The 288,358-nt window shown below is 42.1% G+C and overlaps 3 protein-coding genes and 2 long non-coding RNA genes across 8 annotated transcripts; 4 read left to right on the top strand and 1 right to left on the bottom strand.

Moving 5' to 3' along the window:
• The first annotated feature begins 5,459 nt into the window (after window positions 1-5,459).
• LOC117512039 (lysosomal amino acid transporter 1 homolog) lies at window positions 5,460-37,962 on the top strand. Its single transcript, XM_034171987.1, has 4 exons — window positions 5,460-5,684; window positions 5,768-5,860; window positions 16,647-16,832; window positions 34,389-37,962. Exons 1-4 carry the CDS (start codon window positions 5,475-5,477, stop codon window positions 34,479-34,481), a joined length of 582 nt encoding a protein of 193 aa, XP_034027878.1. The 5' UTR covers window positions 5,460-5,474; the 3' UTR covers window positions 34,482-37,962.
• Window positions 37,963-50,211: 12,249 nt separating this feature from the next.
• nr1h5 (nuclear receptor subfamily 1, group H, member 5) lies at window positions 50,212-183,987 on the top strand. Of its 2 annotated transcripts, none has more exons than XM_034171986.1 (10): window positions 50,212-50,494; window positions 122,127-122,251; window positions 160,655-161,062; window positions 161,152-161,292; window positions 161,569-161,693; window positions 166,330-166,428; window positions 166,513-166,609; window positions 170,413-170,529; window positions 174,531-174,644; window positions 183,475-183,987. In XM_034171986.1, the coding sequence occupies exons 2-10, from the start codon at window positions 122,161-122,163 to the stop codon at window positions 183,675-183,677; spliced, it is 1,395 nt and encodes a 464-aa protein (XP_034027877.1). In that variant the 5' UTR covers window positions 50,212-50,494; window positions 122,127-122,160; the 3' UTR covers window positions 183,678-183,987. The 2 variants fall into 2 exon arrangements, with proteins under 2 accessions (XP_034027877.1, XP_034027876.1); XM_034171985.1 differs by having other exon boundaries at window positions 166,327-166,428.
• Window positions 125,505-149,093, bottom strand: LOC117512037. The gene is made up of 4 exons (XR_004561189.1): window positions 149,016-149,093; window positions 140,039-140,044; window positions 132,091-132,094; window positions 125,505-125,514 (listed from the first exon to the last, which is right to left on the bottom strand). It is a non-coding gene; the product is annotated as an uncharacterized LOC117512037 (long non-coding RNA).
• On the top strand, window positions 134,260-149,093 carry LOC117512038. Its single transcript, XR_004561190.1, has 3 exons — window positions 134,260-134,269; window positions 137,297-137,299; window positions 149,007-149,093. It is a non-coding gene; the product is annotated as an uncharacterized LOC117512038 (long non-coding RNA).
• Window positions 183,988-228,860: 44,873 nt separating the features above from the next.
• Window positions 228,861-286,717, top strand: brpf3b (bromodomain and PHD finger containing, 3b). Of its 3 annotated transcripts, none has more exons than XM_034171983.1 (14): window positions 228,861-229,145; window positions 232,644-232,854; window positions 233,410-234,977; window positions 240,091-240,247; window positions 244,774-244,905; window positions 257,836-257,964; window positions 264,386-264,698; window positions 266,338-266,616; window positions 267,291-267,902; window positions 276,255-276,336; window positions 276,432-276,520; window positions 280,667-280,761; window positions 281,896-282,050; window positions 285,534-286,717. In XM_034171983.1, the coding sequence occupies exons 3-14, from the start codon at window positions 233,434-233,436 to the stop codon at window positions 285,715-285,717; spliced, it is 3,771 nt and encodes a 1,256-aa protein (XP_034027874.1). In that variant the 5' UTR covers window positions 228,861-229,145; window positions 232,644-232,854; window positions 233,410-233,433; the 3' UTR covers window positions 285,718-286,717. The 3 variants fall into 3 exon arrangements, with proteins under 3 accessions (XP_034027874.1, XP_034027873.1, XP_034027872.1); XM_034171982.1 differs by having other exon boundaries at window positions 240,091-240,253; window positions 267,294-267,902; XM_034171981.1 differs by having other exon boundaries at window positions 240,091-240,253.
• Window positions 286,718-288,358: the final 1,641 nt, after the last annotated feature.

The raw sequence follows: 288,358 nt of genomic DNA, 5'->3' as shown, positions 1-288,358 counted from the left end.
TGGTATGGATTGATGTTGTTATGATTATTGCTATTAATATACACAGATATGTGTTTTGTAGACGTGTGCATGTGGGTATGTATGTATGTGTATATGTATACATGTACATATGTGTATATATGTATGTATATGTGTGTGTGTGTGTGGGTATGTATGTATGCATATGTATATATACCTCCTTGTGTATCACGTCTATTGTTTTATGTTATATGGTTATTATCCTCATGCATTTATTTCTTTATATTACCATTGTTTGCCAGTGCTCGTTAATGCCTGTTTTGTTTTATGTTGTCATGTTGTCTTTGTCTTCTAATAAGAAGAAGAAGAAGAAAAAAAAAAGTATTTAGTCAGCCCCTGATTGTTCAAGTTCTCCAACTTGGAAAGATGAGAGAGGTCTGTAATTTTCATCATAGGTACACTTCAATTATGAGAGACAAAATGAGAAAAATAATCCAGAAAATCACATTGTAGGATTTTTAAAGAATTTATTTGTAAATTATGGTGGAAAATAAGTATTTGGTCACACACAAACAAGCAAGATTTCTGGCTCTCACAGACCTATAACCTCTTCTTTAAGAAGCTGCCTTGGGGCAACTGTTGTTGTGATTTGGCGCTATATAAATAAAATTGATTTGATTTGATTTGAAGCTCTTCTTCCTCCACCTGTTACCTGTATTAATGGCATCTGTTGGAACTTGTTATCTGTATAAAAAACACCTATACCACACAGCCTCAAACAGTCAGACTCCAAACTCAACCATGGCCAAGACCAAAGAGCTGTCGAAGGACACCAAAAGAAAATTGTAGATGTGGGAAGAGTGAATCTACCATAGTCAAGCGGGTTGGTGTGAATAAATCAACTGTGGGAGCAATTGCAAAAAAAATGGAAGACATACAAGACCATAGATAATCTCTCTCAATCTGGGCTCCAGGCACGATGTCATCCCATGGGGTCAAAATGATCATGAGAACGGTGAATAAAAATCCCAGAACTACACGGAGGGACCTGATGAATGACCTGCAGAGAGCTGGGACCAAAGTAACAAAGGCTACACACTAGGGATGTGACTCGTTCAACAACTCACGATTCAATTTGATTCCGATTCTTGGGGTGACGATTCAATTCAGAATCGATTTTCAATTCAAAGAGCTCTGGGAAATAGTTATATTACTTAAAAAATGTTTATGTTTAAGAAAATGCAGCTTACAAGGTTAAACAAGTGATTCTAGATTGTAAATTTACTTATCTGCTTTGCTCGTTCGGAGTTGGCTGGCAGTTTAGCGAAGCACTGGTCAGTAGTAGTCGGCAGAGACCGCTGCTCCCCTCTTTTAGCTCCGGGTGATGACGTAGCATGTGGGCTTGCAGATTTGAAGTGTTTCCGAAGTACATGACTTTCATTTTGCAGATTTTGCACACTGCATAAGTCATGTCAAGCTCCTTCTTACACAGCAAATAATAAAATCCAAAATGCGCCCAAACATTTGCCTTCAGCAAAGACGGTGCTGGCTGAATTAGCTCTTCGTCCGCCATGCTAAGCTACAGCCACTGAACTCTGCAGCTCACGAGTGTTTGAAGCACGCCGGACCCCCCCCCCCCCCCCCCCCCCCCCCCCCCCCCCCCCCCCCCGTGGCGACGCTGTAGTACAGAAGCCGTTGCCTGACAAACAGTACACGCTGCAAGTAAGCAAGAAAATGTTTAAAAAAATGCTTTTTAAAAAGTCGATTCTTGGATATTTTGGATCCGATTCAGATTTGTAATAAATAAGAATCACAATTCGGACGTGAATCGATTTTTTTTTTTCCCCGACACCCCTACTACACACTATGTAGAGAGGGACTCAAATCCTGCAGTGCCAGGCATGTCCCCCTGCTTAAGCCAGTACATGTCCATGGCCTGTCTGGTGTTTGCCAGAGCATATGGATGACCCAGAAGAGGATTGGGAGAATATCATGTGGTCAGATGAAACCAAAATAGATCTTTTTGGTAAAAACTCAACTCGTCGTGTTTGGAGGAAGAAGAATGCTGAGTTGCATTCCAAGAACACCATATCTACTGTGAAGCATGGGGGTGGAAACATCATGCTTTGGGGCTGTTTTTCTGCAGAGGGGGCAGGACGACTGATCCGTGTTAAGGGAAGAATGAACGTGGCCATGTATCATGAGATTTTTAAGCCAAAACCTCTTTCCATCAGTGAGAGCATTGAACATGCAACGTGGCTGGGTCTTCCAGCATGACGATGATACCGAACACACCACTCGGGCAACGAAGGAGTGGCTCCGTAAAAAGCATTTCAAGGTCCTGGAGTGGCCAAGCCAGTCTCCAGACGTCAACCCCATCGAAAATTTGTTGAGGAAGTTGAAAGTCCAGGTTGCCTAGGGACAGCCCCAAAACATCACTGCTCTAGAGGAGATCTGCATGGAGGAATGGGCCAAAATACCAGCTACAATGTGTGCAAAGCTGGTGAAGACTTACAGGAAATTTTTTTTTTAATAACTTATTTGTATGTTACTGCTGCAAATAAGTATTTCAACACCTGTGAAAATCAATGTTAATATTTTGTACAGTAGCCTTTGTTTGCAATTACAGAGGTCAAACATTTCCTGTAGTTTTTCACCAGGTTTGCACACAATGTAGCAGGGATTTTGGTCCACTCCTCCATACAGATCTCTCCAGATCTTTCAGGTTTGGAATTCAGCTCCCTACAAAGATTTTCTATTGAGTTCAGGTCTGGAGACTGGCCAGGCCACTCCAGGACCTTGAAATGCTTCTTATGGAGCCCCTCCTTAGTTGCCCTGGCTGTGTGTTTTGGGTCATTGTCATGCTGGAAGACCCAGCCATGACCCATCTTCAATGCTCTTACTGAGGGAAGGAGGTTGTTTGCCAAAATCTCGCAATACATGACCCCATCCTCCCTTCAATATGGTGCAGTCGTCCTGTCCCCCTTTGCAGAAGCTCACCCCCAGAGTATGATGTTTCCAACCCCATACTGTGGCAATGTCCTGGAGTGCCTGACCTTCAGCCTCAGATGATGTTTCATCAACGATGTCCTCCAGTCACAGTCACTGTCTGTGAGAGGGCAGCTGGTCGACAGGTGGAGTTCAGGCTGGGCAATCAGGCTGGAAGTCACTCAGCAGCAAAAAAACTCATCCAACCCTTCTCGGTCTGGGAAAAAGTCATATACAGTGAGGCAAATAAGTATTTAAACACCCTGTGATTTTGCAGGTTCTCCCACTTAGAAATCATGGAGGGGTCTGAAATTTTCATCTTAGGTGCATGTCCACTGTGAGACACACAATCTAAAAAAAAAAATCTGGAAATCACAATGTGTGATTGTTTTTTAATAATTTATTTGTATGTTACTGCTGTAAATAAGTATTTGAACACCTGTGAAAATCAATGTTAATATTTGGTACAGTAGCCTTTGTTTTCAATTACAGAGTTTTTCACCAGTTTTGGAGACACTGCAGCAGGGATTTTGGCCCATTCCTCCATACAGATCTTCTCTAGAGCTTTCAGGTTGGAGTTTCAGTTCCCTCCAAAGATTTTCTATTGAGTTCAGGTCTGGAGACTGGCCAGGCCACTCCAGGACCTTGAAATGCTTCTTATGGAGCCCCTACTTAGTTGCCCTGGCTGTGTGTTTGGGGACATTGTCATGCTGGTAGACCCAGCCATGACCCATCTTCAATGCTCTTACTGAGGGAAGGAGGTTATTTGCCAAAATCTTGCAATACATGAGCCCATCCATCCTCCCTTCAATACGGTGCAGTTGTCCTGTCCCCTTTGTAGAAGAGCACTCCCAGAGTATGATGTTTCCACCCCCATGCTTCATGGTTGAGATGGTTTCTTGGGGTTGTTCTCATCCTCTAAACATGGTAAGTGGAGTTGATTCCAAAATGCTCTATTCTGGTCTCATCTGACCACATGACCTTCTCCCATGCCTCCTCTGGATCATCCAGATGGTCACTGGTGAACTTCAAACGGGCCTGGACATGTGCTGGCTTGAGCAGGAGGACCTTGCTGCCCTGCAGGATTTTAAACCATGACAGCATCATGTGTTACTCTTGTAATCTTTGTGACTGTGGTCCCAGCTCTCTTCAGGTCATTGACCAGGCCCCCTGTGTAGTTCTGAGCTTTCTTGGAATCATCCTTACCCCACAAAGTGAGATCTTCCATGGAATCCCAGACCGAGGGAGATTGACAGTCATCTTGTGTTTCTTCAGCTTTCTAATAAATAATCACAGCAGTTGTCTTCTACCAAGCTGCTTGCCTGTTGTCCTGTAGTCCATCCCAGCCTTGTGCAGGTCTACAGTTTTGTCCCTGGTGTCCTTAGACAGCTCTTTAGTCTTGGCTATGGTTGACAGGTTGGAGTGTGATTGTGTGTGAACAGGTGTCTTTTATACAGGTAACAAGTTCAAACAGGTGCAATTAATACAGGTAAAGAGTGCAGAATAAGAGGGCTTCTTAAAGAAAAATTAACAGGTCTGTGTGAGCCAGAATTCTTGCTGTTTGTAGGGGATCAAATACTTATTTGCAGCAATAACATACAAATAATTATTTTTAAAAATCATACATTGTGATTTCCGGATTTTTTTTTTTTTTTTTTTTTTTTTTTTTGATTGTCTCTCACAGTGGACATGCACCTAAGATGAAAATTTCAGACCCCTCCATGATTTCTAAGTGAGACAACTGCAAAATCGCAGGGTGTTCAAATACTTATTTTTCTCACTGTGTATATATATATGTATGTGTGTGTGTCTGTGTAAAAGATGTGACTGATGGTCTGAAAAATACAGTGTAGAATTTACACAGAAGTACAGTGAAATATTAACTTACAATACAGGTGAAATAATCAAACTAATGTTGCCACATTACATAATTTGTAACTTGTGACAGTAAAGCGACAAGATGTATTTAAAGTAAAGGAAATTAAACTGCTACCCTGGGAAACTTCACTGTTGGTGCAGGTTGGTTGAAAAAGAAGTAATCTTTGATTTAACACCAGTAATCACATGTTTTTGTTTGAGGCAGTAATAAAGTGCCTGTCTGAAAGTCATCACACATCATTTATAGGTAAAAACCAGTGTTGTTCCTTGAACACATCCCATCTTTTTTCCCCCCACCCTCAGTAATCTTCGTGCATGGCTGGTGGCCAAGTGGTTAATGTGCTTGGTTTCAGTTCAGAAGGCTCCGGGTTCAAATCCCACCCCTGCCGCATTTCTCCATGTAATGTGGAGTTGTGTCAGGAAGGGCATCCGGCGTAAAACCTGTGCCAATTCAACATGCAGATCCACCTTGGATTTGCTGTGGCGGCCCCAAGTGCAAACAAGGGAGCAGCCGAAGGGACTTACTTACCTCAGTAATCTTCGTGACAGTGTGCTGTCAGAAGCAGAAGAGTAATTACTGAGTCATGTAATGATTTCACCATGACTCAAACTCCTGTTGTCTGCTTCTGCTAATCTGTGTCTGAAGGAATATGCTGAATGCTTCTTCCTGTATTAATTCTAAACTCTGGTATTCTCTGTTCTCAGACAGGCAGATTCTACATGTGTTGGGCGTGGCCTGTGTCTTGAGCTTCACCTCCACTCTCGTCTGCCTGCCTGGGTCAAGCACCCAGGAAAACACCATTCTTCCTGGGTTCAAAGGTCGCACCTTGCTTTCAGTCACTGATGCTGGCCCAGTCAAAGTAAGTTAAACAGTTATTCAGCCTGTAGACTGAGTGTTTTGCTCTTTTGAATTACTGTAGAATGTCTGCTTTTCTCTCTTCAGAAATTTACCTCCAAAGAGATTATTGGCTTCTCTATTGGCTCTATATCATCATTGCTGTACCTCTGTTCTAGAGTTCCTCAGATTTACACAAATGTAAGTATGGAAATGTTGACTCTGCTGCAAATAAACTGAAACATCACAACAGCAGGTCTGACATGCGTACATGTGACATACACTGAACAAAAATATAAATGCAACATTTGTTTTTGCTCCCATTTTTCATGAGCTGAACTAGATCTAAAACATTTTCTATATCCACAAAAGACCTATTTCTCTCAAATATTGATCACAAATCTGTCAATCTGTGTTAGTGAGCACTTCTCCTTTGCTGAGATAATCCATCCCACCTCACAGGTGTGTCATATCAAGGTGCAGGTTAGACAGCATGATTATTGCACAGGTGTGCCTTAGGCTGGCCACAATAAAAGGCCACTCTGAAATGTTAAGTTTTGCTTTATGGGGGGGGGGGGTGTGTGTCATAAAACCAGTCAGTACCTGGTGTAATCACTGTTTGCCTCACACAGTGCAACACATCTCCTTCTTGTAGAGTTCATCAGCAGCCAGATGCTGTTGGCTAGCAAAAAAGCAATCACCAGAAGATGGCGAACAGATCTGGTCCCCAAGGTGGAAGAATGGGTCAATGTCATGCTGACTATATACACTGTGGAGAAAGTGACCGCATCTGTTGGACTAGAGGTAGACAAATTCAGTAATATCTGGAAGGGATGGCTACAATACATTAGACAATACAGATCTGATTTTGTATAGGACTTTATTGCATATGTCAGGAACATTTCTATATATATGTGTGTGTGTGTGTGTGTGTGTCCCTTTTTTTCTTCTGCTTGGAGAGGACTTTATTGTGACATTAAGTGGACTCTTGGATAAATAAGGACTTTGAATGATGTTTCTGTACACCCTGGTTCAAAGCTACAGTGTTCTTGTTTTAAGGCTGATTAAAATATAAATTAAACAAAAAAAAAATGTGAGCATTTGCCCACTCAGTTAGATTACGATGGTGAACTGCAGTCAGGTCGAGACCCTGATGACGATGAAAAGCATACAGATGAGCTTCCCTGAGACGGGTTCTGGCAGTTGGTGTAGAAATTCTTTGGTTCTGCAAACCGATTGTTGCAGCAGCTGTCCCACTGGCTGGTCTCAGATGATCTTGGAGGTGAACATGCTGGATGGAGAGGTCCTGGGCTGGTGTGTTTATAGGTGGTCTGTGGTTGTGAGACTGGTTGGATGTACTGTGAAATTCTATGAAACCTCTTTAGAGACGGCTTATAGTAGAGAAATGAACATTCAATTCAATCAATCAGTCAATTTTATTTATATAGCGCCAAATCACAACAAACAGTTGCCCCAAGGCGCTTTATATTGTAAGGCAAGGCCATACAATAATTACGTAAAACCCCAACGGTCAAAACGACCCCCTGTGAGCAAGCACTTGGCTACAGTGGGAAGGAAAAACTCCCTTTTAACAGGAAGAAACCTCCAGCAGAACCAGGCTCAGGGAGGGGCAGTCTTCTGCTGGGACTGGTTGGGGCTGAGGGAGAGAACCAGGAAAAAGACATGCTGTGGAAGGGAGCAGAGATCAATCACTAATGATTAAATGCAGAGTGGTGCATACAGAGCAAAAAGAGAAAGAAACACTCAGTGCATCATGGGAACCCCCCAGCAGTCTAAGTCTATAGCAGCATAACTAAGGGATGGTTCAGGGTCACCTGATCCAGCCCTAACTATAAGCTTTAGCAAAAAGGAAAGTTTTAAGCCTAATCTTAAAAGTAGAGAGGGTGTCTGTCTCCCTGATCTGAATTGGGAGCTGGTTCCACAGGAGAGGAGCCTGAAAGCTGAAGGCTCTGCCTCCCATTCTACTCTTACAAACCCTAGGAACTACAAGTAAGCCTGCATTCTGAGAGCGAAGCGCTCTATTGGGGTGATATGGTACTATGAGGTCCCTAAGATAAGATGGGACCTGATTATTCAAAACCTTATAAGTAAGAAGAAGAATTTTAAATTCTATTCTAGAATTAACAGGAAGCCAATGAAGAGAGGCCAATATGGGTGAGATATGCTCTCTCCTTCTAGTCCCCGTTAGTACTCTAGCTGCAGCATTTTGAATTAACTGAAGGCGTTTCATGGAACTTTTAGGACAACCTGATAATAATGAATTACAATAGTCCAGCCTAGAGGAAATAAATGCATGAATTAGTTTTTCAGCATCACTCTGAGACAAGACCTTTCTAATTTTAGAGATATTGCGTAAATGCAAAAAAGCAGTCCTACATATTTGTTTAATATGCGCTTTGAATGACATATCCTGATCAAAAATGACTCCAAGATTTCTCACAGTATTACTAGAGGTCAGGGTAATGCCATCCAGAGTAAGGATCTGGTTAGACACCATGTTTCTAAGATTTGTGGGGCCAAGTACAATAACTTCAGTTTTATCTGAGTTTAAAAGCAGGAAATTAGAGGTCATCCATGTCTTTATGTCTGTAAGACAATCCTGCAGTTTAGCTAATTGGTGTGTGTCCTCTGGCTTCATGGATAGATAAAGCTGGGTATCATCTGCATAACAATGAAAATTTAAGCAATGCCGTCTAATACTGCCTAAGGGAAGCATGTATAAAGTGAATAAAATTGGTCCTAGCACAGAACCTTGTGGAACTCCATAATTAACCTTGGTCTGTGAAGAAGATTCCCCATTTACATGAACAAATTGTAATCTATTAGATAAATATGATTCAAACCACCGCAGCGCAGTGCCTTTAATACCTGTGGCATGCTCTAATCTCTGTAATAAAATTTTATGATCAACAGTATCAAAAGCAGCACTGAGGTCTAACAGAACAAGCACAGAGATGAGTCCACTGTCTGAGGCCATAAGAAGATCATTTGTAACCTTCACTAATGCTGTTTCTGTACTATGATGAATTCTAAAACCTGACTGAAACTCTTCAAATAGACCATTCCTCTGCAGATGATCAGTTAGCTGTTTTACAACTACCCTTTCAAGAATTTTGAGAGAAAAGGAAGGTTGGAGATTGGCCTATAATTAGCTAAGATAGCTGGGTCAAGTGATGGCTTTTTAAGTAATGGTTTAATTACTGCCACCTTAAAAGCCTGTGGTACATAGCCAACTAATAAAGATAGATTGATCATATTTAAGATCGAAGCATTAAATAATGGTAGGGCTTCCTTGAGCAGCCTGGTAGGAATGGGGTCTAATAGACATGTTGATGGTTTGGATGAAGTAACTAATGAAAATAACTCAGACAGAACAATCTGAGAGAAAGAGTCTAACCAAATACCGGCATCACTGAAAGCAGCCAAAGATAACGATACGTCTTTGGGATGGTTATGAGTAATTTTTTCTCTAATAGTTAAAATTTTATTAGCAAAGAAAGTCATGAAGTCATTACTAGTTAAAGTTAAAGGAATACTCGGCTCAATAGAGCTCTGACTCTTTGTCAGCCTGGCTACAGTGCTGAAAAGAAACCTGGGGTTGTTCTTATGTTCTTCAATTAGTGATGAGTAGTAAGATGTCCTAGCTTTACGGAGGGCTTTTTTATAGAGTAACAGACTCTTTTTCCAGGCTAAATGAAAATCTTCTAAATTAGTGAGACGCCTTTTCCTCTCCAACTTACGGGTTATCTGCTTTAAGCTGCGAGTTTGTGAGTTATACCACGGAGTCAGGCACTTCTGATTTAAAGCTCTCTTTTTCAGAGGAGCTACAGCATCCAAAGTTGTCTTCAATGAGTATGTAAAACTATTGACGAGATACTCTATCTCACTTACAGAGTTTAGGTAGCTACTCTGCACTGTGTTGGTATATGGCATTAGAGAACATAAAGAAGGAATCATATCCTTAAACCTAGTTACAGCGCTTTCTGAAAGACTTCTAGTGTAATGAAACTTATTCCCCACTGCTGGGTAGTCCATCAGAGTAAATGTAAATGTTATTAAGAAATGATCAGACAGAAGGGAGTTTTCAGGGAATACTGTTAAGTCTTCAATTTCCATACCATAAGTCAGAACAAGATCATCTAAGATATGATTAAAGTGGTGGGTGGACTCATTTACATTTTGAGCAAAGCCAATAGAGTCTAATAATAGATTAAATGCAGTGTTGAGGCTGTCATTCTCAGCATCTGTGTGGATGTTAAAATCGCCCACTATAATTATCTTATCTGAGCTAAGCACTAAGTCAGACAAAAGGTCTGAAAATTCACAGAGAAACTCACAGTAACGACCAGGTGGACGATAGATAATAACAAATAAAACTGGTTTTTGGGACTTCCAATTTGGATGGACAAGACTAAGAGTCAAGCTTTCAAATGAATTAAAGCTCTGTCTGGGTTTTTGATTAATTAATAAGCTGGAATGGAAGATTGCTGCTAATCCTCTGCCTCGGCCCATGCTACGAGCGTTCTGGCAGTTAGTGTGACTCAGGGGTGTTGACTCATTTAAACTAACATATTCATCCTGCTGTAACCAGGTTTCTGTAAGGCAGAATAAATCAATATGTTGATCAATTATTATATCATTTACTAACAGGGACTTAGAAGAGAGAGACCTAATGTTTACTAGACCACATTTAACTGTTTTAGTCTGTGGTGCAGTTGAAGGTGCTATATTTTTTCCTTTTTGAATTTTTATGCTTAAATAGATTTTTGCTGGTTATTGGTGGTCTGGGAGCAGGCACCGTCTCTACGGGGATGGGGTAATGAGGGGATGGCAGGGGGAGAGAAGCTGCAGAGAGGTGTGTAAGACTACAACTCTGCTTCCTGGTCCCAACCCTGGATAGTCACGGTTTGGAGGATTTAAGAAAATTGGCCAGATTTCTAGAAATGAGAGCTGCTCCATCCAAAGTGGGATGGATGCCGGCTCTCCTAACGAGACCAGGTTTTCCCCAGAAGCTTTGCCAATTATCTATGAAGCCCACCTCATTTTTTGGACACCACTCAGACAGCCAGCAATTCAGGGAGAACATGCGGCTAAACATGTCACTCCCGGTCCGATTGGGGAGGGGCCCAGAGAAAACTACAGAGTCCGACATTGTTTTTGCAAAGTTACACACGATTCAATGTTAATTTTAGTGACCTCCGATTGCCGTAACCGGGTGTCATTACTGCCGACGTGAATTACAATCTTACCAAATTTACACTTAGCCTTAGCCAGCAGTTTCAAATTTCCTTCAATGTCGCCTGCTCTGGCCCCCGGAAGACAATTGACTATGGTTGCTGGTGTCGCTAACTTCACATTTCTCAAAACAGAGTCGCCAATAACCAGAGTTTGATCCTCGGCGGGTGTGTCGCCGAGTGGGGAAAAACGGTTGGCGGTGTACACGGGGCTTCTGTTTAGGACTACGCTTCCTCCTCACAGTCACCCAGTTGACCTGCTTTCCCGGCTGCTCGGGATCTGCCAGAGGGAAACTAACGGCGGCTAAGCTACCTTGGTCCGCACCGACTACAGGGGCCTGGCTAGCTGTAGAATTTTCCACGGTGCGGAGCCGAGTCTCCAATTCACCCAGCCTGGCCTCCAAAGCTACAAATAAGCTACACTTATTACAAGTACCATTACTGCTAAAGGAGGCCGAGGAATAACTAAACATTTCACACCCAGAGCAGAAAAGTGCGGGAGAGACAGGAGAAGCCGCCATGCTAAACCGGCTAAGAGCTTGTAGCTGCGCTAAGCTAGCGGATTCCTAAAAACACGCAAAGTGAATAATGTGTAAATAATTTAGAGGTGATTCAGCAGAGGGAGTGCTTTAGTTAAGGCACGTGAAGATTACACTGGGAAACAAATCGTTATCTAGGTAACTAGATCAATCTAACTGCGCAGATTAAACAGCTAACAGATACAACAAAACACTGCTGTGCTCCGGAACAGGAAGTGATACAATACCGCAGTGAGAGCCAACCACCAGTAGAGGCAAGGCAGGCAACAGCTCTGGTGGACACTCCTGCAGTCAGCATGTCAGTTAAGATAAGACTTTATTGATCGCACAGTGGAGAAATTCACAGTTGCACGCTCCCTCAAAACTTACATCTGTGGCATTGTGCTGTGTAATAAAGCTGAACATTTTAGAGTGGCCAGGCACACCTGTGCAATAATCATACTGTCTAATCAGCATCTTGATATACCACACCTGTAAGGTGGGATGGATTATCTCTGCAAAGAAGTGCTCACTAACACAGATTTTGTTATCAGTAATTTAGAGAAATGGGTCTTTTGTGTGTATAGAAAATGCTGTAGATCTTTGAGTTCAGCTCATGAAAAATGGGAAACAAAAGTGCTGCGTTTATATTTTTTTTCAGTGTAGATGTTGCATTTTGTAACGCTGCACTGGCATCAACTCCACAGTACTGTTTCAACATGCGGGAGACGCCAGCCTCATGTTGTGTTCTTAATATTTCTCTTTCTCCTTGCCACACCTGTGAAGCTTTTTTTTTTGGGGGGGGGGGGTGTTCTAAATTTATTTTGACATTCCTTAGATGACTATCTAGCAGTGGCACACACACGAGACCCCTCTAGAAGGTTAAACAATCTCAGGAGAATACTTACTGTACAAATGATGTAATCTCACTTTCCCCATTTTTGATATGAATTATTCTTTCCAGGGTCTCTTGACCCTGTCTCTGTCACACCATGAAGGAGAGGCATTATTCTGCAGTAAGTGTAATTATTCTGCAGGTGAAATCTTCATCTACTTCACAAGCCAATCATATCTATATGTGGTTCTCCAATCAGGTCTGGGAGTGTACACCCCCTGCATTATAGAGCTACCGTGGATCCTGGATGGCAATTAGTCATGCATACGACTGATCCATCACCACCCAATTCATGACTTCGTACTGGAGCACTCCATACGTACTCCAGTACCATGTACATTAGTGTTCAGAATAATTGTAGTGCTATGTGAATAAAAAGATTAATCCAGGTTTTGAGTATATTTCTTTTTGTTACATGGGAAACAAGGTACCAGTAGATTCAGTAGATTCTCACAAATCCAACAAGACCAAGCATTCATGATATGCACACTCTTGAGGCTATGAAATTGGGCTATTAGTAAAAAAAAAAAGTAGAAAAGGGGGTGTTCACAATAATAGTAGCATCTGCTGTTGACGCTACAAACTCAAAACTTTTATGTTCAAACTGCTTTTTTAGCAACCCTGTGAATCACTAAACTAGTATTTAGTTATATAACCACAGTTTTTCAAGATTTCTTCACATCTGCGAGACATTAATTTTGTTGGTTTGGAACCAAGATTTTGCTCGTTTACTAGTGTGCTTGGGGTCATTGTCTTGTTGAAACACCCATTTCAAGGGCATGACCTCTTAAGCATAAGGCAACATGACCTCTTCAAGTATTTTTGGCATATCCAAATTGAGCCATGATACCTGGTATGCGATATATAGGCCCAACACCATAGGAGAAACATGCCCATATCATGATGCTTGCACCACCATGCTTCACTGTCTTCACTGTGAACTGTGGCTTGAATTCAGAGTTTGGGGGTCATCTCACAAACTGTCTGCGGCCCTTGGACCCAAAAAGAACAGTTTTACTCTCATCAGTCCACAAAATATTCCTCCATTTCTCTTTAGGCCAGTTGATGTGTTATTTGGCAAATTGTAACCTCTTCTGCACGTCTTTTATTTAACAGAGGGACTTTGCGGGGGATTCTTGCAAATAAATTAGCTTCACACAGGCGTCTTCTAACTGTCACAGCACTTACAGGTAACTCCAGACTGTCTTTGATCATCCTGCAGCTGATCAATGGGTGAGCTTTGCCATTCTGGTTATTCTTCTATCTATTTTGATGGTTGTTTTCCGTTTTCTTCCACACATCTGTTTTTTTTGTCCATTTTAAAGCATTGGAGATCATTGTAGATGGACAGCCTATAATTTTTATATAATTTCTATAATAATCAAACTATGCTGTTCTTCTGAACAATGTTTTGAACATCCCATTTTCCTCAGGCTTTCAAAGAGAAAAACATGTTCAACAGGTGCTGGCTTCATCCTTAAATAGGGGACACCTGATTCACACCTGTTTGTTCCACAAAATTGACGAACTCACTGACTGAATGCCACACTACTATTATTGTGAACACCCCCTTTTCTGTTTTTTTTTTTTTTTTTTTTTTTTACTAATAGCCCAATTTCATAGCCTTAAGAGTGTGCATATCATGAATGCTTGGTCTTGTTGGATTTGTGAGAATCTACTGAATCTACTGGTACCTTGTTTCCCATGTAACAATAAGAAATATACTCAAAACCTGAATTAATCTTTTTAGTCACATAGCGCTACTATTATTCTGAACACTACTGTATAAAGGCAATAAAATAGCTAACATGGTTAAAACAGCGCAGCAGCCATTTTAACCTGCATGCCAGCTGTTCATTTTTTTTTTTCTTCAACATTCTCTTGAAAAGGTTCCTTATAGAGATTGACAGTTTTATGACATTTGGGAGAGTCTATAAGCTTAATACTGCATCTATATCATTCACATTCAGCCAGACATCCATGTGAATTTTCAATACTCTGCATTTCTAAATATGGATGATTAGACAGATGTGATCAGATCTGATATTTCACGTCCACAGTTGAGCTGTGCATTAAAAGAGCTACTGCACACACATCCGCAGACTCTCTAAGGAAAATAAAAAAATTTTACTTTCATTGAAAGGAACACAAAGCAAAAGATGAAAGAAAAAATTCACATGCCACTCACCCTGTTAAGATTTCCAATAAAAAAAAAAAAAAAAAAATCCACATCAAAGAAGCCCCCACACACGCATTGGTGGAGACAGTCCACATCCATGATCACTGCAGCAGTAAACCAATCATGTGACACAAACGGCAGCATCATGACACTTTAACCTGTTTTAACAGTTGTTGCCGAAGTGTATCACTGTCACTTTCTACTCACAATAAAAAATCTCAAAGGTACTAATGCAACTTTTCCACTTATTTAAAAAAAAAATTCTGGGCATAAATGGTTTAAGTTCCAAAATCCGACAGACTCTGGGAAAAACATTAAGAGTTTTGGGCGAAGTGTGTCATCTCCTCTGTAAATCTGAGCCATCACTTTCAAATAAAAGCTCAGAAGTTTTGTTTTTGGACGGAGCAGGTTCGTTCACTCTCTGTCAGTCATTTGGATGTTTATGCTCATTCTAATGTACATCACACGCCAAAAATTGCCGAGTGAGCCGTTTTCCAGAAATGCACCTGTTAACTTGCCCAGGGAGAGCAATAGATAAAACATCAGAGTCCACTAATTATGAGCGCTTGTGCGCAGAGAGACTTACAATCATGAATACTTTGATGTTGTGTTGCTAACGGGGATGTTAAAGAAATGTGTGACATGTCCTTTAAGACTGAAGCACAAGGTGCCTTTCCTATTAGTCATGAAATTTCTTCACCTGGGAGCAGAACAGAGTGGTAAAAATCATCTGAGCTCAAGTAATAGGCATGTGCTCAATAAGGCCTTGTGTTTATCAATTGCAGGAATATATAAAGCACATTTTCAACTCCAAACTGCTATAAAAGCTCTTTTGTATAGTCTTTTTATCAGGAAGCAGAAACAACAGCCGGCACTGTAGGTGTACATGGTGACCAAACATTTGAAATCCCCTAAGGTTGGGGTACTGATCATGAAGGCAGAAAACAATGATGAAAGCTGACTTTATTTTTAGTCATGAATGTTAACAAGATAATATGTTAAACTTCTCTACTTCTGGTTTGTAGGTCAGTAGGAACCTGATTAGGTTACTGTATTCATTCAAATATCTTTATGAAATAGTCCACCATGACAATATTCAAATTTGAAATGTGTAAAGCTGTCAGACCTCTAAATTGGAGTAATCAGTTTTTCTATTTTACTTCAGGGGTTGAGGGTGCCATTTGTATTTGTTATATAAATATGTTTATCGTAAATACAAATGCATGCTGACTGTGTGTAGTGGTGCAGCTTAGCGAAAATTTACATAACAATTCTGCATTTTGTGATAAAAGCATAGTTTGGTACACATATTCTAAATTATCGTTTTTCAGGTATGGAGATATCCTGGAGTTGACCGCTAATGAGCTTCACTGGGTCAATGAAGAATTACACGGGGGTAAAAATGTTAAAATGTTTCAATTGTGTTAAAGGGTACACCATATTATTTGTCTGATCATAAAGATTCCAAAAAAGATATAGTTTGGACTAATTATGACTGACTCGTCTGGGGTAAAAACAACTAAAGTGGTGACAAAGGTTAATTTCAGTTTGTACAGTGGTCAAAAGTTAAAGTTGCTCCAATTTTGGTTAACAAAAATGCAAATTGGTTAATAGCATTTTCAAAAGGAATAGTTTGCACCATCTGTCATGCTTTAGTAATCATGTTGTGGGATAACATACATCATAGAATCCAGTGGACGTCAACCTTGTTTGACCTTTACTTTGGAGACCAAGCATTCAACACAGTCAAAACTATTCCATTTATTAATCCTATTAGCTCAACCAATAATTTGCATCACTTTTTTTCACAAAATTGAAGTAACTTCAACTTTTGATCCCTGTACAAACTGAAATTAACCCTGGTCACCATTTTGAATGAATGAATGATTTTTTTTTTTTTTTTTTTTTTTTTTTTACCCCATAACTCTATCATTCAGTCATAATTAGTCCATACCTTTTTGGAATCTTTATGATCAGACAAATAATATGGTATACCTTTCAATACAATTGGAACACTTTAAACTTTGACCCCTGTGTACTGCTTTGACACCTGTAGCTCATTAGAGGTCATTATTTTGCTGTGTTGCCCCACTACAGCCAATTACTTATTGTGCTGTCTCCTCCTTCCTTATCTCTGCAGTACAAGAGGAAGTCAACAGAGGGAGTCTCGTACTTTCTTTTTGCTCTAGTCATCCTGGGGAACATTACATATGGCTCGAGTGTCCTGCTGAAGAACCCTGAGCGAGGCCAAAGTGAGGCTAGCTATGTGGTCCATCACCTGCCCTGGCTCATTGGCAGCCTTGGCACATTCCTCTTAGACCTCACTGTATCCTTTGAAGAGTCAAGGTCTCAGAACTTTAATTCCATTCTTTTGTTAGGCAGTTGAGTTTGACAAGGCAGAAAATGATTGATTGAAGTCTCATGACTGGCGGGGGGGGGGGGGGGGTGCACTGTGTATATCAAAGGTCTTAATATTTCAGTGAGGCCAAAGTTTACAAGGTCTGATAAGGAAACTGGCTTGTTGCCAGCAAAGTAATAAGGCAGTAAAAGCTCAGCCAATGAACCTTGGAAGCCACAATGCTACTTCCACCCATTGTTATATTTCTGGTTAGAGTCTAGTCACAAATATCCTGACATCAGCAATTTTTTAATAGTAAATTTACAATTTTGGCAAATAAGTATGTATGTAATGTATCAACTGTAGCAGTGTTTCACTGGCAAGAAAACTAGTAAAGTAGATGACTGACAGTTTGAGCCAAACGTCTGTCACTTTGGAATCTGCCAATACATTCCATTAAGGCTGTAGTTTTACTTTTGGCCCAGTCATATCAGTGGTTATGACCATCCTGCTACAGGTTCAATACCAAATGTCTTGGGTGTGCATGCCACTTTTGCTTGACTGTTAAGGAAAAATGGGTGTTGGCAATGTATCATAGGCTGAAAATCAGTTGCAAAGCTTATCTTGAACATGTTCAAAATAAGCACAGCGACTCCAATGCTGCGTTTTATACATAATGACAGCAAGTCAAGAATGCCACAAAGTATACATTCTTGGCCGCTAATCATGAAAGTGATGATTTCAGGCAGAGGCGTCAGGTGTCCTCAGGAACTGCTGCAACCTGTTACCATGCGTTACGATTAATGGCACGTGTTGCTGGAGAATTATCAGGAATCATTACACACGGTCAAGAATAATGTTCTGCATTGTTGGGCGCTATCGCGTGTAACAGTGCATCGTTAAATTCTGTCTTGTTGTGAATGAGGCGCATTGTCTCCACACACCCCCATATTCATCCAACCGTCAGTTGCTGGCGCAGAGAGGAGGACGTGGCTCTTGTGTCAAGCGTTTTCTCAAACATCAGACACATGCAGCAAGTGGAACACCTGAAGGAGCACGTTGAGGAGCACTGGAATGAGACTTTAAGCCGACTTCTTCAGCATACTGCAGCAATGAAACTCAAAGCGGTGCAGCAGGGTTTAATTGTGCACGCGTCAGAGAAGAACGCTGTCACGCTCTATTAAGGATCACCACTAATCAAGACGGATCAACACGCTCAGTTGCAACCTCCGCGACATGAGGCGAAATGAGTGGTGTGAGACATTCGTGGAAGATTTTTTTGACAGCCAAAAGCATGCTCCACAAAAAAATCACGAATATCACACACCATCGCGCCCTGTTAAGCGATCTATTTAGATGCGTTAAGTCACATTAAGAATGTCAGGAATGTGCCAGGAATGACACAAATATGACATTCATAATGCGTCTTGCCTATGTGTAAACGCACCAAAAAATTCAGCACCTGGTTTTAACACAGTGTGCGTCAGTGATGCAGTCTCTTTACCGCAGAGGTGTGCATGTCACTGGGTGACAAAATGAGGTTGGAGAGTAAAAATTGATTATGAGGAGAAGGAAGGCGTAGAAGGAAAGACCTTAACAGTTCAGGGGGCTTCCAGGGGGCATCTGGAAAAGATGACGGAGCCACCTCAGCTGGCTGTTTTTGACGTGGAGGAGCAGCGGCTCGACTCCGAGCTCCTCCCGAGTGACCGAGCTCCTCACCCTGTCTCTAAGGGAGTGCCCAGCCACGCTGCGGAGGAAACTCATCTCGGCCACTTGTACTCACGATCTCGTTCTTTCGGTCATGAGCCAAATCTCATGACCATAGGTGAGGGTCGGAACGTAGATCGATCAGTAAACCGAGAGCTTTGCCCCCCTGCTCAGCTCTCTCTTCACCACGACAGTCCGATACAGCGACCGCATCACTGCAGACGCTGCACCGATTCTGTCGATCTCACGCTCCATCCGTCCCTCGCTCGTGAACAAGACCCCGAGATACTTAAACTCCTCCACTTGAGGCAAGGACACTTCCACCGACCTGAAGAGGGCAAGGCATCTTTTTCCGGTCGAGAACCATGGCCTTGGATTTGGAGGTGCTGATTTTCATCCCGGACGTCTCACACTCAGCTGCAAACCGCACCAGTGCACGCTGAAGGTCCTGATTTGACGAAGCCAACAGAACCACATCATCCGTGAACAGCGGAGATGAGATTCTGTGGTTCCCAAACCGGACCCCCTGTACACCCTGGCTGCGCCTAGAAATTCTGTCCATAAAGGTAATGAACAGAACTGGTGACAAAGGGCAGCCCTGGCAGAGGCCAACGTGCACTGGAAATGGGTTGACTGACTACCGGCAATGCGAACCAAACTATCCCCGACTGCCATGTGATGTTGCAGAGGCGTGTCATCCAAGACAGTCCCACAAGGCCAACCGATAGTCTTCCTCCACGGCCTCCCCGAACTCCTCCCAGACCTGAGTTTTTACCTCTGCGACCGCACGGGCTGCAACACGTTTGGCCTGCCGGTACCTGTCAGCTTCCTCTGGGGTCCCACTTACCAAAAAAGACAAGTAGGACTCCTCCTTCAGCTTGACGGCATCCCTTACTTCCGGTGTCCACCACCGGGTTCAGGGATTGCTGCCGCGACAGGCACCAGAGACCTTGCGACAACAGCAACGAGCGGCCGCATCGACAATGGAGGTGGAGAACATGGTCCATTCGGACTTCATGTCTCCACCCTCCCCCGGGATCTGGGAGAAGCTCTCCCGGAGGTGGAAGTTGAAGACCTCGCTGACACAGGGTTCCCACCAATCGTTCCCAGCTGACCCTCATGATACGTTTGGGCCTGCCAGGTCTGACCAGCTCCCTCCCCTCCCAGTGGATCCAACTCGCCACCAGCTGGTAATCAGTCGACAGCTCAGCTCCTCTCTTCACCCGAGTGTCCATGACACGTGGCGGAAGGTCAGATGATACAACTACAAAGTCGATCATCGACCTCCAGCTCAGGGTGTGCCAAGTGCACTTATGGACATGCTTGTGCTCAAACATGGTGTTCGTGATGGACAAACTGTGACTAGCACAGACGTCCAACAACTAAACACCACTCGGATTCAGATCGGGGAGGCCGTGCTTCCCGATCCCCCCCAGGTCTCATTGTCACACCCACATGGGCATTGAAATCACCCAGGATGACAATGGAGTCCCCAGTCGGAGCACTATCTAGTACCCCTCCCGGGGACTCCAAGAAGGTTGGGTGCTCTGCACTGCCCCTTGGCCCATGGGCCAAGACAACAATGAGACACCTGTCCCCGACCCAAAGGCATAGGGACGCGACCCTCTTGTTCACCGGGGTGAACTCCAACACATAGCGACTGAGCTGGGGAGCAATAAGCACTGCTACCCCAGCTCTCCGCCTCTCCCTGTGGGCAATGCCAGAAAAGTGGAGCGTCCAGCCGCTCTCCAGGAGTTGGGTACCAGAGCCCAAGCTGTGCGTGGAGGTGAGCCTGACTATTTCTAGTCGGTATCTCTCGACCTCCCGCACAAGCTCAGGCTCCTTCCCCCCCAGCGTGGTGAAGTTCCATGTCCCAACAGCCAGGGGCTGTGAGCGTGGATGGGGCCTCCAGGCCACCCGCCCTCGACCGCCACCCAATCCTCTCTGCACCTGATGCCCATGGCCCCCTCTGCAGGTAGTGAACCCACAGGAGGGCGGGCCCACATCGCTCTTTTTGGGCCGGGCCCCGTGGGCTAAAGCCCGACCAACAGGCGTTCGCACGTGGGCCCGAGGCCTGTCTCCAGGGTGGGGCCCCGGCTCCGCCATACCGGGTGACGTCTTTGATTTTGTACTGGTCATAGGAGCTTCTGAACCTAGGACCTGTTTGCCTTAGGAAACCCTACCAGGGGCACAAAGCCACCGACAACATAGCTCCTAGGATCATCTGGGTATGCAAACTCCCCCACCACGATAAGGTGGCAGTTCGAGGGGGAGGGCATCACAAGACAGGTTTGGATTATGTGTCAATTTATTTATAATCCATATTCAGAGCAGTGTAGCATTTCACATGAAACAACATAGGTTGTTCTCACAAAATCTCCCATAATTTCCTGTATTGTCTATTGTGTCAATAGCATGGCCCAAGTCGAAGGTCACCCCTTTGAGTCTCTTCTGCTTGGGGTTTCTTCCTCAAATCATCAGAGGTAGTTTTTCCTTACCAGTGTCACCTGTGTGCTTGCTCTAGGGGTTGGTAAGGTAAGACCTGACTTGTGTGAAACGCCTTGAGGCAACTTTGTTGTGATTTGGCGCTATAGCAATGAAGCACCTCTTTTTACATGCTTCCATGTCAGTCATAAACAACTGGAACGTCTTTACCCCAGACTCTTATGTTCACACAATATTCATATAACCGTAGGTAGTGGTGTAACTGATCACAGCTTATCCGTACGGACCAATCCCCACAGTTCGGAACACTGTTCAACTGTGGATTAATTACAAAGTTTACATAAGTGTGATTTTGTGTCATGATGACTTGTTTTTAAAAGCAGTAACTGTTTATTTGGATGCAGTCGTGGTAAAAATCATACTGACTGCAGCTTTGCATGCACATAATTTAGTTGCGCATGCTCGCTGCTCTCCTTTAGTGATATGTGGCTTTTCTGCATTGATTTCACTAAAAACCGCATTGATAAAATCCACTGTGCACTTTGTTGATGAATACAGTAAAACTTGCCTAAACAGGCATTGTATGAACCAGATATTCACACTCACCGGAAAAAACAAAACTCCCAATGCTTTTTGTATGGATTTCCATTTAATAAACACTATATACCAGATTTTCGCTCACATCGGACAAAACGTCCCATTCAACTGCAGTGTTTTTGTTGTTGTTTTTTTCCCCCCTTTAAAACCCCTCACATGTACCGAACACAGCAGTCTGGACATGCCCAGTAACAGAGGTACAAAATTAAAGTTTAGCACTGACACTCACCGATTCAAGTAAAGTGGGGCTGTATTTCCCTGATTAAAAGCCAGGCCATTTATTTATTTATTTTTGAAACTGCTCAGACAAGGGCCCGCAGTCCGACTTGCACCTGCTAAGTCGGACTCCGCGAAAGGCTGTGATCACTTTTACATTTTCGCACCTTCCTCTCCCGTCATATTTTAAAAGTTTTTGCAGTGCGCACACCTTATCTTTGAGATGATTATAGAAAGAAAAGGGTGTTGAGGGACAAATTATTCCAGAAAAATTGCATAACATTGCATGGCATGGAGTTAGAGTTCCAGAAGCACAAGGGTTTAGGATTTTGAGGGACCACTCTGCAGTGGATTTGAGGTGAAAAAAAGTGACTCGACCAAATGTAATTTAATGCACATATCTGGCGCTTATTCATGGCAGTGATGGGCTCAGCTAACCAAAAAGTTAGCTTTGATAACAGCTAATCAGCTAACTGAAAGGTTATCTTTTATAGAGCTAAACCAATAAATCACCCAAAAATTTATTGGAAGCTACAGCTAACCAATAACCTTCAGTATTGTTTCTAATACACTTGCAACTACTAACAAGCTGATTTTGAGTTTTAACACCACGATCGCTTCTGGTAGCATCAAAAGCAACAGCCCCAACAATGAATCAGCACTTCTGTCTTTGAGCGCCCTGCCCACTGCTGGAAGCTCCTGTTTACTACATAGCTTGCAGCAGTAAAGCAGTTAAGAGGAGCAGCGAACCTCAATGTTTAATACTCAATAGCAGTGTCGCCATGAGGTGGAGGTTTTGGAAAATAAAGCAGTGCTGACTTGTGGTTTTGGTTTATAAATAAAATTAATACCGATTGAATAACTCCATTAATGTCAATTCTGTCATTTGTACAAAGTTAAAATATAACATATATCTAAATAATGCACTAATTCTAAAGTTTTGTAACAAACACAGACAGATGCCAAAGGGATTATGGGTAAATGGGCCTCCCCTAACACTGATTGGTTGACTCATTCATTCGATGTAAAAACCAACACGTTAATGTGAGGTGTGTGTGTTGGCGTTTACATACAAATGTGCTTTTGTAAAATATGCCTTTTTTTATTTGTAAAATAAAGAGCGATTTGCAAAAAGTCAAGTTGTTACTTATTTGACTACCATTTGATATAACCAGGGTCAGAATAAATAGAACACTGCCATCTACTGGCGTCCAGGCGCTCATACTGCCATGAACACTACTGGCCAGTAGATGGCAGTAGAGACCGTGAAAACTTGCAAACACAATAACAATGTCTACAAACCAAGCAAATACATTCATGAGAGTTTTAGGCACAATATACAAAGAGTTTAATGCTGTTGTCTGTGTGGAGCCTGATCAGAGCATCTCAAATGCATTTCTTCTGTCGTGAATGTACTGACATTACCTATAATGCACCTGGACACAGCATGTCCACACGAAAACCTTCACAATTAGTGCATTACGTTAAAACTAAAACATATATCTGATATTTTCACGTTATAAAACTTCAGGCGTGATGTTAATTTAAATACCTTGTCCGAAATTAGTTTGGTTAAAATTGTAACCATAAGATAAAACTGTATGATAAAACTAGATGACTTGGGTGATATTGCCAGAATATCAGTATGGGGTCAAAAGAAATGAGCTTTTTTTCTTTTCTGTGGCGAGCTCATTGCAGCTTGGGACTCCGACGAGGGCGGTCGCATCTCCTCCACTCTCCCTTATCTCTCTGCTTTTAACCTTCAAGTCCCTACTCCACCAGACTGTGAATTCCTCAAAACTATATTGGATTCTGGATCTGTTGGACTACTATTGGATTAACCATGAAATTGATCAGCTGGTCTCTGAACGCTATTGACACCATTTTTTCTACAAGAAGGTCAGGACCGGGGGATCCCGACTGCCCAGATGGAATGTATCCTGCGGGCTATGTCCTCAACTCCTGGAGTTCCTGGCGTGTGGCATGCTTGGCACCTTTCTCCCTTGAGGATGTCGAGGATTTATTCATTTTTGGTCTTATGGTAGCAGGGCTGGTACTTTTTGGCGTATGTGCTGCCCTGATCTACCAGAAAATTGGCAAGACGGCGGCATCAAGAACCACGGGCCCTCGCTTGTCCATCATGATTAACGAGGTTGGCAAGGCAGTGCATTCTCAGACTGCGTTGACTCTTGAACTCAGATGCAAATTGGATGACACCTTGGAGCTGATGCGTGCCTTGCAGTTGAAGCTGAAGGTTTCGGAGGCCGGTGAATATTCTTAATTCAATATTGGGAATATTCTTAATTCATAATTGGGATTTGGCTGTGCGAGTGGAACTGTTAAAAGTGTTTTTCACTGCTCGGCTGCAACACTACAGGCTATCTAGCATCAAGGTCAATTGCCCACTGTTTACCTCCAGAGGAATTTATCCAGGCTCTGGTGAGATTATTCGGCTCCATTCTTATCTCAACCCACAAGGACAATAAACTGACAGACTTACACATGGACTGAAGCATGCGCCAGTTTTCTCCTCTCACCTCATTCCTGCCCCTCCCTTCCTGTGGCTGGCCTCCGTTCTTTCCCAAGCTGGCAGGCAGCGCGACTTGATAGTTGCAGCGGCTACCAACACACTCACATCGCCTCAATTGGAAAACGGACTGTTTCAAGTTTAGTGCACATAAACAATGTCAAATGTATATGTGTTGTCCTAATTCTGATGTGTGCTATTATTACGGTAAACAAGTAATAATTTTAGAACAATTGCCGTTTGTATGTGGAATGTGAGTGTGGAAATCTGAAATTTCCCCATTGAGGGATGAATAAAGGCTTATCTAATCTAATTCTCCTTTGACTGCAGAGGATAGAGCAGTTTCTTTTGGAACCACCTCTCCTCTGTTTGCAGTGGATAGAACTGCATATCTACTACAAAACATTTAACAGGTAGGTAGTCAACTGATTTTAGATTTCGTAATTGTTTGTAACTGTTAAGCTTTGTTCACCATGCCTGCAAAAATATGTTAGCGGTCTAAAAATTATTGGATCAAAACTTATCGGAAGATAATTGGTCCGATGATGGTTTTCAGAGTTATCTGAAAAGCTAATCGGATAGTGAAAACATTAGCTTCAATAATTAGCGGTTAGTGGATTAGCTGAACTGTGCCCACCGCTGATTCATGGCAGGCGTTAATTTTATTTATTTTTATTATATTTATTTATATATATATATATATATATATATATATATTTTTTTTTTTTTTTCCAGAAGAAATTTTGACCCAATCATTAAATGAGGCATGTCCCAATTTAGGATTCCCCATAGATTGTTTGGGGCCTTCTGACTGTAGCTAATTTGTTTATTTATATATATATATATATATATATATATATACTTACAAATCATGCAATAAGAGATCAATCAATTGTACAGTGCACATAAGACTTTCATGGCAGCAGAAGAGGAAATCTTTTGCACACTGACCAGGTGAGAAATCACACCTGTTTTAACTCAAATGTTGCTGAATGAAATGAAGATTGTTACTGATATTGTTGTCACTGATATTTTGTTGGTGATCCTGCATTGTTTGTGCACACACTGCATGTGGCCATACAGTCACCTTTGTACCAGAAACACTGTCAGTCACACACCACTTAACGAAGGGCAACGAAGCCCTGACGAAACAAGAAATCTGGACTTTCGTTGACTTTCGTTGGCATCGTTTAACCTTCGCGCAGCTTCGTTCCTGCAGCTGACACTTGTCAGGATTTTTAAACTTGAAAAATTTGAACGAAGGGCAACGAAAACCTTAATTCGTCTGTTTTGTTTTGCTGTCGTTCTTGACGTTTTTGTAACGTTATTGTTTAATTTGACTTCGTTGGAGCAGCTGAATGTTTTCACACAGTGCAGAAGCCGGTTTGTGAGCGCTGAGGCTGCGTCTGCTTCATGTACCGTTGGAAATTACAGGGCAAACTCAGCCTGCTTGCTTGACTTTTTTTTTTTATCTGTGTGGGTGGTCAGCTCGGCTCAGGCACCTTATATAGCCCAGAATTAGTCTTTTGTGTGGATATAATTAATTATTTTGCCACAAGCAACTGCTGAATTTGAAACAACAAAAAAATTGTGTAATTTCTGACAGTACTTGAATGCAGCATTAGCAGCAGCAGCAGCTCCTGCATGCGCTTATTATTTTGTATTAAATATAACAATATGAGTGTAGGAATGACAGTCCAGTCCTTCTGTACATGTGGCAACAGGTAGATGAATCAAAATGATTTAAAGAGCTGTTCTGGAAGGAAGAATTCACGTTGTGGATCAGTGATCAGCTGGAGGAAATAACCACACGAGTCAATGCGCGGGTTCACACTCACTGATTAATTTACTCCTCTGATATATTCAATCATCTTTACACTTATATTTACGTATATTTATTGCAGACACACGCTGCTCCTGCTGTGGCTCCAGATGTGTTTCATTTAAAGCGTCAAGATTGTTAGCTTTGGTTTTTTAAGTTCCTCTTTCGTCCCTTTTGCGCTCTTGCTTTGCAGGCTGTTTGGTGATAAAGCTCTTTCGTCCACCTTTTCTCAACGAATTGTGACTCTTTTTTTTTGTTTAACTGTTTCCCTTTGTTCAGGAATCGCCATGTGACTGGGCCATAATGCTAAAAAGCATCCTTTTGTTCAGCAGCAAGTGAGCACTCACTCCTCAGAAAACTGCTTCTCTGTATTTTATCTTTTCCCAGCTTGCCCTGGGCTGTGAGCCCAACATGACCATGCCATAGAAAATCTTTTTTTTTTTTTTTTTTTTTTTTTTTAATAAACCTGTATGAGTGCATTGTGGAAAAAATTACATCAGAGCGTGTGTGTCTCTCTGGATTCATGCCTTTACCACAGTAGTAACACACACTTGTTGCAACAGACACATCCTCTGTTCACATATAGTGTTCCCAAAAATAGAGATTACAGCATGGACACAAAGTGCTGTGATGAGAATTTCTCCTCATTGTTCACATAGCTACAGTTGTGTTCAAAATAATACTGCATTTTAAAAAGTGAGTAAAGCTCAAAATCCTGATACAACCCCAATTCCAATGAAGTTGGGACGTTGTGTAAAATGTAAATAAAAACAATACAATGATTTGCAAATCCTCTTCAACCTGTATTCAGTTGAATACACCACAAAGACAATATATTTAATGTTCAAACTGATAAACTTTGTGCAAATATTTGCTCATTTTGAAATGGATGCCTGCAACACGTTTCAAAAAAGCTGGAACAGTGGTATGTTTACCACTGTGTTACATCACCTTTCCTTCTAACAACACTCAATAAGCCTTTGGGAACTGAGGACATTAATTTTTGAAGCTTTGTAGATGGAATTCTTTCCCATTCTTGCTTGATGTACGACTTTGGTTGTTCAACAATCCGGGGTCTCTGTTGTCATATTTTGCGCTTCATAATGTGCCACACATTTTCAGTGGGCGACAGGTCTGGACTGCAGACAGGCCAGTCTAGTACCTGCACTCTTTTACTATGAAGCCACACTGTTGTAACACAGTGCAGAATGTGGCTTGGCATTGTCTTGCTGAAATAAGCAGGGACGTCCCTGAAAAAGACGTTGCTTGGATGGCAGCATGTGTTTCTACAAAACCTGGATGTACCTTTCAGCATTGATGGTGCCATCACACATGTGTAAGTTGCCCATGCCATGGGCACTAACACACCCCCATACCATCACAGATGCTGGCGTTTGAACTTTGCGCTGGTAACAACCTGGATGGTTGTTTTCCTCTTTTATTCGGAGGACACGACGTCCATGATTTCCAAAAAAACTATTTGAAATGTGGACTCATCAGACCACAGCACACTTTTCCACTTTGCGTCTGTCCATTTCAAATGAGCTCAGGCCCAGAGAAGTCGGCGACGTTTTTCGATGTTGTTGATGTATGGCTTTCGCTTTGCTTGGTAGAGTTTTAACTTGCACTTGTAGATGTAGTGACGAACTGTGTTAACTGACATTGGTTTTCTGAAGTGTTCTTGAGTCCACGTGGTAAGATTCTTTACACAATGATGTTGGTTTTTATGCACTGCCGCCTGAGGGATCGAAGGTCACGGGCATTTGATGTTGGTTTTCTGCCTTGTCGCTTACTTGTAGAAAGTTCTCCAGATTCTCTAAATTTTCTGATTATATTAGGGACTGTAGATGATGGAATCCCAAATTCCTTGTAATTGAACATTGAGAAACATTGTTCTTAAACTGTTGGACTATTTTTTTTTTTTTTTTCCTCATGCAGTTGTTCACAAAGTGGTGATCCTCGCCCCATCTTTGCTTGTGAATGGCTGAGCCTTTTGGGGATGCTCCTTTTATACCCAGTCATGACACTCACATTTGGCATCCTCAGTTCCCAAACACTTGAGTGTTGTTAGAAGGAAAGGTGATGTAACACAGTGGTAAACATACCACTGTCCCAGCTTTTTTGAAACGTGTTGCAGGCATCTATTTCAAAATGAGCAAATATTTGCACAAAAAAATAAAGTTTATCAGTTTGAACATTAAATATCTTGTCTTTGTGGTGTATTCAATTGAATATAGGTTTTAGAGGATTTGCAAATCATTGTATTCTGCTTTTATTTACATTTTACACAACGTCCCAACTTCATTGGAACTGGGGTTGTAATATGCAAACAATGAATGTATGAGTTCAGTGGTACAAATTTATTATTTGTTTTTTCATATAATGGCTGAGTGGATCCTTGTCATTTGATTGGTGCTTTGTATGTCACATGACATGGATTATTCATCCCATTCATGTTGCATTTCATTTAGAGTGTAATTTGAATCCATATGTTTGGTACCATTGTGCTATGCACACACACACGCGCGCGCACACATACATACATACATACATACATACAGTAGTGTTCAGAATAATAGTAGTGCTATGTGACTAAAAAGATTAATCCAGGATTTGAGTATATTTCATTTTGTTACATGGGAAACAAGAAAAAAAAAAGTAGAAAGTGAGTTTGTGAGGCCTATATATCGCATACCAGGTATCATGGATCAGTTTGGATATGTCAAAATACTTGAAGAGGTCATGTTGCCTTATGCTTAAGAGGACATGCCCTTGAAATGGGTGTTTCAACAAGACAATGACCCCAAGCACACTAGTAAACAGGCAAAATCTTGGTTCCAAACCAACAAAATTAATGCCTCGCAGATGTGAAGAAATCATGAAAAACTGGTTATACAACTAAATACTAGTTTAGTGATTCACAGGATTGCTAAAAGAAAAGCAGTTTGAACATAATAGTTTTGAGTTTGTAGTGTCAACAGCAGATGCTACTATTATTGTGAACACCCCCTTTTCTACTTTTTTTTTTTTTTTTTTTACTAATAGCCCAATTTCATAGCCTTAAGAGTGTAACAACGTAACAATAACAAATATACTCAAAACCTGGATTAATGTTTTTAGTCACATAGCACTACTGTTATTTTGAACACTACTGTATATACACGTGCAACGTGCTCGTGTGTGTAGACCAGGGGTGGGCAACGAGGGCCGAGACACTGCATGAATTGGAGGCTCGGCTCCGCACCGTGGAAAATTCTACAGCTAGCCAGGCCCCTGTAGTCGGTGCGGACCAAGGTAGCTTAGCCGCCGTTAGTTCCCCCCTGGCAGACCCCGTGCAGTCGGGTAGGCAGGCTGACTGGGTGACTGTGAGGAGGAAGCGTAGCCCTAAACAGAAGCCCCGTGTACACCGTCAACCCGTTCACATCTCTAACCGTTTTTCCCCACTCGACGATACACTCGCCGAGGATCAAACTCTGGTTATTGGCGACTCTGTTTTGAGAAATGTGAAGTTAGCGACACCAGCAACCATTGTCAATTGTCTTCCGGGGGCCAGAGCAGGCGACATCGAAGGACATTTGAAATTGCTGGCTAAGGCTAAGCGTAAATTTGGTAAAATTGTAATTCACGTCGGCAGTAATGACACTCGGTTACGCCAATCGGAGGTCACTAAAATTAACATTGAATCGGTGTGTAACTTTGCAAAAACAATGTCGGACTCTGTTGTTTTCTCTGGGCCCCTCCCCAATCAGACCGGGAGTGACATGTTTAGCCGCATGTTCTCCTTGAATTGCTGGCTGTCTGAGTGGTGTCCAAAAAATGAGGTGGGCTTCATTGATAATTGGCAAAGCTTCTGGGGAAAACCTGGTCTTGTTAGGAGAGACGGCATCCATCCCACTTTAGAGGGAGCAGCTCTCATTTCTAGAAATCTGGCCAATTTTTTGGGATCCTCCAAACTGTGACTGTCTAGCGTTGGGACCAGGAGGCAGAGCTGTGGTCTTATACACCTCTCTGCAGCTTCTCTCCCCCTGCCATCCCCTCGTTGCCCCATCCCCATAGAGACGGTGCCTGCTCCCAGACCACCAATAACTAGCAAAAATCTATTTAAGCATAAAAATTCAAAAAGAAAAATAATATAGCACCTTCAATTGCACCACAGACTAAAACAGTTAAATGTGGTCTATTAAACATTAGGTCTCTTTCTTCTAAGTCCCTGTTGGTAAATGATATAATAATTGATCAACGTATTGATTTATTCTGCCTAACAGAAACTTGGTTACAGCAGGATGAATATGTTAGTTTAAATGAGTCAACACCCCCGAGTCACACTAACTGTCAGAATGCTCGTAGCACGGGCCGGGGCGGAGGATTAGCAGCAATCTTCCATTCCAGCTTATTAATTAATCAAAAACCTAGACAGAGCTTTAATTCATTTGAAAGCTTGTATCTTAGTCTTGTCCATCCAAATTGGAAGTCCCAAAAACCAGTTTTATTTGTTATTATCTATCGTCCACCTGGTCGTTACTGTGAGTTTCTCTGTGAATTTTCAGACCTTTTGTCTTACTTAGTGCTTAGCTCAGATAAGATAATTATAGTGGGCGACTTTAACATCCACACAGATGCTGAGAATGACAGCCTCAACACTGCATTTAATCTATTATTAGACTCTATCGGCTTTGCTCAAAAAGTAAATGAGTCCACCCACCACTTTAATCATATTTTAGATCTTGTTCTGACTTATGGTATGGAAATAGAAGACTTAACAGTATTCCCTGAAAACTCCCTTTTGTCTGATCATTTTTTAATAACATTTACATTTACCCTGATGGACTACCCTGCAGTGGGGAATAAGTTTCATTACACTAGAAGTCTTTCAGAAAGCGCTGTAACTAGGTTTAAGGATATGATTCCTTCTTTATGTTCTCTAATGTCATATACCAACACAGAGCAGAGTAGCTACCTAAACTCTGTAAGGGAGTTAGAGTATCTTGTCAATAGTTTTACATCCTCATTGAAGACAACTTTGGATGCTGTAGCTCCTCTGAAAAAGAGAGCTTTAAATCAGAAGTGTCTGACTCCGTGGTATAACTCACAAACTCGTAGCTTAAAGCAGATAACCCGTAAGTTGGAGAGGAAATGGCGTCTCACTAATTTAGAAGATCTTCACTTAGCCTGGAAAAAGAGTTTGTTGCTCTATAAGAAAGCCCTTCGTGAAGCTAGGACATCTTTCTACTCATCACTAATTGAAGAAAATAAGAACAACCCCAGGTTTCTTTTCAGCACTGTAGCCAGGCTGACAAAGAGTCAGAGCTCTATTGAGCTGAGTATTCCATTAACTTTAACTAGTAATGACTTCATGACTTTCTTTGCTAACAAAATTTTGACTATTAGAGAAAAAATGACTCATAACCATCCCAAAGATGTATTGTTATCTTTGGCTGCTTTCAGTGATGCCGGTATTTGGTTAGACTCTTTCTCTCCGATTGTTCTGTCTGAGTTATTTTCATTAGTTACTTCATCCAAACCATCAACATGCTTATTAGACCCCATTCCTGCCAGGCTGCTCAAGGAAGTCCTACCATTATTTAATGCTTCAATCTTAAATATGATCAATCTATCTTTGTTAGTTGGTTATGTACCACAGGCCTTTAAGGTGGCAGTAATTAAACCATTACTTAAAAAGCCATCACTTGACCCAGCTATCTTAGCTAATTATAGGCCAATCTCCAACCTTCCTTTTCTCTCAAAGATTCTTGAGAGGGTAGTTGTAAAACAGCTAACTGATCACCTGCAGAGGAATGGTCTATTTGAAGAGTTTCAGTCAGGTTTTAGAATTCATCATAGTACAGAAACAGCATTAGTGAAGGTTACAAATGATCTTCTTATGGCTTCGGACAGTGGACTTATCTCTGTGCTTGTTCTGTTGGACCTCAGTGCTGCTTTTGATACTGTTGACCATAAAATTTTATTACAGAGATTAGAGCATGTCATAGGTATTAAAGGCATTGCGCTGCGGTGGTTTGAATCATATTTGTCTAATAGATTACAGTTTGTTCATGTAAATGGGGAATCTTCTTCACAGACTAAAGTTAATTATGGCGTTCCACAAGGTTCTGTGCTAGGACCAATTTTATTCACTTTATACATGCTTCCCTTGGGCAGTATTATTAGACGGTATTGCTTAAATTTTCATTGTTACGCAGATGATACCCAGCTTTATCTATCCATGAAGCCAGAGGATACGCACCAATTAGCTAAACTGCAGGATTGTCTTACAGACATAAAGACATGGATGACCTCTAATTTCCTGCTTTTAAACTCAGATAAAACTGAAGTTATTGTACTTGGCCCCACAAATCTTAGAAGCATGGTGTCTAACCAGATCGTTACTCTGGATGGCATTTCCCTGATCTCTGGTAATACTGTGAGAAATCTTGGAGTTATTTTTGATCAGGATATGTCATTCAAAGCGCATATTAAACAAATATGTAGGACTGCCTTTTTGCATTTACGCAATATCTCTAAAATCAGAAAGGTCTTGTCTCAGAGTGATGCTGAAAAACTAATTCATGCATTTGTTTCCTCTAGGCTGGACTATTGTAATTCATTATTATCAGGTTGTCCTAAAAGTTCCCTAAAAAGCCTTCAGTTGGTTCAGAATGCTGCAGCTAGAGTACTGACGGGGACTAGCAGGAGAGAGCATATCTCACCCGTGTTGGCCTCCCTTCATTGGCTTCCTGTTAATGCTAGAATAGAATTTAAAATTCTTCTTCTTACTTATAAGGTTTTGAATAATCAGGTCCCATCTTATCTTAGGGACCTCATAGTACCATATTACCCCATTAGAGCGCTTCGCTCTCAGACTGCGGGCTTACTTGTAGTTCCTAGGGTTTGTAAGAGTAGAATGGGAGGCAGAGCCTTCAGCTTTCAGGCTCCTCTCCTGTGGAACCAGCTCCCAATTCAGATCAGGGAGACAGATACCCTCTCTACTTTTAAGATTAGGCTTAAAACTTTCCTTTTCGCTAAGGCTTATAGTTAGGGCTGGATCGGGTGACCCTGGACCATCCCTTGGTTATGTTGCTTTAGACGTAGACTGTGTTTCATAATTATTGTATGGCCTTGCCTTGCAATGTGGAGCGCCTTGGGGCAACTGTTTGTTGTGATTTGGCGCTATACAAGAAAAAAGTTGATTGATTGATGTTTTCCTTGCAACCAATCACATGTTCAATGTTCTCCCTTGAACATAAACACCTGGTTGTCAATGAAATCACCTGCTGAAACACCTGAACATTAATGAAATCACCTGCTGAGATGATTGGTAGCAAGGAAAACCTGCAGTGCTTCGGCCCTTCATGGCACAATTGCCCACCCCTGTTCTACATGGTACCACATGTAGCTAAACCTAAAAGGGGGAACTGTAACAAAAGCTTGAGAAAGATCTCTTTCATCAGTGACTAAACTCTTGGCAGGCAGCAGTTACCAGGATGCCAGAAATGTAATTCAGGTGTCTGCTGACTGAAAGTAGTTTCATACAATGTGAATTTGTGATTGTGGATGTTAATCGGTATTAAAGGACCACACAGTTATGTTAATGATTTAGCACAAAATAGCATCACTTGTTCCACTCAAACATTTTATAAACCATTAAAGTAGAAAGAATATGAAAGCGTACCTGGTTACTGCTGGTTACAGCTTGTTCTTGTTTGATTTTGTCCAGCTTGCTGAGACTTGAAATGGTCTGACAGGTTTGATCCATCAAACACAGGTTTTGCTCTTTTACATGCAAATATCCTGAACAACCACATAGGTTTTTGTACTGCAGTAAAAACCTGCCAACTTTCACTTTCACCTTTACTGGCATCATGTTGTAAAGCTGAACACAAGACAAGCTGTTAACTAAAAATACAAGATCCAGTGGAACCAAAAATATCTGGTAAGATTTTCATTTTATTTAAACTCCCCCTCCAAAAAAATAAAAATAGGAGGAATCTAAATGATTGTGGTGGTCTAACAGTATCCGTGTTGAAGTTCTCTGTGTTGTCAGATCTTCGGATGGGTGGGAAAAAGGAAGCACTTGAGCATTGGTTTGTCTCCTCACATTGAACTCTTCACGTGTGGGAGAGCAGCTTGTCAGTTTTGTCAGGAAAAAAAAGATTTACAAACTCTGATGATTACATGTATCTTGACATCAAAGTGCAAAATCCTCATGCTTTTCTTTAACAATCTTTCTCAGATTTCTATGCAGTTCATAAGGTACCAAAGACGTCCACAGCAGTCGGACATCAGTGACGAGGAGAGCACAAGTCTGATTACCGACTCAACCTGAGGACCATGAGCCTTCCGGGTGGACGCAACACAGCACAAAAAAAAAAAACAAGGCTGTGCAAAAGGATGGATGGATTAAAAAAAATAATAGATGCATTTTATATTTTATGTTAAAGTAATAAATCTTCTGTATCCAGCTGCAGTAATTTGAGCTAATTTCTATATTCAGGTGCCATATATTCACATATTATATTCTCCTGTAAGCCTGAACTTGTTTCTCATTTTTGTTTTTTTTTTCTCGGCCATTACTACAGTTTGTTATCAAGCTTCTATTTACAGTATATATAGTCACCGGGATAAATAGGTAGTAGAAGGTGCTATAAAGTTGCAATAGTAGAAGGTGCTATAAAGTTGCAATGATCTCTCTAATGGGACAAACTGACAATTTTGACAGCATGTGGCACAAACGGCAATGTTATCAGTGTGCTGTCAAAATGACAAGCTGACCTGCAGCCGTATCCTAATTGCTGTCATGCTTCAAACTATGAATGAAATATTTTGCTGCAAGCTCAGGCATGGCCAGCAGGTGGCACAGTTCTACAGGGTGTTGCTAGAGGAAAACAAAGCATCAAAGTTAACAAGTCCTAACCCTAACTGATTAATCCTCGTTGTGTCCTTTTTAATCTGACAAAATGATGGCATTTAACAAGTAAAACTAACAGCTGCGTGGGAAAACACAATGAGCGGGGGTGGGCAAAATATTCACAAGACTGGAAAGTAAAACTGAAATTAAACAACTGAAGGAATATCTGGGGATGATGCCAAAACATTTATAATGCAAGTACGGTGATGGAAAACTGGCAAGACTGTCCTAGAACAAAATCATAGGACACTCAGTCAAGTGCTAAATGAGTCCTCACAGTCTCCAACTGTCAGCAAAGCTCCAGTAGATTTGCCCTTTGATGCTGAAACATAACACAAGTGAATGAATTGAGATCGGTTTTGATTCATAAACAATATTTCATTCATTTTCTATACCCACTTATTCCACTTTAGGGTTTTGGGGGGCTGAGCCTATCCCAGTGGTCACTAGGCGAGGGGCGGGGTGCACGGTGGAGTACCACAAGTCTTTTTCTGAGCCACATACCGACAGACAAACACAACAATACTTCAATAATGATGAAACGTCTGTGTTTCACCGTGTACAGCACGTATTTGGCGTTTTGGATATAGCCTGTTCATAAAACAGAATTAATGGTGGGAAAATTCTCAAAATCATGAGTGTGTAAAGGAGAAATGGTCTCTGTTGGACAGATTTGTTTTAGTAATTACAGTACTGAACACATTGTCAAATTTATGCAAGGACCACTTCAAATCATAACATGGACATGACCAACAATTCATTAGCGCTGTTAAACTTCGTTTTTGTGGATGGCGGTGCGCTATTGGGCTTGCTAGTATTTCCTTTACCAGAGGTGTGCACAACTTTGCACATCAATCAGGTTTTTGGCCATCGTATGTTACTGCCCTGAGACATTCCAAATGTTCAGCAAAATCTAACTTATTTTTCTGCAATCAAGTTTTATATTTTATGCACTTACACATAAATGTAAAATTTGTGTGTACTGTGTGATTGCTCCAAAAGTAAAACAGAAGCAGATTCAAAATCCTGCCTTTGCCAGCTGTTGAGTGCATACACAGACTGGCACAATCGCAGTGAAAATTAACCACTCAAAATGGGTAAACGGAAATGACTTTAATTTAGTAAAAGTATATTGACATGACAGCAGGTAGCTTTGTGAGATAGGAATTTGGGCTGCCAACTGGGTTTGAGTTACAGTTTTGCTGCTTCTGTCCTTGAGACACATGAGCTCTGTTGTCTTTGTACGTCTTTCTAGCTGTAAATGGGTACCAGCCTTGGCTGGAAAAGTAACCTGTTGGACTAGCGCCCAATGGGTTAAGCATGGTGGCCAGTGGCTCTTGGGGCCTGTGGAGGAGGTTACCTCCACTTACATAAATGCTCACATGTAAATTTATTAAGTACACCTAGATAAAACAAAAATCATAATGCAACACTTGTGTACTAAACCCTCCCTATGTAAGGTGTTGATTTTAATGTCATTTTGGAGGCTGTAATTTGATGTTGTTCACCTGTTATACTAAGAAGTGTACCTGATATTTGGGCAGTCCTCTGCTTTAGTTTGGAGAGGAGTGGGAATGCCACATAAATTTGTGACTGTAGGTGAAAGATACATGTTTGGTTTTGAAGTTGCTTGCAGCTTGAAATGATTTTCCCCCCAGTTTAATTTCTAAAATCTCAGTCTGGTGGTCTCCAAGGCTACTGTTGCTTTTTTGGGGGGGGGTTAAAGTGCAATATTTGAGAAGTAGACTTGAATTCTAAACAAAGTGTGTAATGTTTGCAGTCAAAAAATTTGATGTTTTAACAATGTGTCCACACCTGATATAGTTGGCCCTTTGGGATAGGAGTTGGGACTGCTATTCTTAGACTGTAGTTCCATTTCCAGTGATTGGGTCACACTGTGTGTCCTTGGGCGAGACACTATGGGCCCTTCTAATTTTTTTTTTTTTTTTTATCATCCCCCCGTCACTGTGTTTAAAGGATTTTCACAGAGGGACCAAGCCCATTTGGGGTGTGTGCCAGTACACTTTTTGATGTAAGTGTTGGGAAATACCAGTGCAAATGGTTTGAGTTTTATATTCATCATTTGTCATTTGAATGATATCAACCAATCTGAGTGGCTCCCGTCCTTCCCTTTACACGTGCGTGTGGCAGGCACACAGTGCTGTTGTACTGAGGAAGCAGATGTAACTGAAAGGATTTCAGCCTCATTAACATTAGTGCAATCCATCAGTGTTTATCATTTATTTAATAGCTGTTTTAAATTCTATGTTCTTGTGTATTTTACACATAATGTAGCACATCTGAAGGAGAGAAACAGCTAGCTCATAAAATGACACACTGACAATGATCTCTGCTTGCTTTGTTTGTTCCTCTTCCCACATTAGTTATATTGATATTGTACTGCTGCAGATGATGGGAGGGGTATGTGCAGGCAGGGTGTGCGTGCATTATGAATCTGGCACTCGAGCTTTTTGTAGGACATTAGACAGTGCTGGACTTTAAACCAGCTTTGGCCTAAGGTGTGAGCACTTTCTGGTGATGAACAATATCAACTCACCAGCTCTGTACACACCTCACTTTTTTTTTTAGAGCAATATCCTCACAGGAGTGTATATGGTATTGTTTAGTGGCAAGTGGGCCTCAAAAGTTTGTATAAGACTTTAAAATTGTGTGTTTTGTTTCTTAATTTGAAGCGTTACAGTTTGTGATTTTGTTAGGCTATTTCAGGTACAGACATGATCAGATTTTGTTTGCACAGGTGATAAAATATTCATTTGTATAAAGAAAGTCCATGCATTTTTTTTAAATTGGTTTCACACATTTGAGCAGTTTCTTTGTGAAATGTTAACTGTTGGCTCAGTCTTGCTGTAAATAAATGGATGATTCAGTTACTCTGAATTCTCTCTAATTTTAATTTTATCTTTGTGTTTCTGCTTTCTGTTAGCTGCTCAGCTTCATGAGATAATGCTTCATCAGCTCTCTGCCAAACTTTACAAGATTTATTTGGAGCTGCGCAGACACCAAGGCCTTCTCTTGGCCTTAATGATGACCATTGACCCTTTGCCTTCATTGGCCTCAAGCCCCCCGTGACGTTCCAGGGAGGCTCTGAAAGACCACGTTAGTCTTCATTAGCAGATCATCACTTTGCAATCCCAACACAAAGCAGTAAGAGCCCACCCAGGGAGGAAAAGGGGTCAGAACACAAAATGTCAAGATGTTCAGCAACGAGAAATGTGGGTGTTTGTTTTGTGCTGAGGGCACGGCGGTTGTGAAACAGTGGCAGCGGGATTGCGTTGGAGTTTGCAGGAAGTGCGGCTGGTGGGGAGCATCCATCGATCAACAGCTGTGAACACGAGGCTGTTTATAAACTCTGCTGGGAATGTCTTAATGAGATGATACCACTTCTAGCAGAAGAGGATGGGAGTGTTTCATGTCTCAAAAGTTACTGGTTCAAATCCCCGATGAACTGCAAAGGGCTGTGCTGTCACATTGTCCACTGCTGATACAGCTTTGATTGCTGGTGCCACCTTTTGACCTTTCCACTTTGCTCATGAGCCACGTCGCTTATGGTACCATCTTCTCTGTGCCACTAAAATGTTTATGGGGTCAATGTGAGTCTATTATGAAGCGTCACTTAGAGATGTATTTTTACAAACTACCCGATACACAGCATTATGCAATTTATTACATCCAAGGATTTTTTTATGGTTTTGTAAGCAGAATATCATAAACACATAGCGAGACTTTGATCAAATTGGGTAGAGGACTCCTTGGGCCAAATGAGGGGATTAAATTTTGGTATCGATTTGATAAACTGACCTCTTGATCCTGATCTTTTGTCTTTTCAGCTTGATGAAGTGGCAGATCCTCTCTGAACCTCGATCTTTGGCCTGAATACATTTTTGGCCTGATTACAGAATCAGAATAAATCAGGACAGAAGTTCTGTGAGGAGGATAAAAATAAAATAAAAAGCAAAGATGCACCACTTCATCTTGATTAAGCAAAACTGACAAATGGCAAAAGCAAAACTATGTACTTTGTGAGGTTCAAAGATCAGGATCAAAGGACAGCAATCACAGATCAGTCCAGAGTGACTGAAAAGTACTGCACATTCTACAACGCATTAGACTCAAGTTCTCCTTGTCTTTGGATGAGTAACTACTGCAGAAAAGTTCAACATGAATTGTACCTTGTACATTGAATAACAGATGTCACTGTTCTGAGGGAAACATGACTCATCTGTCAAGTGATGCTGAATGTCTTATGATAAAGAAGCAAGGGAGCACAAAACATCTCTGATATACTGGTGTTATCAAAAAAAAAATTCAACAAATTTTTGAACCACAAAGCTCAGATGACATCCTTCTCTTCTAGATATATTTGCAAATAGCCTGGCATTTTCCCCATGAGAACAAGACTGCCCCTCTTTCCAAACAAGCCAGTGTTAGACCTGTAAAGTTCACCTCTAGATTATCGATGGATCAGCAGTGTGACCAGATATACAGTGCATCTGGAAAGTATTCACTGCACTTCACTTTTTCCACATTACAGCCTAATTCCAAAATGGAGTAGTCATTTTTTTTTCCCTCAAAAGTATAACATAACACCCCATAATGGGAACATGAAAAAAGATTTTTTTTTTTTTTTTTTTTTGAATTTATTTATGAGGGGGGAAAAAACTGAAATCACATGTATATTGTATTTACACCTTTGCTCAATACTTTGTTGATGCACCTTTGGCAGCAGTTACAGCTTAAAGTCTTCTTGAATATGGTGCCACAAGCTTGGTGCACCTATCTTTGGGCAGTTTTGCTCATTCCTCTTTGCAGCACCTCTCAAGCTCCATCAGGTTGGATGGGGAACATCAGTGCACAACCATTTTCAGATCTCTCCAGAGATGTTCACTGGGATTCAGGTCTGGACTCTGGCTGGACCACTCAAGGACATTCGCAGAGTTGTCCTGAAGTCACTCCTTTGATATCTTGGCTGTGTGCTTAGGGTCATTATACTGTGGAAAGCTGAACCAGGGTTCAGCTTTCCACAGTATAATGGCGCTGTGCTGTTATACTGTGGTGTCATTTGGAGATGTTTTTTGATAGGACAGGGCTCTTGTCATTTGCCTGCTGGCCCAGCGGTGGCCTGGCTCACTGTCGGGCCGCTACGAGCTGGGACAATTTATAAAATGATGGACCACTCGGGCCACTACAAATATTTGCAAAATTCGAATTATTTACCTTTTTTTCCAGCAGCAATAAAGTGGAATTTCTTCACATCTCAGTGTTATCAAACTTCAGTGAGTCTACCATGTTTGTTTTAGTCTCAAGGAAACAAGATTAGCTGCACAATCAATGGGTCCAACTATTTACCCATATTGACTCCAAATATGGTGAAATTAAGTACCTTTATTTCTTTTTTGGTGGTTTCTTGTGGCATTATTTAAATGTGGAAATGCGCTTTGTCTGCAAAATGTGAATAAAATCAAGTGTACCCTCTCCTATCGCGTTTACGGGCAGCTGGCATCCTTATTGTTGCATTGCTGCCACCTTCTGCATCAGTCCGTTATAGCAGTAATAAATCCTCTTGATGGGTCCAGTGTCTTTCAGGTATTTAAAAAGCTAACACTTCCCCCTCCCACTTGACCTTATGCCTAAAATACTTCCTACAGAAAAATCTTTCAGGCCTATTCTTCTAAATTCTCAGAGAAGTTCGCGCCTTTCTCTGGAATATTTATTACAATACATGAGAACATACTGCACTGTCTCTGGCTGTGAACATTCCAAACATAGTCCATCCTGATGCTTTCTTTGGAGGAAATGAACTGTTCAAAAAGTTATGACCGATTCTCAATAGTGACTTCATCCTTTTTCTTTTTCACCCTTTTCTTCTGCAACTATTTACTGAATCTGTCACTCTACTAGCTTTAGAAAATAAATGCCTACCCTCAGTCTTGTGCTCCCAGCATTTTTGCCATTGTCAGTTGATTTCCCTCCTAACAATACATGTACGCTCTGCTCTGGAAAGATTGATACTGATGTCTGTGTTTTCATTTGTCACAGCTTTTTTGGTCAACCTATCCACCTTCTCATTTGTTGGGATACCTATACTGTACGTGCTGGAACCCACATCAGTGTAATCCCAACCCATTTCCTTGCCACATCCCAAATCACCAAAAGAATGTCGTAAATGAGGTCTTGCCAACTCTTGGATGAACCTGTCCCAATACTATTGATAGATGACAGTCAATTCAATGTGCACTGTTTGCACTGTTTTTATTAAATGTATTTAAGTAATATCACTGTGTGTGACATTACTGCCTGAGCATTTAATCAAATCTATGATAGAAATGTACATGTAACCATTTTAGTTTCAATAAATGTTGTGAGCTCAAGATTTGGATGCTATTGTGAGCTTAAGTGCCTGATTGTCCAATATTTTGGAAACATGCCAAAAACGCACCACCTCACGTGATAATTGCCAACAGCACCGCTACACTAAAATTTTCTGTGGAGAACCTTGTGAACCGTCGCACCAGTCTGAGGTCGAGAGTGCTCTGGAGCAGGTTTTCATCCGCATTCATCTTTTCCTCAATCCTGACTGGTCTCCCAGTTCCTGCTGCTGACAAACATCCCCACAGCATGATGCTGCCACCACCATGCTTCACTGTAGGGATGGTGCCTGGTTTCCTTCAAACATGATCCCGTTGCATTCACACCAGAGAGTTCAATCTTCTCATCTTCTTACTCCTGACACCCACCTCATGAAGAATGAACATATTTCCAAGGACTGCTTATGCACTCCATTTTAAAGTAGTTTGAACAAGCTCATTAGTGTTGAATTACTGCTCATTTATTACCTCCACCAAGGAGGTTATGTTTTTGGTTGTGTTTGTATGTTTGTCTGTCTGTTTGTCAGCAGGATAACTCAAAAGATTTTGATGAAATTTTGTGGAGTGGTTGGAAATGACGAGGAACAAGTGATTAAATTTTAGTGGTGATCCGGATCACGATCCGGATCCAGGAATTTTTTAAAGGATTCTTCACCATTGCGGGATAGGGGGAATTCTGACATTCTAGTTTCTAACTCCACAAAAACAAGGCAGAAAGGCTTAAAAAAAATTAGGTTGTAACAGTCAAATGTTCTATCAAACAACAAAGTTTGGTGATGATCGATTCCGGATCTGGTGATCAGGAATATGCAAAAATATAGGGAAAATAGAAAATGAGTCAGTGTGAGGTGACAAATGAAGCTAGAGATGCACAACTAACACCAAATTGTAGCTGAATCTGTACTGATTCAGTAAGGTGTCATCAGATTTGATGTAGCTTCAAATGTTATGGAGCTAGATCCAGAAGAAAACCGCCATTACCGAAAAATCGTTTTTATACAATAACTTTTGAACTAATAAAGATATAAAAGTGATTCCAAGTTCTAGTGGTATGTTTTCATGGTCAAGGATGTCAAATATAAAGGAAAGAAAAGTGTATGTATCATAGTTTTGGTTGTAACACTGAATTGTTGAATAGATCACTGTGCCAAGGAGGGAATCTCTTTAGGGTCAGTGACCCTATGGCCTTGTGTAGAGAAGTGTTTCATAAATGTTAAAAAATTCATATATTTGCAGTTTAGTTGAATAATAAATTGAATTTTGTCTCTTATTTGTGAAGCAGCACGACCTTTGTGGCCGGGATGACGGTGGGGAATCAAACCCACACGGCTCGCACCAAAAGACCGTTCCTCTACCAGGTCAGCCAAAGGGGAACTCCCCATTAGTGAAGCTAGCGGGAACGTCTTTTCAATTGGGACCCGGGACTTTCATCCCGCTACACATCTCCCCATCATTTTTGACTTCATCCTGAAGTCACAGGTGCATGTTAACATACTCTGTGATCCACATCCTGTTCGTGACGCCAGATTGAAGCAGCAGGACCTTCGTGGCCGGGACGACGGTGGGGAATTGAACCCACGCGGCTCGCACCAAAAGACTGTTCCTCTACCAGGTCAGCCAAAGGGGAACTCCCCATTAGCCAAGCTAGCGGGAACGTCTTTTCAATTGGGACCCGGGACTTTCATCCCGCTACATTTGTTTTTGTCTATAAGCACATGCAATAGCAATATCAGTGCTCAGATGACAGTAGCTTCTGAGAAAGGTGCAAGTTGCAATAAACTGTGATGCCAAGCGCTAAGGATACATGCTATCCAGTCACAGCAGATGAAACTTTTTTTACTACTGAGCAAACATCGTTAGACTTTTTTAGGTTCAATGATTCCACGGCGTGTAGATGTTATGGCGTCAGTGACCCCATAAAGTCCTCCGGTTTACTCCCACATCCAAAGACATGCGGGTTAGGTGGATTGGAATCTTTAAATTGTCCGTAGGTGTGCGAGTGGGTGTAGCTGTGTTTGTTTGTCTGTATGTGGCCCTGCGACAGACTGGTGTCCTGTCCTGGTTGTACCCGCCTCACACTCTGTGACTGCTGGGATAGGCTCCAGCTCCCTGTGACCCTTAATTGGACTAAGCGGTTGAAGGTGTGTGTGTGTGTGTGTGTGTGTGTGATATAAAGTCGTAGAGATTTGCTTTCAGTTTGAATTTAAGGAAGGTCATTTTTATTATTATTATTATTATTATTATTTTGTATTTGAAATGGCATAAACAAATTAAACTGTGTGAAATACCAAGTGTTCCAATACTTTTGGAGGGCACTGCAAATTAATTAAAAATATAAAAGCCAAGATGATGGGTTGCATAACTAATGGAATGCTTTGGTTTAACACCTCTAAATAATAAAAGATTATTAACCAAGCGTACAGGGTCTGTACGGGAAAATATCAGACTGAGGACTTGACAGTATGGACATAGTGCAGCAAGGTTTGTACATAAAAGAGGTCAGACCCGAATACACCGAGCAAGTGAGGCTAATAATTTGTTTATTATATGGCTGTTCAGAGGTGTGTTTTCATCTTGTTTGTCATTTCCATGTCCACTTCAAGCTCGTTTGCTGTTAATTCCTCCAAACTCATCAGTGTAACAGAATTTGTTGGAAGAATGGTCCTCTTCATTGCTCATAATTTCTTTGTTCGCTTTTTGTTTTGTTTTATTTCGCGCCATGAAAAACAAAGTTGCAAATCTGATATGTGATCCGGACCAATTGTCACAGTAACGGTCCAATATGGGAAAATATCGGACTGGAAATCAACCAATGAGAGTCCGCGTACTGTCATAGCCATATAATACAGTTTTATTTTCTTCAAACAAGTCAGGGGATTGATACATGGACATTTCCAAGTCAATGAATATGTATTGGACTTTATTTACATCAGTTATGAAGAAATACAAGTACAAACAGTATTTCAGTACTCTGGAACCAACCCTAAATCCAAACAGTCCAACTGTCAACCCCACTGAGGTCCTTAGTCTAGTTCTCATTAACATAAGATCACTATCATCAAAATCACTGCTGATTAATGTTCTAATTATGGATCATCACTTAGATATGATTGGGTTATATGAAACCTGACTTAAACTTACAGCTGTCCGCCCCTTAAATGAGGCCTGCCCACCGGCATATACATTTAGTCACGTCCCTCATGATGTGAAGCAAGGCGGGGGTGTTGCTCTTATTTCTAAATCTGGGTTTAGTTTATTAGCTGTTGGAGGTCACAAATATAATTTGTTTGAACATCTGATTCTCCGCTCTGCCCACGATGCACCGTATTGTCAACATCTGAAAAATAAAAATCAGCCATATGAATTTGGTGAGTTCATCTCTAACTTGTTGACGAGTGCAGATAACATTCTGATTATTGGTGACTTCAACATTCATATAAATAAGCCTTCTGTTCCCCTCTGCAAATCATTTATGGAAATTGTGGATGTATTAGGATTTCAGTAATGCATTCAGGATTTGAGGCACATTAGTAGAAATAATCTGACTGTTTTACTGATGCAGAGAGATCATTCCACAAAGCAGGTACACGATAAGAGAAAGCTCTGTGACCCGCAGACTTTTTAGTCACCTTAGGGACACAAAGTAGCCCTGAGAATGCGGGGCCCTGGCTGGTACGTAGGGTTTACTTAGGTCAGCTAAGTAGGGAGGTGCTAGTCCATGAATAATTTTATAGGTTAATAGCAGAATCTTAAAATCTGATCTCACAGGGATAGGAAGCCAGTGAAGAGATGCCAAAATGGATGTAATGTGGTCAAACATTCTGCTTCCTGTTAAAACTCTGGCAGCAGCATTTTGAACCAATTGGAGACCCTAATGTTGTAAACCAGAAAATAGAACACTGTAGTCATCCAATCTAGAAGAAACAAATGCATGAATCAGGGTCTCAGCATCACCCGTAGGCAGGATGGGATGAATCTTTGCTATATTTCGCAGGTGCACATAAGCAGTCCTCAGAATATCTCTAATGTGTAGGTCAAAGGACAATGTAGGATCAAAAATTACCCCAAGGTTCCTCACTTTGTCAGTGTGATGTATGTCACATGAGCCTAGGCTAATTGTTAGCTGGTCAAATTGATGCCGATATCTCATTGGACCAAGAGCCATCATTTCAGTCTTGTCAGAGTTTAACAGTAGGAAATTGCTAGATATCCAGCTTTTCAGTGATGCAAGGCAATCTTCTAAGGATTTTATGTGGATGATATTACCAGCAGTTATTGGCATGTATAAATAAGTATCATCAGCGAAGCAATAAAAACTAACCCCAAAATGCCACAATATGTGGCCAAGAGGTGCTATATAAATGGAGGAAAGCAGGGGGCCTAAGACGGACCCCTGCGGGACCCCAAATTTCATGTCACAAAGGTTAGAGGTAGTGTTTGGCTAATGAGCGTGTGACACCCAGCCCAAGCTGGGAGATTTCTTTGGAAGGCATCATCATCATATGACTGTGTTTCTGGCTCTTCAGAATCCAACAGGATATGCCCCAGAAACCAGGCTGCATCAAGAATACTGGCATGAACATACTGCTACACAAAGACGATGTCTATGTTAAACTTTGTGGCACCAATGCTGGCTTTGGACAGTCTAGTAATGTTGTCACTGTACTTGGAAGCTCTTTCATAGAACGCCTACCAGATGGGTCATCTAACTCCAGTTTTGTAGCTTCACCTCCATGTTGGCATCTCTAGTATTTGGCCATGGCAGCTGCATGAAGAGTATGTTTTCCATCTGGGGTTTGTTCTGCAAAGTCAACATTGTCAACTGCAAAAAAAAAAAAAAAAAAAAGAAGAAGAAGAAAGAAACTTCCAGGGTTAATCTTAGATGGTAAATAGATTCCATTGTTGTCCAAGATTCTCTTCAGAACACTTGTGGCAATGTGAGACTCGAAGGGCAGGCTCTTGTTATACTCAATGGACATACCAAAACCATGCAAAAGCTTTATCACTTTCTTATACCCAATGCCTTGACACATTGCTAATCCAACTACAAGCTGCTGAGGTATTTATGTGTGGCTCTCCTTCCTTCTGACTTGAGGTTTCAACAAGAACATTGACACTGTGGTTTGCACCTAGCTCATAGCATTCCTGTTTACAGCAGATGCTCTTGCATCACTGGACAGTGTTGTGTTTGGCCCTTGGAAAACCCAACAGAAAAAGCTAAGACTCGTTCAGGTTCATTCGCACATTTGGACTTAGGAAATTCAGTATCTAGTATTTGCCTCTGTACACAGTAAATTTTGCAGAGTAAAATATACTCTGCCAGGATAACGTGATCCCAGTCCAAATAGAGTTACATGTATTCTATCACGGTGCTAAATCAGTTCTATGACAGGGTAAAATCAACTCTATCATGCTGTGAATTACTTTTATTGGAGTTGAAAAATGTGACTGTGATGTGATGCTGATGTCACTCTATAATAGAGTGTATTTACTGCGTAAGAGCAGCTTCAGCTTCTTGCGACGGTTCCTTCACATGATTTGCTGAGAGGATACTTGTGTATGTATCCTGGAGTAGACCCATGCTTATTACCTGACCATTCAGTACTTCACTTTCCACCACAGGTAGAAACTCAACCTCAGCAGCAAACTCATCCACAATCCCAGACTCTGTGGGTGCTTGGTCTGATCTGCGGAGGACATGTGTGACATTTGTAGCCCAACAACGCTTGCGGTGTTATATGTCAATGGCATTGGCATCTTCCAGACTGATTCCTGTACAGCTTCACTTTGAGCTTCTCACTGCCACTTTTTTTAACTGCTTTTTTTGAGTGTTAGACCAGCATTTTCTGTTGCAACCATGTGCAGTGGATTGTTGTATGATGCTCCGTGTTAACAGAAGAAACATAAGTCTGTCATATGGAGCTGACTTTGAGGGAGTACCTCAAAGTACCACCATCAGACAGTTGGCTATCAGATGAGCACCTTCTGCTGGGCCCTTCCCTAGCAGCTAGTTGCTTATCATACCTTTCCTTGGCTCTCTTGCACATGCCTGTATGAACTGATACCTGATAGCATTTTTGGTGCCATGAAGCTGTCTAAGACTCAAGATCTTGAGCGTTTAAACTACCAAGGCACCTGCATCATCATATTTTGCCCGCTCCCTTATGAATTTCAAGACTTTGTCGTGTGCTGCAGGTTTCTCCACAAGCAGTTCATCTGTTTTTCTTTGACAAATGCAAAGTGAGAAGGCTGTATCATAGCTTGCTACCTTGGCAGTTGGCACGTCCAACTTAGCCTGGCTCTCCATTGCACGAGCAGTTAAAAAAAATTATCAGATGCACACTAGATGAAATGTCAGTGCCACCATCAGTTTACTGACACCTAAGTAAGTCCCTTCGGCTGCTCCCTTGTTTTGCACTCGGGGTCGCCACAGCAAATTCAAGGTGGATCTGCATGTTGAATTGGCACAGGTTTTATGCCGGATGCCCTTCTGACGCAACTCCACATTACATGGAGAAATGTGGCAGGCGTGGGATTTGAACCCGGAGCCTTCTGAACTGAAACCAAGCGCATTAACCACTTGGCCACCACCCCTGCCTATCATTTTACTGACACCGTACCACAAAAATTTAGATTCCACACTGTAAAATCTAATGTGTCATTTCAACTTAAAAATACAAGTGGAAGGGCTGCCTTAAAATTTCAAGTTAAGTGAAAGAAAATAAGTTGTTATCTAGGTTAGATATTCCTTGTTGGGTAAACACCTGCATTAGTTTGGGTTGATTTATCTTTCATAATTGATTTAACTCATTCAGGTAGTTGTTTGAATCTGAAATGGTCAGTTTTATAAACCTTTTGTTTCAGTTAAGTAGACTTGGATTTGTCAGTTGATTTAACTATTTAGGGTAGTTGTCTGAACTAGCAAATCTGTTTCATTTTAATTAAAGCTGTAAGTTGTGTAAACCTTTTGTGTCAGTTAACTTGACTTGGATTTATTAATTGATTGACCTGCTTGGTTGTGATTTGAATTTGCACACACACACACACACACACTTAAATGAAATTGATTAATATCACCGAGTGAAAGTTTTACCTCTGAAGAAATACGCGGTCGATGATGCCCTCCAACTTGCATCCAAAATGGAGGAAGGGAGGAAAGGAGCACATGTTCACCCGCTCGCAGCTGCATTCCCACAATGCATTTCAAGAAAAGCATGATGACGCAGGCATTTTTATCCCCAAAGTCAAGTTGACTTACATTTCTAATTCAGTTGGGTCTGGATCTTCAAATTTGCATTTGTTTTGTAGTTGAGACATTTTTAACTAATAATTTCATGTTATTATAACAACCTCAGTAATCATGTGTCTTAATGACATAGAATAATATGTTAAGATAACAAACAGACAAAATCACAATTTACAGTGCAGGAAAAATGCAATCAGTGTTTTCTCTGCAGATATTTCAGATATATGACAGTGTTACTACCTGGTTGACCTGAAATTTACCAAAATATCACATTTTTTATGATTATGGTAATCTACAATACACGGATGACATCGCTGTGACTATTTATGTCAACAATTATGGAATACATTGTGTGAAGGACAGGTTTGAACCAAGAATGCAACTGAAACATGGATTTTGAAAGAAAACAACACAAAAATATACACCCATGGCAGTGTTCACAAGTCGTAGTCAGCAATTGCAAACACGAAATGTACCAAAAGTCTCAGAAATTACGTTCTTTGTCATGCAGGCCGTACTCATTAACAAACAGTACATTAGATTGCCAACAAGTTTTGTTTTGTTTTGCTTTTTATATTATCTGATGTCCTATCAAGACATTTAGATGATTTATTTGCTTTCACCACAAAAATCCCACAGGACTTAATATAGCTACACATGCTCCTTGACTAAAGGGGACTGACACAACCCCATACCACAACAAACCATGGCTTTTAGGCTTGTTACTGATCACTGTCTGGATGGTCCTTTTTATCCTTGGTCCAAAGCACAAGGTGTCCACTTCTTTCAAAAAAGATCTGGAATACTGTTTTGTCAGACAATAGTTTATGTTTCCACTGTGTGATGGTCCAATCCAAAAGCCTCAGAGCCCAGTAAAGTTGATGCCACTTCTGGGCAAGATTAACATATGGATTCTTTTTTTGCACGGTGATGTTTTAACTGCCATTTATTGAATGTAACTCTGTATTGCAGTACTGGACAAAGGTTATATCAGCTATTGATGAATGACTGCTCTTGATGCAGGGCTGTCTGAAGGATTGAAGATCATGAGTGTTCATCTGAGGTGAATCATTAATAGCCCTAAATTGCCCAAGTATCAGCCCCCCCCCCCCCCCCACACACACACACACATGCACACAAGTTGAAGTTGACCACAATATATGAAATCTGATTTGGGTTTGTAGTTTAAAGCACTTAGAAATAGTTTAGCCTCCTTTATTCAACTGTTTAAAGTCTGTCAAAACCAGTTTATCAGAAATGGAAAAGAAATGTGGCTTATCCTAACATTTAGGGAGGTGGAATGATTCAACATTAGGGATTATTTCTTGATAAATGAGTAACTGATTAATAAGGGAGTTGACAATTAGGAGTTAACGGATTGTTTCAGCTCTAGATGAAAACAGATTGATGTTTTTCTGAAAGCTCTAGGGGTCAATGGAGTGAATGTGAGGCATTAGTGTAAAGCAACACTTTTTGAGGGTCTGACTTCAAGCATAAAGGACAGAAAGGGTGTTTTGACATTTGCTATTTTGGTTGCCTGTTTTCTCTACAGCTTGTTTCTGGAAAGAAAAGTTTAAATTTTTGTCTTGCGAGACAACTGGAGCAGCAGATGTTTGTTCAGAGCAGGTTCAGTAGACGATCGCAGCGTGTCTGACTCAAACTGTCCTCTATTTACTCTAAGAGTCGAGTGAGAGAGGATGGAGGCTGGGCCAGAGTCAACATAACAAAAAGGCAGAGTTGGATAAAGCCGGAGGACATCAGGACGCTCCAGCACACCGGGACGGAGTCCACCATCAGCGGTGAGTCTGACACCTCTAACTCTGACTTACAAAACCTTCAGCATAACAAAAATCATTTGGAAGCAAACACAGTGTTCTGCACTGACCTTTGACCTGTGGTTCAGCTGCTTTCTGACTCTGTACAGAAGAAATTTACTGGCAAATGGATATTTGCTGAACACAATGATGTTGAAGCATTTTTTTGTTGTTGTTCTTACCAACTATGCTGCATTTAGTTAGAATGAACTCTTTAATGATCGATGTGCTGATTTTCTGCAGCATGTCCATTACAGTTGAACACGTACACAAGAATTATCATTATCATTGGACTATTGCCATTTCTTATAGCGATGAGCCCCCCCCCCACACACACGCACGTGCTTTGGACTTTACTCACAGCTCTCAGCTGTCAGGCTACTCGGCTCCGAGCGCCTGTTTCCTGCCTCGATCAGTAAACAGTCGAGGCCTTTATCGAGCTGCAGCTACCAGTCAGAGACCACAGGGATAAGACGCCCTCCGTGAGAGTGATGATGTGCCAGACTTATCACTGTACGATTCCACAGCGAGTAGTTCATCACTAACGAGTTTAAAAATGGGGACATTTCATCAGTTTGTTGAATTTACACACACCCACTGACAAACAGCCAACATATCTATTTCAAGGCCAGCAGAAATTAATTTGGATTTTTATGAATTGATTTGTACATGGCAGGACGTTTGAATCAATACCCTACAATTTATTCTATATACCATCATTCTCAATTGAGTAGCCCAGGGCCCATATCAGGCCTACAAGCCAGTAATTTAGAGGCCACAGAATGACTAATCCTGTAGCTTTAAATACAGCCTGCATGAACATTGGTCTTGTGCACAGGAAACTTGAAATACGATACTCTACCATCAGTGTCATTTTCATTTATGGATTAATTTTTTAGGGGTAACGATGTCTTTTGGACAGCAAAGTGAAAGTTGTTACTGACAAGACAAAGTGAAGAGAAAGATGAGATGGTGCATAGTGAAAAATAAATTTAACAAGTTTAAAAACATTGGGTTGAAAATCATGAAAATCATTAGTCAACTAGTTACAGCAGCTTGTGGGCCACCTTACTGAGAATGATCTTTTTGAGCCACTGTGGTCTGCTTTTTAGGGATATCATCCCACACATCCCAGTATCATTCCACAGAGATGGCTCTCACTAAAGTGGTGAATGATCTTCTGCTTGCAATGGATTTGGACACCACTACAGTTCCAGTGCTGTTAGATCTTAGTGCTGCGTTTGATTCCGTGGATCATCATATTCTACCTCCACATTAGAGATATTACGAGGACTGCTTTCTTCCACCTACGAAATACAGCAAAGAGTCATTCCATCCTGTCTATGGCTGATGCTGAGGCCCTGATTCATGCATTTGTTTCTTCTAGATTGGACTACTGCAATGTTCTGTTTTCTAGTTATACCTCAGTCTAGCATTAGGGCTCTCCAATTGGTTGAAAATGCTGCTGCCATACTTTTGACACGAAGCAGTAAATTTGACCACAGTACACCCATTTTGGCATCTCTTCACTGGCTTCCTGTCTATGTGAGATCAGATTTTAAGGCTCTGTTACAAACCTATAAAATTGTTCACAGAGTAGCCCCTCCCTACTTAGATGACCTAATTAAACCCTATGTACTGGCCCGGGCTCTGCATTCTCAGGGTGCAGGACTACTTTGTGTCCCTAGGGTGAACAAAAAGTCTGCAGGTCACAGAGCTTTCTCTTATTGTGCCCTTGTTCTGTGGAATGATCTCCCTGCATCAATAAAACAGTCAGATTCTGTAGAGACTTTCATGTCCAGACTTAAGACGCACTTATTTTCCCTGTCGTATGACTAGCATACTGGCATAGTATGTTACTATGCTTTTTACCCTTTTCAATTAATTTTATTATTAAACAGAGGGGGCCACGGCCTCAACTTTATCTAAAGTCTGATTCCTTTAGTAAAGCTTACGGCTAGTGGCCGGCGATCACCTTAGTACTTCTTCTGTTTTTCTTGTTGCTTAATGCTGACAAATTATGCTATATTCATTGTCTTTCTGCCACCTGATTGTTTTTTTCTCTCTGTTTGGGGTCCGGCTCCATGCAGAGATAAGAGTGGGTGTTTTTCTGCAGACCTTCCGTATTGTGCACCAGCATGGACTCCCAAAATCTCCAAAAATTTCCTGTATAATTTCTTGTATTGTCAATTGTGTCGGTAGCTTTACCCAAGTAGATAGTCGCCCATTTGAGTCTGGTCTGCTTCAGGTTTCTTCCTCAGAGGGAGTTTTTCCTTACCACTGTTGCTCTGGGGGTTGGTAAGGTTAGACCTTACTTGTGTGAAGCACTTTGAGGCAACTTTGTTGGTGCTATATAAATGAAAATAAATTGAAAAAATAGTCTGTGACTAAATTTGACATTGAATGAATTAAGCCAATTTTGAATCGTCATGGTGAAACTCAAATGTGACATTTATTTGAACAACTATAAGCACAAAATCACCTGCCGAGGTTCACACACTTTCTTCACTGAGTGAAAGGAGTGGTGGCAGCTCCAGCAGGTCTATTCTTTTAAGGGTTAAATGAACTTAATAAATGGCTTTCCTGTAATCCACTAATAAAAAATAGTCAACTCGACGGATGTTAGCTAGTTATAGATGACTATTACGACTACTTGTCCCATCCCTAGAAATAATAAGTGCTTAAAGAGCAAATAATAAAGGATCGTTAACCGACTGTGAGGTATATACGGTGAAATATCAGATCGACGTGTTGTCAGTACTGACCGAGCGAAGCGAGATCCGTTGTAAATGACTGCCTTTATGACCGCCACTGGTTCACAACAAAATGTAGTGTTGGATACATGTGTCGGGGTGAAAATCAGTCACAGAGTGTGTCCTGAACATGTTGAAAATATGACTCCTGGCACTCTAGAATGCTGCAGCTGGTTTATTTTGGTATTTCCGCAAAGGTACAGTCTCCGTGCCACAGAGGTGCGCATGTCAAAGGCTGGTGCCGTCAGTTTTGAGAGGAAAACGCTGATTGTGAGGAAAAGGAGGCCATAAAAAGAAAAAGAGATAAACAGCTCCACTGCTGAAATAGCCAAAAAAAAAAAAGAAAAAAAAAAGAAGACATTTTTAGATTAGTAATTAAATTATTTTTTAAAATCTGCATTCAGAGCCGTGGACTATTTCATCTACAACACAGGTGACCCAAAGACACAAAATCTGTTTATCAAATGCATTTTTGTATGCGTTTCCATGCCAGGACATAAACAGCGGTAAACTCCTTTTACACCATGGAGCTATATACAGCTCCATGTTTTACACAGACACATGTTCACACAGTATTAATATAACCTGAGGTAATTCCTGGATGTTTCAGAGAAATTAAAATTAAACTACATGGAGGCACTCATTCCATATACGGTGCATTCCAAAGTGGAAAAATAATCAGGAATTCTGGAAATTATTTCACCTCACTGGATCGCTCCCCACCTGTGGCCTCTCTGTGTGAAGTCTGCATGTTCTCCCTGTGTTTCTGTGAGTTCCCTCTGGGTGCTCCGGCTTTCTACTACATCCAAAGACATGCATGTTCAGTGGATTGGAAACTTGAAATTGTCTGTTGGTGTGCATGAAGGTGTGAATGTGTTTGTCTGTATCTATGTGGCCTTGCAATAGACTGGCGTCCTGTCCAGGTGTACCCTGCCTGTACACCCTATGACTGCTGACATAGGCTCCAGTAACACCCCCCCCCCCCCCCCCAACATAAACCCTTAACCTTATAATGCCACATGTATTATTTTTGATACATACTTTTCATGAGTCAGGCATTATAGGGTTAACTGCAGTAAGCGAGAGATAAGAGATAATGGATGGATTTCACCCCACCTCCCCATATAAAGCTGTGCCAGCCAAATAATTTATGCAATAATGGATTAATCAATCAATAATATTGCACACATAATATCAGAAAATATTTTGCGTCTTTGGTGCTCTGGGGCCTCATGTACAAAGACTTGCATGGATTTCCTCCTGAAACATGGCATACGCAAAAACCCAGAAACTGACACATGCACAAACAAAAAATTCAGTTGTATCAAAGTGTGTATGTGTATGGATCCAGGCATGTTCCTTCTGTACATCCCAATCAATGTAGAACTGAGCACACATGCAGACGTACTAAACTCCTCCCAGTCCATATCCCATTTAAATATGCAAATGTCTTTAAATAGGCCTTGGGACCTGTGATTCCCCTCTCTGTCCGATTATTCCACATGAACAAAAAAAATCAATTATATCAAGTGTAAGCTACACATGAATGGAAATGAAGTGGAGACATACGGTGACATTTTATTTGGTACCCTGTCAAACGGGATGAATAATTAAATGGAAAAGATGTGTGTGGGAGAGTGTGTGTGAGGCCATAAATGGTGTGGGCTCAGAGCAGTGCACACACACTGAAGTTAAAAAAAAAGAGGTGCGCCGTGGCTGATAGTGTGTGACATCCACAACTTTACACATGCATTAAGTACTGAACACAGGGAGACAACCAGAGGCCTGTTAAGAAGCTCTGCAGCTTTAGTTTCACCATCAAGAAACAAACAAAAAATTTATAACTATATTATGCAATTAATAGTTACATTATTAACTTAGTCATGTCAGCGAAGTGGTGCTGTGTTGTTTGCGTTCAGTCTTCATGTGGCTGTGCCTTTGTGTATCTATACCTGCCTCTGTGCTGCAGTCTGTTGTTTAGGAAGCTTAATATAAAACATCCTTTTAATCACCAGCAAATGTATATTATCTGTATTTTATCTGCAAGTCGGTCCAAACCCTCACCACCAGCCCGGCCACAGCTCAGAGTGTTCACCCCAGTCAAACAATCCAGACTTTGCGGACATCCGGACTATGAAAAAGACAAATATGACAAATAAAACAAATATGTGGGGGTGTCTCATGGAACAACTGCATTAGGGTGTGTCTGGGTGTGTTGCAGAGCATGTCCTCCTATAGGCATGGCTCTAGCACCCACGTGTTGCCACAGACATGTCCTCCTTCCTCTTTCACAAAAAGAACCATGGTTAAGCACCAGGGACAGCCACTGCACTGGTGACGGCAAAGACAACACACACACTCATCTTCAACTGCTTATCAAAGATCGGGTCGTGGGGGCTTGGAGCCTATCCCAGCAGTCATAGGGCGTGAGGCGGGGTACACCCTGGACAGGATGCTAGTCTGTCACAGGGTCACATATAGACAAACAAAGAATTCATACACCTACAGACAATTTAAAGTTTCCAATCCACCTAACCTGCATGTCTTTGGATGTGGGAGGAAGCCGGAGCACCCGGAGAAAACCCACGCAAACACAGGGAGAACATGCAAACTCCACACAGAAAGGCAACAGGTGGGAATCAATCCCATGACCTTCTTGTTGTGAAGCAACAGTGCTAACCACAAATCCACCGCGCTGCCCACTCAAAGAATACAATCGTCTTATAAATTCTTGCCACATACACACGGCCATCAAACACCAGTGTTACCACCATCATATGTGCACATCAGCGCCTTCCACAAAAAGCTGTATGTGACTGCATCTTTTTTTCGCCACAAAGTCCACGACCTGATTCGTCCTACTCTCCTGTGACTAGGACCTAACCAGTGACCTAAGATGATGACTAGAGGACTCCGGTACTAGATTTCTTTGGAGGATCCTTGGGTATTGCTGGAATGGCTTTGTCTAAGGAACTGTGTATTAGGGAGACATGAGGAATATTACTTGCACTGTGATGGAGCATAAGCTAAGCTACTTTGGCCATGTGATGCATGTCTTTGTGTCTGATCCAATATGTCGCTGCCTCAGTGTTGAGGAATCCAGCAGCTGGAAAATCTCAAGGTGGTGCCCACATTTCACCTGACTCCAGCAGATGGGTGGTTACGTGTGAGATGTGGGGATGGATTAGTTGTCTTCCTGAGTGTTTACCCTCAAGGACCCAGGGCAGTTCTGTGGTCTGGTAGATGTGGTGATGCACAGTACTAGTTCATGCTCCTGTAGTGGGATCAAAGTCCCGGGTCCCAATTGAAAAGACGTTCCCGCTAGCTTGGCTAACGGGGAGTTCCCCTTTGGCTGACCTGGTAGAGGAACGGTCTTTTGTGCGAGCTGCGTTGTTTTCGATTCCCACCGTTGTCCCACCACGAAGGTCCTGCTGCTTCAATCTGGCATCACGAACAGGATGTGAGTCACAGAGTATGCTAACATGCACCTGTGACTTCGGGACAAAGTCAAAAAGGGTGGGGAGATGTGTAGGGGGATGAAAGTCCCGGGTCCCAATTGAAAAGACATTCCCGCTAGCTTGGCTAACGGGGAGTTCCCCTTTGGCTGACCTGGTAGAGGAACGGTCTTTTGTGCGAGCCGCGTGGGTTCGATCCCCACCGTTGTCCCGGCCACGAAGGTCCTGCTGCTTCACTCCCAAACCTGGGCCAACACTTTGGCAAGGAGGTTATGCAATGATCAGATTTATTATTTCTTTTTAGAATGGTTACAAAAATTAGTGAAGAGTGGGGTAGGAGTCAAGAATTAAACATCTAAATATTGATGCATTTCTAAATTTTGATCGTATATGCTGATCTTTGATCCTGTTTGCTTTGATTTTCTAATCAGGAATTAATATTAGAACTCACAAACCCATTAAATTTTGACGATCTGGATCAAGAGGCAGATGAAATGACTGCAGTCACAATCACATGTCAGGAATCAGGATAAAAGTGCAGTTATCAGGATTAAAAAGTCAGACATCAGTAAAACAATTCAGCAATCAGGATCAACGATCTGCGATTATGGAACAATGGTTTGTGATTACTAACACATTTTTTAAAATTTTTGCAAATTTTTTAAAAATAAAAAAAAATAGATCACGTGTACATAAGTATTCACACCCTTTGCTCAATACTTTCTTGATGCACCTTTAGCAACAATTACAGGCTCAGGTCTTCCTGAATATGATGCCACAAGCTTGGTGCACCTACTCGTATGTTATAGCAGTTTTGCCCATTCCTCTTTGCAGCACCTCTTAAGCTCCATCGGGTTAGACAGGGTGTGTCGGTGCACAGACATTTTCAGATCTCTCCAGAGATGTTTAATTGGATTCAGGTCTGGACTCTGGCTGGGCCACTCAAGGACATTCACAGAGCTGTCCTGAAGCCACTCCTTCGATATCGTGGCCGTGTGTTTAGGGTCATTGTCCTGCTGAAAAATGAACCGTCACCCCAGTCTGAGGTCAAGAGCGCTCTGGAGCAGGTTTTCATCCTGGATGTCTCTGTACATTGCTGCATTCATCTTTCCCTCAATCCTGACTTGTTTCCCACTTCCTGCTGCTTAAAAACATCCCCACAGCATGATGCTGCCACCACCATGCTTCATTGTAGGGATGGTGCCTGGTTTCCTCCTAACACGACACCTGTCATTCACACCAAAGAGTTCAGTCTTTGTCTCATCAGACCAGAGAATTTCTGGATTCCTGCATTCCTTTGTGGGGAGAGAAGAACCTTCCAAAACGACAACCATCTCTGCAGCAATCCACCAATCAGGCCTGGATGGTCGAGTGGCCAGATATACAGTAGTGTTCAGAATAATAGTAGTGCTATGTAACTAAAAAGATTAATCTAGGTTTTGAGTATATTTCTTATTGTTACATGGGAAACAAGGTACCAGTAGATTCAGTACATTCTCACAAATCCAACAAGACCAAGCATTCATGATATGCACACTCTTAAGGCTATGAAATTGGGCTATTAGTAAAAAAAAAAAGTAGAAAAGGGGGTGTTCACAATAATACACTCAACAAAAATATAAACACAACACTTTTGGTTTTGCTCCCATTTTGTATGAGATGAACTCAAAGATCTAAAACTTTTTCCACATACACAATATCACCATTTCCCTCAAATATTGTTCACAAACCAGTCTAAATCTGTGATAGCGAGCACTTCTCCTTTGCTGAGATAATCCACCCCACCTCACAGGTGTGCCATACCAAGATGCTGATTAGACACCATGATTAGTGCACAGGTGTGCCTTAGAGTGTCCACAATAAAAGGCCACTCTGAAAGGTGCAGTTTTGGTTTATTGGGGGGGGGGGGGGGGGGGGGGGGGATACCAGTCAGTATCTGGTGTGACCATCATTTGCCTCATGCAGTGCAACACATCTCCTTCGCATAGAGTTGATCAGGTTGTCAATTGTGGCCTGTGGAATGTTGGTCCACTCCTCTTCAATGGCTGTGCGAAGTTGCTGGATATTGGCAGGAGCTGGTACACGCTGTCGTATACGCCGGTCCAGAGCATCCCAAACATGCTCAATGGGTGACATGTCCGGTGAGTATGCCGGCCATGCAAGAACTGGGACATTTTCAGCTTCCAAGAACTGTGTACAGATCCTTGCAACATGGGGCCGTGCATTATCCTGCTGCAACATGAGGTGATGTTCTTGGATGTTGGCACAACAATGGACCTCAGGATCTCGTGGCATTCAAAATGCCATCAATAAAATGCACCAGTGTTCTTTGTCCATAACAGACGCCAGCCAATACCATAACCCCACCGCCACCATGGGCCACTCGATCCACAACATTGACATCAGAAAACCGCTCACCCACACGACGCCACACACGCTGTCTGCCATCTGCCCTGGACAGTGTGAACCAGGATTCATCCGTGAAGAGAACACCTCTCCAACGTGCCAAATGCCAGCGAATGTGAGCATTTGCCCACTCAAGTCGGTTACGACGACAAACTGGAGTCAGGTCAAGACCCCGATGAGGACGGCGAGCATGCAGATGAGCTTCCCTGAGACGGTTTCTGACAGTTTGTGCAGAAATTCTTTGGTTATGCAAACCGATTGTTTCAGCAGCTGTCCGAGTGTCTGGTCTCAGACGATCTTGGAGGTGAACATGCTGGATGTGGAGGTCCTGGGCTGGTGTGGTTACACGTGGTATGCGGTTGTGAGGCTGGTTGGATGTACCGCCAAATTCTCTGAAACGCCTTTGGAGACGCTTATGGTAGAGAAATGAACATTCAATACACGAGCAACAGCTCTGGTTGACATTCCTGCTGTCAGCATGCCAATTGCACGCTCCCTCAAATCTTGCGACATCTGTGGCATTGTGCTGTGTGATAAAACTGCACCTTTCAGAGTGGCCTTTTATTGTGGGCAGTCTAAGGCACACCTGTGCACTAATCATGGTGTCTAATCACCATCTTGATATGGCACACCTGTGAGGTGGGATGGATTGTCTCAGCAAAGGAGAAGTGCTCACTATCACAGATTTAGACTGGTTTGTGAACAATATTTGAGGGAAATGGTGATATTGTGTATGTGGAAAAAGTTTTAGATCTTTGAGTTCATCTCATACAAAATGGGAGCAAAACCAATAGTGTTACGTTTATATTTTTGTTGAGTGTAGTAGCATCTGCTGTTGATGCTACAAACTCAAAACTATTATGTTCAAACTGCTTTTTTAGCAATCCTGGGAATCACTAAACTAGTATTTAGTTGTATAACCACAGTTTTTCATGATTTCTTCAGATCTGCGAGACATTAATTTTGTTGGTTTGGAACCAAGATCTTGGGGTCATTGTCTTGTTGAAACACCCATTTCAAGGGCATGTCCTCTTCAGCATAAGGCAACATGACCTTTTCAAGTATTTTGACATATCCAAACTGATCCATAGTAGGAGAAACATGGCCATATCATGATGCTTGCACCACCATGCTTCACTGTCTTCACTGTGAACTGTGGCTTGAATTCAGAGTTTGGGGGTCATTTCACAAACTGTCTGCGGCCCTTGGACCCAAAAAGAACAATTTTACTCTCATCAGTCCACAAAATATTCCTCCATTTCTCTTTAGGCCAGTTGATGTGTTCTTTGGCAAATTGTAACCTCTTCTGCACGTCTTTTGTTTAACAGAGGGACTTTGCGGGGGATTCTTGCAAATAAATTAGCTTCACACAGGTGTCTTCTAACTGTCACAGCACTTACAGGTAACTCCAGACTGTCTTTGATCATCCTGGAGCTGATCAATGGGTGAGCCTTTGCCATTCTGGTTATTATTCTATCCATTTTGATGGTTGTTTTCCATTTTCTTCCACGCGTCTCTGGTGTTTTTGTCCATTTTAAAGCATTGGAGATCATTGTAGATGGACAGCCTATAATTTTTTGCACCTGTGTATAAGTTTTCCCGTCTCCAATCAACTTTTTAATCAAACTATGCTGTTCTTCTGAACAATGTCTTGAACGTCCCATTTTCCTCAGGCTTTCAAAGAGAAAACCATGTTCAACAAGTGCTGCCTTCATCCTTACATAGGGGACACCTGATTCACACACGGACCTAACATTTAGCTGGCTTTTTGTTTTTCCGAACGTGCCATGCTGTCCAGTTACAAACCTTGCTGGAGTAGATGTGCTTAAGTTCAGCATACACTTTATTCTGTTTTGTTTCTTCCAGCACGAAGACTAAGAAGTAAGATCAATACAGCCAGGCTTTCTTTGTGTGAGTTGGCTCAACAAATCCTGACACTGGGATCATAGCTAACACCACAGTGGTTATCAGTTTGAATTGTTCCATCTGCACATTCCTGCACAGGGGGGCTCCTACAGAGATGGATTTTGTGCATGCCTGGCCCCAGTGGCTGGGTCGGGCTCTCCCCTCTGCACACATGCGGGGACCCTGGCCAATTGGGGGTGTTGGTGGTGGGGCTTGAGCTGGTGACTGATGGCTGATCTGTGGGGTGGTGGACTCTTTTTGGTGCTGTGCTTGCAGTCAGTGTCCTGTGTCTTGTGCTTACGGGGACTTCTACATTCCTGTTTGTGCTGAGTTAGGTGCACACATGGCACACCTGCTATGTCTCACTTCAGGCGTGGCATGCAGGGCCGGCCCAAGCCTTTATGGGGCCTTAAGCAGAATTTCATTTGGGGGCCCCCCTACCATCACCTCAGCACCAGATGCCTCATTATTCCATAGGCTACACTGTTATGTGTGTAACGTACCCACAATCATTAGCATTATTTGTAATTATCTTACATCATACAGGTGTCATTCTTGTTTTTAACCTTAAAGGGGTAGCAAACTCATAAATACGAGGTCTGTCCATAAAGTATAGGTCCTTTTTATTTTTTTCAAAAACTATATGGATTTCATTCATATGTTTTTACGTCAGACATGCTTGAACCCTCGTGCGCATGCGTGAGTTTTTCCACGCCTGTTGGTGACGTCATTCACCTGTGAGCACTCCTTGTGGGAGGAGTCGTCCAGCCCCTCGTCGGAATTCCTTTGACTGAGAAGTTGCTGAGAGACTGGCGCTTTGTTTGATCAAAATTTTTTCTAAACCTGTGAGACACATCGAAGTGGACACGGTTCGAAAAATTAAGCTGGTTTTCAGTGAAAATTTTAACGGCTGATGAGAGATTTTGAGGTGATACTGTTGCTTTAAGGACTTCCCACGGTGCGAGACGTCGCGCAGCACTCTCAGGCGCCATCATGAGCCTGTTTCAAGCTGAAAACCTCCACATTTCAGGCTCTATTGATCCAGGTCGTCATGAGAGAACAGAGACGTTTCAGAAGAAGTCGGTTTCAGCATTTTATCCGGATATTCCACTGTTAAAGGAGATTTTTTTAATGAAAGACGTGCAGACGGGTCCGCGTGTCGGGACGCAGCCGGCGCGGTGCGGCGGCACAGGAAAAACACCTCCGTGTTGATAACCATTTGTAAAATCCAGGCGGCTTTTGATGGCTTTCAGTGGAGTGAGTATATGAGAAATTGTTTAACAGCTGGACATGTTCCAACTTGTCCTTAAGGCTTCCAACAGAGGTGTTTTTCCTGTGGCGGAGCGTCGCGGCGGCTGCGAGCCGACGCTGCAATCCGCTCATTTCGCTGTCAATCAAAATGAACACTACATAGGTCAGACTAAGCAACCTTTACACAAAAGGCTACACCAGCACCGCAGAGAGGGCGCCAGTGGACCTCAGTCTGCAGTTCATCTCCACCTTAAAGACACTAACCACACGTTTGAGGACAAGGAAGTTAAAATATTAGCCAGAGAGAAGAAATGGTTTGAGAGAGGGGGTCAAGGAGGCATTCTTTGTGAAACGTTTGAAACCTAGCCTTAACCGGGGAGGGGGTCTGAGACACGCTTTATCCCCTGTTTACAATGGGGTAATCAGGTCAAAGCAGTTTCAGTCTTTTGTTCATGGTAATGAGTCATTCACGTCATCAGCAGAGTCGTCAAGGGAGCCATCAGGAGAGGGACAGCTGCCCTGTCATTAGGAGGGTGTTAACTAGAGCACAATAGGTGCTAATTAGAGCTATTGTTTAGTCACCAGTCTATAACAGTCGGCCTCTCGGTAGGAGGGGTCTGGTTAGGTTTAAAACTCCAGCTTTTGTGACTTCTTGATTATTCTTCTCTACAAGAGTCAAGACAGAAGTCAGACCACCACAGCAACATTTTAGCTGAGGAAGCTTCTGCGATTTGAAGCGAAACGTCCTCGCGTCAAGCAACCCAGTCCAGTCGAAGATTCAAGCTTCTCTACTCTGTCAATCAAAAAGAGATTCAGCCTCAGACAGATCATCCAATCATCATGCAGAAGCTGAGCATCCGGGCCAGCCGAGGCCAGCCCACTGCCCCATAGACCCCCAGACACGCTGAGCCTCCGATAGGCGGGACAAAGCCCAGCATTTATCCAACGACTCGTCTCGTTTCGCTGCATGCTTTGTGTCGCTATTGAAGTGTGTGGACTGTTTAAAGCACTGTGAAGCTGCGGGTTTGAGTGAGAGGAAAGCCGCGTCATTACCAGTGATAAGAAGCTGATTCTGAACAAAAGTTGAGCGCGTTGTAGCGCATATTTAGTCCATGACATGTACACACAACAGTATACGTATATTTGATCCCTTATTTTTTGACATTTTAGGGGAAGCTGAGCTTCCCTTGCAGTCTTAGAGCAATCTTTAAGACACCTAAAGCACTTTACACTAAACGAACGGAGCATTTCGCAAATAATGACAACAAAAATTGTAATATTGGACATGCAAACCTACCTTTGTCTTGTTGTTTTTTCTCGTGTTCCAACTTCTTTTTTCTTTTCTCCGCTCCAGAGGGATTTCTTTTCTCTGCTCCATGACTTGCACTCACTTCATTCCTCACGATTAGTCATCAACCACCTGACCCAAGCGGTGCATCTAAATTTGCCCAACTGTGGCAGCAGCCAACAGGAGGCATCAATTAACCTAGTATTGGTATTTTGTCAAAATGAATTAATTTTTTTCGGGCGTAATACAATTTCGTTTAAATTATTCAATATTATTTTAATTTCATGTATATATTTACTTTTTTATCACAACGTCTCGGTGCTCTCGGGGCCCCCTGGTGGCATGGAGGCCCTAAGCGACCGTGTAGTTGGCGTATGCCTTGGGCCGGCTCTGGTGGAATGGTACTGGTCCTGTGCCTGTGCGTGCCTTCTCTCACAGAGGGGTGCTTTGGGCTCTCCAGTGCTTGCTGTGGCTGCAGGGCTCAGTGCGACCTTGGGGTTGTGTTTGGGTTTGGAACTATCTGGCTTTGGTGTGGCGCTCTGTCATCATTCACGTTATCACACATCTGTTTGACTTTTTACACTCTACATATACACACATACATTCATGTTACTCACTCCTTCACATGACTGTGATTACTGCTGCCAGCATGACCACCTCCTCTATCAAGCATGGTCTGTCTTCTGTCTCTGTCCTGTCCTTGTTAGTGTCTTTGTTGTTAGAGGACAGCAAACTGCTGCTGCCATGTAAGAAAATAACAATAGAATAAATGTTCATGTAATCTGGTGCTATTTGTGCATTCATGTTTATTTACAGTACTTTTCCATCAAAAATATGACAAACCAGGTCATTATATTAACATGCATAAGAACCCTATTTCAGGAAAAGGTGGGACAATATGGAAAACACAAATAAATAAATAAAAATCTCTGCAGTGATTCTTACTTTGACTTCTATTTCATTATGTTTTGTGTGGTCAACTTTATTTCATTTGTTAATATTCATTGGTTTCTACATTGCAGATTGGCAACAAACTCCAGAAAAAAAACTATGAGGGGGGTCATTTAGGGCTAGTACTGAGGTAAGAAAAATGATGTTACTTCAAACAGGTGACTGTAATCATAATTACATACAAAACAGTATAAAGGAGAGGCTGGGTCTTTGAGGAGCAAAGAAGAGCAAAGAATCTCCAGTTTGTCATCAAATGCATGAGAAAATGATTGAAATGTTAAAAAACAATGTTCGTCAAAGACAGATGGGATGGGATTTGCATTTTTCCCCCCTCTACAGTGCGTAATGTCAAAAAACAGTTCAAGCAATCTGAAAGAATTTCAGTACGTAAAGAGCAAAGGTGCAAGGCCAAACTGAACACCAGCGACCTCCGATCCCTCAGACAGCACTCAAGAGACATCATTCATCAATAGCTGATATAACCACATGGGCAAGGGATTACATTGGGAAATGTTTGTCAAGCACTACAATATGAAGTTATATTCACAAATACCAAAAGTTTACTGTGCAAAAAAAAATAAATAAATAAATAAGCCTGATGTTAGCCTTGTCAAAAGCAGCATAGACTTGTCTGGGTCCAGTGTTCCAGTTTTTATTTGTTTTTGTTTGTTAAAGAAATTGACACCATATTCTCAGATCAAAATCCCTGCAGTGATTCTTACTTTTACTTCTATTTCATTATGTTTTGTTTGGTCAACTTTATTTCATTTGTTAATATTCATTGGTTTCTACATTTCAGGTTGGCAAGACATTCCAGAAAAAAACTATGAGGGGGCAATTTAGGGCTAGTACTGAGGTAAGAAAAAATTATGTTACTTCAAACAGGTGACTGTAATCATAATTACATACAAAAACAGTATAAAGGAGAGGCTGGGTCTTTCAGGAGCAAAGATGAGTAAAGAATCTCCAGTTTGCATAAGAAAATGATTGAAATATTAAAAAACAATGTTCGTCAAAGACAGATGGGATAGGATTTGCATATTTTCCCGTCTACAGTGCGTAATGTCAAAAAACAATTCAAGTAATCTGAAAGAATTTCAGTACGTAAAGAGCAAAGGTGCAAGGCCAAACTGAACACCAGTGATCTCCGATCCCTCAGACAGCACAAGAGCCATCATTCATCAATAGTTGATATAACCACATGGGCAAGGGATTACATTGGGAAACTTTTGTCAAGCACTACAATATGAAGTTACATTCACAAGTGTCAAAACTTTACTGTGCAAAAAAATAAATATATAGCCTAATGTTAGCCTTGTCAAAAGCAGCATAGTCTGGGTCCAGTGTTCCAGTTTTTATTTGTTTTTGTTTTTAAAGAAATTGATACCATGTTCTCAGATCAAAGACAAGTTGTTATGAACCACAGTCCATAAGACAGGATCTGTCATGTTGTGGGGTTGTGTCAGCATCCTTGGAAAAGGAAATTTACACTTCTGTGAGGGCAGCGTGAATAGAGAAAGTACATTTTAGAGCAACATGCACTGCCTTCAGGATGACATCTTTCTCACGGATGTCCATGCATTTTCAACTTGACAGTGCAAAACCACATTCTGCACACATTACAAAGGTATGGCTGTGGAAGATGAGGATATGGACAAGGGACTGGCCTGTCTGCAGTCCTGACCTGTCCCCAACAAAGAATCTGTGGAGAATTTTGAAACTAAAAATGCTATGACTACTACCCAATACTGTTGCATAGCTTAAGATGTGTTTGCAAGAAGAATGGGACAAAATAACACATGAAATCCTTCACAGCTTTGTATCATCAATGCCAAAATGCCTTTTAAGTGTTGTAGGAAGGAATGGCAACATTACAAAGTGGTAAATGTTTTAGCATCCTGACTTTTTTTTTAATGTGTTGCAGGCATCAGATACAGGAATGAAGGTATATTAACAAATGAAATGAAGTTGACCACACAAACATGAAATAACTTGGGTTCATGCTGTTTGCAATGAAGTAAATGTAAGGATCACTGTTTTGTTTGATTTGTTTTTGTTGTTGAGTATTTTTGCACTTTCTATACCATCCCAACTTTTTGTGGTTTGAGGTTGTACAAAGTTACCAGTCCATGGATTGGTATTAAAACTCATTTCATTCCCACAATTAAACATTACATCACTGGGGTCCATTTAAAAAAAAAAATATTTGTTATTCATGTGATTTGACATTTTTTTCCAAAAGTTGTGGTATAGCAAAACAATTCTGCGCACTGAAGTAACATTTATTTTCAAATTTGCATAATTTCAAACGTTTTATTATGTAAAGTACTAATACTTGGACTACAGCAGAATGCACCTTGGAGGAGTTGGGTGTCATCGCAGCACTTTTTATAGCTGTTTAAAATTAAAGTAACCTACTCTGGACCAGGTTCATTTTCCAACCTAAATTAGCCTCTGTGATTTAACAAAGTTTAAAAAAAAGAGCCACATTCATGTCTCTGAAAACAAAGGCTTTTGGATTAATACATGCCCACTAACCTGACTTTGCAGTACTTCCCCTTTGCTTTGTATTGTGTATTTTGCTCTTTATTGTGTATTTTGCATCACGTCTTTATAACTGCAGTATAAGATCATTTGTTTTCTGTTGCTGTATAATAAAAAAAAAAAATCTTTTCCTCCCTCCTTGTTCTTTCAAAACATTAATGTCCCTTGGGTTGAGCCTCATATTGAGGCTCGTGTCCAACAAAGTGTCCAACAGTGTGACACCCTCGTTGAGCCGAAAGATCCACGGTAACATTTCCACACTCCCAGCTCTGATCCAATGGTTTGCTGTCATTCTCGGCCCAGCAGCTTGCTCTCTTCCTCAGAGGTCAGAGACATGCTGAGGGATGGTTGAGGATTTATTTGCTTTTACACTGAGAAATAACAGCAGATAAACTTCTCTTCAGCGCTGTCTTCATTCCTAAACAGAAATTACCAACTGTCATTTTCACTATAAACACTTTATATCTCTTTACCCTGAAGGTTTTTTTTGTTTGTTTGTTTTTGCCCTGTGCTTCAGGGAAGTGGCAAGAGCAGGGTGTTGTTTACAATTTTTGTGCGCATATCCATGCATTTGTAAGTTAAATCCAAAACATTTGGCTGATTTCATTCAAACTTGGTGGGAATATTATTTGGATAGATATCCAGAAGTGATTGGATTTTTGAGTAGTTTGGCCAAAGGTCAAGGAAAGCATTATTTGAAAAACACCCTTTTTTGTACATTTCAACAACCAAGAAGCCTAGATGGATCATCTAAATGGTAAATGGACTGCATTTATATCATGCTTTGCCATCTGAATCAGAAGCTCAAAGCACTTTACAATGATGCCTTACATTCACTCACACACACACACACACACACACACCAAGAGCAACTTGTAGATTAAGGACCTTGCCCAAGGACCCTTAGTGATTTTCCGACCTGACGTGGGTTTGAACCAAGGATTCTCTGGTCTTTAGATCACCACTCAACCACTAGACCAGGGGTGGCCAAGTTCGGTCCTCGAGAGCCACCTTCCTGACACTCTTAGTTGTCTCCCTGCTCCAACACACCTGAATCCAATGAAAGGCTCATTAAAAGTCTGCTAACAAGTCTTTCATTGGATTCAGGTGTGTTGGAGCAGGGAGACAACTAAGAGTGTCAGGAAGGTGGCTCTCGAGGACCAAACGTGGCCACCCCTGCACTAGACTATCACCTCCCCAGGAATACATTAGCCTTATACTCTGTTAGGTTGATGTAGTGTATTTAATCCATTTATTTCCATACTCGGTTACTGTGTTTGCCTGTTTACGTCAAGGGTCACGAGGGGCTGGAGCCTGTGTTTGTGTCTGTGCTCCGGCTTACTATTCTAATTACCACTTGACATACATATGCAGACGATAATGTATTATTAGGTCGACTCGACATACAATAAGGTTTCATTTGCGCTTCCATGGATGATGTTTTTTGCATCTGTGTGTTTGAAGGATGATTCAAAAATTAATTTACCAATTTTTACAAAACTTGGGTCTGACATGAAATGGCAACCATTAAAATTAAGGACATCTGTGATTCCAGGAAATTTACAACATTTAAAAAAATGCACAGTGGGCCATGTTCATATCACTGACTTTGTAACATTTTTATTAAAAGGTGCAGTTTGGCACATACTATTGAAATTTAGAACAAATTCACAGGAGAATCGTGAAATACATCATTTCCACAGAATGTGGAAATGATGTATTTCATTTTATCCTGCAACATTTTATCCTGCAACATCACTTACTTTACTGCCAACCCAGCTGGTACATCTTGAATGAAAATTATGTTTGTGTTGAATGTTTATCCAAAGCAAGGTTGTTTATATGTGTGGGGTATGAGAAGCTTGTGTTAACCACTGTGGCTAAATGCCAGAGTGAATTCATTCTGTGGTTATGTCAGCAGCCAACTTTGGCTACTTCTAGTGATCATGTGACACAAAAGACATGATTTAGGCAAGATGTCCTTTATGATTATTCTATATGTCTACATAAAATAGTAGATCCAGGATATAAATCTTCATGTTCAACATTGCAAGGTCAGGGATTCTGGGCCGTCTTGGAGGAATGAACCGTAAATAAGACCCTTCAGCTTCTGCCTTGTTTCACCTGGGGTTGCCACAACAAATTTGAGGTGGGCCTCCATGTTGATTTGGCATAAGTTTTACACCGAATGCCTTACCTGAAGCAATTCCACATTTCATGGAGAATGGGCATGGGTGGACTTGAACCAGGAACTTATGCACTGGAAACAAGTGCACTTAACCACCACACCCACCTTCAGGTATGGACCCTAATGTACACTTAACTTATTGATCTATGGGGCAAGCTCTAAAGTGCATAATATAAGTGCATTTGGGGTATGTCCAGCTCCATATTCTCATGTGCACAGTACAAATTCTGAGTGCAAATTAGGGTATATAATGCAGTTATGTTGTACTTAGCTGGTTCGCCATGGGTGGTTTATTTTTTGGGGCATAATATGAATAAACCACCATCTGGTGCATTATTATTTAGAGGGAAAAGTCAGAAATGAGAAATTTTCTGTGAAGCAGTGATTAGCAGTAGCAATAAACTCTGTGTTTAGTTTGTCCAATTTTTTATGATCTCAGAATGGAAGGATTATGTATAAAAATGTCTGTAATGTTATGACATATTTGTATTAATCCTTTGAAATAAAGCTCCAAGTCTATAGGCACATTAGGATCCATTTTCTGTGAACCTCCATTGGCAGAGTGAACCATAATTACTCACCAGTTTACAGTGGTATGTAAAAGTTTGGGCACCCCTATAAATCATTGGTTGTTTGGATCAGCAATTTCAGCTAAATATATCATATAGCAGACAAACACAGTGATATTTGAGAAGTGAAATGAAGTTTAGGATTTACAGAAACAATAATTCTTTAAAATTAGGCAGGTGTATAAATTTGGGCACCCCAACAGAAAAAAATACAACAATATTTAGTAGATCCTCCTTTTGCAGAAATAACAGCCTCTAAACGCTTCCTATAGCTTCCAGTGAGAGTCTGGATTCTGGTTGAAGGTATTTTGGACCATTAATCTTTACAAAACATCTCAGGTTTGTTGGTTTCCAAGCATGGACAGCGCGCTTAAAATCACACCACAGATTTTCAATAATATTCAGGTCTGGGGACTGAAATGGCCATTCCAGAACACTGTACTTGTTCCTCTGCATGAATGCCTTAGTAGATTTTGAGCAGCGTTTAGGGTCATTGTCTTGTTGAAAGATCCAGCCCTGGCGCAACTTCAACTTTGTCACTGATTCATGAACATTGTTCTCAAGAATCTGCTGATACTGACTGGAATCCATGTGACCCTCAACTTTAACAAAATTTCCAGTACCTGCACTGGCCACACAGCCACACAGCATAATGGAACCACCTCCAAATTTTACTGTAGGTAGCAAGTGTTTTTCTTGGAATCCTGTGTTCTTTTTCAGCCATGCATAACTTAATTTTCATCAGTCCACAGAATCTTATTCCAAAATGAAGCTGGCTTGTCCAAATGTGCTTTTGCATACTTCAAGTGACTGACTGTGGTGTGTACACAGAAAAGGCTTCCTCTGCATTACAGCATCATATAGCATCTCTTTGTGCAAAGTGTGCTGTATAGTTGAACGATGCACAGAGACAATCTGCAGCAAGATCATGTTGTAGGTCTTTGGAGCAGGTCTGTGGGTTATGATATACTTAACTGAAATTTCTGATCCAGACAACCAATGATTTATAAAGGAAAATCATGAAAATTATCAGGGGTGCCCAAACCTTTGTATACAACTGTATTGCTATGTTAGGCTATATAGGAGAATGTCTTATGTATTTCATTCACTTATTTTTATAACCGTTGACACCATCATGGTTAGTGGTTGGAACTAGAGCGTACAAGCTTCACATGGCTGATGGGGAACGTGGGGTGGATTTTCATGGACCTAGAGAGTTGTTAACGGACAGAGACAGGATTAATAACTTTGGAGATGGGGAATGAACCAACAACCTGAGCGGGAGTTTCCTGGGAAGGCCCTTGATGGGCACATGCCACGTGGAGAGCCAGACCTTCTGTCCCGGGGTGTAGACAGGAGCCATGGATCTTTTCTTATCAGTGGCTACCTTATAAGTGGCTGAAGCACGCTGGAGAGCCAGACGAGCCCGCTTCCAAGTTCCAGGAGTACAGGTCTGTGGGAGGAAATAAAGTCAGTTGAAAGCCGTTAACTATGTGAAATGGAGAGAAACCGGTTGAGGAGGACGAGTGGCAATTATGTGAGAGATCAATCCAGACTAGCTGAGAGGCCCATGTGGTTGGATGCGGTGAGGCAAGGATACAAAGGCCCTTCTCAAGCTCTTGGTTGACCCTCTCTGTCTGCCCGTTGGCCTGAGGGTGTGACAACCAGAGGTGAGGCTAGAAGTGACTCCCAGAAAGCAGCAGAATTCCTTCCAAAACTGAGAGACAAACTGAGGTCCGCGATCCCAAACAATATCCTGCGGGAAACCATGTTATCTAAAAATGTTTGTTAACAGAGCTTCTGCAGTTTCCTTAGCAATAGGTAATTTAGGTAAAGGTACAAAATGTGCTACTTTCAACAGTCTGTCTACTACAGTCAAAATTACTGTGTTCCCTTTGGAGGGAAGAAGACCAGTTACAAAGTCATTAGTGATGTGCGACTAGGGTTCAGTAGGAATAGGCAGTGAGAGGAATTTGCCACCTGGTGAACTGGTGGCCACCAAAACCTCACTTGAATGATTTGTAATGTTCTTTTCATGCCCGGTGACACGCAAACCAACTGTCATGCCCCCACTGAATAACATCATCCCTCAGACTGTCAGGAACATATAACCTTGCCTTAGGACACCCTGATGGGTGGGGTACGTCACGTGTCGCCGACCTGACTTTAGATTCTACAGTATATCCCACGTAATGGCGGATACAAAGCATGACACGGGAGAATATCGCAAGGTTCGGAAAGAATATATGATGGATCACTCTGCCGGGAAAGTGCATCCAGCTTGCCGTTTATAGAACCCGCATGGTAGGAGAGGACGAAATTAAACTGGTTGAAGAAAATGGCCCAGCGGGCCTGTTGGGCTTTTGAACGCTTTGCTGTGCACAGGTACTCTAAGTTTTTGTGATCTGTCCATACCAGAAAAGGCTCTTGTACCCCCTTGAGCCAATGGTGCTACTCCTCCAAGGCCACTTTCACCGCCAACAGTTCTCGGTCAACAATGTTATAATTACGTCCAGCATCAGATAATTTCTTCAAGAGGTAGGCACAGGGACGTAATTCATTATCAGCGGGATTGATTTGAGACAAGATTGCTCCAATGCCTACGTCAGAAGCATCAACTTTGACCATGAACTGTCGGGTGGGGTCAGGAAGGAGTAGGATGGAAAAGAAGCGATCTTTTAGGAGCCGGAATGCCTCGTCACACTCCGGCTTCCAGTGAAATGCCCAGAGGGATGAGGTGACGTAATGCAAAGGCGCGGCCATGGTACTGAAATTACGGATGAATTTTTGGTAAAAATTAGCAAAGCCCAAAAATCTCTGTACCTCTTTACAGTTCTTAGGGACTGCCCAATCGTGAACTGCCGCCACCTTCTCTGGGTCCATCTGGATCTCCTCCTGATCGATCACAAATTTTAAAACAGAAACCATAGACCTATGAAATTCACATTTTGCAGCAGAGTTTCTAAGACTGCACGTATGTAACGCGTGTGAGTCTCCTCGTCAGAAGAGAAAATATATAGATATATACTTTATTGATCTCACAATGGAGAAATTACGTTTACACTCCAGTTACCTCAGACAGCAATTAGTCCACAATTATTACTTGTTTACCGTAATAATGGCACACACCAGCATTAAAGGCAACACATACACATTTGACATCGTTTATGTGCACTAAGTTTGAAGAAGTCCGTTATCCAAATTGAGGCAAGTGTGTGAAGGCCACGCAGCAACCCTGAGTTGCGCCGCCAACATCAGCTTGGGGGGAGGACGTGGCCTTGTAGCTAAAACTGCACCGCCCCCGCCGAAAGGAAACGGGATGACGAGAAACAGGCGCTGGAAAGGGTGGGTGTTGATGGGGGAAGGAGGGGGTGGGGGGAATGGAACATGCTTCAGTCCTGTGAAAAGCAGTTTATTGTCTTTGTGAGATGAGATAAACAGCCAATGTTCCCCAGGCCGAAACAAATCCCTCAGGAGCAGACAGTCGGGCAATTTGACCTTCGGCTTGATAAGCCTGTAATGTTATTGTTGCAGCAGTGAAATCACTTTTTAACAGTTCCACTTGCACAACCAAATCCCAATTATGAATTAAGGATATTCACCGGCCTCTGAAATCTTCAGCTTCAACTGCAAGGCACGCATCTGCTCCAAGATGTGATCCAATTTGTGTCTGAGTTCAAGAGTCATCGCAGTCTGAGAATGCACTGCCTTGCCAACCTCGTTAATCATGATGGACAAGCGAGGGGCCGTAGTTCTTGATGCCGCCGTCTTGCCAATTTTCCGGTAGATCAGGGCAGCACATAAGCCAAAAAGTACCAGCCCTGCTACCATGAGACCAAAAATGAATAAATCCTTGACATCCTCAATGGAGAAAGGCGCCAAGCATGCAACACGCCAAGACCCCCAGGAGTCGAGGACATAGCCCGCAGGATACGTTCCATCTGGGCAGGTAGGATCCCCCGGTCTTGACCTTCTTGTAGAAAAAATGGTGTCAATAGCGTTCAGAGACCAGCTGATCAATTCCATGGTTAATCCAATAGTAGTCCAATAGATCCAGTCTGGTGAAATAGGGACTTGAAGGTTAAAGGCAGAGATCAGAGATAAGGGAGAGTAGAGGAGATGCGACCGCCCTCGTCAGAGTCACAAGCTGTAATCCGGATGTCAAATCAGGATGTCACTGAGATATACAAACACGAATTTGTTAAGATACTCATGAAGGACGTCATTAACCAAATTTTTGAAACACAGCAGGGGCATTGGTAAGTCCAAAAGGCATGACAAGATATTCACAATGACCAGATGGAGGGTTAAAGGCTGTTTTCCCTGTTTTATGTGCACCAAATGATACGCGTTGTGAAGGTCCAACTTTGTGGAGACTGTGGCACCTTGTAGCAGCTCAAACACGGTAGCAATGAGAGGCAGTGGGTACCGGTTCCTAATTGTAACATCATTGAGGCCACAGTAGTCAATGCATGGATGGAAGGTTTTGTCTTTTTTTCTCCACGAAGAAGAAACCCGCCCCTGTGGGTGAAGACAAGGGTCGAATCAAACCCGCCTCCAGTGACTCTTGAATGTAATCGTTCATTGTGACACATTCAGGTGCTGACAGAGAGAAGAGTTTCCCCCAGGGGGGACTAGTTCCTGGCAATAACTTGACTGCACAATCATATGGACGATGCGGCGGTAAAGATTTAGCCTTAGCTTTACTAAAGACCTAGGCTATGTCATGATAACAAGGCAGAACTCCGGAGAGGTCTGGATTAGAAGCCAGAATCTTAATGGCAGAACTAACCAAACAATGTCCCACAAAAGCGGGTCCCCATGAACTAATTTGTTCTTTAGACAAATCTAAATATGGGCTGTGTTTCTTCAGCCAGGGGTGCCCCAAAATAGCAGAATGGATCATTATATCAAATACATGAAAGCTTATTGTCTCGGAATGATTCTCAGCAATAATTAGCTGGACTGATTGTGAATGATGGGTGATTTGACCGACCTCGTGGCCATCCACTGCATGCACCACCAGAGAGCGCAAGAGATGATACAACTTAAGGTGCAGGGATGTGGTGAGGGAAGATAGCAGCAAATCTGAGCCTGAATCAATGAACACCAGAGCAGATCGAAGAAGTAATAGAGCTTTGACTTACCTGTAGTACCGGTTTAGACTGCGTGGGGGCACCCCTGACCAGACAATCGGAGATCACATATCTTGCCTGCCCACAGTAAAAACACAGACTCTCATCCCTTTGGTGCTGACGTTCCTCCATGAATAAACGGGTGTGACCCAGCTGCATGAGTTCATCCATGGAACTGTGAGGAGAGCTGGTGCTGAGATGAGTAGGGATGGTAGCTTATGCAGGCGGCGTAGCGGAACACTGAGCAGAGAGGTGGACCTCCTGCCTAGGTCAGTCCACCAAACGATGGTCAGTGTGGATGGCAAGAACAAGCTCGCCCAATCTTCGGGGAGATCGGAGAGATGAGCTGGCTCTGGATATGGTCGGAAAGACCCTGGAAGAACACTTCCTGAAGGGCAGCTGGATTCCACTCACTCTTGGACACCAGGATGCAGAAGTTGATCGCATAGTCGGCGACTCATCTGTTTCCTTGCTTGAGCTTTATCAGGGATTGTGCTGTTTCAGGAGAGTGGCCTTGAAGGCTTGGAGAGAGCCGTATGAATGTGACTGCCTGCTCCACTCTGCCAATGCCCACGCCGCAGCCTGGTCAGTAAGGCGAGTTATCATGAATGCTATTATCGTCCGCTGGGAAGGAAACATTACTGACAACAACTGAAGTTCACACTGGGTATTAAAAGGCTTGACATTGCCAGACTCTCCAGAGAAATGCTCAGGTTGCGACAGCTGGTTACAAAAAACTGGCACAGCTGTGGACACCAACTGGGCTGCACTCAGTCCTGGAAGTGAATGACTGGTAGTGACGGGAGATGAGTTGGTAGAGACCTGATTAGTCAATTTATCAAGAAGTTGCTCCATCTGTGAACTCATGAATGACACAAATGAGTGTTGACACTTGGCATGGTCACTGAATCTGGAGCTTAGAGCAGCTAGATGGTCTTCTTGCTGCACTAACTGGCGGCTATGATGACGTACCACCAGCTGGAATGCACTTGAGTCCACTGTGTCCATCGGTGGCCAGATCGTTTTATCAGGTTGAGTGGACAGAGATGTCTGAAGGCAAATGCAGGACTCAAACTCACAGCTCTGTAGTTTAAGATTGTTTACTGCTTGGTAAAGCAGGGTCCAGCACACAAAAAGGCAGTCCAAAATCAGCAAACACATCAAAAACATCAGGCAATAAGGTGTGGTCATAAAAATGGCAGGTGGTTGAAAAACACAACGTGGCAAGCAGGATTAGAAAAACACATGAACAGAGCTGGAAGCGATGGCATAAAGCACAACAATCTGGTGGTGAACTAATGCAACCACTGAGGCTTATATACAGCCTGGTGATGAGCTACAGATTAGGAACAGGTGTGTGGAAATCTCCAGAACAGGGCGTGGCCCAGACAGTGTGCACCACCAAAGCACCAAGAGAGACAGACCAGAGAAATAGGGAAAGACAAAGCCCAAGCAAGAAAAACCCAGCAAGAGAATCACACACAGAAAACCAAATCAAACTAAACTAAGCAGAACTAAACAGAACAAAGCAAGATACAAAAGTCCAGATCATGACAGTCATGGAGAAATCCAGAAACAGTCACGACCACCAGTCCTGTCAAAGCCTCAGGAAATCCCAAAAGCCATTTTAAAACTTTTACATTTCTTTGTTCTATTAGTCATATTTTAGTTTCTGTTGATTTTTGCAGCTTTGTGCTGCCCTTTTTATTAAACAATCTCCTATCAGAATTTCAAAGCTTTTTATTTATTTTAGATCCTTTTCTTTGTTCTTTCAGCATGTTCATTTGTCTGCTTTTTGCTGAGGTAGCATTTACGTTGAAGCGGTTTCATCAAGTGACCTGTAGCACATGAATTGTGACCACATTTGCATGGGTTTACCTTTTGCACACATTCTTCAAAGGAAAGAGGCCACGGAATGAACTTCTGATTTGTTTGTCATCATCGTCATTGACCACACAAATGAAAACTGCAGCCTCAGCACGCGAGATCATGCGTCAGTTCTCATTCTCATGCTCAGCCAGAGAAGAGACGACTTGTAGGAGGGAGAACGGCGTCAATCCTGAGTCAGTCAGCACGCTGAGGCCGGCCAGTGTCAGGGTCAAACCCCCGCACAGGAGGCTCACTGTCTGTGGGGGAGGTGCAGGTCCACGGGTCCCCTTAAATCTCCCCGCTGTCCAATATTAACTCCAACACAAACAAAACAGTAGTAAACAAGAGGCAGAGTAAACACACTCCCAAAGCTCACAAAACACACACACACACACACACACACACACACACACACACACACACACACACACACACACACACACACACACACACACACACACACACACACACACACACACACACACACACACACACACACACACACACACACACAGATGATCATCAGGAATTCAGTTGTCCATCTGATATTTGTTTCAATGGGATTTGGAGATATAAATGCTAAAATTCTTCACTGAGGTTCTAAATAATAAAAATACTTGTGTGTCTTAATACGCCAACAAGGAGGTCATGTGATCACCTTTGTTTGGATGTGGATTCCGGATCATTTGTAACTTTTTGTTAGATAATAAAATGTAGCATGTGGCTTTGTGGGATAGGAGGTGAACTACCAATATGCAGATGCGGGTTTCAATTCAATTTATTTCATTTATATAGCCCCAAATCACAACAAATTTGCCTCAAGGCGCTTCACACAATTAAGGTCTAACCTTACCAACCCCAGAGCAAGCACATAGGCGATGGGCAGTTAGATTCCCGTTGTGTGCTTCAGGCTACTTGTGTCCTTGGAAAAAACACCTCACCTGGATCAGTCCACCCAGAAGTAAATGGTACCAGCCTTGGCTGGGAAAATAATTCTATGACTGGTGTCTCATCCACTTCTTCTTTAAGGAATCTCAAATAAGTCCTGTCACCAATGGACCTCAGGATGAAACAGGACTTTTAAATAATGAGACAGTCCACTCACGCTCTTGGCCCCACAAAAAATATTTTCAGCAGATCAGTTTTATCCAGAGGAACGTGATGGTGCTGTTGATCAGGATCCAGATACAGATTCTAAATCCATTGAAATGGGCAATTTTTCAACCTTGTGTTCAATTTTTGAAAAGCTAACACTGATTGATGAAATTTGTTTGTGTTTCATATCATAAAATCAACCAATGAAATTTTATGCTTATCTGGAAAATAAACTAGATCTGTGGTTGTCAAACATTTTCGTTTATACCCCCGTCACACTAGACGTCAAATGAGCACGAATGCCATCCGAATGAAAATTCGACCTCCATTCAGGCAAAGCTGAGGCGCAATCGGACACCTCTGACAGCTATCTGAGTGCATTCCAAACAGTCGGGCTCATTTGCGTGGCCTGTCCAAATGTAGAGCACATGCACCCAACTGTTGAGGTGCGTTCGAGGTGGAAAAAGTTCGAATGGCAGTCGAGGTTAGCACTAACTGCATTCTGACTGGGTTCTAAATATTCTCACAGCGTCAAAACAGCATTTGGAACAGTCTGATTGCACTCAAGAGACATCGCCATGGTCAGGCACGTCAAATGCTGCACCGTGCTGGCACCGCACAGCAAGTCAATGCGTTTCACAGGCTCGGCGCAGTGTGCCACAGGGCAATTGAATAGGGTCTCACAGCTGTAATACACATATTATGATATGTACACTATCTACTCTTGAGGACAGATGGCTGTGCAACTGGTTCACCAAGCTGATACAATATAAATAGGAATATGCATCAGATGAATCACACAGTGCATGGCGAATGCCACCCAGGCTGCAGCCTGTGATAACCTCCCTGTCATCAGCCAGGTGCCAATGGCAAAGGCCTCGTCCACCACAAAATATAAATCCCATATCACATGCTGTCCCCCAGCACAAAGCACGCTATCCAGCCAGACAACAGAATGCCCCGCTAGACATCAGTGCACGTAACAGGGTCCTGACTGTCAGTGTGTCATGCCAGTGTGCTTGTGCAAAGTCCAGACAGTCTGTCATGTGTAACATGAACTGATTGCCAGGACACACACATGAACCACAGTGTGGACAATTCATGGACCTAATATTCTGGAGAAAGGAAGTGCATGAGGCTGGATTATCTGATCACTGTGGTCCTCTGTCCAGATGAACACCGGGGCGCTCCACTGTCTGCTATAGAGCTGATTTCCTAGAGAGAGAGAGAGAGAGAGACTATGTGCGCCGGGCAGCCTGCGGCTGCTATGTAATGCTTTAACTGTCAGGACCTGCCTTACCTCCCCTCTGGATTACATATGTCATCCAATATTTGTACTGATATATGTCGTCCAGGGTCCCCTGATTATGGGTTTACTGTGATACACCATGGACTGGTGGCTATTACTGATGGCCGCAGCGGCCATAACAGTTGTGGGTGTGCACGTTGTTGTCCTGATGGCTGTAACACTCTGAAGACACTTGGTTACATGCACTGCAGTTATGCGATTGTTAGAGGACCCTGCTTCACTTGTTCGCAGTTCATAGGTTGGACATCATCTGACATCAAGCAGGAAGACATGGCAGGTCTTCAAAACATAGCTGACCACAGCACTTGCTCTCCCACGCCCCTCCCTTTGCTTGCTTTCCACCCAAACTTCGGGTGGCAATCAGAACACACCTGCACAGCATTCGAGTGCATAGTTGTTATTCTTACAGCATTCTGGGTATTCATACTGTGTTCAAAGTTCATTTGAACTGCATTTGTTAGCATACACATGGTATGTGCATGAATCAGTCGAGGCGGGATCCACCCTCATTGTTAGTGGTTGTACGGCATTCATATACGGCTGTCCAAATGTCTGTCCTTCCGGTCTGCGCCTTTAAGTTTGGCTTTTTTCGGCATCCTGGCTGATTCGGCTTGATTCCTACTCATTCATGCCAAGTGTGACAGGGGCTTTACACTCTGGAAAAAAAAAGAAAAAGAAATGTGACTTAAATCGTAACAACCACAAGCTGGTGACAGTGACACAGGAGGAAAACCAGTCCAACAGTCAGAAATAGTGGCGAATAGCACCACTTAAAGGAGAGCAGAATATATCCTGAATATGACATTTGATATTAGCCATGTAATGACACCCATGTGCAGCGGCATATGTGGGTATTTTTTCTGGTCCTCTGTCACTCAGGGAATGCAAAAACAGTTTTGATATGATTTGGGTTAAACTAGGAATGTCTGAGGGTCAGTCAAAGAACAAGTGATTTCTTTACGAAAAATACAGGCAAAATCAGAGCAAAGGTCACAGGCCAAGGTAAAAATGTTTGTTCTTATGCCTATATAAAGAGATAACCTATAGCACCCCTCCCCAACCCTTAACTTTGAATAAGTGGGTTAAGAAGATGGATGGATGGAGGGACGGACAGACGGATCTTGGAGTTCATTGTAGATGCAGCTGTGGTCAGCATTAAACATTAATATTGAGCCATCTGACCTTTCTCTTACTCAAATGACCTTTGACATTCTGTGCTCTTGACAGGTCAAATTAATTTAGAATGGTCATTTTGGGAACTTGAATTAAGATGCCCTATGGCTACCATTAAGCAAAATGTCATATAACACCCTTCTGTTGGTCACATGAAGGTGAAGACTATTGAACTCAAAGAGTCAGCTTCAGAAAGCCAACGATGAATATAATGATATAAATCGTGTTGCCTCCACCAAGGGGAAATAAAATCTTCTGGAGCCAGCAGACTATTGCATGTGACCACAGTGTTGCGGGTTTAAATCTTTACCCCCCCCATCATTATCACCACTGAAGTGCCCTTGAGCAAAACCCTGACTCCCCAATGTGATAAATCCTGATCCAGTGTCTACCTGAAGAAGAGAGCCGTGCTTTGACCTGAAGTTGTTTGTGTGTGTGTGTGTGTGTGTGTGTGTGTGAGATGGTGTGTCCTGTGAGGACAAGATGTGGACTCTGCCAGTGCCGCCCCTGTGAATGTTCACATTCAGGTTTCTAATAAAAGACTGAAATTGCCTATTTTTTACGTTTGGTAGCACAAATGTAGACATTGGTGTCTTCACATAATCACCCTGGCCCAGCTGTTGCATGCTGGGATACATTTATGGAAGTAAATCTGTGCCATCAGAGTTTGAAATTGAATTTTTAAGGTTGAGTTTTTTTTTTTAGTATCAAAATTTTTAAGGTTGAATTTTTTTAGCATCAAAATCAGAGTTTGAAGTTGAATTTTATAAGGTTGAATTTGTTTAGCATCAAAATATTCAGCCTCAAAAAAATTCAACCTCAAAAAAACAAAAACAAAAAAAAAAACCTAAAATAATTCAACCTCAAAAAAAAATGTAAACCTCAAAAATACAACCTAAAAAAAAAAAAAATTCAACCTCAAAAATTCAACCTAAAAAAAAAAAAAAATCAACCTCAAAAATTCAACATAAAAATAGAAAAGCACGGAGAAGCAATCGATCCCTGGCTCAAGCGTCCAACATTCAGCCAATCACGTTTTGCTCCATTGGTCATGTGACACTGACACCAAATCGGAGGAAGAAGAAGAAGGAGAAGGAGGCATGATGGACACTGGAGGAAGACAAAATGGGCATGATGGAGCTTTGGTGAGTGTTTATGTTTTCCTGCTATTTGTGTTTGTGAAATTCACCAATAGACACATTCACTCATGAACTGGATTAATGCAGTGGCATGTGTGCAAATTGCATTAGCAAGTAGCTAGCAATGTGTGAGAAATGATTCCATCCACCAACATGAATAGCATTTTTTGCTTAATGATTACCTTATCGGTCCTTTTGTTCACATTACATAGGAGCAGCTGTTTTTGAGGGTTTTCATCGCAAAAATGGTTGTTTCTCTACGTTGATTTCAGAGCCGCTGTTCAAAGTGGTTGAAGCTTGAAGCAGTGCTTCGACCCATTGCTTCGTTGCTTCTCCAACTAGCGCTAACAATGTGACAAATGGTTTGATTCACTGACATGAATAGCCTTTTTTTGCTTAACGATTCCCTTAGCAGTCCTTCAGTTCACATTACACCGGAGCAGCTGTTTTTGAGGGTGTTTATCGCGGAAGTGGCCGCTGCTTCAAAGTGGTTGAAGCTTGAAGCAGTGCTTCGGCCCATTGCTTCGTTGCTTCTCCAAGTAGCGCTAACAGTGTGTGACAAATGGTTTGATCCACCGACATGAATAGCCTTTTTTGCTTAATGATTCCTTTATCAGTCCATCAGTTCACATTACGCCGGAGCGGTTGTTGTTTTTGAGGGTGTTTATCGCGGACGTGGTCGCTGCTTCAAGATGATTGAAGCTTGAAGCAGTGCTGCGACCCACTGCTTCGGTGGGTCTCTGGTTCGTTGCTAATCAGAAGCGGCAGATCCGCAAATTCTTCATTATCTTCCTTCAAAGTCATTTAAAGATGGCACTTTTGTGTGGATTAAAGTCACTAACTGGGACGCTTGTCTTGTTGCGCGCAAGAAACAAGAATCGTCCGTCTGCAAACGCTCTGCAGCTGTCTGCCGAGTAAAGAAGATTGAAAGATAGATTTATCACCGTTTTTAATCAAATGACACCTATGTCCAAACGCTGTAGTACAAATCACAAACTACAACCGACCAAAGCCAGTTTGTTTTTTTTTTTTGTCCCCTCCACCAAAAATAATAATTCTTTTTAAATTACATCCTGATGTGCACGCAGCTGGCTGCAAGAGCTCTGAGGCAATGGAGTCACATTTGTGTCATTAAAACATGAAAGGAAATGCTTTTGACAAAAACTACAGATTTTGTTTATTTCTATTTTTGTCCAGAGATCAAGGATCCATCATGTTGAGATTTTATTATATTTTTTTTTATGTCCAGAGATCTTGGATCCAGGGACCAATTTCATATTTATTTAAGACTCAATAAAATGTTGTTGACATAGAAAACCTGTAAAGCCTACTTTTAGTACACAGAAAATTCTCAAGAGGTATTGATGAGGGAATCAATAAAGAATTGGATTGATAAGCGGAATCGATAATGGCATCGATATCAATAAGATCTTATCAGTACCCACCCTTAGTGAGCATACGCAAACCCAAAGCAGCGAGTATGATGACTGAAAGCACATTAAACCGTGACAGTGTTAAAGGCCTTTTACATTGCACGCGTTCAGGGTGTTAAACGAGATGCGGATTGCTCTTTAAAAAAAAAAAAAAAACTCTTTTCAATGAGAAGTGTCGCATTTTTGACACGTCATGGCGCGACGGCCGCGTTTCTTGTCATCAAACAGCAACAATCAAAATTCAACCCAATCCAACTTTCACCGCTTTGCACTGACGTAGCTGCGCGCTGTCCAATATAAATGAAACATCAAGCCAAAACACAGAAGACTTCAGTGCAGAAATGTGTCCCAGAACTGCTAATTTATATACTTTTCTGAAGAAAATCCTTAGTGTTTTTTTTTAACCTTAAGATTTTCTGATTACTGTACATTCTGAAGTCAAGAAAAATAATTCTTACATTATAAAACTTATAATTAAAATAGTTTTGAGTTAGATTTTTTTTTTTTTGAGAAACCTTTGTTTATCTGTAAATTAAACTAACTTGTTTCAGATATGATGACCTCTTGATTAACATTACAAGGAACCTTGGATATTTATTTTTAGACAAAACGGCATGAAAATGAATGTGTACATTCATGTTTGAGGAGTTATGTTTTGATGACAAATGCACATTGCTAAGTTTTTAAAATAATGTGACAAAATTAAAATGCTTCACTTTTTCAAATTTGTGCCCACATTAACAACAAAAGCTTCCAGTAAATTGCATTCCAGTAAGTGCCTCATAGGTGTAACTGCGTTTGTGTTGCAGATCATGTATCTTGGAGAAGTTATATTATTTTTATAAAAAGTCTTTTAAAGCAGACTATATTTAATATTTTTGGGACAGTTATTCCAATTTTTTTTTCTTTTTTTTTTTTTTTTTAATAGAAGTTTGAGTCTCTAGTTTTTCAAATGATAGTGTTCCCCTCAAATTATGTCCTTCATTTTAAACAGATGTTTTGACATTTTGTCTACCAAGTGGTTAAAGTGAATTTAGAATGAATGTTTTGTGTCTCCATCAGAGTACGTGGAGATCAGAGCTGAAAATGTGGATGTTGCACGCTTCATGTTGACAATCCCTGGCACTGGAAGGAGCAGCTTTATATCTGGAAGAGTGTTCAGAACCAAAGGTTTGTTCAGTAGATGCTGCTAACTGAAATTTGCCACCTCACTGATACCATGTCACAGTTGTATGTTAGCATACAACTCAGAACGAGCAATATTCTGGACTATTAATCACATTTGCATAGGCTTTAATGACATCCATTATGTAAGACCAGATGTAATTGTAAACACTGGGTTATGTATAAATACAAAATGAAGAAAATCAGAGGCACGGTTTAAACTGTTAAAATAGGATGGATATTTAAAATTTGTTATGCACTCATGCTGATTAAAAAAAAATGTATCTAAATGAAAATTTTCTAGGATTGAGCAGCTGTGGAGACACCTGTGGGCAGCTGTAACGTGCATCTACTATAATGTCCTCCACTACCTTGAAGAAGAGGGCTACCTCAGCATCGCCAATGATACACACATTTTCTGCTGCCACCTTGTGTTCTTCCCACGATGTTGACCTGGACACATTTCACGGTGGTTGGGACAACCACCGCTGCAAACAGAGAGCCACATGACCCCAAACCAACTGTGGGAGTTGGGTCGCACACATCACCCAGTTCCAGCATCAGAGAACACAGAGGTACATCAAATGTGATTTGAATGAATCATTTGGTTCACATTTGAGGTATTGAATTAGAACCTAAGAGCACAAAGTGTGCCTCCTGTTACTGCATGCAATTAAATGTGTTCTCTGTTTTTAGGGCATGGACATTCCTGACATTGACTGGGAGAACAGTGGACTTCCTTGTGATGACCTGTTAAGCATTGTGGTTCCACACAGAGCGTGCCCACTCACTGAAAGACAACTGACAGCTTTAAAAAAATGCAGTCAACCCGAGAGCTGCATCTCAGTCCTTTGGTATCAATATTTACATTGCCACTGTTCAGTTTTGTGAGCAGTTTGTGGATCTCTGAGAATCAGAAAGACTTCAGATTTAAATTTGCGTGTTTATTTTTTTGCAGGCATTCATTCATTCAGTATAATCAGTACTCAAATAGAGTCCATTTTAAATACACTTTGAGTGCAGAGATTTATTTTGTTTTAAAGGAACAGATTAAACTGCAAAACCAGCCTGTACATTAAGAACCTTCAACTGTCTAACACTGAAAATAAAACAAGTGTAAACCCATCTTTTGATAACTCGAAGCAGTGGTTTGCAGATTGAAGCAATGCTTCGATCTGTTGCTTCGTTTATACTTTCTTTTTTTCGCTTAATTTTCCCCCGCTAAAACCCTAAAGAGCATACGTCTGTGAGTATTATTTACCTTTTCTATGTTAAACCGACCTGTTATGGTCTTCTGAAACAGTTGATAGATGTATTTTATAACTTAAACGGGAGCGATGCTAACGCGTTAGCATGTCTATGGCATTTTCAATGTTAAAAGTTAGCATTACGCATTTGCAGCTGTCATCACGTTTGGGTGCATTTGTTTTCAAATTGTAATATTTCTTACATTTATTTTTGTTTATATATTAATAATCTAATGCTTATTATATACAATTTTAGAGAAAGAGACAAAAAGAACCTGAATAGAAACACAACAGAAAATATAAAAGCAACTAACAATGACCATAAATAAATACATACATAAATAAGTGTTTCCTGTGAACCCCGAGTGACTCTTACACCTCCATTTCATCCCTGTCTTATTTAAGTTTAATGACAGTTTGTTTCGGTCAAACCATATTTTTAATGTGTTAATTTCTTCAGTGATTTCCTCCAGAACTATCTGCCAAACTAGAAAACTGCTGCATCCTAGTAAGAGCAGAATACTACTGGAATGAATCTGAATAAGGAAAGTTGTTTTGTTTTTTCCTCACTAAATGGATGCTGCACTCACTCCAGTTTATCATCTGGAATAGTCCCAGATTGCATTTCAGAGCTTCTAGAATTCAAACATTTTCATGCAGTTGGTGTTGGGGGGTAATTTTGGGTTTCAGCTTTTTTTGTTTTTCACCACTTTCATCCCTGAATATGTCAATCGTGAGTCACGTTTGTGCGGATTAAAGTTACTAACTGGGACTCCTGTCTTGTTGCGAGAAAGAAACGAGAATTGTCCTCTGTTCTGTTCACACAGCTCCAAATGCTGCGTGGCTCTCCGATGAGTCAAGTTAGAATGATAGAGTCCAGTCGGAATTAATAACTTCAAAGTGAAACACCGTTTTGTTTATTTTTATTTATGTCCAGAGATCAAGGATACAGTGACCAATTTCATATTTATTTACAGTAAGACTCAATGAAATACATAGAAAACCTGTAAAGCCTACTTTTAGTACAAAATTCACGAGGTATCGATAAAGGAAACGATAAGGAATCGCATTGATAAGCAGAATCGCTAATGGCATCGATATCGATAAAATCTTATCAATACCCATCCCTAGTTACTATGGAGTAAATTCAAATGGATAAAAGTTAGGTCATCAGGCTCAATAACTATCAACTGATTAGAAGATCAGTTAAACCAAATAAACCTACCATTAGCTGTGAACTGATGTAGATAGCTTGACATGCGGCATCTGGTTTCCACGGAACAGTCGTCATCATCGCTGTCTACCTCACGAGGCCATGTTATACGCTGAAGAAGCGCCTGGATTAAAAAAAGAAAAAATAGCATGAGATAGTTTTTCTTTTACACAGACAGTAATAGATGCTGTCCATGTATGAACCATAATATTTACTACAGATGCAACACTTCAAGATGTTTCATCTGTAAAGTGTGGGTAAGTTACGAGGTCTATTAGAAAAGTATCCAACCTTATTTTTTTCAAAAACCATATGGATTTGAATCACGTGTGATTGCGTCAGACAAGCTTGAACCCTCGTGCGCATGCGTGAGTTTTTCCACGCCTGTCGGTTGCGTCATTCACCTGTGAGCAGGCTTTGAGTGAGGAGTGGTCTACCCCCTCGGCGGATTTTCATTGTCAGGAAATGGCGGAATGATTTGGGCTTTTTTTCCCATCAGAATGTTTTCAGAAACTGTTAGAGACTGGCAGCTGGAAACCATTAGAAAAATTTATCTGGCTTTCGGTGAAAATTTTACGGGCTTCACAGAGAATAAGGACTGTTACTACAGCTTTAAGGACGGCTTTAAGGATGGCTTTAAGTACGCTCGGCGCGCCGCGCTCCGAGCCGCCATCGAGAGCCACAAACCACCGGTTCATTTCAAAACGGATGGCTCTGTGGATCCGAGACCGTCGTGTGCACTTTCTCTGGTTATCACAAGAGCTGGACATCAGCCATTTTCCGGCAGATTTCACTTTTGACTAAAGATTTTGTCATGGAAAGCCGAGCGGAGGCTTCACGCGTCACGACTGATTTGCTGATGGAGTGAAACAAAGGAACACCTCCGTTTTGGTCTCACAGGACGACTTGAGATGGCGTTCAGACAGCTGTCGGTGGTTTTTCCATCGAGTGATTATCCGAGAAATTGTGGATGTGCCTGGACATGCCAGAACATGTCCCGTGAGGCTTCATCACGGCGTTACTGTGTGCCATGCAGCACCGCCGTGACGCGCAAAGCCTCCGCTCCTCTTTCCATGGCAAAACCTCCTGTAACAGTGGAATGTGCCGTTCATTTCCAAACTGGACGCTGTGTTTTATCCAGGACGTCGTCTGACTAGCACAGGAATTGTGAAAAGACGTGGCCATAAGCACTTTTTCGGCACATTGAGACAGACGTGCGGAGGAATTCACTATTTTAAAAACTTAGCAATGTGCATTTGTCACCAAAACATAACTCCTCAAACATGAATGTACACATTCATTTTCATGCCATTTTGTAAATAAATATCCAAGGTTCCTTGTAATGTTAATCAAGAGGTCATCATATCTGAAACAAGTTAGTTTTAATTTACAGATGAACAAAGGTTTCTCAAAAAACTTCTAACTCAAAACTATTTTAATTACAAGTTTTATAATGTAAGAAATGATTTTTTTTTTTTTTACTTCAGAATGTACAGTAATCAGAAAACCTTATAGTAAAAAAACATTGTAAGGATTTTCTTCAGAAAAGTATATAAATTAGTAGTTATGGGACACATTTCTGCACTGAAGTCTTCTGTGTTTTGGCTTGATGTTTCAGTTCTATTGGACAGCGCGCAGCTACGTCTGTGCAAAGCGGTGAAAGTTGGATTGGGTTGAATTTTGACTGTTGCTGTTTGATGACAAGAAACATGACCGTCGCGCCATGGCGTGTCAAAAATGCGACACTTCTCATTGAAAAGTGTTTTTTAAGAGCAGTCCGCATCTCGTTTAACACCCTGAACGCGTGCAATGTAAAAGGCCTTCAACACTGTCACTGTTTAATGTGCTTTCAGTCATCATACTCGCTGCTTTGGGTTTGCGTATGCTTACTAAGGGTGGGTACTGATAAGATCTTATTGATATCGATTCCGCTTATCGAACCAATTCTTTATCAATTCCCTTATCAATACCTCTTGTGAATTTTCTGTGTACTAAAAGTAGGCTTTACAGGTTTTCTATGTCAACAACATTTTATTGAGTCTTAAATAAATATGAAATTGGTCCCTGGATCCAAGATCTCTGGACATAAAAAATAAAATAAAATCTCGACATGATGGATCCTTTATTTCAATTTTTGTCCAGAGATCAACAAAATCTGTAGTTTTTGTCAAAAGCATTTCCTTTCAGGTTTTAATGACACAAATGTGACTCCATTGCCTCAGAGCTCTTGCAGCCAGCTGCGTGCACATCAGGATGTAATTTAAAATGAAAAGAAGACATTTATTTTTGGTGGAGGGGATAAAAAAAAAAAAACTGGCTTTGGTTGGTTGTAGTTTGTGATTTGTACTACAGCGTTTGGACACAGGTGTCATTTGATTAAAAACAGTGATAAATCTATCTTTCAATCTTTACTCGGCAGACAGCTGCAGAGCGTTTGCAGACGGACGATTCTTGTTTCTTGCGCGCAACAAGACAAGCGTCCCAGTTAGTGACTTTAATCCACACAAAAGTGCCATCTTTAAATGACTTTGAAGGAGGTTAATGAAGAATTTGCGGATCTGCCGCTTCTGATTAGCAACGAACCAGAGACCCACCGAAGCAGTGGGTCGCAGCACTGCTTCAAGCTTCAATCATCTTGAAGCAGCGGCACTTCCGCGATAAACACCCTCAAAACAGCCGCTGCGGTGTAATGTGAACTGAAGGACTGCTAAGGGAATCGTTAAGCAAAAAAAAGGCTATTCATGTCGGTGAATCAAACCATTTGTCACATTGTTAGCGCTAGTTGGAGAAGCAACGAGCAATGGGCCGAAGCACTGCTTCAAGCTTCAACCACTTTGAAGCAACGACCATTTTCACGATAAGCACCCTCAAAAACAGCCGCTCCGGCGTAATGTGAACTGAAGGACTGCTAAGGGAATCGTTAAGCAAAACAAGGCTATTCATGTCAGTGAATCAAACCATTTGTCACATTGTTAGCGCTAGTTGGAGAAGCAACGAAGCAATGGGTCGAAGCACTGCTTCAAGCTTCAACCACTTTGAAGCAGCGGCTCTCTGAAATCAATGTAGAGAAATGACCATTTTTGCGATGAACACCCTCAAAAACAGCTGCTCCTATGTAATGTGAACAAAAGGACCGATAAGGTAATCATTAAGCAAAAATGCTATTCATGTTGGTGGATCAAATCATTTCTCACACATTGCTAGCTACTTGCTAATGCAATGTGCACACATGCCACTGCATTAATCCAGTTCATGAGTGAATGTGTCTATTGGTGAATTTCACAAACACAAATAGGAAAAGTAAACACTCACCAAAGCTCCATCATGCCCATTTGTCTTCCTCCAGTGTCCATCATGCCTCCTTCTCCTTCTTCTTCTTCCTCCGATTTGGTGTCAGTGTCACATGACCAGTGGAGCAAAACGTGACTGGCTGAATGTTGGATGCTTAAGTCAGGGGTCATTGCTTCTCCCTGTTTTTCTATTTTTTTAGGTTGAATTTTTTTTTTTTTTTTTTAGGTTGAATTTTTGAGGTTGAATTTTTTTTTAGGTTGTATTTTTTTTTTTTTTAGGTTGAATTTTTTGAGGCTGAATATTTTGATGCTAAACAAATTCAACCTCATAAAATTCAACTTCAAACTCTGATTTTGATGCGAAAAAAATTCAACCTTTAAAAATTTTGATACTAAAAAAATTCAACCTTAAAAATTCAATTTCAAACTCTGATGGCACAGATTACTTCCATATACATTCATCAAGGCTAAACTTTAAACCACACCACCACAAGACTCTCCCTGGCGTATCCAGATTTCCCTCCAGCCTTTTCCGATCTGTGGAGTCCCAGCTGTTTGGACCCGGTACTTCCTGCCACGGGTGTCCCTGCTCTGTCCCTGGGGACAGCTGAGTCCTCCTCCACTGTCCTCAGACCAGTGCTCGTGGAAGCTTTTCACTCAGCGTGTGTGTGTTTGTGCCACAGACTACTGTACTAAGAGGCTGAGTGTCTTCAGTCCGATGAGAGAGTGGAGCGAGCTGGAGATGAGCTTTTCCACAGGGGGCTTTTTGCCTGACACGTACTGCTCCACAGAGCAGCTCCAGTACTGCGGTGAGTCCACTTCTGCTCCCTGCTTCTCACTTTTACTTCTCCATCTGACTTTTCTTTCTTCGTTCTTTGTGTTGACATGCTGAAGTTGTGTTTTAATGAGGCTGTTAATGTTTAGTATCAGTGCACAACACTTGTTTCCAATAAAAGTCATACGTGTGTTTGTAATGAGCTGTTAGAATGCACATGACAGCTTTAGGTTTCTTTTTTGTAAAGCACTGAAGTTAACTGAAGGCCAGAAGAATTATTTTCCATCTTCAGGTACATTGTGTTTGATATGTTATAGAAGTGACCTCCTCCAAACCTCCACGCCTCAAGTGCCTGTCTTGAAGTGTGCACACTGTATGTTTCTAATATTTTTATTCATATCCACATCGTTGTATCCGTGCACGACAGCACGTGAAAGGGTATTGTTTTCGGTTCTGTGTGTTCTCTCCATGTGTGATCCAGTTTGAACCAAACAGAGCAGTGACTGATGGTCAGCTAAGGGCAAAGTGTGCACTATCCCAGCTACTTTGCTGTGCCTCTCAGAAAATGTTGTTCCAGGTTGCATCTTGCACACTGCCAACATGTGCTGGATCTGCTTCAGGTATATCTTTGCACATCCTTCACCTTGGGTCCTGATTGTAATGGTACTGTAGACTCCTGCCTCTATGGATCTGGGATCTCTATGGATCCCTGTTCTTGTGCTGCCACAATCAGAACCTTTGTGGTGTCCTTCAGTCCAGCCTTTGCTAGTCATTGGTAGGATATCTTCATGTCAAGAAACCCCTCTGTCTGTTGTACTACATCCTATGGAGGGATCTGGTGTTCCATGACTGAGACTTCAGACAGCTTTATTTGCAAAAGGTTGAAATTGTGATCTGTAAGTAACTGCCACTCGAGTTTTGTGCACAGAGCGATCGTCAGGCTGAGTGTTCCATGTGAGAAGATTTCAGTTAAAGTTCAGTTAAGAACAGCTGGGATAATGTTTCTTCTGATTGGTTGCTTGGAATATTTCCTAGGATCATTCAATGCAAGTTTTTGTGTTATTGCATTCTGTGGTGATTCTGGCTTTGTACATCACAATACTTCTGAGACAAACACTGTGGAAGGGGCAAAGGTCTTTGTTTCTACAATTGCATTTTATTTGATTTATTTTATATATCATTTTTGGGTAGGTAAGGTTAGACCTTACTTGTGTGAAGCACCTTGAGGCAGCTTTGTTGTGATTTGGTGCTTTAGAACTAAATAAATTGAATTGAATTTGATTATTAGCCTCACTGCAATTATTCTGAATATTCTGGTTGTGATTTTTCATTATGTTTGTGTAGTTGACCTTGTCTCTGATTTTTCAGTTTCCTTGGCTTTGATTTTTCATATATCAGATGTTCTTGTTGTATCCGTTGTATCTCAGGGCATTGTTGTATAACTGTGATGTTTTTTGACAGTCAGGCTGTTATGGTTAGAGGTCCGGACGGGGCCGAACCGTTACAGGGGTTAGCTCAAATGCTGGGAGCAAGGAACAGAACTGGTTGTGAACAAAAAAGCTATATTTCCAATAAATAAATAATATTGCTGCGCTGGGGTGCCTGCAGACTGGAGAGTCAACCTGCTTGTAGCGGTGGAAATTAGGGAGCTGCAGGTTCCCGAGCCAGTCTTGTAAGAGAATTGAAATCCTGGAGTATATGGGACTGGAGCTGGAACCAGGTGGGACACACAGAGCTGAGGAGGAGGAACTAGGAGAACAGAGGAGAACAGAGTGATTGCACTCGTAACACTGAAGTCTTTAACAACAAGCACTGAAAGCTTAAAACAGGAATATTCACTGTTCTGGAAATAATGTTCACAGTCTAGGAAATGAGGTTCACTATTCACAAATCGTTCACAGTTCATGAATATCTTCAGAGGTCAGGTGTTGCACGTCTTGTGATGCAGTTCCAGTTAAGCAGGGCTTGACTTTAGAAATCACTTGGAAAGTTCTTAGTGGTTCAGTATCAGAGTTCATACAGTTCTTGGAACAGTTCTTGGAAATAGTTCTTGAATATAGTTCTTGGAAACAGTTCTTGGTCATGCACAGTCACCAACGGGAGCAGCGTGAGAATGGCATCTTACAGACATGCAGGAACTTACCTGAACATTGACAGAGCTATGCGCTCTGAGGCTGAGAGCAGATGAGTTCCAAAGTGACATCGTGCAGAAGGTGGGGTAGGTGCCAGGAGCATGCAGCATGGAAGCTGCGCAGGGAAGCGTCTGGAAACACGAAAAGATCAACAAGCTCTAATACGGGAATTAGAGGTGGCCAGGTTACCTTGAGATGAGCTGTGGAAAGCTCAGACGTCAGAGCGCATGGAAGCGACAGTGTAGACAAGGTCATACATTCAGCAGTAGATTCTGGCATCATGGAAAGGAAGAATCCGGCTGTGACTGAGCTCAAAACTGGGATTTAAGTAACCTGCTCCTGATGAGCTGCAGATGAACGGCGTGTGTGAGTAGCTTATGAGGGGCAAGTGTTCCTCGGCTCTGTAGTGCACCACCTGGAGGGAAAACAGATGAACAACACACAAGAGGAGAGAAAGGGAAGGGGAGAGAGGCAGCCAAAAGGCTGGCCACAACACAGCCAAGGGCAATTCTTGAGGAAATGGTTATAGATACACCTGTGGATGCTGTGAAACTAATAAGTCTTTGACGTTGTTGGAAGTTTGTTTAAAATACAAAAAAAAAAAGTTTCATCCTACATGCCAATATTTAAAAGAATTTGGTATCACCCTATGATACGAGCCTATTCGGGGTTCGGTAGTGTTATCTCAAATGATGCATCTGTTGCCAAGGAGCTAGACAGTCGCCTTAACAAGGCCAGCAGTTCTTTTGGTCGACTCCCTAAGAAAGTCTGGCAGAATCATGCACTGTGACTTTCCACAAAAGTGCAGGTCTACAGAGCCATTGTGGTCCCTACCCTCCTGTATGGAGCTGAAACCTGGGTTCTGTATCGCCAGCACATCAAGATTACTGGAACGCTTTCATCAGCGTTGTCTCCGAAACATCTTCGGGATCAAGTGGCAGGACTACATCTCAAATGAGGACATCCTTACCAGAGCCAAATTGCCCAGCATGGAGTCTATTATACTCAAACAACAGCTTCGTTGGGCAGGTCATGTAGCCAGGATGGATGATACACGCATGCCGAAATTAATTCTCTTTGGCAAATTCTCTTTGGCGAGCTCAAGGAAGGGAGACAAAACCAAGGGGCCCCCAAAAAGCACTACAAGGACCAGCTGAAGAAGCAGCTCTCCCTTGCAGGCATTCAGCATCAGTCATGGCAGCATCTAGCTACAGATAGACTCAGCTGGCATTCCAGCATCAAATCCGCCAGCCTGAAGTTTGAGGCAGAAAGAAGTGAGGCCTCACGCCAGAAGCGTCAAAGACAGAAAGAGCGGGCAGCAGCACAAGCCCAGCCTACTCAAGTGTTCATTTGCCCCAAGTGTAACAGGTCTTGTGCATCCCGCATCGGATTTTTCAGCCACCAGAGGGCTTGTAGAAAATTAAAAAAAAAAAAAAAGGCCTTCCCACTATCCTCGCAAGCGAGGAAACTGCCAACAACAACAACATAAAACAAACGCAGTAACAACGTCTATAAACCCAGAAAATATATTCACGAGAGTTTTAGGCACAATATAAAAATAGTTTTATGTTGCGATGTTAATTGTGTTGTCCGTGTGCAGCAGTTAAAGTGACGCGTGAGCAGAGCGTATCAATGCAGTTCTTAATGTTACTGAGATCTCGCAGCCGCAGTCGCATCTCCGAGGTTTTGCGGGATTTGAAACCTGAAAAGCCTCAATGACAACATCTGACGGTGTGTATTCTCAGCCAGGTCAACATTTGGCACAGGTTTTCTAACAAATACCTTAATTCATTTGTGGGATAACCAAATTATCTAAAAAGGTAAGATGCATGGTTAAAACATAACCTTCAGTGCAGAGGCAACAATACATGTATACTACAACCATGAGAAAAACTATTACAACTAGAGAATGACTGATGTTATGTGTCGGACGCAGCTCGGAGAACCGACCAGCGTTTGAAGGACCCAGTATGAAATAAGCAGAGCACGGTTCAAAGGCTAACTGAATTTAATACATAACAGTGATAATATAATAACAAAAGGTGCGGCCTGGCGTGGTGCGCTCCCAGCAGCGCTAACGGTCCGGAGCCAGAAGTTGTTTCGGACCCAAGGACCCCGCCGACACCCCCCAGGTGGCCGCAACAACCGAGTCTGTGAAAGAAGGAACCATTAAGTGAGTCCACACTCTACACACAGAACACTTAAAGGTGTACAAACAGCAAACACTTCCTGGCTTGATTACTGATCAGCTTCCCAACCTGCAGGCATGGAACAATCAGTTCACAAAAACTCCACTGCGGTGAAAGCTGATACATGACTAACAAACAGCTCAATACAATAAGGTGTGAGGGACACCACATTTACTGACTGTATAAATGTTAGTCACAAAATCTAACGTACCTCAGGAAGTGTGCTGACGAGCGTGAAACCTCACCCCCTCCTCTTTCACAGACTGTGCATCAAACCTGGACGTTCTCAGCATCCGCTGTTGATGAGATGGCTCCCGAGACGACGATCTCACCCGTCTGGTCACAAGGTCGAGTCTCTGGCAAATACACACTGTGCACTCCAGTCTTAAATGCCAACATGTTCCAATCCATCCAGATGCACCACAGCTGTGAGTCCTGACGAGTCGCAGGTGATCAGGGTGAGGTCCTGACAGCCTCAGCAACACAGCCACTCAGTCCCAAATGCACGCCACCTGGGAGGAAAACCAAAAGACAGAAACAAACCGGCAGCCAGGCCCCCCCAGCCATATAACAGACTGATATTGTTTTTCTGGGCCAAAAATTGATTATTACAACCCCTGGCAAAAATTATGGAATCACCAGCCTCGGAGGATGTTCATTCAGTTGTTTAATTTTGTAAAAAAAAAAGCAGATCACAGACATGACACAAAAGTAAAGTCATTTCAAATGGCAACTTTCTGGCTTTAAGAAACACTATAAGAAATCAAGAAAAAAGATTGTGGCAGTCAGTAACGGTTACTTTTTTAGACCAAGCAGAGGAAAAAAATATGGAATCACTCAATTCTGAGGAAAAAATTATGGAATCACCCTGTAAATTTTCATCCCCAAAACTAACACCTGCATCATATCAGATCTGCTCGTTAGTCTGCATCTAAAAAGGAGTGAACACACCTTGGAGAGCTGTTGCACCAAGTGGACTGACATGAATCATGGCTCCAACACGAGATATGTCAATTGAAACAAAGGAGAGGATTATCAAACTCTTAAAGAGAGTAAATCATCATGCAATGTTGCAAAAGATGTTGGTTGTTCACAGTCAGCTGTGTCTAAACTCTGGACCAAATGCAAACAACATGGGAAGGTTGTTAAAGGCAAACATACTGGCAGACCAAGGAAGACATCAAAGCGTCGAGACAGAAAACTTAAAGCAATATGTCTCAAAATCGAAATACATACAGAAAAGCTAAACGAAAGCCATCATTAACACCTAAACAGAAAAAAAACAAGGTTACAATGGGCTAAGGAAAAGCAATCGTGGACTGTGGATGACTGGATGAAAGTCATATTCAGTGATGAATCTCGAATCTGCATTGGGCAAGGTAATGATGCTGGAACTTTTGTTTGGTGCCGTTCCAATGAGATTTATAAAGATAACTGCCTGAAGAGAACATGTAAATTTCCACAGTCATTGATGATATGGGGCTGCATGTCAGGTAAAGGCACTGGGGAGATGGCTGTCATTACATCATCAATAAATGCACAAGTTTACGTTGATATTTTGGACAATTGAAAGGATGTTTGGGGATGATGAAATCATTTTTCAAGATGATAATGCATCTTGCCATAGAGCAAAAAACTGTGAAAACATTCCTTGCAAAAAGGACACGTAGGGTCAATGTCATGGCACAGGGTCAATGTCAACGAGCAGATCTGATTTGATGCAGGTGTTAGTTTTGAGGATGAAAATTTACAGGGTGATTCCATAATTTTTTCCTCAGAATTGAGTCATTCCATATTTTTTTCCTCTGCTTGGTCTAAAAAAGTAACCGTTACTGACTGCCATAAGATTTTTTTCTTGATTTCTTATAGTGTTTCTTAAAGCCAGAAAGTTGCCATTTGAAATTACTTTAGTTTTGCGTCATGTCTGTGATCTGTTTTTTTTCTACAAAATTAAACAACTGAATGATCATCCTCCGAGGCCAGTGATTCCATAATTTTTGCCAGGGGTTGTACTAATCAAGGAAACTGATGGATTGAATAAGTACTCACACCATTTATTATAACACAACTAACTCAATGCTTTTACAGCATTAAATCACTTACTGTGCATCCTATAGGCACTCTGTGTACTCTAACAGCTTTGATTCCACAGTAAAGAAGTATGTCTTTGTGCTGCAAATTACATGCATGTAACCTCGTCTCCTTCACTCTCTATTGATGAATGAAGGCTAAGTGTTTATTTAGTGCCTTTGAGTGTCCTTTCACATGGGGAAAAAAAAAATTTCTGAGAAGGTTCAGCCACTGTGCTACATTCACAGTGAGACGTGTGCACTGGACAATCCATTTAAACTGATATTTTGTCATCATCAAATACCCCAGTGGGAGTAAGGTGGAATCCTTGGGGGCGGTTTGTGGGTGTTGTGTTCTTGGTGTGCGTGGGATACGAGGGAGGCTGAAGAGTGTTTAGATAGTGTTTACATGGTTTACAAACAGTAAGAGCTGTCACATGATTAGAATGCATGGACTGCCTCCACACGCACACACACACACACACACACACACACACACATTTTGGCCATGGTCTAGTGAAGACAAGAAACATCTGTGGAGAGACGACAGCACGACGGGCTGAGGGTTATAAATACCCGTTTTGTCATCACAGTCTCCAGACGTACTTCCACCAACAATTATTGGAGGTTTAAACTTGACTGATTGAAGATTGACTGCTTGTATCTATGGTCAGAAAGTTACATAGACTTATCATATCATATCATCAGAGGGGTTTTTCCCTTACCACTGTCACTTTTTTCCATTTGCCTTGAATTTCCTTCTACAAGAGTGCAGTGGGCCCCAGACCCGGGGTCTAAAGCTGCACCCTTAACATTACTGACTTTGTATCCGAGGGGCTCTCTTCAAGATGGTGACCTTTCCTCTCCTCAAATACTGCCTTTGATCTCCTGCCCGACTTCTCACGTTTGAGTAAGCGAAGCAGTGAGAGATCTTTTTCTTCTCCCCAATGGACCAATTTACAATGATGCAGTTTCACTGGATTTTTTTAGCCCATTGATGGTGTTGTTGCTGGGGTCCAGGATCAGAACTATCTGCTGGATGACACCTCTGATCTGGTGGATGACTCAGCTGAGTGCTGCTACAGAGGAGATGTCTCCCCGCAGCACTGGGAGAAGTTGCACCATGTTGTTCATATGCCCTGGTGCCTAGGCGCTTTGTGGAGGTTTTAGCTGGGGTTTGTTTCTTTTGAAACATCCTCATACCAAGATCTCTCCTGGCAAACCCCTTCACAGTGGGATTGAGGACACTCAATACTGGCTTGTGTCCAGTAGGAACTCCAACCCACCTGTGTGTCTGTTCTAGGGGGTGGTAAGGTTAGACCTTACTTGTGTGAAGCGCCTTGCGGCAGCTTTGCTATGATTTTGTGCTATATAAATAAATATATATATATATATATATTTACAGCAAGAAGGTCATGGGATCGATTCCCACCTGTGGCCTTTCTGTGTGGAGTTTGCATATTCTCCTCGTGTCTGCGTACTGTCCAGGGTGTACCCCACCTCACGCCCTATGACTGCTGGGATAGGCTCCAGCCTCCCGTGACCCTTGATTGGAGTAAACAGCTGAAGATGAGTGAGTGGATGAGTGTTTCATTGATTTAGGTCCAGGACATCTCCAGGTGTGCTTCCCTCTGCTTTTACTCCCAGTGGTCATCTCGCAGCCCAGTTGGAGTCTTTCCTCTTGAGCCGCAGCAAGTTGAAGTAAGCCTTTAAATTTTTCTAAGGAAAACCATCTCCCACCAACCCACTAAATCTATTAGACTGCAATGAAGCGATAGATGGCTTTTTAAATTTAAATGGCAATTTATCTTATCCTGATCCACCTGTGTTAAACACAGCAGCTCAGTAGCAGATAAAATTAGTCAATTGCTTAAGGCCCCTTCACACATAGTGTGTGAATTTGGTCGATTTGTGTACAACTCATAGCTGGCGCCACAAGAGGGCGTTTGGGGGCGACACCCCCTCAGGTCATCAACCTCGCCCCCTCGGATATTAGAGTTATCAAAAAAATAAAAAAAGAAAGAAAAAGAAATACTGGAAAATATAGCAAAATATTAGTTATTCAATAATATCGCGTATTTAACAAATAAACCAAATTAATTAACTAAAGTAATTTTAAAACAAACGGATATGGCGTGTGTCTGTGTTCAAGGGATTTGATAGGTTGAGGGTTGCGCTTGTCAGTGCGGCAGAGGGCGGTGCGTTTCCAACGCGTCGTGACGTCAGACGTGTCGCTTCGGAAGCGGCGAGGGGAGATTACTACGTCACACTCTGGCTGTTTCCACAAGCTGAATAAAGTTCAGCGATCACCATCTTGAATTTGCATTGCTTGAACCACAAAAAAACCTTTAAAAACAGCAGTAGAACGATTCTCCCATCACCCTGCTGGGAGAAGCTTTTTTCAGCTACTTTTGGAGTGACACCGACCGAGGGAGGACTGACGTCTTGTGGGATATTGATCGAACCGCGACAGCGGGCCGACCCGCACTGAGAAGCCGGCCTTCAGGCATCATCACTGGGCAGAGTGATCCAGGCCGCTGGGGTGATGGAGCAAACCCACTCAGTCCGAAATCTCCCACTTTTTGGATATATGTGAAGTCCCAGTTTGCCCAACGGAATTTAGTTCTGCAGCTTTACTGAGGTGAGAATAATGTAAAAATAAAACGTGACGTTTACTGAACTGTGAAGGTTTAATGATCGGCTAACGTTAGCTTAGCCTTTTAGCATAGTTGATCTGAGTGAACACTTTTCATTTGTAAATGGTTCAGTCTTTTTATTTTTACCAGCTTTTTTCAGACACCACAAAAGCTCAGCTTTAAACAACTTATTTTTTCAGGCGTTTTTTTCCATTGTTTTTTGGCCGTTTTTTCCCCTTTTTTATATATAAATTGTTTAGTGTTTCTTTATATATAAATAAATATTTTTATTTGTCCCAAACAGGAAACATTTGCTGTGCAGACAACCAAACTTCCACTGATGAGCTGAACACCACGAAGTCCAGTCGAAAGAAAACATCTCTGCTTTTCAGCAACACCACCAGAGTTAAAAACTGCAGAAGAGACCTTCATCTGGTCCCAAGAATCCAGCAGAACATCACCTGCTTCTAAATAAAAGGCTCTTTGAACAGCAACTATTTTATTATTTTTAAAAAAAGCTGTTTCATTTTATATTTTAACAATAAATGAACAGATCATTAAAAATGTCCACAAATCAAAGTCAAAAGACATTTGCACAAGTAGAAGCTCTCCACTTATTGTGCTCAAATTAATATTTTAGAAATGACTCTGTCCTGATAACAACATTAAAGGCAATTACATATTTTGATGAAATTACAAGTTTAAATGACTATAAAAAAAATTCATCATGAGGTTTATGTCACAGAAATCCTACTTTACAATCACACTGCAGTCACTGTTAAATTATTTCCTTTTGCATTTATAATAAACATTTGTATTTATTTAGTGTTTGTTTTTCTGGTTGAAATCAGATATAAATAACCTACCAGACTTAAAAAAATATACAAGTTTCCATGTTATTTTATTTGTCTAAAATAAATGTCTGGGGTTCCTTATGTTAAACAAGAAATGATCTAATATGAAATAACAGGTGGTTTTAATTTACAGATGAAAGGTTTCTAAAGAACCATTTATTGATTTATTTAGCTGTTTTAATTACAAGTGTTCTAAACCTTTTTAACAGTAATCAGAAATTTTGAGGTAACAACAACAAAAAAACATTTCCGATGATTTTTCTTCAGAAAACTGCTCTCTAAATGAGCAGTCCTGTCACACGTTAATGTTTTGTACAGATCAGTGGTTTCTGCACCAATCGGATTGGTCCGATCCATTTTGTAGAGATCAGTGGTTTCTGCCACGAGTCTTCCGTGTTTTGGCCCGACACATCCTTCCTATTGGACAACACGAAGGTACGTCACAGCTCAGAGTGTCTAAAGTTGGCGCACCTCATCTCGACAGAACACCGGCTCTGTGGTATGCAGGAGATCACTTTACCGAGGGTCTATACGTTCAAATAATAATTAAAAAAATACTGTCATCACTCTTTACTCTTAGTCAGTCTCTTACAACGGTGTAGCCTAAATACACGAGCTTTCCAGGAGCGCACCCTATTCATTACGCACGCTCAGAGGCACGTCTCCTCCGGTGCGCACTTTTTTTGGGGGGGGGAGCGACCCCGCCCCCTGTGATAAACTCATTGCCCCCTAATATTTTTTTTTCTGGCGCCGGGCCTGGTACAACTCCAGGGCAACACACGGTGATACAGTCATATGAGTGCCCCATGAAACATTGCGCCGACGGGCAGGCGTGCACGACGCCGGAGCGATGGTTCGTACACACGCTGGTGTCTGTCAAGCAGGAACACAGTGTGAGCTGATGCAGCTCCTCGCACTGTGTTCCATGGGACGAGCTGCACCACATCTTGCAGTGAATATCACTTGGTTGATACAATCTCAATTCCAATGAAGTTGGGACGTTGTGTGAAATGTAAATAAAAACAGAATACAATGATTTGCAAATCCTCTTCAACCTATATTCAATTGAATACACCACCAAGACATTTAATGTTCAAACTTTTTTGTTTTGTACAAATATTTGCTCATTTTGAAAGGGATGTCTCCAACACATTTCAAAAAGCGGGGACAGGGGCAACAAAAGACTGGGAAAGTTGATGAATGCTCAAAGAACACCTGTTTGGAACATTCCACAGGTGAAAAGGTTAATTGGAAACAGGTGAGTGTCATGATTGGGTATAAAAGGAGCATCCGCAAAAGGCTCAGCCGTTCACAAGCAAAGATGGGGTGAGGATCACCACTTTGTGAAGAACTACGTGAAAAAATAGTTCAAGAGTTTAAGAACAATGTTTCTCAATGTTCAATTGCAAGGAATTTAGGGATTCCAGCATCTACAGTCCATAATATAATCAGAAGATTCAGAGAATCTGGACAACTTTCTACACCTAAACAGCAAGGCCAAAAATCAACATTAAATGTCCATGACCCTTGAGCCCTCAGGCGGCACTGCATTAAAAACCGACATCATTGTGTAAAGGATCTTACCGCTAATTCAATTCAATTCAATTTTATTTATATAGCGCCAAATCACAACAAACAGTTGCCCCAAGGCGCTTTATATTGTAAGGCAAGGCCATACAATAATTACGTAAAAACCCCAAAGGTCAAAACGACCCCTGTGAGCAAGCACTTGGCGACAGTGGGAAGGAAAACTCCCTTTTAACAGGAAGAAACCTCCAGCAGAACCAGGCTCAGGGAGGGGCAGTCTTCTGCTGGGACTGGTTGGGGCTGAGGGAGAGAACCAGGAAAAAGACATGCTGTGGAGGGGAGCAGAGATCAATCACTAATGATTAAATGCAGAGTGGTGCATACAGAGCAAAAGAGAAAGAAACCCTCAGTGCATTATGGGAACCCCCCAGCAGTCTAAGTCTATAGCAGCATAACTAAGGGATGGTTCAGGGTCACCTGATCCAGCCCTAACTATAAGCTTTAGCAAAAAGGAAGTTTTAAGCCTAATCTTAAAAGTAGAGAGGGTGTCTGTCTCCCCTGATCCGAATTGGGAGCTGGTTCCACAGGAGAGGAGCCTGAAAGCTGAAGGCTCTGCCTCCCATTCTACTCTTACAAACCCTAGGAACTACAAGTAAGCCTGCAGTCTGAGAGCGAAGCGCTCTGTTGGGGTGATATGGTACTATGAGGTCCCTAAGATAAGAAGGGACCTGATTATTCAAACCTTATAAGTAAGAAGAAGAATTTTAAATTCTATTCTAGAATTAACAGGAAGCCAATGAAGAGAGGCCAATATGGGTGAGATATGCTCTCTCTTTCTAGTCCCCGTTAGTACTCTAGCTGCAGCATTTTGAATTAACTGAAGGCTTTTCAGGGAACTTTTAGGACAACCTGATAATAATGAATTACAATAGTCCAGTCTAGAGGAAATAAATGCAATTAATTAGTTTTTCAGCATCACTCTGAGACAAGACCTTTCTAATTTTAGAGATATTGCGTAAATGCAAAAAAGCAGTCTTACATATTTGTTTAATATGCGCTTTGAATGACATATCCTGATCAAGAATGACTCCAAGATTTCTCACAGTATTACTAGAGGTCAGGGTAATGCCATCCAGAGTAAGGATCTGGTTAGACACCATGTTTCTAAGATTTGTGGGGCCAAGTACAATAACTTCAGTTTTACCTGAGTTTAAAAGCAGGAAATTAGAGGTCATCCATGTCCTTATGTCTGTAAGACAATCCTGCAGTTTAGCTAATTGGTGTGTGTCCTCTGGCTTCATGGATAGATAAAGCTGGGTATCATCTGCGTAACAATGAAATTTAAGCAATGCCGTCTAATAATACTGCCTAAGGGAAGCATGTATAAAGTGAATAAAATTGGTCCTAGCACAGAACCTTGTGGAACTCCATAATTAACCTTAGTCTGTGAAGAAGATTCCCCATTTACATGAACAAATTGTAATCTATTAGATAAATATGATTCAAACCACCGCAGCGCAGTGCCTTTAATACCTATGGCATGCTCTAATCTCTGTAATAAAATTTTATGGTCAGCAGTATCAAAAGCAGCACTGAGGTCTAACAGAACAAGCACAGAGATGAGTCCACTGTCTGAGGCCATAAGAAGATCATTTGTAACCTTCACTAATGCTGTTTCTGTACTATGATGAATTCTAAAACCTGACTGAAACTCTTCAAATAGACCATTCCTCTGCAGATGATCAGTTAGCTGTTTTACAACTACCCTTTCAAGAATTTTTGAGAGAAAAGGAAGGTTTGGAGATTGGCCTATAATTAGCTAAGATAGCTGGGTCAAGTGATGGCTTTTTAAGTAATGGTTTAATTACTGCCACCTTAAAAGCCTGTGGTACATAGCCAACTAATAAAGATAGATTGATCATATTTAAGATCGAAGCATTAAATAATGGTAGGCTTCCTTGAGCAGCCTGGTAGGAATGGGGTCTAATAGACATGTTGATGGTTTGGATGAAGTAACTAATGAAAATAACTCAGACAGAACAATCTGAGAGAAAGAGTCTAACCAAATACCGGCATCACTGAAAGCAGCCAAGATAACGATACGTCTTTGGGATGGTTATGAGTAATTTTTTCTCTAATAGTTAAATTTTATTAGCAAAGAAAGTCATGAAGTCATTACTAGTTAAAGTAAAGGAATACTCGGCTCAATAGAGCTCTGACTCTTTGTCAGCCTGGCTACAGTGCTGAAAAGAAACCTGGGGTTGTTCTTATTTTCTTCAATTAGTGATGAGTAGTAAGATGTCCTAGCTTTACGGAGGGCTTTTTTATAGAGCAACAGACTCTTTTTCCAGGCTAAGTGAAGATCTTCTAAATTAGTGAGACGCCATTTCCTCTCCAACTTACGGGTTATCTGCTTTAAGCTGCGAGCATGTGAGTTATACCACGGAGTCAGGCACTTCTGATTTACGGCTCTCTTTTTCAGAGGAGCTACAGCATCCAAAGTTGTCTTCAATGAGGATGTAAAACTATTGACGAGATACTCTATCTCACTTACAGAGTTTAGGTAGCTACTCTGCACTGTGTTGGTATATGGCATGGAGAACTAAAGAAGGACTCATCCTTAAACCTAGTTACCAGCGCTTTCTGAAAGACTTCTAGTGTAATGAAACTTATTCCCCCACTGCTGGGGTAGGTCCTCAGAGTAAATGTAAATGTTATTAAGAAATGATCAGACAGAAGGGAGTTTTCAGGGAATCTGTAAGTCTTCAATTTCCATACCATAAGTCAGAAAAAGATCTAAGATATGATTAAAGTGGTGGGTGGACTCATTTACATTTTGAGCAAAGCCAATTGAGTCTAATAATAGATTAAATGCAGTGTTGAGGCTGTCATTCTCAGCATCTGTGTGGATGTTAAAATCGCCCACTATAATTATCTTATCTGAGCTAAGCACTAAGTCAGACAAAAGTTCTGAAAATTCACAGAGAAACTCACAGTAACGACCAGGAGGACGATAGATAACAACAAATAAAACTGGTTTTTGGGACTTCCAATTTGGATGGACAAGACTAAGAGTCAAGCTTTCAAATTAATTAAAGCTCTGTCTGGGTTTTTGATTAATTAATAAGTTGGAATGGAAGATTGCTGCTAATCCTCCGCCCCGGCCCGTGCTATGAGCGTTCTGGCAGTTAGTGTGACTCGGGGGTGTTGACTCATTTAAACTAACATATTCATGCTGCTGTAACCAGGTTTCTGTAAGGCAGAATAAATCAATATGTTGATCAATTATTATATCATTTACTAACAGGGACTTAGAAGAGAGAGACCTAATGTTTAATAGACCACATTTAACTGTTTTAGTCTGTGGTGCAGTTGAAGGTGCTATATTATTTTTTCTTTTTGAATTTTTAGGCTTAAATAGATTTTTGCTGGTTATTGGTGGTCTGGGAGCAGGCACCGTCTCTACGGGGATAACTAACCAAACAGCGTCTGCTACAGCATATTTCTGCTGATACGTGACAAAGTGGCATATTTGTCATACTGTTGGCCTGTCATGTGGTCCTGTGGTGCCCCGCTGTCTGTCCTGTCAGACAGACATGATGTTCAGATCGCCTGCTGCATGTCCACATAAACTGACGGCCCAGTCCAGCTGGAACAGCCTGTCAGTGTGCACGCTCTCCAGCCCGTTGTAGAAGCAACATATACTCAACAAAAATATAAACGCAACATTTTAGTTTTTCCCATTTTGTTTGAGATGAACTCAAAGATCTAAAACTTTTTCCACATACAATATCACCATTTCCCTCAAATATTGTTCACAAACCAGTCTAAATCTGTGATAGTGAGCACTTCTCCTTTGCTGAGATAATCCATCCCACCTCACAGGTGTGCCATACCAAGATGCTGATTAGACACCATGATTAGTGCACAGGTGTGCCTTAGACTGCCCACAATAAAAGGCCACTCTGAAAGGTGCAGTTTTATCACACAGCACAATGTCACAGATGTTGCAAGATTTGAGGGAGCATGCAATTGGTATGCTGACAGCAGGAATGTCAACCAGAGCTGTTGCTCGTGTATTGAATGTTCATTTCTCTACCATAAGCCGTCTCCAAAGGCGTTTCAGAGAATTTGGCAGTACATCCAACCAGCCTCACAACCCCAGACCACGTGTAACCACACCAGCCCAGGACCTCCACATCCAGCATGTTCACCTCCAAGATCGTCTGAGACCAGCCACTCGGACAGCTGCTGAAACAATCGGTTTGCATAACCAAAGAATTTCTGCACAAACTGTCAGAAACCGTCTCAGGGAAGCTCATCTGCATGCTCGTCGTCCTCAGGGGTCTCGACCTGACTCCAGTTCGTCGTCGTAACCGACTTGAGTGGGCAAATGCTCACATTCGCTGGCGTTTGGCACGTTGGAGAGGTGTTCTCTTCAACTCTATGAAAAGAGATGTGTCGCAGTGCATGAGGCAGATGGTGGTCACACCAGATACTGACTGGTATCCCCCCCCCAGTAAAACAAAACTGCACCTTTCAGAGTGGCCTTTTATTGTGGGCAGTCTAAGGCACACCTGTGCACTAATCATGGTGTCTAATCAGCATCTTGGTATGGCACACCTGTGAGGTGGGATGGATTATCTCAGCAAAGGAGAAGTGCTCACTATCACAGATTTAGACTGGTTTGTGAACAATATTTGAGGGAAATGGTGATATTGTGTATGTGGAAAAAGTTTTAGATCTTTGAGTTCATCTCATACAAAATGGGAGCAAAACCAAAAGTGTTGCGTTTATATTTTTGTTGAGTATATGTTTTTATGCTTTCGATATGAGTACAGCAAGCGCACACACGCGCGTCTGTTAAAACATGGTGCGTGTTCTGCAGCTCTGATGTCCAGGACCAGAGATTTCAACAGCTGCCACACCCCTGTCCGTTCAGCGCACAGACCAAGGTGTCACTCTCTGATCAGATCAGATACGCCTCGCCTGCGGGGGGACGAACCACACGCATGCACGTGTTGGGGGGGGGAGCGGGGAGAGCTCGCGACACACGCACATGTGTTGTGGATGGAGCTGACGGCACACCACATCTCGACAATTCCACAGTCGTGTGGAACTTAGACAAATTTCACTGCCAGCATAACAATGGTTGTCTGCAGACTGTTGTTGTGCCAAGAGTGTGACTGGCCACACATTTTCTAAGTGCCAAACGAGTGGTGTTAGATGTTTGTGCACGAGAGGGTTCAATGGGTTCGCACAGCACACATGATTTTACACAGGTTGCACACGATTCCTGCATCATGTGCACTTTGTGCGCACTTCAATCAAACTTCACACTACAACCCCTGGCAAAAATTATGGAATCACCGGCCTTGGAGGATGTTCATTCAGTTGTTTAATTTTGTAGAAAAAAAGCAGATCACAGACATGACACAAAACTAAAGTAATTTGAAATGGCAACTTTCTGGCTTTAAGAAACACTAAAAGAAATCAAGAACAAAAATTGTGGCAGTCAGTAAGGGTTACTTTTTTAGACCAAGCAGAAGGAAAAAAATATGGAATCACTCAATTCTGAGGAAAAAATGATGGAATCATGAAAAACAAAAGAACGCTCCAACACATCACTAGTATTTTGTTGCACCACCTCTGGCTTTTATAACAGCTTGCAGTCTCTGAGGCATGGACTTAATGAGTGACAAACAGTACTCTTCATCAATCTGGCTCCAACTTTCTCTGACTGCTGTTGCCAGATCAGCTTTGCAGGTTGGAGCTTTGTCATGGACCATTTTCTTCAACTTCCACCAAAGATTTTCAATTGGATTAAGATCCGGACTATTTCCAGGCCATGACATTGACCCTATGTGTCTTTTTGCAAGGAATGTTTTGACAATTTTTGCTCTATGGCAAGATGCATTATCATCTTGAAAAATGATTTCATCATCCCCAAACATCCTTTCAATTGATGGGATAACAAAAGTGTTTAAAATATCAACGTAAACTTGTGCATTTATTGATGATGTAATGACAGCCATCTCCCCAGTGCCTTTACCTGACATGCAGCCCCATATCATCAATGACTGTGGAAATTTACATGTTCTCTTCAGGCAGTCATCTTTATAAATCTCACTGGAACGGCACCAAGCAAAAGTTCCAGCATCATCACCTTGCCCAATGCAGATTCGAGATTCATCAATGAATATGACTTTCATCCAGTCATCCACAGTCCACGATTGCTTTTCCTTAGCCCATTGTAACCTTGTTTTTTTCTGTTTAGGTGTTAATGATGGCTTTCGTTTAGCTTTTCTGTATGTAAATCCCATTTCCTTTAGGCGGTTTCTTATAGTTTGGTCACAGACGTTGACTCCAGTTTCCTCCCATTCGTTCCTCATTTGTTTTGTTGTGCATTTTCAATTTTTTTAGACATATTGCTTTAAGTTTTTTGTCTTGACGCTTTGATGTCTTCCTTGGTCTACCAGTATGTTTGCCTTTAACAACCTTCCCATGTTGTTTGTATTTGGTCCAGAGTTTAGACACAGCTGACTGCGAACAACCAACATCTTTTGCAACATTGCGTGATGATTTACCCTCTTAAGAGTTTGATAATCCTCTCCTTTGTTTCAACTGACATCTCTCGTGTTGGAGCCATGATTCATGTCAGTCCACTTGGTGCAACAGCTCTCCAAGGTGTGATCACTCCTTTTTAGATGCAGACTAATGAGCAGATCTGATTTGATGCAGGTGTTAGTTTTGGGGATTAAAATTTACAGGGTGTTTCCATAATTATTTCCTCAGAATTGAGTGATTCCATATTTTTTTCCCTCTGCTTGGTCTAAAAAAGTAACCGTTACTGACTGCCACAATTTTTCCTGATTTCTTATAGTGTTTCTTAAAGCCAGAAAGTTGCCATTTGAAATGACTTTAGTTTTGTGTCATGTCTGTGATCTGCTTTTTTTCTACAAAATTAAACAACTGAATGAACATCCTCCAAGGCCGGTGATTCCATAATTTTTGCCAGGGGTTGTATGTGTGAAGGGGCCCTAAAGATCCCCTGAGGATTCCAGTGTATAAGAGGAAATGTACTGTATAAAACAATCCATTTCACTTTGGTTTTCTGTTAAGCTTCCATTTTTGGCTTTGTGTGGTTTTCCTCCAGTTCAAAGTGTCTCTGTTTGGTTGTCATATTTCTTTTTATTCTGTAAGTGTTCAACAAGTTCTATTTAAGCTTCTTGTTTACTAGTGTATGATACGTCTTTCTAGAGTGACATTTGGTGTTCTTTTTCTAAATATAGGATTTCTGTCTATAAGTCACCAATTTCAGCCATGTGTTTTATCTTTAAGCCGCTGGTGTAAGAGATTATGGGCCTTCTCAGATATGCCTTCATTGTCTCCCACAGTACAAAGCTATTGGGGGCGGGATAGTTTGTTTCACAGAAAATTAACCTGAGCCCATTTTCCACCACAGGAACTCACCCTATTCCCCAGATGGTGAAAACAGTTACAGGAATGGCCAAGTAACTGTCTTTCTCAGCCATCATGCCTCCAGAGAGCAGGCTGCAGTGACAGCAAGCATCTAATGCCAGCGATAGCTAGCAAGCAAACTTTTTAGCGAGCAAGCAAACTTTAATATTGGATGCAAGGTACCATAAAAGTTTGCTTGTTAGATAGTGCTAGCATCCAACATTAGTATGCTAGTCAGAAGGCAACAGCAGGAGTAACATTTTTTTTTATTTAGCTTCTCACTACATTGATATCATAATATAGTGCTCGGTTTAAACTGTGTGATGGTCCAACCTAGACACCTCAGACATTGATGCTGCTTCTGGACAAGTTTAACATACCTTGGGGGAGGGGAGATGCAGACACATGTGCCGTGGGTCCTTTTTTGAGACAAGCTTAGGCTTTTGTTAACTACCTATGTTAAATAAAGACCTCTTCTTCTCTTCTTTGTGAATGTAACTCTGTATTGTCGTGTTTAACAAAGGTTGCCGAAATTAATCATTTGCCCATGTAGTTATATCAGCTATTGATGAATGACAATTTTTGATACAGTGCCAACTGAGTGATTGGAGATCATGGGTGTTCATCTTAAGGTACGTTGACACTTGCACAAATTTGATCCCTGCACTAGCATACAATCTGGTGTGCCAAGGAGTAAACTCACAAACTGTGTGTGAGCTGTGCGCGGGTGCTTGCAAGTGCTCAAAGAAAATTTTGATATGTTCAAATTTCTCTGGTATACATTCATTTTGTGAACTAGACATTGCACAGTCTATTTGAAAACACTGTGTTTCACTGCAAGTCAATGCGTCTCATTGCTGCAGTGCAACGTATCTGAACGATTATGACGATTATAAACTTAATTTTACAGAGACATTCTAAGAAGGAATGAAAATGCAACCGTTTTACCAAGCCATTACAATAGAAATATTATAAATAATTACCTTTGAGATGATTCCAAATGCATTCTCCAAGTCATGAAGCACACGAGAACAGCTGAAGCTATAGATAATTTCTCTGTGATTCCTGGAGTGATGAGAGATGGTTTCCATCCATCCATCCATCCATCCATCCATCCATCCATCCATTTTCTTCCGCTTCATCTGGGGTCAGGTCGTGGGGGCAGCAGCTCAAGCAAAGCCGCCCAGAATTCCGATCCACACACCTCCCCCAACTCCTCTGGGGGAACCCAGAGGCATTCCCAAGCCAGCTGAGAGACATAGTCCCTCCAGTGTGTCCTAGGTCTTCCCCGGGGCATCCTCCCAATGGGACGTGCCCGGAACACCTTTCCAGCGAGGCATCCAGGGGGCATCCAGAAAAGATGCCTGAGTCACTTCAGTTGGCTCCTTTCGACATGGAGGAGCAGCGGCTCGACTCCGAGCTCCTCCCGAGTGACCGAGCTTCTCACCCTATCTCTAAGGGAACACACAGACACACTGCAGAGGAAACTCATCTCGGCCGCTTGAACTCGCGATCTTGTTCTTTCAGTCATGAGCCAAATCTCATGACCATAGGTGAGGGTCGGAACGTAGATCGATCGGTAAATCAAGAGCTTTGCCCCCTACTCAGCTCTCTCTTCGCCATGATGGTCCAATACAGCAACCGCATCACTGCAGACGCTGCACCGATCCGTCTGTCGATCTCACGCTCCATCCGTCCCTCACTCGTGAACAAGACCCCGAGATACTTAAACTCCTCCACTTGAGGCAAGGACACCCCACCCACCTGAAGAGGGCAGGGCACCTTTTTCTGGTTGAGAATCATAGTCTCGGATTTGAAGGTGCTGATTTTCACACGCTTCACACTCAGCTGCAAACCACCCCAGTGTACGCTGAAGGCCCTGATTTGATGAAGCCAACAGAACTACATCGTGCGCAAACAGCAGAGGTAAGATTCTGTGGTTCCCAAACCAGACCCCCTCAACACCCTGGCTGCGCCTAGAAATTCTGTCCATAAAGGTAATAAACAGAGCTGTGACAAAGGGCAGCCCTGGCGGAGGCCAACGTGCACTGGAAACAGGTTTGACTTACTAACGGCAATGCGAACCAAGCTCCTGCTGCGGTCCTACAGGGACCGGATAGCCCTTACCAAAAGGACCCTGGACCCTGTACCAACGGAGCAAGCCCCACAGAGTGCCTCGAGAGACACGGTGGAATGTTTTCTCCAGATCCACAAAGCACATGTGGACTGGTTGGGTGAACTCCCATGAACCCTCGAGCACCCGATGGAGGGTGTAGAGCTGGTTCAGTGTGCCGCGACCAGGACGAAAACCACACTGCTCCTCCTGAATCCGAGGTTCGACTATCGGTCAAATTCTCCTCCCCAGTACTCTGGAATAGACCTTACCTGGGAAGCTGAGGAGTGTGATCCCCTGTAGTTGGAACACACCTCCGGTCCCCCTTCTTAAACAGAGGGACCACCACCCGGTCTGCCAATCCAGAGGCACTGTCCCCGACCACCACACGATGTTGCAGAGGCGTGTCAACCAAGACAGTCCCACAACATCCAGAGATTTAAGGTACTCAGGATGGGTTTCATCCACCCCAGGAGCCTTGCCACCAAGGAGCTTTCTGACCACCTCAGTGACTTTGGCCTGGGTGATGGATGAGTCCGCCTCTGAGTCCCCATTCTCTGCTTCCTCTTTGGAAGACGTGACGATGGGATTGAGGAGATCCTCGAAGTATTCCTTCCACCGCCCGACATCATCCCCAGTCAGGGTCAACAACTCCCTACCCGCACTATAGACAGTGTTGGCGGAGAGCTGCTTCCACCTCCTGAGGTGTCAGATGGTTTGCCAGAATTTCGTCAAAGCCGACCGATAGTCCTCCATGGCCTCCCCGAACTCCTCCCAGACCCGGGTTTTTGCCTCTGTGACCGCACAGGCTGCAGCACGCTTGGCCTGCCGGTACCTGTCAGCTGCCTCCGGGGTCCCACTTACCAACAAAGACAAGTAGGACTCCTTCTTCAGCTTGACAGCATCCCTTACTTCCGGTGTCCACCGCCACGATAGGCACCAGAGACCTTGCGACCACAGCTATGAGCGGCCGCATCAACAATGGAGGTAGAGAACATGGTCCACTCAGACTCCATGTCTCCAACCTCCCCCGGGATCTGGGAGAAGCCCTCCCAGAGGTGGGAGTTGAAGACCTCACCGACAGAGGGTTCCACTGGTCGTTCCCAGCAGACCTTCATGATACATTTGGGCCGGCCAGGTCTGACCGGCTTCCTCCCCTTCCAGTGGATCCAACTCACCACCAGGTGGTGATCGGTCGACAGCTCAGCCCCTCTCTTCACCCGAGTGTCCGAGACACGTGGCGGAAGGTCAGATGATACGACTTTGCTGATACTGTCCTGGTGGCACATGCACTTATGGACACCCTTGTGCTCGAACATGGTGTTCGTGATGGGCAAATGTGGCTAGCACAGACGTCCAACAACTGACACCACTCGGGTTCAGATCGGGGAGTGCCGCTTCCTGATCATCCCCCTCCAGGTCTCACTGTCACCGCCCACGTGGGCGTTGAAATCCCCCAGGACAACAACCAATTCATCTGAGGGAAAATGGATCATCGGCTTCGAAATAATTATTTTTTATAATGCGACATCCAGTGGCACAAAGCGCGGCCTCCAGTGGTACAAAGCGTGTTGCATTGACAGGGCGAATTGTGCAGGCAGTGCGGGGATTAAATTTGTGCAAATGTCCAGACGGCTTTAGGATTGCAACATTGCCCTTTATGCACTGAAATTCTTACAGATTTCTTGAAAGATTTGATGTTTTGTAGTGTTGAGGGAAAAATATGCAAATCCCTTCAATTTTTTTTACATTTTTTTTAAACATTTCAATAATTTTGTCATATATTTTGTTGACAAGCTAGAGGTCCTCTGCCAAATTTGCTCCTCAAAGACTTGTGGATACTGCTTATGTACCCAGTCTTAAGTACAACCCACCGGTTGATATCACCTATTTGAAACAATATCTTTTTTTAACCTCATTACTAGCCCTAAATTGCTCCTGTCTAAACTCTTTGAACGTTTTGTAGCCCTTAAATGTACAGTACCAGTCAAAATTAGGACACACTTTCCCATTCAATTATGAAATGATGCTGACCACAAAAAATAATATATTGGGTTCATAATGTCTGCCATGAACAGAAGTCAAAGTAAATGTAAAAATCACTGCATTTTTTCCTTCCATTTGCTTTTTCCATACCATCCCACCTTTTTCTATGATTTGGATTCGTAGATGGGTTATTCAGGTTCCAGAGGTCTGTAGGTTAATTGATTAATGCACGAAAAAAATCTACCCATTATGGGAATTATAGGGACATAAATAGAAAGAATAGTCTTTGGTTATGGAGAGATGGTGTCTCCAGATGTCACAAAGTTTTAAACATTTCATTAAAGCCACTGGGGATCTAGCTGCTTTGGTCTGTGTCGAGACAGAAACTGAAGTCTCCTCCTGTCAACATATCCCTTGAGCACTCAGATACTCAGAAACATTTCTTGAATGAATGGTCATATTTTAGACCATACACTTTTGAAAATGTCCATGCTTCAGAGTACATATTTCTTGATTGATTTGAAAAAAGATACATATACCATATTTTACAGATACTAAGTCACACCTATCAAAAATGCATTGTGAATAAGAAAAAAACATATAAGTCACATCAGAGTTTTTCTGTATGTGGAACTTACTTTGTAACACAGCACTTTCCCGGGGATGAGTCTAACTAACAATGGACCGCAACTCAGTGTCGCACCTGTACACATCACAGCCTGTACTGTTACTGACCATCAAGACTTTTAAAATCAAACAATGAGCAAGATGGACAAATAAACATGCGTTGGACAACATATTGGATGCTATTTGGCACCGTTTGAACAAAAGATATCATCAAATGCACATGGATTGCTGCCCACAGCGTTGCAAACACTACAATAAAAACTTGATTTTGTTTCATGCTTTGAATGCTGTACATATTACTGTTGTTATTATTCTTATTATTAATTACACAATTTATTATTATTAGTAATAGTAGTAGTATTAATAATAATAATAATGAATGTGGCAGTTTTGTTGTTGCTGTTATTTTTGTTTTGTTTGTTTGTTTTTTCCTCATTAAATTGCACCAGAATATAAGTCACAGGAACAGATTATATGGTACTTGCCCTACCCATTATTTTAGCTTTTGGTGTTCGTTTGTTGGCTGTCTTTCTTGTATGAAAACTATCTCTGTTTATAACTTTTTCAAATAATTAGATCTTTTATGGGGTGCATTCAGTCCATTTACATTAAATGTTATAACTTTTACAAATAATCATATTCTTTATGGGGTACATTCAGTCCATTTACATTAAATGTTTATAACTTTTACAAATAATCATATTCTTTTATGGGGTGCATTCAGTCCATTTACATTAAATGTTGTAAATTCTACTACCCTAGCTATGTTTTTATTTTATAATTATGCTAGATAAGTTGGTGGAAGCATTGCCATGTTAACACAGTAAATGTTTGAGCTAAAATATTCAATTACATCAGGCAACAACACATTGATAATAGACAAAAACAAAACAAAGCAAAAGAAAAGGTCCATCCCATCAGAAAAGAGAACAATTTTAATTTTGTCCAGTAACAGCACTGCTATATAACAAATGCAGTACAAGTTCCTTCCAGTGGAGTTATGTGTTGTTGTCCTTAAGTGTAGATCTAATACTCATCTATAACTATATCAACAAACACCCAGTTTCAAGGCTAATAGACCACCCCTTTCAATAGTGGAAGAGAATTTATATTTTTGAGGACAGGTGGTAAAGAGTTCCAAAACTGGGGAGCAGAGCAGCCGAATGCTCTGCACCCTATAGTGGTGAGATGGGCGGGGGACAGTCAAGTGGATGAAGGAGGAAGCTCTGAAGGTGCGAGAGGGAGTGGCAACATGGAGGAGGTCAGACCATCGATTTCTATTTAATCTGCTCTATGGCAGACGCAGCCTGTGAGCTGTTGCCAGGCAGCCGCCATCTTGCTTAGCGTTATTACACGTCGTCAGGCATTAGATTAAATAGAAATTGGTGATGCACTGACTTAAACTCGAGTTAAAATGATCTGAAAATGCCATTTTGTGCAGCATTCAGGTACAGCGACAAGCTGACAAAGAATTGTGGAGTGAGCTTTCATCAATGTGTATTATATGTAATATTAATGATGTGGTGAAATGACGAAAATTGCAATTATTTTTTTGTGTCAATCTATATTCTGTAAAGTAGTGACTTCAGTTTTACTGCCTGAATGCTTTGTCATGATAAATATCTCACCATTTGTTTAGCGAATCAATTAGAAGTCTCACTTTCATAAATCTCAATTTATCCCTTTTTAATTAGCCTCTGTTTTTTTTTTTTTTTCTTCACATCAGGTTTTCCATCCTGAAATATTCTGTAAGGGCAAATAGAATGGAAATTTTTTTTCTCTCAGTTTGACGGGTGACATGACAGTCGCTATATTCTGTTAGTAATATAAGAATATACACTAATGAGATTAATTTCTCTGTGATATACTCCATATTCCAATGTAATGCTTTCAGATCCTGCTGAAGTGGAGGGCACACGATCGACGTGAACACACACTTCAATACTGACATAACTGGCCGACCGGTGTGGCTGTTTCATTTTATTTACTTTTATTTGAGCTCTGCGTAAAAGCGGTGCTACAGGTGGATTAATATTAATATCTTTAATGATGCGAGCGTGCAAAGCTCTTTCCTTCACCCCTGATAATTTTCCATCTTTAACTTAACTTGAATTCCTCCGCACGTCTGTCTCAATGTGCCGAAAAAGTGCTGATGTCCACGTCTTTTCACAATTCCTGTGCTAGTCAGACGATGTCCCGGATAAAACACAGCGTCCAGTTTGGAAATGAACGGCACATTCCACTGTTACAGGAGTTTTTGTCATGGAAAGAGGAGCGGAGGCTTCGCGCGTCGCGGCGGTGCCGCACGGTGCACAGCAACGCCGTGATGAAGCCTCACGGGACATGTTCTGGCATGTCCAGGCACATCCACATTTTCTCGGATAATCACTCGATGGAAAAACCACCGACAGCTGTCTGAACACCATCTCAAAGCCGTCCTGTGAGACCAAAACGGAGGTGTTCCTTTGTCTCGCTCCATCAGGAAATCGGTCGTGACGCGAGAAGCCTCCACTCGGCTTTCCATGACAAAATCTCTTGTTAAAAGTGAAATCTGCCGGAAAATGGTTGATGTCCAGCTCTTGTGATAACCAGAGAAAGTGCACACGACGGTCTGGCTCCACAGAGCCATCCGTTCAGAAATGATCCGGTGGTTTGTGGCTCTCGATGGTGGCATGGAGCGCGGCGCGCCGAGCGTCCTTAAAGCTGTAGTAACAGTCCTTATTCTCTGTGAAGCCTGTAAAATTTTCACCGAAAGCCAGATAAATTTGTTTCCAGCTGCCAGTCTCTAACAGTTTCTGAAAAAATTCTGATGGAAAAAAAGCCCAAATCATTCCGCCATTTCCTGACAATGAAAATCCGCCGAGGGGGTGGACCACTCCTCACTCAAAGCTGCTCACAGGCGAATGACGCAACCGACAGGCATGGAAAAAGTCACGCGTGCGCACGAGGGTTCAAGCTTGTCTGACGCAATCACACGTGATTCAAATCCATATGGTTTTTGAAAAAAATAATAAGGTTGGATACTTTTCTAATAGACCTCGTAGACCTGAGTGTTATCGGCACAGTAGTGGAAATTGATGTTATATTTGCAGAAAATATTGCCGAAGGGGAGGAGGTAAATGATGAAGAGGCCCCAGGATGAAGGCTGGGATGTGAAGGTTTTGAGCAAGATTAACTGAGTGTAGCCTGAGAGATAGGATTTAAACTAGGGGGGGACGACAAGTTGTAATAGTCGACTACGACTAGCTAACATCCGACTAGTCGACTATTTTTTATTAATCGAAAGCCAGTAATTAAGTTCATTTAACCCTTAATAGACCTGCTGGAGCTGCCACCGCTCCCTTCACTCAATGCAGAGAGTGTGTGAACCTCAGCAGGTGAATTAGTCGGCTCAAACACGTCATCTATGCCTAGTAAATGAATGCAGGTATTGTCTTCATGCTAATTCTGTTTTTTTTGTTTTGTTTTGTATTTGTGATTTTGTGCTTACATTTGTTGAAATAGATGTCACATTTGAGTTTCACCATGAAGATTCAAATTTGGCTTTATTCATTCAATGTCAAATTTAGTTGCCAACTAGTTGACTTGTCGATGACTAATGGTACCCGACTAGTCAACTCAACCTTAATTTAAACCAGTTTAATGAAGTGTGTGTAATGCCAGTGGAGGATAATTTATTGAGGAGGGTGATGTGAGAAATTGCATCAAAAGCTGCACTCAGGTCAAGGAGGGTGAGAATAGTGAGTAAACCAGAATCAGCTGCCATCAGGTGGTCACTAAGGATTTTTATGAGTGCAGTTTCTGTGTTATGAGGGGATGGAGAACAAACTGGAACTGTTCATTCAAGTTATTGCGGGATAAATGGGAGTGAAGTTGGATAGCTACTGTTTTTGAAGAATTTTGGAGATGAAAGGCAAATTAGACATAGGATGGAAGTTATTGAAGTTGACAGGATCAGCACCACACTTTTTAAAATATTGGAGTTATTGCAGCTGTTTTGAGTGGTGAGAGAGGAGTGAATGATAAGCAGAGATAAGGGGGCCCAGAGAAGGAGTAAAATAAGTGATATAAGTTAAATGGAACTACAAAAGTATACCAACATACGAGGTCTATTAGAAAAGAAACCGACAGTTTTATTTTTAAAAAAAAAAGTGTGGGTAAGTACGAGGTTCTATTAGAAAAGTATCCAACCTTATTTTTTTCAAAAACCATATGGATTTGAATCACGTGTGATTGCGTCAGACAAGCTTGAACCCTCGTGCGCATGCGTGAGTTTTTCCACGCCTGTCGGTTGCGTCATTCACCTGTGAGCAGGCTTTGAGTGAGGAGTGGTCTACCCCCTCGGCGGATTTTCATTGTCAGGAAATGGCGGAATGATTTGGGCTTTTTTTCCCATCAGAATGTTTTCAGAAACTGTTAGAGACTGGCAGCTGGAAACCATTAGAAAAATTTATCTGGCTTTCGGTGAAAATTTTACGGGCTTCACAGAGAATAAGGACTGTTACTACAGCTTTAAGGACGGCTTTAAGGATGGCTTTAAGTACGCTCGGCGCGCCGCGCTCCGAGCCGCCATCGAGAGCCACAAACCACCGGTTCATTTCAAAACGGATGGCTCTGTGGATCCGAGACCGTCGTGTGCACTTTCTCTGGTTATCACAAGAGCTGGACATCAGCCATTTTCCGGCAGATTTCACTTTTGACTAAAGATTTTGTCATGGAAAGCCGAGCGGAGGCTTCACGCGTCACGACTGATTTGCTGATGGAGTGAAACAAAGGAACACCTCCGTTTTGGTCTCACAGGACGACTTTGAGATGGCGTTCAGACAGCTGTCGGTGGTTTTTCCATCGAGTGATTATCCGAGAAATTGTGGATGTGCCTGGACATGCCAGAACATGTCCCGTGAGGCTTCATCACGGCGTTACTGTGTGCCATGCAGCACCGCCGTGACGCGCAAAGCCTCCGCTCCTCTTTCCATGGCAAAACCTCCTGTAACAGTGGAATGTGCCGTTCATTTCCAAACTGGACGCTGTGTTTTATCCAGGACGTCGTCTGACTAGCACAGGAATTGTGAAAAGACGTGGCCATAAGCACTTTTTCGGCACATTGAGACAGACGTGCGGAGGAATTCACTATTTTAAAAACTTAGCAATGTGCATTTGTCACCAAAACATAACTCCTCAAACATGAATGTACACATTCATTTTCATGCCATTTTGTAAATAAATATCCAAGGTTCCTTGTAATGTTAATCAAGAGGTCATCATATCTGAAACAAGTTAGTTTTAATTTACAGATGAACAAAGGTTTCTCAAAAAACTTCTAACTCAAAACTATTTTAATTACAAGTTTTATAATGTAAGAAATGATTTTTTTTTTTTTACTTCAGAATGTACAGTAATCAGAAAACCTTATAGTAAAAAAACATTGTAAGGATTTTCTTCAGAAAAGTATATAAATTAGTAGTTATGGGACACATTTCTGCACTGAAGTCTTCTGTGTTTTGGCTTGATGTTTCAGTTCTATTGGACAGCGCGCAGCTACGTCTGTGCAAAGCGGTGAAAGTTGGATTGGGTTGAATTTTGACTGTTGCTGTTTGATGACAAGAAACATGACCGTCGCGCCATGGCGTGTCAAAAATGCGACACTTCTCATTGAAAAGTGTTTTTAAGAGCAGTCCGCATCTCGTTTAACACCCTGAACGCGTGCAATGTAAAAGGCCTTCAACACTGTCACTGTTTAATGTGCTTTCAGTCATCATACTCGCTGCTTTGGGTTTGCGTATGCTTACTAAGGGTGGGTACTGATAAGATCTTGATATCGATTCCGCTTATCGAACCAATTCTTTATCAATTCCCTTATCAATACCTCTTGTGAATTTTCTGTGTACTAAAAGTAGGCTTTACAGGTTTTCTATGTCAACAACATTTTATTGAGTCTTAAATAAATATGAAATTGGTCCCTGGATCCAAGATCTCTGGACATAAAAAATAAAATAAAATCTCGACATGATGGATCCTTTATTTCAATTTTTGTCCAGAGATCAACAAAATCTGTAGTTTTTGTCAAAAGCATTTCCTTTCAGGTTTTAATGACACAAATGTGACTCCATTGCCTCAGAGCTCTTGCAGCCAGCTGCGTGCACATCAGGATGTAATTTAAAATGAAAAGAAGACATTTATTTTTGGTGGAGGGGATAAAAAAAAAAAAAACTGGCTTTGGTTGGTTGTAGTTTGTGATTTGTACTACAGCGTTTGGACACAGGTGTCATTTGATTAAAAACAGTGATAAATCTATCTTTCAATCTTTACTCGGCAGACAGCTGCAGAGCGTTTGCAGACGGACGATTCTTGTTTCTTGCGCGCAACAAGACAAGCGTCCCAGTTAGTGACTTTAATCCACACAAAAGTGCCATCTTTAAATGACTTTGAAGGAGGTTAATGAAGAATTTGCGGATCTGCCGCTTCTGATTAGCAACGAACCAGAGACCCACCGAAGCAGTGGGTCGCAGCACTGCTTCAAGCTTCAATCATCTTGAAGCAGCGGCCACTTCCGCGATAAACACCCTCAAAAACAGCCGCTGCGGTGTAATGTGAACTGAAGGACTGCTAAGGGAATCGTTAAGCAAAAAAAGGCTATTCATGTCGGTGAATCAAACCATTTGTCACATTGTTAGCGCTAGTTGGAGAAGCAACGAAGCAATGGGCCGAAGCACTGCTTCAAGCTTCAACCACTTTGAAGCAACGACCATTTTCACGATAAGCACCCTCAAAAACAGCCGCTCCGGCGTAATGTGAACTGAAGGACTGCTAAGGGAATCGTTAAGCAAAACAAGGCTATTCATGTCAGTGAATCAAACCATTTGTCACATTGTTAGCGCTAGTTGGAGAAGCAACGAAGCAATGGGTCGAAGCACTGCTTCAAGCTTCAACCACTTTGAAGCAGCGGCTCTGAAATCAATGTAGAGAAATGACCATTTTTGCGATGAACACCCTCAAAAACAGCTGCTCCTATGTAATGTGAACAAAAGGACCGATAAGGTAATCATTAAGCAAAAAATGCTATTCATGTTGGTGGATCAAATCATTTCTCACACATTGCTAGCTACTTGCTAATGCAATGTGCACACATGCCACTGCATTAATCCAGTTCATGAGTGAATGTGTCTATTGGTGAATTTCACAAACACAAATAGGAAAAAGTAAACACTCACCAAAGCTCCATCATGCCCATTTTGTCTTCCTCCAGTGTCCATCATGCCTCCTTCTCCTTCTTCTTCTTCCTCCGATTTGGTGTCAGTGTCACATGACCAGTGGAGCAAAACGTGACTGGCTGAATGTTGGATGCTTAAGTCAGGGGTCATTGCTTCTCCCTGTTTTTCTATTTTTTTAGGTTGAATTTTTTTTTTTTTTTTTTAGGTTGAATTTTTGAGGTTGAATTTTTTTTTAGGTTGTATTTTTTTTTTTTAGGTTGAATTTTTTGAGGCTGAATATTTGATGCTAAACAAATTCAACCTCATAAAATTCAACTTCAAACTCTGATTTTGATGCGAAAAAAATTCAACCTTTAAAAATTTTGATACTAAAAAAATTCAACCTTAAAAATTCAATTTCAAACTCTGATGGCACAGATTTACTTCCATATACATTCATCAAGGCTAAACTTTAAACCACACACCACAAGACTCTCCCTGGCGTATCCAGATTTCCCTCCAGCCTTTTCCGATCTGTGGAGTCCCAGCTGTTTGGACCCCGGTCTTCCTGCCACGGGTGTCCCTGCTCTGTCCCTGGGGACAGCTGAGTCCTCCTCCACTGTCCTCAGACCAGTGCTCGTGGAAGCTTTTCACTCAGCGTGTGTGTGTTTGTGCCCACAGATACTGTACTAAGAGGCTGAGTGTCTTCAGTCCGATGAGAGAGTGGAGCGAGCTGGAGATGAGCTTTTCCACAGGGGGCTTTTTGCCTGACACGTACTGCTCCACAGAGCAGCTCCAGTACTGCGGTGAGTCCACTTCTGCTCCCTGCTTCTCACTTTTACTTCTCCATCTGACTTTCTTTCTTTTCGTTTCTTTGTGTTGACATGCTGAAGTTTGTGTTTTAATGAGGCTGTTAATGTTTAGTATCAGTGCACAACACTTGTTTCCAATAAAAGTCATACGTGTGTTTGTAATGAGCTGTTAGAATGCACATGACAGCTTTAGGTTTCTTTTTTGTAAGCACTGAAGTTAACTGAAGGCCAGAAGAATTATTTTCCATCTTCAGGGACATTGTGTTGATTGTTATAGAAGTGACCTCCTCCAAACCTCCACGCTCAAGTGCCTGTCTTGAAGTGTGCACACTGTATGTTTCTAATATTTTTATTCATATCCACATCGTTGTAGTCCGTGCACGACAGCACGTGAAAGGGTATGGTTTTCGGTTCTGTGTGTTCTCTCCATGTGTGATCCAGTTTTGAACCAAACAGAGCAGTGACTGATGGTCAGCTAAGGGCAAAGTGTGCACTATCCCAGCTACTTTGCTGTGCCTCTCAGAAAATGTTGTTCCAGTTGCATCTTGCACACTGCCAACATGTGCTGGATCTGCTTCAGGTATATCTTTGCACATCCTTCACCTTGGGTCCTGATTGTAATGGTACTGTAGACTCCTGCCTCTATGGATCTGGGATCTCTATGGATCCCTGTTCTTGTGCTGCCACAATCAGAACCTTGTGGTGTCCTTCAGTCCAGGCCTTTGCTAGTCATTGGTAGGATATCTTCATGTCAAGAAACCCCTCTGTCTGTTGTACTACATCCTATGGAGGGATCTGGTGTTCCATGACTGAGACTTCAGACAGCTTTATTTGCAAAAGGTTGAAATTGTGATCTGTAAGTACCTGCCACTCCGAGTTTTGTGCACAGAGCGATCGTCAGGCTGAGTGTTCCATGTGAGAAGATTTCAGTTAAAGTTCAGTTAAGAACAGCTGGGATAATGTTTCTTCTGATTGGTTGCTTGGAATATTCCTAGGATCATTCAATGCAAGTTTTTGTGTTATTGCATTCTGTGGTGATTCTGGCTTTGTACATCACAATACTTCTGAGACAAACACTGTGGAAGGGGCAAAGGTCTTTGTTTCTACAATTGCATTTTATTTGATTTATTTTATATATCATTTTTGGTAGGGTAAGGTTAGACCTTACTTGTGTGAGCACCTTGAGGCAGCTTGTTGTGATTTGGGTGCTTTAGAACTAAATAAATTGAATTGAATTGATTATTAGCCTCACTGCAATTATTCTGAATATTCTGGTTGTGATTTTTCATTATGTTTTGTGTAGTTGACCTTGTCTCTGATTTTTCAGTTTCCTTTGGCTTTGATTTTTCATATATCAGATGTTCTTGTTGTATCCGTTGTATCTCAGGGCATGTTGTATACCTGTGATGTTTTTTGACAGTCAGGCTGTTATGGTTAGAGGTCCGGACGGGGCCGAACCGTTACAGGGGTTAGCTCAAATGCTGGGAGCAAGGACAGAACTGGTTGTGAACAAAAAAGCTATATTTCCAATAAATAAATAATATTGCTGCGCTGGGGTGCCTGCAGACTGGAGAGTCAACCTGCTTGTAGCGGTGGAAATTAGGGAGCTGCAGGTTCCCGAGCCAGTCTTGTAAGAGAATTGAAATCCTGGAGTATATGGGACTGGAGCTGGAACCAGGTGGGGACACACAGAGCTGAGGAGGAGGAACTAGGAGAACAGAGGAGAACAGAGTGATTGCACTCGTAACACTGAAGTCTTAACAACAAGCACTGAAAGCTTAAACAGGAATATTCACTGTTCTGGAAATAATGTTCACAGTCCTAGGAAATGAGGTTCACTATTCACAAATCGTTCACAGTTCATGAATATCTTCAGAGGTCAGGTGTTGCACGTCTTGTGATGCAGTTCCAGTTAAGCAGGGCTTGACTTTAGAAATGACTTGGAAAGTTCTTAGTGGTTCAGTATCAGAGTTCATACAGTTCTTGGAACAGTTCTTGGAAATAGTTCTTGAATATAGTTCTTGGAAACAGTTCTTGGTCATGCACAGTCACCAACGGGAGCAGCGTGAGAATGGCATCTTACAGACATGCAGGAACTTACCTGAACATTGACAGAGCTATGCGCTCTGAGGCTGAGAGCAGATGAGTTCCAAAGTGACATCGTGCAGAAGGTGGGGTAGGTGCCAGGAGCATGCAGCATGGAAGCTGCGCAGGGAAGCGTCTGGAAACACGAAAAGATCAACAAGCTCTAATACGGGAATTAGAGGTGGCCAGGTTACCTTGAGATGAGCTGTGGAAAGCTCAGACGTCAGAGCGCATGGAAGCGACAGTGTAGACAGGTCATACATTCAGCAGTAGATTCTGGCATCATGGAAAGGAAGAATCCGGCTGTGACTGAGCTCAAAACTGGGATTTAAGTAACCTGCTCCTGATGAGCTGCAGATGAACGCGTGTGTGAGTAGCTTTATGAGGGGCAAGTGTTCCTCGGCTCTGTAGTGCACCACCTGAGGGAAAACAGATGAACAACACACAAGAGGAGAGAAAGGGAAGGGGAGAGAGGCAGCCAAAAGGCTGGCCACACACAGCCAAGGGCAATTCTTGAGGAAATGGTTATAGATACACCTGTGGATGCTGTGAAACTAATAAGTCTTTGACGTTGTTGGAAGTTTGTTTAAAATACAAAAAAAAAAAAGTTTCATCCTACATGCCAATATTTAAAAGAATTTGGTATCACCCTATGATACGAGCCTATTCGGGGTTCGGTAGTGTTATCTCAAATGATGCATCTGTTGCCAAGGAGCTAGACAGTCGCCTTAAACAAGGCCAGCAGTTCTTTTGGTCGACTCCCTAAGAAAGTCTGGCAGAATCATGCACTGTGACTTTCCACAAAAGTGCAGGTCTACAGAGCCATTGTGGTCCCTACCCTCCTGTATGAGCTGAAACCTGGGTTCTGTATCGCCAGCACATCAAGATTACTGGAACGCTTTCATCAGCGTTGTCTCCGAAACATCTTCGGGATCAAGTGGCAGGACTACATCTCAAATGAGGACATCCTTACCAGAGCCAAATTGCCCAGCATGGAGTCTATTATACTCAAACAACAGCTTCGTTGGGCAGGTCATAGTAGCCAGGATGGATGATAACCGCATGCCGAAATTAATTCTCTTTGGCAAATTCTCTTTGGCGAGCTCAAGGAAGGGAGACAAAACCAAGGGGCCCCCCAAAAAGCACTACAAGGACCAGCTGAAGAAGCAGCTCTCCCTTGCAGGCATTCAGCATCAGTCATGGCAGCATCTAGCTACAGATAGACTCAGCTGGCATTCCAGCATCAAATCCGCCAGCCTGAAGTTTGAGGCAGAAAGAAGTGAGGCCTCACGCCAGAAGCGTCAAAGACAGAAAGAGCGGGCAGCAGCACAAGCCCAGCCTACTCAAGTGTTCATTTGCCCCAAGTGTAACAGGTCTTGTGCATCCCGCATCGGATTTTTCAGCCACCAGAGGGCTTGTAGAAAATTAAAAAAAAAAAAAAAGGCCTTCCCACTATCCTCGCAAGCGAGGAAACTGCCAACAACAACAACATAAAACAAACGCAGTAACAACGTCTATAAACCCAGAAAATATATTCACGAGAGTTTTAGGCACAATATAAAAATAGTTTTATGTTGCGATGTTAATTGTGTTGTCCGTGTGCAGCAGTTAAAGTGACGCGTGAGCAGAGCGTATCAATGCAGTTCTTAATGTTACTGAGATCTCGCAGCCGCAGTCGCATCTCCGAGGTTTTGCGGGATTTGAAACCTGAAAAGCCTCAATGACAACATCTGACGGTGTGTATTCTCAGCCAGGTCAACATTTGGCACAGGTTTTCTAACAAATACCTTAATTCATTTGTGGGATAACCAAATTATCTAAAAAGGTAAGATGCATGGTTAAAACATAACCTTCAGTGCAGAGGCAACAATACATGTATACTACAACCATGAGAAAAACTATTACAACTAGAGAATGACTGATGTTATGTGTCGGACGCAGCTCGGAGAACCGACCAGCGTTTGAAGGACCCAGTATGAATAAGCAGAGCACGGTTCAAAGGCTAACTGAATTTAATACATAACAGTGATAATATAATAACAAAAGGTGCGGCCTGGCGTGGTGCGCTCCCAGCAGCGCTAACGGTCCGGAGCCAGAAGTTGTTTCGGACCCAAGGACCCCGCCGACACCCCCCAGGTGGCCGCAACAACCAAGTCTGTGAAAGAAGGAAACCATTAAGTGAGTCCACACTCTACACACAGAACACTTAAAGGTGTACAAACAGCAAACACTTCCTGGCTTGATTACTGATCAGCTTCCCAACCTGCAGGCATGGAACAATCAGTTCACAAAAACTCCACTGCGGTGAAAGCTGATACATGACTAACAAACAGCTCAATACAATAAGGTGTGAGGGACACCACATTTACTGACTGTATAAATGTTAGTCACAAAATCTAACGTACCTCAGGAAGTGTGCTGACGAGCGTGAAACCTCACCCCCTCCTCTTTCACAGACTGTGCATCAAACCTGGACGTTCTCAGCATCCGCTGTTGATGAGATGGCTCCCGAGACGACGATCTCACCCGTCTGGTCACAAGGTCGAGTCTCTGGCAAATACACACTGTGCACTCCAGTCTTAAATGCCAACATGTTCCAATCCATCCAGATGCACCACAGCTGTGAGTCCTGACGAGTCGCAGGTGATCAGGGTGAGGTCCTGACAGCCTCAGCAACACAGCCACTCAGTCCCAAATGCACGCCACCTGGGAGGAAAACCAAAAGACAGAAACAAACCGGCAGCCAGGCCCCCCCAGCCATATAACAGACTGATATTGTTTTTCTGGGCCAAAAATTGATTATTACAACCCCTGGCAAAAATTATGAATCACCAGCCTCGGAGGATGTTCATTCAGTTGTTTAATTTTGTAAAAAAAAAAGCAGATCACAGACATGACACAAAAGTAAAGTCATTTCAAATGGCAACTTTCTGGCTTTAAGAAACACTATAAGAAATCAAGAAAAAAGATTGTGGCAGTCAGTAACGGTTACTTTTTTAGACCAAGCAGAGGAAAAAAATATGGAATCACTCAATTCTGAGGAAAAAATTATGGAATCACCCTGTAAATTTTCATCCCCAAAACTAACACCTGCATCATATCAGATCTGCTCGTTAGTCTGCATCTAAAAAGGAGTGAACACACCTTGGAGAGCTGTTGCACCAAGTGGACTGACATGAATCATGGCTCCAACACGAGATATGTCAATTGAAACAAAGGAGAGGATTATCAAACTCTTAAAAGAGAGTAAATCATCATGCAATGTTGCAAAAGATGTTGGTTGTTCACAGTCAGCTGTGTCTAAACTCTGGACCAAATGCAAACAACATGGGAAGGTTGTTAAAGGCAAACATACTGGCAGACCAAGGAAGACATCAAAGCGTCGAGACAGAAAACTTAAAGCAATATGTCTCAAAAATCGAAATACATACAGAAAAGCTAAACGAAAGCCATCATTAACACCTAACAGAAAAAAAACAGGTTACAATGGGCTAAGGAAAAGCAATCGTGGACTGTGGATGACTGGATGAAAGTCATATTCAGTGATGAATCTCGAATCTGCATTGGGCAAGGTAATGATGCTGGAACTTTTGTTTGGTGCCGTTCCAATGAGATTTATAAAGATAACTGCCTGAAGAGAACATGTAAATTTCCACAGTCATTGATGATATGGGGCTGCATGTCAGGTAAAGGCACTGGGGAGATGGCTGTCATTACTCATCAATAAATGCACCAGTTTACGTTGATATTTGTGACAATTGAAAGGATGTTTGGGGATGATGAAATCATTTTCAAGATGATAATGCATCTTGCCATAGAGCAAAAACTGTGAAAACATTCCTTGCAAAAAAGACACGTAGGGTCAATGTCATGGCACAGGGTCAATGTCAACGAGCAGATCTGATTTGATGCAGGGGGTTAGTTTTGAGGATGAAAATTTACAGGTGATTCCATAATTTTTTCCTCAGAATTGAGTCATTCCATATTTTTTTCCTCTGCTTGGTCTAAAAAAAGTACCGTTACTGACGGCCATAAGATTTTTTTCTTGATTTCTATAGTGTTTCTTAAAGCCAGAAAGTTGCCATTTGAAATTACTTTAGTTTGTGCGTCATGTCTGTGATCTGTTTTTTTCTACAAAATTAAACAACTGAATGATCATCCTCCGAGGCCAGTGATTCCATAATTTTTGCCAGGGGTTGTACAATCAAGGAAACTGATGGATTGAATAAGTACTCACACCATTTATTATAACACAACTAACTCAATGCTTTACAGCATTAAATCACTTACTGTGCATCCTATAGGCACTCTGTGTACTCTAACAGCTTTGATTCCACAGTAAAGAAGTATGTCTTTGTGCTGCAAATTACATGCATGTAACCTCGTCTCCTTCACTCTCTATTGATGAATGAAGGCTAAGTGTTTATTTAGTGCCTTTGAGTGTCCTTTCACATGGGGAAAAAAAAAATTTCTGAGAAGGTTCAGCCACTGTGCTACATTCACAGTGAGACGTGTGCACTGGACAATCCATTTAAACTGATATTTTGTCATCATCAAATACCCCAGTGGGAGTAAGGTGGAATCCTTGGGGGCGGTTTGTGGGTGTTGTGTTCTTGGTGTGCGTGGGATACGAGGGAGGCTGAAGAGTGTTTAGATAGTGTTTACATGGTTACAAACAGTAAGAGCTGTCACATGATTAGAATGCATGGACTGCCTCCACACGCACACACACACACACACACACACACACACACATTTTGGCCATGGTCTAGTGAAGACAAGAAACATCTGTGGAGAGACGACAGCACGACGGGCTGAGGGTTATAAATACCCGTTTTGTCATCACAGTCTCCAGACGTACTTCCACCAACAATTATTGGAGGTTTAAAACTTGACTGATTGAAGATTGACTGCTTGTATCTATGGTCAGAAAGTTACATAGACTTATCATATCATATCATCAGAGGGTTTTTTCCCTTACCACTGTCACTTTTTTCCATTTGCCTTGAATTTCCTTCTACAAGAGTGCAGTGGGCCCCCGACCCGGGGTCTAAAGCTGCACCCTTAACATTACTGACTTGTATCCGAGGGGCTCTCTTCAAGATGGTGACCTTTCCTCTCCTCAATACTGCCTTTGATCCTCCTGCCCGACTTCTCACGTTTGAGTAAGCGAAGCAGTGAGAGATCTTTTTCTTCTCCCCATGGACCAATTTACAATGATGCAGTTTCACTGGATTTTTTTTAGCCCATTGATGGTGTTGTTGCTGGGGTCCAGGATCAGAACTATCTGCTGGATGACACCTCTGATCTGGTGGAGTGACTCAGCTGAGTGCTGCTACAGAGGAGATGTCTCCCCGCAGCACTGGAGAAGTTGCACCATGTTGTTCATATGCCCTGGTGCCTAGGCGCTTTGTGGAGGTTTTAGCTGGGGTTTGTTTCTTTTGAAACATCCTCATACCAAGATCTCTCCTGGCAAACCCCTTCACAGTGGGATTGAGGACACTCAATACTGGCTTGTGTCCAGTAGGAACTCCAACCCACCTGTGTGTCTGTTCTAGGGGTGGTAAGGTTAGACCTTACTGTGTGAAGCGCCTTGCGGCAGCTTTGCTATGATTTGTGCTATATAAATAAATATATATATATATATATATTTACAGCAAGAAGGTCATGGGATCGATTCCCACCTGTGGCCTTTCTGTGTGGAGTTTGCATATTCTCCTCGTGTCTGCGTACTGTCCAGGGTGTACCCACCTCACGCCCTATGACTGCTGGGATAGGCTCCAGCTCCCGTGACCCTTGATTGGAGTAAACAGCTGAAGATGAGTGAGTGGATGAGTGTTTCATTGATTTAGGTCCAGGACATCTCCAGGTGTGCTTCCCTCTGCTTTTACTCCCAGTGGTCATCTCGCAGCCCAGTTGGAGTCTTTCCTCTTGAGCCGCAGCAAGTTGAAGTAAGCCTTTAAATTTTTCTAAGGAAAACCATCTCCACCAACCCACTAAATCTATTAGACTGCAATGAAGCGATAGATGGCTTTTTAAATTTAAATGGCAATTTATCTTATCCTGATCCCCCGGTGTTAAACACAGCAGCTCAGTAGCAGATAAATTAGTCAATTGCTTAAGGCCCCTTCACACATAGTGTGTGAATTTGGTCGATTTGTGTACAACTCATAGCTGGCGCCACAAGAGGGCGTTTGGGGGCGACACCCCTCAGGTCATCAACCTCGCCCCCTCGGATATTAGAGTTATCAAAAAAATAAAAAAGAAAGAAAAAGAATACTGGAAAATATAGCAAAATATTAGTTATTCAATAATATCGCGTATTTAACAAATAAACCAAATTAATTAACTAAAGTAATTTTAAAACAAACGGATATGGCGTGTGTCTGTGTTCAAGGGATTTGATAGGTTGAGGGTTGCGCTTGTCAGTGCGGCAGAGGGCGGTGCGTTTCCAACGCGTCGTGACGTCAGACGTGTCGCTTCGGAAGCGGCGAGGGGAGATTACTACGTCACACTCTGGCTGTTTCCACAAGCTGAATAAAGTTCAGCGATCACCATCTTGAATTTGCATTGCTTGAACCACAAAAAAACCTTTAAAAACAGCAGTAGAACGATTCTCCCATCACCCTGCTGGGAGAAGCTTTTTTCAGCTACTTTTTGGAGTGACACCGACCGAGGGAGGACTGACGTCTTGGTGGGATATTGATCGAACCGCGACAGCGGGCCGACCCGCACTGAGAAGCCGGCCTTCAGGCATCATCACTGGGCAGAGTGATCCAGGCCGCTGGGGTGATGGAGCAAACCCACTCAGTCCGAAATCTCCCACTTTTTGGATATATGTGAAGTCCCAGTTTGCCCAACGGAATTTAGTTCTGCAGCTTTACTGAGGTGAGAATAATGTAAAAATAAAACGTGACGTTTACTGAACTGTGAAGGTTTAATGATCGGCTAACGTTAGCTTAGCCTTTTAGCATAGTTGATCTGAGTGAACACTTTTCATTTGTAAATGGTTCAGTCTTTTTTATTTTTACCAGCTTTTTTCAGACACCACAAAAGCTCAGCTTTAAACAACTTATTTTTTCAGGCGTTTTTTTCCATTGTTTTTTGGCCGTTTTTTCCCCTTTTTTATATATAAATTGTTTAGTGTTTCTTTATATATAAATAAATATTTTTATTTGTCCCAAACAGGAACATTTGCTGTGCAGACAACCAAACTTCCACTGATGAGCTGAACACCACGAAGTCCAGTCGAAAGAAAACATCTCTGCTTTTCAGCAACACCACCAGAGTTAAAAACTGCAGAAGAGACCTTCATCTGGTCCCAAGAATCCAGCAGAACATCACCTGCTTCTAAATAAAAGGCTCTTTGAACAGCAACTATTTTATTATTTTTAAAAAAAGCTGTTTCATTTTATATTTTAACAATAAATGAACAGATCATTAAAAATGTCCACAAATCAAAGTCAAAAGACATTTGCACAAGTAGAAGCTCTCCACTTATTGTGCTCAAATTAATATTTTAGAAATGACTCTGTCCTGATAACAACATTAAAGGCAATTACATATTTTGATGAAATTACAAGTTTAAATGACTATAAAAAAATTCATCATGAGGTTTATGTCACAGAAATCCTACTTTACAATCACACTGCAGTCACTGTTAAATTATTTCCTTTTGCATTTATAATAAACATTTGTATTTATTTAGTGTTTGTTTTTCTGGTTGAAATCAGATATAAATAACCTACCAGACTTAAAAAAATATACAAGTTTCCATGTTATTTTATTTGTCTAAAAATAAATGTCTGGGGTTCCTTATGTTAAACAAGAAATGATCTAATATGAAATAACAGGTGGTTTTAATTTACAGATGAAAGGTTTCTAAAGAACCATTTATTGATTTATTTAGCTGTTTTAATTACAAGTGTTCTAAACCTTTTTAACAGTAATCAGAAATTTTGAGGTAACAACAACAAAAAAACATTTCCGATGATTTTTCTTCAGAAAACTGCTCTCTAAATGAGCAGTCCTGTCACACGTTAATGTTTTGTACAGATCAGTGGTTTCTGCACCAATCGGATTGGTCCGATCCATTTTGTAGAGATCAGTGGTTTCTGCCACGAGTCTTCCGTGTTTTGGCCCGACACATCCTTCCTATTGGACAACACGAAGGTACGTCACAGCTCAGAGTGTCTAAAGTTGGCGCACCTCATCTCGACAGAACACCGGCTCTGTGGTATGCAGGAGATCACTTTACCGAGGGTCTATACGTTCAAATAATAATTAAAAAAATACTGTCATCACTCTTTACTCTTAGTCAGTCTCTTACAACGGTGTAGCCTAAATACACGAGCTTTCCAGGAGCGCACCCTATTCATTACGCACGCTCAGAGGCACGTCTCCTCCGGTGCGCACTTTTTTTGGGGGGGGAGCGACCCCGCCCCCTGTGATAAACTCATTGCCCCTTAATATTTTTTTTCTGGCGCCGGGCCTGGTACAACTCCAGGGCAACACACGGTGATACAGTCATATGAGTGCCCCATGAAACATTGCGCCGACGGGCAGGCGTGCACGACGCCGGAGCGATGGTTCGTACACACGCTGGTGTCTGTCAAGCAGGAACACAGTGTGAGCTGATGCAGCTCCTCGCACTGTGTTCCATGGGACGAGCTGCACCACATCTTGCAGTGAATATCACTTGGTTGATACAATCTCAATTCCAATGAAGTTGGGACGTTGTGTGAAATGTAAATAAAAACAGAATACAATGATTTGCAAATCCTCTTCAACCTATATTCAATTGAATACACCACCAAGACATTTAATGTTCAAACTTTTTTGTTTTGTACAAATATTTGCTCATTTTGAAAGGGATGTCTCCAACACATTTCAAAAAGCGGGGACAGGGGCAACAAAAGACTGGGAAAGTTGATGAATGCTCAAAGAACACCTGTTTGGAACATTCCACAGGTGAAAAGGTTAATTGGAAACAGGTGAGTGTCATGATTGGGTATAAAAGGAGCATCCGCAAAAGGCTCAGCCGTTCACAAGCAAAGATGGGGTGAGGATCACCACTTTGTGAAGAACTACGTGAAAAAATAGTTCAAGAGTTTAAGAACAATGTTTCTCAATGTTCAATTGCAAGGAATTTAGGGATTCCAGCATCTACAGTCCATAATATAATCAGAAGATTCAGAGAATCTGGACAACTTTCTACACCTAAACAGCAAGGCCAAAAAATCAACATTAAATGTCCATGACCCTTGAGCCCTCAGGCGGCACTGCATTAAAAACCGACATCATTGTGTAAAGGATCTTACCGCTAATTCAATTCAATTCAATTTTATTTATATAGCGCCAAATCACAACAAACAGTTGCCCCAAGGCGCTTTATATTGTAAGGCAAGGCCATACAATAATTACGTAAAAACCCCAAGGTCAAACGACCCCCTGTGAGCAAGCACTTGGCGACAGTGGGAAGGAAAAACTCCCTTTTAACAGGAAGAAACCTCCAGCAGAACCAGGCTCAGGGAGGGGCAGTCTTCTGCTGGGACTGGTTGGGGCTGAGGGAGAGAACCAGGAAAAAGACATGCTGTGGAGGGGAGCAGAGATCAATCACTAATGAGTAAATGCAGAGTGGTGCATACAGAGCAAAAAGAGAAAGAAACACTCAGTGCATTATGGGAACCCCCAGCAGTCCTAAGTCTATAGCAGCATAACTAAGGGATGGTTCAGGGTCACCTGATCCAGCCCTAACTATAAGCTTTAGCAAAAAGGAAAGTTTTAAGCCTAATCTTAAAAGTAGAGAGGGTGTCTGTCTCCCTGATCCGAATTGGGAGCTGGTTCCACAGGAGAGGAGCCTGAAAGCTGAAGGCTCTGCCTCCCATTCTACTCTTACAAACCCTAGGAACTACAAGTAAGCCTGCAGTCTGAGAGCGAAGCGCTCTGTTGGGGTGATATGGTACTATGAGGTCCCTAAGATAAGAAGGGACCTGATTATTCAAAACCTTATAAGTAAGAAGAAGAATTTTAAATTCTATTCTAGAATTAACAGGAAGCCAATGAAGAGAGGCCAATATGGGTGAGATATGCTCTCTCTTTCTAGTCCCCGTTAGTACTCTAGCTGCAGCATTTTGAATTAACTGAAGGCTTTTCAGGGAACTTTTAGGACAACCTGATAATAATGAATTACAATAGTCCAGTCTAGAGGAAATAAATGCATTAATTAGTTTTTTCAGCATCACTCTGAGACAAGACCTTTCTAATTTTAGAGATATTGCGTAAATGCAAAAAGCAGTCTTACATATTTGTTTAATATGCGCTTTGAATGACATATCCTGATCAAGAATGACTCCAAGATTTCTCACAGTATTACTAGAGGTCAGGGTAATGCCATCCAGAGTAAGGATCTGGTTAGACACCATGTTTCTAAGATTTGTGGGGCCAAGTACAATAACTTCAGTTTTACCTGAGTTTAAAAGCAGGAAATTAGAGGTCATCCATGTCCTTATGTCTGTAAGACAATCCTGCAGTTTAGCTAATTGGTGTGTGTCCTCTGGCTTCATGGATAGATAAAGCTGGGTATCATCTGCGTAACAATGAAAATTTAAGCAATGCCGTCTAATAATACTGCCTAAGGGAAGCATGTATAAAGTGAATAAAATTGGTCCTAGCACAGAACCTTGTGGAACTCCATAATTAACCTTAGTCTGTGAAGAAGATTCCCCATTTACATGAACAAATTGTAATCTATTAGATAAATATGATTCAAACCACCGCAGCGCAGTGCCTTTAATACCTATGGCATGCTCTAATCTCTGTAATAAAATTTTATGGTCAGCAGTATCAAAAGCAGCACTGAGGTCTAACAGAACAAGCACAGAGATGAGTCCACTGTCTGAGGCCATAAGAAGATCATTTGTAACCTTCACTAATGCTGTTTCTGTACTATGATGAATTCTAAAACCTGACTGAAACTCTTCAAATAGACCATTCCTCTGCAGATGATCAGTTAGCTGTTTTACAACTACCCTTTCAAGAATTTTTGAGAGAAAAGGAAGGTTGGAGATTGGCCTATAATTAGCTAAGATAGCTGGGTCAAGTGATGGCTTTTTAAGTAATGGTTTAATTACTGCCACCTTAAAAGCCTGTGGTACATAGCCAACTAATAAAGATAGATTGATCATATTTAAGATCGAAGCATTAAATAATGGTAGGGCTTCCTTGAGCAGCCTGGTAGGAATGGGGTCTAATAGACATGTTGATGGTTTGGATGAAGTAACTAATGAAAATAACTCAGACAGAACAATCTGAGAGAAAGAGTCTAACCAAATACCGGCATCACTGAAAGCAGCCAAAGATAACGATACGTCTTTGGGATGGTTATGAGTAATTTTTTCTCTAATAGTTAAAATTTTATTAGCAAAGAAAGTCATGAAGTCATTACTAGTTAAAGTTAAAGGAATACTCGGCTCAATAGAGCTCTGACTCTTTGTCAGCCTGGCTACAGTGCTGAAAAGAAACCTGGGGTTGTTCTTATTTTCTTCAATTAGTGATGAGTAGTAAGATGTCCTAGCTTTACGGAGGGCTTTTTTATAGAGCAACAGACTCTTTTTCCAGGCTAAGTGAAGATCTTCTAAATTAGTGAGACGCCATTTCCTCTCCAACTTACGGGTTATCTGCTTTAAGCTGCGAGCATGTGAGTTATACCACGGAGTCAGGCACTTCTGATTTAAGGCTCTCTTTTTCAGAGGAGCTACAGCATCCAAAGTTGTCTTCAATGAGGATGTAAAACTATTGACGAGATACTCTATCTCACTTACAGAGTTTAGGTAGCTACTCTGCACTGTGTTGGTATATGGCATTGGAGAACATAAAGAAGGACTCATATCCTTAAACCTAGTTACAGCGCTTTCTGAAAGACTTCTAGTGTAATGAAACTTATTCCCCACTGCTGGGTAGTCCATCAGAGTAAATGTAAATGTTATTAAGAAATGATCAGACAGAAGGGAGTTTTCAGGGAATACTGGTAAGTCTTCAATTTCCATACCATAAGTCAGAACAAGATCTAAGATATGATTAAAGTGGTGGGTGGACTCATTTACATTTTGAGCAAAGCCAATTGAGTCTAATAATAGATTAAATGCAGTGTTGAGGCTGTCATTCTCAGCATCTGTGTGGATGTTAAAATCGCCCACTATAATTATCTTATCTGAGCTAAGCACTAAGTCAGACAAAAGTTCTGAAAATTCACAGAGAAACTCACAGTAACGACCAGGAGGACGATAGATAACAACAAATAAAACTGGTTTTTGGGACTTCCAATTTGGATGGACAAGACTAAGAGTCAAGCTTTCAAATTAATTAAAGCTCTGTCTGGGTTTTTGATTAATTAATAAGTTGGAATGGAAGATTGCTGCTAATCCTCCGCCCCGGCCCGTGCTACGAGCGTTCTGGCAGTTAGTGTGACTCGGGGGTGTTGACTCATTTAAACTAACATATTCATGCTGCTGTAACCAGGTTTCTGTAAGGCAGAATAAATCAATATGTTGATCAATTATTATATCATTTACTAACAGGGACTTAGAAGAGAGAGACCTAATGTTTAATAGACCACATTTAACTGTTTTAGTCTGTGGTGCAGTTGAAGGTGCTATATTATTTTTTTCTTTTTGAATTTTTAGGCTTAAATAGATTTTTGCTGGTTATTGGTGGTCTGGGAGCAGGCACCGTCTCTACGGGGATAACTAACCAAACAGCGTCTGCTACAGCATATTTCTGCTGATACGTGACAAAGTGGCATATTTGTCATACTGTTGGCCTGTCATGTGGTCCTGTGGTGCCCCGCTGTCTGTCCTGTCAGACAGACATGATGTTCAGATCGCCTGCTGCATGTCCACATAAACTGACGGCCCAGTCCAGCTGGAACAGCCTGTCAGTGTGCACGCTCTCCAGCCCGTTGTAGAAGCAACATATACTCAACAAAAATATAAACGCAACACTTTTGGTTTTGCTCCCATTTTGTATGAGATGAACTCAAAGATCTAAAACTTTTTCCACATACACAATATCACCATTTCCCTCAAATATTGTTCACAAACCAGTCTAAATCTGTGATAGTGAGCACTTCTCCTTTGCTGAGATAATCCATCCCACCTCACAGGTGTGCCATACCAAGATGCTGATTAGACACCATGATTAGTGCACAGGTGTGCCTTAGACTGCCCACAATAAAAGGCCACTCTGAAAGGTGCAGTTTTATCACACAGCACAATGTCACAGATGTTGCAAGATTTGAGGGAGCATGCATTGGTATGCTGACAGCAGGAATGTCAACCAGAGCTGTTGCTCGTGTATTGAATGTTCATTTCTCTACCATAAGCCGTCTCCAAAGGCGTTTCAGAGAATTTGGCAGTACATCCAACCAGCCTCACAACCCCAGACCACGTGTAACCACACCAGCCCAGGACCTCCACATCCAGCATGTTCACCTCCAAGATCGTCTGAGACCAGCCACTCGGACAGCTGCTGAAACAATCGGTTTGCATAACCAAAGAATTTCTGCACAAACTGTCAGAAACCGTCTCAGGGAAGCTCATCTGCATGCTCGTCGTCCTCATCGGGGTCTCGACCTGACTCCAGTTCGTCGTCGTAACCGACTTGAGTGGGCAAATGCTCACATTCGCTGGCGTTTGGCACGTTGGAGAGGTGTTCTCTTCAACTCTATGCGAAGGAGATGTGTCGCAGTGCATGAGGCAGATGGTGGTCACACCAGATACTGACTGGTATCCCCCCCCCAGTAAAACAAAACTGCACCTTTCAGAGTGGCCTTTTATTGTGGGCAGTCTAAGGCACACCTGTGCACTAATCATGGTGTCTAATCAGCATCTTGGTATGGCACACCTGTGAGGTGGGATGGATTATCTCAGCAAAGGAGAAGTGCTCACTATCACAGATTTAGACTGGTTTGTGAACAATATTTGAGGGAAATGGTGATATTGTGTATGTGGAAAAAGTTTTAGATCTTTGAGTTCATCTCATACAAAATGGGAGCAAAACCAAAGTGTTGCGTTTATATTTTTGTTGAGTATATGTTTTTATGCTTTCGTCTGAGTACAGCAAGCGCACACACGCGCGTGCTGTTAAAAACATGTGCGTGTTCTGCAGCTCTGATGTCCAGGACCAGAGATTTCAACAGCTGCCACACCCCTGTCCGTTCAGCGCACAGACCAAGGTGTCACTCTCTGATCAGATCAGATACGCCTCGCCTGCGGGGGGACGAACCACACGCATGCACGTGTTGGGGGGGGGAGCGGGGAGAGCTCGCGACACACGCACATGTGTTGTGGATGGAGCTGACGGCACACCACATCTCGACAATTCCACAGTCGTGGGAACTTAGACAAATTTCACTGCCAGCATAACAATGGTTGTCTGCAGGACTGTTGTTGTGCCAAGAGTGTGACTGGCCACAACTATTTTCTAAGTGCCAAACGAGTGGTGTTAGATGTTTGTGCACGAGAGGGTTCAATGGGTTCGCACAGCACACATGATTTTACACAGGTTGCACACGATTCCTGCATCATGTGCACTTTGTGCGCACTTCAATCAAACTTCACACTACAACCCCTGGCAAAATTATGGAATCACCGGCCTTGGAGGATGTTCATTCAGTTGTTTAAGTTTGTAGAAAAAAACGCAGATCACAGACATGACACAAAACTAAAGTAATTGAAATGGCAACTTTCTGGCTTTAAGAAACACTAAAAGAAATCAGAACAAAAATTGTGGCAGTCAGTAAGGGTTACTTTTTTAGACCAAGCAGAAGGAAAAAAATATGGAATCACTCAATTCTGAGGAAAAAATGATGGAATCATGAAAACAAAGAACGCTCCAACACATCACTAGTATTTTGTTGCACCACCTCTGGCTTTTATAACAGCTTGCAGTCTCTGAGGCATGGACTTAATGAGTGACAAACAGTACTCTTCATCAATCTGGCTCCAACTTTCTCTGACTGCTGTTGCCAGATCAGCTTTGCAGGTTGGAGCTTTGTCATGGACCATTTTCTTCACTTCCACCAAAGATTTTCAATTGGATTAAGATCCGGACTATTTCCAGGCCATGACATTGACCCTATGTGTCTTTTTGCAAGGAATGTTTTGACAATTTTTGCTCTATGGCAAGATGCATTATCATCTTGAAAAATGATTTCATCATCCCCAAACATCCTTTCAATTGATGGGATAACAAAAGTGTTTAAAATATCAACGTAACTGTGCATTTATTGATGATGTAATGACAGCCATCTCCCCAGTGCCTTTACCTGACATGCAGCCCCATATCATCAATGACTGTGGAAATTTACATGTTCTCTTCAGGCAGTCATCTTTATAAATCTCACTGGAACGGCACCAAGCAAAAGTTCCAGCATCATCACCTTGCCCAATGCAGATTCGAGATTCATCAATGAATATGACTTTCATCCAGTCATCCACAGTCCACGATTGCTTTTCCTTAGCCCATTGTAACCTTGTTTTTTTCTGTTTAGGTGTTAATGATGGCTTTCGTTTAGCTTTTCTGTATGTAATCCCATTCCTTTAGGCGGTTTCTTATAGTTTGGTCACAGACGTTGACTCCAGTTTCCTCCCATTCGTTCCTCATTTGTTTTGTTGTGCATTTTCAATTTTTTTAGACATATTGCTTTAAGTTTTTTGTCTTGACGCTTTGATGTCTTCCTTGTCTACCAGTATGTTTGCCTTTAACAACCTTCCCATGTTGTTTGTATTTGGTCCAGAGTGTAGACACAGCTGACTGCGAACAACCAACATCTTTTGCAACATTGCGTGATGATTTACCCTCTTAAGAGTTTGATAATCCTCTCCTTTGTTTCAACTGACATCTCTCGTGTTGGAGCCATGATTCATGTCAGTCCACTTGGTGCAACAGCTCTCCAAGGTGTGATCACTCCTTTTTAGATGCAGACTATGAGCAGATCTGATTTGATGCAGGTGTTAGTTTTGGGGATTAAAATTTACAGGGTGTTTCCTAATTATTTCCTCAGAATTGAGTGATTCCATATTTTTTTCCCTCTGCTTGGTCTAAAAAAGTAACGTTACTGACTGCCACAATTTTTCCTGATTCTTATAGTGTTTCTTAAAGCCAGAAAGTTGCCATTTGAAATGACTTTGGTTTTGTGTCATGTCTGTGATCTGCTTTTTTTCTACAAAATTAAACAACTGATGAACATCCTCCAAGGCTGGTGATTCCATAATTTTTGCCAGGGGTTGTATGTGTGAAGGGGCCCTAAAGATCCCCTGAGGATTCCAGTGTATAAGAGGAAATGTACTGTATAAAACAATCCATTTCACTTTGGTTTTCTGTTAAGCTTCCATTTTTGGCTTTGTGTGGTTTTCCTCCAGTTCAAAGTGTCTCTGTTGGTTGTCATATTTCTTTTTATTCTGTAAGTGTTCAACAAGTTCTATTTAAGCTTCTTGTTTACTAGTGTATGATACGTCTTTCTAGAGTGACATTTGGTGTTCTTTTTCTAAATATAGGATTTCTGTCTATAAGTCACCAATTTCAGCCATGTGTTTTATCTTTAAGCCGCTGGTGTAAGAGATTATGGGCCTTCTCAGATATGCCTTCATTGTCTCCCACAGTACAAAGCTATTGGGGGCGGGATAGTTTGTTTCACAGAAATTAACCTGAGCCCATTTTCCACCACAGGAACTCACCCTATTCCCCAGATGGTGAAACAGTTACAGGAATGGCCAAGTAACTGTCCTTTCTCAGCCATCATGCCTCCAGAGAGCAGGCTGCAGTGACAGCAAGCATCTAATGCCAGCGATAGCTAGCAAGCAAACTTTTTAGCGAGCAAGCAAACTTTAATATTGGATGCAAGGTACCATAAAAGTTTGCTTGTTAGATAGTGCTAGCATCCAACATTAGTATGCTAGTCAGAAGGCAACAGCAGGAGTAACATTTTTTTTTATTTAGCTTCTCACTACATTGATATCATAATATAGTGCTCGGTTTAAACTGTGTGATGGTCCAACCTAGACACCTCAGACATTGATGCTGCTTCTGGACAAGTTTAACATACCTTGGGGGAGGGGAGATGCAGACACATGTGCCGTGGGTCCTTTTTTGAGACAAGCTTAGGCTTTTGTTAACTACCTATGTTAAATAAAGACCTCTTCTTCTCTTCTTTGTGAATGTAACTCTGTATTGTCGTGTTTAACAAAGGTTGCCGAAATTAATCATTTGCCCATGTAGTTATATCAGCTATTGATGAATGACAATTTTTGATACAGTGCCAACTGAGTGATTGGCGATCATGGGTGTTCCTCTTAAGGTACGTTGACACTTGCACAAATTTGATCCCTGCACTAGCATACAATCTGGTGTGCCAAGGAGTAAACTCACAAACTGTGTGTGAGCTGTGCGCGGGTGCTTGCAAGTGCTCAAAGAAAATTTTGATATGTTCAAATTTCTCTGGTATACATTCATTTTGTGACTAGACATTGCACAGTCTATTTGAAAACACTGTGTTTCACTGCAAGTCAATGCGTCTCATTGCTGCAGTGCAACGTATCTGAACGATTATGACGATTATAAACTTAATTTTACAGAGACATTCTAAGAAGGAATGAAAATGCAACCGTTTTACCAAGCCATTACAATAGAAATATTATAAATAATTACCTTTGAGATGATTCCAATGCATTCTCCAAGTCATGAAGCACACGAGAACAGCTGAAGCTATAGATAATTTCTCTGTGATTCCTGGAGTGATGAGAGATGGTTTCCATCCATCCATCCATCCATCCATCCATCCATCCATCCATTTTCTTCCGCTTCATCTGGGGTCAGGTCGTGGGGGCAGCAGCTCAAGCAAAGCCGCCCAGAATTCCGATCCACACACCTCCCCCAATCTCTGGGGGAACCAGAGGCATTACCAAGCCAGCTGAGAGACATAGTCCCTCCAGTGTGTCCTAGGTCTTCCCCGGGGCATCCTCCCAATGGGACGTGCCCGGAACACCTTTCCAGCGAGGCATCCAGGGGGCATCCAGAAAAGATGCCTGAGCCACTTCAGTTGGCTCCTTTCGACATGGAGGAGCAGCGGCTCGACTCCGAGCTCCTCCCGAGTGACCGAGCTTCTCACCCTATCTCTAAGGGAACACACAGACACACTGCAGAGGAAACTCATCTCGGCCGCTTGAACTCGCGATCTTGTTCTTTCAGTCATGAGCCAAATCTCATGACCATAGGTGAGGGTCGGAACGTAGATCGATCGGTAAATCAAGAGCTTTGCCCCCCTACTCAGCTCTCTCTTCGCCATGATGGTCCAATACAGCAACCGCATCACTGCAGACGCTGCACCGATCCGTCTGTCGATCTCACGCTCCATCCGTCCCTCACTCGTGAACAAGACCCCGAGATACTTAAACTCCTCCACTTGAGGCAAGGACACCCCACCCACCTGAAGAGGGCAGGGCACCTTTTTCTGGTTGAGAATCATAGTCTCGGATTTGAAGGTGCTGATTTTCACACGCTTCACACTCAGCTGCAAACCACCCCAGTGTACGCTGAAGGCCCTGATTTGATGAAGCCAACAGAACTACATCGTGCGCAAACAGCAGAGGTAAGATTCTGTGGTTCCCAAACCAGACCCCCTCAACACCCTGGCTGCGCCTAGAAATTCTGTCCATAAAGGTAATAAACAGAGCTGTGACAAAGGGCAGCCCTGGCGGAGGCCAACGTGCACTGGAAACAGGTTTGACTTACTAACGGCAATGCGAACCAAGCTCCTGCTGCGGTCCTACAGGGACCGGATAGCCCTTACCAAAAGGACCCTGGACCCTGTACCAACGGAGCAAGCCCCACAGAGTGCCTCGAGAGACACGGTGGAATGTTTTCTCCAGATCCACAAAGCACATGTGGACTGGTTGGGTGAACTCCCATGAACCCTCGAGCACCCGATGGAGGGTGTAGAGCTGGTTCAGTGTGCCGCGACCAGGACGAAAACCACACTGCTCCTCCTGAATCCGAGGTTCGACTATCGGTCAAATTCTCCTCCCCAGTACTCTGGAATAGACCTTACCTGGGAAGCTGAGGAGTGTGATCCCCCTGTAGTTGGAACACACCCTCCGGTCCCCCTTCTTAAACAGAGGGACCACCACCCCGGTCTGCCAATCCAGAGGCACTGTCCCCGACCACCACACGATGTTGCAGAGGCGTGTCAACCAAGACAGTCCCACAACATCCAGAGATTTAAGGTACTCAGGATGGGTTTCATCCACCCCAGGAGCCTTGCCACCAAGGAGCTTTCTGACCACCTCAGTGACTTTGGCCTGGGTGATGGATGAGTCCGCCTCTGAGTCCCCATTCTCTGCTTCCTCTTGGAAGACGTGACGATGGGATTGAGGAGATCCTCGAAGTATTCCTTCCACCCGCCCGACATCATCCCCAGTCAGGGTCAACAACTCCCTACCCGCACTATAGACAGTGTTGGCGGAGAGCTGCTTCCACCTCCTGAGGTGTCAGATGGTTTGCCAGAATTTCGTCAAAGCCGACCGATAGTCCTCCATGGCCTCCCGAACTCCTCCCAGACCCGGGTTTTTGCCTCTGTGACCGCACAGGCTGCAGCACGCTTGGCCTGCCGGTACCTGTCAGCTGCCTCGGGGTCCCACTTACCAACAAAGACAAGTAGGACTCCTTCTTCAGCTTGACAGCATCCCTTACTTCCGGTGTCCACCGCCACGATAGGCACCAGAGACCTTGCGACCACAGCTATGAGCGGCCGCATCAACAATGGAGGTAGAGAACATGGTCCACTCAGACTCCATGTCTCCAACCTCCCCCGGGATCTGGGAGAAGCCCTCCCAGAGGTGGGAGTTGAAGACCTCACCGACAGAGGGTTCCACTGGTCGTTCCCAGCAGACCTTCATGATACATTTGGGCCGGCCAGGTCTGACCGGCTTCCTCCCCTTCCAGTGGATCCAACTCACCACCAGGTGGTGATCGGTCGACAGCTCAGCCCCTCTCTTCACCCGAGTGTCCGAGACACGTGGCGGAAGGTCAGATGATACGACTTTGCTGATACTGTCCTGGTGGCACATGCACTTATGGACACCCTTGTGCTCGAACATGGTGTTCGTGATGGGCAAACTGTGGCTAGCACAGAAGTCCAACAACTGAACACCACTCGGGTTCAGATCGGGGAGGCCGTGCTTCCTGATCATCCCCCTCCAGGTCTCACTGTCACCGCCCACGTGGGCGTTGAAATCCCCCAGGACAACAACCAAATTCATCTGAGGGAAAATGGATCATCGGCTTCGAAATAATTATTTTTTATAATGCGACATCCAGTGGCACAAAGCGCGGCATCCAGTGGTACAAAGCGTGTTGCATTGACAGGGCGAATTGTGCAGCAGTGCGGGGATTAAATTTGTGCAAATGTCCAGACGGCTTTAGGATTGCAACATTGCCCTTTATGCACTGAAATTCTTACAGATTTCTTGAAAGATTTGATGTTTTGTAGTGTTGAGGGAAAAATATGCAAATCCCTTCAATTTTTTTTTACATTTTTTTTAAACATTTCAATAATTTTGTCATATATTTTGTTGACAAGCTAGAGGTCCTCTGCCAAAATTTGCTCCTCAAAGACTTGTGGATACTGCTTATGTACCCAGTCTTAAGTACAACCCCCGGTTGATATCACCTATTTGAAACAATATCTTTTTTAACCTCATTACTAGCCCTAAATTGCTCCTGTCTAAACTCTTTGGAACGTTTTGTAGCCCTTAAATGTACAGTACCAGTCAAAATTAGGACACACTTTCCCATTCAATTATGAAATGATGCTGACCACAAAAAATAATATATTGGGTTCATAATGTCTGCCATGAAACAGAAGTCAAAGTAAATGTAAAAATCACTGCATTTTTTCCTTCCATTTGCTTTTTCCATACCATCCCACCTTTTTCTATGATTTGGATTCGTAGATGGGTTATTCAGGTTCCAGAGGTCTGTAGGTTAATTGATTAATGCACGAAAAAAATCTACCCATTATGGGAATTATAGGGACATAAATAGAAAGAATAGTCTTTGGTTATGGAGAGATGGTGTCTCCAGATGTCACAAAGTTTTAAACATTTCATTAAAGCCACTGGGGATCTAGCTGCTTTGGTCTGTGTCGAGACAGAAACTGAAGTCTCCTCCTGTCAACATATCCCTTGAGCACTCAGATACTCAGAAACATTTCTTGAATGAATGGTCATATTTTAGACCATACACTTTTGAAAATGTCCATGCTTCAGAGTACATATTTCTTGATTGATTTGAAAAAAGATACATATACCATATTTTACAGATACTAAGTCACACCTATCAAAAATGCATTGTGAATAAGAAAAAACATATAAGTCACATCAGAGTTTTTCTGTATGTGGAACTTACTTTGTAACACAGCACTTTCCCGGGGATGAGTCTAACTAACAATGGACCGCAACTCAGTGTCGCACCTGTACACATCACAGCCTGTACTGTTACTGACCATCAAGACTTTTAAAATCAAACAATGAGCAAGATGGACAAATAAACATGCGTTGGACAACATATTGGATGCTATTTGGCACCGTTTGAACAAAAGATATCATCAAATGCACATGGATTGCTGCCCACAGCGTTGCAAACACTACAATAAAAACTTGATTTTGTTTCATGCTTTGAATGCTGTACATATTACTGTTGTTATTATTCTTATTATTAATTACACAATTTATTATTATTAGTAATAGTAGTAGTATTAATAATAATAATAATGAATGTGGCAGTTTTGTTGTTGCTGTTATTTTTGTTTTGTTTGTTTGTTTTTTCCTCATTAAATTGCACCAGAATATAAGTCACAGGAACAGATTATATGGTACTTGCCCTACCCATTATCTTTTTAGCTTTTGGTGTTCGTTTGTTGGCTGTCTTTCTTGTATGAAAACTATCTCTGTTTATAACTTTTTCAAATAATTAGATCTTTTATGGGGTGCATTCAGTCCATTTACATTAAATGTTTATAACTTTTACAAATAATCATATTCTTTTATGGGGTACATTCAGTCCATTTACATTAAATGTTTATAACTTTTACAAATAATCATATTCTTTTATGGGGTGCATTCAGTCCATTTACATTAAATGTTGTAAATTCTACTACCCTAGCTATGTTTTTATTTTATAATTATGCTAGATAAGTTGGTGGAAGCATTGCCATGTTAACACAGTAAATGTTTGAGCTAAAATATTCAATTACATCAGGCAACAACACATTGATAATAGACAAAAACAAAACAAAAAGCAAAAGAAAAGGTCCATCCCATCAGAAAAGAGAACAATTTTAATTTTGTCCAGTAACAGCACTGCTATATAACAAATGCAGTACAAGTTCCTTCCAGTGGAGTTATGTGTTTGTTGTCCTTAAGTGTAGATCTAATACTCATCTATAACTATATCAACAAACACCCAGTTTCAAGGCTAATAGACCACCCCTTTCAATAGTGGAAGAGAATTTATATTTTTGAGGACAGGTGGTAAAGAGTTCCAAAACTGGGGAGCAGAGCAGCCGAATGCTCTGCACCCTATAGTGGTGAGATGGGCGGGGGACAGTCAAGTGGATGAAGGAGGAAGCTCTGAAGGTGCGAGAGGGAGTGGCAACATGGAGGAGGTCAGACCATCGATTTCTATTTAATCTGCTCTATGGCAGACGCAGCCTGTGAGCTGTTGCCAGGCAGCCGCCATCTTGCTTAGCGTTATTACACGTCGTCAGGCATTAGATTAAATAGAAATTGGTGATGCACTGACTTAAACTCGAGTTAAAATGATCTGAAAATGCCATTTTGTGCAGCATTCAGGTACAGCGACAAGCTGACAAAGAATTGTGGAGTGAGCTTTCATCAATGTGTATTATATGTAATATTAATGATGTGGTGAAATGACGAAAATTGCAATTATTTATTTTTGTGTCAATCTATATTCTGTAAAGTAGTGACTTCAGTTTTACTGCCTGAATGCTTTGTCATGATAAATATCTCACCATTTGTTTAGCGAATCAATTAGAAGTCTCACTTTCATAAATCTCAATTTATCCCTTTTTAATTAGCCTCTGTTTTTTTTTTTTTTTTTCTTCACATCAGGTTTTCCATCCTGAAATATTCTGTAAGGGCAAATAGAATGGAAATTTTTTTTTCTCTCAGTTTGACGGGTGACATGACAGTCGCTATATTCTGTTAGTAATATAAGAATATACACTAATGAGATTAATTTCTCTGTGATATACTCCATATTCCAATGTAATGCTTTCAGATCCTGCTGAAGTGGAGGGCACACGATCGACGTGAACACACACTTCAATACTGACATAACTGGCCGACCGGTGTGGCTGTTTCATTTTATTTACTTTTATTTGAGCTCTGCGTAAAAGCGGTGCTACAGGTGGATTAATATTAATATCTTTAATATGATGCGAGCGTGCAAAGCTCTTTCCTTCACCCCTGATAATTTTCCATCTTTAACTTAACTTGAATTCCTCCGCACGTCTGTCTCAATGTGCCGAAAAAGTGCTGATGTCCACGTCTTTTCACAATTCCTGTGCTAGTCAGACGATGTCCCGGATAAAACACAGCGTCCAGTTTGGAAATGAACGGCACATTCCACTGTTACAGGAGTTTTTGTCATGGAAAGAGGAGCGGAGGCTTCGCGCGTCGCGGCGGTGCCGCACGGTGCACAGCAACGCCGTGATGAAGCCTCACGGGACATGTTCTGGCATGTCCAGGCACATCCACATTTTCTCGGATAATCACTCGATGGAAAAACCACCGACAGCTGTCTGAACACCATCTCAAAGCCGTCCTGTGAGACCAAAACGGAGGTGTTCCTTTGTCTCGCTCCATCAGGAAATCGGTCGTGACGCGAGAAGCCTCCACTCGGCTTTCCATGACAAAATCTCTTGTTAAAAGTGAAATCTGCCGGAAAATGGTTGATGTCCAGCTCTTGTGATAACCAGAGAAAGTGCACACGACGGTCTGGCTCCACAGAGCCATCCGTTCAGAAATGATCCGGTGGTTTGTGGCTCTCGATGGTGGCATGGAGCGCGGCGCGCCGAGCGTCCTTAAAGCTGTAGTAACAGTCCTTATTCTCTGTGAAGCCTGTAAAATTTTCACCGAAAGCCAGATAAATTTGTTTCCAGCTGCCAGTCTCTAACAGTTTCTGAAAAAATTCTGATGGAAAAAAAGCCCAAATCATTCCGCCATTTCCTGACAATGAAAATCCGCCGAGGGGGTGGACCACTCCTCACTCAAAGCCTGCTCACAGGCGAATGACGCAACCGACAGGCATGGAAAAAGTCACGCGTGCGCACGAGGGTTCAAGCTTGTCTGACGCAATCACACGTGATTCAAATCCATATGGTTTTTGAAAAAAATAATAAGGTTGGATACTTTTCTAATAGACCTCGTAGACCTGAGTGTTATCGGCACAGTAGTGGAAATTGATGTTATATTTGCAGAAAATATTGCCGAAGGGGAGGAGGTAAATGATGAAGAGGCCCCAGGATGAAGGCTGGGATGTGAAGGTTTTGAGCAAGATTAACTGAGTGTAGCCTGAGAGATAGGATTTAAACTAGGGGTGGGACGACAAGTTGTAATAGTCGACTACGACTAGCTAACATCCGACTAGTCGACTATTTTTTATTAATCGAAAGCCAGTAATTAAGTTCATTTAACCCTTAATAGACCTGCTGGAGCTGCCACCGCTCCCTTCACTCAATGCAGAGAGTGTGTGAACCTCAGCAGGTGAATTAGTCGGCTCAAACACGTCATCTATGCCTAGTAAATGAATGCAGGTATTGTCTTCATGCTAATTCTGTTTTTTGTTTTGTTTTTGTATTTGTGATTTTGTGCTTACATTTGTTGAAATAGATGTCACATTTGAGTTTCACCATGAAGATTCAAATTTGGCTTTATTCATTCAATGTCAAATTTAGTTGCCAACTAGTTGACTTGTCGATGACTAATGGTACCCGACTAGTCAACTCAACCTTAATTTAAACCAGTTTAATGAAGTGTGTGTAATGCCAGTGGAGGATAATTTATTGAGGAGGGTGATGTGAGAAATTGCATCAAAAGCTGCACTCAGGTCAAGGAGGGTGAGAATAGTGAGTAAACCAGAATCAGCTGCCATCAGGTGGTCACTAAGGATTTTTATGAGTGCAGTTTCTGTGTTATGAGGGGGATGGAGAACAAACTGGAACTGTTCATTCAAGTTATTGCGGGATAAATGGGAGTGAAGTTGGATAGCTACTGTTTTTGAAGAATTTTGGAGATGAAAGGCAAATTAGACATAGGATGGAAGTTATTGAAGTTGACAGGATCAGCACCACACTTTTTAAAATATTGGAGTTATTGCAGCTGTTTTGAGTGGTGAGAGAGGAGTGAATGATAAGCAGAGATAAGGGGGCCCAGAGAAGGAGTAAAATAAGTGATATAAGTTAAATGGAACTACAAAAGTATACCAACATACGAGGTCTATTAGAAAAGAAACCGACAGTTTTATTTTTTAAAAAACTATATGGATTTGAATCACGTGTGATTACATCAGCCAAGCTTGAACCCTCGTGGGCATGCGAGAGTTTTTTCACGCCTGTCGGTGACGTCATTTGCCTGTGAGCACGCCTTGTGGAAGGAGTGGTCCAGCCCCCTCGTCGGATTTTCATTGTCTGAGAAGTTGCTGAGAGACTGGCGCTGTGCTTGATCAAAATTTTTTCAAAAACTGTGAGGCACATCCGAGTGGACACCATTAGAGAAATTCAGCTGGTTTTTGGTGTAAATTTTAACGGCTGATGAGAGATTTTGAATTGTTTCTATCGCTGTAAGGACTTCCCACGGAACGGGACGTCGCGCAGCGCTCCGAGGCGACGTCGTCATCCTGTTTCGAGCTGAAAGCTTCCAAATTTAAGCCTCTGTTGACCCAGGACGTCGTGAGAGAACAGAGAAATTTCAGAAGAGGTCGGAATCAGCAGTTTATCCGGACATTCCACTGTTAAAGGAGAGTTTTTTTAATGAAAGACATGCGGACGGATTGGCGCGTCGGCTTGCAGCCAGCGCGGCGCACCCTCCACAGGAAAAACACCTCCGTGTTGATAACCATTTGTAAAATCCAGGCGGCTTTTGGTGGCTTTCAGTTGAGTGAGTATCTGAGAAATTGTTTAACAGCAGGGCATGTTCCAACTTGTCCTTAAGGCTTCCAACGGAGGTGTTTTTCCTGTGGCGGGCGCGCCAATCCGTCCGCACGTCTTTCATTAAAAAAATCTCCTTTAACAGTGGAATGTCCGGATAAACTGCTGATTCCGACCTCTTCTGAAAGTTCTCTGTTCTCTCATGACGTCCTGGGTCAACAGAGGCTTAAATTTGGAAGTTTTCAGCTTGAAACAGGATGACGACTTCGCCTCGGAGCGCTGCGCGATGTCCCGCTCCGTGGAAAGTCCTTACAGCGATAGAAACAATCCAGAATCTCTCATCAGCCGTTACAATTTTCACCGAAAACCAGCTGAATTTCTCGAATGGTGTCCACTCGGATGTGCCCTTACGAGTAGCCAAGGGTGGGCCTGGATGGGCCTGGGCCCGCCTACTTCTCAGCCAGGCCCGCCCCATCCAATAAGAAGGCTGAGTCGACACTCGACAATCACCTGTTGTTGCTTCATTGTATTCCTATGATATGGTATTGCATTAGCACTGAGCGACAATTAATACATTTTGTCAAAAAAATCTGGTTCAGCTTCTGTGATTTTTATTCATTCATTTTCAGAGTACAGTGATCCCTCGCTATAACGCAGTTCACCTTTTGCGGCCTCGCAGTTTCACAGATTTTTTTAGTGCAATTTTGCATGCTTTTTTTTTTAAACGGCGCATTGTGTTCTGCGTCCTTATCAGGCGGGCTGTTCGCGGCACCGGTCGGCATCACCGCGATTGCTCTCACTGCCTCCGATGTGCTTTCTGCGGGCTCAGTAAATGCAACAGCGGGCCACCTCCTCCTGTCTGCTGTGCGGAATTGCGTCAAATCTGGCAACAGGTCCAGAGACTACGCTCGCTGTTTTGATGCAGATGTTGACCGCAGCCGCAGAGCTCCGTGACCACCGAGTGAGGACTTGGATTCTTTGTGGGTCCTGCATCCGTGCCTCCGGAGGCAGTGAGCGAAGGGAGAGCATGCGCATTGTTCTGCGTGTGTCTGTTTATAATCTTCTTGCACAGAAAAAAAAGAGAGTGTACACGGGAGAGAAAAGTGAGAAAATGTTAATGCCTGTTTGAGAAAAGTGTGTAGTGAGGTGTTTTACAGCCTTAAAACATCTAGAATAATTGCAAAGAATAGCGCTGACTACTTTGCGGATTTCGTTTATCGCGGGTTATTTTTGGAACGTAACTCCAGCGATAAACGAGGGAGCACATTTTTTCTCAAATAAATAGTCTTCTGTGGGCCCTCATCACAGTGCCAATAACATGCACTGTCGAACGGCTGTTTTCTACTGTTAAATGGATAAAAACGTCCACCAGAATATCCATGTTGACTGACAGACTGAATGCACTCTCCGTGCTTTCCCTTGAAAGAGAACTGACCGTTGGACTATGATGATGTGATAAGAGAGTTCAACAAAAAACCCTGTCATCTCCTGCTGTAGAATTAAAAGCATTCATCAAATGTAAGTGTGAGACCATTAATTACTTTTTTCTTCTAAATAGGCCTAATTGTTAATATTATATTGCAACTGCCACGAATCATGTTGGTGTCCGTTCTGATGGTTTTTAATTTGGCCGCCGAGCCAACCTGTTTTCATGTTGCGGATATATTTTGAATTTTTATTTTAAAGGACTTTACGTGACTAAGCGTTGCGTTGCTGCTTGCATTGTCCATGGAGTGCTTGTGTCTGACACTTTGCGTCTGTGTAACTGTGCACACAGCATCTGTGCAGTTGGCTGAGATGTGTTCATCATTAAACTTGGAATTCATTTTTAAAACAATGCCTTATTTAAATATCTATTGACGTTTTGGGTTTAGGCCGAGCCAAGTAGGCCACCAGACTTGCACTGAATGTGTGTGGCGCTGCACTGCAGCTTGCATTATCCATGAAGAGTACTTGTGTCTGACATGTCGTGTCTGTGTGCTCACTTTGCCAGTGCTGTAGGTTAAGTGATAACGTTGCTTGCGATGTCCAAACGAGGCATACTTTTTCAAACGGTGTATTATAATACCTACACCTTACCTACAACCCCAAAGGTTGGGCCCGTCTGATTTTTTCTGGGCCCACCCATTTTATGATTTCTGCCTACGCCCCTGGATGTGCCTCACAGTTTTTGAAAAAAGTTTGATCAAGCACAGCGCCAGTCTCTCAGCAACTTCTCAGACAAAGGAATTCTGACGAGGGGGACCACTCCTTCCACAAGGCATGCTCACAGGTGAATGACATCACCGACAGGCATGAAAAAACTCTCGCATGCCCACCAGGGGCGTAGGCAGAAATCACAAAATGGGTGGGCCCAGAAAAAATCAGACGGGCCCAACCTTTGGGGTTGTAGGTAAGGTGTAGGTATTATAATACAAATCACTCAGGATGACTTTCACCATCAAGGATGCCATTTATAAAGGAAAGCTTTACTTCCTTTCAGTGTTTTAATGCCCTGATAGAATGTTTTCAGCTTATCAAGGTGGAGCAGCACAAAAGATGTTGCCAGCAGTATTATTGTGTAAAAGCTGAGTTTTCACCTTTAATTGAACGCTGTTTAATATTTGCTCAACAATTCACTTCAAGTCTAGCGTAGTCAATCTGAAATTGTAACATCTGAAATGACTGAAAAGTATGTTAACTTGAATTCAGTAATATGCTTAAACTAATATTACAATATTTGATAAGTTCCAAAAGATCCAAAACATCCATCAGTGTCATTTTTTTAGTGCATCCAGTCATCCAACTGTCCACAGTTCATAGAAAGTGCTTCTTCTTTTTGAGCCACTGCAGTCTGCTTTTTGAAAATATCATTCCACAGAGACAGCTCTCACTAAAGTGGTGAATGACCTTCTGCTTGCAATGGATTCGGACACTACAGTTCTGGTGTTGTTAGATCTCAGTGCTGTGTTTGATATCGTGGATCATCATATTCTACTTGATAGGCTGGAGAATTATTTTGAGATTACTGGGAGTGCCCTTGCATGGTTGACATCATACCTGAGCAGTCGTTCTCACTGTGTTTTGTACAATAACACTACATGAAATTTGGGGGTTCCACAGGGGTCCATCTTAGGCCCCCTGCTTTCTCCCTTTATATAGCACCCCTTGGGCACATATTGCTGTGTTTTGGGATTACCTTTCACTGCTATGCTGATGATACTCAGTTGTACATGCCGATAAGATCCTTAGAAGATTACCTTGGCATCAGTGAAAAGCTGGATATCTAGCAACTTCCTATTTTTAAACTCTGATAAGACTGAAATGATGGTTCTTGGTCCAGTGAGACATCGGCATGAATTTGACCAGCTAACGTTTAGCCTAGGCTCGTGTGTCATATATCACACTGACAAAGTGAGGAACCTTGGGGTAATTTCTGATCCTACGTTGTTCTTTGACCTACAAATTAGAGACATTACGAGGACTGCTGTCTTCCACCTGCGAAATATAGTGAAGATTCGTCCCATCTTGTCTAGGGCTGATGATGAGACCCTGATTCATGCATTTGTCTCTTCTTGATTGGACTACTGCAATGTTCTATTTTCTGGTTTACCGCAGTCCAGCATTAGGGGTCTCCAACTGTTTCAAAATGCTGCTGCCAGACTTTTGACATGAAGCAGAAAGTTTGTCCATGTTACACCCATTTTGGCATCTCTTCACTGACTTCCTGTTCCTGTGAGATCAGATTTTAAGGTTCTGCTACTAGCCTATAAATTTGTTCACAGACTGACACCTCTCTACCTAGCTGACCTAATTAAAACCTACGTACCAGCCCGGGCTTTGCGTTCTTGGGGTGCAAGGCTACTTTGTGTCCCAAGGGTGAATAAAAGTCTGCGGGTCACAGAGCTTTCTCTTATTGTGCCCTTGTTCTGTGAAATGATCTCCCTGTGTTAGTCCGGCGGCTAAGGGACAAATTTTAGGGGAATCATGCACTTTTATACAAAAGCGCCAAAACTTTATCAGAAGTACTTTATAGTGTCCTGAAGTATATAAGATCGGGAGACATTGAATCCATAAACGTCTACACTCTAAAATCTTGGGTTTAAGAGAATAACCATTTTCAGCCTTCTACAGCATATAATTCATGACAAACTCTTATCCAAATGTCTTTTTAAGTTCATAATATAAACTTGAAGGTTATGAAAAATGTATTGAGGCTAAGTAGGGATGCTTCGAATGTACTTCAGTGTGCTTACACTCTTAGAAAAAGCGTTAATCTAGGGAAAGTGACTAAATATTGTCTAGCTCATTGTGAATATCAGTATAGCTATGCAATATAGCTGTTTGCGAGCATAGGGCAAAGGAAAGATGCTACTCATGCACTCTAACATATTTACACTCTAAAATAACAACAGTGTTTGAACGGAAAGAAATGCTTTTTTATTAATTACAAGAAATCAATTTTGTTTTTATGGCCATAACACCATATTTTTTAACTGAAAACATTGTAAATACCTGGTTGGCAAACTTCCTAGATATGCAGAAATGTTTCATGAATATTTTTAATGAACTACTCTCTACAGCTTTCATGCTAGGAAGATCACAGTGACCTAATTTTATGTCTCAGAGGTAGAGGCCTGTTAAAGATCCCTACAGGCCTGAAATGAGTCCTGTACCTCTTTCCATTTTGAAACATAGCACCTTGCTAATGTATAAGGATGTACGACGATGTATGACGCCGCACGACGGACGATACATGATCACATAAGCTCTGTATAGCTTTGCACTAGTTGCAGTAGCCATTCTCTACAGCTTAACAATGTCCAATCTTGATCACTGGACCCCTACATAATAACCATATGATCGTATTGTCATATGAATAGCAAAATATACACTGTATTATAACCATGCAAACATCCTTTTAAAAAAAGCAGGATACAGGGCTAAAATCAAATGTGTCCTGCTTTGACATGACTTAATATAACCTAAAGAGTCCCTGGACAAAGTTTGGCGCTTTTGTAAAAAATGTGCACGATTCTATCCCTTAACTGCTGGACTATGTCAATAAAACAGTCAGATTCTGTAGAGATTTTCAAGTCCAGACTTAAGACACATTTATTTTCCTTTTGTTATGGCTAGCATACTGGCATAGTATGTTACTAATCTTTTTACTCTTTTAATTAATTTTATTAGGAATTGTTTTTGTAATTTCTGTTGGTAGCTTGGCCCTGTTGGGAAAGTGTAATGACACGGACCCACAACAGGGGGCGTAAATGAATGGACAATAGATGAGCCAAAAATACAACACTTTACTGTTGTGAAGCGTGCACAATGAAATACAGACAAATACAGAATTTGGACAGGGTCAAATGTACTAAGGTGACGTGTGGGCAGGCTCGAGGATAGAAGACGTCTGTCCAGAGAAGAGCCAGATCCCACACGATTTCCACTGCCACCGAACCCGGAGAATACTGGAGCCGCCAAGTTCCGAGTCCCCAGGTGGCCACCGTCTCCGGCTGTCGGATCTGGTACTGCTGGCAGGAAGCAGAAACAGTTATGTGTGGGTGTGTGTACACCCAGCAATACAATCAGCGACAGTTCCTTACTGGTGGGTAAGACACCTCCACCTCCAAAACAGGAACAATAACAATACCAGTAGTACCTACTGAACACGGCTGAGAGTTTTACCTCAAAGGCAAACGATATCTCGGCAGCGGGGTGGAGATGTCTTCCAGCTTATATGGAGTGGCTGAAGAGTTGATGATTGGTGACAGCTGTCACTCTCGGCTGTCCTGTGAGGCGGCAGCGCCCTCTCGTGCCTGAAGCCCACACTCCAGGCAGGGCGCCCTCTGAATGGTGGGCCAGCAGTACCTCCTCTTCAGCGGCCCATACAACAGGCCCAAGCAGAGGGTCACCCCTTTGATTCTGGTCTGCTTGAGGTTTCTTCCTCAGAGGGAGTTTTTCCTTACCATTGTCACCTGTGTGCTTGCTGTGGGGGTTGGTAAGGTTAGACCTTACTTAACATAAAATGAAATAAATTAAATCAAATTAAATTAATTAAATTAAATTCTTCTCCTTCAGTTGTTGATGGATTTGTATTCCAATGGTTTTGTACACTTCATCTAAACAATGTTTAGATTTCTTCCTTACAGAATTTCTGACATTTTAAATTTTAGCCAAAATTTGGACTTTTGGTGACGAAAACTATGAAATTCACTCAAAATGCTTCTTCATTATAGGGTGAAATTCACCCTAAATATGGCATGTTCCCAAATTATATGGTTGCTGAGAAAAATTTCACCAAAAGAAAACACCATTCAATCGAACTTATACATTACCATAATGATTTTGGAAGACTGTACAACCTGAACTTCCAGTAAAGAAATTTCCAGGAGTGTATACTACGTATCCCTCAAGACAGTTTACACAAAGCTCTGTATTTACACAATAGTTTAAATGCTAAAATGACTCTTAGAAAATTTACAGCTATTGGTAAAGAATATTATTTACAGCATGTTGTCATTTTCTTGAATTGCTTAGTGTGAGGAAATAATTTGCAGAATAAAACGGGATTACTTGTCTGACAATCTGTTTCTGGTGAAAGATGAAATTCAAATCAGTGGAGATGTTTCACTACAGAAGAAGCTGACTTCTTCCACCAATAAAAATTAAGCATTTACATCTGAATTGTTGTTGCTGTGTGAATGTGCTGCCGACACATCACAGGTACAGTGGTCTTACATCAAAAACCACTTCTGGTCTACCAGAGTGTTTTCTCTGTTTAATGTCAGGTCCCATGTCAGTCTGACTCGTTTACCAGCTGTAGTGTAAGTGGCCACACGTTTTCTCAGCAAACTTAAAAAAACTAAGCTGTTGAAACAAAATGAAAGCTGTTTATCAGTTACAGCCTGATGGAAGCTTCAAGAGACTAAAAATCATTTGGGGCACTGAGCACTCTCAGCTGCATCCTGTTCTCAAGCTCTCACTCTCAGCTTTACGATCACCTCCCCTGAGATTCATGAATTCTCTGAAGTTACACTTTGGAGTCACATTAGATCACATTTGCTATATAAATAAATGAAATGATTTCTACAGTGTACTCTGACTTTGCTGTGTGACCAACATAGCAGAGTTTCATCAAATGTTCAATCACTTTTTGGTTGCACGAGCAGGACAGATGAATATAAGATCACTGAAAAGTATTTCTGTCTTCCAGGAGCTGTAGCGGAGCAGATATGTGGATGACTCGTGACTTTGACAATAAAAATATGAAATTTGGCACAGTGTTCGAGCATACCCTAAAGATCATTTATGGCTATAGGGGCATCGCAGAGGCAGCCATTTTCCAAGATGGCCACCATGCATTGCTGTTTTATTAGCAGCTCAGGCTCTAGACTAGGGGTGGGCAACTTGTTCCAGAAAGAGCCTAGAGGGTGCAGGTTTTCTTTGCAGCCACAGACTCCACCACATGATTTCACTGATTAACTGATTCCATCTGCTCAAAGTGATATTAATCAGTGATTTGTATGGCAGCACCCTGACATCGGGGTGAATATGAGGCCTTATTGTAAAGCACTTTGAGCATCTGATGCAGATGGAAAAGCGCTATATAAATACAGTCCATTTGTCATTTATTTACCCAAGGATCCTCTGAAGAGACTTAGACTAAAACAGGCCTTAGGTTACTGATCAGAATCCAAGTCTCACAACCATGTACAGGAAGATAGGAACCTCCATGATTCTAAAAACTGGAACCCTTGCTCTACTGGAAAGGTATTGACAGACCCAAGTAACTCTGTCCAGATACCTCATGACTCCATAACCTCTTTCCATGCATCTCTAAGTCACACTTCTGATGACTGCAGTGTTACTCTGTATTGTAGAGCTTGACAAAGGCTTCCCAAAGTAATGTCTTATGCATGTGGTTATATCAGTTATTGATGAATGACACTATGTAATGCATTGTCATTTGAGGGATCAGAGAAGACAGGTGCTCATCTTAGGCTTGCACCCTTAAGCCACCTTGACACTTGCACACATTTGATCCCCGCACTGGCACACAATCTGAAGTGCCAGAGTATAAACTCGTTCTAAAGTGTGCATGAGCTGTGCGCAGTTGCATGCAAGTGCGCAAAGAAAATTTTGAAATGTTCAAAATCTCTTGCATGCATTTTGTGAACTAGACGTAAACATTGCATAGTCTATTCGAAAACATTGTGTGTCACTCCAAGTAAATGTGTCTCATTGCCACAGCGCATCTGAATGATTATGACGAGATGTTACATCTCCAATAAACATAATTTATATAAATTATCAAACTCATAAGAAGGAATGAGAATGCACCTGTTTTACAAAGCCTTTGAGATGATTCCATATGCATTCTCCACATCATGAAGCACACAAGAGAAGCAACAGCTGCAGATAATTCCTCTGTGATTCCAGGAGCGATGAGAGATGGTTTCATCAGCCAAGTTCTGAGAGCAAATACATCATCCGCTATGAAATATTTATTTTATATAACGCGGCCTGGGTTAGCACTGTTGCCTCACAGTGAGAAGGTCGTGGGTTCAGTTCCTGTGGCCTTTCTGTGTGGAGTTTGCATGTTCTCCCAGTGTGCGTGGGTTTCCTTCCGGGTGCTCCGGTTTCCTCCCACATCCAAAGACATGCGGGTTAGGTGGATTGGAGTCTTTAAATTGTCCATAGGTGTGTGTGTGTGGGTGTGTCTGTGTTTGTTTGTCTGTTTGTGGCCCTGCGACAGACTAGCGTCCTGTCCTGGGTGTACCCCACCTCGCGCTCTATGACTGCTGGGATAGGTTGCAGCCCCCCGCGACCCTTAATTGGACTAAGCGGTAGAAGATGAATGAATGAATGAATAATGCAGCCTCAAACGGGACAAAGCACAGTATCCAGAGGGACAAAGCGGGTTGCATTTGGCACGACCAACTGTGCAACAGTTAGGGGATTAAATTTGTGCAAGTGTCAAGGTGCCTTTAACCTTTGTGCAATGAAATTCCTGTAGATTACTGGAATCTTTTCAAGATGTTATGCACTGACGAGGGAGGATTATGCAAATTCCTTCTAATCTTTCTTTGTGGAACATTGTTTTTAAACAGTTTTCTCATGTATTTCTTGACAAACTGCAGATCCTCTGCCCAGCTTTGCTCCTCAAAGACAGCCTTTCGTGGATTCTACTTTTGCACTATATCATGATTACATTCATATGTTGACATCACCTGCTTGAATAACATTTATTTATTTATTCATTCATTCATTTGTTTACCTCATTATAATATGGTTGTGAGACTTTGATGTGAACTAGTGACATAAGGTATGGATGACTTTGGTACTAGGTCTCTTCGGAGTATCCTTAGGTACCACTGGAATGACTTGGTATCAAACAGGCGGTTGCTAAGTTAGACTAAGATGTGGAGTATTGCTTGTATTGTGAGGCAGTGTCAGCTTCGACAATTCGGCCATGTGGCTCGTTTCTCTGTGCATGATCCAGCACGCAGGTGCCTGAGCGTTGAGGACCCGAGTAGCTGAAGAAGGTCAAGGGAATGCTCACGTTTCACCTGGCTGTGGCAGATAGATGGTTATTTTAGAGATGTGGAATGGACCGGCTGTCTACCTGGGTGGTTCCCATCCAGGACGCAGTGCGGTTCCATGGTGTCATGGATGCGGCAAGGCGCAGCACCAGTGTGTGCTCCCAAACTTGATTTGATTTAATTTCAGTAATTGATGGGTTACAAGACAGGCGATTTGAGGAATGGTGCTGTTCAGCAGAGTTGAATATTTTAGACACATACGGGACATTGTGTCTGTCAGCTGTGTGATCAGTCAATATTTATTCATGTTGTACACTTGATATTTGCTGTTTTCCAGTCAAAGTGGGAAACATAAGAATTTCTCAATTGAAAATTCCCACATCTGACTTCAAAGCATTCCAGCTCCCTGAAACCAAATACAACAAAATGACTGGATGAAAACTGTGCATAAATGTTAATATTCTGATATTACTAACACTCATGCAGACACACTGGCTACTTATTAGATAAGTAGATGTTAATAAATCCCTATCTGAAGCATAAAGTTTCCATGTTTTTCAGACATGCTGACTGACCCTCTGGGATACACCTTGCAGGACCCCGACCTCCAGCTACTCCCGTACAACCAACAACAGTACAGCCCTACCAACCTGTCCTTCTCCCTCTATGGTTCTCCTCCCTCCTCGACCTCCTCTCCGTCCTCCTCCTCCTCCTCTTCCTCTTCCTCACAGCTCTGCCACCTCCCATACCACTACACCTCCCACTGCCTGGACATTCCCTGTAATCCCAGCTCAGATATCCACTGTGGAAGTCTGGTTCAGGGTCTTGGAGGAGGTACACTGCCTCCAGGGCGAAGGATGCGCATTGGCTCTGGGGGGAAGAGTAGAACTCAGGACGAGTTGTGTGTTGTGTGTGGTGACAAAGCATCAGGATATCACTACAACGCTCTCACCTGCGAGGGATGCAAAGGTGGAGACGGACACTATGGACTACAGAAGTTTCTCTCCATGGAAGTCTTGGTTTCAAGCTTATCTCCTCCTTCTCCTCTCTTCCTTTAGGTTTCTTCAGGCGCAGTGTGACTAAAAAGGCCGTGTACCACTGTAAGAGTGGGGGTGGCTGTGAGATGGACATGTACATGAGGAGAAAGTGCCAGGACTGCCGCCTGAGGAAGTGTCGTGCTGTGGGAATGTTAGCTGAATGTAAGGATGAAGTGATTCAGTGATTGTTTGAGTCCACTGACAATAAATTATTATATTTACCTGGTGATGTAAAGTGGTTTTATTTTAAGTTTATCCTTTCTAACAATAAGCGCTCCATAACCAGAAATTTTATTAAAAGCAATCAAGGACTCGGTCATCAAGACTTCTGGTCCAGGATGGACAAACGTAGGATGTAGACAGAAGACACTCATCTGTCTGAGCAGGCAAATTTTTCCCAGGCTATTTAATTTTTCTCTCTCTCTCTCTCTCACTCAGGCCTGCTGACAGAAGTGCAGTGTCAGTCTAAACGGCTGAGGAAATGTGGAAAAGACAGAGGCCAAGAGGACGAGGACAGCACAGACAGCAGAAAGATCAGCTCTACAAGCAGACCATCTGTACAGGTGCTGGGCTGCAAGACAGTGTCATTACTACTCATTTGGAGTTGGGTTCATTGGTATATGTATACATATACAGTGAGGCAAATAATCAAATAAGTGGATCAAATAAGTATTCCGTACACCTGCTGTGTACAGCATACCAGAGCATTGCAGTGATATGACATGCTATCAGCTTTTATCATCCACTTGAGTCTCATGAATGTCACAAATTGCTCTCTCTCTCCCTATATATATATATATATATATATATATATATATATATATATATATATATATACGAGGGCTGTCAATAAAGTAACGGTCCTTTTTATTTTTTTCAAAAACTATATGGATTTCATTCATATGTTTTTACGTCAGACATGCTTGAACCCTCGTGCGCATGCGTGAGTTTTTCCACGCCTGTCGGTGATGTCATTTGCCTGTGAGCACTCCTTGTGGGAGGAGTCGTCCAGCCCCTCGTCGGAATTCCTTTGTCTGAGAAGTTGCTGAGAGACTGGCGCTTTGTTTGATCAAAATTTTTTCTAAACCTGTGAGACACATCGAAGTGGACATGGTTCGAAAAATTAAGCTGGTTTTCAGTGAACGGCTGATGAGAGATTTTGAGGTGATTCTGTCGCTTTAAGGACTTCCCACGGTGCGAGACGTCACTCAGCGCTCTCAGCCGCCGTCGTCAGCCTGTTCAAGCTGAAAACCTCCACATTTCAGGTTCTATTGATCCAGGACGTCGTGAGAGAACAGAGAAGTTTCAGAAGAAGTCGGTTTCAGCATTTTATCCGGATATTCCACTGTTAAAGGAGATTTTTTTAATGAAAGACGTGCGGACGGGTCCGCGCGTCGGGACGCAGCCGCCGCGACGCTCCGCCACAGGAAAAACACCTCTGTTGAAAGCCTTAAGGACAAGTTGGAACATGTCCTGCCTGTTAAACAATTTCTCATATACTCACTCCACTGAAAGCCATCAAAAGCCGCCTGGATTTTACAAATGGTTATCAACACGGAGGTGTTTTTCCTGTGCCGCCGCACCACGTCGGCTGCGTCCCGACGCGCGGATCCGTCCGCACGTCTTTCATTAAAAAAATCTCCTTTAACAGTGGAATATCCGGATAAAATGCTGAAACCGACTTCTTCTGAAACTTCTCTGTTCTCTCACGACGTCCTGGATCAATAGAGCCTGAAATGTGGAGGTTTTCAGCTTGAAACAGGCTGACGACGGCGGCTGAGAGCGCTGAGCAACGTCTCGCACCGTGGGAAGTCCTTAAAGCGACAGAATCACCTCAAAATCTCTCATCAGCCGTTAAAATTTTCACTGAAAACCAGCTTAATTTTTCGAACCGTGTCCACTTCAATGTGTCTCACAGGTTTAGAAAAAATTTTGATCAAACAACACGCCAGTCTCTCAGCAACTTCTCAGACAAAGGAATTCCGACGAGGGGCTGGACGACTCCTCCCACAAGGAGTGCTCACAGGCGAATGACGTCACCGACAGGCGTGGAAAAACTCACGCATGCGCACGAGGGTTCAAGCATGTCTGACGTAAAAACATATGAATGAAATCCATATAGTTTTTGAAAAAAATAAAAAGGACCGTTACTTTATTGACAGCCCTCGTATATATATATATATATATATATATATATATATATTATACACACACACAGTTGTATGCAAAGGTTTGGACACCCCTGATAATTTCCATGATTTTCCTTTATAAATTGGTTGTCTGGATCAGAAATTTCAATTAAATATATCACATAGCAGACGAACACACTGATATTTGAGAAGTGAAATGGAGTTTCTAGTATTTACAGAAAGTGTGCAATAATTATTTAAACAAAATTGGGCAGGTCATTTGAATGATTTCAATACATTTAGCACTAATTATTGGAAAAGAAAATTGGTTTGGTATGGTCATTGACCCTTGACCTCCTTACACAGGTGAATCCAATCATGAGAAAGGGTATTTAAGGTGGCCATTTGCAAATGTTTCTCCTTTTTGCATCTCTTCTAATGAGTGGCAACATGGGAGCCTCTAAACAACTCTCAAATAACCTGAAAACAAAGATTTCGCAACATCATGATTTAGGGGAAGGATACAAAAAGCTATCTCAGAGATTTCAGCTGTCAGTTTCTACTGTGAGGAACATAGTGAGGAAATGGAAGACTGTAGGCACAGTGCTAGTTAAGCCCTGAAGTGGCAGGCCAAGAAAAATCTCAGATAAGCTGAAGCGAAGGATGGTGAGAACAGTCATAGTCAATCCACAGACCTGCTCCAAAGACCTACAACATGATCTTGCTGCAAATAGTGTTTCTGTGCATCGTTCAAGTATACAGCGCACTTTGCACAAGGAGGTGCTGTAATGCAGAGGAAGTCTTTTCTGCGTACACGCCACAGAGTCGCTTAAGGTATGCTAAAGCACATTTGGACAAGCCAGCTTAATTTTAGAATAAGTTGTTGTGGACTGATGAAACTGAGTTATTTGGACATAACAAGGGGTAGTATGCATGGCTGAAAAAGAACACAGCATTCCAAGAAAAACACTTGCTACGTACAGTAAAATTTGGAGATAGTTCCATCAGGCTGTGTGGCCAGCGCAGGTGCTTGGAATCTTGTTAAAATCGAGGGACACATGGATTCCAGTCAGTATCAGCAGATTCTTGAGAACTGTGTTCATGAATCAGTGACAAAGTTGAAGTTGCACCAGGGCTAGATCTTTCAACAACACAATGACCCTATACTCTGCTCAAAATCTACTAAGGCATTCATGCAGAGGAACAAGTGCAATGTTCTGGAATGGCCATCTCAGTCCCCAGACCTGAATATTATTGAAAATTTGTGGTGTGATTTTAAGCGGGCTGTCCATGCTCGGAAACCAACAAACCTGAAATGTTTTGTAAAGAATGGTCCAAAATACCTTCAACCAGAATCCAGACTCTCATTGGAAGCTATAGGAAGTGTTTAGAGGTTGTTATTTCTGCAAAAAAGAGGATCTACTAAATATTGATGTATTTTTTCTGTTAGGGTGCCCAAATTTATGCACCTGCCTAATTTTGTTTAAATCATTATTGCAGACTTTCTGTAAATCCTATAAACTTCATTTCACTTCTCAAATATCACTGTGTTTGCCTGCTATATGATATATTTAACTAAAATTGCTGATCCAAACAACCAATGATTTATAAAGGAAAATCATGGAGATCATCAGGGATGCCCAAACCTTTGCATATATATATATATATATATATATATATATATATATATATATATATATATATATAGGATTCACATATTTCAAGTGTAGAGGGGGATTTTAAAAGAATGGCTGTTTCTGTTATGTTTGTGTGCAAGGGTATTAGAAATTGCTTTGTAACATTTTTCAAGTAACTTTACACTGCTGACACAATTCTGTTTAATTCATGGATTGATTAACATGGATAGTAAGCAGCTTTCACAGTGTCTTGACTAAATTAAACAATGCAAACAGGTAGGCTAATACATTTAGTTGGTCAAAGGGCCAAACACTTTTTCTGGACACGCACAGTTGATACTGGGTTGTTGGGATTTGTGGGGTTTTTTCTCAAATACAAATATAATTTGACTTATTTCTGTGACATTTTGTGGTGATATGGCTCTTGGGTTAAGAAATTATTTATTTTTTTTACTTGGGTGAGGTTGTGGGTATGCCTGATTTTTTTTTTTTTCCTATTAATCACTGTCTGATACTTTTAAAATTGACTTAATAATGTCACACCTATCTAATTTAATTAAATTAATACATTTATTTTATTTTATTTATATTGCGCCAAATCACAACAGAGTTGCCTCAAGGTGCTTCACACAAGTAAGGTCAAACCTTACCAACCCCCAGAGCAGCAGTGGTAAGGAAAAACTCCCTCTGAGGAAAAAACCTCAAGCAGACCAGACTCAAAGGGGTGACCCTCTGCTTGGGCCATGCTACAGACACAAATTACAAAACAAATATATAAGAAATGAGGATTCAAGACGAGACAGAAGAATGGTGTGATTAATGGTGTCAAAAGCTGCAGTGAGGTTGAGGAGGACAAGAATGTTGAGGTTACTAGAGTCTGAGGAAAGGATAAGATAGTTGGACACTTTAAGAAGGACTGTTTCCGTGCTGTGTTGGGAGTGAAAATCAGATTGAAATGGTTCAAACAGTTCACTGGAGATGAGGTGAGATCTGAGTTGGGAGGAGACATGTTCAAGACGTTTTGATAAGAAGGGAAGATTGGAAATGGGCCGGACATTTGTCATGATATCAGGGTTGAGTCCAGGTTTTTTTGAGGATGGGGTGACAGCACCCAGTTTGAGTGTTTGAGGGACTAGACCAGAGCTGATGATATCTGTAGTGAGTGTGGAGATGGATGGGCTGGGATCCAGAGCACAGGTGGAGCTTCTCTTATTTTTATTTCACAGAATGTGTTTTTCCAGTTTGGAGTTCACATTGATTTCATGTCTTATGTGGTCAATTTGTTTTCTCACATGTTGCTCTACAAACTGTACTTTGACTCCATTGTTCGTCAGTGTGGTCACCCAACTTGTAATTTCACATAAAAATGTAAAACTGCTGTATGCTGATTTCACCTCATCAAAAAGTTTAGTGTTCCCTCATGTGTGCAGCAGGTGGTATGTGCAGGTTTGACCTCAGAGCAGAAGTCCACAGTGGACAGGATGGTGGAGGCTCATCGAATATACCGAGCACATGACAGCAGTTATAACAAGGTCAGTCACAGCGTGCACACATTCTCACAGTCATGTTTCCGTGTTCTGTGGTGTCTTCATGTTGTCTCATGTGCACCTGCTCAGTTGTTTGAATGGCCATGCACAGAGGATGGGGATGACCTGCCTGATGTTCTACCACCCCATGTGCAAAGACTGCTACAGTTTGCCAGGACAATACCAGGTGAGACAATGATTAACTTTGATCTTTGTAATAATCTTATTTTTCCCGTTCGTCTACCTCCAAAGGAGAAGCTGATTTTGTGTGAAAAGCCCCATCTGCGTGAACAATATCTGAAAAAGTGGTAGATATATTTGAACAAACCTTGTTTGCGAGGCGATCTTTGGGTCTGTGAAGTCGAATCTGGGAGCATGTGCTGGTGCTCCACCTTGCCATCCTGGGACCCAGATGGCAACCACCTGGGCAGATAATCGATCCATCCCCACCTCTTGAAAGTAGCAACTATCTGCTGCAGTCAGGTGAAACTTGGGCATTCATTTAGACTTCTCTAGGCCCTGGGGTCCTGATCATTGTAATGGAAAGACAGAGGACCCCTGAGCAGAGAACAACACTGGTATGTGGTAAAAGCTGCTCGTATTCAACGCAGATGTCACTGGATCAGTCAGTTCACTCAGCAGTACCGGTCCAAACTACAAACTGTGGAAGCATCTGAAGAGAAGGGCTGAGAACACAGGCAAGGCATTAGCACAAAGGAATTCTTCAAGCAACATGTCTGAGGGATGCAGCAAATGAGTAATCCAATGAAACAAACAGTGCTTCAGTACACAGGTAATAAACATACTCGGTAAACAGGTCAAGAAACAGCAGCCTACACTCAGGAAAGATGTAGAGGCAACATGGTTCTGCAACTGCAGATTAAACATGGGTGAACATGAACGTGAAAAAGCAGGCATGAGAGCAAGACAATCTGGCACTGGAGTGATGGGCTGGGGTTGGTTTCTTGTGCTACCGAGTTTTTCTCCTTTGTGGTAGTGCTTCCACATCTCTTATTTTGGTAACTGCTTCATGTGTTTTACTTCCTGTCAAATGGGTGTCCAGTTTATAGTGTACTGTTACTTCTTCGCTGATTGTTTCACATACTGTACTATGACTTGAAAAGCTGTTGTGAAGGTGACATAGAGATCAAGTGGACAGAGATGAAGGAAGGAGGAAGAAGTGCTGCGGGTATGAGGTGCTCAACTGCTCCACCTCTGGGAGCTGAGGTGGATCCTGCTTCTGCAAATGCTCTGCCATGCACCTTGACACTTTGTGCACATATCTGTTCCTTCACAAGAAACCATCCAAATAGCATTGTGCCAGTTTCAAGCTCATGCAGCTCTTAAAGGGAGCAACAGATGACCCTGTTATGTAACACCCATGATTACCGTATTGTTCTGAACATAAGATGACCTCCCTTTTTCACAATCTACGAGGTCTATTAGAAAAGTATCCAACCTTATTATTTTTATGGACCATATGGATTTGAATCACATGTGATTACATCAGACATGCTTGAACCCTCGTGGGCATGCAAGAGTTTTTTCACGCCTGTCGGTTACGTCATTCGCCTGTGGGCAGTCTTTGAGTGAGGAGTCGCCCACCCTCTCGTTGATTTTTTCATTGTTTAGGAATGGCTCAGAGACTGCTGCTTTGTTTGATCAAAATTTTTTCAAAACTGTAAGGCACAACTGAGTGGACACCATTCGATAAATTCAGCTGGTTTTCGGTAAAAATTTTAACGGCTGATGAGAGATTTTGGTCCGGTAGTGTCGCTTTAAGGACGGCCCACGGCGCCTGACGGCGATCTGCGCTTCGAGGCGGCAGCGTCTCGCCATTTCAAGTTGAAAACTTCCACATTTCAGGCTCTGTTGACCCAAGAAGTTGTCAGAGAACAGAGAACTTTCAGAAGAAGTCGGCATGAGGAGTTTATTTGGACATTCCATTGTTAACGGACATTTTGTAATGAAAGAACGTGCGGGCAGAGTCGCATGTCGGGCCGGACCCGACCGCGGGGGGTCGCGACAGGAAAAACACCTCCGTTGGAAACCTTAACGGGCAAGTTGGAACATGCCCAAGCTGTTAAACAATTTCTCAGTTACTCACTTGTTGAAAGCCATCAAAAGCCGCCTGAATTTTACAAATGGTTTTCAACATGGAGGTGTTTTTCCTGTCGCGGCGCACACAGATTCGCCGAGTCGTCACGGAAACGACTCAGCGAATTTGCGCGCACGTCTTTCATTAAAAAATGTCCTTAAACAGTGGAATGTCTGCATAAAGTCCTCATGCCGGCCTCTTCTGAATCTTCTCTGTTCTCTCACGACGTCCTGGGTGAATTAAGCCTTAAATTAGGATGTTTTCAGGTCGAAACAGGCCGACGACGGCGCCTGGAAGCGCTGCGCGACGTCCCGCTCCGTGGGAAGTCCTTACAGCGACAGAAACACCCCATAATCTCTCATCAGCCGTTAAACTTTTCACCGAAAACCAGCTAAATTTCTCGAATAGTGTCCACTCGGATATTCCTCACAGGTCCAGAAAAAATTTTGATAAAGCAACGCACGCCGTCTTGAGCAGCGTGTGAAACAAAGGAATTCAGCCGAGAAGGCTGGACCACATCTCACTCAAGGCCTGCCCACAGGGAAATGACGTCACCGACACGCATGAAAAACCCACGCATGCGCACGAGGGTTCAAGCATGATTGGTGTAATCGCACGTCATTCAAATTCATATAGTTAAAAAAAAAATAAAAGTGTTGGTTTCTTATCTAATAGACCTCGTATTTTTGGAAATAGTCTTTTTGAAGACCAACTATTCCTTTTTGTAATAAAGAAAATGCTTTTATTTGAAAATAATGCAAATTAAAGCACGTTATGGGCAGCCACTTATTCTCTTTTTTTTCAACCACATACTGACACACTGATGCTTTTAGGACAACAGTAAGCTTTTCTTAGTGTTAGCATTTTTAAGATAGTCTTATGAATTAGCAATCTTCTAAAATTGCACTCTCACACAGTATTTCTGTAAAGGCTGTACTGAAGACCCCTGAGCAGAGAACAGCAATGACTCTTGATATAATTCAATTTCTTTTAACACTGTAGCAGTAGGATTAGCCAGGATACTTAGCAGGAAAAGTCAGTGTAACAATGTGGGAGACAAACAGTCAGTGGTCGTGCAGACAGGCAAGGGTTCAATACTCAGTAAGGCAGTACGTCAACCGACAGTGTCCACGAGAGAAGCAGCAAGAAAGTAATCCAGGAAAACAAGCAGAGGATCAGAGCAGTTATCAAACAATACAAGCAGACAAATCTAGAAACAGCAGGTTCTGCCACCATTCTGCATTATGGGTTGATTTTTTTTTTTTTTTACCTCTGCCAAGGAGGTTATGTTTTCGGTCACGTCCGTTTGTTTGTTGCTTGGTTTGTTAGCAGGATTACTCAAAAAACCCACAACGGATTTCAATGAAATTTTTTACCAGGGGTGTATCTTGGCCTTTAGAAGTCATTAAATTTTGGTAATGATTCGGAACACGATTTGGATCCAGTAATTTTTTAAGGATTCTTTATCGTTGCAGGATAGGGCCAATTTCAACATTTTTGCATCTAACTTCATGAAGACGATTCACAAAGGCTGAACAAAAATTAAGTTACGACACAACAATAATTTAGCATTTGTTTCTCCTCACTGAATAAACTTATTAGAAAATTTAAAAAAACAATTTGTGTAGTTCATGCAGTTTCTCTTTATAAATACAGTTTTCTAAGGGTTTAACCACTGAATCTGAAACATGACGGTAGATGCATGAAATGACGTGGAATAAGTCTCTTTGCCAAAGGGTATTCCATGTGACATCAGTGACCCTATGGCCTTGGCAGAGGTTTGCGATCTCCGAGTGCTTCTAGTTTTTTTTAATCAGCTTCATGAATTTAATCTTTCAATGAAAATCCAAGATGTTAATACCAAAGTATAACCACTAATGTTTTTGTGGCAGGTTTTGACCTCCTGGATTTTTCTGAGCAATGTTGTCTGTTGTCCATCTCATCACTGGAGGTTATGTTTCTGCTCTCAGCTCAGCACTTTTCTCACAACCCAACCACCCCTGGTCCAGGTAAACAAACAAAATAAGCAAAACAATAATTTGACCTGTACGAGATTTTGAGACACTTTGATCACTTACTGCAGTAAGTGGTAAAAACAGTATTTCAGTGATGTGCACATTTTTTTATTCTTTCTGTGTGTGTGTGTGTGTCAAACACGCACACACACAGTTTCTACCGTAACTCTCATTATTATTTATTGTTTACACTAATGATTGGCGCTAAAAAATAGCATTTGCTGGGATTGAAATGAAAATGTCACAGAGTAGCATATCCTTTAATTTTGTCTTGTTTTTGGAAGAAAAAAGTTCACTTGCTGTACATCAGACAAATAATTTTCCACCAGCAGGTTAGAGGTTTTTCATGGTTCAAAAGCATCATGCATTTTAACAAACAGCTTGTTGACTTTGATGTTTTTGTTTGAAATCTTACCATAGTGAGTGATGGAGGGAATATTGTCACTAATGTTAGCTTATAATAAGCCATGATATCTGCACTGTTAGCTTGCCAACGGTATGTATTTCACAATTATGGATGCTCCCTACCAAAGTCTTAACAAAGTTCATTTCAGAGAGAGTGTACTGTATTGTCTGTGACAGTCACTCTTCAAAAACACACTTTGTAAAGTAAGTGGCGTTCCTCCGCTAGGATACAGTCATCTTTTTTTATTTATTCTGGGTCAGGTCAGATCTGGGAGTTGTACTGGTGCTTTCATCATCCACCATTGCTACAAAGTCCCTTTGGCCCTGCATGGTAACCACCAGCACCCGAAAAACTCAATCTTCTTTGTCTAGCAACCTCATGACTCCATAAGCTCTTCCCACACATTTCTTAATATCAGAGGCGAAGGACCCAGTGATATGAATGCCACTGCTGAGATATGAAATGGAGGAAAATTCATTTTTCCTTCAAAATTCTACTCACAACACCCCATAATGACAACATGAAATAGTTTTTTTTAATTTTTTGCAAATGTATTCAAAATAAAAAAAAAACTAAGAAATCACTTGGACGTAAGTATTCACGGCCTTTTGCTCAATACTTTGTTGATGCACCTTTTGCAGCAATTAGAGCCTCAGGTCTTCTTGAATATGATGCCAGAAACTTGGCACACCTATCTTTCGGCAGTTTTGCCCATTCCTCTTTGCAGCACCTTTCGAGCTCCATCAGGTTTGATAGGGCGTGCCGGTACACAGCCATTTTCACATCTCTCTGTAGGATGGTGCCTGGTTTCCTCCAAACATGATGCCTTGCATTCACTCCAAAGAGTTCAGTCTTTGTCTCATCAGACCTGAGATTTTTTATTTTGTTTCTCATGGTCTGAGAGTCCTTCAGGTGTCTTTTGGCAAACTCCAGGAGGACTCCCATGTGCCTTTTACTAAGGAGTGGCTTTTGTCTGTCCACTCTGCCATACAGACCTGATTGGTGGATTGCTGCAGAGATGGTTGTCCTTCTGGGAAGTTCTCCTCTCTCCACAAAGGAATGCTGGAGCTCTGACAGAGTGATCATCAGGTTCTTGGTCACCTCCAGTGACTAAGGCCCTTCTCCCCCGATCACTCAGTTTAGACGGGCGGCCAACTCGAGGAAGAGTCTTGGTGTATCCGAACCTCTTCCATTTATGGATGATGGAGGCCACTGGGACCTTTGAAGCAGCAGAAGTGTTTCTGTACCCTTCCCCAGATTGGTGCCTGGAGACAATCCTGTCTGACAACTGTGGGACCTTATATGTAGACAGGTGTGCGCTTTTCCAAATCATGTCCAATCAATTGATTTTACCCCAGGTGGACTCCAATTAAGCTGTAGAAACATCTTAAAGATGATCAGTGGAAACAGGATACACCTGAGCTCATTTCTGAGCTTCATGGCAAAGGCTGTGAATACTTATGTACATTTGATATCTTGTTTTTTTATTATTAATAATAAATTTGCAAAAATAAAAAAGACTTTTTCACATTGATGTGATGGGGTGTTGTGTGTAGAAGTTTAAGGGAAAAAATTTCACCCATTTTGGAATAAGGCTGTAACAACAAAATATGGAAAACGTGAAGTGCTGTGAAAACTTTCTGGATACACTGTAGTATCAAGTTCAAGTTTATTTGCCATTTGCAGTATTAAAACCACATTGGAAAAATGGTGCAAGGAGCTCAAAAGTGCACTAGCAAGACATACACAAACAATAAAAAGACATAAAAGAACATAAAAATGCCATAAAAACGACAAAGCCACAAAATAATTTAAGATACATTTAAAACTAATCAAAGAGTGTTGATCATTGCTGTCCATCATTACATTATCAGCCATAAAGTTTAAAGTATTTTAGGCAAATTTAAGCAATAGCAGTTAAACAGTGGTCCTATAACTCACTGTGTCAGACTGTGCAGTTGAGTACTTTGCATGTCAGCACTCTAACACAGGTGTGACTGAATATGAAGTATCATTGTAAAGCAGTTTGAATACCTGTATAAGACAGAAAAGCACTACACCAGTGCAGTCATAACATGCCATGAAGGGCTACGATGGTGCGCCTTTTCCTTGCTACCAATCACCTTAGCTAATCAGGACTTTCAGTTGAAGGAAGGAGCTCATCCTTAAACCCATCAAGCTTTTGTAGGACAGTTCTGGTACCAGACATATCATGCCTGTAGAACACACACTGTCCCAGAATAGTTTACCCCCACAAACAGAGAGAAACACGATGGGACTACAGCTAAGAGAAGCCAGAGGGCTGAACACCCAGTTTTAAAGCCCACAAAGATCGATGATAGATGACAGATAGACAGACATGAAAGCTAAAGTGAAATCTCGTACAATTTCCATTTTTGGTTTATAAAGGGAAATTTTGTGTTGTTATATTGAATTTGTTCATGTTCATGCAGCTTGGTAAATATGAAATACAAAGTAAATTTTGCTTCTTTTCTTTATTTTCCAACCCTGTAATGTAAACTCAAAATGGACAAAAAACAACAACAACAAAAAAAACCCAAAGGTAATTCACAGTTATATTTAATCATAAATTCCAAACGTGTGTTGTGTGGGCCGCCAGAAGAGGAGGTACTGCTGGCCCACCACCAGAGGGCGCCCTGCCTGAAGTGCGGGCTTCAGGCACGAGAGGGCGCTGCCGCCTCAGGAACAAGCCGTGATGACAGCTGTCACCCATCATCCGTGACAGCTGTCACTAATCAACCAACCCACATCTGGAATAAAAGCAGGAAGACACCTCCACCACACTGCCGAGATATCATCTTCATCTAGAGGTAATATCCTCAGCCTTTGTGGTAATATTGAAAATCTGTTTATTGTGAGTGTTTGCAGGAGTACCGGTCCTTTTGTGGAGGCTGTGCAATACTGCACTCTTTTTCCTCTGAGAACGCGCTGCAAGTATTGAGTGAGAGGTGGAGGTGGAATTCCCACCAGGATTGTTGCTGGGTGTTCACACACCCACACTTGACTGTCTTTGCTTTCTGCCAGCAGTACCAGATCCGACACGCTGAGACGGTGGCCACCTGGGGACTTCGGGATTTGGCGGCTCCAGTATTCCTCGGGTTCGGTGGTAGTGGAAATCGTGTGGTTCCGGTTCGTTTCCAGACGGGCGTCTCTTATCGTCGAGCCTGCCCACACGACACCTTTATTGATTGACTTTTGCACATTCTGAAATCTGCTGTGTTTGGTTGTGTCATTCACAACAGTAAAGTGTTATAATTTGACTCCTTCCATTGTCCGTTCATTTACGCCCCCTGTTGTGGGTCCGTGTCACTACACTTTCCCAACAATGTGGAGCCTTTTGAATTTGTCTGAGGGGACAGACGTGGCCCCCAGCCTGGTGTTTTGAGATCCATGCCTACAAACCCAATACAGTCTGATGTGGTTATTAAAAAATCCCCTTTCCTTTTGCTCTCAGTCCTATATCCTCAGCAGGGTGGTGTTTGATACAGGTGATTCCTCGTGAAAAATAAACAAGCCGATTGATATTATACATGAAAAGATGTGAATCTTTTCCTGTTTGCTTGTGCAGGACTGAGTGAGGATCTCTTTGAGCTGGTGCTCAACTTCTTCTACAGCATGGAGGCTTTGAGGCTGACTGAGGCTGAATATGCTCTGCTCATTGCTACAACTCTGCTCTGCTCAGGTCGCACAGCTCTTCATTGTTTCTCTGACTTCATCCTTTATTCCCCAAGTAAAAACATCCAAATACTGTGATCATAGTCATTATGAACCTATGTGAGGGTGTCATCTTAGGACTGTGACAATGAAGGGGCTCTGTGCAGTTTGTTTGCCAAAGCTGATATTTTGTGCATACTCACAGTAAACAACACACAATATAATACTGGACAAAATTACCCCCCAAAAAAGTGATTTTGTTTCATGAAAATTCATGTACCACAATACTAAAATTGAGATATTCATCATTCCATACAACCCCAAATCAGAAAAAGTTGGGATGATACTGATTTTCAATACCTGCTTACTTCAATCAAGGGTCACGTAGGAGCTAGAGCCCATCCCAGCAGTCATAGGAAGTGAGGCAGGATACACCCTGAACAGGGCCACATATAGATGGGCAAATACAGTCACATGCACCTACAGTCAACTGAGAGACACCAAGTCACTGAACCTGCATGTCTTTAGAAGTTGGAGAAAGCCAGAGCACCCGGAGACCAGAACACCTCTAGATATGAAGAGGTGATTAGATTTTTAGTAGTTTGGTCAAAGCTGTGGGTCAAGAAGAACCTGGTCCAAAAACAACCTTTTTAATATATATATATATATATATATATATACGAGGGTAGGCTGAAAAGTTCTAAGGCTCACCAAGAAGGAGAAATGCCATTTCAATAAAACTTGGCATACATTAAGTTCAACTCTTCTGATGACTAACTGTGTTATTTTGTTATTTTCTTCCATGTTGTGAGGTAGTTTGTGGTTCATAGCCAAGTTTGAAAGTTCGTGGTAGAGGGAAATGGCAAAAATGGACAATCTGGCATCGCGGTGTGATTAAGTACCTGCATAAGGGGTTAAAGCTCAAGGACATTCATGCGGATATGGTTGCTACATTAGGGGATGAAGCTCCCTCCATATCTACAGTGCAGAAGTGGGCAGCTGAATTTAAGAGGGGCAGAGAGAGCCTTGAAGATGACCCAAGGTCTGGGCGGCCTGCAACAGCCACAACCCAGAAAAACATTGACCTTGTTCATGAAATAGTGATGGATGACAGATGATCGACGATTAATCAGCAAGCAGATGCTGTGGGAATATCCCGTGAGAGAATTGAACACATTCTGCATGAAGAACTTGGAATGTCAAAGGTGTCAGCTCGGTGGGTGCCACGTCTTATGATGCCTGATCAGAAACGCACCAGGCTAGTCATGTCAAAGGCAAACTTGGCGCAATTCGAAGAGGATCCAGCCAATTACATGGAACGTTTTCTTACACAGGATGAGTGTTGGGTTCACCACTTTGAACCAGAGACAAAAAAACAATGAATGCAGTGGAAACACCCAAGGTCACCACCTCCAAAGAAGGCCAAGGTCGTTTCGTTTGTGGGGAAGGTCATGGTTTCAGTTTTCTGGGATGCCAAGGGCAATGTGTTCATGGACTATCTTGAAAAGGGACAAACCATAAATGGACAGTACTATTTTAACCCACTGAGACAGTTACGCGAGGCTATCAGAAAGAAGCGACCAGGAAAGCTGACGAAAGGGGTGCTGTTCCATCAAGACAATGCCCAGCTCACAAGTCAACAGTGGCCATGGCCACTATCCACGAGTGTGGATTCGAACTGGTAGATCACCCACCATACTCCCCTGACATGGCACCCTCGGACTTTCATCTGTTCCCAAACCTGAAATAAAACTTGGCTGGGAAGCACTATCGGAGCAATGATGAGGTGATGGCTGCCGTTGAGGACTATTTTGACTCTCAAGATGAAAGCTTCTATGCCAAGGGAATCGAAGCACTCAAGCACCACTGGAAGAAGTGTGTGGAGTTACAGGGAGACTATGTAGAAAAATAACCCTGAATTTGTTCAATTCGACAACTGCATCATAGTCAGCCTTAGAACTTTCCAGCCTACCCTTGTATGTATGTATGTATATATATATATACATACAACCCCAATTCCAGTGAAGTTTGGAAGTTGTGTGAAATGTAAATAAAAACAGAATACAATGATTTGCAAATCCTCTTCCATCTATATTCAGTTGAATACACCACAAAGACAAGATGATAGACTTTTTTGTTTTGTGCAAATATCTGCTCATTTTGAAATGGATGACTGCAACACATTTCAAAAAACCTGGGACAGGAGCAACAAAAGACTGGGAAAGTTTATGAATGCTCAAAGAACACCTGTTTGGAACATTCCACAAGTGAACACGTTAATTGGAAACAGATGAGTGTCATGATTGGGTGTAAAAGGAGCATCCCCAAAAGGCTCAGCCATTCACAAGCAAAGATGGGGCAAGGATCACCACTTTGTGAACAACTGCATGAAAAAATAGTCCAGCAGTTTAAGAACAATGTTTCTCAATGTTCAATTGCAAGGAATTTAGGGATTCCATCATCTACAGGCCATAATATAATCAGAAGATTCAGAGAATCTGGAGAACTTTCCACACGTAAGCGGCAAGGCTGAAAACCAACACTGAATGCCCGTGACCTTCAATCCCTCAGGAGGCACTAAAAACCGACATCATTGTCTAAAAGATCTTACCGCGTGGGCTCAGGAACACTTCAGAAAACCATTGACAGTTAACACAGTTCGTCACTACATCTACAAGTGCAACTTAAAACTCTACCATGCAAAGCGAAAGCCATACATCAACAACATCCAGAAAGGCTGCCGCCTTCTCTGGGCCCGAGCTCATTTGAAATGGACAAATGCAAAGTGGAAAAGTCTGCTGTGGTCTGATGAGTCCACATCTCAAATTGTTTTTGGACAAGGGAGGGAAAAGACCATCCAGACTGTTACCAGTGCAAAGTTCTAAAGCCAGCATCTGTGATGGTATGGGGGTGTGTTAGTGCCCATGACATGGACAACTTACATATCTGTGATGGCACCATCAATGCTGAAAGGTACATCCAGGTTTTGGAGCAACACATGCTGCCATCCAAGCAACGTCTTTTTTCAGGGACATCCCTACTTATTTCAGCAAGACAATGCCAAGCTACATTCTGCACGTGTTACAACAGCGTGGCTTCATAGTAAAAGAGTGCGGGTACTAGACTGGCCTGCCTGCAGTCCAGATCTGTCACCCATTGAAAATGTGTGGCGCATTATGAAGCACGAAATACGACAACGGAGACTCCGGATTGTTGAACAATGGAAGTCATACATCAAACAAGAATGGGAAAGAATGCCGCCTACAAAGCTTCAACAATTAGTGTCCTCAGTTCCCAAATGCTTATTGAGTGTTGTTAGAAGGAAAGGTGATGTAACACAGTAGTAAACATACCACTGTCCCAGCTTTTTTGAAATGTGCTGCACGGATCCATTTCAAAATGAGCAAATATTAACAATATTAACAATAAAGTTTATCAGTTTGAACATTAACTATTTTGTCTTTGTGGTGTAATCAATTGAATATAGGTTGAAGAGGATTTGCAAATCATTGTATTCTGTTTTTATTTACATTTTACACAATGTCCCAACTTCATTGGAATTGGGGTTGTACCATTATTACTATTATTATTAGTAACAGTAGTAGAATTTTAGTATTGCTTCTATTTTGTCATTTGATTTTTAAATGGATAACAATAGAAATAAGTGTTTTCACTTTCTTGTGTCATCCATGTATTTTTAACGCATTTACAATTCTATGCACTTATATGTGTGTGTGTGTGTGTCAGGTCGGGCGGGAGCCCGTCACCAGGAGCGGCTGGACCCGCAATACAGACTCACAGACTAGGCATAGGTGTGGAGGAAATCATGGTCTTTAATCCAGGCTTGGGTTTGGTACACAAGTAATCAGTCAGCGCGGCAGAGGTACAAACAGGGTCAGACTGAGACGCAGTCATACACGAGCAGGGTTCAGAGACACAAGCAAACACTGACATCTGGGATGACACGAGAGGCATGGTCGAAGAATATAGAGCAAGGTTCAGAACACGGCAAAACAAAAATCAGGACTGTGAATGGGTGCTGGAAAGTGTACGAAGACAACAATCTGGCAGGGAAGTGAAGGACTGTGGGGTTTAAATACATGTGGACTAATTAGTGAGAAGCAAGGGACAGGTGGTGTAAACGAGGTGCACATGAGGAACAATCTAGAAGGGGGTGTGGCTTCTGGCTAAAGAGTAAGACAGGGGCAAGAGTGTGAGGAAGGGAGTGAGCAAAGTGGCGTGATGTAATAGACAAAGACACGGGAGCTGGTGCAAGAGTGGGAGTGAAATGGGAACGCAGGATCAAAGTGAGGAAAAAACATAATGGCAGGTCCAGGGCGTGAAGTGAACATAAATAACCGGGCGTGAGACGAGGAACGAAGACATGATGGGAGGTGCGGAATGGATTCACATGACAAAAACAGAACTAAAACGGAAATGAAGGGCAGGATATAATGCAACAACAAATCAGGCATGAAGATGATAACTGAAAGAAAATAAACACCAAGACAAAACTGAACTGGAACTGACTAAGAAAACAGAGTGGAAAAAACAAACTAAAAAATAAACAACACTGTGATTAACAAAACCTGATACTAAAGTACTAAGTATAACAGAAATAAGAAAAAATATGCAGATGATAACTAAATGATAAACCAAAATAACACAGACTGACTGAACAAAATCAGAACTTAACTGAAACATGACCGAAGTAAAAAAGTAACAAAGAAAGAAAGTAACAAAGCAAAAATAGAATGTAGAATAAACACATGATCAACATAACAATTAATAAAACAAGGCTGGGGCAGAAGGAGCTGAACCAAATAGAGGGAAAATAAGGAGATATATATATATATATATATAAATCAGGTTTTCCTTAACATGGAGCTTTGACCAAACTACTAAAGATTGAATCACCTCCAGATATCTATCCAAGTAATATATTTGAAGGCAATCCATTTAGCCATTTTTGATTTATCATATATATATATATATATATATATACATATATATATATATATATATATATATACAACCCCTGGCAATAATTATGGAATCACCGGCCTCGGAGGATGTTCATTCAGTTGTTTAATTTTGTAGAAAAAAAGCAGATCACAGACATGACAAAACTAAAGTCATTTCAAATGGCAACTTTCTGGCTTTAAGAAACACTATAAGAAATCAGGAAAAATAATTGTGGCAGTCAGTAATGCTTACTTTTTTAGACCAAGCAGGGGGGAAAAAAATATGGAATCACTCAATTCTGAGGACTAAATTATGGAATCACCCTGTAAATTTTCATCCACAAAACTAACACCTGCATCAAATCAGATCTGCTCGTTAGTCTGCATCTAAAAAGGAGTGATCACACCTTGGAGAGCTGTTGCACCAAGTGGACTGACATGAATCATGGCTCCAACACGAGAGATGTCAATTGAAACAAAGGAGAGGATTATCAAACTCTTTAAAGAGGGTAAATCATCACGCAATGTTGCAAAAGATGTTGGTTGTTCACAGTCAGCTGTGTCTAAACTCTGGACCAAATACAAACAACATGGGAAGGTTGTTAAAGGCAAACATACTGGTAGACCAAGGAAGACATCAAAGCGTCAAGACAGAAAACTTAAAGCAATATTGTTATGTGTCGACGCGGGTTGAGGAGCGGACCTGCGTCTGACTGAACCCAGCGCTAAATAACTAAAAAGCGGTTCCAAAAACAAAACATTTATTCCCCTTTCGTGCAATAATTGTGTACAACATAAAAGTGCATTTATCTGGCGGAGTGAAGGACGGCGCGCTCTCCAGCGCCTAAAGGGATCGAAGCCCGGCGCTTCTGGACTCACGTTCACCGCCAAACACCCCCCAGGTGGACACGACAAACCGACTCTGCGAAGGATAGAAAAGGTGAGGTAAGTCAGCAGCTACAACCAATATCCTTCAAAGGCACACATTATCAGCAACACATTCAGGTCTGAATTTAAGCTTTATGTAAATGAGCAGCTTCTCACAACAGGTGGAGGATCATCAGTCCGCACGCCACTGCAGTGAGAAGCAAACTGCACAACTCTTATCAATATTCACATATACTGCGTAACAAAATACCAAATTACTGTTAACACTTATTCAGACAACCCCCCAACACACAACACAATATGTCTCAAAAATCGAAAATGCACAACAAAACAAATGAGGAACGAATGGGAGGAAACTGGAGTCAATGTCTGTGACCGTAAGAAACCGCCTAAAGGAAATGGGATTTACATACAGAAAAGCTAAATGAAAGCCATCATTAACACCTAAACAGAAAAAAACAAGGTTACAATGGGCTAAGGAAAAGCAATCGTGGACTGGATGAAAGTCATATTCAGTGATGAATCTCGAATCTGCATTGGGCAAGGTGATGATGCTGGAACTTTTGTTTGGTGCCATTCCAATGAGATTTATAAAGATGACTGCCTGAAGAGAACATGTAAATTTCCACAGTCATTGATGATATGGGGCTGCATGTCAGGTAAAAGCACTGGGGAGATGGCTGTCATTACATCATCAATAAATGCACAAGTTTCCGTTGATATTTTGGACACTCTTCTTATCCCATCAACTGAAAGGATGTTTGGGGATGATGAAATCATTTTTCAAGATGATAATGCATCTTGCCATAGAGCAAAAACTGTGAAAACATTCCTTGCAAAAAGACACATAGGGTCAATGTCATGGCCTGCAAATAGTCCGGATCTTAATCCAATTGAAAATCTTTGGTGGAAGTTGAAGAAAATGGTCCATGACAAGGCTCCAACCTGCAAAGCTGATCTGGCAACAACAATCAGAGAAACGTGGAGCCAGATTGATGAAGAGTACTGTTTGTCACTCATTAAGTCCATGCCTCAGAGACTGCAAGCTGTTATAAAAGCCAGAGGTGGTGCAACAAAAATACTAGTGATGTGTTGGAGCGTTCTTTTGTTTTTCATGATTCCATAATTTTTTCCTCAGAATTGAGTGATTCCATATTTTTTTCCCTCTGCTTGGTCTAAAAAAGTAACCGTTACTGACTGCCACAATTTTTTTCCTGATTTCTTATAGTGTTTCTTAAAGCCAGAAAGTTGCCATTTGAAATGACTTTAGTTTTGTGTCATGTCTGTGATCTGCTTTTTTTCTACAAAATTAAACAACTGAATGAACATCCTCCGAGGCCGGTGATTCCATTATATATATATATATATATATATATATATATATATATATATATATATATATATATATATATATATATATATATATATATATACACACACATACGAGGTCTGTCCATAAAGTATAGGTCCTTTTTATTTTTTTCAAAAACTATATGGATTTCATTAATATGTTTTTATGTCAGACATGCTTGAACCCTCGTGCGCATGCGTGAGTTTTTCCACGCCTGTCGGTGACGTCATTCGCCTGTGAGCATTCCTTGTGGGAGGAGTCGTCCAGCCCCTCGTCGGAATTCCTTTGTCTGAGAAGTTGCTGAGAGACTGGCGCTTTGTTTGATCAAAATTTTTTCTAAACCTGTGAGACACATCGAAGTGGACATGGTTCGAAAAATTAAGCTGGTTTTCAGTGAAAATTTTAACGGCTGATGAGAGATTTTGAGGTGACACTGTCGCTTTAAGGACTTCCCACAGTGCGAGACGTCGCGCAGCGCTCTCAGGCGGCGTCATCAGCCTGTTTCAAGCTTAAAACCTCCACATTTCAGGCTCTATTGATCCAGGACGTCATGAGAGAACAGAGAAGTTTCAGAAGAAGTCGGTTTCAGCATTTTATCCGGATATTCCACTGTTAAAGGAGATTTTTTTAATGAAAGACGTGCGGACGGGTCCGCGCGTCGGGACGCAGCCGACGCGGTGCGGCGGCACAGGAAAAACACCTCCGTGTTGATAACCATTTGTAAAATCCAGGCGGCTTTTGATGGCTTTCAGTGGAGTGAGTATATGAGAAATTGTTTAACAGCTGGACATGTTCCAACTTGTCCTTAAGGCTTCCAGCAGAGGTGTTTTTCCTGTGGCGGAGCGTCGCGGCGGCTGCGTCCCGACACGCGGACCCGTCCGCACGTCTTTCATTAAAAAAATCTCCTTTAACAGTGGAATATCCGGATAAAATGCTGAAACCGACTTCTTCTGAAACTTCTCTGTTCTCTCACGACGTCCTGGATCAATAGAGCCTGAAATGTGGAGGTTTTAAGCTTGAAACAGGCTGATGACGCTGCCTGAGAGCGCTGCGCGACGTCTCGCACTGTGGGAAGTCCTTAAAGCGACAGTCTCACCTCAAAATCTCTCATCAGCCGTTAAAATTTTCACTGAAAACCAGCTTAATTTTACGAACCATGTCCACTTCGATGTGTCTCACAGGTTTAGAAAAAATTTTGATCAAACAAAGCGCCAGTCTCTCAGCAACTTCTCAAAGGAATTCCGACGAGGGGCCGGACGACTCCTCCCACAAGGAGTGCTCACAGGCGAATGACGTCACCGACAGGCGTGGAAAAATTCACGCATGCGCACGAGGGTTCAAGCATGTCTGACGTAAAAACATATGAATGAAATCCATATAGTTTTTGAAAAAAATTAAAAGGACCTATACTTTATGGCCAGCCCTCGTATATATATATATATATATATATATATATATATATATATATATATATATAGACACACAACACAACACAACCCTGCTATCTCTGCTTTACCAATGAGCAGGATAATCACTGCTTCACTACTGGTCCTTGTGTGCATCATATTTTATCATTATTTCACAGTCAATAACACAAAGACATCTGAGGTGTGCAGCAGTGTTTCTGAACCCGTCTCTGTTTCTCTGTCCTGCAGACAGGGCGTCTCTGCAGGCAGCTGACTGTGTGGAGAAAATGCAGGAGCTGATCTTGGACCTGTTGTCACGGGTGTGTGGGGCCCATGCTGGAGCTGCACGTGGGGGGGCGCAGCGCTTTGGGCGCCTGCTGGGTAGAGTGACAGAGCTCCGAACCCTCCATCATAACTACCTCCTCCTGACCAGAGCCCAGCCCACACACTGAGGACATGTTGGAAAGGTTTTCACCAGCATCTTTGATGGATTTCACTCTCTTAACTTCAGGATTACAAGATACTGGAAGATCTGAGAAATTTGTACCAACTGTGTGTAAATACAATATGTTGGAGTGTGGACTGTGTTCTTGATGTGGATACACAAGGATGATGCAGAGTTTTAGCTTAAAACAAGACTGAAATAATGATTAATGACTGATGAGTAAAAGAGTTTTGTAAGTTTTTTCATACACAATTAACATGTACACTTACAGTACTGCTCACAATGCAAAATTTGTTAAATAAAATGAAAATGCAGCTTCTGTGTTTCGTAATTACAGGCTGGAAAATGCCACCATGCTGTTGCACTGATTACTTGCATCAATATAGTAACACAGATTTGTGGAAAGTGGGACCAGAGTCATTTCTGTGATTAAAAGTCCAGCCGTGTATTTTTTTCAAACCATGTTCAGACTGGGACCTGAAGACTGACGTGCACCTGTTAAATCAGACACACATTTTCTGCATTCAATCCTTCATCTGCCATCATATTATAATAGTTTTTGCAGTGCGCACGTTGATTACAAATGGATCAGAAAAGTCCACAAATTTACAGCACGAAGTTGATAAAAGAGGAAATTGTTCAGCTTACCTTTGATTTTGGGGTGATGATTGTAGAAAGAAAAGCTTGTTGAGGGACAAATTAATCCATAATAAAGCATAGTCCAGAGACAAAGAACTTTAAACTGTTACACACATCATTGTATGACATGGAGTTACAGAGCTGCAGCTGCATAAATCAGGCTTTAAATTAATTAAGTAAATCATCCTAAATTGTAAATTTTATATCTTAACTATTTTTATATTTGTTTTGATAGCACCTGTGCCTGGATGTGTTGCTGTATGTGGTTAATGATTTTAAAAAATGTTGAAAACAAAGTTTCATTCAGTAGTTCAGCGCAGTTGGAACGAAAATGGCGCCATGTTCTGAGTTGACATCCCTCTCTCTTATCAAGTCACTCTAGTTTAAATGTTCCCAAAATTTGTGACGTTTGACCTAATTATCAGTGGTATATATTATTGGAACCACAAACATAGGCTTTGAGACACAGACCATGCTTCACTGTAGGGATGGTCTGGTTTCCTCCAAACACGATGTCTGGCATTCATGCTGAAGAGTTCAATCTTTGTCTCATCATACCAGAGAATTTTGTTTCTCTTGGTCTGAGAGTTCTTCAGGTTCCTTTTGGCAAACTCCAGGTGGGCTGCCATGATTCCTTTGACTTCATGCTTGGTTTGTGCTCTGATATGCACTGTCAGCTGTGGGACCTTATATGTAGACAGGCTTATGTCTTTCCAAATCATGTCCAATCAACTGAACTTACCCCAGGTGGACACCAATTAAGCTGTAGAAACATCTCAAGGATGATCAGTGGAAACAGAATGCAGCTCAGTTTTGACCTTCATGGCGAAGGCTGTGAATACTTATGTACACGTGATTTCTTAATTTTTATTTTTTATTGTTAATAAACTTTAAAAAAAAAAAAAAACACTTTTTTCACATGGTCACTATGGCGTATTGAGTGTAGAATTTTGAGGAACAGAAAATTAATCCATTTTAGAATAATCTCGCAAAATGTGGAGAAAGTGAAGCGCTGTGAATATCTTCCAGATGCACTTACGTGTGTGTGTACAGATATGTGTATATACGAGGTCTGTGAGAAAAGTATCGTACCTTTTTATTTTTTTCAAAAACTATATGGATTTGATTCATATGTTTTTACGTCAGCCAAGCTTGAACCTTCGTGCGCATGTGGAGCCGGGACCGTCGTGTGCAATTTCTCTGGTTATCACAAGAGCTGGACATCAGCCATTTTCCGGCAGATTTCACTTTTAACAAGAGATTTTATCATGGAAAGCCACGCGGAGGCGTCACGACAGATTCGCTGATGAAGCGAGACAAAGGAACACCTCCGTTTCGGAGTGCCAGAGGACAAGTTGGGACAAGCCCAGCTCTCCACAATTTCCTTTATACTCACTCGACTGGTAAGCCACTGAAAGCCGAGATAGGCATGTCCCAACTTGTCCTGTGGCACTCCGAAACAGAGGTGTTCCTTTGTCTCGCTTCATCAGCGAATCGGTCGTGACGCACAAAGCCTCCGCGCGGCTTTCCATGACAAAATCTCTTGTTAAAAGTGAAATCTGCCGGAAAATGGCTGATGTCCAGCTCTTGTGATAACCAGAGAAATTGCACACGACGGTCCCGGAGCCATACAGCCATCCGTTTAGAAATGATGTGGTGGTTTCTGCCTCTCGATGGTGGCTCGGAGTGCGGCGCGCCGTGCGCCATTGTGGGCCGTCCTTAAAGCTGTAGTAACACTCCTTATTCTCTGTGAAGCCCATAAAATTTTCACCGAAAGCCAGATAAATTTTTCGAATGGTTTCCAGTTGCCTGTCTCTAACAGTTTCTGAAAAAATTCTAATGGAAAAAAAAGCCCAAATCATTCCGCCATTTCCTCGCAATGAAACAACGATGAGAGGGGTGGACCAGTGCTCACTCAAAGCCTGCCCACAGGCAAATGACGCAACCGACAGGCGTGGAAAAACTCACGCATGCACACGAAGGTTCAAGCTTGGCTGATGTAAAAACATATGAATCAAATCCATATAGTTTTTGAAAAAAATAAAAAGGTCCATTACTTTTCTCACAGACCTCGTATATATATATATATATATATACGAGGTCTGTGAGAAAAGTAATGGACCTTTTTATTTTTTCAAAAACTATATGCATTTGAATCACGTGTGCTTGCATGAGCCAACCTTGAACCTTCGTGCGCATGCGTGAGTTTTTTCACGCCTGTCGGTTGCGTCATTTGCTTGTAAGCAGCCTTTGTGTGAGGATGGGTGGAGTCTCTCGTCGTTTTTTCTTTGCAAGGAAATGGTGGAACGACTGGAGCAGCGCGACTGCATCAAATTTTGCTAGAAACTGGACGACAGCCAGGTGGAAACCATTCGGATTATTCAGACGGCTTTCGGTGGCGATCCTCTGGGCATTGCACAGATTAAGGAGTGGTACAACCGGTTTAAAGATGGCCGCACAACGGTGGAGAGCGCGCCACACTCCGGTCGGCCATCAACATGCTGAAATGACCAGATCATTTCCAAAGTGAACGCTGTGATGATGTGGGACCGTTGCGTGATTATCCGAGAAATTGTGGAAGAGGTGGACATCAGCACTTTTTCGGCACATTCCACTGTGAAAGAAGATTTTCCCATGAAAGGAGTTGCAGCGAAATTCATCGGCACAAAGCTGATGGCGCAGCAACAGCGCCTCTGTGATGAAGCCTCACAGGACATGTAACATGCCCAGCTCGTCCACAATTTCTCGGATAGTCACACGACTGAAAAGCCACCGAAAGCCGTCTGAATCTTACGAATGGTGGACGAGGTGAGCATGTCACAACATGTCCTGTGAGGCTTCATCATGGAGGCGCTGTTGCTGCGTCATCAGTTTCGTGCCGACGAATTTCGCCGCAACTCTTTTCATGGCCAAATCTTCTGTGTGTTGAGTGTGTTGCAAATCTGCAACAGTTAGCCCCTTCAATTTCTTTTGGGCTTGATAAATCACATTGCCTCTGCTAAATTGAGGTTTTCAGAAAAGATAGAAAGCACGCAAAAGGAGGAGGGTGTTTGATATATTGTAAAACTGATATTGATGTTGTACACTCATGCAACACCTGACATATATACCCAACACTGAAGTGGTATGGTGCAGAATCAAAGAAACAAATTCTAATGTATTGATACATCAAGCACTGAGATAGAGGAAAAAGCCCTACATGACTTAATAGCCAAAGCCTGTGATGCAAACAAAGATGTTCTGATCTGCGTAGATTTCAACCACAGAACCACTGACTGGGAAACAGTGCACTCTCAGTCAGAGGGCCAGGCATTCCTAGATCTCACAATGGACTGTTTTCTGGAGCAGAAAGTGAAGGATCCTACTAGAGGAGAGAATATTCTGGACTTGGTACTAGTTTCAAATGGAAACATGGTGGATAGTGTGGAAGTGAGGGAGCCCTTTGGCACTAGTGACCATAATGTAGTGATATTTGATTTAGTATGCAATCTAAAAAATGAAGGATTGGAAGAGAGAATATTATGATTATAGGAACGCTGATTATGTTGGCATGAGGGAATATTTAGGGAATTATGACTGGAATGAGGTTGGAGAGGCAGACAGAGTAGCAGAAATGTGGGATGTGTTTAAGGAGGTATTGCTAAAATCTGTTGAACATTATGTTCCCAAGAAAAAGCAGAAGCCAAACAGTAAACCTCCCTGCTGGAACAGAAAAGTGCAGAGAGCTAGGAAGAACAAGCTGAAAAAATTATGGGAAAGACAGAAGGAGTCTAAACTGTATCGGGATTACTTAGCATACAAGAAGGCATCGAATAAAGTAACCAAGGAAGTGAAGAAAGCCAAGAAGGAGTTTGAGAGGAAATTAGCCAGGAATATACAGACTGACCCAAGGCCTTCTACAAGTATGCTAGAGGGAAGATGGCAGTTAAGGACAGGGTTGGCCCCTGGAAAATGAGAAAGGTGAAACTGCGACTGAGGATAAGGAAGCTGCTGATCTTGTTACTGAAACGGAAATCAGACGAAGCTCCAGGTGTGGACTATTTGTACTCTGTGGTCCTGAAGGAGATGGCTGGGGTAATTTCAGAACTAGTTAGCTTGATTTTCAAGAATAGTTTGGTGGACAGTTCAGTTCTGGAGGATTGGAGAAATGCCAAAGTTACTCCCCTGTTCAAGAGAGGTGCTAGATCTCAGCCTGGTAATTACAAACCTGTCAGTTTCACTGCTGCCCTGAGCAAGGTATTGAAGTCCATTATCAAGGATGCTATAGTAGATCATTTGAAGAAGCACAAGCTTGTCAAGGATTCCCAACATGGGTTTCAACAGGGTCGGTCATGTCTCACTAATTTATTGGTTTTCTTGGAGAAAATTACTACAGCTGTTGACACAGGTAACCCAGTGGACATCCTTTACTTAGATTTCAGTAAGGCTTTTGACAAAGTACCGCATCACAGAATGTTGAGCAAGTTGAGAGTGCATGGCATCGGTGAAATGGTTACAAATTGGATTGGAGCCTGCTTGACTGGTAGAAAGCAGAGGGTTGTGGGGAATGGCTGGTCTTCAGACTGGGCCGATGTTTCCAGTGGCGTCCCACAAGGCTCAGTGCTAGGGCCGACCTTCTTCATCATTTATATGAGCTTCGCGCTGCTCATCGGCACATGGTACGGGGCATCCTTTACAGGAAGTGTCAATTTTCAAATCCACAGTAAAACAGGAAATGTTCAAATGTCAAACACTTCCTGGATTGACAGACAAGATCCCATGGAATCTCGCGGGAACTCAATGGCAAGCTCACACTCAAACAGGAAGTGCCGAATTCTCACTCACAGTGAAACAGGAAATGTTCAAATGTCAAACACTTCCTGGCATGGGTGGAGCTAGAGAGGAGGCTGGGGTTTCACTGGACTTTCCTGAAATCTGATTGAACACAGATGACTGACATGTCACGGCACCACGTCTGGTTGAAAGACCTGCATTTTCAAATCAGTGAGTCATATTGATTGCTAGGTTCCTCCTGTCCAGTAGTTTGTGCTGTGTACCACAAAACATTCTAATCCACCTTAGAAGAAGAAGAATGTTTGCTCCAGATTTGAACTGGACACGTTGTTTGCACTATGGACTTCTAATCACACCAAACTTATATTTGTGAGTAAACAATCGTATTTTATGCCAGAAATGAGGTCCAGGTTGTTAAAAGCAGCATTTCTCCTTTAATTCAGGTGGCTTATGAACACATTTTTAAACTAAGACAGCAGCTTGTTCATGTTGGCTTGTGCAGCAGATAACTGAAACAATCTTTCAAATGGTGATACAAGTGTAGCGGGATGAAAGTCCCGGGTCCCAATTGAAAAGACGTTCCTGCTAGGTTGGCTAACGGGGAGTTCCCCTTTGGCTGACCTGGTAGAAGAACGGTCTTTTGGTGCGAGCCGCGTGGGTTCGATCCCCCACCGTCGTCCCGGCCACAAAGGTCCTGCTGCTTCAATCTGGCGTCACGAACAGGATGTGGGTCACAGAGTATGCTAACATGCACCTGTGACTTCAGGACGAAGTCAAAAATGGTGGGGAGATGTGTAGCGGGATGAAAGTCCCGGGTCCCAATTGAAAAGACGTTCCTGATAGCTTGGCTAACGGGGAGTTCCCCTTTGGCTGACCTGGTAGAGGAACGGTCTTTTGTGCGAGCCGCGTGAGTTCAATCCCCACCGTCGTCCCGGCCACGAAGGTCCTGCTGCTTCACAAGCATCAAATTCTGCACAAATACAGCTGGAACAAAATTAATGGAGCAACTTTAACTTTTGACCCCTGTACGAACTGAAACTGTCCTTTGTCACCATTTTTGCTGCTTTTACCTCATAAACTCCATAACATTCAGTCACAGATTGTCCAAACTATACCTTTTTTGGAATCTTTATGATCAGGCAAATAATGTGGTGTAGTTTTCTATATGATTGGAGCATCTTTTAATTTAGATCAGGGGTGGGCAACTTGTTCCAGAAAAGACCAAGAGGGTGCAGGTTTTCTTTGCAGCCACTGGCTCCACCCGGTGATTTCACTGATTAATATCACTTTGAGCAGATGGAAACAGTTAATGAGTGAAATCATCTGGTGGAGTCAGTGGCTGCAAAGAAAACCTGCACCCTCTTGGTCCTTTCTGGAACAAGTTGCCCACGACTGATTTAGACCCCTGTGTAATTCTTCAATTGACCCTACCTGGCTGCCTATTGAAAATTCAAGTGGCCAATCAGTTTTATTTATTTATTAAGAGTTCATGTCTATGGATTATTTGTGCCAGATTTGATGTTTGTATCACCATTTGTAGGATTCCACTCTAAATACGAGGTCTGTGATAAAAGTAACGGACCTTATTATTTTTTTCAAAAACCATATGGATTTGAATCACGTGTGATTACATCAGACATGCTTGAACCCTCGTGGGCATGCAAGAGTTTTTTCACGCCTGTCGGTTACGTCATTCGCCTGTGGACAGTCTTTGAGTGAGGAGTCGCCCACCCTCTCGTCGTTTTTTCATTGTTTAGGAATGGCTCAGAGACTGCTGCTTTGTTTGATCAAAATTTTTTCAAAAACTGTAAGACACAACTGAGTGGACACCATTGGATAAATTCAGCTGGTTTTCAGTAAAAATTTTAACGGCTGATGAGAGATTTTGGTCTGATAGTGTCGCCGTAAGGACGGCCCACGGCGCCTGACGGCGATCTGCGCTTCGAGGCGGCAGCGTCTCGCCGTTTCAAGTTGAAAAATTCCACATTTCAGGCTCTGTTGACCCAGGAAGTTGTCAGAGAACAGAGAACTTTCAGAAGAAGTCGGCATGAGGAGTTTATTCGGACATTCCATTGTTAACGGACATTTTGTAATGAAAGAACGTGCGGGCAGAGTCGCATGTCAGGCCGGACCCGACCGCGGGGGGTCGCGACAGGAAAAACACCTCCATTGGAAACCTTAACGGGCAAGTTGGAACATTCCCAAGCTGTTAAACAATTTCTCAGTTACTCACTTGTTGAAAGCCATCAAAAGCCGCCTGAATTTTACAAATGGTTTTCAACACGGAGGTGTTTTTTCTGTCGCGGCGCACACAGATTCGCCGAGTCGTCACGGAAACAACTCGCAAATTTGCGCGCACGTCTTTCATTAAAAAATGTCCTTAAACAGTGGAATGTCCGCATAAAGTCATCATGCCGGCCTCTTCTGAATCTTCTCTGTTCTCTCACAACGTCCTGGGTGAATTAAGCCTTAAATTAGAATGTTTTCAGGTCGAAACAGGCCGACGACGGCGCCTGGAAGCGCTGCGCGACGTCCCGCTCCGTGGGAAGTCCTTACAGAGACAGAAACACCCCATAATCTCTCATCAGCCGTTAAACTTTTCACTGAAAACCATCTTAATTTCTCGAATAGTGTCCACTCGGATATCCCTCACAGGTCCAGAAAAAATGTTGATAAAGCAACGCGCGCCGTCCGCAGCGGCTATTCAGACAAAGAGATTCCGATGGGCGGGGTGGAGCATGAAAAAACTCACACATGCGCACAAGGGTTCAAGCTTGTCTGACATAAAAACATATGAATCAAATCCATTTATTTTTTGAAAAAAATAAAAAGGACCGCTTTTTCATCACAGACCTCGTATTCTTTTATCTGCTGCACTATATATAAAAAGTAAGATGTTGCTCCTCACTGTTTCTCAATTCCCCTCAAAAATATTGGAACACTTGGTATTTCACACATTTTAATTTGTTTATTCCATTTCAAATACATTTCTTTTTTCTAAAACTATCTTCCTTAACTCAAACTGAAAGCAAATCTCTACAACTTGATGTAAATTAATTAAAAATCTAAAATCCTGCTTCCTGATGAAGTGGTGTAGAGGAGGATTTTCTTAAAAAGAAGACCTGAAAGTTCAGCTACAATTTGACAGAAAGTACATTTGAAATGAAAGCCTAGATTTGATGTGTTGGTGAAAGAAACGTTTGTATTTCTTCATAATTGATATAAATAAAGTCCAAGACATATTCAGTGACTTGGAAATGTTTTTGTTTCCATCCCCTGACTTGTCTAAAGAAAACTGGCAATAAAGCTGATTATTATTTACAGGTTTTATCAAGTTTTAGAGATTTGCTTTCAGTTTGAGTTTGAGGAAGATAATTTTAGAAATTTTACTTCTTTTTTTGTATTGTATTTGTAGTATTTAAAATGGCATAAACAAATTAAAATGTGTGAAATTCCAAGTGTTCCAATACTTCTGGAAGGCACAGTATCCTAACCTTATGATGAGTGCAAAATGAGTGTGGTATTATTACTGTTTGGTTTAAGAATGTTTAATTTTCACTGTTGCTGCACTTTGTGTCAAATCATAGTCATATCATATATCATACTGATATAAAAATTCAGTAAGGTATATCTTCTATTATACATTCCAAATCTAAAGTGGAACTCTACTAGTGTTTACTCAGGTACACATAAATACCTTTCTTTTTTTTAAAGAGTAGAGCCACTTAGGTGCCTGGTGTTGAGAATCAGGGCTGGTTGGTTGAAAAGCTTTTTTATCCCATGGGAAATCTCCCTACCCATCTAAGCAGCTCAAGAATATGGACAACATGTATATAAGTGACATTTACATGACAATTTATATGACAATATTGAGATACGATAATTTGGCCATATTGTACCATATTGTACAGCCCTACTGTCAACTAGCTGAAAACTTTGAATATTAATTTACATCTACAATGAAAAATGCTTAAAGTGGCAGGGGGTTAAGAGGGCTGTAATTGGGGGGTCAGCTGAAAAGCAAAAAAGAAAAATGCTTTAAAAAGTGGGGAGTATAGGGGGCAGAGCCTCCTCAGAAGCTAAAAAAGGTTTTAGTCATGCTCATGCTTCCAAGAACAATTTTACTGAAAAAATCTGAAGGACCTAAAGGACATGGTTAGATGGCGAGGAGCTTTTCCAGGCATGTGAGAGGCAAAGAAAGAGAAATGCTTAAAAAGGCGGGGGGTCAGGGGTAGGGCTGAAATGATTAGTCGAGTAACTCGAATAATTCGATTACAAAAAATGTTCGAGGCAAATTCTGTGCCTCGAAGCTTCGTTTAACGTTGTAGTACATATGCCAAGCCTGTGTGTGGCGCTGCAACGTCCGCAGGGAGAAAAGCAGAAGACTGGAGCATAATAGCTAATCAAATTAGCAACGATAGCTACCGCTTTTCAACATGATACATAGAGTAAAATAAAGCCTTTTAAGAGAAAGATGGTCCACGCTGATCATCTGAAATAGACTTACTGTGCATTTAAAGTGAAGCAGTGTGTTTGTCTATTTTTTAAAAACACACGGTCTGCTCTACGTGTGGAGGAACTATTGACCCGGCGGCCGGTGTCTCTCTCTGCACAGTGTGAGAGGCTCTCAGCCCAGGCGAGTCACCGCTCTGTCCCCGGCTACATTGACAAACAGCAGAAGTCCACTCTTTCTTCTGTGTTTCCCTCAGACTCACACTGAGTGTTTGACTTTTTAATTTTTCTTTTTTGGGCAACACATAACACTTCACAAACATGGTAACTTAAATAAAATAATAATAATAAAAAAAAACTGACTGCAAGGCTGCATGTTCAACCTCCAGCTGAAATGCAACTGTTGAATTGCAGAGAAAGAGGGATAAAAAAAAAAAAAATCATACAGGGACCCAGTCCATCAACCTTTATAAAAACAAACAAAAAAAAACAACTTATATTTTACAAGTTGGAGAAAAACAAAACAGAAAGCCACATCCCATTGCTATTTCAGCAAAATGCCAACACTTTGGCGCAGTGTTGTTTAAAAATGCAGAAGTACTTTTTATCCGATTACTCGATTAATCGCCAGAATAATCGATAGAGTACTTGATTACTAAAATAATCGATAGCCCTAGTCCCACAGCCCCCCCAGCAGCTGAAGGGTTTTTGTCATGCTAATGCTCCCTTGCAGCATTTACTCAAAATAAAGTCTGAAGGACCTAAATGACATGGTGAGATGCTGATGAGCTTCGCTCATTCATGTCCGCTACATATGCATATTATCAATGATATTGATGAGGGAGTAACCAGTGACCTACTAAAGTTTGCTGACGATATTAAAATTTTCAGAAATGTTGCCACTGTAGAACAGGTCTTCACCCTGCAGGAGGACTTACACAAGCTCTACGACTGGAGCCTTGAATGGCAGATGCTCTTCAACAGTGGGAAATGTAAATGCCTTCACATGGGTCATGGTAATCCCCGATATGATTATTTTTTGTGCAAGGACTTGATAGAGAGTGCAGAAGAGGAGAAAGATTTGGGAGTCCTCATACATGAGAGTCTCAGTCCCAGCAAACATGGCAGCCACTGTGAATACTGCAAGTAGAGTACTCAGTATAATGCGGAGGACCTATGAAAACAGAATCATGGAGAACATGCTCAGACTTTATAAGGCACTGGACAGGCCGCACTTGGAGTACTGTGTACAGGCATGGAGACCTTACTTCCAAAAGGACATAGATAACGTAGAGAAAGTGTAGCGTAGAGCCACAAAGATAAGTAACCTCCAGGAAAAGGACTATGATACGAGACTGAAAGAGACAGGCCTGATATCATTAGAAATGAGGAGACTTAGAGCTGACCTTATCGAAGTGTTCAAGATTGTGATTGGACTGGAAGACATAGATCCAGATGTCTTCGAGTTCAGGAGAGGTCGCCAAGGTACCAGGGGTCACCGTCACAAAATGTTCAAAGAAAGGTCTAAGCTCCTTCTCAGAAAGTACTTTTTCACACAATGCATTGTAGAAGGGTGGAACAGTTTACCAGACAGAGCCACATGTGCCACATCAGTAAATGACTTCAAGAGTCAGATCAATCCATTGTTCAGGAAGAGGAGGGGGCTTTGCATAAGTCAGCGGTCCCCGTATTGACAGCCGTATGAAACGACAACTTCATCCACGAGGTGTAGTGTCGACGGTGGATTCAAGGTAAATTAACTTGTTTGCACATTCTTTTTATTTGCACTTGGGTGGGCACATTCTAAATTGTCTATTCATTAAGGCAAATGTATTAAATGGACAAGACATATTATTTTGCTATTGGAAAGATGTAATCCTCATTCCACAGCATGAATAGATGTGGTTGCACAATTTGCATACTGGTTTGCATATTTTTATACATGCAAACCTTTAGTAAATCAGGTCCTGATTTACTAGATCTTCCTTGTCTTCCTTGCAAAAGAGGCTTCAATCTCATTGGTATTCTATCTGCTTAAATAAAGGTTGTTATTATTATTATTAAATCTGATGGTCTGTGTTAATTTGTTACTGTCCACAAGGTGGTGCCGCAGGGTTCTGTATTAGGTCCCCTTTTATTTATTATTCATACCAACTTTTTGGGCTCTAATGTGTCAGATGCTAATTTGTATTTTTATGCTGATGGCACAGGTATTTATTACTGTGGTTCAACTCTGTTCCATGTGCCACGACTGAAGAGGGCTTTTGTCCACTCCGCAGCTTTTGCCTTGGAATAAATTGCAAGAGGAGTGGAAATTAAAAGTATTAATTTCACTGAGCGCTTTTAAATCCAAATTGAGAGCATTTGAGGCCAACTCCATAATATTCACTTGTTTTTATAGTATGCTTGTAATTTAAATTTTTATCATGTTATTATTTGCCTTTTTGTTTGTGTTTGTGCTTGTGTAAATGTGTAACTGTGCTTTGTATGTGCTGCTGTTTATCTTGACCAGGACAAGGAAAAGATGGAACAGATGTTCTTAATCTCAATGGGAGTTTTTTCTGGGTAAATTAAAAAAAAAAAAAAACACAATACCACTCACAGGATTCAAACCTGGAAAGACCTGAGCAGCAGACGAGAGTCTTACTGCTACGATACAGCCACAGTTGGGCAACAGAAATGAAAACTGCCTAAAATCAATAAGAGGGTAATCGTATTTGATTAAAAAAAATAAAATGAAACGATGTAGGATGTTAATTTATTAGATATTTTCCTGCCTAATCCCCCAAATTTTAGCCGATGTTAAATGACAGAACAGGTAAATTAGAACAAGCTTTGCCACAAAGAGATCTGTGCTGGATTGATTCAGTCTGCTCGTCTTGATCAGTGATTGGGCGCAAACGCCCAAGTGGCTGAGACAAAAGGAGGCTGGAGATAATTATCATACCACACAAACGCTGTTTATTACACGCATTGTGATGTGCACAGATGCGCGTATTTTATGCACATTGTGTGCATCTGAACAGCATATTTTACATGTTTTTAAGGGCTCCATTGCGGCATGAAAAACTGTGTATTTTTGACACATTGCGGTGCATTTAACGGTGTCGTCTTTAATCCCTTAACGCCTATTGTCGCATATACGCGTATATGCTACAATATTTGACTCAAATACGAGGTCTGTCCATAAAGTATAGGTCCTTTTTATTTTTTTCAAAAACTATATGGATTTCATTCATATGTTTTTACGTCAGACATGCTTGAACCCTCGTGCGCATGCGTGAGTTTTTCCACGCCTGTCGGTGACGTCATTCGCCTGTGAGCACTCCTTGTGGGAGGAGTCGTCCAGCCCCTCGTCGGAATTCCTTTGTCTGAGAAGTTGCTGAGAGACTGGCGCTTTGTTTGATCAAAATTTTTCTAAACCTGTGAGACACATCGAAGTGGACATGGTTCGAAAAATGAAGCTGGTTTTCAGTGAAAATTTTAACGGCTGATGAGAGATTTTGAGGTGACACTGTCGCTTTAAGGACTTCCCACAGTGCAAGACGTCGCACAGCGCTCTCAGGCGCCGTCGTCAGCCTGTTTCAAGCTGAAAACCTCCACATTTCAGGCTCTATTGATCCAGGACGTCGTGAGAGAACAGAGAAGTTTCAGAAGAAGTCGGTTTCAGCATTTTATCCGGATATTCCACTGTTAAAGGAGATTTTTTTAATGAAAGACGTGCGGACGGGTCCGCGCGTCGGCTCGCAGCCGCCGCGACGCTCCGCCACAGGAAAAACACCTCTGTTGGAAGCCTTAAGGACAAGTTGGAACATGTCCAGCTGTTAAACAATTTCTCATATACTCACTCCACTGAAAGCCATCAAAAGCCGCATGGATTTTACAAATGATTATCAACACGGAGGTGTTTTTCCTGTGCCGCCGCACCGCGCCGGCTGCGTCCCGACGCGCGGACCTGTCCGCACGTCTTTCATTAAAAAAATCTCCTTTAACAGTGGAATATTTTTTGATAAAAATAAAAAGGACCTATACTTTATGGACAGCCCTCGTATGCAACATACCAAATTGACCAGTATGCCTGTTGTCGCAAATTTGCAACATACCATTATTGTTATTACAACATTATAACATAAAGTCATTACCAAAATACCAATATTACTATTTATTTTTTGTGCAAAAGTGAAATTAATCATTACAACATTATTTACCATCTACTTAAAGGCAAAAACACACACAAAACTTTTTTTTATATACAGCTATATAAATTCAGGCGTTAAGGGGTTAATTACAGCGTAAAAAGCACCGTAATAACTGACAAAACGGCGTTTTTTTATGGCATATTTTTGGTGATAAGTGACTGAAAGTGGCATATTTGTGGCACTGTTGGCTTGCCATACACTGTGTGTGTCAAAAACACACCGGTCATCACGGCGCAATGTGGAGCTCTTAAAAAGCTGCGTAAAAAACAGCGTTGAGATGCAAAGAACATGTGTCTGTGCACATAACAATGCGCGTAAAAACTGGCCTTTGTGTAGTCTGATTTCTCCATCCTTCTCTCTCAGCCACTGAATTTGAAGTGTTTGCATCTGGTATGGTGGCTGAGAAGTGCAAATCAATCCACTCTAAAAACCTTAAAGTAGACCTGCATTGAAATAAATGTGGTCAGATTTCAGAAAGAAATAGCTGATATGTATTTATAAGACCCTTGTGAATGCAGTAAAGTAAATCTGTAAGCCCAAATTTGTAATTCAGCTGAGAAATCTTCATTTAAAAATGACAAATTTGCAGCTAAAATTTAACCCTCTGTGAAAACAGTTTGTACAGCCGTATCATTTCCATGACGTCAGGGACAAGATGACGCGCTCCCGCCTTCAGTCCGATCCCGCATTGAAATTGATTTTATCTGTTAGTAATGTTACTTATACACGTCCTGGTTTCAACATCCAAAAGTAAGCTGCAATGAATGTGAGATACAGATCTGTGCGCTCAGATCAGCAACGACATCGACAGCGGGCGCCGTTCTTAACCGACGCCTCGTTTTCTGCCTCCGCTGCGCTACCGAGTCGTGCTCGGTAAATGCCGAAGTGGGCCACTCACATCGCCCATGTCTGTTGTGCAGCAAGCACCACGTCCCTGTCTACTGAATGAGGTGCAGCCAACTTGGCACAAGTCCAGAGAATACGCTCGCTGTTTTGATGCGGAGCGGCCGGTGACACCTGTTGCTGCAAGGACAGACTTTCCGCAGCGCCGCACGTCTCGGTAATCGGAGCTGCAGAGCTCCGTGGCCGCTGAGAGAGGTTTATAACTTTTTAAAGACTTGGATTCTTTGCGGGTCCTGCCTCCGTACCCCCTGACGGTACCGGAGGCGAAAGACAGTAGATTTTCAATGCGACACCACTCAGTCAAACGGGCGTATGAAAAAGTACCCCAAAATAATTTTCAAGCACAAATAAAAGAAATGTGTACTCACCAAACGTGCCGCAAGACAATATAAAAGAAATGTGTACTCACCAAACGTGCCGCAAGACAATATAAAAGAAATGTGTACTCACCAAACGTGCCGCAAGACAATATGAAGTTTTAAAAAAAAGTAGATCCTTCCATATAAGACAAGAAAAAGGTGCAGATGCAAACTGAAGTAAATCCACAAATTACAATTGGCGCAATGCATGCTGGGAGAGGATCTTGTCCGTGACGTCTCGGCTGCGTCCATGATGAGAGGGACAATTTGCGGAGGGCTAAATGTTAGCTGTAAATTTGTCATTTTCAAATGAAGATTTCTCCGTTGAATGACAGATCTGGGCTTGCAGATGTACTTTACTACATTCAGAAGGATCTCGTGTAAATATAAATTTATGTAATGTAAATATAAATTTTTTGTTCAAAAAATCTGACTGCATTTTTTTCAATGCAGGTCTCCTTTAACTGTGCTCTACTTAATTGTGTCTGGTGAAACATTTTTACACTTAGAAATATTGAGTAAATTAGAAAGCTGTGAAATCGTTTAAATATACTTGATAATGTTGGTAAATCAAAGTAAAAATGATCAGTATAAGTAGTCCTTTCCAAATATTCTGAATGAAATTTACCAAACAAATTATATTACAAAAATATAATTTATTAACCAAATGCTAATTTATTTCAGTGAACTAAACGGGGGAGGTGATGGTCTAGTGGTTAAGGTGTTGGGCTTGAGTCCAGAAGATCATGGGTTCAAATCCCCGCCTGACTGGAAAATCACTAAGGGCCCTTGGGCAAGGCCTTTAATCCCCTATTGCTCCCGGTGTGTAGCGAGCGCCTTGTATGGCAGCACCCTGACATCGGGGTGAATGTGAGGCATAATTGTAAAGCGCTTTGAGCATCTGATGCAGATGGAAAAGCGCTATATAAATGCAGTCCATTTAAATAAACTTAAATAATAAATGTAAAGTTCAGGTAAACTTAACTGTTAAACTTTTAGGCATTTCATTTTGGATATCCAACTCAAACAATAAATTGAATGTGTTTCAGAGATTTTGTTAAGGCAGTACAGCTGTTTGTTACTGTGATACATACAAAGCAACTGAATGACTTGAGTGAGTGAATACTGAAAGTAAAAGAGATAAAACATCAAACACACCTTTCGATAAGGCTTGCAAGTGTAACACTGACAGTGCAAATTCTGCATTTTGCATCACCACTCTTAGCTTCATAGTGGAGTAAAGTGGAGAAGGATTTTCTTTCATCAAAACAGATCAAATCTCGTGTTAAATTCTCCCAGTTCTTACTGTAATACTGCCCCTTACAAAGAACAAAATCAATATATTCCTCAGTTTTAATGTATTGAAAGTCACGCTGAAAACCAGGCCCGGGTCCCCAGAGACACAGCCCACATGGGACTCCATCTTCTGAAGACCCCAAACATGGCCAACAAGTGGGTTGTTATACAAGACAATGTAGGCGGTACAGTGGGTGGGTTTTAGTCTCACAAACTTAATCTTACTGGCTCCCCACAGACAGAGGGAAGCCCCCCCTTTATCTGAAACTGCCGCATGTGTAATGGAAGTGAAACTTAACTCTTTGAGCTATGTTCCAAGTGCTTTTAAACAGATAACAAAAGCAAATACTTGATAACTAACATCAAATAATAAAATAAGGAATTAGCACAGATATTATCTAACACGAGGCTCGCATCTCAGATGTACCTTCTGGCAATTTGTAGCTAAACTTTCAGGGCCTATATCCACGAAAAGCCTAATGCCGCGTTCACACCGGGCGCGACGCGAGGGACTGCAGCCACAGGTTGCCATGTAATCCCTATGTAAGGATGCGTTTTGGTGCCAAATCGCACAGCGCGACACGAGTGAAGCGATTTGGAGCGTTTTGCGCATTTGTGGCGCGATGTTGCGTCGCGTCACGTCACGTTGCCCTCCTCCCCAAGTTGAAAAATCTGAACTTTTTCGTCTTGTCGCACCGCGATGACCAATCAGGGACTGAATATGTAGTGACGTGGAGATGTCTGGAGTTTGACTGAAGATGTGAACATGTCCTGTATCTGGTAGCAGCCTGTGAGCAGGACTTATTGTTGTGTGTGCCGCTGAAGAGGAGGTACTGCTGGCCCACCACCACAAGATGGCGCCCTGCTTGAAGTGCGGGCTTCAAGCACGAGAGGGCGCCGGAACCACCGGCCGTGACAGCTGTCACTCCTACACACCAGCTGTCTTTCATCACCTCTTCACCCTTAAAAACCGGACTGCCACTCCACCTCCCCGCCGAGAAATCGGCAACCAAGAGGTAACCTGTCTCTATTGTAATTTCTCTGCTAAACTACAACTGAACTCTTCTTTGCAGCCGTTTGCCCTGTGGTGTCCTTATCGGAGCTTGGCGTAAAGGCGTGACCGCGACGACTTCGCATCAGGCTCATCTCAGATAAGTGGTAACAGGAGCTGCACGAGTGTGTGTTTGGAGGTGGAGGAATCCCCCTCCTAAAAAGAACATTAACTGTGAGTGGACTACTGAGTGTGCGGGCTCACACTCACCTGGACTTTCTCTATTCTCTGCCAGCAGTACCAGGGTCGACAGCCGAAGGCAGAGGCCACCTGGGGAAGCGGGACTTGGCGGCTCTGGTGTTCTTCAGGCCCGTTGGTGGTGGAAGCTGTGTGGGAATCAGCTCTTCTCTCGCCAGAGGTCTTCTATCTTCGAGCCTGCCCACACGTCACCTGGTGTATTATTGGCAATCCATATTTCTGTCTGTATTCCGTTGTGTGTTTTCACAACATTAAATTGTTACTCGTTGGCTTATCCATTGTCCGTTCCTTAGCGCCCCCTGTTGTGGGTCCGTGTCACGACACCTTCCCAACACTTATGTCTCTTTTGTCTTTTATTTCACAATCATGACAGAGTTTTTGGGGCGAACAGCAGCACCACAGCAGCGGGGAGCGGAGTTTCTTTCTCCTTTTATTTTACGTGCGCGCGCGAGTGAATCGTCTGTGGAGATTATTTTACTTATTAACTACACAGATGTATAATAAAACAAATGGTGACTGGTTTCTAAATATAATTATGACAGTTTTTTTGGGGGAAGAGCAAGCTGCAGTCCACAGCAGGCAGCAGAGTTTTTTTTTTTTTTTTAATTGTTTACATGTGCGCGCGTGAACGGTACAGGAGGTCCTCAAGATGGGTCCTGCAGAGGAGGAAAGACCGCTGAAAGCAGCCGTCATCCAGACGCAGCTCCTGCAGCAAATACTCCCTGTATTGGGAGCTTTCCACAACAACTCACTCCGTGTGATCAAGGTCCGTCATGTTAACTTGACTGAAAACCGGAGCCGGCGAGCGGAATGGAAGCTCCTCCTATTTGATGACGCACCGGGGCAAATTTTTGCAGCAAAAGCAGAGCGACATACCGGGCGAAGGAGGCGCGTCCGTCGCCTGGCGATTTGTAGCGTCTGATCGCGCCCGGTGTGAACGCGACTTTAGGCTTAAAATACACTCAACAAAAATATAAATGCAACACTTTTGGTTTTGCTCCCATTTTGTATGAGATGAACTCAAAGATCTAAAACTTTTTCCACATACACAATATCACCATTTCCCTCAAATATTGTTCACAAACCAGTCTAAATCTGTGATAGTGAGCACTTCTCCTTTGCTGAGATAATCCATCCCACCTCACAGGTGTGCCATATCAAGATGCTGATTAGACACCATGATTAGTGCACAGGTGTGCCTTAGAGTGTCCACAATAAAAGGCCACTCTGAAAGGTGCAGTTTTGTTTTATTGGGGGGGATACCAGTCAGTATCTGGTGTGACCACCATTTGCCTCATGCAGTGCAACACATCTCCTTCGCATAGAGTTGATCAGGTTGTCAATTGTGGCCTGTGGAATGTTGGTCCACTCCTCTTCAATGGCTGTGCGAAGTTGCTGGATATTGGCAGGAACTGGTACACGCTGTCATATACGCCGGTCCAGAGCATCCCAAACATGCTCAATGGGTGACATGTGCAGTGAGTATGCCGGCCATGCAAGAACTGGGACATTTTCAGCTTCCAAGAATTGTGTACAGATCCTTGCAACATGGGGCCGTGCATTATCCTGCTGCAACATGAGGTGATGTTCTTGGATGTATGGCACAACAATGAGCCTCAGGATCTCGTCACGGTATCTCTGTGCATTCAAAATGCCATCAACAAAATGCACCTGTGTTCTTTGGCCATAAAAGACGCCTGCCCATACCATAACCCCACCGCCACCATGGGCCACTCGATCCACAACATTGACATCAGAAAACCACTCACCCACACGATGCCACACACGCTGTCTGCCATCTGCCCTGGACAGTGTGAACCGGGATTCATCCGTGAAGAGAACACAACAACATGCCAAACGCCAGCGAATGTGAGCATTTGCCCACTCAAGTCGGTTACAACGATGAACTGGAGTCAGGTCGAGACCCCGATGAGGACGACGAGCATGCAGATGAGCTTCCCTGAGACGGTTTCTGACAGTTTGTGCAGAAATTCTTTGGTTATGCAAACCGATTGTTTCAGCAGCTGTCCGAGTGGCTGGTCTCAGACGATCTTGGAGGTGAACATGCTGGATGTGGAGGTCCTGGGCTGGTGTGGTTACACGTGGTCTGCGGTTGTAAGGCTGGTTGGATGTACTGCCAAATTCTCTGAAACGCCTTTGGAGATGGCTTATGGTAGAGAAATGAACATTCAATACACGAGCAACAGCTCTGGTTGACATTCCTGCTGTCAGCATGCCAATTGCACGCTCCCTCAAATCTTGCGACATCTATGGCATTGTGCTGTGTGATAAAACTGCACCTTTCAGAGTGGCCTTTTATTGTGGGCAGTCTAAGGCACACCTGTGCACTAATCATCAATTATTCTAAGAAAAGTCATAGAATTACTCAATTAGACATTTCTTAGAATTTTCCCTTGGTAAGATGAAAGTTGTCCGCAAAGCACCTTAGAGAGCTCCGAAGGTGCCAAACTGGTAAGAGTAGTGAGGAGCACTTTTAAGAAGCCTAAGGCCTTGCTCTTACTGCTTCCAATGTGCTGACTGAGTCTGTGGGCTCGGTAAACACCACAGCGGGCCACTCGCACAGCCCCCCTGTCTGCTGTGCAGAGCTGCGACCAACTCTGGCAACAAATCCAGAGACTACACTCGCTGTTTTGATGCGGAGCACTCCAGCAGCCCGCAAGGATAGACTTCTTACGGAAAAATCCGCAGCGCCGCAGGGTCTCAGTAACCGCAGCCACAGAGCTCCGTGGCCACTGAGAGAGGTTTGAATCTTTTTAATGACTTGGATTCTCTGCGGATCTTTCATCTGTACCCCGCAACGGTAACACTGGAGTATGAGCGAGGGGTGAGAGTATCTTAAGCAGACAAGATGGCGGAAAAGACATAGAGGAAGCAGAGATATTCTCTGTTTATGTAACGGCTGAGTGGATCCTTGTCATTTGATTGGTGCTTTGTATGTCACATGACATGGATTAATTCATCCCATTTGTGATGCATTGCATTTAGAGTGCGGCTTGGTTCCATTTAGAGTGCAAATTTGGTTCCATACGTTTGGTACCATTGCACTCTGCACACACGCGCATGTGGTCGTGCACGCTTACACACAAAACAAATCCACTGTGCTGTCTGGAGGTTGTTAGCAAGAAGAAAGAAAGAAAAGCTGGACTCATTTCTGACATTATTTTTTTTTCACTGCACTGAGGACGTACACAGTCTTTTTTGGGGGGGGAGTACATGCACGCAAGTGCCGGCTAGGTTGCGTGTGTGTGTGCGCACACGCAGGGGACAACGACTCTCTCTCGAGACATAATTTGATTGAGCTTACTGAGGCTGCTTGTAAGACACACACACACACACACAAACACAAAACAAACCCACTGTGCTGTATGGAGGCTGTTAGCAGGAAGAAAGAATGAAAAGCTGGACTCATTTCTTGCATGATTTTTTTTTTCGCTGCACTGAGGATGTACACAGTTGACAAAGCCAGTTGCATGTGCGCGCGGGGGGGACAATGACACAATGATTTGACTGAGCTAACTGACGCTGCTACACACATACACACACAAAATCCACTCCACTGTAAGCCGTGTGGATGCATGAAGACCTATTCACATGTTCACATGTTAATTTACTGGTTATGCCCATTCTAATCCAGTTCAATTGTTTGTACAGTTTATTTTTCTGTAAATAATTTGGTCAGCGAAGCTTACCGAAGCAACAGTGTCGACTCTCCTGCTCCATTATTGACATCTGTGTAGCAAAGTGGTCAGGGCAGTAATACATCAAATGTGAAATGGTCAAGTATTTTGCCACTGTCAAATTAATATTTAATTGGGAATTTCACACAATTAACCTATCAGATTTGCGGAACAAATGTAATTGGATTAGAATTTATTTTTAAATGGACCACAATGGAAATAAGTGTTTTTCACTTTCTTGTGTCATGTATATAATTATAACATATTTTCAATTATGTGCTTACATTGAATTTTTTTAATAAACTCACTCACCCAGGCACACTTTTAATATGAAGATAATCGGCATGTGAATGAAATATGTTTTAACATCTTCAAGCTGTTTAACAATTCATTTTGTGGTGAACTGTGTGGAGTAATGAAAGACAAGAGAGAGCTTTTGTCTTTTTGGCACTCTGCCACTGGGAGGCACTCTGATATTTCACATAAAACAACACAGGGACGGCATCAAACACAATACACTTTTCACTTATGGTGACAACATGGTGACACTAAACTCACTAAACCAAATGAACTACAAAAACACAATAAATTAATAACACTAACAACACTGTTAAATGAACATGAACCACAATAACAACATTTAAAACCCCAAAATCCAGAACTCCCATAATGCACTGCAGCACAAGAATTTACAGGTTTAGCGACCGGCCCAGTGATCGCTCCAATTTAAATTTTCTGAGTATCATCATCCATCCATCCATCCATCCATTTTCTTCCGCTTTATCCTGAGTCGGGTCGCGGGGGCAGCAGCTCAAGCAAAGCCGCCCAGACCTCCCGATCCACACACGCCTCCCCCAGCTCCTCCGGGGGAACCCCAAGATGTTCCCAAGCCAGCCGAGAGATGTAGTCCCTCCAGCGTGTCCTGGGTCTTCCCTGGGGCCTCCTCCCAATGGGACGTGCCCAGAACACCTCTCAAGCGAGGCGTCCAGGGGGCATCCGGAAAAGATGCCCGAGCCACCTCAACTGACTCCTTTCGACGTGGAGGAGCAGCAGCTCGACTCCGAGCTCCTCCCGAGTGACCGAGCTCCTCACCCTATCTCTAAGGGAGCGCCCAGCCACCCTGCGGAGGAAACTCATCTCGGCTGCTTGTACTCGCGATCTCCTTCTTTCGGTCATGAGCCAAATCTCATGACCATAGGTGAGGATCGGAACGTAGATCGATCGGTAAATCGAGAGCTTTGCCCCTACTCAGCTCTCTCTTCACCACGACGGTCCGATACAGCGACCGCATCACTGCAGATGCTGCACCGATCCATCTATCAATCACACGCTCCATCCATCCCTCACTCCCCCGAGATACTTAAACTCCTCCACTTGAGGCAAGGACACTCCACCGACCTGAAGAGGGCAAAGCACCTTTTTCCGGTCGAGAACCATGGCCTCGGATCTGGAGGTGCTGATTTTCATCCCGGACGCTTCACACTCGGCTGCAAACCGCCCCAGTGCACGCTGAAGGTCCTGATTTGACGAAGCCAACAGAACAACATCGTCCGCAAACAGCAGAGACGAGATTCTGTGGTTCCCAAACCAGACCCCCTCTACACCCTGGCTGCGCCTAGAAATTCTGTCCATAAAAATAATGAACAGAACTGGTGACAAAGGGCAGCCCTGGCAGAAGCCAACGTGCACTGGAAACAGGTTTGACTTACTACCGGCAATGCAAACCAAGCTCCTGCTGCGGTCGTACAGGGACCGGATAGCCCTTAACAAAGGACCCCAGACCCCGTACTCCCGGAGCACTCCCCACAGGGTGCCCCAGAGGGACACGGTCGAACGCCTTCTACAGATCCATAAAACACGTGGACTGGTTGGGCGAACTCCCATGAACCCTCGAGCACTCAACAGAGTGTGTAGAGCTGGTCCAGTGTGCCGCGACCAGGACGAAAACCACACTGCTCCTCCTGAATCAGAGGTTCGACCATCGGTTGAATTCTCCTCTCCAGTACTCTGGAATAGACCTTACCCGGGAGGCTGAGGAGTGTGATCCCCCTATAGTTGGAACACACCCTCCGGTCCCCCTTCTTAAACAGAGGGACCACCACCCCGGTCTGCCAATCCAGAGGCACTGTCCCCGATCGCCATGTGATGTTGCAGAGGCGTGTCAGCCAAGACAGTCCCACAACATCCAGAGACTTAAGGTACTCAGGACGGATTTCATCCACCCCAGGAGCCTTGCCACCGAGGAGCTTTCTAACCACCTCGGTGACTTCGGCCTGGGTAATGGATGAGTCCGCCTCTGAGTCCCCAGTCTCTGCTTCCTCTTCGGAAGACGTAACGATGGGATTGAGGAGATCCTCGAAGTACTCCTTCCACTGCCCACAACATCCCCAGTCAGGGTCATCATCATCATGACATTAAATTATTTTCACGATTACGCATTTCTTAATGCAGTTATATGCTCAGTTGGTTTTACTGTTCATTCATATGTAGGAGTAGGGATGGGTATTGATAATATTTTATCGATATCAATACCATTATCAATTCCGCTTATCGATCCAATTCCTTATCGATACCTCTTGCAAATGTTCTGTGTACTAAAAGTAGGCTTTGCAGGTTTTCTCTGTCAACAATGTTTTATTGAGTCTTAAAATAAATAAATATGAAATTGGTCACTTGAGCCTGGATCTCTGGACATAAATAAATAAAATCTGTACAGTCACTGGATCCTTGATCTCGGGACATAAATAAATAAAATCTGTACAGTTACAGGATCCTTGATCTCTTGATTCTTACTGAGGAGTTTCTGCTTTTCTCAGAGGACAACTTTGGCCATGTGGGACCTCTTCATCCACACCATGACTGCCCGGACTCTTGCCACCCAGTTTGACACAGTCTGGCATTTTTGGATCTTCTGTGCTGCCAGGTTCAGTGTGTGGGCAAAGCATCCAATATTTTGGACATTAAGCCGTTTCACCGCCACGTCCATGTTCCCCGCATTGTCCACCATGGCTGCCACACCTTTGTCCCTGACATAAAATGGTCTAGGATGTTGGTAATTTCCTCTGCCACTGCTGCGCCTGTCTGTGCTTCAAAGACAGCTTTGGTTTGGAGGACCTTGCCTTTAACTACACCATCCTTAATATAATGTAGTGTATCAGTGGTCTTGATTAAGACTTGTCCACCCATCTGCTGTTATTGCTGCCTTTTTAACATCCTTTAGATCCTCTAGTAAATTGTCCTTTTCGACATTATATCATGCGGGGATCAGTTGGTTGGACAGGGTATCTCTCGATGGGGAGTTATATCTGGGGCATAGTTTCTTTGTCATCTCCCTACAAAATGTAAAACTGATATTATTTATCAAATCAAATCAATTTTATTTATATAGCGCCAAATCACAACAAACAGTTGCCCCAAGGCGCTTTATATTGTAAGGCAAGGCCATACAATAATTACGTAAAAACCCCAATGGTCAAAACGACCCCCTGTGAGCAAGCACTTGGCAACAGTGGGAAGGAAAAACTCCCTTTTAACAGGAAGAAACCTCCAGCAGAACCAGGCTCAGGGAGGGGCAGTCCTCTGCTGGGACTGGTTGGGGCTGAGGGAGAGAACCAGGAAAAAGACATGCTGTGGAGGGGAGCAGAGATAAATCACTAATGATTAAATGCAAAGTGGTGCATACAGAGCAAAAAGAGAAAGAAACACTCAGTGCATCATGGGAACCCCCCAGCAGTCTAAGTCTATAGCAGCATAACTAAGGGATGGTTCAGGGTCATCTGATCCAGCCCTAACTATAAGCTTTAGCAAAAAGGAAAGTTTTAAGCCTAATCTTAAAAGTAGAGAGGGTGTCTGTCTCCCTTATCTGAATTGGGAGCTGGTTCCACAGGAGAGGAGCCTGAAAGCTGAAGGCTCTGCCTCCCATTCTACTCTTACAAACCCTAGGAACTACAAGTAAGCCTGCAGTCTGAGAGCGAAGCGCTCTATTGGGGTGATATGGTACTATGAGGTCCCTAAGATAAGATGGGACCTGATTATTCAAAACCTTATAAGTAAGAAGAAGAATTTTAAATTCTATTCTAGAATTAACAGGAAGCCAATGAAGACAGGCCAATATGGGTGAGATATGCTCTCTCCTTCTAGTCCCTGTTAGTACTCTAGCTGCAGCATTTTGAATTAACTGAAGGCTTTTCAGGGAACTTTTAGGACAACCTGATAATAATGAATTACAATAGTCGAGCCTAGAGGAAATAAATGCATGAATTAGTTTTTCAGCATCACTCTGAGACAAGACCTTTCTAATTTTAGAGATATTGCGTAAATGCAAAAAAGCAGTCCTACATATTTGTTTAATATGCGCATTGAATGACATATCTTATCAAAAATGACTCCAAGATTTCTCACAGTATTACTAGAGGTCAGGGTAATGCCATCCAGAGTAAGGATCTGGTTAGACACCATGTTTCTAAGATTTGTGGGGCCAAGTACAATAACTTCAGTTTTATCTGAGTTTAAAAGCAGGAAATTAGAGGTCATCCATGTCTTTATGTCTGTAAGACAGTCCTGCAGTTTAGCTAATTGGTGTGTGTCCTCTGGCTTCATGGATAGATAAAGCTGGGTATCATTTGCGTAACAATGAAAATTTAAGCAATGTTGTCTAATAATACTGCCTAAGGGAAGCATGTATAAAGTGAATAAAATTGGTCCTAGCACAGAACCTTGTGGAACTCCATAATTAACCTTAGTCTGTGAAGAAGATTCTCCATTTACATGAACAAATTGTAATCTGTTAGATAAATATGATTCAACCCACCGCAGTGCAGTGCCTTTAATACCTATGGCATGCTCTAATCTCTGTAATAAAATTTTATGGTCAACAGTATCAAAAGCAGCACTGAGGTCTAACAGAACAAGCACAGAGATGAGTCCACTGTCTGAGGCCATAAGAAGATCATTTGTAACCTTCACTAATGCTGTTTCTGTACTATGATGAATTCTAAAACCTGACTGAAACTCTTCAAATAGACCATTCCTCTGCAGATGATCAGTTAGCTGTTTTACAACTACCCTTTCAAGAATTTTTGAGAGAAAAGGAAGGTTGGAGATTGGCCTATAATTAGCTAAGATAGCTGGGTCAAGTGATGGCTTTTTAAGTAATGGTTTAATTACTGCCACCTTAAAAGCCTGTGGTACATAGCCAACTAATAAAGATAGATTGATCATATTTAAGATCGAAGCATTAAATAATGGTAGGGCTTCCTTGAGCAGCCTGGTAGGAATGGGGTCTAATAGACATGTTGATGGTTTGGAGGAAGTAACTAATGAAAATAACTCAGACAGAACAATCGGAGAGAAAGAGTCTAACCAAATACCGGCATCACTGAAAGCAGCCAAAGATAACGATACGTCTTTGGGATGGTTATGAGTAATTTTTTCTCTAATAGTTAAAATTTTATTAGCAAAGAAAGTCATGAAGTCATTACTAGTTAAAGTTAAAGGAATACTCGGCTCAATAGAGCTCTGACTCTTTGTCAGCCTGGCTATAATGCTGAAAAGAAACCTGGGGTGGTTCTTATTTTCTTCAATTAGTGATGAGTAGTATGATGTCCTAGCTTTACAGAGGGCTTTTTTATAGAGCAACCGACTCTTTTCCAAGCTAAGTGAAGATCTTCTAAATTAGTGAGATGCCATTTCCTCTCCAACCTATGGGTTATCTGCTTTAAGCTGCGAGTTTGTGAGTTATACCACGGAGTCAGGCACTTCTGATTTAAAGCTCTCTTTTTCAGAGGAGCTACAGCATCCAAAGTTGTCTTCAATGAGGATGTAAAACTATTGACGAGATACTCTATCTCACTTACAGAGTTTAGGTAGCTACTCTGCACTGTGTTGGTATATGGCATTAGAGAACATAAAGAAGGAATCATATCCTTAAACCTAGTTACAGCACTTCATGAAAGACTTCTAGTGTAATGAAACTTATTCCCCACTGCTGGGTAGTCCATCAGAGTAAATGTAAATGTTATTAAGAAATGATCAGACAGAAGGGAGTTTTCAGGGACTACTGTTAAGTCTTCTATTTCCATACCATAAGTCAGAACAAGATCTAAGATATGATTAAAGTGGTGGGTGGACTCATTTACATTTTGAGCAAAGCCAATTGAGTCTAATAATAGATTAAATGCAGTGTTGAGGCTGTCATTCATCTGTGTGGATGTTAAAATCGGCCACTATAATTATCTTATCTGAGCTAAGCACTAAGTCAGACAAAAGGTCTGAAAATTCACAGAGAAACTCACAGTAACGACCAGGTGGACGATAGATAATAACAAATAAAACTGTTTTTTGGGACTTCCAATTTGGATGGACAAGACTAAGAGTCAAGCTTTCAAATGAATTAAAGCTCTGTCTGGGTTTTTGATTCATCCTGCTGTAACCAGGTTTCTGTAAGGCAGAATAAATCAATATGTTGATCCATTATTATATCATTTACTAACAGGGACTTAGAAGAGAGAGACCTAATGTTTAATAGACCACATTTAACTGTTTTAGTCTGTGGTGCAGTTGAAGGTGCTATATTATTTTTTTCTTTTTGAATTTTTATGCTTAAATAGATTTTTGCTGGTTATTCGTGGTCTGGGAGCAGACACCGTCTCTACTGGGATGGGGTAATGAGGGGATGGCAGGGGGAGAGAAGCTGCAGAGAGATGTGTAAGACTACAACTCTGCTTCCTGGTCCCAACCCTGGATAGTCACGGTTTGGAGGATTTAAGAAAATTGGCCAGATTTGTAGAAATGAGAGCTGCTCCATCCAAAGTGGGATGGATGCCATCTCTCCTAACAAGACCAGGTTTTCCCCAGAAGCTTTGCCAATTATCTATGAAGCCCACCTCATTTTTTGGACACCACTCAGACAGCCAGCAATTCAAGGAGAACATGCGGCTAAACATGTCACTCCCGGTCCGATTGGGGAGGGGCTCAGAGAAAACTACAGAGTCCGACATTGTTTTTGCAAAGTTACACACCGATTCAATGTTAATTTTAGTGACCTCCGATTGGCTTAACCGGGTGTCATTACTGCCGACGTGAATTACAATCTTACCAAATTTACGCTTAGCCTTAGCCAGCAGTTTCAAATTTCCTTCAATGTCGCCTGCTCTGGCCCCCGGAAGACAACTGACTATGGTTGCTGGTGTCGTTAACTTCACATTTCTCAAAACAGAGTTGCCAATAACCAGAGTTTGATCCTCGGCGGGTGTGTCGTCGAGTGGGGAAAAATGGTTAGAAATGTGAACGGGTTGGCGGTGTACACGGGGCTTCTGTTTAGGGCTACGCTTCCTCCTCACAGTCACCCAGTCGGCCTGCTTTCCCGGCTGCTCGGGATCTGCCAGAGGGAAACTAACGGCGGCTAAGCTACCTTGGTCCGCACCGACTACAGGGGCCTGGCTAGCTGTAGAATTTTCCACGGTGTGCAGCCGAGTCTCCAATTCGCCCAGCCTGGCCTCCAAAGCTACGAATAAGCTACACTTATTACAAGTACCATTACTGCTAAAGGAGGCAGAGGAATAACTAAACATTTTACACCCAGAGCAGAAAAGTGCAGGAGAGACAGGAGAAGCCGCCATGCTAAATCGGCTAAGAGCTAGGAGCTGCGCTAAGCTAGCGGATTCCTAAAAACACACAAAGTGAATAATGTGTAAATAATTTAGAGGTTATTCAGCAGAGGGAGTGCTTTAGTTAAGGCATGTGAAGATTGCACTGTGAAACAAATCGTTATCTAGTTAACTAGATCAATCTAACTGCGCAGATTAAACAGCTAACAGATACAGCAAAACACCGCTGTGCTCTGGAACAGGAAGTGATACAATACCGCAGTGAGAGCCAACCACCAGTAGAGGCAAGCCTTTATCATTTATATACACAGTTTATCATTGTATATATTTTTATCACATTCTCATAATTTCTTAGTATGATAATGACATTTTTCTTTTTGCAGTATTGCTCAACAAAGATCCATTGCTGCAGTTTTTAATAATTAATGATGTCTGTTACCTCAAGTTGTTTTATAAATTATAACTGAAGACATAGGCTTAATAACATTTTATTATTTATGAACCTTAACCTACCTGAATGCTGGCTCCTCCTCTGTTGAGAAAGGGTGCAAACCTTTCACAGTGAATTTGGTGAGTGCATGATGACATTCATCGATCATGTCCTGTGATAACTTACTTCTTGCAGCAAGTGTGAACGGGGTCGGTGTTGTGTGTTGGGGGTTTGTCTGGACATTTTGGTGTTGTTTTCTTTTCTTTGCTCTCCATGTGGTATGCAAACTGTTTTTTGTCTGTGGAGAAGGTGCTGGCAGAAGAGTCCTTCACCCTCATCAGCATTATTGGCTCACTATTGCTCATTATTGTTCACGTGCAGGCCTAATGACTTGCAGCACCTGTGGATGATGCTCACATGCAAACTTAAAGACTTTCAGCTGAAGCAGATAATGAGATGGCGTTCTGCATTTAAGCCATGAGTGATGTGAGCAGAATTGCCGGGAACTCGACCTTGTGACGTTCGTTTGTGAGACGCTGAGGACCGCGCCAGGATTTGACACATCGTGCCTGTGAAGGAGGATGGGTGAGGGACACATGCTGTCAGCACACATCAGAGGTGATGATTGTCTGAATAAGTGTTAACAGTAATTTGGTATTTTGTTATGCAGTATATTTGAACATTGATGAGAATTGTGCAGCTCGCTTCTCACTGCTGTGGCGTACGGAATGACGATCCTCCACCTGTTGTGAGAAGCTGCTCATTTACATAAAGCTTAAATTCAGACCTGAATGTGTTGCTGATAGTGTGTGCCTTTGAAGGATATTAGTTGTAGCTGTTGACTTACCTCACCTTTTCCATCCTTCACAGAGTCAGTTTGTCGTATCCACCTGGGGGGTGTTCGGCGGTGAGTGTGGGTCCAGAAGCGTCGGGCTTCGATCCATTTGGGCGCTGGAGAGTGCACCGTCCTTCACCTCACCAGACAACCGCACATTTATGTTGTACACAAATTAGTGCACAGAAGGGAAATAAATTTGTTTTGTTTTTGGAACCGCTTTCTGGTTATTTAGAGCTGGGTTCAGTCAGACGCTGGTCCGCTCCTCAACCCGCGTCTGCATATAACAGTCGGCTGGCTAAATGGAGGGGGAGAGGGGCTGGAATGTGAAGCTGGAGATGGTGGATCCCTGCAGGCAGCAGGGGTGCTTGGTCCACCACTAATATCGTCTAAAATGGATCAAACGACAGAATATTTGTTTTGTCTACGTCAAATAACGTTACAGAATAGGTTGCTGAAATTGCTAATATTAACACAGACAGGAGAACAGAAAATAAGCAAAACTTACCCTGGCCATCATTGCTCTCCAGCGGAGTTGTAGCAGCTGAACTTTTCCAAAAGTTATCGAACACGTGACATTCTTGATAGTTAACGTCATGAGTCGATAAATGTTTAAACATGTTTGAGGTGTTGCCACCCTTACATGATATAACAGCACTGCAAAAGTTCCACTTCACGCTATTAGCGTCCCTTTTCTCAAAACGAAGCTACGCTTTCGACCGCTTCACTAGCTCTGTTCTCTCCGCCATTGTTTTTGAAAATTCTTCTGCAGTGGTGACGATGAGCATGATTGATGTGCAGCATGTCGCGTGACGTGATGTTGACGTAAATTCCAGCCGAGCCTCTAACTGAAGAACCGATAAGGCTTTGTTTAACCAATAAGGTTAAACAAAACGGCTATTTGTGCCCATATGCTTTGTGCATATGGGCACAGAAGTACAGCTTGATGTTATTGCTGTGATCTGTGCTTCAAGGTGGCGCCACCTGGTGGCAAACACTGGAGGCACAGGCAGAGGGGATCTGATCTAAAGCAGTTGTCTTTGGTTCGTCACACCCAGTGATCTGTGTGAAACTTAACATGGTGTTGTGAGTCCAGTCCAGTTTGCTGTTGAGGTGAACATCCAGGTATTTGAAACTGTCCACAGTCTCTATGTCCTCCCCCTGGATGTTCACCGGTGGGTGAGGTGGTGGTTTCCTCCTAAAGTCGATCACCATCTTGTTCGTCTTACTGGTGTTGAAACACATGTGGTTGTGCTCACACCAGTCCACGAAGTCTGATGACTGACCAGTACTCCAGCTTGCTCCCCTCAAACATGCGACCCACAATGGCGGAGTCATCAGAGAACTTCTGGAGGTGGCAGCTGTCCGTGTTGAAGATGAAGTGCGAGGTGTAGAAGTTGAAGAGGAAAGGCGAGAGGACGGTGCCCTGGGGGGCCCCGGTGCTGCACCTTACCACCTCAGACTGACAGCCGCGCAGCTGCACATACTGTGGGCGGTCAGTGAGGTAGTCGATGGTCCAGGCGGCGAGATGTCCATCCACACCTGTGTCCTCCAGCTTCCCCCGCAGCAGCGCCGGTCTGATGGTGTTGAAAGCGCTGGAGAAATCAAAGAACATGACTCTCACAGTGCTCCCGCCGGTCTCCAGGTTGGTGAGCACTTGCTGCAGCAGGGAGATGACAGTGTCATCTACCCTGATGTGTGGCCTGTAGGTGAACTGCAGTGGGTCCAGGATGTCGCTCACCATGGTGCGGAGGTGAGACAGGAGGAGCTGTTCCATCGTCTTCATGAGGTGGGAGGTCAGGGCAACTGGTCTGTAGTGGGCTGGTTCCTTGGCGTGCAGTGTTTTGGGAACTGGGACCACACAGGAGGTCTTCCAAAGGGTGGGGACCACCCCCAGACTGAGGCTCATGTTGAAGATGTGGCTGAGGACCTCACAGAGCTCATCAGCACAGGTCCTCAGCAGCCTGTGGGAGATCTCATCAGGTCCTGCTGCTTTCCTCTGCTTCAGCCGCAGGAGCTGGCCTCTCACCTCGTTTGGAGTTACAGTGAGGGGGGAGGGAGGGGGAAGCTGAGGTGTGAGCTGAGGTAGGCTGGTGCTGAATACAGTCCCGGGGGAGGAGGAACAAGGCTTCGGGGTGCATTGGAGGTGACCGGGGGGTAGAAGGTGGGGGTCAGAGGGACTGGAGGGCTGGCTGCTGGAGACGTGTGGAGAGCCGGGAGCAGGCAGGGGGGCAGGTGTGGAGGAGCCAAAACGGTTAAAGTAGCTGTTTGCTCCTCTGCGAACTGAGAATCTCCATCTGCAGTCCTGCTGGCACCCTGCCCAAATCTGGAGGTGGTCTTGAGGCATCTCCACACGTCTCTGACATTGTTCTGGGCCAGCTGCTCCTCCATCTTCCCTCCATACACCTTCTTGGCTGCACGGATCTTCCACTGGAGCTCCTGTTGGACTCTACGCTGCTCCTCTCTGTCTCCCGAGTTGAAAGCCCTCTTCTTCTGGTTCATCAGGACCTTCAGCTCAAGGGTCACCCAGGGGTGGTTGTTGGGAAAGCACCGTACCCTCCAGGTAGGCACAGTGCTCTCCACACAGAAGTTCATGTAGTCAGTGACACACTGGGTCAGGCCGTTGATGTCTCCACCATCCTCTTTGTTCCACTCTCCACCACTGTCCTGTCCATGTGGATGAGTGTAAAGCCGTCCATGTTAATGACCGAGTCCTGTACATGTTCATCCAACCAAGTCTCCATGAAGCACATGAGACTGCAGCCCTTATACAGCCTCTGGAAACGGATTAGCGCTGATAGCTCCTTGGTCTTGTTTCGGAGTGACCTTACATTCCCCATGACCACAGATGGAATATAAGTCCTTTTACGCTTCATCCGTCCGCCCCTGCAGCCTCTCCGTCTCTTACGTATGTCCGCAGGTATGTCCAGGTGCTCAGCATAGTGGGGACCCGGCCCACTGTACATTGAGTCTCTTAGTCCAAGCAGCTGATCCCAGCTATAAACAATGGGATGTCCAGAGCTGGAAACAAAGGGGTTTCCCCACGCTGCCTCAAATAGTGCCGAAAGCAGCATAAAAATAATCAGAAGAGTAACAAAAATGGGTTTGCCATTTGCATACTTGCACAGGGTACCACCCACTGCAAATAAAGACAAATAAGCACTATTAAAAAGTATTAAAAATAGCGAAAGTAGGAAAAGAGTGGGCAGAGCTGAAATAACAGGCAGCTGCATCGGCAGCGCCATCTTGAAAAAAAAAAGGTAGTCTGTCAATGTGTTGTCCGACCAAACAAGCACGTGTTTCCCTTCTAGGGCAGGGGAGAAATGGCTTAGAGCTAGGCGGACAGCCCGCAGCTCTAGCACAATGATATGCTGGAGCCTCTCCCGAGGGCTCCAGACACCCCTGATAATTCTGTGGTTCCACACTGCACCCCAGCCAGAAAATGACGCATCTGTTAGAAAGACCTTCTGGTGAGAGGGTAGAGAGACCAGAGGAACACCATATGTTAGGAACTCCCTTTCCCCTCAGGGGCAAAGATGTAGGAGGGACTGACCTGAAAGATGCACAGTCCTGTGTTGATACAGCATGGGGTTGAGGCCCATGCTGTATCAACACAGGCTGTTGAGACCAATTAGTAAGCGGCACAAGGACAGGAGTCCCAGACTGCTGACTCTGCTGTCAGTTTCCTCGTGAGCTGGAGGAGCAGACCGTAAATCAGTCTGGCAGAACATGGCAGACCAGAGTGAGAATGTCGTCCACGCTTTGTGGGAATGGGCGAGCTGCCATCGCCAGTGAGTCGAGCACAGTGCCAATAAAAGCCACCTGTTGGTGTGGGGCCAAGGAGCTCTTTGTGAAATTCACAGTGAGCCCTAGCTGCTACCTGTGTTGCAGTATGGTCAGAGTGTCATCAAGTGCTTGCTGCCAGCTCAGTGCACACACAAGCCAGTCATCTAGATACAGAAGTATCCATATATTACAAACCTGCAAGGGAGAGAGTGCTGCTGTCATACACCTGGTGAACATATAGGGAGCAAGTGAGAGCCCAAAGGGGAGGACTCTGAACTGGTACACCCATCCCTCAAAGGCAAACCAGAGGAACTGCCTATGGTGAACTGACACCGGGATGTGGAAATAGGCATCCTTCAGGTCCACACTGATATACCAGTCCCCTAGCCAAATTGCCTGGAGAACTTCTGTTGTGCAGAGCATGTGAAAATGCAGCAGTTTCATGTACTGATGTAACTTTCTGAGGTCGGGGATAGGACGAAAGCTCAAGAATTTCCTGCCTGAGAACAAGAGACCTCTCTGGATCTGTATTAACTGTGACTTTTACACCACTGAACTTGGGAGGGATGATGAATGAAGTGAATATTGTAGCTCCTGACCAATGTGGAAATCACCCATTGATCTGAGACCAACTCCTGACACCGGTCAATCTGTGTCTGGGAAAAATGTCTGTTGACCCCATACCGGGTGTCAGACTTGACTACTGTGATCCCATGATAATTTTGAGGGGTGAGCATGACGGGCCTGTCCATCCTGCTGGCCATTTCTGAGTGGTCCACCAGTGGGTGGCTAAAAGATGGACTGATGGGAGGGCTGATGCGGTATACCCCCACTCCAGGAAGCATGTTCGTTAGCAGGATTGAAGCCACCTGTGTGCTAAGGTTGGTGCCTAGGAGTGCGCTGTAATTCAGCAAATTGCTGTTGAGACCTGTTAGCCTGAACAGCACACTCCGGGGGCTGTTGGGCTGCAGGACCAAAAACCTGGGCTGGGACAACAGGCAGGGTGCATAGTGATCCCCTGCAAGCCTCAGACAAGGGGAACTAAGCCAACCACACCTGGCGCTGGGCTATAGACAGGGTGGACATCAGCCTTCCAAGCTTGCGTGACATGTAGGTGAAGACCCTGAGCGAAGCATCACTCAGGCTCTGTGTCAGTGTCAGCACCATTATCCTGGAGAAAGCATGAAAGTGCAAGGGCAATGTGAGACAGGGAGTTCCCCAGATGACCAATTTGAGCCACTGTGTCATAGCTCTTGGTAAGGAGGTCATCAGTGACCCTACATTGAGGTCATGAGCAACGGGCTTCTGGCCAGGCAGCATCAGCTGGCGCTGCAACCAGGCTACAAACAACACTGTTCACTGAAGGCATGTGGTCTAAGCCATACTGTGGTGTATCAGTCATTGCACAAAGTGCCTTGCAATCCTGTGGCATATGGGTGAAGGAGTTATGATCAGGCCAGAACTTCTGCAGCTCTTCACTGTATGGCAAGGAGGGTGGGACACTGAAAGCTGGTTTCTGAGTATCCCTAAAAAAGGCACTAGAAGAGGCAGCCTCCATAGGAGGAGCATCTACACCAAGCCGTGACAAGGACAACTGAATGGCCTGTGTAACGGACAGGCCAGACTCAGACGCCTGAGGAAAGTCACCATATAAAGTGTGGGAGCATGTGTTGGAAGGACGGGGAGAACGTTCCCCCTGTTCATGGGCCCCAATCTGACTGGGCTGATCCCCACTAAATAATGACACAGATGCCGCAATCGACATCACATCGTCATCAACATGGCTGGCAGTGGGGGGGGGGGGGGGGGGGTGAGTTTCTTCTCACTATAGTCACAGGAAGGTGCCAACTGCTCTGTGAGAGGAGCAGCAGAAGTTGATGCAGAAGGCTGCAGAGAAAGAAGCAATGATTTTATCTGAGCTAATTCAGAGGCTAGGTTGTCAACCTTATCAGACAAGATCAGGTCATGGGTACCCTTGTTTACCGTAGCAGTAAGGGGCTCAGCATGGGGTTGCTTACGTGAGTGTGATGCCAGTGTTGCAGAGGACATGTCTGCTTCAAGCCTGGCCAGTGTATCCAATTTGTCAGGCAACGGCATAGAAACACAATTGAAGCAAGCATTGTCCGGGAGTCCTTGTTTCAAGTGTCCATGTCCGAGACAGGATGGGCATAAATTATGGTCGTCCTCTGAGCTAAGAGGCACCAGACAGCTACTGCACACGTACACCAAAGCAGTAGACATTAGTGTGTGTGGGTGTAGCAGTAAGGGACACGCACCCAGTAACTAACGGCCAACTGTACAAATGTAAATGCAAAGATTGGGGGGAGGGGAGCAGTGAGCAGAAAACACTCACAGTATCCCAGACACACCCAGATGTTATAATTGTCAAGAGCGGTATTGAGCGGTAGCACTTACACCCCCCAAATGGACACAGAGGTCTTACAATTGTAAGACACCAAATGGCAAAGTAGGTGGGAGCAAAGACACTCACAGTGTCCCAGACTCACACTCAGGTGTTACAATTGTAAAGAATGGTAGTGAGCGGTAGCACTCACAGCCCCACACACTGACACCTAGGTATTACATTGACAAAGTAGCTGAGAAAGTCAGAAAATACTCCATCGGTGTGCACATTTGAGCAACGGTGCAACAGGGAGTGCAGACACTCACAGCACAGTGTCCAAACTCAGCATGTGGTAAAACATCTGCAGAGGAGGAGCGAAAACCACTCGCAACAACATCGTAATTTCAAAGAAGATGCCAGCGAGCTGTATGTTTGGGGCAAAGTGAACAGGGAGCGAAAAAACACTCACAACACAGCATCCAAACTCAGCACGCAAAACAACTTCTGCGAGGCACGTGGTTATGCATGGCGCGACCACTTTGCAAAAACCACACAAATGCAGCTCAAATGTGAAAAAATTGCAGGTGGTGTGTAACAAACACAGACACCAACAAATTAAACATTCATACCACAGTGGTCAAGACAGTGCAGCATGTCCCACAGCACGACATGTCCCGCACAGATTAGCAGTAATCGCTCACTTGTAGTAAAACCGGATTACTCACTGAGAGCTGAAGCCACCAATCAATCACCTGCAGTAAGCTGGGTTACTCACCCACAGCAGAAGTGTAACAGAGTAAAGAACTCGTGGTCTTGCACCCTCTGGAGGGCGTGTGTGTGCAGCTCCAACCACAAAAGGTTGTGAGGCTCTGGCAAGCAAAGCGATCCGAATAGAAATTCGACCTTCTGCTCTCCCCATGAGAAGTAGAAAAAGGACTGAATGCCAGGTGATGTGCTCTCATATACTGTTGCTGACGTCACTCAGGTCACATCCACTAACATGAAAATTCAGTAAGGTATGAAATGACTTTGTTGGTATAACACTTGACCTTTGCGCACGAGTGCATGGAATAATCTCTCTGCCGGTCAGGAGGAATGGAATAGAACAAGGATATCAACCCTCAACCTCCAAGGTAGACAATGTTGCGTTCAGATGCAAAACTTAAAGAAAGTGGCTGTCCATATGTAACTGTATTGATGATACTAAAATTCTATTTGGACAAATATGGTCATGTTAATTATCCCATAGGGTTAGGGTTAGTTTTTGAGCTTGGGCTTTGGTTAGGATCTACCCCATAGCCATTCGTATGTGGCATACAGTAGTGTTCAGAATAATAATACTTTTTTACTAATAGCCCAATTTCATAGCCTTAAGAGTGTGCATATCATGAATGCTCGGTCTTGTTGGATTTGTGAGAATCTACTGGTACCTTGTTTCCCATGTTACAATAAGAAATATACTCAAAACCTGGATTAATTTTTTTAGTCACATAGCACTACTATTATTCTGAACACTACTGTATATGGTAGCTTCAAGCTATGACCCATTGCAGAGGGTGAAACACTGTGGCATAAATGGTGGTGCTCTGGCCTTCTGAGCCATACATACGCCTTTGAGTCCCAGTGAGTCCCAAAGAATTTTCTCTTCTTTATTAGACATTTGTGGATCTGGTTACACACACACAGATTTTTTTTTTTACACATTTGTGGATCAAATTACACACCAAAAGAGGTTATAAATGAGAACTAGAGTCTGCACTCCCAATGCTGCCTACTAAACGCAAATGTCCCTTCATTGACAGTGACATGACGTCTCCTAACCGGGCAAAATATTGACGAAGTGCCCGGATGTTAATGCATTTTCAGTGAGGATTCGCAACTGAACACACTCAGAAAAACGCTTGCAAAATATGAGGTCTATTAGATAATAAACCGACCCTTTTATTTTATTTTTTAACTATATGGATTTGAATGACGTGCGATTACACCAATCATGCTTGAACCCTCATGAGCATGCGTGAGTTTTTTCATGCGTGTCAGTGACATCATTTCCCTGTGGGCAGGCCTTGAGTGAGATGTGGTCCCGCCCTCTCGGCTGAATTCCTTTGTTTCACACGCTGCTCGAGACGGCGCGCGTTGCTTTATCAAAATTTTTTCTGGACCTGTGAGGAATATCCGAGTGGACACTATTCGAGAAATTAAGCTGGTTTTCGGTGAAAAGTTTAACGGCTGATGAGAGATTATGGGGTGTTTCTGTCGGTGTAAGGACTTCCCACAGAGCAGGACGTCGTGCAGCGCTTCCAGGCGCCGTCGTCGGCCTGTTTCGACCTGAAAACATCATAATTTAAGGCTTAATTCACCCAGGACGTCGTGAGAGAACAGAGAAGATTCAGAAGAGGCCAGCATGAGGACTTTATGCGGACATTCTACTGTTTAAGGACATTTTGTAATGAAAGACGTGCTCGCAAATTCGCCGAGTCGTTTCCGTGACGACTCGGCAAATCTGTGTGCGTCGTGACAGGAAAAATACCTCCATGTTGAAAACCATTTGTAAAATTCAGGCGGCTTTTGATGGCTTTCAACAAGTGAGTAACTGAGAAATTGTTTAACAGCTTGGGCATGTTCCAGCTTGCCCGTTAAGGTTTCCAATGGAGGTGTTTTTCCTGTCGCGATCCCCCGCGGTCGGGTCCGGCCCGACATGCGACTCTGCCCGCACGTTCTTTCATTACAAAATGTCCGTTAACAATGGAATGTCCGAATAAACTCCTCATGCCGACTTCTTCTGAAAGTTCTCTGTTCTCTGACGACTTCCTGGGTCAACAGAGCCTGAAATGTGGAAGTTTTCAACTTGAAACGGCGAGACGCTGCCGCCTCGAAGCGCAGATCGCCATCAGGCGCCGTGGGCCGTCCTTACGGCGACACTACCAGACCAAAATCTCTCATCAGCCGTTAAAATTTTTACCGAAAACCAGCTGAATTTATCGAATGGTGTCCACTCAGTTGTGCCTTACAGTTTTGAAAAAAATTTGATCAAACAAAGCAGCAGTCTCTGAGCCATTCCTAAACAATGAAAAAATCAACGAGAGGGTGGGCCACTCCTCACTCAAAGACTGCCCACAGGCGAATGACGTAACCGACAGGCGTGAAAAAACTCTTGCATGCCCACGAGGGTTCAAGCATGTCTGATGTAATCACACGTGATTCAAATCCATATGGTTTTTGAAAAAAATAATAAGGTCTTATACTTTTCTAATAGACCTCGTACATGTTAAAATGCCATTCTGACCTGGGTATCGAGCCAGTAAAATTAATTTACATTATATTACACTCAACAAAAATATAAACGCAACACTTTTGGTTTTGCTCCCATTTTGTATGAGATGAACTCAATGATCTAAAACTTTTTCCACATACACAATATCACCATTTCCCTCAAATATTGTTCACAAACCAGTCTAATTCTGTGATAGTGAGCACTTCTCCTTTGCTGAGATAATCCATCCCACCTCACAGGTGTGCCATACCAAGATGCTGATTAGACACCATGATTAGTGCACAGGTGTGCCTTAGACTGCCCACAATAAAAGGCCACTCTGAAAGGTGCAGTTTTGTTTTATTGGGGGGGATACCAGTCAGTATCTGGTGTGACCACCATTTGCCTCATGCAGTGCAACACATCTCCTTTGCATAGAGTTGATCAGGTTGTCAATTATGGCCTGTGGAATGTTGGTCCACTCCTCTTCAATGGCTGTGCGAAGTTGCTGGATATTGGCAGGAACTGGTACACACTGTCGTATACGCCGGTCCAGAGCATCCCAAACATGCTCAATGGGTGACATGTCTGGTGAGTATGCCGGCCATGCAAGAACTGGGACATTTTCAGCTTCCAAGAATTGCGTACAGATCCTTGCAACATGGGGCTGTGCATTATCCTGCTGCAACATGAGGTGATGTTCTTGGATGTATGGCACAACAATGGGCCTCAGGATCTCGTCACGGTATCTCTGTGCATTCAAAATGCCATCAATAAAATGCACCTGTGTTCTTCATCCATAACAGACGCCTGCCCATACCATAACCCCACCGCCACCATGGGCCACTCGATCCACAACACTGACATCAGAAAACCGCTCACCCACACGATGCCACACACACTGTCTGCCATCTGCCCTGAACAGTGTGAACCGGGATTCATCTGTGAAGAGAACACCTCTCCAATGTGCCAAACGCCAGCGAATGTGAGCATTTGCCCACTCAAGTCGGTTACGACGACGAACTGGAGTCAGGTCGAAACCCCGATGAGGATGACGAGCATGCAGATGAGCTTCCCTGAGACGGTTTCTGACAGTTTGTGCAGAAATTCTGTGGTTATGCAAACCGATTGTTTCAGCAGCTGTCCGAGTGGCTGGTCTCAGAAGATCTTGGAGGTGAACATGCTGGATGTGGAGGTCCTGGGCTGGTGTGGTTACACGTGGTCTGCAGTTGTGAGGCTGGTTGGATGTACTGCCAAATTCTCTGAAACGCCTTTGGAGATGGCTTATGGTAGAGAAATGAACATTCAATACACGAGCAACAGCTCTGGTTGACATTCCTGCTGTCAGCATGCCAACTGCACCCACCCTCAAATCTTGCGACATCTGTGGCATTGTGCTGTGTGATAAAACTGCACCTTTCAGAGTGGCCTTTTATTGTGGGCAGTCTAAGGCACACCTGTGCACTAATCATGGTGTCTAATCAGCATCTTGATATGGCACACCTGTGAGGTGGGATGGATTATCTCAGCAAAGGAGAAGTGCTCACTATCACAGATTTAGACTGGTTTGTGAACAATATTTGAGGGAAATGGTGATATTGTGTATGTGGAAAAAGTTTTAGATCTTTGAGTTCATCTCATACAAAATGGGAGCAAAACCAAAAGTGTTGCGTTTATATTTTTGTTGAGTGTATGTAAGGAATATATTAAACTTACTCTGACACCCACACATTCTCAAATATTAGTATTGAAAATTACACAGATCTGATCTGTTCAAGATGTGCTGCTGAACTGAGCTGCTGCTGTGTTCAGCACAGCGTGACTCCTAAAACCATTACAGTACATTTATATATATATATTATATTTTCACACAATTATCTTTTATTGACCGAGTTTCATTCATGAAGTCAGTGGTGTGGGTGCACATCTCTGTGTGTGGGTGTGACTGTGAGTGGCACAGGGCGAGTCATTATAATCTCTGAGCAGCAGCTCGGTTATTTCAGGTGAAAAATTTAAAAATTATGTCAGTCTTGTTGGACAATTTTACACATGAATGACAAGTATATTTTAACTAGACATCAGACATAAGTGAAGAGTTAATGGTCTGTGTCCTTGGATGACACAGGCATGAGCAGGAAACATGCACCTGTTTATCAACCAAATGTCACGGACAAAGTGACAAGAATCACCAAAGCCTACTTACTTATGGAAGAAAATGTTATCTCCCTTATTCCTCCGTTTGTGGGATTGCCACCATGCACAGCTTTCTGGCATATTCCACGTGTTTCTTGAGGAGACTAATTTAGCGTCTATGCACACTGCCTACTGACTTGCCCGGAATTAAAATGGTGACCAAGCCTCCTTGCTGGGACACAGCTCAGTGTGACTGTGGCCTCTAGTTCTCATTTAAACCTCTTTGTTACACATTCACAGATTTTTTTTTTTTTTAGATATTTGTGAATCTGGATACACACTCACAGATTTTTTTTTTTACACATTTGTGGATCTAGTTACACACACAGATCGAAATACACATTTGCAAATACTTTTGCTACAATAATGGTCCCATATTTGTTGCAGTCACCCTGCTCCAAAATCTGGGGACAATGCCCGGGCCGGGGAAGCTGCAAAAAACACACCTGCATTTGGACTATGATAAATCTGACACACCACATAACAAGAAGCATCGAGCAACAAACTGGCTACATCTGAGCAGTTTTTAGTTCAAAATCTAAAAACAAATCAGCAAATCCGATATGCAACAAAGTTTCACTGTTATCACAAAGTACATTCCAGTTTTAATTATTTTGACACAAGTGCAAAGTGCATTCGTGCAGCACAGTGAGTGTGCATCTCCCCGTGCATTGAAATGAGGTGTACCTTTTACAACCCCAATTCCAATGAAGTTGGGACGTTGTGTAAAATGTAAATAAAAACAGAATACAATGATTTGCAAATCCTCTTCAACCTATATTCTGTTGAATACACCACAAAGACAAGATATTTAATGTTCAAATTGATAAACTTTATTGTTTTTGTGCAAATATTTGCTCATTTTGAAATGGATGCCTGCAACACGTTTCAAAAAATCTGGGACAGTAGTATGTTTACCACTGTGTTACATCACCTTTCCTTCTAACAACACTCAATAAGCCTTTGGGAACTGAGGACACTACTTGTAAGTGTCATGACTGGGTATAAAAGGAGCATCCCCAAAAATCTCAGCCGTTCACAAGCAAAGATGGGGCGAGGATCACCAATTTATGAACAACTGCATGAAAAAATAGTCCAACAGTTTAAGAACAATGTTTCTCAACTTTGAGTTGCAAGGAATTTTGGGATTCCATCATCTACAGTACATAATATAGTCAGAAGATTCAGAGAATATGGAGAACTTTCTACACGTAAGCAGCAAGGCCAAAAACCAACACTGAATGCCCGTGACCTTTGATCCCTCAGGCGGCACTGCATTAAAAACCGACATCATTGTGTAAAGGATCTTACCGCGTGGGCTCAGGAACACTTCAGAAAACCATTGTCAGTTAACAGTTTGTCGCTACATCTACAAGTGCAAGTTAAAACTCTACCATGCAAAGCAAAAGCCATACATCAACAACATCCAGAAATGCTGCCACCTTCTCTGGGCCCGAGCTTATTTGAAATGAACAGACGCAAAGTGGAAAAGTGTGCTGTGGTCTAATGAGTCCACATTTCAAAATCTTTTTGGAAATCATGGACGTTGTGTCCTCCGGACAAAAGAGGAAAAAGACCATCCAGATTGTTACAAGTGCTAAGTTCAAAAGCCAGGACCTGTGATGCTATGGGAGTGTGTTTGTGCCCATGACATGGGCAACTTACACATCTGTGATGGCACCATCAGTGCTGAAAGGTACATCCAGGTTTTGGAGCAACACATGCTGCCATCCAAGCAATGTCTTTTTCAGGGACGCCCCTGCTTATTTCAATAAGACAATGCCAAGCCACATTCTGCAAGTGTTACAACAGCGTGGCTTCATAGTAAAAGAGTGCGGGTACTAGACTGGCCTGCCTGCAGTCCAGATCTGTCACCCACTGAAAATGTGTGGCACATTATGAAGCGCAAAATACGACAACGGAGACCCCGGACTGTTGAACAACTGAAGTTGTACATCAAGCAAGAAAGGGAAAGAATTCCACCTACAAAGCTTCAACAATTAGTGTCCTCACTTCCCAAACGCTTATTGAGTGTTGTTAGAAGGAAAGGTGATGTAACATAGTGATAAACCTACCGCTGTCCCAGCTTTTTTGAAACGTGTTGCAGGCATCCATTTCAAAATGAGCAAATATTTGCACAAAAACAATAAAGTTTATCAGTTTGAACATTAAATATCTTGTGTTTGTGGTGTATTCAGTTGAATATAGGTTGAAGAGGACTTGCAAATCATTGTATTCTGTTTTTATTTACATTGTACACAACATCCAGGGGTGGTGGCCAAGTGGTTAATGCGCTTCAGAAGGCTCCGGGTTCCCACCCCTGCCTCATTTCTCCATGTAATGTGGAGTTGCGTCAGGAAGGGCATCCGGCGTAAAACCTGTCCCATTTCAACATGTAGATCCATCTCGGATTTGCTGTGGCGACTCCGAGTGCAAACAAGGGAGCAGCCAAGCGGCTTACTTTTTACACAACATCCCAACTTCACTGGAATTGGGGTTATATGTGTTATCATACTTGGCCAATAAAGCTTTCCTGATTCTGACTTGTGGGTGCGCAGTCAGCACTTTTCCACCAGTCATGGGGGGTGCTGGAGCCCATGAGGCAGGGTACATCCTGGACCGGATGCCAGTCTGTCACAGGGCCACATACAGACGGACAAACACATTCACACCTACGGTCAACCAGGATGTCTTTGGAAGCGGGAGGAAGTTGGAGCACCCAGAGGGAACCCACGCAAACATGCACACTCCAGATAGAAGGCCAGGCGAGAAGCAATCCCACCACTTTTTTGCTGTGACGCAACAGTGCTAACCACTAAGCCACCATGTTGTGCCATAGTTGGGGTTTTTTCCTGATAAATGTATAACTTTTATATGACTTACTTTAATGAAATAAAACATCCAATGCTTGACTTTTTGTTTTAAAATAAGATGCACAAAAATTTGAATTACTTTATCTTTTAACTGTCTGAGACATTACATATTTTTTGTAATGCAGAACAAAAAGAAAATTAAGACTTGTTTTTTTCTTTTTTTATTTAATTAAGACTTCTTTTTTACAATACAGTATGATAGGGTTTATGGCTCTGAAATATTTAACATAAAAATAATTTCTCGCTCCAGCCTGTTGATGACAAGAGCTTTATTTTGAAAGATGTATCCGGTTCGAGGCTAATGTCGGTTAGCACATAGCTAGTCAGCTAATTGCAGGAGGCTAGTATTTTTCCCTCACAAAATTGGGTCAACGGGCTATTAAATGTGCTACGAATAGCACAATATTTACCGTATTGTCAACCATCCTTTACAATTATTTTCTGCCCTTACATACGGAGTGTTGTGACGGAACAATATCCTTAAAAGTGATATTTAAAACGTTACCGGCTCTATCAGCAAACTAGCTGTGAGGCATCTGTCGAGACGGCTCCACCTTACGAACAAACGTGACAGTCGACAAAATAGGTAAGACATCCAAGTGTAATCCATAGTTTTTAAAATTACAGAGAAGTTCAAGGGTTTTAATTATAGTTAGTTGTTGGGCTTATTCTGTCGCCTGATCGACGCTCAGAGTAAATAGCTTCAGAGTTAGCAGGATAGCGTTAGCTCGTCTGTAATTTTTTTTCTCATAGACAGTTTTAATAGTCCGTCTTTTCCTTTCCGACTCTGTGACACAAGTTATATCAGTTTGAAAGTGGAAGAAGCTTTATCAGTCTGTTCACACGGTAAATATGGCAGACATTTTACTCGAATAAGTGCTCAGATCTGTTAAGGCGGTGTTTTTTTTTCTTTACGGTGATTGGCTCCAAAGTGGATCGCTCCAAATTTCCTGAATGCTCATTGGATGAGATCTTTGCGATCTCAGAGCATTTGGCAACCGCACCCCCCCCCCCCCCCCACACACACACACAAAGTTTACACTTTGTACTGTACAATAATAATGATAATAACTTTTATTTAACCTGTTTTACAAGGGTGACCTGGCCAAGAATGGACAGATTAACATCATGAGAACATTAATACCAAATAAAATACAATCATCTTGGTCACAGTAAATTGTAACGATATGTAGTCTAAAACAAATTAGAATTTAGAAACATTGGCATTGTGCAAAAGAATTCCATTCACAATCTTTTAAAATAGAGTGGAGAGTGTTCAAAGAAATCGACCCAGGCGGTTTCAGTTTGGATTGGAGAACATTTCAGTCAGAAGGAGCAGAAAAAGTAAAAGCTTTCTTTCCCGTTTCAGTGCGGACAAGAGGTACATGAAAACATAACATGTCATTTGAGTGCAGAGCATGACGGCTTTCACATCTCTGAAGTAAACTGGATGAATAGGTTGGAACCAGTCCAATAAGAGTCTTGTAAACCAGAGTCATCCAATGTGTATATCACCTAACGGTCTAAGAGGACATGCCAGCTTTGGCATACAACTCACAGTAGTGGGTGAGGCAGTTACAACCAGTGATGAGTCTCAAGGCACAATGATATAGCAGAGTCAAGGACTGTAGACAATTGGTTGAAGCACACATATACACAACATCGCTGTAGTACAACAAGGGTAGGAAGGTAGCAGTTATCAGGAGCTTCCGAGCACTTAAGGAAAACGTGACTTATTTCTACAAAAGAAGCCTAGCTTCACCCTTAACCTTTTTATGCCCAGATATTTTTTAAATATATAAGTGGAAAAAGTTGCATTAGTACCTTTGAGATTTTTTTATTGTGAGTAGAAAATGACAATGATTCACTTTGACAGCAGTTGTTGCCAGTGGGGCAAAACGGGTTAATTTGGAGAACAAGTGTTTAAGATTAACTTTGAAAGAAAGCTCTGTGTCAATAGTTAATCCCAAATACTTGTAACTACTGACTAGCTTGTTAATATTACCTCAAGCAGTTTTAATTGATGGTATATTCTCCAAGGAAGCAGATGATTTTGAGAAAAACATTATTTTGGATTTTTCTGCATTCAAGACTAGTTTGAATTTCTCCAGACGTTTCTGCACCACATCAAAAGCGGACTGCAAAAATTCATGTGACACTGAGTTTGAACAACAATAGATTACAGTGTCATCAGCATAAAGATGATACAAGGCATTTGATAGGTTTGCACACAGGTTAGTAGTATAAATTGTGAACAAAATAGGTCCTAAAACTGAGCCTTGAGGAACACCTTTTGTTACCTCAGGGAAGGTGGAATTAACACCAGCCATCTGAACACACTGCATCCTACTTGCCAAATAGTCTACAAACCAAGAAACTGCATGTGTAGAGACACCATGTTTGAAAAGAATTTCTAACAAGAGACTGTGGTCCATAGTATCAATTGCCTTTGAAAGATCAAGAAGTGGTGCAACACAAAACTTTTCAGGATCCATTGCCTCAAACACATAATTTAAAACTTTTAGAATAGCAGTAAGAGTGCTATGTTTTCTGAAACTAGACTGAAAAGGGTTTAAAACATTGTTTGATTCTAGGAAGTCCTTTAATTGATCACAGACCAACTTCTCACATAATTTTGCCAAAATGCATAATTTTGAAATAGGTCCATGATTGTTCACATTTGAAGGTTCACCTCCTTTCAGCAGTGGGATGACAATAAAGTTCTAAAGAGGTCAAAAACTGCTCCATAGCATAAATGATTTGTCAGTTTGTAGCAAGCTACAAACTGACAAATATGCAACTGCGAATCTTGTTTTATAGTATTTAAACATCTAGTACCTAAGAATATCCATCCATTTTCTATACCTGACATGTGATCATTGTATGTTATAGTCTGTATTTCCAACCACAGGACTCTACATAGATTCTTGTCATTTGATTGGTGATTATATGTCACGTGACATTCAATAATTGTTCTATTGTTAGAATAATGTCACTACTGTGCATTTGTAAGATAATAATAATTATTAGTAGTAGTAGTAGCAGCAGTAGTACTACATGCAAATAACACTTGTGAGACAGGTTGTGCCCATAACACAAAAGATGTGAAACTGATGGTAAATTTTTCGATTTAGCCTAATGTGACAATGGCGCATGCCCTCTTTCTGATCTATGCATTTTCTTGACGGGCACGCTCGATGTTTTGTCCTTTTTTTTTTTCTCTCACTCTGACTGAAATATTCCTCCTGCAGCCCAGTAAGTTGCTGCCAACTCCCATGATGAAGTGAAGCTCCTTGTGGTTCTCTTGCAATGACTACTTAAATAGAACTGAACTTTTATTCATTCTGTGCATGTAGAAATCCGTGTTTGTAAAAGTCTGCGTCCTTTTTATATTTGTTGCATTTTTGCATAGCGGGAAGGGGTTAAATCGAGCCCTGGAAGCGTTGTGGATCAGTCATGTGTCAGATACATTATGTGAGCGGATCCGGTACCGCTTGAAAGTGAAGTGAGTAAAAAGGTGATGCTCCAGTATTTTTTCAGATATGCCACGCCACACTCACTCACATGCTTCTGATCTGTGCGTCAAAAGGACACACATATTTTTGTATAATCAACCTCATGCTCATGTGCAATGTATGCAATTATGAAAAAAAATGTCATTAATCATCGGCCACTGCAGAAAATGGCTGTATTTAGACAAATATTTATTTTAAACGGTGGGCAGCATGGCGGCTTATTGGTTAGCACTATTGCCTCACAGCGACAAGGTTCAGGATTTGCTTTCGACTTTGTCCTTGATATGTGGAGTTTGCATATTCTCTCTGTGTTTGCAGAGACATGCAGTTCAGGGGAATCAGTGACTCTAAATTGTAGGTGTGACTGAGAGTGTGAATGTGTTTGTCTGTCTCTGTCCCCCCATGACTCTGTATTGGAATAAGAAGGTGTAGAAAATGAATGAATGAATTGTATTTAAGAATGAATGAATATAGACCCTTAATTGAAATAAGCAGATTCAGTAAATGTATATATTTAAAACTATTACTGTCTGCATTATCTCTGTTCAACTCTTACTGTTTTCTGTTAGGTAACATTACTTCCAGCATTGGCATGGCTCCCACTATTTTAATGCTGCATTCAGAAACCTTGGAAGTTCAGAGACTCCGACCTCTTGCTTGGGGGAAAATGCCTTGAACGCTACATTGGTCAAGAATTTTTGCTCTGAAACTCGTGAGGAAATCGAGGAACCAGAAGTACCCAAGTTAACATCACAGCCAAGGTGGCCCCCTTTGCAACTGGTGAGATAGCAATGTTACTAATGTTAAAAATGCATCTTTAAATGAATTTGAATGCTGTATGTAATCTTTTCACATTTTATGTACAACTAATTAACTTACCAGCCACCTATATCAGCCAAAATGTTTTTGAAAATTTAATTTCGCCCAAAATATAGCGTGAGCGTTGCTCTGCTGTTGCATAGGCTAAGTGATTATATCAGTTACCGAGGTAATCTCATGAACACACTTTTTCCAGAAGTTGGAGTTTTTTGTGTCTGGTCTTTCCGAATGTCCGAGGGTTTAGAATGCAGCACAACACATCTATTTTTACTGTTTTAAGGCACCTATTTGTGTGCAGATTGACCAAGGTGCAATCGTAGGATTGTTTCGTAGAAGCTACACTGATACAAAAGCCCCTTTTTTAAATTTGCCAAATGTGTGCTGACTTTGTTGAGGCTGATGATATCAAAAGTCATCTGATTGTGCATCTGAGTGTTTATATATCATGTTGTACCTGCACTATTACACTTGCAAAAGTAGGATGGTGTAATTGTGTTATAAAAATTTTCTTAACAGGAGTCAAGGTGTGATAAAGGGCCTATGAGGAAGCCAAGACGAAAAGCACAAGTGGCTGGAGGAGGTGGAGCAGATGGCAGGAGGTCTGAGGGAATGGTCAGTGGGTGTGGGGCTGCCCGTCAGCGATCCCCTTCCCCTTATAGCCTCAAAGCATCTCCAAGCAGAGACACCCTGACTTATGCTCAGGCTCAGAAGGTGGTTGAGGTGGAGCTTGATGGTAGGCTTCACCGCATTTCTATTCTGGAGCCATTGGCTGTAATTACTGAGGATGAGTTGATGGCTCAGGACATTAGTGAATGTAACAGCAACAAGGAGAATAGTGAGCAGTCATCCCCATCATCTGTCAGTGTCCAACCAGGCCGTAAACCTGTCACATCCAGAAGTCGCAGGAAAGAGTCAAAATCTTTTTCTCTAACGTCCTCACCATCTACCAACAACAACTCCACTGCATCTACAAACAGCAGCTCAAATGCACACATCCAAAAACCAAAGTCACCACACCACGTGAACCTCCCTGAACCTAAGTTTCGTGCATTAGAAACATTCACACCATTTGAGGCAACTCCTCTGCCAACAGCGTATTACCGTTACATCGAACGTTCAGCTGAGGAGCAGGAAAATGAGGCAGAATACGACATGGATGAAGAGGATACTGCTTGGCTGGATATGGTCAATGCTAGCCAGGCGTCAGAGGGTTACTCTGTTGTCACACCAGACAATTTTGAGCTACTGGTGGACCGGCTGGAGAAGGAAGCATACCAGGAAGCCCACAGCCGGGCTCCTTCACATGGTACTATTGACGATGATGCCTTCTGCTGTGTGTGCCTGGATGATGAGTGTCTCAATAGCAACGTCATCCTTTTCTGTGACTCCTGTAACCTGGCTGTGCACCAGGAGTGTTATGGAGTACCATACGTACCTGAGGGCCAGTGGCTGTGCCGCTGCTGCCTCCAGTCTCCTCAGAAACCCGTCGACTGTGTTCTGTGTCCAAACCGTGGTGGTGCATTCAAGCAAACCGGTGATGGGCGGTGGGTACATGTGGTCTGTGCCATCTGGATCCCTGAGGTCTGCTTTGCTAACACAGTCTTTCTGGAACCAGTGGAAGGGGTTGGTAACATTCCACCCGCACGCTGGAAACTTACCTGCTACTTGTGCAAGCAGAAAGGCCGTGGTGCATCGATTCAGTGCCACAAAGCCAACTGTTACACAGCGTTTCATGTGACGTGTGCTCAGCGTGCTGGCCTTTTCATGAGGATTGACCCTGTACGAGAGACAAACATCAATGGGATGACATTCTCTGTGAAGAAGACTGCATTCTGTGAAACTCATTCACCACCAGGGCAAGAGTCCATCTCTGATGAGGAAAGTGAAGGAAGAGTGGTGGGCAGCAGAGGCAGGGCTAGTAGAGGACGCAGTGCCTACTTTGAGGGCCCAACAATACCCAAAAAAAGTAAAAAATCTGATGATAATGTTAAGACAGAAAAAAGGAAAGGGAAGAAGACCCCAGGGTCAACTGCACATTGCACTGCTTCACCACTTCTGACAGTGCCCCGAATACCAACAGACAGGTATGACTCTTTTGTCAATGTAAATGTTTGTGTACCTGCCGCGTTCACACCGGGCATGATCAGACGATACAAATTCACGGGGGTCGCATGGCGACGGACGCGCCTCCTTCGCCCGGTGTGTCGCTCTGCTTTTGCTGTGAAAATTTGCCCCAGTGCGTCATCAAATAGGAGGAGCTTCCATTCCGCTCGCCGGCTCTGGTTGTCAGTCAAGTTAACATGACCGACCTTGAACACACGGAGCGAGTTGTTGTGGAACGCTCCCAATTCAGGGAGTATCATTATTTGCTGCAGGAGCTGTGTCTAGATGACGGCTGCTTTCAGTGGTCTTTCTGCCTCTGCGGGACCCAGTTTGAGGACCTCCTGTCCCGTTCACGCGTGCACATGTAAACAATTTAAAAAAAAAAAAGAAACTCTGCTGCCTGCTGTAAGGCTGCTGCTCGCTTCAAAAACTGTCATAATTGTGTTTAGAAACCAGTCACCATTTGTTTTATTATGCATCTGTGTAGTTAATAAGTAAAATAATCTCCACAGACGATTCGCTCGCGTGCGCATGTAAACTAAAAAAAAAGAAACTCTGCTGTAAGGCTGCTGCTCGCTCCAAAAACTCTGTCATAATTGTGTTTAGAAACCAGTCACCATTTGTTTTATTATACATCTGTGTAGTTAATAAAATATTCTCCACAGACGATTCGCTCACGCGCGCACATAAAACAAAAAAAAAGTAAGAAACTCCGCTGCTTGCTGCGGGGCTGCTCCTCGCTCTTTCCCAAAAAACTCTGTCATAGTTGTGTTAAGAAACCAGTCACCATTTGTTTTATTATACATCTGTGTAGTTAATAAGTAAAATAATCTCCATGGACGATTTGCTCGTGCGCGCACGTAAAATAAAAATAAAAAGAAACTTCGCTTCCCGCTGCTGTGGGGCTGCTACTCACTCCAAAAACTCTTGTCATAATTGTGAAATAAAGGACAAAAGAGACATAAGTCCTGCTCACAGGCTGCTACCAGATCTACCACATCTTCAGTCAAACTCCAGACATCTCCACGTCACTACATATTCAGTCCCTGATTGGTCATCGCGGTGCGAGGAGATGAAAAAGTTCAGATTTTTCAACTTGGGGAGGAGGGCACCGCGACGTGATGCAACGCAATATCGCGCCACAAACGCGCCAGTCGCTCAAAATCGCTTCACTCGCGTCGCTTCATTTGCGTCTTGCGTCGCGCTGCGTGACTTGCTGCCAAAACGCGTCGTTCCATAGGGATTACATGGCAACCTGTTGCTGCTGTCGCTCACGTCGTGCCCGGTGTGAACGCAGCATAAAGCTACAGTTTGTAGCATTTAGGTTTTATTTTAATTTATTCAGTTATTTATTTATTGCAGACATTGGATATAGTATTCATAACTATAGCTTAGTGTTTTGTTAAAATGAATCGTGTTTTTGTAAACTTAGACTAAGCCCTTTATATCGAAATGGAAATGTCACGCTAGCATGGGTGTCAACCTGACTCCAGAAAGGGCAAAGAGGGCGCAGGTTTCTTTGTAACCACCAACTCCATCAGGTGATTTCATTGATGAAATCATCCCTTGTGTTAAGGAATAAAAATTCTGTTCATGATTTAAATCTTAAAAAAAAACCCTGTGACAATTTACCATTAAAGCCAGCACAACAGGCACAAAAAGCAGCTTAATACAAGAACAGATTATGCTTTTTGCATATATATATATATATATATATATATATATAAAGCGAGATAGACCGCTTTAAAGTCGAGGTATTGCTCTCATTACAAAATGCATTAAATTTTCAAAACATCATAAATGTTCAGTCTTCCAGCATGAAACTCAGATTTGCTCAAAACAATACTTTCACCTCAGTCCAAAAATAGGCTTGTGAAATTCCATACAGTATGTTATCATAAATAAAATCTGGCTTTGGACACAAACCAACCTGTTGCTTCATCTTTACAGTTTCTGTTCCTCTGTGCTTGCGTGGACAACATGAATGTACTGTTTTACCTAATTATTGAAATTATATCACCAGACAACTTATGTTACTTCACTACGTGTGTGTGTGTGTGTGTGTGTGTGTGTGTGTGTGTGTGTGTGTGTGTGTGTGTGTGTGTGTGTGTGTGTGTGTGTGTGTGTGTGTGTGTGTGTGTGTGTGTGTGTGTGTGTGAAAATAGGTTTTGTATTTACTGTTTGCATTGTTTGAACTTGTGCAACTTATCCCCTTAATGATAATTTACTCAGGATATGTTTGAGTAAATTGGCTGTATATAGGCTTCATTAAAACCATTTCAGCATACCTGTTTGACTTGTAGAACAGACCTTGCAGGAAAAAAAAAATAATTGTTGAACTAATTCCTCCTCCACCTTGGATTTAAAATAGGTCTGTCCAGCCTAAAGACAAGAACAAACCAAAAAATAATAAAATGGCTTGTTCCAGAATTGTCAGTTTGAGCCACTGTCATAACACAGTAGTCTTGTATGTTCTCAGTATTTTAAGTTCCACCCTTTACTCCACTTCCTCAATTTCCCAGAGGGCGTCTTCCCAAGAGATTAATAAAGTTCTATCTAATCTTACTTTTCTTTTCTTTCTTTTTTTTTTTGGCATGTGACCGTGCATTTGTTTTGGGAAAAACAGTTGAGTGGAGGTTTGTGCTGGTCTTTCAGTGAGCCAGCTGAGCAGTCTTACCTTCTTTATTTCCTCTCTGCACCTCGTAAATTGGTATTTGACAAAACAGTAATTCACACGAACCCCAGCAGCCTGGCTAAGTTATGGTAGCCAAAATTAATTTTGTTAAACTGATGTTTCTTATTGACTGTCAGCTGTATGATATGCTGACATATCTATAAATATATGTATATAAAATACAGTCCTGGCCATAATTGTCGCCCCTCTATAAGTGCACATTTTAAAGTACGAATGCACTGTCTGTAGGAAGTTTGTATTCCCATAGAAAATTGGGAGTAAGTAGATTTTTCATGGATGGTCGTGTGAGGCTGCGTTTGAAGGTGGGATGTACAAAGAGGTGTGCTTACTCTTACATAGTTTTAACCGACAGAGTGCATTTGTTAAGGCAGGGTTGACATTGAGATCCAAAGAGACACGCAAATAGTGTTTTAAATGAAAAGATTAACATTCATCCAACATTGTCATACTTCTACACGTGTGTACTTCCAAAAAAAACGCTGTACTTCCTCAGTGCAGCAAAAAAAAAAAAAAAAAAATCACGTCAGAAATTAGTCCAGCTTTTCATTCTAACTTCCTCCTAACGGCCCCTCATGCCTCCAGACAGCTTACAGCGCAGTGGATTTGTTTTGTGTGTGCGTGCGTGTGTGTGCGTGCGCACGCATGTAGAGTACAATGGTACCAAACGTATGGAACTAAATTTGCACACAAAATGGAACCAAATTGGACTCTAAATGCAATGCAACACAAATGAGACAAATCTGTGTCACGTGACATAGCACCAATCAATTGATGAGGATCCACTCAGCCATTACATAATAGTTATTATTGATCATGTGAGTCGGGGACATTTAGTTTTGTTGTGAAATGTGTGTGGATTGATATATGAGCCAATGACTTACATTCTAACATTTGAGGTAGAAATAATATCAATTTTGATCCAATACAAACATTCAAAAGCCACTTGGCACAAATTAAAGTTGGGCTTCAGCTATCAATTGTTTTAGTAATCGAATATTCTATCGATTATTATGGCAATTAATCGAGCAATCGGATAAAAAGTACTTTTGCGTTTTTAAACAGTCGTCCACTGTCGCAGACCGAATGGTCCCCCTAAAAATCGGTCTGCCCTGCCTTCACTGCGCCATGTCATCGGCCACATTTCAAGGATTTTCACCTCGTTTCTGCTTAAAACTGCACTCCAGTCATCATCTGTCTCAGCGACAGATATCTGAAGCTTTTGTACAACAATCATTTCCACATAAATTCAGCATTATTTCATCATAAAAGACAGGGTAAGCAATCAGACCACCGCAGCTACATGGACTGCTACCTGTTGCATTCACTGCACGTCCGTCATTTCAAAGCGAATATCGAATATCGCCTCTTTTCTGCTTAAAACGGCCTTGTTTCTGCTTACAATTGACTTTAGAATGATTTAAGAGATTTTACCTTGTCATCTGATGGTTAATAATCCCATTAATCCATTTGATTGCTTTGGGTGAAGAGACTCTTTCTCAGATGAGCTGTTGATGCTTTGAAATGATGCATGGGCAGTGGAGGCACGGCGGGGCTCTCCCTAAGGACCCCTTCACACATAGTACGAATAAGTAAAAATCAGGGCAAATCACGGTGGAGCACCTCATATGAGGGAACCACGAAAACCTAGAGACGATGGGCAGGCGTGCACAATCTCGCTGTGAAGTTATCATGCATGCGACGGTGTCATGTGAGCAGGAACACAGTGTGAGCCACTGTGTTCCATGGGACGAGGTGCACCACATCGCACCACTGATGTGATTGCCAGATGGAAACTTTACCACTGCGCTACAATCACTGTCTTATAGCAGGAGCGTGAAATGGCTAAAATCAACAAGCAGATAAACGTGTTTTTAAAAAAAGGAGAAAAAGAGCTGTGATAACTGACCAAACAGCGTTTGTTAGGGCATATTTCTGCTGATACGTGACTGAAAGTGGCATATTTGTCACACTGTTGGCTTGTCATATGGTCCTGCGGCGCGCTCACAGCGACATCAGTTTGAAAGTAGTTTGGCATCTGACACCATTGTAATTGCTCGATACACATTTTGAGACAGTCTTCAGTAGGTTACAGTCTGCAGTCTCGCCACTAGATGTCAGTAATAGCTCACACTGTACCTACATCATCTGCTCTGTTGAGTAAATTGAGGAATATTTATTTCAGGTTTCCTTTACTCTGCCATGGTTTGATCTCAGTCAGATTAACCACAAATGAAGAAAAACTGATTTTTGTTTGAGCAGAACTTTGCTGTTTTACTTGATTTGTCTTTATTATTTACTTTTGCAACCTTGTACATATGTACAACGACTGTTCTTTAGTCTTGCTGCATAAAGAGATGGCTATCATTTTGATGGACTACCATGCATTTGTCTCTGTACAGACTGAATGCAATCTGCATCGGAATCCTCTTACAGAAGAAAAGTCACTTTATGCAAAGACTGCACAGCTACTGGTTACTGAAGCGTCACTCAAGAAATGGTGTGCCGCTGGTCCGGCGTTTGCACTCTTATGTCCAGCCCCAAAGGAATGTGGAACAGGTCAGGGTAGGAAACATCTTCAGGCTTATTGTGACTATTTTTGAATGCATATTTTATACTTCTTTTTCATTTTAATTTGTAGTAACAGCAACTGATACATGTATGGTCAGACGTTTATATACACTCATCATGGCACAGTGGATTAGTGGTTAGCACTGTTGCCTCACAGCATATAGAACACTACTGGAATTACTGGATTACTACTTTGCTTGTTTGGGGAAAATTGTTGCTTTGTGGGGGACCCTAAACAATGTCCGATTACAATAAAATTTGGCACAGATCTTTTATTTCATTCGTGGAACAAGAACAACATGTGGCCCAAAAAATTTTGTAACATTTGACATTTTGAACAGGTCTAACCACCACCATGCTTGAGAGTTGGTACAGCGTACTTCAATTTGAAAACCTCACTTTTACTCCTCCTTCACAGTGCTTCACTTTTTCCACATTTGTTGTGTTACAGCCTTATACCAAAATGGATGAAAGACAATGACACCAAGCACACTAGTAAATGAGCAAAATGTTGGTTCCGAACCAACAAAATTAATGCCTCGCAGATGTGAAGAAATCATGAACTGTGGTTATACGACTAAATACTAGTTTAGTGATTCACAGGATTGCTAAAAAAGCAGTTTGAACATAATAGTTTTGAGTTTGTAGCATCAACAGCAGATGCTACTATTATTGTGAACACCCCCTTTCTACTTTTTTTTTTTACTAATAGCCCAATTACATAGCCTTAAGAGTGTGCATATCATGAATGCTTGGTCTTGTTGGATTTGTGAGAATCTGCTGAATCTATTGCTACCTTGTTTCCCATGTAACAATAAGAAATATACTCAAAACCTGGATTAATCTTTTTAGTCACATAGCACTACTATTATTCTGAATACTACTGTAATTCAAACAGTCTAGCATGAATGTTGGAGGGACCTGCAATGGGTTCCGTCATTATGTGTAAATGCAGCTTAACATGAACATTAAACTACCTGATACATAATTCAAACAGTCTAACATGAATGTTGGTGGGACCTGCAATGGGTTCCTCAGTGTCTTGAGACATCGACCTTTTGTCTAGTCTCCTAATATTTGTGTTGTTGGTGAACCAGCTGTAACACGATCTATGCCATTTTAGAGACGTCTCATCAGAACTCAGTATCCTCGCAGTTGGGAGTTTGTTCTCCATATTTTTGAGCTTGTGACTGACTCTGGGACTTAGTGAAGGGATGACACAACACTGGTGCATCAGCACTGTGCCGAGCACACAAGGGTGAAACCCCGTATTGGTTCGTGTATCGCTTTAAGAGAAAAAAAAATCTCGTGACCGATACAGGAACTGTGTCATTCGACTGCACCGTGCCAAATTGTGTTTATAAGGAAACAAACTGTATCGACATGTTGCGGATTTGTTGGATGGAGTTTCGCTTGCACTCACCTTGTTCCAGTGACTTCATGGATCGTTCAAAGACGTTTCCCAGCAGGCGGCCATGTTGTTTCGTGCATATTTGGGATGGAGAGAAGCTACAGCTTGCAAATAAACTATGAACTATGCCTTTCTTGAGCAAAAACAAGCAAATTTTGGGAAAATGTGAAAAACCGTGTAGCCATTTCAGGCAAATTAGGCAGTGAAGCTAACAATATTTGAATTCTGCAGGTCAAAATACATAAGAATAGAATTTTAATTTCTGTTTCAAATGAAAAAAACAAGTAAACTTGTGGGAAATTTGACAAAATGGGTGGCCATTTTGTTTTATGCAAATTAGATGTGGAAAGAGTAAAGATACAGCATGCCAACAGTGATTTTTGAACTCAGCAGGTCAAAAATACATAAGAATCAACCTGTTGTCTGCTTTTAACAAAAAATGCCTTGGGTAGTCTACTTATCTGAAAATAGAACCTAACTATCCATGTGGATGCAACAAATGCCTCCCACCTGACCATCTCAAAATTGTCAAAAAAAAAAAAATTCTCACGTTAAGATAATATAGTTAATAGGATTTGTGCCAAGTTTTAGCTTAATATCATCTTTAGTTTTGACCAAAAAAAAAAAGAATAAAGATTGCAACGTTTTGAAAATTTTTGCACTGGTTTTGCAACGTCAAATAAAAGGGAGTGTTTTTACGAGGCAGTATCTCTAGATATTATAATACCTTGGGCTCGAAACTTTCCACAGTGTAGTATCTATACCTAACACACTTGCCAAACACATTTTCAATGGCAAGTCAGTTTTTTCTAGGGAGCTGTCACAGTTGGAAATTGCAAATTAATTTGACAAATTTGTGTCTGACACCAATTTTAAAGGCAATTAACCCATTTATGCCCAGATTTTTTTTTTTTTAATAAGTGGAAAAAGTTGCATTAGTTCCTTTGAGATTTTTTTTATTGTGAGTCAAAAATGACAGTGATACACTTCGGCAATAATTGTTGCCAGTGGAGCAAAACAGGCTAATCACTAAAGTTATGCAGACAGAGCGCTCTTTTTTTTCTGGGCAAGCTCTCCTGACAGAGTGGTCTTGGTGCAACAGGGGTCGAATTAGTACGTGCATGTGCTAGTTTGTGCACGTATTATTCGAGCAGTGCACATAAGTTTATACTGCACTAACACTGGTGCAAGTAACTTTATGCAAGTTTTATCAACTATAAGCACCAGTAGAATGAACCAATAAAGGAATAAATAAGGAAAAAGACAATTTTCAGTGTGTTGTCTTCATCTTCCCTGCGTTTTACGACTCTCACACACGGAGCAAGTTGCTGTGCTCTATTTGTTGTGGAAAGCTGACAAACGTCACCGGCGGTGCCATCCCTGGGTTCACAACATCCTCATGAGACATTCCCAATTCGTGGAGTTTCATTATTTCCTGCAGGAGCTGCAGCAAATAACTGGAGCTCCGGTTTGAGGACCTCCTGTCCCATTCATGCGCACACATGTAAACAAAGAAAAGAAAAAAACTGGCTGCCGCTGTGGTTCCTCGCTCTCTCTCCCCTCAAACTCTGTCATCATTGTGTTATAAACCAGTCACCATTTGTTTTATTATACATCTGTGTAGTTAATAAAATTATCTTCACGGACGATTAATTCGCACGCACACGTGGAAAAAAAAACCTGGCTGCTGCTGCGGTTCCTCACTCTCTCTCCCCTCAAACTCTGTCATAATTGTGTTACAAACCAGTCATCATTTGTTTTATTATAAATCTGTGTAGTTAATAAATAAAATAATCTTCACAGGCGATTCATTCACGCGTGTGAAAAACTGTCTGCCGCTGCTGCTGCTCTCTCCTCAAACGCTCCCTGGAGAGGAAGAGTCTGTCACATCAGAGGAGTAGTTTTAAGGTTGATATAAGACTGACTTTTGGTTGTGCAAGTAACTTTTTTTGGTGCAAGTATTTTTTTTGTTACTAGCACCAGTGCAAGTAGGTTAGAAAATGTATTTTGACCCCTGTGCAATGAACAGCAAACATGTCAATCTCATGGTTGTCCAGAGAATCCATGGCAAAATCCTAAAAAACCCAAAATGTCATGAAATTTGACTTTAAATTGCCCATGTGTGACAACGTGAAATTTTTTTTTGAAACCTTGAATTCTGGAACTCAGAGTTCCAGCATTCCTCTGTGGAGAGATGCAAACCTTCCAGGGCGATAACTATCTCTGTAGCAATCCACCAATCAGGTCTGTATGGTCGATTAGCCAGACGGAAGCCACTCCTTAGTTAAAGGCACATGGCAGCCCACCTGGTGTTTGCCAAAAGGCACCTGAAGGACTCTCAGACCATGAGAAACAATATTCTCTGGCCTGATGAGACAAAGATGCAAGTCTTTGGCATGAATACCAGGCGTCATGTTTGGAGGAAATCAGGCATCATCCCTACAGTGAAGAATGGTGGCGGCAGCATCATGCTGTGGGGATGTTTTTCAGCTGCAGGAACTGGGAGACTAGTCAGGATTGAGGGAAAGATGAATGTAGAAATTTACAGAGACATCCTGGATGCAAACCTGGTCCAGAGTTCTCTTGACATCATACTGGGACAACGCTTCCTCTTTCAGCAGAACAACAGCCCTAAGCATGTCCTTGAGTGGCCCAGCCAGAGCTCAGACCTGAATCCAATTGAACATCTCTGGAGAGATCTGAAAATGGCTGTGTACTGACACTCCCCATCTAACCTGATGGAGCTTGAGAGGTGCTGCAAAGAGGAATGGGCAAAACTGCCCAAAGATAGGTGCACCAACCTTGTGGCATCATATTCAAGAAGACTTGAGGCTGTAATTCCTGCCAAAGGTGCATCAGCAAAGTATTTGCAAAAACAAAAAACTTTTTTCTTGTCATCATCATGGGGTGTTGTGAATAGAATTTTGTGGGGAAAAAAAATGAATTTACTCCATTTTGGAATAAAGCTGCAATGTAACAAAATGTGGAAAAAGTGAAGCCAATCCTAACAGAAACATTAAAAAAGTTGATGATCGTAAGCAAACTTATTAATTGTACATGTATTCTAATGATGCTTTTTATATCCCTGTTTTATACTTTCTAGCCTGAGGTGGATGAGAAGGTTTCTGCAGCAAGAGAAGCACTGAGGTATTGGCAGAAACTTCGGCATGACTTGGAGAAAGCCAGGCTGCTGGTGGAGCTCATACGCAAAAGGGAGAAACTCAAACGAGAACAGGTAACATACAGGGACTCTCAGGATCTAATGCTACAAGTCTACCCATACATGCCAACACACACAAAAAATTCAACCCCAGCTATATTGAATTTCAAATTGATTTAGTTTTAGTTTTTTTTTGGGGGGGGGGGGGATTTTTATTTATTTATTTATTGTCCCGGGGTTTAAGATGGGATCTTACCCGAATACAATGCCTACCATGTAGACCAGGGGTGGGCAATCATGTGCCATGAAGGGCCGAAGCACTGCAGGTTTTCCTTGCTACCAATCATCTCAGCAGGTGATTTCATTAATGTTCAGGGGTTTCAGCAAGTGATTTCATTGACAACCAGGTGTTTATGTTCAAGGGAGAAGCTCATCAGCAACCCACCTGCTGAGGTGATTGGTTGCAAGGAAAACATGCAGTGTCTCGGCCCTCGTTGCCCACCCCTGATGTAGACATACGGGCATGGGCTTGCAGCCTTCCATACTGGGCAGGGGTTCCAAGGGGTGGGGGAACATCCATTAAGAGGTGTTCATGTCAAAACAGTTTTAATTGCACAAAACATCAAACATGCAGGATCATTGAAAGTGAATTGAAGTATCTTTTAGCAATTTATCCCAGAATAGATCTGTTGGATTAATCAATGCTTAAACACCAATAATAAATAGAAATAATGACAGAATCAGATACATAAACAATGTTTGGTTCGCAGGAATAACTATGGGTCAGGATGGACAATAATCATGTGAAAAGTTGTCCAACAATCTCTATCCTTTAAGGCCAAACTTAATCTGCATCCATCCATCCATCCATCCATTTTCTTCTGCTTCATCTGGAGTCGGGTCGCGGGGGCAGCAGCTCAAGCAAAGCCGCCCAGACCTCCCGATCCACACACACCTCCCCCAGCTCCAACGGGGGAGCCCCAAGGTGTTCCCAAGCCAGCCGAGAGATGAAGTCCCTCCAGCGTGTCCTGGGTCTTCCTCCTCCCAATGGGACGTGCCCGGAACACCTCTCCAGTGAGGTGTCCAGGGGGCATGCGGAAGAGATGCCCGAGCCACCTCATACATCACATGCATACATCAAATAATAATTAATAAGCCCTTCATTGGTCATCAATGCTTTATGAAAGCCTGCAACTTCTTGTTTGATTTGCAGCAGGTGTTAGTTGCACCTCATGAGAGTTCACATTATTTCAGTCAAAACACAGGATGATCAAAATATTGAGTTATTATTATTTGTTGCTTCTACATTGCTGTCAGTTCACCCTCACCAACATTAATTCGTCTAACAGGAGCTCTATAAACATGTGACAGTAATCAACCCAGTTTTACTGTTCACACACTGTACAACCTTCTGCTCTGCTCTCTGGCTGGAGTGATAAATTACAGTTTGTTCCCAAAACAAACCACGCTTCAAAAAATAGAACACTGAATGTATTTGGTAAAGTCAATGCAACGTAATGCAAAACAGCATTAAAGCTGGAATTGATAACATCAAATAAACAATATCTCTCTAAATTTAACAGTAACAAACACTTTTAAAACACTAGTATCAATTACATGTAAGCAATTACATGTAAAACCCCTGTATTTCATGTGTTAAAGCACAACAAAACATCGATGCAGTGTTTCTCAATTTCTCAAGTTGTTGGGGTGTGTAGCGGCAGAAGGAGGAGGAGGAGGAGGGAAGTGAGCATTTAGAGCTTCCCTCAGCAGCTGTGTGTATACACGCTCCTCCAACACCGCAGACCAGGAACAGAATACCACAACTGCTACAACAAACAAGTAAAATAACCCAACTCTTCTAAAATAAAAACCAAAAAAACATCCACAGGTCCAAAGAAGACCTGTGTTACATTACATGCAACATACTATACACACATGTAGACACGTAGAACTCAACGGAACTATTAATTACAGTGAACTGATAGGAGACTTTTTTTTTTTCTTTTGCCAACCTTCTGTCAGGCTGTTTGGGGCCCGGAGGTCAAGAACTGGGTATGCAATCACAGTCTCACAATCAGTTTTTAATAGTCCCCAGAGAATCTACCACAACCACTGCTCCCTTCTGTCTGTTATGTGCCATCAAACATAATTAGTGGATCAGTCAATCAACAATTTTTCAGTCTTTTAGCAGCATTTAATATGTATACTGGGGAACTGGGCAAGATTGGCCAAATACTGCAATGTCAATCTAAATTTTTTCTCCCCATACAGAAAAGAACCAACCCACACAAATTTCAAACCAATACCACGCAAAAATATTTACAAAAATATACCACACAACAATAAATCCAATCATTAATCACTGGAATATAATCTTGATCAGCTTTGCTTAAAATCTGTTAAGTAGGCGAAACTAACCAACTTTTACACCTTATCCAGTGTACAAAAATCAACCATATTTTAACCACTTCATCCCAGTTATATGATCATTCAATATGGAAAGTAGGAAGATGATAGTATTTATTGTCTTTGAGTTATCATCTTAACAAGCTGAAAAGTTTTATTTCATCAACAGATTCTCCCTCAGAATACTCTGTCTTTTACTCTGGACATCAACTCACACTCGCATACACGTACAAAATTGATTAATGTGCAGTTATTTCTCAGTATCTTAACTCCACACTTTAAAATGTTGGAGCACCAGAAACTGTGACCTTGACAGTTTTATCTAAAACAAATCACAATAATTACCCACAATCTGTCTATATAGCAACAACAGAATAAAAAGTAAGGAAAAATTGATAAGCATAATCTTCTAGAAAAGAAAGAACTGCAACCTTATGTGTACATAAACAAAATTCATGTTGAAAATGGTGGACTCCTTATCTTTGGGAATGTGTACATTCACGCGCAAAGTGCCCATTTTACCCACACTTCCAACATGTCAATTTCCTCTTTATTTCACGCCCACAGGCTTTGCCTCTGGCCACTCTGCGGCGCTGACCTTTGCCTACAAAATACACTTCTTCCTCACACATCGGTATGACTGCTCCGGCAGGTTTAAAAGCTGCTGTGTTTGGTGCAAAAGCATGGTCTGGTGTATTTTTCACTCCACATCTCTCTTGCCTTTTTGTAAAATCACTGGTGTTCTCTTTTATGGTATCAAACGACTTTGTTGTGGAGTTTAACTGTAATTTTTCCGCGAAGTTAACTGTCTCTCGCCACATTTTTATGTGTTCAAGTGATGCTGGATCTTCTGTCTCCATGTACCTAACATCATTTGACTGTGTGTCATGTTGGCTGTGAGAACAACAACTGTGACCCATTTTAGCTGTTCGTGGGGTTATCTCATAGGGAGATCTAAATGAACAGGTTGTTGTTCTTTTTTCACTGTTTGGTCGAAGATCAGCCTGAAAAGTGTCACCACTTTGACCTCTGAGAGGTGGGTGACCTTGCTTAGGGCTTCTTTTCAAACTTGTAGGCTTGCAAACAGGTGTGGTGCGTAGAGAACGCTTACAACCTACTTCACCGTCAGGGGCTTCGTTCTTGCCTATGGGTTAATACAGGTGACAGGCCCCCCGCGATTCAGTTGTGCACATTCTCATTCATAAAAGCACACACATTCACACAAACACATTCTCACCGCCGCACTTCAGCTGTTATCAAGTTTTAGCTCCGCTGTTATCACGCTTTCTGCTCCAACCGGTTTTTAATCAGAGTTTTACGGCTCATCCGCTGAAGGTTTCACCGACCTAACACTGTACAGTTTTTTTTACACGCTGTTCCGGACCCGAAAGTGGTCTCTGTAGTTGTCTCTTGCTTTTTGTTTTCCCAGTTGTAAACCGCTGTCGGCTCCGCACGGAGCTGACTGCCCACATCAGGTGTCTGACACAGTGGGAATGGAAAAAGCACGGAGCGCGAGCGCACGGCTCCGCTGTGCCACCTGATTTTCTTTTTTTTTTTCCAGAAAGTAAAATTTAACACTTTACAGCCAGGCTTTTGCCTCACACCTTACAGTGTTTAAGCCAAGAGACGAACCAAGACATTACAGGGTTTTTTCCTCACGGTGGTCCCGGCCACACGCACACACGTGCACGTAAAGAAATTCAGTTCTCTCCCGTGATCAGACTTTGCTGCTGAATTCGAATGCCTTCACCCCACTAAGCGTCGACCCGTTAGGGAGGAGACCCATCCCCCAGAAAAGGGTCTGCGGGAACTGGTTCCCAGGCCGCGGCCGCAGACTCCACGGGGGTCCTCCGTCACGGGCCAACGAGTTTCCGGTCTATTGGCATCCGGCTCGAAGGACCAAGATGTCAGAGTTTTTCAGAGTTGCACCTGAAAAGAACAACTCAATTAACACACAGAAAATAATCACGCAGAAGACACTGAATTTCTATTCCTGATCAGGAGAGAACAAATGAGCGAGTCCCGTCGTCTGCTCTGAAGGCCCCGCCCATTTGCTTCTTCTTTAGGGCTAGTGGCCTGCGATCACCTTAGTATTTCTCTGTTTTTCTAGTTGTTTAATGCTGGTAAATTATACAGTATTTTTTGTCTTTCTGATGCCTGATGCTGTTTTTTTCTCTGTTTAAGGTGCAGCTCCATCCAGAGATGGGAGTTGTACAACCCCTGGCAATAATTATGGAATCACCGGCCTCGGAGGATGTTCATTCAGTTGTTTAATTTTGCAGAAAAAAAAGCAGATCACAGACATTGTTACGCAGATGATACCCAGCTTTATCTATCCATGAAGCCAGAGGACACACACCAATTAGCTAAACTGCAGGATTGTCTTACAGACATAAGGACATGGATGACCTCTAATTTCCTGCTTTTAAACTCGGATAAAACTGAAGTTATTGTACTTGGCCCCACAAATCTTAGAAACATGGTGTCTAACCAGATTCTTACTCTGGATGGCATTACCCTGACCTCTAGTAATACTGTGAGAAATCTTGGAGTCATTTTTGATCAGGATATGTCATTCAAAGAGCATATTAAACAAATATGTAAGACTGCTTTTTTGCATTTACGCAATATCTCTAAAATTAGAAAGGTCTTGTCTCAGAGTGATGCTGAAAAACTAATTCATGCATTTATTTCCTCTAGGCTGGACTATTGTAATTCATTATTATCAGGTTGTCCTAAAAGTTCCCTGAAAAGCCTTCAGTTAATTCAAAATGCTGCAGCTAGAGTACTGACGGGGACTAGAAGGAGAGAGCATATCTCACCCATATTGGCCTCTCTTCATTGGCTTCCTGTTAATTCTAGAATAGAATTTAAAATTCTTCTTCTTACTTATAAGGTTTTGAATAATCAGGTCCCATCTTATCTTAGGGACCTCATAGTACCATATCACCCCAATAGAGCGCTTCGCTCTCAGACTGCAGGCTTACTTGTAGTTCCTAGGGTTTGTAAGAGTAGAATGGGAGGCAGAGCCTTCAGCTTTCAGGCTCCTCTCCTGTGGAACCAGCTCCCAATTCGGATCAGGGAGACAGACACCCTCTCTACTTTTAAGATTAGGCTTAAAACTTTCATTTTTGCTAAAGTTTATAGTTAGGGCTGGATCAGGTGACCCTGAACCATCCCTTAGTTATGCTGCTATAGACTTAGACTGCTGGGGGGTTCCCATGATGCACTGAGTGTTTCTTTCTCTTTTTGCTCTGTATGCACCACTCTGCATTTAATCATTAGTGATTGATCTCTGCTCCCCTCCACAGCATGTCTTTTTCCTGGTTCTCTCCCTCAGCCCCAACCAGTCCCACCAGAAGACTGCCCCTCCCTGAGCCTGGTTCTGCTGGAGGTTTCTTCCTGTTAAAAGGGAGTTTTTCCTTCCCACTGTCGCCAAGTGCTTGCTCACAGGGGGTCATTTTGACCATTGGGGTTTTTACGTAATTATTGTATGGCCTTGCCTTACAATATAAAGCGCCTTGGGGCAACTGTTTGTTGTGATTTGGCGCTATATAAATAAAATTGATTGATTGATTGATTGACATGACACAAAACTAAAGTCATTTCAAATGGCAACTTTCTGGCTTTAAGAAACTATAAGAAATCAAGAAAACAAAAATTGTGGCAGTCAGTAACGGTTACTTTTTTAGACCAAGCAGAGGGAGAAAAATATGGACTCACTCAATTCTGAGGAATAAATTATGGAATCACCCTATAAATTTTCATACCCAAAACTAACACCTGCATCAAATCAGATCTGCTCATTAGTCTGCATCTAAAAAGGAGTGATCACACCTTGGAGAGCTGTTGCACCAAGTGGACTGACATGAATCATGGCTCCAACACGAGAGATGTCAATTGAAACGAGGATTATCAAACTCTTAAGAGGGTAAATCATCACGCAATGTTGCAAAAGATGTTGGTTGTTCACAGTCAGCTGTGTCTAAACTCTGGACCAAATACAAACAACATGGGAAGGTTGTTAAAAGCAAACATACTGGTAGACCAAGGAAGACATCAAAGCGTCAAGACAGAAAACTTAAAGCAATATGTCTCAAAAATCGAAAATGCACAACAAAACAAATGAGGAACGAATGGGAGGAAACTGGAGTCAACGTCTGTGACCGAACTGTAAGAAACCGCCTAAAGGAAATGGGATTTACATACAGAAAAGCTAAACAAAAGCCATCATTCAATCAATCAATCAATTTTTTTATATAGCGCCAAATCACAACAAACAGTTGCCCCAAGGCGCTTTATATTGTAAGGCAAGGCCATACAATAATTATGTAAAACCCCAACGGTCAAAACGACCCCCTGTGAGCAAGCACTTGGCTACAGTGGGAAGGAAAAACTCCCTTTTAACAGGAAGAAACCTCCAGCAGAACCAGGCTCAGGGAGGGGCAGTCTTCTGCTGGGACTGGTTGGGGCTGAGGGAGAGAACCAGGAAAAAGACATGGTGTGGAGGGGAGCAGAGATCGATCACTAATGATTAAATGCAGAGTGGTGCATACAGAGCAAAAAGAGAAAGAAACAGTGCATCATGGGAACCCCCCAGCAGTCTACGTCTATAGCAGCATAACTAAGGGATGGTTCAGGGTCACCTGATCCAGCCCTAACTATAAGCTTTAGCAAAAAGGAAAGTTTTAAGCCTAATCTTAAAAGTAGAGAGGGTGTCTGTCTCCCTGATCTGAATTGGGAGCTGGTTCCACAGGAGAGGAGCCTGAAAGCTGAAGGCTCTGCCTCCCATTCTACTCTTACAAACCCTAGGAACTACAAGTAAGCCTGCAGTCTGAGAGCGAAGCGCTCTATTGGGGTGATATGGTACTACGAGGTCCCTAAGATAAGATGGGACCTGATTATTCAAAACCTTATAAGTAAGAAGAAGAATTTTAAATTCTATTCTTGAATTAACAGGAAGCCAATGAAGAGAGGCCAATATGGGTGAGATATGCTCTCTCCTTCTAGTCCCCGTCAGTACTCTAGCTGCAGCATTTTGAATTAACTGAAGGCTTTTTAGGGAACTTTTAGGACAACCTGATAATAATGAATTACAATAGTCCAGCCTAGAGGAAATAAATGCATGAATTAGTTTTTCAGCATCACTCTGAGACAAGACCTAATCATCATCAGATCATTAACACCTAAACATAAAAACAAGGTTACAATGGGCTAAGGAAAAGCAATCGTGGACTGTGGATAACTGGATGAAAGTCATTCAGTGATGAATCTCGAATCTGCATTGGGCAAGGTGATGATGCTGGAACTTTTGTTTGGTGCCGTTCCAATGAGATTTATAAAGATGACTGCCTGAAGAGAACATGTAAATTTCCACAGTCATTGATGATATGGGGCTGCATGTCAGGTAAAGGCACTGGGGAGATGGCTGTCATTACATCATCAATAAATGCACAAGTTTACATTGATATTTTGGACACTTTTCTTATCCCATCAATTGAAAGGATGTTTGGGGATGATGAAATCATTTTTCAAGATGATAATGCATCTTGCCATAGAGCAAAAACTGTGAAAACATTCCTTGCAAAAAGAAACATAAGGTCAATGTCATGGTCTGCAAATAGTCCGGATCTTAATCCAATTGAAAATCTTTGGTGGAAGTTGAAGAAAATGGTCCATGACAAGGCTCCAACCTGCAAAGCTGATCTGGCAACAGCAATCAGAGAAAGTTGGAGCCAGATTGATGACGAGTACTGTTTGTCACTCATTAAGTCCATGCCTCAGAGACTGCAAGCTGTTATAAAAGCCAGAGATGGTGCAACAAAATACTAGTGATGTGTTGGAGCGTTCTTTTGTTTTTCATGATTCCATAATTTTTTCCTCAGAATTGAGTGATTCCATATTTTTTTCCCTCTGCTTGGTCTAAAAAAGTAACCGTTACTGACTGCCACAATTTTTTTTTCCTGATTTCTTATAGTGTTAAAGTCAGAAAGTTGCCATTTGAAATGACTTTAGTTTTGTGTCATGTCTGTGATCTGCTTTTTTTCTACAAAATTAAACAACTGAATGAACATCCTCCGAGGCCGGTGATTCCATAATTTTTGCCAGGGGTTGTATTCGTGTTGGCGATCCTCCTGTCCTGTGCGCCAATAGCATTTCTTGTGTATTTGTCTGTGAATTGTTCTGTAATTTATGTTGTAGCATTGTCCAAGCAGAGGGTCACTCCTTTGAGTCTGGTATGCTTGAGGTTTCTTCCTCAGAGGGAGTTTTTCCTTACCACTGTTGCTCTGGGGGTTGGCAAGGTTAGACTTTACCTGTGTGAAGTGCTTTGAGGCAACTCTGTTGTGATTTGGCGCTATATAAATGAAAATAAATTGAAAATTGAAAAAATTCTGTCGTGGCATCATTAGATTTTGACTGTGGGGTGGGTGTTATCTTTACAATGAGAAAAGAACTTAAGTGAAATGCAAAAAAAAAAAAATCACTATTCTTCTGGGAATATTACTCAAACCACAGCTTGTTTTTATTCTGACCTTAAAGAGTTTTAATTTTTATCGATACAAAGAAGGGACTTAATAATCCATGGATCAGACAGCGTGTACACACATAGATAGATAGATAGATAGGTAGGTAGGTAGGTAGAATTTTTGATTGTAATTCTGCCAACACATAACTCCATAATTCCTTTCAGAAGCTCTCGGCAATTAATGTAAGAAACAAAGTAAATGTATACAGATGGTGTATGTATAAGATGTAAACACGTGCAGATACAACAAATTAAGCATTGGGCATTGGCAAATATACTAAAGTGCAGCACCAAGAGCCTCTGCGGGGGAATGAGTGTCATCAAATGACGTGTGTGTGTGTGTGTGTAGAGGGGCAAGGAGTGTAACTGACTACATTGTAAGATATTTGTATGGATGTGTGCAGGGGTGTGGGGGTGCTTCGTGACTACAGGAGAATGATGTGTGGAAATGGGGGAGATGGATTTCACAGCTCTGGGGAAAAAACTGTCTCTGTCTTGTGGTCCGAGTTCTTATGTTACTGTACTGTTTCTTCGGTGGATGTGGTACAAACAGTCCATTTCCTGGATGGGTGGGATCCATTGCAATACGCCTAGCCCTCCTCTGGACCCGGCCAGCATATATTGAGTTCACATCCAGGAGAGGACCTCCCACAATCCTCTGAGCTGTTCTCACTACCCGGGCCAAGTTCTTCCTGTCCTTTGCCGTCCAGCTCCCATACCACACTGTGGCACTCTGGGAAAGGATGCCATCTGTTGTAGCCCTATAAACGTTTGTTAGCAGCCAAGAGGAAAGTCCAGCCAGTTTCAGTTTCCTGAGGAAAAAGTCTTTGCTGGGCTTTCTTCACCAGGCAGGATGTATGCAAAGACCAGGTCAGATCTGATGTGACGTGGATGCCCAGGAATCTAATGTTGTCCACCTGCTCTACTGCCTCCCCATGGATAAAGAGAGGAGCATGTTCTGTCTTTCTGGACCTTCTGTAGTCCACAGTGACCTCCTTGGACTTGCAGATGTTCAGAACCAAGTCATTGGTTGCATACCATCCTGTCAGGTGCTGGGTCTCGTCTCAGTAAAGAGCTTCATCATTGTCCATTGTGATCTGTAAAATTTTTTAAAAATGCATGGGGGGGATTTTGATGTGTGTGCGCTTCTCATTTTCATTTTTAATTTCACAATAAGAGCGATTAAAAGGAAAAAAAATTCTGTGTTCCAAAATGGGCAGAATTTAGTGTATTTTTTATCATCTCTCTAACATGTAAATCAAAGGATAGCGTGGAATCAACAACCATCCTGAGAACATGTTGATTTATGCCTCAATTTCAATTTATTTTCATTCATCAACAGAGTTGCTTCAAGGCGCTTCACACAAGTAAGATCTAAGCTTACTAACCCCCACAGCAACAGTGGTAAGGAAAAACTCAGACCCGACTCAAAGGGGTGATCCTCTGCTTGGGCCATGCTACAGACATAAATTACAGAACAATTCACAAAACAAATATACAGGAAAAGTTGGTGCACAGGACAGGAGGGTCTCTAGCGTAAATACCACACCCATTTAAGGATGGAGCTGCACCTTAAATAGAGAGGAAAAAAAAACAGAATCAAGCATCAGAAAGACAAGAAATACAATATAATTTGTCAGCATTAAACAAGAAAAACAGGAAATACAAAGGTAATCGCCGACCACTAGCCCCTGAGCTTAACTAAAAGACCCAGAATTTAGGTAAAGTTGAGGCTGCGGCCCGCTCATATCCTAATAAAATGAATTAAAAGAGTGAAAAGCATAGAACTATACTATGCCAGTATGCTAGCCATACGAAAGGGAAAATAAGTGCGTCTTAAGTCTGGACTTGAAAGTCTCCACAGAATCTGACTGTTTTATTGACACAGGGAGATCATTCCACAGAACAGGGGCACGAAAAGAGAAAGCTCTGTGACCCGCAGACTTCTTATTCACCCTAGGGACACAAAGTAGTCCTGCACCCTGAGAATGCAAAGCCCGGGCCGGTACATAAGGTTTAATTAGGTCAGCTAGGTAGGGAGGTGCCAGTCCATGAACAGTTTTATAGACTAGTAGCAGAACCATAAAATCTGATCTCACTGGGACAGGAAGCCAGTGAAGGGATGCCAAAATCGGTGTAAGTAATGTGGTCGAACTTTCTGCTTTGTGACAGAAGTCTGGCAACAGCATTTTGAACCAATTGGAGACCCGTAATGCTAGACTGTGGTAAAGCAGAAAATAAAACATTGCAGTAATCCAGTCTAGAAGAGATAAATGCATGGATCAGGGTCTCAGCATCAGCCATAGACAGGGTGGGACGAATCTTTGCTATATTTCACAAGTGGAAGAAAGCAGTCCTCGTAATATTTCTAATGTGGAGGCCAAAGGACAACGTACGGTCAAAAATTACCCCAAGGGTCCTCACTTTGTCCGTGTGATGTATGATACACAAGCCTAGGCTAAGTGTTCACTGGTCAAATTGATGCCGATGTCTCACTGGACCAAGAACCATCATTTCAGTCTTATCTGAGTTTAAAAGTAGCAAGTTTCTAGACATCCAGCTTCTCACTCCTCACTCCTTCTCACCTCTTGATCATAATACAGCACAAGTGTGCCTTCCTGATGACTTCTTAGTTTACTATCAACTTCTTTATGTCTGTGTCATGACACGTGCATGCTCACTGTGGCTTGCTTGCCACTTGGGAGTGAATGGCCAGTACAACGTCACTTAATATTGAGAGAGATGAGAAATGAGATTTATTGTCATTGTCATTACACGAGTGCAACAACAACGGAATTACGTTTACACTCCAGTTACCTCAGTCAAAATACAGCAATTTATCCACATTTATTGCTTGTTTACCGTAATAATGGCACACATCAGAATTAAAGACGATGCATATACATTTGACATTGCTTATGTGCACTAAACTTGAAGCAGTCCGTCATTTGAATTGAGGTAAAGTGGGTGAAGGCTGCAACAGGAGGGGCCTGCGCCGCCCAGCTTGGGGAGTTGAAGGCTGCTGCAGTAAAAACCACGCTGGCTTCGAGGTGGCAGGGAGGAAGCCAGGGTGAGGGGAATGGAAAAACACGGGGGTGGGGGGTAATAGGGATGGAGGGAGGGAGACATGCGTCGTGTGCAGGTAAGTTAAGTTTCAGTTTCTGTCTTTGTGTGTTTAAAATCTGACTTTGATAGTCAACAGCAGGTTGGGGGGGGGGGGGTAGATGGATAATAAGGGGGACCTTATTTTAATTCCTTCACCAAGACCGTAGATCCTTCTGGGGGAAAAGCAGAGTATTTGGCCTTCAGGAGCTGATAAGGCTGCCATGTTGATGCTGGGTGGAGAGATACAGAATTCCGTTTACTGCACCTCTGACCGCCTAGAGTCCAAATTTATGAAGAATATTCTCCGGTCCTCAGTAGAACATTCCTTGCAATGCAGCCATATGCTCCAATATGGTATCCATTTTGCGTTTGAGTTCAACCGTTCACACAATTCTGAGATTTCACAGCATTGCCCAACTCATTAATCATGATGGACAGATGAGGGGACGAGATTCTGGAAGCATCCGTCTTGCTAATATTCCCATGGGTCAGGGCACCGCACAAACCAATCAGCACCAAACCTCTCACCATAAAAGCGAATAGAAATAAATTTTCAATGTCTTCCACAGAGAGTGGAGCCAGCATGTCACACCCCATTCTCTCAGGCGTCGAGAGCATAGCCCGCTGGGTAGGTTCCATCAGGGCACGCACGGTCTCCCAGGCCTGATTTCCTTGTCGAAAAAAATGGTGTCAGTAGTGTTGAGAGACCAGCTGATCAAGTCCATGGTTAATCCAAATCTTAATTTGAAGAATTCATAGTCTGGTGAAGCTGTGACTTTGAAGGTCAGAGCAGAGATAGAGAACAGAAAAAGGAGGAGAGGAGATCGGAGGAATGCGACCGTCCTTGTCAGAGTCCCAAGCTGAATTGGAATTGTGTACTATTTCTATATGGTCTTTTCTGTCTTTATCATAATTATTATTGATATTATTTTATTTCCTCCCTCGTATCATTTTACTTTTACAAGGTCAAAGTTCACCAGGCAGCTTTGGAGATGCAGTTGACTCCAATGATGGTGTTGCTCCGCTGTACATTGGACCAGCTACAGGAGAAAGACATGGCCCAGATCTTTGCACAGTCAGTCAATATCACAGAGGTCAGATCTTTACAGACACAAGATGTTTACATGAATGATTTTTATGCCTTGGGTTGGAATCATATTGATCAATGAAATGTATCACTTGTGTCAGAGGTGTTTTTAGTCCCTGCTCTTGGAGGGCACCTGCAATCCATGTTTTATAACGATCTCTGCTCAACTCAAAAGTAATTAACTTGTGCATGTGTGCTTAGCAAATCAAGAACTGTTAAACTAGCATTTATCATCACATGAAAGTAGGTAGGGCAGGGACTCTCCAGGATCAGGGCTGGATGTTCCTGGTTTACATGATCATGTCAAAGAAACCATTGTATGAATGGTTACACATCCCTGCCAGCCCCATTTCAGTTATTACAATGTGTTGACTCGACTTTCACGAGCTGTATCCAGTGTAGTTTGGAGCTGGATCTAGTTATAATAACACTTTGTCACTTCACTACCACTGTTATTGTCAGTGTCATTGTGTCTGTCATGTGTAGAGGTTCACGACTCATGTCGTGGGGCACCAATGTGGAAGTTGTGGGTCGCCACTGTGGAACTTTGGAGCCAAGCTCCTGGTGATCTACAGCATGCCATTGAGCAAGACCCCTACATATCTCAGTGCCGTGGAAGGCGAGCATGAGAGAAAAATAAGTCCATACACTGAGTGAGGTTCAAAGTGAATAGCTTCCTAAACAGCATTTATACAAGTTAGTAAACAATGAAGTAGGAAATGCTTTGTTTCAGTGAACAAAGAAGGGACAGTGAGACTCGGGCGACAGGCTTTGATCTGTGCCATTGATCATTTGCATCTGACAAAGTACAGGTGGTCGCTGCTACCCGCAGTTTGTGGGGGACATGAAAGAGACCTTTAATGTCTGGATTGAATATGCGTTGCATCTCGGCGTGTTAACACCCGGTTGGACATGAAAAGGCATTAACATATATAAAGCAGGAATTCTGTCTAAGGATGCGACCGATCCAATCCAGAGACAGATCCTTAGACAGAATTCCAGATGCAACTCATATTCATATTCACAATACCGACATAATTCAAGTATTGAAAAATACCGATACATCCTGCAACGTTTTCCGATACCGGAGAGGAGCCACTGTAAAACCTCTGAACTGCTGCTGCTTGCTCTCTGCTTTGTTTGCTGCCAAGCATGGGGGGGGGGGGGGTTCTGAAGCTGAGCTGTTTGAGAGAGCTCTCTTTGCAATTTTCTAAGCCAAGGGTAGCGCCAAATTTCTGCCCGGCTCTCGGATTCAAATTGTCTGTTCATCGAACACAGATTTTCCGAAAAATTAACTGAATTGTTGCTGAAAATGTGTGCTGAAAAGTTAGCCGCTTCAGCCTCCCATGGCTGTGAAACACCATGAAGTCAGCTCAGCGTGCAGCTGAGGAGGACAGTCGAACAAAGATTCTGTCCTCTGAAAGGGAAAAAAAAATCTCCATTAAAACCCTTCAGTATTAATCTAGAGTTTGTTGCATGAGCATCGCTGGTGATACATTTAGAAATTCACGGTTTATTTTACAGTTGAAAGGCTTTGTGTTTCCAAAAAGTTACAAGTTTGCACAGCAGGAAAACAGCGAGAGAGAGAGAGAGAGAGAGAGGGCAAAAAAGAGAGCGAGCGAGAGAGAGACAGAGAGATTTTTACTCTTAACACTTGCTTTGACAATGTAAACATATGTCTCCCATGTCAATAAAGCTCCATTGAAATTGAAAATTGATGAGAGACAGAGAGAGAGAGCGCTGTCTTTTCTGTTTTTGAATTCTGTCAATCTTTTAGGATACAAAACTGCTTCTTAATCCTGCATATAAAGTGGTGTGTGTGTGTGTGTGTGTGTGTGTGTGTGTGTGTGTGTGTGTGTGTGTGTGTGTGTGTGTGTGTGTGTGTGTGTGTGTGTGTGTGTGTGTGTGTGTGTGTGTGTGTGTGTGTGTCCCTGCAGCCCTTATAGGGGGTAAAGGGGTGGAGCATGGATGAGTCTGTGGATGTGTCCTAGTTCAGAGACTGCATGCTTTGAAGGCTGTAATCATCAATCGTGAATGTCATAAGTGCCGCATGTAGGCTGTCCCATTTCAAAGACTACTTGTCAAGGGACCAACGTGCAGCCTTCTTTCCCCTGAAAACAAATGATTACTAAACTACATGTTATGCCCACTATGCTAGCTTGGTGTGTGTAGCTGTTAAAGTTGCCAGGCGATTGGGGGTAGGGATGGGGGAAAGTTAATGATGCAACAGGAAAACTGTGGGCTGTGGTTTGTTCAGCTGCCAGTGTCTGAAGGGCTAAAGCCTGAAGAGTTTCATGGGACACAGCCCTTAGAAGGGTGCAGACCCTAAATTGTGACTCAGCCTGTATTATGGAGTCAAATTTGTCTCATTAATACTTGCAAATGCACAGAGGGTGATTTACAAATATCCCTTTGTACACATGGTGTGTTGCTCAACAAACGCAAATTTCTGATTTGTAACTTGTGTGTTGGTTTTTACAAATAAATATGTATTTGTAAATATATACTTTTTTCATTTGTTAAAAAAAAGGCATTTGCAAAACTGAAAATTCTGTGACGTGTGATTCAGCATTTGTGGATCCCCGATTGCACGCATTCATCACTTTGCTCAGTTACACAATATTTCTGTGTAAATCTAACGTATAGCATATAATATATTATGTTAAAGCTAGTAAGAAACACTTCTAAAACGTCAGCGTGCACGCACATCACCAGCAGTCAAAGGTAACTTATGGTCTTTTTAAAAGCTCATGTATGCGCACACACACGCAGATGCCATTAAAAGGTACATAATTATTCTGCCGAGGGTATTTTAGCATTACTTTATATTTTTAAAAGTTGAAAGAGTCAAAGTGCCTCATTCATTCACGCCAGCATTAAACACAGGCATCAGTCGACTCTTTAGCATTCTGTATGCAATGAAAATAAATCCCATGATCCACCAAGACAAAAATTTAATTACATTTTTAAAAAATGTTAAATTACTCTGTTTGGCTTCTGTGTGGAGGGGTGAGGCCGCGCAACAGCGTACGCGTTCTCAATGACATGCATGTCAACATCTACATGCTCCACCTACCAAACAAAAGGGCACTTCTGGCAGTGGAAGCACAAGCCAAGCCGTTCCAACCTGAGCCATGTCGTGGAGTACCAACCCAGACCGCTCTATGGAAATGGGGCTTAAGGTACCAATAGCAGCTACATATGCTAACACCATCAGCATCCAAAATTGCATCACACAACAAATTCACTCAGCACAGTTGCAGCACACCCAAGTCTCAGAGAAACTGTTCTGAAATAACCACACAACAAGCCATGTTATTACAGATATTTGTAATAAAAAGCCTCTGGTTGACCACAGTGGCAACATAGGAGCAAGAAAAAAGCATCAACACATGAGCTGTCACTCAAAGCTCCTATGTGGCTCATGTATTTGGCGATGTGGGTTTTGGTGCATAGTGAACATGATAATGAACATGATGATGTCTGAAAGACAATAAATGCATTATCATTGGATTTGATCTGACATGTATTTCTATTTAAAATGTTTTCATTTGTTCAACTTAGTCTTTTGCAAACAATTCATTCTCTGAATATGGTCACACTTTTTTAACTTTAGCATTATGTATTGTAATCGACTGGTATTTTGGCTAGTGACACAAACTTGTTCACACCGGAGTTTGAGTTCACAGAATAATGTAATTGGTTCAGTTGGCTGCTCGTTGTCTTTAGCCCCTTTCACACCAGCGCAAACGTGGAGTTGCGTTGTGTTGGGTTTAGAATATGCCCAAAATGCATGCATACTCTGCATTTTTCATGCGTAATTTTGTCGTTGCGTTTGTATATTTACTTGCAGTTGCGTATGTTTGCTTTTAATATATGCTTGTAGCCCTTGCCATTATTCAACTCTTTTTCAGTTCACTCCTGCCAGCTGTGCAGAACACATTGTGTGCTTGGAAAACAGTGGACTGTATCATGAGGTTTTTACAGTTGCATTACTCCCACGTATGTAGCCATAGCTGCTATTTTCTGCCTCTGTGGAAGGGCGCTCTGTTCTCAAAATGGTTCATGACAAGCAAACGGCACTCACGTTTTCCGCTCGTAATCAGATCACAAAGTTCAGAATCTGTTCCCTGTGCAGGCTGGTGTGTGATGGCGCATGGTTGCATTCCTAGACTTGCTTATAATAGCATATGGTTGCTCTGTCAAACCATTTATTAAAAACACTGGCATAAATTAATGCAGCTGTCACACCTTAATGACCAACGTATGCCGACAGCCCCATTTTCCACTGACTGGTTCAGGTCGGTACTGAACGGTGTGGTGCAGGTCAAAAACAGAGCAATTTAACATTATTTTATTTGATTGATTTTTTTTTTTTTTTTTTTTGTACATGGTGGACCATTTTCATTGTGTACAGAATGCTGAAGAGGCTGGCTGTAGTAAACACTGCTGTGAATGAAGTGCTGCTACTCTTTAAACTTTTAAAGTGCTGGTTGCTTCCTGATCAGGTCCGCTGATCTGATCAAACCTGATCAGATCTGTGATGACCTGAATATTGAAGCACTGTGATGATTTAAACTTTTAAAGTGCCAGTTGACTGCAGTCAGGTGTCTGATCACACCAACAGCGACCACGCTTTAAAAGTCATCACAGCATTTCAGGACCTGATTGATCACATAGCCTGATGATCGCACCAACAGCGGCAGTGCTTTTAAAGAGTCACAGAGTTGTGCTCAACAGTGTACATATGCTGGCAGATTTTTTTTTTTTGGCCATTTTCCAGAGAATATGAATGAACTACCCAAATGACCATGATCAAAAGTTTACAAACCTCAGTTCTTAATACCGTGTATTGCCCCTTTAATATCAACGACAGCTTGCTTTGTGGTAGTTGTGGATGAGGCTCTTTATTTTCTCTGATGGTAAAGCTGCCCATTCGTCTTGGCAAAAAGCCTCCAGTTCCTGTAATTTCCTGGGCTGTCTTGCATGAACTGCACGTTGAGATCACCCAGAGTAGCTCAATGATACTCAGGTCAGGAGACTGAGATGGCCAATCCAGAACCTTTACTTTATTCTGCTGTAGCCAATAACAGATCGACTTGGCCTTGTGTTTTGGATCGTTGTCATGTTTGAATGTCCAAGTACATCCCTCCGCAGCTTCCGGGCTGATGAGTGCAAAATTTCCTCTAGTATTTTCGGATAACATGCTGCATTCATCCTGCCATCAAGTTTCCTGTGCCTTTGTAGCTCACACATCCTAAAAACATCAGTGAACCACCTCCTTGTTTCACAGTAGGAATAGTGTACCTTTCATCATAGGCCTTGTTGACTCCTCTCCAAGTATAACGTTTGTGGTTGTGGCCAAAAAGTTCAATTTTGGTCTCATCACTCCAAATTACTTTGTTTTCTGTGCTGTTTGGTGTAAGCGAGATACGTTGTGGCATTTGCGTAGTAATGGCTTTTTTTCTGGTGAGTCAACCATGCAGCTCATTTTTCTTCAAGTGCCTCCTGAGTGTGCATCTTGAAAATAGCCACACCACTTTGTTTCAGAGAGTCCTATATTTCAGTTGAAGTTATTTGTGGGTTTTTCTTTGCATCGCAAACAATTTTCCTAGCAGTTGTTGCTGAAATTTTTGTTAGTCTACCTGACCGTGATTTGTTTTCCCTCATTTTCCACTTCTTGATCAGAGTTTGAACACTGGTGCTTGGCATTCTTAGGTTCTTGGCTATCTTTTTATATCTCTTTTCTATTCTATACAGTTCAGTTATCTTTTCTCGCAGATCCTTTGACAGTTCTTTTGCTTTCCCCATGATTTAGTAACCAGAAATATCAGTGCAGCACTGGATGAAAGATACCAGAATCTCTCAGGAGCCCAGAAACTCGCTGACCTTTTATTCACAGACACTGATTACAAACAAACAGATCACAGGTGAGGCTGGTTACCTTTAGTAACCATTCAGACCTGTTTGTGTCAACTTGTGTGCATGTTATCAGGCCAAAATCACCAGGGTATGTAAACTTTTGATCAGATTCATTTGGTTAGTTTCTGTTGTCAGTATGATTTACAAAGAGTAAACACAGTTGTTTGACAATAAATGGCTTCACACAACCACTAACCATGAATGGGGGAAAAAGTTTTTGTGTTATCATTCATATTCTCTGAAAAATGCCCCCCCCCCCAAAAAACAAAAAAAATTCTGTCAGGGTATGTAAACCTGTGAGCACAACTCTTTCTGTGTGTGTGTGTGTGTGTGTGTAATAGTTTGCACTGGGCTGCCAGTTAAACAATTGAAAATTATGAAGAAGACAATGCTTATATGGCAGAGGGTATTGTAACATTGTTGTTGTATTTTTAAATACATCAAATTCCTTTGCATCTCTTGTTTGAGTCTTCATCACCATTTCATGGGAGTTTTGTTGTCCTTAGGTCCCTGATTATTTAGAGTTTGTTAGGCATCCCATGGACTTTTCTACGATGCGCAAAAAGCTGGAGAATTATGATTACCACTCTGTGGCTGACCTAGAGGCCGACTTCAACTTGATGATGTCCAACTGCCTTCTCTACAACAACAAGGACACAGTTTTCCACCAGGCAGCACTGCGACTTCGAGATCTCGGAGGAGCCATACTTCGCCATGCTCAGCGGCAAGCTACCAACACTGGTCTAGACATTGAGACTGGCATGCACCTTCCAGAATCTCCACAGACACAAGACTTTTATAACTGCACATGGGAGGATGGTAAGTCAGTGGTGGGACTTGAGCAAATACAGTGGCTTGCAAAAGTATTCGGCCCGTGGTATTTCACGCATTGTAAGTTGTTTATGCCATTTCATATACAAAAAGCAAATCAGGCTTTTCAATATAAAAATTTCTAAAATTATCTTCCTTATACTCAGTAATGGCCCCTTTTGGTATAATACTTGTAAATAATCAGTTTCATTGCTAGTTTTCTATAGACAAGTCGGGATGGATACATGAACATTTCCAAGTCAGCGAATGTGTGTTGAACTTTATTTACATCAATTATGAAGAAATACAAACAGTATGGCACTCTATGGTAAATCTGTGTGGAGTAGACAGTTCTCAAAAACTGAGTGACTGTGCAAGAAGGAGAACAGTGAGGAAAGCCACCAAGATACCCAGAAAACATTTTAGGCTTCTCTGGCTGTGATTGGGGAATTGTGCATAGTGCATGTTTTGCATTTTGTATCCACAGTTGTACAGCTTCATTATGAAGTGGCACAGAGGAGGTTTTTATTAAAAGAAGACCTGAAAGTTCATCTGCAATTTGCTAGAAGGTATGTCTGAAATGGAAGCCTAGATTTAATGTTTTGGTGAAAGAAAACCCTCCTCTATACCACTTCATCATGACTCACCTGAAGTGGTATAGAGGAGATGCTATAATGCAGAGGAAGCCCTTTCTGCATACACGCCACAAACAGTCACTTGAGGTATGCTAAAGCACATTTGGACAAGCCAGCATCATTTTGGAATAAGGTGCTGTGGACTGATGGAACTAAAATTGAGTTATTTGGGCATAACAAGGGGCGGTAAAATTTGGAGGTGGTTCCATCATGTTGTGGGGCTGTGTGGCCAGTGCAAGTACTGGGAATCTTGTTAAAAGTTGAGGGTCACATGGATTCCTGTCAATATCAGCAGATTCTTGAACACAATGTTCAAGAATCAGTGACAAAGTTGAAGTTGCGCCAGGGCTGGATCTTTCAACAAGACAACGACCCTAAACACTGCTTACAATCTACTAAGGCATTCATGCAGAGGACCAAATACAACATTGTGGAATGGCCATCTCAGTCCCCAGAACTGAATATTATTGAAAATCTGTGGTGTGATTTTTAAGCGGGCTGTCCAAGCTCGGAAACCAACAAACCTGACTGAACTGGAGATGTTTTGTAAAGACGAATGATCCAAAATACCTTCATCCAGAATCCAGACTCTCATTGGAAGCAATAGGATGCGTTTAGAGGCTGTTATTTCTGCAAAAGGAGGACCTACTGAATATTGTATTTTTTTTTCTGTTGGGGAGCCAAATTAATGCACCTGCCTATTTTTGTTTAAAGATTTATTGCACACTTTCTGTAAATCCTATAAACTTGATTTCACTTCTCAAATATCACTGTGTTTATTTGCTATATGATATATTTAACTGAAATTGCTGATCCAAACAACCAATGATTTATAAAGGAAAATCGTGTAAATTATCAGGGGTACCCAAACTTTTACATGGAACTGTGTGTGTGTGTGTGTGTGTGTGTGTGTGTGTGTGTGTATATATATATATATATGTATATATATATATACTTATTAAAAAATGGATGCTGTTGACCATTTTTAGCTAACTGTTTTCTCTCCTCCCCAGTTGACAGTATCCTGGATCCAGATAACCGGCTTCATATGACCGTGGAGGAACAGCTGAAGGAGCTGCTTGACAAGCTGGATTTTGTCAACTCCATGCGATACAGTGGGGCCCGAACCCGTCGCATACGTCTGCTTCGGCGCGAGATCAACAACGTTCGCCATCGACAAGGCCAGAACCCCCACCACATTCTTCATAATGGCCATCTGAAAGAAGACGAAGAGCAGGAGGATGAGGATACTGACCTGAAGGCAGACAACTGCCTTTCCTCTTCTGATAAAGGTGGCTGATGAGAAGCACTGAAGTTTCATCAGTATGAATTTCCAATGCATGTAGCTTTGTAAAAAGTAACTTTTTTTTTTCAATGAGACCAGTTGTGAACGTGAGCTAACAGAACATTGTCCTCAGGTAATTGAGCCAGGGTCCCCCTACGCACCAACCACCCCACTGTCTGCAGTCTAGTAAGTAGGGGTCCACAGTCTCCTTAGCCATGGCTGCCTCACAACGTTTCTCTCCAAGTGCACTCATGTTGTCTGCACCCCTTCTATACATCACTGTCATGGGTTCACCACACTCCATTGGCCATATGCAGTCATCCCATATCATCCTACTGCAGACAGCAGACTAGTGTAGTGAAACAGAAAGGCAGAAGAGGAGTTGTGATTGCTGTCAGGAGATCATAAATGAATGTCTTAGTACCATGTTGCAGGGCTACATTCAACTTATATTTGTGAGAGCAAAGATATTTATTCACTTGTCTTGATAAATCGTTTCATACCAACAGAATCTTCAGTTACCGTTGGCTGTGGTATTTCATCAAAATGAAGTGTGAATCATTAAAAATTGACATCATTTTCAGTGTGAATACTACGCCACCACCTCACCCTGCATAATGAATGGATATTTGAAATGAACAAAGTGAAACTAAATTACATTTTTCTCCCCTCATCTTTCAGAAGACATCAAATCCACTTCTCCTCCAACACTGGAACCCACTGGGCCAGCTCCTCCGTGGCAGGGTGATGCACCTTTGGAGCCTCCCACCCTGCGGCCAATTACTGGGGATCCCCAGCCCCCAAACTGGCCCTTCAAATGTCTCAGGTTAGACGACGACCATTCAGACGGTATGAGAGAGAACATTAATTGCACTAAATCACAGGAGCGGCTGCTGTCACCGGTTCCCAGTTTGCACAGTGAAACTTTGGCAGCATCAAGTGGTCTCCCAGTGCTAAGTTCCCTGCAACGACCTGCCACTGGGGGAGTCGGCAGACGCACTTCTGTACTGTTCAAAAAGGCAAAAAATGGTGCTAAGCTGTTGAGAGATAGAGACAGTACTTTGGTGAATGGCAATGGCAACCAGCCACAGGAAGATGGTACAAGCTCTGCGCCTCCAGCACTCCACTCCACAGATAGAACCCCATCAACCACACCTTTGTCCACTCCATCAAAGACTCCACAGAATAGCCCGGGGCCTTCCAGCCTTGACGTAACTCAGCAGTGGAGCAAGAGTCTGGATATGTGCTCAAGTAATGAACTGGCCAGGATTCCAAATCATAGTTTGGAAAGTGGTGAGTAACTCAGAATGGAATGTAACTGCTAACATTAAGAACTGAGGCACAGATTAATTACAAAGTTTACATAAGTGTGATGTCATGTTACGATGACTCGTTTATAAGTGATAACTGTTCATTTTGATGCAGTCACGGTAAAAGCAGCAGCCCTGATTATTTTCAAGTTCTGCTTGTCCTCAGGTACGGATAGCTGGCCAGAGAATAATGTCCAGGTACACTTGCCAGCAGGTTCTGATTGTGCGGTCAAAAAATCCCATGCAGCTCTGCCGTCAGCTGAAATTCTGTCATGATTGTGTCATGTTAGAGAGTCCATTATCTCCTGAAAATAGTGTCTTCTTAGATTTTCCAATATGAGATATACATCTGTACGTCCAGGCGGTCCATAAAAACAGCGTGATGGAGACAGTCCACATCTGTGATCACAGCAGCAGTAAACCAGCATCCTGTGACACAAATAGCAGCATCACGACACTTTAAGTTCCAAAATTCGACAGACTCTGACAAAGTTAAGAGTTTCGAGGTGACGTGTGTCATCTCCTCTGTAAATCTGAGCCATCACTTTCAAATAAAAGCTCAGAAGTTTTTTTTTTGTTGTTTTTTTTTTTTTTTTTTACGGAAGTATAGCCTAAATCTGAATTGTTATGATTTTGGTGGGACATGTCCTTTAAATGCAGTCAGGTCTGTAGATATTTGCACAATGGTATATTAACCTTTGTACAGATGTTGAAAACAAATCATGAACATGGGCTTAAACTGCAACTTATTGACATAGAATTACAGTATTTTGTAAGTACTGTGTGTACAAGGCCCTATTAATCCTTGGTGTAATGTTAGCTAAAACGACACTGGTTGCATTGTAGGAAGTAAAGTAACTTATATTTATTTGTCTGTCTGTCTGTTAGCAGGATTACGTCAAAACTACTGCAAGGATTTTGATAAAATTTTCACCATACAGATATTAGGCCATGGAAGATTCCATAAAATTTTGGAGGTGATCCGGATCCGGATTCTGGATCAAGATTTCATTTTATATAGGCTTTGAAGGATTACATCAAAACTGCTTCACGGATTCTCAACAGATTTGCACCACAGATAGATATTAGGGCATGGAAGACACCAATGAATTTTGGAGGTGATCTAGATTGACAGACAACAGAAACCTTCAGATTGCTCTTGTTATGCTTGTTTTCTTCTGAGAACTTTCTGTACCTGTTTCAGTAAATCACAGTCCTATCATATTACTTGATTATCTTGTAGAATAATTGATCATGGAGAGAATAATTGCCGCATCAGTGTAGATGGGCAATAGTGACCTTCAATTTGCCAAATAGGTCTTCTAGTGAACTTGAGTAAATTCAAAAGGAGGATTACCTTTTCAAAGAAATGTTTCTGTGAGGGTATACACTTAGAATCTTAGTGCAAAGATTAGGTGTGATTAGTTAATACATAATATATTTTAATGCTCTTGTTAATATTAATAATCTCACCAGTGTGTCATATTCTTACAAAGAAATGACACATTGCTGAGTTCAGGAACACCAAAAGACCTGGAATGTCACTAATCGTGTGTTGCATTGCTGAAGAGGTATTTCCTAGTAGGAGGGCAGTTTAGCTAAAATTTCCATAGCAATTTTTGGACTACATGAGTGAATGTGGGATCTATGAGTGGATTTATGGGGTAAAAGCAGCAAGAAGGATGACACGGGTCAATTTAGTTTGTACAGGGGTCGAAAGTTAAAGTTGTTCCAATTTTGGTACAAAAGTGATGTAAATTATTGGTTCAGTTAATAGGGTTTTAAAAAGGAACACCTTGTACCATGTGTCATGCTTATCATGTTACAGGGTAACACATGTCACAGAATTCAATAGATGGCAGCCTTGTTTGACCTTAAGTCAAACAAGTCAAGTTTATTCCATTTATTAATTCTATTAGCTCAATCAATAATAACACTATTGTACAAACTGAAATTGATCTTTGTCATCATTCTTGCGCTTTTTACGACATAACTCTATGGCGTTCAGTCACAGATAAGCTAAACTATACCTTTTTCAACTCTTTATGATCAAACACATATGGCATACCTTTCAGTACATTTGCAATATTTTTTTAATTTTGACCCCTGTGTAATTCTTCATTGACCCCTGTAGGTCATTAGAGGTCAGCTCCAGGATGCCTCTACATCTGATATTAGTTCATTTAGAATATGTGTGCCAAATTTCTTGCTTTTATCACAAAAATGCGCAATTATTTTGCCTATCTGCTGTGCTATAGTCAAATGTGTAATTCCAGGACTGCCCACCTGATTTGCAAATACAGTGAAAGCAAAAAGCTGCTCTTTGTGCTCATTTTCACCTTCAGTAATTTATGGTTGATAAAACCTTCACCTCTGTTTAGATATTTATACATATATACCATTAGTAGTATACCATGCCAGTAGTATACGCTGTATATCACTTAACTGATATTGTTGTGTGTCTAGGTGGATGATTCCTTTTAACATCTCACATATTACACTGGTCTACATGCAAGAAAAAGCACTTTTGGGATATTTAAATCAGTCAGGTCTGGAAGTATGCATTGGTGGCACATGCCTCCACCCTGTCTCCTGGTTTGTAGCCACGCAGTCACATGATTAGTGCACACCAACCTCCCAAAAGTAGGCATCCATCTATTGCTGCCATTTAAAAAGAGGGCCTTTTACAGTTGCTAGGGTCCGCAATGTTGAGCAACCTTGGTACAGGGTCATGTACAGAGAAGTGCCCCACATGGTCATTGTTGTGGCAATCCCTTTTTGGCAAAGAAGAATGTCTCTTGATTAATTCCCAGACAGGATGGTGGATGCAGAAATGACTGAACAGGCCCAGTCTTGACACTCACTGTTTCTGACAGATGCTGCATGTAGTTGCTGCAGGAAGCTACTGCCGTTCAGGATCGTGCTGTCTCTCCTTCTTCCTTCTCTTTGTTGTTTATCTGCATTTTTTGGGGGGGGACTTCTACTTCTGTGTGGATCATTGCTCGCCAGCTTGCTCAGTCCCTCGCTTTTTCATTTTTCATTTGATGGAGCAATTTTTGAGGTTGTACTTCAGGAGGTCATTGTAGTGTTTTTGCTGCCCTCCTCCGGACAGTTAACATTCGCTCCGCTGGGAATAGAAGACCTGCTTGTGAAGTCGGCTGTCATTTGTCTGAACAACGTGACCCAGCGACCAAAGCTGGTTCTTGATGATGACACACTCAATGCTCTGGAGCTTGGCTTCAGCCAGAATGCTGATGTTGGTACAGTTGTCCTCTCACCTGATGTGGAGGATACTCCTCAGGCAGCATTGGTGGAATTGCTCAACGGTCTTCAGCTGTCTCAGATCCATACTGAGATCTGAAGTGCTCAGGGATCAGATTCTGAAATGCTGCAGTCACGTCATCATTGATTCCACAGACATCAACGTATTATCTGCAAAGTCAAGTTCACTGAACCTTTCATTACTGAAAGAAGACACCCAAGTTGTTGGATACCACAGTCTTACTCAACACCCAGTCCATGCAAGCATTGAAGAGAGTAGCGACCAAAACACACCCCTGATAAATGCATCAATGTGAGGTTTTTAGATTCCGCACTCACACCATACTTGTACAGTACCTGTGTGTAGGCCAGTTATGTCCACCACTGTATTGGGGATCATGTGAGTTCTCAGGATGTCCCACAGTGCAGTCAAACCAACTGAATTAAATGTTTTATGAAAATCAAAATGAGCTACAAAGAATCACTGCTGATATTCACCCTTACCCACCCTTAGTGAGTACATGCAAAGGTAAGATGCAGTCGTTAATTACCATTGATTGCTCTGGTCACTGAGCAGTAAACATCTGAGTTTGAATCCTACTCAGAACGACCATTGCATGGATGTATCTCAGCACAGAGAGCCTCTGTACTTATTGCAATCCATGTGATCAGTCTTTACGGTCCAAAGAGGGACAGCAAACATGTCTCACCTTGGAATCAAACTGGTCTCCCACATGGAAGAAAAGATTGCTTGCAATGCTTGGAAAACAGAATCTCATACCAACTGGAAGAATTCAGTCTCAATAACACAGATCTCTGAAACTTTCATGACTTTCAGCTATTTCAGCACCTTTGCAATTGCAATGAATTTTGGTGGTTTACTGGTGGATCAGCCACCAGCAGCCGGTCTGCTCTGTGTCAGCCTGATCCCGTCAAATCTCAGGAGCTAAGGAGTGCAGCATCTGGTTAGTACTTGGATAGGAGACCTCTTTGGAACACCAGCAGCTGTGTGTTTCTCCAGGTAAAACTGGAGTTGCGTCAGGAAGGGCATCTGGCGTAAAACTTGTGCCAAATGCCAGTGCAGAACTGGCTGTATCCGCTGTGGCCACCCTGAACAAAAAGGGAGCAGCTGAATGGACAACAACAACAACTGGTGGATCTGCCACCAGAACTCTCGAGATGTCCAACACCCTGGCAGAAAATTACACAGCTGCTCAAAGTAACCAGTCCTACAGCCATCATTTGGCTGCTGAGATTGGGTGTAGGCTTGGAGGCAGTGGTGGGCACAGCTAACCAAAAAAATTGCTTCAGTAACAGATAATGAGCTAACTGAAAAGTTATCTTTTATAAAGGTAAACTGATAAACCACCCAAAAATTTATCAGAAGCTACAGATAACCAATAACTTCCAGTATTGTTTCCGGTACACTTGCTGATTTTGAGTTTTAACACCACAATCGCTTCTGGTAGCATCAAAGGCGACTACAGACCCAAACAATGAATCGGCACTTCTGTCTTTGAGCGCCCTGCCCACTGCTGGAAGCTCCTGTTTATTACATAGCTTCCAGCAGCGAAGCAGTTGAGAGGAGCAGCGAAGCTCAACTCTTTACTCAATAACAGCGTTGCCGTGAAGCGGAGGTCTTGGAAAATAAAGCAGTGCTGACTTACGGTTTTGAGTTATAAATAAAATTAATACTGATAGAATAACTCCATTAATGTCGCGTCTGTCATTTGTACAAAGTTAATATATATATAATATACCATCCCTGGTTCTCAAGACCAGGCACCTAAGTGGCTCTACTCTACTCTTCTATTTTACTCTTCCTTTTTAGATATTTAGATATACCTTAGTATGCTAGCATAGTTCCACCTTAGAATTGGAATATAAGATATACCTTACTGAATTTTCATATATCTTTTAATGTTGAATAATGCATTAATTCTGAAGTTTTGTAACAAACACAGACAGATGGCAAATGATTATGGGTAGAATGTGCCTCCGCTAACACTGATTGGTTGACTCATTCATTCTATGTAAACCAACACATTAATGTGAGGTGTGTCGTGTGTTGCTGTTTACAGATAAATATGCTTTTGTAAAATATGCCTTTTTTTTTTGTAAAAAAAAAAAGGCATTTTAAAAAAAAAAAAGCCAAGTTGTAATTAGATAACCATCTGATATAACCGGTGTCAAAATAAATAGAACACTGCCATCTACTGGACACTCAGTACTAGGGTGAATACTGCCATGAACACTACTGGCCAGTAGATGGCAGTAGAGACTGTGAAAACTTGCCAAAACAAAAATCCAGATAATCCCTAACGCAAACTGAATTTCAAACATCTTATATATATTACTCTGGAACAAAGATGACAGACAGTGTTTGACATAAACAGGACTCTAATAGCAAACAGGAATTGATTACAGTGATTCCCATTGAAAATAATGGAGCAACCTGAGCTTCTTCTGGCATTTTTACATAAAACAAACACAATAACAACATCTGTAAAACCAGAGAATATATTCACGAGAGTTTTAGGCACAATATACAAAGAGTTTAATGCTGTTGCCTGTGTGGAGCCTGATCAGAGCATCTCAAATGCATTTCTTCTGTCCTGAATGTACTGAGGGTACCCATAATGCACCTGGACACAGCATGTCAATACTAAAACTTTCAAAATTAGTGCATTACTTTAAAACTAAAGCATATCTGATATTTTCACTTTATAAAACTTCAGACAACAACTGGAAATTAATTTAAATTTAAATGGAAGTTAATTTGAACATAACTTTAAATTAATGTCATGTTAAAAATTAGTTTGGTTAAAACATTAACCATAAGTTAAAACTATTCCTCTGAATGATTTGGGTGATATTGCCAGCGTATCAGTATGGGTTCAAAAGAAATTTGCTCTTTTCTTTTTTGTGACCAGTTCTCCTTTGCCTGCAGAGGATAGAGCGGTTTCTTCTAGAACCAGCTCTCCTCTGTTTACGGAGGATAGAACTGCACATCTACTATAAAACATTTAACAGGTTGGTACTCAACTGTTTTTAGATTTCATAGATGTTTATAACTATTCAGCTTTGTTTACCACGTCTGCAAAAATACGTTCGCGGTCTAAAAATAATCAGACCAAAACTTATCGGAAGATAATTTGTCCGATGATGGTTTTCAAAGTTATCTGAAAAGCTAATCCAATAATGAAAACATTATCTTTGACAATTAGCGGTTAGCGGATTAGCGGAACTGTGCCCACCACTGCCTGGAGGAATGCAGTGATTCAACTCCAGTGCGCAAGCAAGGTGGTCACTACACCACAGCTGTGTCAGCTGCTTGCAGTTTTTTCAAACAGATGACAGCCTTCCTCCAGTGCACCTCACAGCCTACTTTGTCAGCTCCTTAAACAGCCTGAAATTTCTATAAAGCTGTTCACTGTGATACTGATTGACATTCAGAGTTCCCTCACAGATTAAACATATCCTCCTAACATTAGTGACTTGTCCTGAAATAACTTATATTTTCCATTCAGGTCACTAGTTGTGTATATGTTTGGAAGTCCACCACGCAACAGTCTGACCTTGAAGGTTAGTGCGATTACATCTGCAACAACAACCAGATAGCAGTCTGCAGGGCTTCAACAAGGATCCTTATGGAAGCCACAAGACTTCTGTGGTCAAGGTTCACACACTGGACGCATGTATAGAATCTACAGTTCTGCCAGTGTCTCTAAGGTAATTCTGTGAGATCATGATTAAGCGCCTTAGCTACACCAACAGTATCTGAATAACATATCCAGTTGTGCACTCAGGACATTGAAACTGGATTTCAGCAACTCTTAACCCCTGACTTTTTGCAAAGTCAAAGAGGACTAAGCCATTTTTGCCATGATTTCCATATTCATTGATAAAGTCCTTGTAACCCACCCTGTTGGTGTTAGTGGTTGCTTTGAAATGATCCATGACCAAAAGAGTGTTACCACTGTAATCATGGAATAAACCTACTAGTAGAACATCTCCCTCAATAAGATATCATTCAGGCAGAGTATAGACTGTTACAACAGACAGGACACCCAAAGAATTTCCTTCAGTTCGAGACTCATAATATTCTTGTTGACACGGGTAACGTCTCATTGTAATTGGAAAGAGACATTCCGCCACAACAACTGTCAACGAGTATGCTGACCCTTTGGAGTGTCCAGACCAAAAGTATCTAGTAGCTTCCAGGTTTTGGACTTCAGAGAGTGCTGCCATTGCAATGTTGAGCTTTCTGAGCTTCCTTGATAGAAGTGGAAGATGGTCATCCTTGTTGAGATAAAGTATTTTCCAAGTGTCCACCTGGATGAGGCGCTTCAATTTTGGACCTTGGCACTGCCAGAGAGTAGACAATCCCTTAACACTGCAACAGTCACCACCCTCCAGACACTGAAGCCTTGGTGCTTTCCAGTGGTTTCTTCGTTTCCAGTGATGCTTGTCAAATTGTTTTCACCACATTCTCTTTATAACACTTGCCACCTTTCAGTGGAGGGCATCAGCAGAACTACCCCCACAGAGTGTGGGAAAAGAGAAGATCTTTTCTGGTGGTGAAGTGTTTTCCAACTTGACTGAAGTAACACTGCCCCCCCCCCCCCCCCCCCCCCCCCAAAAAAAAAATTTTTAAAAGGTCTTGTTTTTAGGCTGGAGGGTCACTGGAGAATGCAGTCATCATTTAAGAAGAGTTACCACTCAGTCCCAAGTGACAAACTTTTGTGTTTGAAAATATCAAATTTCTTCACTTCAGCTTTGAAATGATCGTCTGTAATTTGCATGTATATGTGTATTATTATAATGAGTGTACCAGCGGTTACTTTTGACCTGGATGGAAAGATAACGTGCACCTAAGTTTAGAATTGTATAATTTGTCATGTTTAATGTAATTTGTATTGCTGTTTAGTGCTTAAAACACAGCATAATCATAAAAGGAATGTCAGATTTCCCTCTATACCCTTCCCACCCCAAGTACCTGTGCCTTTATTTTTTAAATGGTAATCTTGGCAGCACACCAGCAGCTATTCTGAGATGTCTCATTTTCTTTCAGGACTGACAAATGGTTTCAACTGTCAAAAAGAAAGTGGGTCTGACTCTGAGTCCAGCTGTTGCCCAGTCCTTCACAAAGAAATGTAAGAAATAGTGTTCAAGTAGTCATTGCTTTGCTGCTTTTAACTGTGATTGACAATCTCATACTTTTTCATGGTTGATGTGTACTGTCTTACAGCAGCTCAAAACCCAAATGCAGCCTTGGGAAACCAGCTCTTTCCAAAATTCCCTTTCTGGAGATTGTCAATGGAGACTCAGGTTACCCTGGTATAGTTCATTTTCTTCCACTTTCCCCATTTCTTTTGTCCACTTTGCACTTGACACTTTGAAAAACTTAACAACTCGCCTGGAAATGTCACATAGCAGAACGTTGATGGCCATTTGTTATTTAAATGGGGCCACTTAAATTAGTTACTTTGTACAAAAGTTCATTGACACAATAGGTTGTTTGTGGGATATTATGCGTTGTCTTGTGAAAATATGCTAGCTAGAGTGCACATGTGAAAAAGGGCTCAACATTCATCCAAACACTTGCCTAGATAATTATCCAAAGTGCAGTATCTTGTGAACAAGAGAGATACTTGAACTCCTCCACTTGGGGCGATAATGCTCCACCGATGCAGAGGGGACAGTCCTTCTGACAGAACCATAGTTTCAGATTTGGAGGTGCTCATGTATACAATGAAATTTGTCCTCTTCGTTTAACCCATCCTTATTACAGCTAGACACAATCCAAGCATTAGGAGCTGTGGGCAGCCACAGTCCGACGCCCAGGGACCAACTTCAGATTTAGAGACGCTGACTTGGTCAGAGACAGAGAAAAGAGCAGACCCCAAACAAGCATGTTTTTAATATTAGTGGGAGGAAACCGGAGTGTCCAGAAAAAACCCATGCATAAATGGGTAGAGCATGCAAACTCCATGCAGAAAGGACCAGGTTGGAAACGATCCCAGGACCTTCTGGCTTTGAGGAAAGAGTGCTAACCATTAAGCCACCATGCAGTGTATAACTGAACAAGGCTTTATACTAATAGCACTTTGATTGCAAACTCATAAAACATTGAATACACATACAAAATTTTGCAATTGCTTTTTTTTTTTTTTTTTTTTTTGAAACCTGAGTTTGAAATATATATATATATATATATATATATATATATATATATATATATATATATATATATATATATATATATATATATGAATCTGGTTTTGAAAAAAAGTTGGTTGTAAGGTTCGTGAAACAACTTTATTTACTTATTTATGTTTGTTTATTTTGCCTTAGAAACAAACTGGAGGAATGGCTAGAGATGTCAGTGGAAACATTAATTTGATTGAGTGAAAGAATTCTAATGGGTAGCTATCAACAGTCCATCCTGAGTGTTATTTCATTATGTGAAATAGGATTGGAGTCTGTTTTGATATGTTAATAATATTTCAAACTGGCTTTCTGTGTTCCGTCACAGATTAGATGGATGGACTTGTCAATGTCAGATTTATTTATATAGCACATTTAATACAGACAAACTGCCCAAAGTGCTGCACACACCCAAAACATAATAATAATAATAAAAAACACAGCAGGAACAAAATGGCTAAATTGATAATCACAAACAAATCAGGAATCGGCTAGTTTGAGTCGAAAGCCAGAGCAAACAAACAAGTTTTTAACCAAGACTTGAAGATGTTTAAAGACGGAGCCATATGGACATTCAAAGGAAGCCTGTTCCAGAGTCTCGGAGCCGCCACTGAAAATGCAGGGTCTCTCCTGGTTTTCAGCCGGGATCTCGGCACTTCCAGAGTCAGTTGATTGGCCGATCTCATATTTTGACCAGGAGCATGAACCGACAGAAGCTCGGAGAGGTAAGAGGGAGCCAATCCATTTAAACATTTAAAAACCAACAGCAACAATTTGAAATGAATCCTGTAACTGACTGGAAACCAGTGCAGAGAGGCCAATACAGGAGTTATGTGGTCCCGCTTTGTGGTGCCCGTAAGCAACCGCGCTGCGGCGTTTTGGACCAATTGCAGACGGTGAATGGACATTTGATCTAGCCCACAATATAGGGAGTTACAGTAGTCCAAACGACAGGTGACAAAAGCATGAATCACTCTCTCCAAGTCAGCCCGGGGCAAATAGAGTTTAACTTTACCCAAGAGACGAAGCCAAAAAAAGCTAGACTTGATTACAGTTAATTTGCTTTTCAAATTTAAAAGAACTGTCAAAGTATCTAGGCTTGTCACGATACCAAATTTTGCTGGACAATATATTGCCTGAGAAAGTATCATGATATTATCAACGTCATTTTAAGACCATCTTGATATAATATAATGAAAATACTGCATCAAAATGCAAGTACATCTTTGCAAACAGCATTGAACTTTTAATTCTCAATAATATTCAATATTGGAATTGAAACATGCATGTAAACAGCAATATAGCAAGACCAGCAAAATGATCATGTTCACCTTTATACAGTAGTGTTCAGAATAATAGTAGTGCTATGTGACTAAAAAGATTAATCCAGGTTTTGAGTATATTTCTTATTGTTACATGGGAAACAAGGTACCAGTAGAGTCAGTAGATTCTCACAAATCCAACAAGACCAAGCATTCATGATATGCACACTCTTAAAGACAGTCTGGAGTTACCTGTAAGTGCTGTGACAGAAGACGCCTGTGTGAAGCTAATTTATTTGCAAGAATCCCCCGCAAAGTCCTGCTGTTAAATAAAAGACGTGCAGAAGAGGTTACAATTTGCCAAAGAACACATCAACTGGCCTAAAGAGAAATGGAGGAATATTTTGTGGACTGATGAGAGTAAAATTGTTCTTTTTGGGTCAAAGGGCCGCAGACAGTTTGTGAGATGACCCCCAAACTCTGAATTCAAGCCACAGTTCACAGTGAAGACAGTGAAGCATGGTGGTGCAAGCATCATGATATGGGCATGTTTCTGCTACTATGGTGTTGGGCCTATATATCGCATACCAGGTATCATGGATCAGTTTGGATATGTCAAAATACTTGAAGAGGTCATGTTGCCTTATGCTGAAGAGGACATGCCCTTGAAATGGGTGTTTCAACAAGACAGTGACTCCAAGCACACTAGTAAGTGAGCAAAACCTTTTCTACTTGTTTTTTACTAATAGCCCAATTTCATAGCCTTAAGAGTGTGCAAATCATGAATGCTTGGTCCTGTTGGATTTGTGAGAATCTACTGAATCTACTGGTACCTTGTTTCCCATGTAACAATAAGAAATATACTCAAAACCTGGATTAATCTTTTAGTCACATAGCACTACTATTATTCTGAACACTACTGTATATGGAATGATAAGTCGGTATAATAATTATTGTGACAGTCGACTTGTATCTGAACCTTTTTCAGCAGTAATTGGATTGCAGGTGCTCACTCACCTCAACGGAACGTACTTTAACATGAAGTTGTCCACCCAAAACTCACTAAATGTCTCACGTCATAATGAAAAATGTTTAACCTCTATTCAGTAGGACTGGGATGGTATTTATCTCCCAATACAGTGTGTGTCAGGATACTTGTGTGATAGTTTGATATCTACTGTGATTCTTCAGAAGTGCCATTCTATATGCTTTGCAGTTTGTTACACTTCTTGAGACTGTATAGAATAAATCATATTTACATAGACGATGCACATCACATTTTTCCCACAGTAGCGTCCCATTGTATATTTGGTAATTTAATAAATAAAATGCTTTATGAAGTAAGAGTGCCACCATCCAGTGTATCTTTATCAGCCCCCTATTTGGCTGCATATAAATCTGTAAAAATGCTTTGCATGAGGGTTGGGTGATGTCTGTTTAATTAACATATCAGACTGAACTCTTCTTGATATCTTGGACTATTTTTTTTCCATGCTTGGCCCTCAGTTAAGGGCCAGCTGGTACACTCAGCCAGCACTCGCGTCACTGCCAACCTGCAGCTGGCCCATCTCAGCCTTTTTATAAACAAAGACTCACGGCATGCTTATATTCTGCCTTATCTGTCCATCAGTGCTTAATTTGATCTTCGGGGAAATCCCTTGTACAATCTCTTATGCTCGACAATTTGTTTTTGTTTTCTTGTTTGTTTGGTTTTTGTTTGGTTTTTCTTGTCTACTTAAAACAGAGGTGATGTCATGGAATATTTAGATTAGGTCTCTACTTTGTACCATCTACTGAGTAAAAGCTGTGCCACATTCTTTCCACCTCATCTGTCAGTTTGTAGTTATGTTCATTCTGGGCTAACTCCTACTATTTTGTAATATTACTTTTAAAATAAGTCAGTTTCAGGAAAAAGTATAGTCATACAAAATGACACACACACACACACTTTTTTTTTTAAGGAAATATAAAGTTCTTTTGGTCTTCTTGTTTCTTGTCTGTTGTTCTTGTGCAGGCGATGGCATCCAAATGTCTGAGGATGAGACCGAGCTGGAGCCGCTGGATCTGGTTTGGGCCAAGTGTCGAGGATATCCCTCCTATCCTGCTCTGGTAATCCCGATACATGGATAGATCATCAAGAATGGCATTGGTTCAGTCGTAATTTATGTATATCATAGAAAAAGAATGTGCATCTTTACACGTGCATCATTTTTTTGTTGTTTTTTTGTTATTATCATGATAATTCAAACATAAAAATATCCAAAATAGCAAGTGACAACACAACAATCAACCTAACAGTTGACTCTGCTGTACTCTCCCCGTTGGTTGGCTACTTTGAGCAGCTTTAGGAGGCAGATCCACCTTCCAGGACAGCGTACCAACCAGCTTACAAAAGGTGCAGGGTGGAAGCAAGAATTGAGAGCGCATTTGTGCGCACAATTTTCCAGATGGCATGCTCCGAAAGCTAGCATTGTGTTTTATAAATAAATCTTTTTCTTAACAATAAATAAAATTTGAATGAATTAAAGCAAAACTTACAAGAGTTATACTGAGTAGGATTCAGTGGCAGCTGCATGCTGCTTAGCAACTGGAGGATTGTGGCTTCACACACAAGTTGACCATTGACTGCTTCTTTGCAGCATGTGATGATTTTTACAAAGACTTTTCATTTGGTTGATGAGGCTGGTTTGTGGGACTTCCAGAGAATTTGCAGGATGCGTGATGCAACACAAATGTAATTTGTGGAAAAGCAGCATGCTTCCCTGAGCGAGTGATCCAGTATGCATGTGCTTCAGTGGTGATGATTGCAGCAACTGAAAAATACCAAGAGAACCAGACATTAGCCGGCTCCTTTCTCAAAGTGACGATAGACCGGGTTCCTGCCTGGGTGGTTGTTTATCACAACTGAGGGCATATTTGTAATGGATGAGGCAGCACAGCATGAAGATGTTTAACTAAGTCTATTCAGTTTGTCCCATCTTTCATTCGGGGTCACCACAGCAGAAGCGAGGTGGATCTGCATGTTGATTTGGCACAAGTTTTATACCGGATACCCTTTCTGACGTAACTCCACACTACAGAGAGAATGGGCAGGTGTGGCCTTGAACCAGGAACCTTCTGCTTTGGACACACGTGCACTTAACCACTTGGCCACCACGCCTAGTGTAAAGATGTTGAAGTGGTGTAAATGTGTAGTATTAAGAACATATCTGAAGCTCCTTCAGATGGACTCTTTATTTCCAGGTCATCGACCCAGAGATGCCTGAGGAGGGCCTGCTGCACAATGGGGTGCCAATCCCTGTCCCACCTAAAGACGTTTTACATTTAGGAGAGCAAAGGCAGGAAGAGACTAATGAGAGACTCTATCTGGTGCTGTTCTTTGATAACAAGCGGACATGGTGAGTGCTGAACATACAGAAATATATCTAATGCAGTGGCAGATCTCTAAAATTTTGGCTTTGGCATGGTGGGATGGGAGGATGGTACATGGAAATCTCCATGTATATTATGTTGTTCATGTGCAGTGCAGCGGTTAAATTGCAGCCTGATCAGTCTCAATGTGAACTCTAAAATTTTGTGACATTTTGCGGGATTTGAAACCTCACACACAAATTACAGTTGGTCTATTTACACCCCCATACAGTAGATGGCAGTGTTCTCTGCATTTTAACGGAGGAGGGGACGAGGAAGTGATGAGAGCATTTGAATTTTCTATAATGCTTTTTGGCACATATGTCTGTTTTAACGCTCAAACCTTCAGAATTTGTGCATTACTTTAAAACTAAAACATATAGCTGATATTTTCACTTTGTAAAAATGACAGAGGTGACATTCATTTCAATAACCTGTCTGGAATTAGTTTGTTTAAAATTTTAACCATAAATCAAAACTGCATTTCTGTGCATGTCTCGTACAACACGTCTGCAAGACTGTATGGCTGTGAAAATTATCTTTTTTTGTTGTTGTCCTGAGCATTGTATTTTCTATTTTTCTATCTGATGTTTAGAGATGTTTAGGCTTTTAATCTTGATTGATTTGGGGCATGACTTGACAACATAGTTCAGCTTTGAACACAAATTAAACTGTTTTGAGGTGAAAATTTGGTTTTGCAAGAAGAGTCTGGGGTTTTGCGAATGTAGCTTGAAAATTGGGTTTTGTGTTGACAGTTTAGAGAAAAGGAGAGCAGCTTTTGAGAAATGTGTCTTAGCAATTGAGAAAAACTGTAAGTACAACCCCTGGCAATAATTATGGAATCACCGGCCTCGGAGGATGTTCATTCAGTTGTTTAATTTTGTAGAAAAAAAGCAGATCACAGACATGACACAAAACTAAAGTCATTTCAAATGGCAACTTTCTGGCTTTAAGAAACACTATAAGAAATCAAGAAAAAAAAATTGTGGCAGTCAGTAACGGTTACTTTTTTAGACCAAGCAGTGGGAAAAAATATGGACTCACTCAATTCTGAGGAATAAATTATGGAATCACCCTGTAAATGTTCATCCCCAAAACTAACACCTGCATCAAATCAGATCTGCTCGTTAGTCTGCATCTAAAAGGAGTGATCACACCTTGGAGAGCTGTTGCACCAAGTGGACTGACATGAATCATGGCTCCAACACGAGAGATGTCAATTGAAACAAAGGAGAGGATTATCAAACTCTTAAGAGAGTAAATCATCACGCAATGTTGCAAAAGATGTTGGTTGTTCACAGTCAGCTGTGTCTAAACTCTGGACCAAATACAAACAACAGGGGAAGGTTGTTAAAGGCAAACATACTGGTAGACCAAGGAAGACATCAAAGCATCAAGACAGAAAATTTAAAGCAATATGTCTCAAAAATCGAAAATGCACAACAAAACAAATGAGGAACGAATGGGAGGAAACTGGAGTCAACGTCTGTGACCGAACTGTAAGAAACCGCCTAAAGGAAATGGGATTTACATACAGAAAAGCTAAACGAAAGCCATCATTAACACCTAAACAGAAAAAAAAACAAGGTTACAATGGGCTAAGGAAAAGCAATTGTGGACTGTGGATGACTGGATGAAAGTCATATTCAGTGATGAATCTAGAATCTGCATTGGGCAAGGTGATAATGATGGAACTTTTGTTTGGTGCTGTTCCAATGAGATTTATAAAGATGACTGAAGAGAACATGTAAATTTCCACAGTCATTGATGATATGGGGCTGCATGTCAGGTAAAGGCACTGGGGAGATGGCTGTCATTACATCATCAGTAAATGCACAAGTTTACGTTGATATTTTGGACACTTTTCTTATCCCATCAATTGAAAGGATGTTTGGGGATGATGAAATCATTTTTCAAGATGATAATGCATCTTGCCATAGAGCAAAAACTGAAAACATTCCTTGCAAAAAGACACATAGGGTCAATGTCATGGCCTGCAAATGGTCCGGATCTTAATCCAATTGAAAATCTTTGGTGGAAGTTGAAGAAAATGGTCCATGACAAGGCTCCAACCTGCAAAGCTGATCTGGCAACAGCAATCTGAGAAAGTTGGAGCCAGACTGATGAAGAGTACTGTTTGTCACTCATTAAGTCAATGCCTCAGAGACTGCAAGCTGTTATAAAAGCCAGAGGTGGTGCAACAAAATACTAGTGATGTGTTGGAGCGTTATTTTGTTTTTCATGATTCCATCATTTTTTCCTCAGAATTGAGTGATTCCATATTTTTTTCCCTCTGCTTGGTCTAAAAAAGTAACCCTTACTGACTGCCACAATTTTTTTTCGGGATTTCTTATAGTGTTTCTTAAAGCCAGAAAGTTGCCATTTGAAATGACTTTAGTTTTGTGTCATGTCTGTGATCTGCTTTTTTTCTACAAAATTAAACAACTGAATGAACATCCTCCGAGGCCGGTGATTCCATCATTTTTGCCAGGGGTTGTAAATGGTTCTCCCGCTGTGATCACTTCCTTCTCCAATGTCATGACTCACCTGGACGTTCCTGGTTTTTAGTGGCATGCAGTTCAAAATCCGAATATTTATCTCTTCATTAACCACACACCGGGAAAGCATTAATTTCAAACAGTTGTTTAATTTTATTCTTAAATACTAAAAAATAAAAAAAAACTTTACATATCGTGTCACCTACACTTTAAAATAGATAAGAAATCTATTTTATGCAAATTCTGATTAATGCCTCACAGCGACTACCAGTCCGAGTGAAGGCAGCATGATGGCAGTGTCACATATGTTGTTTGGTTGTTTGTTATATTTGTAGTTATTTAAAATAAAGTTCATGTTTAAAAAAATTTAAAACACTGAGCCTCAGTTTTATTTCATTGCCATTAGGGTTTGACGTGTTCAGAATCTCTTCCAATTTGTATGAATATATTTGCAGATATATCACAAAGTTTTTACTCCATAATATTGTATTGGCTCACAAACAATCCATATCGGTTTGGCTGTTCTGTTTGTGTGAAATGTGTAAATCGGGAGGAAAAAATGTGTATGAGATGTGTAGGGGTGAAAACCCACTGCTTTATTTGTGGGCCACTAAATCCCTGGACTTTTCTGAGGCAACAAAGCTGACAGTGAGTACTTATTATTGCCACATATTATAAGCTAGTTATTAGCTCTTGTCATTGTCATTGAAACAAATCCCAGGAGCACATTTTAGTTTAAGAAAGTGCTGAGATTGATTTTTTTTTTTTTTTTTTTTTTGGTCGTCTTCTTCCTTTCATCCATGCAATACAATAGCTTTTTGTTCTATTTTGTCCTCTCTGGCCAGTCGTGGGTGTGGACACGTTCATGCGTGCACATTGGAAGTCTGGTGTGCAGCTTTATATAATGTGGCTTGAAGTAATGATCACAGCTCTTAAAGGTCCTGACTGTCGTCTGTCTGTGTCTGACTGCAGGCAGTGGCTCCCACGCGACAAGGTCACACCTTTAGGCATAGATGACACAGCAGACAAGCTACGCATGATGGAGGGCAGGAAAGCCAGCATTCGCAAATCTGTCCAGGTGGCGTACGACCGCGCCATGATCCACCAGAGCCGAGTCAGCCACAGCCACGGCTTTGTCACCTCAAACTACCTGTAGCCCTGCAGAGGGCGATGCTGAACCTGTCTGTCCACATTTCTGCTTGTTCTTAAAGCAGCATGTGGACAATGTCCTGGTGAAGGATTGGAGCTCATGACAAACCTGCTGTTTCAGGACTCAGTGGTTCAGTTGCGACAGGTATGGAGCTCCACCTGCTGGTCACACCTTCTGTGGTCAGTAAGTTCAGGTTTTTTTGAGCAGTACTCTTTGTTGTTTGGGGGGTGTTTTGTTAAAGGACTCCCCTCTGTTTTTCTATAATGCTACTGCCAAGGTATCAAAGAGTCTGGAAAAAGTTCTTCATTGGATGGAAGACCTTTGAATGAATCACTGCCATCTTTTATACAACAGCCTTTTACTCTGTAATCTATTTACAAAAATACCTGGATATTTTAAAAGCACACTTTGTGTACATATGATTCTGTATTATCTCACTGATTTTACTTAATTTAACGTTGCTCTTCTTAAAATGCGTATTTCAATCAGTGTGTGTGGGGAAAGTGAGGATGTGTATATTTGTGGATGAGAAAAAAATCCTGATATGCATGTATATTTAAGTTTTCTTGATCTAATTTCACTGTGCGAGTGTATTCAGAACATACAGCACAACACAATGAGCCACTGTTCTTTATATTTGATTCTGTTTTTGATACAAAGAGAAACTTTATTTATGGAAGAAGTATATAAAATTTCCTTCAGCTTCTCCCTTGTTTTCACTCGGGGTCGCCACAGCAGATCCAACATGGATTTACATTAGTTAATGTGGAGGAATAAATTTATTTAAAATAGATGGTTTTAAAGACATGTAACCCATACTTTAAATGTTGGTTTATAATAATTTCGGCCAACTCTGTCTTTGCCGTTAAAGCTGAGAAAATATTATTTATTGAGTTCTTAGATCTGATGGGAAAATACACCTTTATAAGCTTGTACAAACTGCATATTTTTTCTGCTTACTGAATCAGCTTTTCCTTATTTTGGCAAATAAAAGCTTTATTAAAAATCTTTGGGACTTTTTTGTTGTTTTGTCATTTCCCATTCTAATATTTTAAAGCAAACATTTGATTGTTTGACACCGTCAACTTACCTACAGTAGTGTTCAGAATAATAGTAATGCTATGTGACTAAAAAGATTAATCCAGATTTTGAGTATATTTCTTATTGTTACATGGGAAACAAGGTACCAGTAGAGTCTCACAAATCCAACAAGACCAAGCATTCATGATATGCACACTCTTAAGGCTATGAAATTGGGCTATTAGTAAAAAACAAGTAGAAAAGGGGGTGTTCACAATAATAGTAGTGTGGCATTCAGTCAGTGAGTTCCTCAGTTTTGTGGAACAAACAGGTGTGAATCAGGTGTGCCCTATTTAAGGATGAAGCCAGCACCTGTTGAACATGCTTTTCTCTTTGAAAGCCTGAGGAAAATGGGACGTTCAAGACATTGTTCAGAAGAACTGCATAGTTTGATTAAAAACTTGTTTGGAGAGGGGAAAATTTATACACAGGTGCAAAAAATTATAGGCTGTTCATCTACAATGATCTCCAATGCTTTAAAATGGACCAAAAAAATCACAGACACGTGGAAGAAAATGGAAAACAACCATCAAAATGGATAGAAGAATAACCAGAATGGCAAAGGCTCACCCATTGATCAGCTCCAGGATGATCAAAGACAGTCTGGAGTTACCTGTAAGTGCTGTGACGGTTAGAAGACGCCTGTGTGAAGCTAATTTATTTGCAAGAATCCCCGCAAAGTCCCTCTGTTAAATAAAAGACGTGCAGAAGAGGTTACAATTTGCCAAATAACACATCAACTGGCCTAAAGAGAAATGGAGGAATATTTTGTGGACTGATGAGAGTAAAAGTGAAGCATGGTGGTACAAGCACCATGATATGGGCATGTTTCTCCTACTATGGTGTTGGGCCTATATATCACATACCAGGTATCATGGATCGATCAGTTTGGATATGTCAAAATACTTGAAGAGGTCATGCCCTTGAAATGGGTGTTTCAACAAGACAATGACCCCAAGCACACTAGTAAATGAGCAAAATGTTGGTTCCGAACCAACAAAATTAATGCCTCGCAGATGTGAAGAAATCATGAACTGTGGTTATACAACCCCTGGCAAAAATTATGGAATCACCGGCCTCGGAGGATGTTCATTCAGTTGTTTAATTTTGTAGAAAAAAAAGATCACAGACATGACACAAAACTAAAGCCATTTCAAATGGCAACTTTCTGGCTTTAAGAAACACTAAGAAATCTGGAAAAAAATTGTGGCAGTCAGTAACGTTTACTTTTTTTAGACCAAGCAGAGGGAAAAAAATATGGAATCACTCAATTCTGAGGAAAAAATTATGGAATCATGAAAAACAAAAGAACGCTCCAACACATCACTAGTATTTTGTTGCACCATCTCTGGCTTTTATAACAGCTTGCAGTCTCTGAGGCATGGACTTAATGAGTGACAAACAGTACTCTTCATCAATCTGGCTCCAACTTTCTCTGATTGCTGTTGCCAGATCAGCTTTGCAGGTTGGAGCCTTGTCATGGACCATTTTCTTCAACTTCCACCAAAGATTTTCAGTTGGATTAAGATCCGGACTGACTGTGAACAACCAACATCTTTTGCAACAT

Source organism: Thalassophryne amazonica, chromosome 6 (assembly GCF_902500255.1).
Source record: "Thalassophryne amazonica chromosome 6, fThaAma1.1, whole genome shotgun sequence".
Classification (NCBI taxonomy): Eukaryota; Metazoa; Chordata; class Actinopteri; order Batrachoidiformes; family Batrachoididae; genus Thalassophryne; species Thalassophryne amazonica.
The sequence above is the reverse complement of the archived record's forward strand: the minus strand, read 5'-3'. Positions and strand labels throughout refer to the sequence as shown.

Excerpts from the sequence above, each read along its gene's own strand:
- brpf3b (XM_034171981.1), top strand. The coding sequence starts at position 233,434 with ATGAGGAAGCCAAGACGAAAAGCACAAGTGGCTGGAGGAGGTGGAGCA. Across the intron at positions 267,903-276,254 it reads AAATCATAGTTTGGAAAGTG|GACTGACAAATGGTTTCAAC; the intron begins GTGAGTAACTCA and ends ATTTTCTTTCAG. Across the intron at positions 280,762-281,895 it reads ATCCCTCCTATCCTGCTCTG|GTCATCGACCCAGAGATGCC; the intron begins GTAATCCCGATA and ends CTTTATTTCCAG.
- nr1h5 (XM_034171985.1), top strand. The coding sequence starts at position 122,161 with ATGAGAGAGTGGAGCGAGCTGGAGATGAGCTTTTCCACAGGGGGCTTT. Across the intron at positions 161,063-161,151 it reads CACCTGCGAGGGATGCAAAG|GTTTCTTCAGGCGCAGTGTG; the intron begins GTGGAGACGGAC and ends CTCTTCCTTTAG. Across the intron at positions 161,293-161,568 it reads TGTGGGAATGTTAGCTGAAT|GCCTGCTGACAGAAGTGCAG; the intron begins GTAAGGATGAAG and ends TCTCTCACTCAG.
- LOC117512039 (XM_034171987.1), top strand. The coding sequence starts at position 5,475 with ATGCTGAATGCTTCTTCCTGTATTAATTCTAAACTCTGGTATTCTCTG. Across the intron at positions 5,861-16,646 it reads TTCCTCAGATTTACACAAAT|TACAAGAGGAAGTCAACAGA; the intron begins GTAAGTATGGAA and ends TTATCTCTGCAG. Across the intron at positions 16,833-34,388 it reads CATTCCTCTTAGACCTCACT|ATTTCTATGCAGTTCATAAG; the intron begins GTATCCTTTGAA and ends AATCTTTCTCAG.